General features: G+C 44.3%; 9 protein-coding genes across 13 annotated transcripts; 5 read left to right on the top strand and 4 right to left on the bottom strand.

Annotated features, from left to right (window-relative positions):
• Positions 1-15,008: 15,008 nt before the first annotated feature.
• On the bottom strand, positions 15,009-17,814 carry TCHHL1 (trichohyalin like 1; the record flags this gene model as incomplete). Its single annotated transcript, XM_081113266.1, is given in 4 exon segments — positions 15,009-15,133; positions 15,136-15,205; positions 15,208-17,244; positions 17,677-17,814. Coding segments are annotated over 4 exon segments (2,370 nt in total).
• Positions 17,815-76,988: 59,174 nt separating this feature from the next.
• CRCT1 (cysteine rich C-terminal 1) lies at positions 76,989-223,259 on the top strand. Of its 5 annotated transcripts, none has more exons than XR_013997114.1 (5): positions 76,989-77,363; positions 125,332-125,448; positions 177,390-177,580; positions 177,667-177,816; positions 222,513-223,259. XR_013997114.1 is itself a non-coding variant. In XM_081111845.1 (4 exons), exon 4 carries the CDS (start codon positions 222,531-222,533, stop codon positions 222,888-222,890), a length of 360 nt encoding a protein of 119 aa, XP_080967971.1. In that variant the 5' UTR covers positions 77,000-77,175; positions 177,390-177,580; positions 177,667-177,816; positions 222,513-222,530; the 3' UTR covers positions 222,891-223,253. The 5 variants fall into 5 exon arrangements, 1 of the variants encoding a protein (XP_080967971.1); XR_013997116.1 differs by having other exon boundaries at positions 77,000-77,363; positions 177,390-177,588; XR_013997117.1 differs by lacking the exon at positions 125,332-125,448 and adding an exon at positions 81,986-82,164 and having other exon boundaries at positions 77,000-77,363.
• LOC308534698 (cornulin-like) lies at positions 174,051-176,848 on the bottom strand (the record flags this gene model as incomplete). The annotated part of the gene is made up of 2 exons (XM_081113265.1): positions 174,051-175,661; positions 176,711-176,848. The coding sequence occupies 2 exons, from the start codon at positions 176,846-176,848 to the stop codon at positions 174,051-174,053; spliced, it is 1,749 nt and encodes a 582-aa protein (XP_080969391.1).
• On the top strand, positions 218,800-219,401 carry LOC308533741 (late cornified envelope protein 3A-like; the record flags this gene model as incomplete). Its single annotated transcript, XM_081111840.1, has 1 exon — positions 218,800-219,401. One exon carries the CDS (start codon positions 218,800-218,802, stop codon positions 219,217-219,219), a length of 420 nt encoding a protein of 139 aa, XP_080967966.1. The 3' UTR covers positions 219,220-219,401.
• Positions 223,260-239,447: 16,188 nt separating the features above from the next.
• On the bottom strand, positions 239,448-239,753 carry LOC308534578 (late cornified envelope protein 3C-like; the record flags this gene model as incomplete). The annotated part of the gene is made up of 1 exon (XM_081113116.1): positions 239,448-239,753. The coding sequence occupies one exon, from the start codon at positions 239,751-239,753 to the stop codon at positions 239,448-239,450; it is 306 nt and encodes a 101-aa protein (XP_080969242.1).
• Positions 239,754-246,619: 6,866 nt separating this feature from the next.
• Positions 246,620-246,925, top strand: LOC308533748 (late cornified envelope protein 3A-like; the record flags this gene model as incomplete). Its single annotated transcript, XM_081111847.1, has 1 exon — positions 246,620-246,925. One exon carries the CDS (start codon positions 246,620-246,622, stop codon positions 246,923-246,925), a length of 306 nt encoding a protein of 101 aa, XP_080967973.1.
• A 7,076-nt stretch (positions 246,926-254,001) lies between these two features.
• On the bottom strand, positions 254,002-254,307 carry LOC308534557 (late cornified envelope protein 3A-like; the record flags this gene model as incomplete). Its single annotated transcript, XM_081113091.1, has 1 exon — positions 254,002-254,307. One exon carries the CDS (start codon positions 254,305-254,307, stop codon positions 254,002-254,004), a length of 306 nt encoding a protein of 101 aa, XP_080969217.1.
• A 6,132-nt stretch (positions 254,308-260,439) lies between these two features.
• On the top strand, positions 260,440-260,745 carry LOC308533747 (late cornified envelope protein 3A-like; the record flags this gene model as incomplete). The annotated part of the gene is made up of 1 exon (XM_081111846.1): positions 260,440-260,745. One exon carries the CDS (start codon positions 260,440-260,442, stop codon positions 260,743-260,745), a length of 306 nt encoding a protein of 101 aa, XP_080967972.1.
• A 13,045-nt stretch (positions 260,746-273,790) lies between these two features.
• Positions 273,791-274,501, top strand: KPLCE (KPRP N-terminal and LCE C-terminal like protein; the record flags this gene model as incomplete). The annotated part of the gene is made up of 1 exon (XM_081111839.1): positions 273,791-274,501. The coding sequence occupies one exon, from the start codon at positions 273,791-273,793 to the stop codon at positions 274,499-274,501; it is 711 nt and encodes a 236-aa protein (XP_080967965.1).
• Between the last annotated feature and the right edge of the window lie 13,857 nt (positions 274,502-288,358).

Below are 288,358 nucleotides of genomic sequence, written 5' to 3'. Positions count from 1 at the left end.
CCCGCTCCTGCCTCTCCCCCATCCCAGACCTTCACCATGGGTTATGCACTCCCTACCTACCCACCCTCCCCCGCCTTCCCTCTGAGATTCTGCAGTCTGTTCCATGCTTCTATGTCTCTGGATCTGTTTTGTTCATCAGTTTATTTTGTTCATTAGATTCTACATATGAGTGGGATCACGTGATACTTGTCTTTCTTCGACTGGCTTATTTCACTTAGCATAATACTCTGTCGCTCCATGCTGTCTCAAACAGTAAGAGATCGTTCTTTTTTACAGCTGCATAGTATTCCATGGTATAAATATACCACACCTGGCCCTCAGAGCCAGGGCATTATGAGACAGTTTTGCATATGAGAAAGAGCTAGTTAGATTTGTTTTTAATGAGTGGGAAAGTATTTATTTCACCAAATAGGCCTCTTTGCACAAAATTAGCTTAAAGATCAGGTATTTGCTCACACACACACACGGTGTATATTTACTAAAATGCTATGAATGAATTACTCTTCATTCTTTTTCCTATTTAGCCAGAAGTTGGTTTTTAGGCCCACAGTTGCAGCCCCAAATGTATGTAACCTCTTCTGTCCCACGGGCCTGTGGTGAACATTGGCCACATTTCCCCACTTGAACCACAGACTGTGGGATGGGCTCTTATCACAGTGTTTACACGACAGTCGACAGTGCTCTATGTGGGAACTTCCATTACCCCCCTCCCCCATAAAACAAAACATTGTTGTAGCAGTAACTCCTGCTGTTAGTAAAATAGTGACTTGTATTATGTAATCAACTTTGTGAAGGAAAGAGATCTATTTTTTTAAAATATATTTTTATTGATTTCAGAGAGGAAGGGAGAGGGAAAGATAGAAACATCACTGATGAGAATCATTGATCGGCTGCCTCCTGCACGCCCCCTCCCGGGGATTGAGCCCACAACCAGGGCATGTGCCCTTGACTGTAATCTCTATCCACTGAGCCAAACCGACTGGGGCAGGAAAGAGATATTTTTAATGGTTCCTTCCAGGTCAGAAATCCTCTGAGCCTGACACCCTCCAGAGGTGTAGTATGCTTGGAGCCTGCCTCTAATCTCTCAAAGTTCAGACTTGAAGCACTGTCATCACCAGCTAATTTGTAGTTGCAGATTTAAATGTTGCTGAAATGTAGGTGGTTTCCTCTCTGTTGACTGCACTTTGCAAAGAGCCTGCCAAGGTGACCTGTTCCTGGAACTAGCTTTCCTGTCTCTGCACATCCTTTGCCCTGCAGCCCGGCAACAGTTGGGCTTATGTGGAACATCTGAGCCTTTGGCAGGAAGAGAACAATGTCTAGATTCCACACGAGAGAATCTCTCCTCTCTCCCCTCCACTGATCGAATGTGGAGGTGACTTCCATTGTTTTCTGATATATAAGACCAGACATCCCTGGGACTTTGATCCTCTGGGTTTTTATTATTTCAAGGCTTATCTTACTCAGGCCACTGAGACACCCAGGTAAGTGTTTGTTGGGTGAATGGATGATTTTTCTGTAGTGGAATCTTGGAGCTGATTCCACTTGAGATAAAGCAGCTGAAGCCCAGAGGGGTTGCAGGACCTGGTGAGGAGCAGGGGCAGGCAGGTTTCTTGGCTTTACTGCAAATACTGGCTCATCTTAACATTCAGCAGAGCAGCCCTTTCTTTCTAAGAGCTTTCCTGCCGGCCCTCCTGCCCTCACCCCATCCAGGGGAGCTGACCACTGTCTCCATAGTACCCTGCCCAGATGTCCTCGACTGTGTCGGGCAGTTATTTATCTACACGTACATCTGTTTTTGCAGAGGCTGCCAGCTCCCTGGAGACAGAGGCCATATCTGACCTTTTAAAAATCTGCAACCCATAGCACAGTTTTGGCTTCCAGTCTGTAAATCTCCTCTGACAGTAAATTTCAACCTTTCTGTTCTTCCTCTCTATGATCATACCTATCAAATACTTTATAGTAAAGTATAAACTTTATAGTAAAGAGTTTGCCTTAGACATTGTAGATATGTCTATAGATGCACATTTTAATTTTCTCTCTTTAAGATAATTGTTATTATTTAAAAGCAATATAGACTTGTTATTTAAAAATTTCCAATATACTGAAGTGAAAAGCAAAAGCTTCTTATCCCCCTCAGACCCACTGGCCTTTGTCATTTGTTTTTGTGGTGTTTTCAGTGGTGGTTTTGATTTACATATGTGGAGTCACACTGCACACACTCATTCACCACTTGCGTTGTTTTCACGTCATGGTCTTTTTTGGACATTTTTTCATATATCAGTGCCTATATTTCCACCTCCTTCTTCTGAATGACTACATAGCATCCTGTAACACAGATACAAAATCACATATTGTATCTATGTTACAGATATATATTTCTGGGAACACTAACAGTGGGCTTTTTTATTGATAAAAACTAGATAGTTTCATTTTTCCCCCTAAGAAATATTCTAGAGCCCGGCTGGTGTGGCTCAGTGGTTGAGCATCGGCCCAGGAACCAAGTGGTCACAGTTCAATTTCCGGTCAGGGCACATGCTTCAGTGGTAGGCTTAAGCCCAGTGTGGGGAGTGCTGGAGGTAGCGGATTGATGATGTTTCTCTCTCATCGATGTTTCTATCTCTGTATCCTTCTCCCTTCCTCTCTTTCTAAAAAAAAAAAGTTCCAGAAATCCTGCACATGCACAGGCATATCTGAGGAAAAACACTTAGAAGTAGAATCAATGAAAAAAGAATCCAAAAATACGAAGATAGTGTAAGGAGCCTCTAGGACAGCTTCAAGCGTACCAACATCAGAATTATAGGGGTGCCAGAAGATCAGAGAGAGCAAGATATTGAAAACCTATTTGAAGAAATAATGACAGAAAACTTCCCCCACCTGGTGAAAGAAATAGACTTACAGGTCCAAGAAGTGCAGAGAACCCCAAACAAAAGGAATCCAAAAGAGGACCACACCAAGACACATCATAATTAAAATGCCAAGAGCAAAAGATAAAGAGAGAATCTTAAAAGCAGCAAGAGAAAGAAACTCAGTTACCTACAAGGGAATACCCATACGACTGTCAGCTGATTTCTCAACAGAAACTTTGCAGGCCAGAAGGGAGTGGCAAGAAATATTCAAAGTGATGAATACCAAGAACCTACAACCAAGATTACTTTATACAGCAAAGCTATCATTCAGAATTGAAGGTCAGATAAAGAGCTTCACAGATAAGGAAAAGCTAATGGAGTTCATCACCACCAAACCAGTATTATATGAAATGCTGAAAGGTATCCTTTAAGAAGAGGAAGAAGGAGAAAAAGGTAAAGATACAAATTATGAACAACAAATATGCATCTATCAACAAGGGAATCTAAGAATCAAGTGAATAAATAATCTGATGAACAGAATGAACTGGTGATTATAATAGAATCAGGGACATAGAAAGGGAATGGACTATTCTTGGGGGGGAAAGGGGTGTGGGAGATGTGGGAAGAGACTGGACAAAAATCGTGCACCTATGGATGAGGACAGTGGGTGGGGAGTGAGGGCGGAGGGTGGGGCGGGAACTGGGAGGAGGGGAATTATGGGGGGGAAAAAGAGGAACAAATGTAATAATCTGAACAATAAAGATTTAATTAAAAAAAAGAAGTAGAATCAATGGTTTCCAGAATATGAGCATTTACAATATTGACAGATATTGCAAAATTGTCCCTCAAGAGTTAATAGTTTTTTTTTTATTAAAAGTTCAATTACAATTGTCATTCAATAGTATATTAGTTTTAGATTAGACACATATCACTTGCAAAGTGATCCCCCCATAAGCCTTGCACTTACCTGACACCATATGTAGTTATTACAACATTATTGACTATATTTCTAAGAGTTGATAGTTTTTGATAGAAAACAAGTCACTTCTTAGGCCTGTGAATCAGCAAGTCTGCTGAGACACAAAATGTTGGTGGACACAAAGGAGTTAAATGCTGTGGTACATTCTGTGTTTCAGCCTAAATTGGCAGCATCTCTGAAGCCTGTTACCTTGAATGTAGCTTTGGTTTCTGGCTGCCTTCTTCAGCTGCCCTCTCCTCATTTCCCAGCCCAGCCCACAGCTCCCCTCCCTCCACATGAGTCTCTCCCCACTTGGTAAAATTTCCCTTAGTTGCTTAGTCACCACTTGCAAACAAACGCAGCCAGGCCCAGCAACAGGAATTACCTGTTTCTCAGTACCTCCCGCTGCTGAAACCCTCTGAGATTTCCCAGTCATTACCCTGAGTGCCTGAGTGCGGCCTCCCCTTGTGGTTTGGTGGGCGTTGTTTAGAGGAAGAGAGAAAAGCAAATGCTCTTCTAGAGCAAGACGGTGTTACGTTTAAGAGGGCAAATTTAAAACAGAAAAGAAAGCAGGTTTAAGAGGCTCACAGTGTGGGGATGGAAAGATTATTTAGTCCGTAAATATTTATGGAGCTCCTAGCTCCTACCCTGTCTCAGTTCAATGCACCAAGGCACCCTGTGCATGCCTGTGGGGGGTTGGGCATGAGTAGGGCCAGGTGCCTGCCTGGGCCTCCTGTTCTGGTCCCACGTGCCGGGAGTAGAGAGGGACCTCTCTGCCCGTGGGTCTCTGGATTTTATTTTTTACGGAGATCGACCCTGTCCCTCCCCGCTAGGTCAGGCTAGTCAGCAGTAGATCTAGTTGCGGCAGAAAACCATAGTGGTTTTGATGGTCTCAGTGGAAAAAATGACGTTTGCTCCTGTAGGATTTGGGGCCTGGAGCAGGGTAGAAGCTCAGGGCCACTACCCAGGAAGTGACTCAGGGACAAGCAATGTCTGAGTTCTGCTTACCAATCTTCAAGGAGAGCTTGTGGGTAGGCCCGAGGGTGGGTCTCTGAGTGGAGCTGCTGAAGGCTCACAGGACAGGAAGGACCCAGTTAAAGGCTCACAGGATGCCCTGACCGGTTTGGCTCAGTGGATAGAGCGTCGGCCTGTGGACTGAGGGGTCCCAGGTTCGATTCCAGTCAAGGGCATGTACCTTGGTTGCAGGCACATCCCCAGTGGGAGGTGTGCAAGAGGCAGCTGATCGATGTTTCTTTCTCATCGATGTTTCTAACTCTCTATCCCTCTTCCTTCCTCTCTGTGAAAAATCAATAAAATATATTTAAAAAAAAGAATAATTTAAAGGCTCGCAGGACCCAGCTTGGGGGGTGTGGTGTGGGTTTGGGTGGTGGTGGAGGTGATGGGGGTTGGGGAGTGGTTGAGGGAGTTTGGGGATGGGAGTGAGGTGAGGGTAGGGTGAAGGGACAGGGGATAGCCGAAACCGGTTTGGCTCAGTGGATAGAGCGTCGGCCTGCGGACTGGGGGTCCCGGGTTCGATTCCGGTCAAGGGCATGTACCTGGGTTGCAGGCACATCCCCAGTAGGAGATGTGCAGGAGGCAGCTGATCAATGTTTCTCTCTCATCGATGTTTCTAACTCTCTATCTCTCTCCCTCTCTGTAAAAAAATCAATAAAATATATTAAAAAAAAAAAGGGGACGGGGGATAGAGTGAGGTGGTGGGGAGGTAGGGAGTGGGTGGAGTGGGGTGTTGGGCTAGAGGTGGTGGGGTGGTGAGGTGGTGAGGTGGTGGGGTGGTGGGGTGGTGGGCTGGGTGGTGAGGTGGTGGGGTGGTGATGGAGTGGTGGGGTGGGATGGTGGGCTGGGTGGTGAGGTGGTGGGGTGGTGATGGAGTGGTGGGGTGGGGTTGTGCCTGTCTCTGTTAGGCTTTAGGCTCCACTTGATTTCTGACCCAGGGCACCTCAGTAGCCAGAACTCTGATTGAGAGAGAGAATACCACCTGTGGGCACAGATGTTTGGGGGCTATTAAAATGCCAGGAGGCCTGGCCCCAGAAGCTGCCAGAGGGAAGTGCTGTCATGGTACCTCATTCCCACCCCCACCTTCATTGCACACAATCCCAGAAGGCAGCAGCCCCTGGGATTTCAAGTGTGGGGAGGACAGCAGGGGCTGGCGTTGCTGCGGGCGCACGCTGGTGGTGGGAGGGTGGGGCAGACATCATTCATTTCAGGGTTCTCAACTAAGGACGAAGTTGTGGAGTTGCAGGAATTTTATGAGGCCTTAAACCTTCAATATATCAGGAAAACTAACCATCAGCATTTACCATCTGGACCCAATACACCCTTCATCTATCATCTATCTATCTATCTATCTATCTATCTATCTATCTATCTATCTTTGAATCGTTTATAATTTATAAAAGTAAAGACTAGAAATCTTACCATTTACAATAGTATGGATGGACCTAGAGGGTATTAGGTTAGGTCAGTGGTCGGCAAACTCATTAGTCAACAGAGCCAAATATCAACAGTACAATGATTGAAATTTCTTTTGAGAGCCAAATTTTTTTAACTTAAACTATATAGGTAGGTACACTGTTATTAACTTAATTAGGGTACTCTTCCTTAGGGCTTAGGAAGAGCCACACTCAAGGGGCCAAAGAGCCGCATGTGGCTCGCGAGCCACAGTTTGCCGACCACAAGGCTAGGTGAAATAAATCAGAGAACGACAAATAGCATATGATTTCACTTATGTGTGGAATCAAAGAACAAAAGAAACGAACAAAACAGAAACAGACACATAGACACAGAGAGCAGACTGATGGTTGCCAGAGGGAAAGGGTGTGGGGGGTTGAGTGAAAAGGTGGAGGGATTAAGAAGTACAAATTGGTAATTACAAAACAGTCATGGGGAACAGAGTTACATGAATAAATGGCAATAAATATGTACCTGTCAATCATTGCTTTAAATATAAGTGGCTTAAATGCTACAGCCAAATGGATAAGAAAGAAAGACCCATAAATATGCTGCCTAGAAGAGATCCACCTCAGAATGAAAGATGCACATAGACCGAAAGTGAAGAGATGGACATGGAAATGGACCCCACTTCCTGCCCTACAACCTCAATTACAGATGAACATGAGAGGCTAGAATCTTCCATCCATTTGAAACTCCACGAAGGAAAACAGGAGGTAAACTCACTGTCAGCCCCTGGGCCAGGGCAGTGAAGTGGGGTCCTTTCTCCAGTCCCTGTTGCCTAAAGATGGATCTACTTGGGACATTGCAGTCAGTCACCACAAGGTGGCGGACAAGCCCCAGGCATGAGGTTCTGAGGCCCACACACCTCCCGGATGCGGCCCTTTCTGGATGGCCCCTTAATGACCTGCTGTAGTGTGGTGAAGACACAGACATCCGTGGGACATCTGGAGGAGGGTGTGATCCCAAATACGGAGAGAAGTTAGGATTCATTCATTAGGCTGACAACATCTATTGACTGAGTGCTTACGATGGCTAGATGTAGGGAAGGTGGGTGGAGAGTAAGACAGAGACGGTTTGTGGTCCAGTGGAGTTAGCATAGCTGTGCGGTCAGTGAAAAGGGAAAGCTCCCCGCTGTGTCCATAGTCGTGGTACAGATGGCAGGAGACCACCAGGTCATCTCACGGTGTCAAGTCCACTATGGGAGAAGCCTGGTGATCAGAGAGGTCACTGCTGCCGGTGGCTACCGGGTGCCCATTCTGACTCTGCCTGCTGTGCAACCTCAGACAACTTACACAATCTCTCTGAGCCTCAGCAGCAAGGTCAGGTGGTCATCGACTCCTGGGTGTGTCATGGGGATACCGTGCGGCTCAAGGAAACTGTATTGTGGTGTCTTTTAAGATCAGCTGAGGAAAAGCGCTGTACAAATCCCAGTTATTACATTTATTATGAAGTTCAGTGTGATTAACCAGGAACATTTTTCCATCTGATGAGGCTTCTTTAAATACACTTAGGCCAGTAATTACAGAAATTTGACTTCGCCAAACACCTTCACAATCACTGGTTCACAACTGGGATACAAGGTGGACTCCGAGATCCCTGATGCATTCTTGCTCAGCTCAGTCAAGCTTTGGTTGATCAGAAAATAGAAAAAACACACCCAGAAAACTCTTGTTCTTTGTGTCTTTCTTATAAGAAGATAATAAACCCAGTGACTAAAGAATAATTACATTTAACCAACTTTCCTTATGTATCAAGACCTATTTCTGAAACTATGATTGTTAAGGATTTTATTTTAATTTTTTAAAAAATATTTTTATTGATTTCAGAGAGGAAGGGAGAGGGAGATAGAGATAGAAATATCAATGATGAGAGAGAATAGAATCATTCTATTCTTCTTAAGTGTTAAGTCCTTAAGAAGAAGAATAGAATTTGATCTCCATGCTCAATTAGCTTACAATATAAATGAGGAGACCCAGACATGCCTACAAAACAATGGGAGAATATGCAGATGAGGGATGAAGGTCTCATCACAGGAAAGATAGAATTCTTCCATAGGTGCCTGCAGGCACATGCTGCCTGAAGGGGCGATTAGGGTCACAAAGACTTGAAGACTGTTCCGGAAACCTCAGTAATTGATTATTGACTGGGTCATCAATGATGGCAGCTCCTGGCTGGAGTCACATAGACCTTAAGAACAGAATGGATTTGGGTCCTTTATGTGAAACTCTGGGTCCTACTTGTAGGAGTGTGGCATCTCTGACTGATATCTCAACATTTGTGGACCTTCCTTCCTTCATCCTAATCTAGATTCTGAAAAACATATTCCTGCCATTAAGAGTAAAATTGAAAACACAAATTACTGTATAGAAACCAAAGTATGTCTTTATTCACTCTTTATAATCTTTGAGAGGAAGAGAAGACTTACATTTCCCCCTTTTAATCTATTTAGTTAAAGCCTCTTCAGGTAGATTTGAAGCTTCTGACAATAAGACACATAGACAATAAACTAGTAAAAATAAAAAAATAGGGAAAACGAAAATTCAAATGTACCAACTATAAGGATCAACACAACCGCTGTTACTACACTTCAAACTTTCTGGCTGCAGTTCCCAAAAGAAAACATCAGTTATATGGTCCTTATGAGAGGAAAGCAAGATGTCATTTTTAAATTTTTTTATGAAGAAAGATAGCATTTCTTAGAATTAGATTTTAATTCTTAGGGTGCACACCTCATGGTGAAACGGACAAAATTCTCAACAGCATTTTGGCAACCAAACCAGTGGTGAATTTTACCTGTCTCTTTTGTGTAACGAAAACTGAAGATGTGAATGGGGAATTATTATTTCAAAAATTGGGTTAGATGACTTTAAAACATATCTCAGTGAAGGCGATTCTGAAGCAGAGAAAAATGTAGTCCCCCTATGTGGCTTTCTTGTGATTTTGTGCAGGCCAGGGATAGAATTTAGGCTACTGGAGGAGTGGAGGTCTATGCCTCCTGCACAATCTCTGAACAGCGCCCCCCAGCGGCGGTGTGAGGTTGTCCTCCGTGAGGAGCACAGCGTGCTGATGCTCCCTCAGCTCTGCCAAGGAAGGTGGGTCTTCAGACTCTACAAACCAGAGGAGCGGGTGTCAGGCAGAGGGACATTATGAAAATGGAGGCACTGACGCAGTCTTCTCGCCTGGAGAGAGGACCGCACATCTCTGCATGGAGACGGGCCACGATGGCGATCTTTCTCTTAATTAGAATCCCTGCCTAACCACTTTGTGATGTGTCAGGAATGGCGAATGTCGGCGTGCACTCTCCTGGGGATCACGGGCATGAGAGGTAAGTTTGAGGTGGCTCCGATTGACTTTGGGAAACTGGCCTCTACCTGCCCGATTTGGAGGCTTTGATCCGGGGCCACTATTCAGTGCATCGGCGTCTTCAGTGGATGTGTCACAATCCCTGCAGCACCCAGCGGCCATCACTGACTCAGCACGGTGTCTCCTGGGGGTGGGGAAGCTGGGCTGGGAGGAAAAGGAGGCCTTCGTGCAGCTGGGTTCTTTAGGCTGCTTCATCTTCTCGTGTGATCCTGTTTACATTTATGGACCAGAACCTGAATGTTCTCTCAGGGATCTAACAAGAAGTAAGGGGATGGATCCTTTGCCCAGAGGGCCAACATCAGAGATCTGGATGGTGCTAAGATTGTGAACTCCTGAGGCCAGTGACCTAGCCCCGGCTCTGGCAGCTGACACAAGGCCATTGGCCTACATGTACCGGTACCCGTCTTGTGCCACAAAATGGAGGACCCTGTCCCTGCCCCGCCTGGGACAGAATAGCAGTGGGCCATGTGCCCTATGATGTATATGCTTAAGCAGAACAATGGAGTCCACAGTGAGTCTGAAATAGAGACAAATATTTTCACACAAGGTGAGATTGCTACAGGCTGCGTGAGCTCTTCCACGCTTCGTGAGAGAAAGTTTCTAGGCCCAAGGTCCATTCTGTGCGGCCAAGTATATGTCAAAGACTCTATGCAGGAGCTTGCCGTTCCCAACAAGGGCTAAGTGACGTTGGGCAAGCCGCTTCCCTTTTCTGGGTCTTACTCATCCTTCCTGCAGACTATGAGTTGACCCCCCCTTCTGAAGTGGTTCCTAAACTATGTCCAGGACTAGTTGGCGAACTTCCTGAGATTCTGATGCAACATTTTTAGCAGATACACAAACTAAAGCACAGAGAGGTTAAGTAACTTGCCCAAGGATGCACTGTAAGTGAGTGGCAGACCTAGGATTGATTATAACCTGGGCATAGTCTGACTCCTGGATCCATGCTTTTAATATTACGCTACTCTGCCTTTATTCCTCATTTCCTCACTTAAATACTTCGCTCCTGGCATTTTTGAGGACCAAGCATGAATTTTTGTTCGCCATTGTCATAATAACTAGTATAAGTAATGCTCCTGGAATGATAGAGATACACGTTCAAGCGCTTTGTGGGGCACTGATTTCCAAGGGTTGAGAGGGTAGACTCAACCCTCCCAATCCTGCCGTCCTATTCAAAGTCAGTCATGAAGACAACACCACTTTCTCAGGCCCCTCAATTTAAATTAGATCTCCCTGTTGGTTTTTTCTCATAGCACTTACCATAGTTTGTAATTATGTATTAGAATTTTTAAAAATGACTATCTTCCTTCATCAGACTGTATTCTCTCTGAGGTGAAGAATTATATCTGTTTTGTTCATCATTATACACCCTGTATGCATAGTTCAGTAGCTGGTCAAATGTTGAATTACTAAATAAACAAAGTGCCTCCCCTGGATTTGATATGACTCGAGGCTTAATGATAAATAGTAAACACACGTGTATTGAGTACTTACTAATGCTAGGCAGGTTGCTGGGCACTTTCATGTATATTACTCCATTTATTCCTTTTAAACAAACTTTTTTTTATTATTGAGGAATAACCTCCAGATCTTAAGTGTACATTTGATGAATGATCACAAAATAGACACTCCCCAAAACCATCACCTCAATAAAAAAGTCCGTTTCTTGCCCATACTCTCTCTCGTCTCTAGTGGTACCATTATCCTGACTTCTAGTAACATAGACTATTTTCTTTTTTTTGTTTGAATTTTATGTAAGTGCAATCACTCTGTACAAATTATGTTGTGTGTGGCTTTATTTTGCTCAACATCATGCTTATCTAGTTCTTTGATGTTGCTGTGTGTGGCTGTAGTTCTCATTGACATATAATAGGCCATTATGTGACTATAATACAAATTATCGGTCCATTCCCAGTTGATGGGCCTGTGGGCTATTTATCTTTGTATGCTCCTATGAATATTTTTGACCATGCCTTTTGGTGCCTTTCTGTTGGGTTATATATCCGAGGTGGAATTACTTGGTCATAGGGTTTGCTTTAGTAGATATTGCCCTATAGTTCTCCAAAATAATTAATATATCAATTTATGCTCCTGCAGCCAGTGTGACAGTTCTACTTGATCTTCTTTGCACACTTGATATGATCACTTTTCAATTTCAGACACTTGGTATGTCCTCACTGTGATTTGTTTTGCATTTACCTAATATCTAATGAGATTGAGTGCCTTTTCATCAGCTTTTATGATGTCCTCTTTTCTGAAGTGCCTATTCATGTCTTTTACTTAAATTTTTTTTTTTAGAGATTAGTCCCCCCCACCCCCCATTGACTTATAGGCATTCTTTGTATATTCTGGGTACTAGTATTATTTTTAATTTTTTAATTCTACATAATAACCCTGTGGTTTGTTATAATGACATTTTACACAGGCAGATGTTGAGGTCAGAGAGCGTAAGTTGGGGAAATAACACTCAAAGAACAATTAGTGAGTAGTAGCAGCCAGTAAGCATTAATATAGTTATCTGGGTGGTGCAGGCTGTGAATGTGATGTAGTCGTTAAAAGATCAGTGAGCTTGTGGAAAGAGGTAGGACTTAGTCTAGGACAGGCGTGGGCAAACTACGGCCCGCGGGCCGGATCCGGCCCGTTTGAAATGAATAAAACTATTCAAAAAAAAGACCGTACCCTTTTATGTAATGATGTTTACTTTGAATTTATATTAGTTCACACAAACACTCCATCCATGCTTTTGTTCCGGCCCTCCGGTCCAGTTTAAGAACCCATTGTGGCCCTCAAGTAAAAAAGTTTGCCCACCCCTGGTCTAGGACTTTAAGGAAAGGTATGATTGAGGAAGCAGAGAGGATTTTGAAACACTTTTCAGGGAAGGTGAATCACAAGTGCAGAAGCATGGAGTTGGAAGCAATAATAGGATGAACACCTTGGCTTTGAATAGTTCTTTGTGGTACTTTAAAGTTGTATTCTTCATGAGGGCAGGGACATGCCTTTTCCATTCACCAGGGCATGTCAGTGCCCACCAGTGCCTGGCACATAGCAAGTGCTTAATAAATATGTTTAAGTGAAATGGTTGAATGAAATTGGTCCCAACCATGTTCCTGCCAACATTGTAAGATAGGATTTAAATGATCGAGGTCAGGGTTAAAAGACCATTAGATGACCAACCCGATGCTCTTAGTAAGAGTGCTACATTTCTAAATTGGAATGGAAGGGATATTATAGAGAGTTTGATCAATTTAGACTCAGTGTGGTATGTAGGAAAGTGGAGTCTGTCACAGAGAGGTCTTGAACCGAGAGATGAAACAATGACTTGCAAAATTCTCCAGTGATTAAATGAGGAATTGACTGGAAGCAGGGGGAACAGCTAAGAGGCTAGTACCATGATATTGGTACTTATGCACTTATTCATTAAACATTTATTGCAGTGATAGTATATATCTGATGCTATACTCCATACTAATGCAGAATAGCAAGACATGTAAGTGGTGAACCTTGGCATCAAGGAGCTTATGGTCTGAGTGGAGAGCTAAGACAAACACACAAATAACTGTAATTCAAGGAAGAAAAAAAAGGCCTATGTAGAAACTATGGAGTTAAGGGAGGACAACATCTGTTTTGCGGGGGCCATCAGGAAAGGTTAAAGTAGTATTCTATAGCAGCATTTCTGCCTGCCTCTGCCTTCCTGCTCCCTTGGCCCTCACTTTCATACTGGGATTATTTTGTGTATCTATTGTTGCACTTGTTGGTGTCTCCCCTCCCTCATTGGATAAAGAGTGCTTATTTGTTTTGTCACTGTTGTACTTCTAATGCTTTACCCAGCATATGGAACTAATATGGATTTTTCAATAAAATCTTGGAATGAGTGAATGAAGGGGCATTAGAGTTGGATCCCATAGGATAAGCAGGATTTGGACATAAATCTGTAGAAACAAGGGAGAGACAGTATTTTTAGGTGGAGGGAACTTGAAGTCATATAGGGAGAATGAAAGCTGGATATAGAAGATGGGTTTAAACAAGATTCTGTTGAGATCCTATAGAGAATTTATTATTTATGACCTTTGTTATTTTTATGGTTCCTGATATATATTGCCAAATTGCTTGCCAAAAGGGATGTTTAGTTTACGCTCAAATATATGTTTTTCTTTTTGTGTGAATTGTCTCCTGTCTCTTGCTCATTTAAGAGAATACTTTTTTTTAGGTAGGAATATTCATTATGTTCATCCATGTTTGCAGGTGGAATGAAAAGACCTGAAAATGTTGAGGGGGAGGAAATGGGGAATTTTAGATTCTGGAAGAGGTGTGAGTTGAAGTGGAAGAAAATTGAGCCTCAAAAGAAGAATACAATGGGAAATGGGGTATTTTGGCTTCAGGAAACCTGTGATCACTACTTTATTCTTTTTCTGTGTCATAATTAAGTTTTGAAAGCATCATCCTGTAATTATAGTTCTTTTAAGAAAACAGAAATTGCTAACATTATTTTTGTTTCTGATCAATGTCTTTAAGGCTTGATGGAAAATAAAGGGGGAAAAATGAACCAAGAAAAGGTATTGATCATCAGATTGTTTAATTGTTAATTTTAATACAATGCCCTTAGCAAACCATATGGATAAACATTTTGTAGACTTAGTGGATGGTTGATTATAAGATCTTCTTGTGGAATCAAGTATACTTTAGATTTGTATTCTCTTTCCTCTTTATAATTATTCTGATTGCTTATTTGAGCCAGAAACTATTAAAAGGCTGGGTAAGAAGTGGGATTTAATAAAAGTTTGTTGAATGAATAAATGAATGAATGAATGTGTAGCATAGATTGATGTCACAATTATTTTAAGTTATGGAGATATCTGAGATTATTTTGAAGGATAACATTTTAGAATAAACTTAAAATCTGTGTGAAAAATATCATGAAACAGAATTATCTACAACTATGAGTAATGATATTTTATGATGATAAGATAGTATTGTAGAGTCACATACGTCCTATTGCCACATTCTAAAAATCCAATTAATCAATTAAAGAATTTGGCACCTGTTAAAAATATGAAGGGGATTTTTCCATTTTTAGTGACAGGTAAATAGTGATAAATTATCTCTTGACAAAGTCCATTTTAGCACTTGGCAATAGCATCATGTGATAGGATGTTTGTTCGGTGTGACATTTCTTTGGTAGTAGCTCTCACTGCTGAATACTTTATTACTTGCTCTTGTAAAAACTTAGGAAAGGAAATTTAAAGGATTATTAATCTGCATCTGAATGTGTGCATGTGTGCGTTGAGGGTGATCAAGAGGAAAGAAGTTTGACACATGTTGAGATGTATGAAGTTCTCCTGGGATAATGGTAAGGATTCATTGCTTTGTGGTGTTCACCTTCCTTTGTGGTCTTGTTCCTCTCTCTGAGGGTGGCCTTGCTCATCTTCCAAGGCCTGGGGAGCTGATGTTTGTTGTGCGTCAGCAGAATCCTTACCAGGCAGAAGCTCCCTGGTGTACTATTGGAAAAGAAAGGAAAATCTGAGATCTCATTGCTGAGCTGGTGACTGCAGAGGCTTATACCCTGGCTGTCTAAGCTTGATTTTGATGCTCCTCTTTGGTTAGGCCTGTTTGCTGCAGAATCTCCTGCAGGTACTTGTACCGTGGACTGGAACAGACTGTACTGCTCCCTGCTGAATAGGACTCTTCGTTTCTCTGAGTCCTCTCTTCAAGGCCTGACTCAGGGACTGGATTTTGTTCTCCTGCCAGCTCTTGGGGGCTTTTATCCTCTTCCTCCAATGTGAGAAGTTTCTCGGTTTCAAGGTGTGTCTGTGCCTCTGGGGGTTCACTGGGCTCCACAGTTGGACTTGGGCCTTTAGTTCCCGAGCCCTGAATCTTGTGCTCTTTGCCTTCAGGCGGTTCTTGTTCCCCGGTGAGCTGCTCATCCTCTCCTCTGACTGCCTCCTGAGTTCTGTTTTTCTCACCCAGTGCTACCTGTTTCTGGGTGTCTGGGTTATTATTGTGACTTCCTTGCACAGACTCTTCATGTGAGTCTACTTGACTCTTGGGATCCCCTTGCAGAGGCGGGTCACTTGTCTCTGAGCTGCTGTCACCATCCTCCGGAGTCCGGCTGTTGGGGGTTTCAGAAGACCCTTTATCCTTCTGTGTGATTGTTGGCTCCTGATCTTCCCCCTGGAAACCATCCTCCTCCTTGACAAGCTTGTCTTGAGTCTTGGTGACCCTCTTATTTTCTCCTCCGGACTTGTTCTCAAGTGGTGACAACTCCCATATTCTTTCTCTTGCTCCTGCTGTAGGGGCATTTTTGCTGCTCACAAGTATTTCTGCTGCCCCTCCCTCTGGGTGTCTTGCCTCTTCTCCTGGGGTGACTGCTGCTTCAATTTCAGGATGAGTCTGGTCTCTTCCTTCTGAGCTTAACTCTTGTGTCTTGGAACCTTCTCCAGCATCCCTTTCTTTTGCTGATTCCTGGAGTTCCCATCCGGGATACTTGCCATCCTGTGCTTGCTCTTCCAGGGCTGGTGGCTGAGACTTCCTTTCGCTTTCTTCCCTCCCTACTATTTCATGGGCCTCAGGGCCTCTCCCCTCTTTCTTTTCAGTTCTAACATCAGGTGTTCCTGAAACATTTCTGCTATCATCGTGGACTGAGAAGTTGTTTGTTTCATGTTCTTTTTCTTGTGCTGGGGGTTCTTGGGTCTCAGGTGTTCTGCCATCACTCTCTGGTTCAGCTGCGTTCTTTGTCTCCGGTGGTGTCCTGTCAGCATTGTTTCCAGGCTCTTGGGTTTCAGCTGTTCTCCTATCATCCTTGGAATCAGTTTGTTCTGGCAGGTCTGTGTCCTCGGAACTCAGTTTATCTTTTCCTTGTAGTGGCTGTTCTTGTGCACGAGAGTGTTCCTTAACAGCCTTTTCTGTTACAACAGAAACAACTACAACTCTCTGATCTTCAGGTGGTCTCTGTGTTGTTTCTTCTGATGGAGGACTTTGGGTTCCCAAGTTCTCTTCCTGTTCTCCAATCTCATCTCTTGTCTTAGTGTCACTTTGCTCCCTGGCTGGTTTATCTTCTTCCTTGGGAATCTCCTTATCCTGCCCCTCCTCCCCCTTTGTGGGACTGCCCTTCTGTTCTGATCCTGCTGTTGGCTTATTGGTCTCATTTTCAGCCCCTTTGTCTCCTGTTGATGCTATACTTTGGGTCACTTCCTGACTCTGTCCATCTCCTTCCAGGTGTTGGTTCTTAGGGTCATTGTGCCCAGATGCTTCTCCTGGCAGTTTGTGAGTCTTGGTGTCTCCCTGTGGTTCCACCCTGTTGTATTCTCTTTCCTCAGGGCTGAGCTGAGCTGATGACACTAGTCCCAAAGGAAGCACTAATTTATCTTGAGTTGGTGGAGTTGCCTCTGTGGGCTGGCCAGTTCTGCTGGTTGCCTGGAGATTCATATCATCTGGCTTCTCTTCTGGTTTAGACCCTTGTCTAGGTTCTGAATTTAGTAATGATTGTATGTCAAGATGATGGAGGTTCAACAAGTTGAAGATTGTAAGAACAAATTCATCAAAACCGATGGTGCCATCACTGTCAATAGTCAGAAGATTCAAGTTTCTTTCTACAGCATGATTGACACGTGGCTGCATGAAAACACAGTGAGAAATCAGCCTATTTATAAGGAGTCAATTGTGTTGAGTGTCTACATGTTTCCCAAGAATATTCATTTTTTTAGCCTAATTCTTCAGGCACTTGTGAGAGTTCCCAAAATAGTAAGAATTTTTTTTATTCTGGATGCCATTTTTCATGAGAGAGCAAAGAAGCATTTACATCACTTATGAGTTGCATTGAAATATGTCCTAGTTCAGGATTCCTCTCAAAAACTTAGTTTTGAGCTAAGCAACATTGGCTAAGCAATTGCACAGAGTAGGGAGCTGAGAATGAAAAAAGTTGTTCAAAGGCAGTGAACTGGTAGCCAGGTGTAAAACATGCAGGGATCACTTATGCCTGTCCTGCTTGGATTCTGGAGAAAGGGCAAGAGGAGAAGGATTTGTACAACTCTGTGAGCACCATACCTGAAGAATGTCCCCAAACTCTCCCTGGAAGACCCTTTTCAACTCTCTGCAGGTCAACGTCGCCTCTTCACTGTCTTCCCTGGCATACTTGTGGAATGTCTCGATTACACAGAGGACATCTCTCAGGAGCCGAGGCATCTTGACAAACTCAGGAGACTCTGAGAAAGGACAAACAAAGCGGATCTTCTAGGATGGGTCCTTCAGGGAGGAGATAAAAAGATCATCGTTCTTTCTGACTCTGTCCCAGCTTCACTGGCATTATCTGCTTTATTCTGTATCTTAAAATATTGTATTTGAACTTCCGGGGTGATTTAGTTTTGTACCAGGTAATGTGGTGAAATCAGATCTAGCACAGGTAAATATTAGAAGAGACACTTCACCCCGTCCTTCGGAAAACAGCAACACCCATAGTTCAGAGAAGGCTTTATTGCAAGAGGGCGGAAAAAGAACTCAAATATAAGTGCTAAAATACACAAATAAAACCAACAGAGACCAATCCTTCCAGCCTCATCTAACAGTGCCCACCTGTTTTCCTCCCACCGTGACTCAGTGTAACTCCTCTGTAACTTACGGAGTTAGGAAAGCTTGTAGAGGAAAGAGAAGTAAATCAACTACTATGTATGCAGGCCAAAGCAACTTTTATTATTATTATTTTTTATTTTTATTTTTTAACCAAGAAGACATGGCTCAGGGGCTCAGGGAACTTACTGATAAAATAGAGTCCCGACTTTCCCCTCTCACCCCATCAATCCCCATCATTTAAATAACTCTGCATTTTTATTTTAATATAGGTCTGAGTTCTGTGTCTTGTTAAATAATATTCATGCCTAGGTCATACAAACAGTTTATATTTTTTAAAACAGAAAATGATCAAAGAAGTTCTGGAAGCAAGGGATGCATTTGGGTGGCTGGATACCACCCTCCCTCCCCCCACCCCGTTTAGTATCATCAATAGTGCTTCTTCTGAAATTCTTATATAATCTCACAAAGAAGCAAAGTAGTAGCTCGAGAGATACTCATTGAGACTTACCTTGTTCAGCAGTGACAACAAGTGTGATGCGGGTCAGCTGGTTGTGAGCTGACAGCAGGCACTGAAACCTTTTATTGAGCCTCTAATTGCACAGTTTGGAAGGAGACACCCTCTGGGTCTAAGCCCTGCTTCATCACCACCAACTCCCCTCTTTCTCTGCTGCCAGCTTGTCTTACTTTTATTTCCTTCTTTAGGCAGATTCAGTTAAATCTTGGTTTCAGACTCATCCAAAGGAAGGGGAAAAGGTATCTTGGTTCACTTACTGACTTTGTGAGGGATCTTTGGGGTGGTGATGGCTTTTTTTTTTTTTTTTTTTTAAACCTAAGGACACAATTACATTTCTGTTTGATAAATCATAGGCATGTAGGAGCCTCAGAAGTCATCTGATTGGTCTTTCTACTCAGGATGGACTGAGTTTGACTCAGCCCAGATGGATGGGTGTCAATCATGTGTTTACAAATAGAGGCCCCTTTTAGCCATGTGACAAAAGTGGAGATACCAGTTGATTCAGGTGTTTCAATGCTCTGCTCTCCTTGCTTAGAGGCAGAGTTGGGGGGGGGGGAGGGGGAGGCGGGGAGGGAATCTCGGCTGGGATGTGCAGCACTTTGCTTACCTTAGATGTGCTATTTAAAAAAATGTGATTGATATCTGCTCTTTAAAGGCATTTTTATAATCCAAGGAGCTTAGAAATGAGCATCTATTTAACTGTGTTCTTGCTGTAAATGGGAAAGGGAGACAGAAATTTTCAAGCTGAGGACAGGTAGGAGTAAGCCCCCAGATGCTGAATTGGCAAATGTTTTTATTTCCTCCTAGAACTGGGTTCCTCTTAGAGGAGAATATATAACTAACAAGAGAATTAGAATCGCTTTCTGTTTTAGATATTTAAAAAGAGAATAGAGTAAGTTTTAAAACATGCGTGCCAGCTTGTAAAAGGATGTAAGAAATAGATCCATGAAAACAAGTGTAAAAGATAGACCAAGATAATGGAAGGGTGGGGTTGGAGGTAATTTATTATATGAGAAGTCTGAGACTAAGGAAAGCATCGATATCGATCAGAATCTTGTTTTATCTTGCCGATAATCAAGGCAAGTATATAAGGAAACTGAATGTTGGGGGAGGAGGAATCTACATTGACAGTTTCTGTCTAGAAACACATTTCTCAGCATGCCCCTAAAACAGGGGTGGGGAACCTTTTTCCTGCCAGGGGCCATTGGATATTTATGACATCATTGGCTTAATATAATTCCCTTAATATAAATTTATGTGGCTATGAAAAAAGCTCCTAGGTTTATTGCATTTCAAGTCCTGCCAGCGGTGCCTTTGCAGGGCCAGCCCAAATGATTTCGTGTGGGGCCTACTATGGCCCAAGGGCCAGATGTTCCCCACCCCTGCCCTAAAAGGAAGACTTCTCCTGAGAACTGACATTGGCATATAAAAGTCATTTTAATTCTCATCAGCCAACCTCCCCTGAGAACCAGCTATTTCTCAGTCACTGTACCAAGCACTGGGATGTTTAAAGTTGTGTAAGTTATGTCTCCCTGCCCTGGCGCTCACGGGCCAATCTCTTGAGAAATGATTGAAGGAAACTAAGTATGTTCAAAGCTGACTTGAAAAGAAAGACTCAGTGGTTGAGTGTTGATGTATGAACCAGGAGGTCAGGGTTCGGTTCCCAGTCAAGGCACATGCCCGGGTTGCGGGCTCCATCTCCAGTGTGGTGAGTGCAGGAGGCAGGTGATCAAGGATTCTCTCTCATCATTGATATTTCTATCTCTCTATCCCTCTCTGAAATCAATAAAAATATATTTTAAAAAAAGAAAAGAAAGACTTAGAGAAGTTGTATATTCATATATTGAGGCTCCTTGTATAATAAACATATTCAGTGTATTTATGCTCACCTGAGGCCCTTGTACTAGGTGTACCAGTTACTAATGCGAATTTTGTAATCAAAGAAAACATGATAATTTCAAGAGAAACATCAGAAGTGCTTTATTCAAAGTAATGTCTATTGCTAGCTAGCTACCCATTTCCTCCGTCTTTCAGGTAATTAGTGGATACCGTCCCAATAGAACTTTTCTTGTTTTGAGGCAAACCATTCAGAGACCCAATTTTTTACTTCTTCGTAAGTTTTGAAGTGCTGCCCAGACAGTGCGTGTGCCATCGATTGGAATAAGTGGTAATCTGAAGGAGCAAGGTCTGGTGAATACAGCTGGTGGGTTAATACTTCCCAGGCAAGATCTTTTAATGTGTCTTTAACTGGTTTTGAAGTGTGTGATGGTGCATCATCGTGGCCAATTCTGATCATTTTACGATCAAAGCATGGTTCAAATTGATTATTTGTTGTCGGTAGCGAACAGTATTAATGGTTTTAGAAGCTCATAATACACCACACCTTCCTGATCCCACCAAACGCAGAGCATTGTCTTCTTTCCGAAGTGATTTGGCCTTGCAGTCGATGTTGATGGTTGACCTGGATCAACCCATGATTTTGTGCATTTGGGAATCTCAAAATAAGTCCACTTTCATCGCCAGTCACAATTGGATGCAAAAAAGACTTTCTTTCATGCCATTGAAGCAACATTTTACTAATGACTTTTTTGGTTTTCCATTTGTTCAGTTGATGTAGCACTCATTTTCCTTCCTTTAAAATCTTTCCCGTTGTTTGTAAAGGATAGGAAATTGTTTGCTGAGCAACTTTTAATCTTTCTGCATTTCCTTTTGAGTTTGTCACCCATCTTCATCCAATAATGCTTGTAATTGTTGGTCTTCAAACTTTTTCAGTTGACCTGGACATCCTCTGTCTTTTACATCAAAATCATCGCTTTTAAAGCGTTTAAACCAGCGTTCACAAGTATCTTAAGATGGAGCATATTCACCATAAGCTTCCCAAAGGACATGATAACTTTCAGCAGCACTTTTCTTCAAAATAAAGTAATGAATTAAAACTTCCCACAAATGCTCTTTTTTTGGCACGAAATTCGACATTTTTAAGCATAAAAATATCTATGATGTTAACACCTTCAGAAAATTTGACATGTGAAGCTTTGAAGCTTGTTGTCAATACAACAAAATAGCACACATATCAAATCGCATATATAGCAACATATATGTAACTCCATCTATTGAAAAAATTCCGCACTATTAATTGGTAGAGGCACATTCCGCATTATTAACAGGTATCCGCATTTTTAACCAGTACGGACACGTTCCGCATAACAATGTAGGTAGGAAAGTCGGCAAGCCCCATCCATAACTTTGGGATAAGGATTGGCTCTAAAGGCTGGGTCAGTCCGGCTGGGGCGAGAAGTGTGGCTGCTGTGGCTGGAGGAGGCCCTTTCCCTCCAGCTCCCGGACCCCGCAGCTCTGCCACCTCCAAGTCACTTTCTTCCTTTCCCTGGTAGGGGGAGGGGAGGCGAGTGGGTGAGGGGGGTGGTGTCCTGGCAGGGCGGGGCGAGGCCTTGGCAGTGGGGTCCCAGCGGTGCTAGGGGGAGGTCCCCCTTGGGGCCTGCGGGCCCACTGGCCGGACATGGGGGCAGCTGCTGTGGCAGCGACTCTGGACACGAGCAGGGCCCTTCCCGTGGACCCCCCCAGCTGCGGTGGGCATCTCGGCCGCCCCCTGGGAACCCGGCGGGCACGGCTCGCTCCCGGGGTGGTGTTGGGCCTCCTCCTCGCCTCCGGGCGCGCGCGCCGGTCTCCCCCGCGGGATGCCCGGGGGCTGCGGTTCCGCGGGGCGCCTCGCTTGGGCAGCTGACTTGGAACGGGTGCGGACCGGGGGCATCCGAGGGTTTAATTAAAACAAAGCATCGCGAAGGCCTGCTGCGGGCGTTGACGATGGGATTTCGGCCCAGTGCTCTGAATGTCAAAGTGAAGGAATTCAGTGAAGCGCGGGTGACGGAATCAGCGGGGGGAAGAAGACCCGTTGGGCTTGACTCTAGTCTGGCGGGGGGAAGAGACAGGAGAGGTGCGGAGTAAGTGGGAGGCCCCGGCGCCCCTGCCCTGAGTGCCCGCCAGGGGGCGGGCTGCTGGTGAAATACCGCTACCCTGATCGTTTTTCCACTAACCCGGTGAGGGGGGTGGGGGAGGGATGAGCCCCGAGGAGCTGCTGCTTCTGGTGCCCAGCGGGCAGGCGGCTGCGCTGGCCTGGCCAGGTGCGACCCGTTCAGGGGACAGTGCCAGGTGGGGAGTTTGACTGGGGCCGTGCACCTGTCAAACGGTAACGCAGGTGCCCTAAGGCGAGCTCAGGGAGGACAGAAACCTCTCGTGGAGCAGAAGGGCAAAAGCTCGCTTGCTCTTGACTTTCAGTAGGAATGCAGACCGTGAAAGCGGGGCCTCGCGATCCTTCTGACCTTTCGGGTTTTAAGCAGGAGGTGTCAGAAAAGTTCCCGCAGGGATAACTGGCTTGTGGCGGCCAAGCGTTCATAGCGACGTCGCTTTTTGATCCTTCGATGTCGGCTCTTCCTATCATTGTGAAGCAGAATGCACCCAGCGTCGGATCGTTCACCCGCTAATAGGGAGTGTGAGTTGGGTTTACTTTAGACCCTCGTTAAACAGGTTAGTTTTACCCCACCGGTGATGTGTTGTTGCCATGGTAATCCTGCTCAGTATGAGAGGAGCCGAAGGTGCAGACATTTGGTGTATGTGCTACAATGGGGCGAAGCTACCATCGGAGGGATTCTGGCTGAACCTCTGGGTCAGAATTCGAGCAATAGGGCAGCTCTGCGGGCCTCGGTTGGCCTCGATTAGCCGGTCCCGCCAGGGGGCCGTTGCGCATTGGGACCACGGGGTCCCGTGCGAAGAGCCCTTTGTCCTGGGAAACGGGGTGTGGCTGGAAAGGGGGTCGCCCCCTCACACATTCGCTCGTGGGAAACCTGGTGCTAAACCATTTGTAGATGACCTGCTTCTGGGTCGGGGTCAGCCCTGGACACAAGCGTTTGTCTCGATCCCGGCCTCTCTCTCTCTCTCTCCCTCCCTCCCCAGGGAACAGCCGCCCACATGCCCTGGTGGCTCTGGCCATGGAGGGAAGGACAAGGAGGGGGGAGGGACTGCGCTGGAGCGGACAGCGTCCATGCCTTCCTTTCACACACTGCGACTCCGCCGGCTTAATGCGGAATGTGTCTGTACCGGTTAATAATGGGTTAATAATGCGGGTACCAGTTAATAATGCGGAATGTGCCTCTACCGGTTAATAATGCGGAGTTTTTTCAATCCATGGAGTTACACATATGTTGATATATATGCGATTTGATATGTATGCTATTTTGTTGTATTGACAACAAGCTTTAACATTTCATATGTCAAATTTTCTGAAGGTGTTAACATCATAGATATTTTTACGCCTAAAAATGTCAAATTTCGTGCCAAAAAAGAAGCATTTGCGGGAAGTTTTAATTCATTACTGGTTTTCTTCCTACCTCTCTGACTGTTCCTTTTAATTCCCCTTTTTAGTTTTTTTAAAAAAAATTTTTTGTCTTTCCCTTAACTGTTGCTGTTTCTTAGGGTTCTGTCTTAGCCCTGCTTTTCAGCTTCCTCTCTCCATGTCCTGAACAATCATATATACTCTTATGGCTTCTATTACAACTGACAGGCTGATAGACCCCTTTTATATCAAATCCAAACCCCTCACCTGTGCTTCAGGCTCATCTAACCAGTTACCAAATAATGCTTCCTGGAAGCCTCAAATACACCTCCCACTCAATGTAACTAAACTAAAATTGTCATTTCCTTTCACTACACACCTGAGGTTCTCTTGTGCTTCCATCTCAATAATGATACCGCTACCTACCCAGCTTCTTTAGCTATAAATGTAATATCGTCTTTTATCTCCTCCTCTCCATCATCTCTTCAATGGAACTCCTACTGACTCTAATTCTCAAGTAGGTCTCAACTATACCCACTTTTCTTGATCCCATATCTATTATACTAGCTCAGGTTATCATTGTCTCTCACAGGGATTATTGTTGTTGCTTTTTAAATATATTTTTATTGATTCCAGAGAGGAGGGGAGAGGGAGAGAGAGATAGAAACATCCGTGATGAGAGAGAATCATTGAATGGCTGCTTCCTGCATGCCCCACCTTGGGGATTGAGCCTGCAATCCGGGAATGTACCCTGACTGGGAATCGAACCATGAGCTCCAGGTTCATAGGTTGATGCCCAACCACTGTGTCATGCCAGCCAGGCCTCACAGGGATTATTCTAATATCCTCCTAATGCTTTCATTTTGACCCTCTCCAGCCCATCATCCACATTGCAGCCAGAGTGATCCTTATAAACTATCAATTTGGTTAATGACTCCCCTGTTTAAAATGACAGTAATTCCTTGTGGTAGGGACCAGAGTTTAAAAGGTGGATTGCCTCTAGAAAGTGGAGGGCCTTAAATTCCAAACTGAAGACTTTAGACTTTATCTTGCAGAAAATACAACAGATTTTTTTTTTTTAAAATGGGGGAGTAATGACAAATAGAAATCAAATTTCAAAAAAGTTTTTGTAATTTGAGTGCCTGCCATGGATGTCTGGAGGGTTCAGAAAATAATAACCTATTCAGAAATCTACTTTTGTTTTGTTTCAGATTATTGCATGTGACTGTCAGCTTTTATTAACAAGGGAAACATGTGCTTATTACATATTACATAGATTATAATCTTCAGAAGATTACAGTCCAGTACACTTGCTAAACAAACATAATTACTATGACTGAATGAAAATATTAGCAGTGTGTAATTAATGTAGAGATGCGTTTATACTTAACTAGTGGCCATGGACTTTCAGTTCGAGGGAACTAAGTTCCAGGACTTGCTTTCTCTTCAGAAAAGAAATGAGAGTAATTAAATGCATATGTGAGGTTCACAGATCTGGGCAATGGTCTTTGAAAGTACTAGGGTCACAGAAAATGGAGTAGGTAGGGATCTTATCCTTCAATGAATAAACCTGGGATGATAGGCACTTTGGAGAGGAATTTGGGAGACAAATTGAGAGAAGTTCAGGTCTGATTGGCTAGAAAAGAAAGATCTTTGGAACTGGAACTAGGCTCTGATGATCACCTTTAGTAGTTAACTTTCCCCCCTGTTTTCTGTAGAGTTGGGCTGAGGGATTATTTTGAGTTGTTTTGAGAGTTTCAGTTGGACAAGCTGAACATTAGAATTAAAGTAATTATTTTTCAGTCCTGGGAATAACCTTGGTGATAGCTATTCTAGACTCACAGTTGGAAATATGAAACAATGGAGGCCCAGAAAGCTTAAATGGCTTGCACAAGGACACACAGATTAAAGTGAAGGAATAGGCCAGAATATCTACTTCACCACTGTATGCATATTGCCTAGAATGTCTGACACACAGCAGGAGCTCAATAAATATTTATTAAATGAATGAATAAATAATCCCCAGGCTTCTTATTACTTGTAGTATTATTTCCACTGCACCATGGAAACTATGACAGATTTAATAAAAAAAAAAAAAAAAGGAAAAAAAAAAAGAGGGTCTTTGAGCAACCAGGACAGGCCTGCACAATGTCAGAGGATAAAGGTCATTATAATACAGATAGATTTCCCTAGCAAAAGAACTTCCCCTTACCTGATGTATTAGTTTGCTAGGGCTATCATAACAGCCACAGAATGGGTTGCTTAGCCAATAGAAATTTATTTTCTCACAATTCTGGAGGCCATAAATCTAAGATCAAGGGGTTGGTAAGGTTGTTTTTTTTTTATTCTGAAGTTTATGAGGGAAGGATCTCTGTCCTTGGCTTGTTGATGGCCATCTTCTTCCTGTGTCTTCACATCATCTTCCCTCTATCATGTGTGTCCAAATTTCCATTCATTTTGGGTTAGGGCCCACCTAATGATCTCATTTAAATAAAATATTTATTTAAATACTGCATCTCATATATTCTAAAGTACTGGAGGATAACACTTCAATATATAAACTTTTAGGGGTGGGGAACATAATTCAGCCCATAACACATAGAGACCAGCTTTGCCATCACAGAGCATTTTAAACCCTCAACCCCATTCTTTAGCAGCAGCCAAGGTAATGTTAATAGAGCTCCCAGTTTATATTTAAGCAGTCAATTGCCCAACAGCCTCAAGCTTCTGCCCATGTATGTATATTAACTAGGTGAAGCAGGAGGGTTTGCCTGCCACATTGCTAAAAGAAGAGCCATAGGGCATGGGCTGGCTGGCCCATTTTTTTTTTTTTTAATGAGGTTATTATAACTGACGAAACAATACTTTCTTCTTTGAAAAATGGCTCTTTCCTCATCTTGTAAAATCGGAAGGGCTTTGATTGTTTTACCATAGTTATTAATGTTGATCTGTAGCTTAGATGATGAGTGTATATTTCAGGAGTATCCTGGGGCTCTGAAATAAATGCCTATTGAATGGACCTTTGAGAAAGCCAGGGGGGCTCTTCCATGGTTTCCAGGAAGATCCTTAAGAAAAACATACACGGATCTTAGGGGAAGAAGAGTTTTGTAGTTAGAAATTATTTGAAATAGGTGATGTTCCATGGTAGTGTATCAGGTTCTGTCTTTGGTGGGCATCTGCTATTTGTGTTCAAGTGAGGGAGAGGCTGGTGCTCCTTGCAGAAAATGCCATCCTACTCCATCAGAATGATACTCAGAAGCAGAGCTTTCTTGTCTCTACAACTGACAAACATGATGAGTATCTATAACTTAGGATGCCTTGTCATCCATGACCCTCACAATTTGAAATACTACCCTGGATCAGGGCCTTCTTTGGACTTATTCCTTATACCAAGGCCTGAATACTAAATATAGACTCCAGCAGATGGCACAGGATCATTAGATAATAATTTGATATTTTTGGCATTACTGTTAAACATATTCTGACTGTCACTTAATAGACTGTGTTGCTTAAAGCAACAGCTCATCTACAATTTCTATAATGCTGAGCTGAACTTTCAGGCCATTTCCTACTATCAGCTCATTAGACATCAAAGACAAAGAAGTTGCTGTATTCTTGAAATGAAATATTAACAAATATTGGGAGTACCATTATTTGCCATGAACAGTGAATCACTGCAAAAGACAAACAAACAAAACAAAAAACAAGCACAGAAAGCTGTGAGGTCAAGAATAAAAACACTTGGGCAGAGAATCCTAGCTTTGGGGGCAGTGGGAGAGGAGGCAGATAATATAGGGTTCACCCTAACAGGGAAAAATGGTTGGGGAAAACAAAGATTTTTTTTTCCTCTTTCTTTTTTTTAAATTTAGACATAATCGTAACCAAATACCCTTAAGTGAATGGCAGTTTTTTTCAGTTCCTAGATACTGAGCTATGATTTGACGCATAATTAAAACAGACAAAAATAATTGTTTGCTAAACATTTATTATTAATTTTTAATACAGTCCAATTATTTCAACAAGAATGTCTCCAAGGTAGTATCAATAGGCTTCAAAGAATTGTGGGCTGATGGGTTTTCTTAAGGGCCTGTAGGAACTTGCCCCTCTGTTTACAAATTTTTCCCTTCCCCTCCCCCAAAATGCTCTCTGTGATCTCTTATTGGCCCTAGAGGAAGATAGATGTCTACTGGACCCTACGCAGGTTTCCTCTCAGGTAAAATTAATAAAGGTAGTAATATTCTGAAATTTATCAAAGATTGGGGGAAGAGAACCGAGGACTATAGACTACAGCAAAAACAGTTCTAAAATTTGAGTTCTGGAGTTTTTGAGAAACACCTTACTTTTGCTTTATGAGATTTTTAAGTGTTTATGGAGTCAAGTGTAAAAAAAAATCAAATTCTAAGTTTTAAAGCTAAATGTTAATAGAGATTTCTCCCAATTATGGACTACTTTCACATGGAAGTCAGTTTCTGTAGAAGTCAGTTTCCCTACAGTAAAAATCCAGTCCCCTTTCACAATCTATGCTAATTATGCCAAAAAGATGAGAGGTTATTTGGAGGTAAATATAAATGTAATTTAGGCCCAAGAAGAAATACCAACTTGAACACTAAAAAATATCTAAATTCTCCACAAGATAGGTCAACCATTTAAAAAACAGACCCGATTCTTTTGACTCTCACATCTGATTATTCTTGTTACTTCTGAAAGCAGTAAATTAACATGTTCCCCAAACAAAACTCCTTCAACAAATTAAATGACCTGTTTTTAAAAATGCACACCACATCTGCACCAAAGAACAAAGACATCCTGCAGAATTACTCGAGGAAGACTAAAAGGTAGAAGTACAAAGTACATGAAATGAGTATAGTTTAAGATTTTGGAAAAAAAGACATTCTAGCATAACAGAGTTTTCCCACAACCAAAAACATTCGAGTCATCTGGTACCCAGTGTTTTCCCATTTTCCTTTGCTGAAGCTTTGGCAAGTGTCGGGATATGGCGGCATTTCTTAAGGACGGTATTGGGACCTCTGCTCTTGGATGTACTCATAGAGAGGGCTGGAGCGCACCGGGGCACTGGCAAACGGACGCTTGCCAGACTCCAGAATCTGCTGCCGGCCCTTATCTTTTTCCTCCCAGCCTCGGCCGCGCCTCTGCGCCTCTTCCAGCTGGCGGAGCTGCTCTTCTTCCCGGAATTTCCTCTCCCGCTCCTGCCGGCGCCTCAGTTCTTGCTCCTCCCGCAGCTGCTGCTCTTCTTGGCGACGTAGTAGCTGTTCTTCCGGTTCCCGGAGGAGCTGTTGATCTTCAAGGAACTTTCTGTCGCGTTCCCGGCGAAGCTGTTCCTGGCCATCCCGGCGGCGCAGCTGCTGTTCCTCCTCGCGGAGCTTTCTGTCGCGCTCTTGGCGAAGCTCTTGTTCGAGCTCCCGGCGGCGCAGCTGCTGTTCTTCCCGTTCCTTGAGGAGCTGTTCCTCCGCTCGGAGCTTTCTGTCTCGCTCCTGGCGGAGCTCTTGGCGGCGCAGCTGCTGTTCTTCCCGTTCCTGGAGGAGCTGTTCCTCCGCTCGGAGCTTTCTGTCGCGCTCCTGGCGGAGCTCTTGGCGGCGCAGCTGCTGTTCTTCCCGTTCCTGGAGGAGCTGTTCCTCCGCTCGGAGTTTTCTGTCTCGTTCCTGGCGGCGCAGCTGCTGTTCTTCCCGTTCCTGGAGGAGCTGTTCCTCCTCCCGGAGTTTTCTGTCTCGTTCCTGGCGGCGCAGCTGCTGTTCTTCCCGTTCCTGGAGGAGCTGTTCCTCCTCACGGAGTTTTCTGTCGCGCTCCTGGCGGCGCAGCTGCTGTTCCTCCTGGCGAAGCTCTTGCTCGAGCTCCTGGCGGCGCAGCTGCTGTTCTTCCCGTTCCTGGAGGAGCTGTTCCTCCTCCCGGAGTTTTCTGTCTCGTTCCTGGCGGCGCAGCTGCTGTTCTTCCCGTTCCTGGAGGAGCTGTTCCTCCGCTCGGAGTTTTCTGTCTCGTTCCTGGCGGCGCAGCTGCTGTTCTTCCCGTTCCTGGAGGAGCTGTTCCTCCTCCCGGAGTTTTCTGTCTCGTTCCTGGCGGCGCAGCTGCTGTTCTTCCCGTTCCTGGAGGAGCTGTTCCTCCTCACGGAGTTTTCTGTCGCGCTCCTGGCGGCGCAGCTGCTGTTCCTCCTGGCGAAGCTCTTGCTCGAGCTCCTGGCGGCGCAGCTGCTGTTCTTCCCGTTCCTGGAGGAGCTGTTCCTCCTCCCGGAGTTTTCTGTCTCGTTCCTGGCGGCGCAGCTGCTGTTCTTCCCGTTCCTGGAGGAGCTGTTCCTCCGCTCGGAGTTTTCTGTCTCGTTCCTGGCGGCGCAGCTGCTGTTCCTCCTGGCGAAGCTCTTGCTCGAGCTCCTGGCGGCGCAGCTGCTGTTCTTCCCGTTCCTGGAGGAGCTGTTCCTCCGCTCGGAGCTTCCTGTCTTCTTCCTGAAGGCGTCTTTTCTCCTCTCTTTCCTCCTTCAGCAGCTGCTCTTTCTCCCGCTGCAGCTGCTCCTCCTCGCGCTGCAGCTGCTCACGTAGAGCAGGCTTGGAGTACAGTGTGTGGCGGCGTCTCTGGCTTTCCTCTTCTAGTTGCCACCTCCACTTTTGGTCGCGGAGCAGCTCCTCCTGGCGCCGCTCTTCCTCCTGGAGCTGCTCCTCCAGCTCGCGGGATTGCCGCTCCTGCTTCCTCTCGAATCCCTGTAGGCGCTGATCCTCCTCCTCGCGCAGCCGCCTCTCACGTTGCTGGCGGAGGAGCTGGGAGTCCTCCTCCCGCTCCCGCAGCCGCTGCTCGCGCTCCTGCAGCCGCCTCTCCTCCTCTTCCTCCTGCTCTTGGCGGCGCCTCAGTGGCCCCTGCCTGCGTGGCCTGCGGGGCCTCGAGTAGACCTTGCTCTGTCGGGCTTCGGCCTCGCTTTCCAGCTGCCGCTGCCACCGCAGGGCACGGCTCTCGCCCAGCTCACCGGCCTCTTCTTGCAGTGCCTCCTCCTCAGCCAACTCCTGCTCCCGCCTCAGCTGCTGCTCTCGCCGCTCCTCCTGCTCCCGCCTCAGCTGCTCCAAGAGCGGCTCCGGCTCCCGCCTCAGCTTCTGTTCCAAACGCGGTTCCCGCTCGCGCCTCAGCAGCTGCTCTCGCCTCTCTTCTTGCTCCCGCCTCAGCTTTTCCAGGCGCGGTTCCTGCTCTCGCCTCAGCTCCTGCTCCCGCTCTCGCCTCAGCTTTTCCAAGCGCGGTTCCTGCTCTCGCCTCAGCTCCTGCTCCCGCTCTCGCCTCAGCTTTTCCAAGCGCGGTTCCTGCTCTCGCCTCAGCTCCTGCTCCCGCTCTCGCCTCAGCTCCTGCCCCTGCCTCTCTTCTTGCTCCCGCCGCAGCTTCTTTTCCAGGCGCGGTTCCTGCTCTCGCCTCAGCTCCTGCTCGCGCCTCTCTTCCTGCTCAAGCCTGAGCTCCTGCTCACGCCTCAGCTGCTCCAAAAGCGGCTCCTGCTCCCGCCTGAGCTCCTGCTCGCGCCTCTCTTCCTGCTCCCGCCGCAGCTTCTTTTCCAGGCGCGGTTCCTGCTCTCGCCTCAGCTCCTGCTCCCGCTCTCGCCTCAGCTCCTGCTCGCGCCTCTCTTCCTGCTCAAGCCTGAGCTCCTGCTCGCGCCGCAGCTGCTCCAAAAGCGGCTCCTGTTCCCACCTGAGCTCCTGCTCGCGCCTCTCTTCCTGCTCCCGCCGCAGCTTCTTTTCCAAGCGCGGTTCCTGCTCTCGCCTCAGCTCCTGCTCCCGCTCTCGCCTCAGCAGTTGCTCTCGCCTGAGCTCCTGCTCGCGCCTCTCTTCCCGATCCCGACTCAGCTTCTTTTCCAGGCGCAGTTCCTGCTCTCGCCTCAGCTCCTGCTCGCGCCTCAGCTCCTGCTCCAAGGGCTCCTGGCGCCCGCGCCTAAGCCTCTGCAGCTGCTCTTCCACCTCTTCCTTCTCCTCCTCCAGGCGCTCCCTCAGCTCCTGCCGTTCCCGCCGGGGTAGCTGCTCCTCTTCCCGGAGCTCCCGCAGTTTCTCCTCAAGGCGCTGGCGCTCGCGCTCCAGCTCTCGCTGCTCCCGCCTTTCTCGCCTCCGCTCTTGGTCGGGAAACTCCTCGGGCGCCCGCCCCTTGCGCTCCTGCAGCTCCTCTTCCTCCTGGCGGCGCGCTTCCTGCTCTCGCCTTTGCAGCCGCTGCTCTCGCCTCTCTAGCTTCTCCCTCTGCTCCTCTTCCTCAGCGAGCTCCCTCTCTAGTTCCTGCCTCTTCTGCCAGCGTGCTTCTTCCAACTCTCTGTCCCGGGGATCAAACCGCCTTCGGTCTTCTTGCCTGCGATCGAGTAACGGGGCCCCCTTTCCCTCACACGGGGCTTCCTCCTCCAGCCCGGACGCCTCGGCCAGAGCGTAGTAACAAGCTTGAGCCACTTTGAAAATGAACAGGAGGTACTCATTGAAATCTACCAGCCCGTTACAGTCGCGATCCAGAAGTTCCAGGATCAAATCTACCGTTTCAGGATCATGTGGTCGCTATGAAAAAAAAAAAGGATGAAAACAGAAGTTTTTTTTTTATAATGTACCATTTACAGCTAGTAAACTTTCTCACACAAATATACATTTTACGACATGCAGACATTCAAAAGACAAGAGCAATTAGGAAAATCCCAGGGTGTATGGTGAAGTTTTGTTGTCTTCATGTAAAAACGTGAATACCTCATTTTATAGCATACATTTGTTGGAAGTGTTTGCATCTTGTAATTTAATGCTGATGAAAAGAACACAAGTTCTCTTTAGCTGGGTGAATAAGAATGAACTTATTCTCAACTGAGAAATAAATGGGACTCTATGAAGATGTGCACCAGCCATTTCTGTCTGAAATAGCTAGTTCCTTTGATTTGACTTTTAGTCTGTGTTTGAAAAGAGAGCAAAACATTTATGGTAACACCATTTTACTAGTGAACAATATGAATTTAATTACCGAAATTTGCAAGTAATTTTAAATTCCTTCCAAGTCTAGTTTGATCTAACATCTTTGGTGATAACCTCCCATGACCACCAGTTCATCCACATTGCCATTGCCATCAAGTACATGAAATAATTGCTAGTAACTTCTTTAGTACTCAGACTACAATGACAATTAAGTATCTTCAGGCTCAAAAATGAATGGGAATGTAGTGTAGAGCTATCATGGTGTAAAATGAATATAAAGTCACCATTCCTTGCTCTGGTTGCTCCTGAGAAGGAAGTTCATAACCCCAAATGAATAAAGAAATGTCCTTTTCATATTTCTTACCCGAAGAATAGCTCCAAATTCCCTTTCAAGGAGGTTCTTCAGGTCTTTTTTGCATAGTGCTGCCCCATCACAATCATGTGAGGCATATTGATTGAAAACTTCAGTGATATCGACGATGCTTCTCAGGAGTGGAGACATTTTTTTTCCTTTCTTCAGTTCAAGTAAACCTAAAACAATAAAATAGGATCCAGAATCAAACTCTATTTCTGGTCTTTGGGAGGTTTTAGCCCCACTGTTTTGGGCAGATCCTTAAGTAATTTGACTTTACAATAGTAGTTATTTTCAACCTGGACTTTCAAAGCATTTTATTTTTTAATATTGTATAGCTCTTAGAAAAGGGAAGAGAGATCCTGAGAAACTTCAAGCCTGGGAATTATCTGCAGACTATCCTGTAGTCGGCTTTCAGATTGTTCAGACAATCTGAATTATCCATTTCTTTTCCTCTTCTCTCTTTCTCCTTCTTAATGTATTTCAGATCAGACAGTGTAGAGTATAATGTAGAAATTTAAATTTGATATGCTGCTACTCATAGCATCTGCCTCTAAAATTGAACAAAGAGGGTAGGTGAAAGCGAAAAGGTGAAGGAGGATCTGAAAGTATCTTTTTAAAAAAATATATTTTATTGATTTTTTTACAGAGTGGAAGGGAGAGGGATAGAGAGTTAGAAACATTGATGAGAGAGAAACATCGATCAGCTGCAGGAGGCAACCAAGGTACATGCCCCTGACCAGAATCAAACCTGGGACCCTTGAGTCCGCAGGCCAACGCTCTATCCATTGAGCCAAACTGGTCATGGCCTGAAAGTATCTTAAAGTGAATAGAAGCCACATACACCTAGGTGTGGAGCAAAACATTTAGTGGCAACTAGAACATTAAAAAGGGAATGTGGGTTATTCCCCAACATTATAGCCCATAAGAGATCTAGGAATATAATTCACAAGTCAGCAGTTTTAAGATTAAGCACTACTTCTCCATAGTTAAAGGTGGCATTGCAATATTCAGATAAACCAATGCAGAAAACAAAGAGTACATTTTATCTGCCTTAACTAAGATATATCACAGATATTCAATTATTGAAAGCTTCTGAGAGGTACTTTCTGACTGGCTACCAGGGTCCATGGGTCAAATTGAACCTGGACAAATTTGAATAACATTGGTTTTATTGTTAGTTTTGTTAAACCCAAATAAACCCTTTGAATCTTGGCATTATAAAAAATGGAATTTAGTCAAGAGCAGATCAATGTTAAAAAAAAATACATGGGAGGTTTCACTGACTGGGTGAGAATAGTGGTTCATCTAGCTGGCTTCTTTAGTTACTACTCAACTTGAAATACTGCAGATACCATAATTACATGAAGATGGCCCATATTGGGCAGAACCAATATAAAAAGAGAACCAAGAGTTGGTAAACTTTGGAGATAGCAGTTTTTAGAAAGATGAACCCCATCAGAGTCACACATAACTTCTCTTCCAACCCCTGACATGCAAACATACTTAGAGAGTTCAGAGCCTTGGGAGGAGACCTTGTCTCTATTTGAGTAATGGCTCCAACCATAAGAAGATGGCATGGAGTTAGACATCTCTGTAAGATACTGATGTCTTCTGACACAATAGACCTCCCCCATCCCCCACACCATACTCCCCCTCCTGCCAACATCTACAACAACTGGAAAATGAAGCATCATACAGAAGAACATGATCCCATTGAATGGGACTTACCCACTTCACGAGAGGGAGAAGTCGAGTGCTCGCTGACACCACTGGCAAGTGTACTGGGCATCTGGTAGCTGGGTCTTTTATAGGGGTTCTAATTGTGCCCTGAAGACCTACTTGGAAAGGAGACACCCACTCTGTGGGATGGCCTGATTCATTCCTAACCAAGCCCAGCTCCACCTCTGTCTCCACAAATGGTTTGTTTATCTCACTATTTGCTCACGTACCTATTTGGCATGAGGTTCACAGACCTTGCCTCCTGACAGGGTACTGGCCCCACCTAACATGAAAGGATAGAATGTTTGGCAGAATCTCTAATTTTTTTAAATTGTTAAAATGAAATAAAACAAAAATTAATGTTCAGAATCTTAATTAATTATGATTTTATTACAAAGTAGTAACTTCTAAGCCATTTACTATATAAAAAAATCTAACTTATAGGCTGGGGTCAAACAGAAACTTTGACATAAACTAATGAGAACTAGTTAATTTCTCTCTGGGATGTGACAGTCCACGGGAGCTGCGTATAGCCCTGTCTGAAACAATTCTAGGACAATGAAAGGGTATAAGGAAGTGATTTTAGTTTCTTCTCTAAAATGCAAATGGGGAAAAATTGCACTTGTATTCTTGGATCTTATAATGATTTTCCTATAGTTGAGAATTGTCTTCTTAGTAAACAATTTTGGGTGTTAGTTTAAAAAATGTTTCATTAAATTATTTATAAGAGAATTTGAAATCTGTCAAATTTCTTTCTTAGGGATGTTACATCTAAATGAAGTTTGCTCTTTTCTCATTAACATATTGATGCTCCTGGAGAAAAAGAGCTGGTGTAATCTGTTTTTTTTTTTTAGATATAATCATCCTGCTCAGCTCAAGTCACTAATGATTATGACACTGAAGCACTTGACTCTGCTTCTCCTGGAATTGCATTAAGATAATCGGTCACTCTAGACCATTATGTCTGCTGGGCCTTTCTCAACCCTGGAGATCATATGCAAACCCCAGTGCTGTTTTATTGTAAGGAACTGGATTTTATCCTTGGTTGTCAGTGACTCCCACCCTTACATTTCAGACTATATGAAACTTTGGTTCAAAATACGTTTATGGAGGCTATTAAATGATTCAGTGGCTTTTGGCATTTTGGTCTCCTCCTTTGTTCAACAGAGGCAAGTAAATTTTGAGGAGACTCTGTAGGGTCCTTCAATGGAATGTAATTTGGAGCCTAAATCTTGATGACTCTTCCTTTATGTGCAGATTGGTCCAAATGATGATGGAATTGAATTCTATTTGACTCCTTGTTTGCTGCCCTCCCAGAGGTGGGGGGAGAAGAAAGTGGAAATGATAGGTGATGGGAAGGCAACTGTTAGCCTGGTTCACTTCTGTGTTCTAGGGTTTTTCCTAGAACTGTCACTTTTCTTGAGATCAGTTAGCAAACTTGATGTAGCAGCTCCTTAGTGAAGAGTAAAGATTTCTCTCCCCCCTTCTACCTTCTATTTTGGGTTTTATTCAGTTATTTTCATCTTCGAATTCTAGGATAGAACTATCATGAGCACTGCAACCACAAATCACCATGAAACCTCTATCTCTCACGGAGGATATGCGCCTTAAAAAAACAAAAATCCTCAGAGAAACATCGAAATGAGGAGACACATCAATTGGTTGCCTCCCACCTGTGCCCTGCCTGGGGCTAGGACTCAAACCTGGCACCCTTTGGTGCATGGGCCATCACTCTAACCACTGAACACCACCATCCAGGGTGCATATGAGCCTTTGTTATGAGGAATTCTCTGGACAAACCCTGCCTATGTCTGGTTCTCTTTTTATCCACCTGTGTGTAGTCTGTGAGGAACCTTAGCCCAGGTGGCGGGATGCATTTGTGTGATTCCATTACCTTACTATAGTCAAAGTAGTCAAAAGAGGACCAGACATTCATTAGCTTCTATGAGAACAAAGGGAAAATATTAATCATTCTAAAATCATGTTTGAGCAAGCAAATAAAATATAGAAGCAAACCCAAAAGGGAAATGCTTCCAAACAGCCTTAAGAAAATGCCCGCATCCTCCACCAAAAACAAAACAAAACAGAAGAAACAGCAGAAGCAGAAGCAGAAGAAGAAGGCCGAAATTGCATTCACCGTAACAAAAACCTCCTTCCCCACTCTGAATGAAGCTAGATCTTAAATCCAGTGATGGCTCTCTTATCCATTCTCATTTAAAGTCAGGATATCACAAGGGAAGATATTAAAAAATCTGAATTAACCTAAGAGAATTAGCCTGTCTGCCTTGCTGCTCTTGGTCCAACATCAGAAAGATTGTAAGTAGATTCAAATGCTAAAATTCTAAAGTCAGGTTTGATATTCTTCTAATGAAGGGGCCCTTGTTGCTACATAATGTTCTTTTATTTAACACAGTACCATTATTTAAACATATCATTTTAAGTGATATTTAAAATGTCATGCCCTGGGACACCACCTCTGCCCATCCAAAACCAGAGAATGTAGAAAATAATCAAGTACTGACATTTTTTCAGTCCATTTTTTTGAAAGACCAACTGAGAATCCCTGAAATGAGGCAGTGTCCACTCATTGTGGTTCATCAAAAAAGAATGGTGTTTGTATAATCTGAGCATCTTAATCTTCTTTATAGACAAAAGGCCTCATTATCTTTCTTTTATAAGACTGGAGACTGAGGCACCGAAAGGTCAGAGAACGTTCCTGACTGGCCCAGGAATGACCCATGTACTCCTGCTCCATTCTGTAAGAATATCCTTCTTTATCAAGGATTAATGCCAGTGGGTTCAGAGCATAGCTACAGTATTGTACTGATACTTGGCTTTGAGATGTGAGCTCTTTATTACAGAAGAATTGAAAAGAGAAAATAAAATTTATATCATTCATTCCTGAAGCCTCATCCATGCTTGAAATCTCTGGGTGTGGAGCTCTGCTGGGTTAACAAATAGAACTAACAAAGTACCAGGTTTTCCTGGTCTTCAACTCTTTCAAAGGCTCTTTTCCCATTTTCTTCGGTCAGAATCCGGAAAAAGTAGATAATAGACTTGACTTTCTGCGGTATTTGACCAGGATCAAACCCTGCTTTGGCTTTATTGTGAAAATTTAGATAAAGCAGAGAAGGTGCTAGTGCTGTTCTTAGCCTAATGAGCTTTTCCAGAGCCCCCTACGGGCCATGACATGGAACTCTGGGAAAATGTCCAAGTGGGATGACTGTAAGATGGCTTTAATCTTACTTTATAAAAAGTAAGATTCTTTGGTGAGCTCTCGAAATACCTCTCCAATGAAGACCTTTTCTTTAAAATTATGTGTTAAACCTTTCAAGTTTTTCTATTGTTTCTTCTTACTCATTGACCCATGCCCTAGAACACTACCTCTGCCCATCCAAAATCTACTGTATTTTTTCTGAGGCCCCATGCAAATTCCATCTGCCCTCCCAGACCTTCCTTAACCTTTCCATATAACAATCTTCCAATTAAAAAAATTTCTTTCCACAGCATGCATAGTCAGCATCATACAACCCAGCACTAGTTAATGTGTAATTTCCATATTTTCCTCTAATTTAATGGATGCTTGCTCTGTCTTCTTGATTAGGTTTTAAGTTCCTTGGAGGCAATGCTGTATCTTTTATTTCTAGCAGGTGTTTAGTAAAATCCTTGCTGATCTGATGTAATTTTATTACACTGCTGCAGTTTAAATGGCCAAGTTTGAATGAGATGAGTCGCTTGATCTGGGATGGAGCTCTGTGATTTGGGTGATGGCCTGAGGATGAGGGCACATACCATCATGGGAGTCAGCCCTTCTGGGGCCTCTTTCTAGTTTTGCTACTTACAGGACAGATGACAGAGGAAGCATTACTTCACCCCTCTCTGCCTCCTCCATGCCCATCGCTTCACCCCTCTGTTAAGTGAGGAGCTGTAAGATATGAATCCCTTCCTCAGAGGGGAGCTGTGATAATTATAGCTTGTAAAGCATTTTGTGACTCTTAGATATAAAAGGGCTAATTATTATGATCATTAATAATTCTTAATTTTTATCTTCTTTAAGGTAAATTACCCTTACTTTAATTATACCCCCACCCTGGTGGTAATTATTACCTCGGAGAGTCAGCAGATGCTTTTCCATCTTACATCATGTCATACAGGGTGACTGAGCACGGGTGAGCACCGGAGGGCACTTCCACCTTCTGCCCACTCCAGCTGTCACCCAGAATAGCAGAGAGCTCCTGGCTCTCTTTGCCATTGAGGTGGCCATAGATGTTAAGTGCTGTTTTCTCTATTCTGTAACTATCTTTCTCCTAACCAGCAGCTCCTCAGTTTCACAGAGCTTTGGGATTTGGCAAAAGACACACTGAATGGGGGAAAGAAAAACCCTTAATTTTTTGTATTTTGGTGAATACTCTGAATGATGGAAGCAGGCATTTTTGATTGGGCTGTGGAGATTTTTTTTTGGTATCTTGGATGAAAAGGTTGACAGCTGCCATATGGAAGAAGGGCCATAGCTTTTGTAGAGGTGCTGTGTGACATTTTCTATTTTCTTGGATTTAGATCTGTTTCTAGTCAAATGGTAAGTCACTCTTTGGGATGAGATGAGGATTTGTATCAAAAGAACAAAACAACAACAACAAAACTTTGTGAGAGAGGTTTTTCTTCTGATAAGAAGGCTTAACATAAAGGATGTTGGGAGCTAAGGCTTTGCACTCAGTAGATGCTTTAGGTTGCATAAGTAAAGGTCATGGCCTCCCAAGTATGGAAAGAGCACTTTCAGCACAAGCAGGCATGTGCCAGTCTGGCTGGGGATGTTTCCTCCAGGCCCAGGCATTCAGTCATCACCTGCGTCATGGTACAGTTATTGAATCCTAATCTGAGTGTTTCCCACCCTGAATCCCACCCTGAAGTAAGTATGGGAGTGGAACGAGGGTGTGCGTGTCAACGTCTAGAAATTTCAGTGGCTTTCATTCTGACCCCTCCCTTCCAGACAGGTGCATGCTACTCTGGAGTCTGCACCCCCCCTTTCTTCCACACAGTATCTTTCTTTCAGTCGCCTTCCTGTCTTCATTTCTGATTCTCTTCTACTTTTTTTTTTTTATAGCAAAAGGTGGAAATTTATTGAGAAACAAGCACTAACTCCCACGTGGGGAGGGGGGAAGAGTCACCTGATTCTCTTCTACTTTAAAAAAATTTCCCTTTCCCATCCCATCCTCAAAACCACTTGAAATGGGATAGGGTTGAAGGGACTTTGGGAGGCCAAAGTCCTTGTCCCTTTGCCTCAAGGAGGATCTGCCCCAGTTCGTAGTATTAGTGGAGAAGCAGAAGACAGGCTGTGCATTTCTCTCTTCTTCCCACAGTAGTCTCTTTTGATTCACAAGCATTTATTGAGTCCCCCGTTCTACACCAGGCATGGTGCTAAGCACTGAACCTATTCCCAGAAGGCACTGATGATTTGGAGTGGAAGATATTGTGATAAGAAGATTTAATTCCAAAAATAAAGCCCTGACCAGGAATCGAACCATGACCTCCTGGTTCATAGGTTGACACTGAGCCACGCCGGCTGGGCTATGATATTTTTTCTAATAACACACACAAAAAAACTAACCTGCAGGGAGAGGGATGGGAAAGTACCTTTTTACTGTATACTTTCTTATACTTTCTGACATTTTTTTTTATAGTGTAAAATTTTTATATTTAGAATTAGGCAGCTGGACTCAGTTCTGACATTTGAACCATGTGCATGAGTTATCTATTCAAAAATTGAAACGTTAAACTCTGAAAATAAAAGTTTAATTCCAAGAGAAAGGAGATGAAACACATAGAAGATAACTATCAAAGTATCATCAGGCATTAAAAATTTCATTCTAGGTTATAAAAGAGCAGAAACAGGAGAATTGCTAGGGATCAATACTTCTAGAAGACAAGAATGCATATTACTTCCTTTAGGTTGCACCTGGCAGGGTACTTCTTAAGCGTGATGAAGTTAAATAACCCTTAAAACTTTTAAACCTTAAAACTCACTAATGAAGTTGCACAATAGACATTTGTCTTAGCCTTTTAGCTGTTCTGTCAGATGTGTAATTGGAACTTTTCAGATACATGTTTTTGAGGCTTTTCCTTATCTGCAGGTGAAGAGTGCTGTGAACCTAGCTTCTCTGAGTGTCTGTCCTAGCTCTGGGCTCTCCGCTGGCTTGCTGTCAGATCTGGGCAGAGGGCACACCATTAAAGGCTCACCTAGCCTAGCCCATTTGGCTCACTGGATAGAGCGTCTGCTTGGGGACTGAAGAGTCCCGGGTTTGATTCTGGTCAAGGGCATGTACCTTGGTTGCAGGCACATCCCCAGTAGTGGGTGTGCAGGAGGCAGCTGATCGATGCTTCTCTCTCATCAAAGTTTCTAACTCTCTATCCCTCTCCCTTCCTCTCTGTAAAAAAATCAATAGCATATATTTTTTTTAAAAAAATAAAGGCTCATCTAGAACCACATCATTGGAAAGCATTTCCCAAGTTACACGAGCAAGGGCGTTCAGCAGCACAAATTGGGCCTTGGAAGTGAAGCACAGTTTCTATAGGGTGTTACAAATGGGGAGTGATGATAACTTCTTATAGGGCAAAAAGTCAGTTTTTCTGATATTAATGTAATCCCTTCTTTCAGTGCCCATATACAGGGTGGGCAAAAGTAGGTGCACAGATAGAAAATAATACAATCATTAATAAATAATAATAACATAAGAATAAACCATGTTTTGCATAATCAACATCGTTTTGCCCTGCCCTGTATTTCAAGATTAAGATTTGGGGGTCCTTTCTGTTATGCTTTTCAAGGTGCAAAACTTTTTGAAAGTCTTTGCATGCATGCCTTGGAATAGTGATTTATGTACCCTCACCTATCCCATGAATGTTCAGAGTGCTTTGCTACTCAGCTAATCTAAAACTTTTGCTAAAACCCGTTAAATGGAAGGTACTGCACTAGGTGAAAGGGACTAGAACATTGGAAAATATACCATCTCAGGAATTCAGAGGGTATGATATAATTGTGAAGTTTGATTATAATTCACAAGCACTCTACAGGTTGAAGAAGGAAGGTACCACTGATGGCCAAAGTAGTTTGGGAGGGCTTCTGGGAGGATATGGGTCTTATTCTGGATAGGATGAGTGAATTATAGGCAGGCCAACTGGAGTAGGGAAGCATTGCAGACAGTGTGAAGAAAGCTGGGGAGTAGAATGGACAAAGTATATTTTGAGAAAGAGATAGTTAACCAGTCAGATTATAGTGGAGATTCTATCACTCTTTGATCAAGGACAGTATCTTCTTGGTTCTTTCAAAGGTTGACCATACAGAAGAGATGCTGGGTTTAACCACCCATTTATTCGTTTAGGAAGGAATTGAGTACAATAAGATGCAGGTTCTATGAAAGCAGGTTCCATATCAGTTTTGTTTGCTACTGAATTTCCAGAGCCTGTCATAGAGCAGGCACTCAGGAAACATTTGTTGGTTGAAAGAGTGAATGAATTGCATTTATGTGTCATATATACAAGACCTGATCAGAAAGTAGCTCTTTAAGAGTTCAGAAAAAGAAGCCACTTTTTGATGGGAGATTAGGAGGAAGAGAAGGGATAGAAAAGGAACACGTGAAAGAAGTCACAATGAACCATAAGACAGAAGAGAGGGCACAATTTTACTTCTTTAAAATCTTGCTGGGAGTATGGAATGGGTGGTAGAATAGATAGCTAGAATGGTGGTCAGTATGCAAGGGATGGGAGTAAGGATGAGAAAGACAAGAGTAATGATATTAAAACTAGTGTGCTAGTTCTGTCTACACGGGCCTGGTCAATGCTTTCTTTTGGAGAGATTAAAAACAAAGGTTGGGAAAAAGAAATTACTTTTGCCAAAGGGCTGGTTTCATATCTATATCTTACAAGCAATTCCAAGAGTATCACCTGAACCAGTCTGAGCTTCCTCTGCTATTATTATTCAAATGAGGACTTGAATAAGCAGAATTTGGTTAGTGAGGAAAACTGCTTAGGCACCAGTCTAGGTGAGGCTAACTGGACTAGTTTTGTCCATATTTAAACAATGGCTCATGAAGGAGGCCTCATCTTTCTAACCCAAGCATCTGCCACTTCTCAGCCTAATCCTTTGCACTCAGCATCATACAATCAATTTAGTCTAATCAAACTTACTGAGCACTGGCCCAGGTACTGAGAATGCAAAGATGGAGAAGAGATTACCTCTGTCCAGTTTAGTAGAGTGTTGGCCTCTACATGGCATGTGGTGAGGAATCTATTTTTTTTGTTTTTGTAATCATCATTATCATCACCATCATTATCATCATCATCATCATCATCACCACCACCTAAGCCAGAAATGACAAGTAGCTGTCATCTCATTTAATTCTTAACCAATTTTGGTAAGCATGATCATTCCCATTCTGTAGAGGGGAAAACTGAGACGTTGAGATATTAAATTGTTAGGTAGGATAGATAGCTGCTAGGGTAAGAGGAGGGGAAGAGGAGGTCGAAAGGGGAGTTTATCTCACCTACTGAACAAAGAAGTCAGCAGTCTTGGGATTGCCAAGATGAAATCACCTTGAAATCTAGTCTGTTGCCTAAGGTATTCAGCAGGGGAACTTTGAAACCTATAGGGGCAAACAGGATAAAACCCACCAGGTGGGGTGCTCAGACTAGCTGAGTTGCCCACTTGTGCTTTATGTCAAGTGTATTCTTAATAAATCCAATGGCTTTGCTTCCTTAATAAATTTGCTTGCTTTGCTTCAACACTGCTTTCTGTCACTTGTGTGAATTCTTTCTCAGAGCCCAAGAGGTGAGAGCCCCCTCCGACGCTGGCAGCTCTCTAGTAACAAAATGACTTACTTAAGGTCAAAGAAGTTGGCCAATGGAAGAACTGCTATCTGAATCCACATACATCTGACTTTAAAACCCAAACTCCTGACCAATCTGTCCAACACTACTCCTTTAAGTCTGCTGCCTATGTGGGCTTACAATACTTTGATATGGAAAGTTAAAAGATCTTCCCTTATCCCTCTCCCCCATCATAGTTCAGGTAATGCCTTTGCCCCCTTTGATGTGGTTAGAACAAGCACATGCTGTACAGTGGGTGGCCCTCTGAAGCAGGTGTCTGTTTCCTGAAGGTGGTCCCCTCAGCCTGCCACAGGTGTCCCGAAGTTCATGGTCTTCGTTAGGAGGCTGGGAGGATCTTGTCTCCAATGAGACACGATGATGATTAGATCAAGACGACTTGACTTCAGCAATGTTTTTCCCCTGACAGTTTTGTGTGAAGAAACCTGACTTGGCCAAGACCAGTTTGTGAAGCTCATGGAAACACTGGGGCTGAGAGCATCCTGTTATCAGATACCAGGGCAGTGACTGCTGAATGTCATGTGCAGACCTAGCAGACTGCTAGCCCCAGCTTGATTATAATCATTAAGTTTTTACAGGACAATGAATGCATTGCAAAGGATTTTATGATCTTCTTTTCCCCAACCTGCCTAGCCTGATGAAAGGGCTGCCACCTCTGCTTTCAAGATATGGAAACAGGGCCACAGTGAATTTAAGGTTTCTGCCAGAGGTCACCCAGCGGCTGAGCTGGAGTTCTGACTTGCTGGATTGGCCAGATGTGGTCTTCTCCTTCAGGCTGATCTGTTTGTGTGGGAGCCGTAACCCCGAAATAATATAGTGGGCATCTGGAATGTAGTAAGACATGTTGTTTGAAATTTGTCATTCAGTGAGAATTTGATAAATCAAATGTAGAAGAACCGAGCCATACCTATTTCCCTTTCTTTTAAATTAACATTAAAAAAATATTAAAGTATAGTTGGCATGACAACCTTATATGAGTTTGAGGTGTACAATAGTTATTTATGTATTTTGGATATTAACCCCTATTGATGTATCATTTGTATCTTCTCTCATTCAGTGGGTTGCCTTTTCGTTTGGTTGATGATTTCCTTCGCTGTGCAAAAGCTTCTTAGTTTAATGTAATCACATTATTTTGGCTTTTGTTGTCCTTGCCTGGGGAGACATAACCAAAAAAATATTTCTTAGATGGATGTTAAACAGTTTCCTACCTATGTCTTCTCTTAGGAGTTTTATGGTTTCTGGTCTTATATTGAAGTCTACAGGGTGTCGCAAAAAATATGTACATACTTTAAGAGCTGTTAGCTCAATTTTGAAAATGAAATCTATTTTAATAAATATGGCCTTTATAATTATTCAAAGTGTGTATATACAGTTTTGGGACAACCTATATAATCCATTTTGAGTTTATTTTGTATATAGTGTAAGAAAGTGGTTCACATTCAGTTTTTTTTCTTTTTCTTTTTTATTTATTTTATTTTTTCTTTATTGATTAAGATGTTATATACGTGTCCTTATCACCCCAATTCCCCCCACCCTCCTAGTGTCTGTGTCCATTGCTTATGCCCATTGGTTATGCTTTTATGCATGCATATAAGTCCTTTGGTTGATCTTTCCCACATTCATGTTTTTGCATGTAGCTATCCAGTTTTCTCAACACCATTTATTGAAGACTATCTTTCCCCCCATTGTATATTCTTACCTCTTTTGTCATAGATTAATTGATATGATATAATAATATAAGTGTGGGTTTACTTCTGGGGTCTCTTATTCTGTTCCATTGATCTATGTGTCTGTTTTTGTGCCAGTACTATACTGTTTTGATTACTATAGCTTTATAATATAGTTTAAAATCAAGAAATGTGATAACCTCCAACATTGTTCTTCTTTGGCTCTCCCTTTCTTATTTGCCATCTTTAATTTTTTTTTTTTTAATATATTTCATCGATTCTTTTACAGAGAGGAAGGGAGAGAGACAGAGAATTAGAAACATCGATGAGAGAGAAACATCGATCAGCCACCTCCCGCACATCTCCCACTGGGGATATGCTCGCAACCCAGGCACACGCCCTTGACCGGAATTGAACCTGGGACCCTTCAGTCCGCAGGCCGACGCTCCATCCACTGAGCCAAACCGGTTTCGGCAATTATTTGCCATCTTTTCCTCTGCTCTCTAGAGAGAACTTGGTCTTGAAGGAGTGATTCCAAGTTCCAGGCATTTAGAGAGGGATCCAAGTGGTGGGTGGGTCTCACCATGCTGATTGCACACCATGTGTGAAGCTTAAGATCCCTCTCTTTCGTTTGGAGGTGGCATTATGACATCCTCTTCTCCTCCAGAGGGTTTCTAGTTAGAGCATTAGTTCCATGGGGGTCTTCCTAGGCATTCAGGTACTTCAGGCTCTAATGTTAACTCATTTTGGAAATTCGGGGTTAAGCAAACTGGAATGTTACGTATTAATTTTTTATTTTTCTTGCACAGTGGGAGTCTCAAAGCCTCATGTGTATTGTGAATTTCCAAGGGAGGACTCAAGTGTAAATCATGTCTGAAACTTGTTGACCACCAACTCTATTTTGTCCTTGTGCTATCTTCTGGCAGTGTCATTCCACGGAATACCCCTGAGGAAATTCGAGCTCAGAGATTCTCAACAGGCCCCATTCAGTCAGGCAGCACACAGTCCCCTTCCTTCTTTCTGTGGCTCCTCATGGGCTTCATTTGCCCTGTGGAGTTCTGGGAAACACATTTGGGGTGAAATATCTTTACTGCACAAACCTACTAGGCATGAACTTGGACCCAAGGCCAGGAAATGAGCCAGATATCTTCTGACCTGAACTTTTCCCCCCTGTTCAATTATGCCAACTGTACTATAATAGGTAAGTTTTGATTATAGGGTATGTATTGGGACATAAATTACTATAGAGGTCTTAGGAGTGCAGATCCAGTACGTTATATTATGAACAGCATCTTGAAATCATTTATGCCAGGAATTTTTCAACATCATTAGAATGGCCTTGTGCTAGCCCCACCAACTTTTCTCCCAGAACTGTGCACTGGGATCCTTTTTATACACAGTAGTGTCAGGGGGTAAGAATGTGTCTTCTTTAGGAATTGTTAATTTTTAAATAGATCTGGCCGGCCATGTGGTAAATTGGGAACTTGGGGCGGGCGGGGGGTGGGGGTGGGGGGAGGGGTGGGAAGAGGAGAAGGAGAGTTCCTGTTGTGGGCCCAGCTCAGACACTGGTATTCTCTCTGACCTTAGGTGAGTCACTTAAAATCTCTGGGTCCCGGTGTCTATCTCTGAAATTAGGATAATGACTCCTGCTTCCTCCCTTCCTCCTGGGGTGGGAGGAAAATGAGATCATACATTGCAAAGTGCTTTCAGCTTATAGGAAAAAAGGCAAGAAGAGGATTTTTAGGAAAGAGAGGTGTTGTTTTTTCCCCCCATTTGTTTTGTTTTTAGATTTTAGAGAGAGAAGGGAGAGGGAGAGATAGAAACATAGATGAGAGAGAAGCATCAATATCAATGGCTGCCTCTTGCACATCCCCCGCTGAGGATCAAGCTTGCAACTCCTGACCAGGAATCGAACCAGTGACCTCTTGCATGGGTCGATGCTCAACCACTGAGCCATAATGGCTGGACAAAAGGAGGATTTTTTTTTAAGGTTCCCCATGTTCTTCTCTTAGTATCTAAATGCAGAATCCAGGGAAAAGATCCATGAGGAGAGAATCAAGGTCTGGAAGATTCCTGTGTGTGGAACTGCCCAGGGGCCTTTGCAAGGCTCCAGCTTTCACAGAGTATGCAGGGGTCCTCAAACTTTTTAAACAGGGGACCAGTTCACTGTCCCTCAGACCGTTGGAGGGCCAGACTATAGTTTAAAAAAAAGAACTATGAACAAATTCCTATGCACACTGCACATATCTTATTTTGAAGTAAAAAAACAAAACTTTGCATGTGGCCCGCGGGCCGTAGTTTGAGGACCCCTGGAGTATAGGATCGGACTGTCCTGGAAAGCACCGTGAATGCTGTGAGGCTTGTGCTCTCTGTCCTTTATCTATCAGTTGATCATCAGCTTCTGTTATGGTGGGAGGTTCAGTCTGATTAGTTCATAGCTCTGCATTAAATCTCATTCATGTCAGGATTCAGGCAACGTCTCTTCATTAAACCTTGCCAAGCAGCCACTTGCTGAAACTCAGATACGTTTGCTGGAAATCTGTCCTTGCATTGCCCTTTCTTACCACGTGCCCAGCCAATCCAGCACTGGTGTGGTAACCTGTCTTTATTTCGGATTATCAGGATCTGTCATCTCAGCGACTTTTTGCCGTCAGGAGCCCAAACATTTCAGTTTTCTTTCACTATGCTAATATTATCCTGATGCTCATTTTCTTAAGGATGAGTTGGAGACAGAGCTTGTAGCCACAGGGTGACTCATGAGCACAAGGGAGAGAGGGATGTGAGTGAAGGATTCTTCTTCCCTGACCTCACTCCCAGACCCCACACCATCTAGTCCATTGAACTTGTCTGCTTAGAAATCAGGTTCCAAAGCTATTTTGTTGCCTCCTCCCATCTGTTGCTAATCTTTGACGTAATTCATTTACCTAAGGCATCATTTAGCCCATTATCGCCTTATGGTTCTCACTTGGTTGCAAAGGGTTTTCCTTCTCTGTTAGACTAATTACTTTACACGTCTTGGTTAGTGCAGCTCTTCACTTACCCTCCTTTTCTCTGGGCTCTTGTCCTTGTCAGAAGCTTGGGATAATATCTTGCAGGGATAAGTGCAGAGTGGTTGCTCAGGAGGGAAGAACTATAATTTATTGAATGCTTTCCATTTGTCATGCTCTATACTAGATCCAAAAATAACACAATAAACCCATGAGCGTGGTAATCATGTTTTGCAGATGAGGAAAAGTAGGCATAGAGAAGTCAAGTGACCTGCACAAGGTCCCATGACAGTGAAGGGGTGGAACTGACATTGAGCCCACACTTTCCAGCTATGCCCTGCCGTTTTGGGTTTTACTAAACACTCATTGGTAGTCACACTTCTTCTTATTAACATAATTATAGTTTCTTGCATTTGTATAGTGGTTTATGGCTTCAGAAAGTTTTGACAAATTTGATTTCATTTTCTGCCTGCAACAGCCTTATGAAATAGGCACCATGGTAATAATGTTCCATTTTTGTTTTCAGTTGCTTTTTTTTTTTTTTTTTTAGATGAAGATACTGGTGCTTCTGGGGTTTAGTGATTTGCTCAATGTCCTACTATCTGGTGACCAAGCTATACCATAATCTATTATCAAAATATTCTTCCTCAAATACTATTTCATGATGCCATTTTTCTGATTAAGTGACAACCTATTCCTAATGTACAACTGTCAAATGGTTGTCCAGTTCTCTTTGCCTGCTGACCTTTTCCATGCATGCATTCATTCATTTACTCAACAAACCTTAATTAAACACTTGTGATGTGCGAAGAACTGGGGTTGCAAAGAGGAATGATACATGGTCCAAGACTTTGAGGAGATTACAATGTGGTCAGGGAGTCATGGGGTCAGCCCATTATTTTAATCCAGGATAATAAAGGCTATGATAGAGGGAGTCATGGTAGCACATTGAAGGGGCACCTCACCCAGATAGTGGGCTGAAGGAGGACAGCTTAGAGAAGGTGATGCTTATGCTGAATCCTGTAGGACAAGTTGGGTGTAGGGTGTGAGATCGGGAGGGATAGAGGTGGGGTTGGGAAAGCTAAACAGGGGAGATCATGAAGGACTTTGTGGGCAAAAGAAATGTAGACTTTATCCCATGACTATGGAGAGTCATTATTATAGGATTTTAGGCAGGAGATGACATGATGACATAAGCAGATTTACATTTTAGAGAGGACATTATGGCAGAAGCATTGAGAATAGATTGGAGGAAGGTCATATAGGAGATAGCAATCACTTAGGTAGCCATTGCAGTAAAACAGGTGAGCAACGAAGGCCTGAATTAAGGTATTTACAGTTGGACTGGAGAAAACCACTTGAATCAGAAAGATTTAAAGAAGCAGAGATCCATAAGGTTTGCTGACGTATTGGATATCAAAGGTGAGGAAGAGGAAGGAGTCAGGAGGGGTCTGGGTTTTTGCCTTGAGCAGCTGGACAGACAGGTGAAGCTATTTACAGGGAGAGGGACATAAAAGGAGGAGTTCCATTTTGAAAACTTTCAGTGTGAGATGCCTGTGAGACACCTAGATAAAGAGGTCCAAGAGTCAGTAGTACATATAGGTCTGGAACTCAGGAGAGAAATCTGGCTGGAGATAGAAACTTGGGAGCCATCATTAGGAATAAAGTGATTGCAACCTCAAGAGGAGATGAGATTGAGCAGGTAGAAGGTGTAGTACAGTGGTTCTCGTCCTTGGCTGTGCCTTCGAACCACCTGGGGGAACTTCTTAAATTCTGCATTTAAGAAGCCACATAGCTTGGGTCACACCACAGACCTATAAAATTAGAATGTTGGGGATGGGATCCAGGCATCCATGTTCTTTAGAACTCTCCAAATTGATGGAGTGGCATCCAGAGTAGACAAGCATTCGGCAGGCAGAAATGAGAATAGGTCTCATTAAAGGTGTCAAAAAGGGAGGAGAAACTCATGAGGGAGCCTAAGAAGTTCCTTGATGATAAGAGAACCTGGAGAGAAAAGGGATTATGGGTGTTCTGGGTGGAGAGGTCAAGAAGAAAAGAGTGAGACCCCTCTCTACATAATCTTCAGTCACTTCCTAAAATGTCCCTTACCTAATCTGTTTGCTATTTCCATCATTTTAAGATACCCATCTATGTCTCTACTCAAACTACTCCCATACCCAGGAACCCTGCCCTTTTCCAGGATGCCAATCCACATCCATTCCATATTTAGGACTTGGCTCAAAGCTTGTCCTCCTAAGAATATCTGGTTACTTTGACGAGATTCTGATTACTCCTATTTAGGTAGTCCCTTATGTATGTAGTTGCTTGCTAAAGATGGCCCTGCTGTGGAGCAGTGCCAAGAGTCCAGGACTTAAACTCTGAAGATCTGGGTTCAGATTCTGACTCTGTACAAGTTAATTAGCTGGACCCTGTTGGAGAAGTTATTAAAGCTCATCAGTTTCTTTACCTGTAAGGTATTCATGGCTATAACTACTTTGAAGGGTTGATATAAGATTTGCGTGTGAGACTGTAAAAAAACTATACATGTGGTATGGCATAGGGTGGTTTTACTAAGTTTTACATTTGTACATAGGTTGCTTTGAAAGCATCCCAAAGTGTGTGTGTGTGTGTGTGTGTGTGTGTGTATGTGTTTGATTTTTAACTGGATTCTAAACTTAAAGACAGAAACTGTGTTTTGTTTCTTTTCAAACCCCCATTTAGCTTCGGGGGCTCATGGGGTTAACCAAGTGCAGCAACCTTAAGGATGTTGCTCCCAGGGGACAGGACTTCTGGATCTTTGAGCAGGACCAAGTGTCAGATGACAGCCTGCACTTCTATGTCATTTGAATCAGTATCACCTAGTCTAGATCTGTAGGCTGCAGACACATAGGGGAAAAATCCTAGGTATGTGCAGTAAATGGAAAAGGCTTGAGGCAAAACCATCTGATGACTCTGAAGATTGCTCTGAGGAAAATCCAAAACCCTCAAGCCTACCAAGCCCTGCATGGCTGTGAATCTGCAGAGAGACCTCTCTGACCTCGTCTCCTGTGACTCACCCCCTTGCTCATTGGTATCCACTCACCTCTACTATTTCCTGAGTACACGGCTTTAGAGCCTTTGCGGGTGCTATTCCTTCTCCTGAAATGCTCTTCTTTGGATGTTCATTGGTTTCTTTCCCTTATCTTCTTTGGGTCTTTGTTCCAATGTTACTTTCTCAGGAGACCCACCCTGACAACGTTATTTCATTTTCGTGACCCTCAGCATTTATCTTCCTTCACTGATTTTTTCTTCTCCTGTAGCACCTGTTATGATCTGATATGTATTCTACTTATTCCCTCTTGTCTTTCCATTAGGATGTAAACTCTACAAGGACCATGTTTTTTGTCTATGTTTTTAAAACTGCTATATCCTTGGTGTCTAGATCTTGAAACACATAGTAGGCATTCATTCTCAACAGCCTTTGTAATTTTCTGGATCTGAAGACACAGGGAATCCAGTGATCAGTAGATGGCGCTAGAGCTCCATATGATCTTTTTCTCCAGTTGGCTTCCAAGGTGTTTTTCAGCCTCTGGAATATTTACTGTGCTGAATAAATAGGCCTGGTTGATTCATCTAGACATTTAGTTATACAAGCATAGCGTTATGACGTGAAGGAGACATTATAGATTGCATTGTGCTAATTCCTCATTTTAAAGATGAGAAAACTGGAGCACAGTAAGGGGTCAAAAATTACCTAAAGTCATATGTGGCATTAGCAGCAGAGCCAGGACAAGAACTCCTTTCCTGACCCCCCTCCCTCTCTTAAACTGTTGCTATATGTTTAGTTGTGTTCTTAACATCCTTTCCACTCGAAAATACAAGTTGCTTGTATACAAAATACAGTAAGAGATTGTATTTTGACAGTAAATATTCAGTCAATAAATATTCCATTCAAATTAGGCTCCAACTGCTTGAGTAAGTCTCATAGTAAATTAGTCAGTAATAATAGCTGTAAATCCACTTGTGCTGGGTTCTCAAAGGAATAGGAGACTTATCAGATTCTTAATGATCTTATTGCTTCTATGGAAAGGATGCACGACATAATTGAAGCAACAGGAGAACACTTGTTTATACTGGTATCAGAAGGCAGAATGCACACTGGGAAATCTGAACATATGGAGCTCAACAGAGCACTGAGGGAGGATTAAAGGAGATAAATTTGGAACTGGCCTTTCAAGAGTCAGATGCCATAAATTTCTACACTGAGGACCAATTCCAAACTGTACAGCAAGCCATGCTATGAGACATTCATATTAAACCTTGGGGTATTTTATCACATTCATGATACTTGGTACAGAATACATCAGACCAAGAGCAGCCACTAGTTTTGATGCAGAGGGTATAGTGGCAAACAAGAGAAACAAAATCCTTGCTGTTGTGGACCTTAAGCTCCAGTAGGGGGCAGAAGACAATGAACAAGTAACAAAAACAAGATATCAAATACGAAAAATGCTAAGAACAATAAACAAGTAGAGGAGTATGTGTGAGAGAGTGATTGGGGCATAATCTTAGATTAAATGTTAGAGAAGCTTCTCTGAGGAGGTGACTTTTTAGCTGAGACCTCAATGAAATAAGGAGCTAGCCACAAAAAGATCAGGGAGAAGAATATTCCAGGCAGAAGAAATAGCTGTTTCAAGGCCTCAAGATGGTAAACAGTGACTGAAGAGAAGAGGTACAAGATGAGGTCTGGCAGGGCGCCATCCTAGGAAGGCCCTGGGGAGAATGTTAAATTTTATACTTAGTATGGTGGAAAACTACCAAGCATTTTAAGCAGGGAAATATGTGTCCTGACCCAGGGTTGAACCTGCAACCTTGGCATATCAGGACGTAGGGAAGTGACATGATGTGTAAAATTGCAAAAGAGTAGAGAGTCCCATCAGGAAGCTATTGCTGCATTTAAGAGAGAGATGTGGTGATGGGGGTGATAGGAGCAAAGGTGACAAGAATGATGGAGTTGAGCTATCCTGTACTTTAATAGAAACAATAGGTCTTGCTAATGAGTTTGTTTTGGGGGAGAGAATGATTACAATAAAGAATATCTCCTAGGTTTTTGATTGAGCAATGTGGATGATGCTATCAACTTACTAAAATGGAGGAAATTGAGGGAGAAACAGGTTAAGTCAAGAGCTCTGTTTGAGAATGCTAAGATTGAGATATTATTTCATGTCCAAATGAAATGCCAAGTAGATAATTAGATATATGAGTCTGGAGTTTAGGAAAGAGGTAGGGTTGGAGATGAAGATTTGAGAATCTTAGAAATAGTGATGAAAGTTAAAGTCACAGGACTGGATAAGATTACCTGTGGTTAGAAAAGAGGAGAAGGCAGCTGAGGAGTGATTCCCAAGAGGAAGAAAGTTGGGCTGCAGTGAAATAAAGATCAGTTTTCTGTAAGGAAATGATGTCTTTCTGATTTAGTATATTTGGAGGAAGCACTGTGAATTAGCCTCATAGTACGTTTCTCAGAGTTTGGGAATAGAGACAGCACTTAAGAGTAATGGCCTTCTGTTTGGACTTTTCAGTTGAGGAAATTTGGAATGTTGTTCTGTGGCTCAGATTCAGAGAGCTGCTCCCCCCCGCCCCCTGCCCTCCCCGCCCAGCTGCAGAGACCACTTCTGGTCAGCCTGTGTCCCATTAGGATGCTCCCCTCCCTCCTTTCACACCCTTCTTGAGGGTGGACTCCCCCATTTCTGGTCATTGGCTTTTGACCTTAGAGCTGATGTGTTAACTTTATTCTCAAGTCACTTTGAGTCACTGAAGAGAAGGGAGATTAAGGCAGTGGAAATGGAGAAATGGGAAGAGATTCAAGAGGTATGGAGGATACAGAATTGGCATGACTTAATGATCATTTGAATGTGTAAGTGAGTAAGGGGGAAGAGTCAAATTTGACTTCTCTGCAGGGGAAGGAGCTGTAAATGATATCTAGATAAGTTGCTTTTGACTCCTTTTTCTTTGTTTCCTATTGATTTTTATAGGAACTCAAAGAACAAAGTGATCTTAGGAGTCAAGAAATTATGCCTTGTTCTTGGAAAATGACCCACAAGAGAAGATAGCATAGCCCCACAGTGAAGAAGAAAAAAGAGTCATCAAGGTCATTGCTCACCAATCATTTATTGGGCATTTAAATACAATTTCATAGATTTTCTTCTGAAGGGTTTTCAGGCCCCAGTATCTTTGGGTCAACAATTTTGGTTCGTTAGGATCTGAAAACAGATGACATTTGCTTCCTCTCTATTTAATATGATCAGAAACTAGAAAGACATTGAGCTAAAACCAGTCTAGTCAGCTTTAGTGCTAGGAGCCAGGATAGTCCCTCTGATGAAGGGTAGGAGCCTGGGCGCTGGAGGTGTTGTGAATCAGAGATGTCCTCTGTGGTCTCTGACTCTCCTAGCAGCCTCTCACTGTGTTTCATTTAAGTGTAGACTATGAGGCTTGAAATTCCTGATGTTTCATCCACAGGAGCCAAAGCTCACTGAAGCCCAGATAGCCTCTTCTCAGTCTGTGATGGGTATCTTCTGAATACCTTTCCTATTTCTGAATGTTGGGAGAAGTTTCGACCTTTCAGTGACCCAACCATGCCCTATGTACATGGAGGGCAAACCAGGAAATGATTTAAATCCCCAAGCTAATCAAAATTGGGATCTGATTATTTCACCCAATTTACCACTCAGATTTCACCCCACCAGAACACCCTGGATTTGCTGCTCAAAGAACTGACATGCCCTAAAAGTAAATGCTAATCCTCATAAGCATCCTTGCAAGTAGATAGAAAGTAGAGGAGAGAAGGAAGACATACATTTTCAATCTCTTAAACAGAAGTAAATATGAACTTGACCTGTAGATTTCTTCTTTGGCAGTAGCTCCGTTGTGCAATAAGGCCTAGTGCCAATGCTCTCTCTGCTCTTGGAGATAGTCGTAGAGGGGGTTGGGAGCAATTGCTGCCTTGGTAGGGTGACTTCCACCCTCTTCTCTTCTTTGGGGTCTCCCCCTGCTCTGGGTTGGATGGAAGGCCAGGTCACTGTGTCTTCCCTGGGAGCCTTGGCTCTGGTCATCCTCATTCATGTGGAATTTTTCTCTGTTAGCACTGCCTCGCTGGGTTCCATGGGATTCTCGGTCCTGGGACCCTTGATATTTCTCTTTCTTCTCATGGGTTTGCTGACGGTTTTGATCTTCTTCATGAGGTTGCCTGTCTTGTCTCTGATGGTTCTGCTCATCTTCATGGGTTTGCCTGCCCCGTGTCTCACATGGAGTTTCCTGACCCTCATGACCATGTCTACCCCTGATTTGGTGACCCTTCTCTTCCTCTACCTGGTGGCTCTGTCTCTCACCATGACTCTCCTTAGTCTGGGCCTCTCTGTGTCCCTGCCTATCACTCCCTTTGTGAGAGTGTGGCCTTTCTTGCTGAATTTGTGCTACGAGTTTGTGTTGGTGGTGTTGGCAATCCTCCTCAGGCTCCCATGCCTGGTGACTGTTCTGCTGCTCTAGCCTAGACTGAAATCTCTGTCCCTGATTTTGGTTCACTTTCTGTCCTTGAGTCTGTTGACGGGGTCTCCCTGAACTTCCTGATTGCTCAACATATGAGCCTCTGCTTGTTCGCTCATTCCCTTGGAAGCACCTATTTTGCCCTGTTTCCCCAGGTTCTGACTGACTGCATTGAGAACTCAGGCCTTGCCTGTCTGCCTGTCCATAGTGGGAACTCTGGCCTTGTCTGTCTGCCTGACCATAGTGAGAACTCTGGCCTTGTCTGTCTGCCTGACCATAGTGAGAACTCTGGCCTTGTCTGTCTGCCTGACCATAGTGGGAACTCTGGCCTTGTCTGTCTGTCTGTCCATAGTGGGAACTCTGGCCTTGTCTGCCTGCCTGATCATAGTGGGAACTCTGGCCTTGTCTGTCTGCCTGTCCATAGTGAGAACTCTGGCCTTGTCTGCCTATCTGTCCATAGTGGGAACTCTGGCCTTGTCTGCCTGCCTGACCATAGTTGGAACTCTGGCCTTGTCTGTCTGCCTGTCCATAGTTGGAACTCTGGCTTTGTCTGTCTGCCTGACCATAGTGGGAACTCTGGCCTTGTCTGTCTGCCTGACCATAGTGGGAACTCTGGCCTTGTCTGCCTGCCTGACCATAGTTGGAACTCTGGCCTTGTCTGTCTGCCTGTCCATAGTTGGAACTCTGGCTTTGTCTGTCTGCCTGACCATAGTGGGAACTCTGGCCTTGTCTGTCTGCCTGACCATAGTGAGAACTCTGGCCTTGCCTGTCTGCCTGACCATAGTGGGAACTTTGGCCTTGTCTGTCTGCCTGACCATCGTGAGAACTCTGGCCTTGTCTGTCTGCCTGACCATAATGATAACTCTGGCCTTGTCTGTCTCTCTGGTCATATTGAGAGATTGAGCCTTGTCTGTCTGTCTTACCATAGTGAGAACTCTGGCCTTGCCTGTCTGCCTGACCATAGTGAGAACTCTGGCCTTGTCTGTCTGCCTGTCCATAGTGGGAATTCTGGCCTTGTCTGTGTGTCTGGCCATATTGAGAATCAAATTCTTGTCTGTCTCTCTGATGATAGCCTGATTCCTGACCCAGCCTTGCAGAATGCCCATAATAAGAGCCTGATTCCTGTTGGTTTCTTTGGCTACAGCATGAATCCTCTCTAAGTCTTATAGGCTGGCTTTGTTGTTGTCTAAGCCCTTCAGACCAGTCATCATGAGAATCCTGAACTTGTGTCTCATATTGATTTAAAGCAAATAAATATCCTTCTCTTTTAGTCTGGTCACTGCTAGGTTTATGATTCAGTCTTTGATCAGAGCTGAAGTCCTGACCCTGTCTCTCAGACTGACCATGGTGGGAGTCCTGACCCCGTCTCTCAGACTGACCATGGTGGGAGTCCTGATACTGTTTCTCAGACTGACCATGGTGGGAGTCCTGACTCTGTTTCTCAGACTGACCATGGTGGGAGTTCTGATACTGTTTCTCAGACTGACCATGGTGGGAGTCCTGACTCTGTTTCTCAGACTGACCATGGTGGGAGTCCTGACCCTGTCTCTCAGACTGGCCATGGTGGGAGTTCTGATACTGTCTCCCAGACTGGCCATGGTGCGAGTCCTGACCCTGTCTCTCAGACTGACCATGGTGCGAGTCCTGACCCTGTCTCTCAGACTGACCATGGTGGGAATCCTGACCCTGTCTCTCAGACTGACCATGGTGGGAGTCCTGACTCCGTCTCTCAGACTGACCATGGTGGGAGTCCTGCTCCTGTTTCTCAGACTGACCATGGTGGGAATCCTGACCCTGTCTCTCAGACTGACCATGGTGGGAATCCTGACCCTGTCTCTCAGACTGACCATGGTGGGAGTCCTGACCCTGTCTCCCAGACTGGCCATGGTGGGAGTCCTGATACTGTTTCTCAGTCTGGCCATGGTGGGAATCCTGACTCTGTTTCTCAGACTGACCATGGTGGGAGTCCTGACCCTGTCTCCCAGACTGACCATGGTGGGAATCCTGACTCTGTTTCTCAGACTGACCATGGTGGGAGTCCCTATCTTGTCTCTCAGACTGACGGTGGTGGGAGTCCTGCCTTGCTTCCTCATGCCTCTGCCTATGCTGTCTGCCTGTATTTCCTGGAAAGATGTGGTCTTGTGTTCCCTCCTGCTCCCCTTCTTGCTGGGAGGTTCTATCTCCACATGCCTTATTTTCTTCCTTATTATAGCAAGCTTGGACCAACTGGAACACCAGCAAGAGATATTCACGAAAATCAACATGTCCATTTCTGTCTTTATCCAAGAGATTCAGGATGGTGTCCACAGTCTCTGGGTCATTTGGTCTCTATGGGAAGATAAACAAAGAGAAAAATCAGATGTTTTCCTGTGGACACTAAGATATGTGCCTAGGTTCATGCCCCAGTCCATTTAGTTTGAATGAGCCTCCCTTGTGTGAGAAGCCATTAATTTGAAGTGACGTAGGTTTGGTTCTCATCTTTGATCAGCAGGTTCTTAGAACCTCATCCCTTCCTGACTCATTGGAGGGAGCAGGACTATGGGGAGTAGAGATATACTTATTTAAAATCAGCTCCCTTCATAATGAATTTGGGGAAGCTGTCCCACCCCATCACCTGATAGTTGTATTTTTCCAACCACAGTGTGAGTTCCTGGAGGGAGTAAAAGCTGGCTTTATCTATGTTTGTATCCTCAGTGGCTAGTATGGCCCTGGTGTGGAGTAGGTGCTTAATGATTCTTTATTGAATGAATGAATGAGAAAATGTGTGGACAGCATTAAAATATAGAAACTAAGACATTAATGTAGATTTCTTCTGAGAAATGATTTCCAGTTCAAAGTTCTACTTCCTCCTGTTCGAGCTCAGATACAAGGAGATGTGTGTGTGTGTGTGTGTGTGTGTGTGTGTGTGTGTGTGTCTGAGCATGCCTGTGCACACATGTCTGTGTGCTGGGAGCAAGCTATTAAGGAGCTACCTATAACTCTCTTAGTTCCAGGGTGGAGCATGACCAAAGCAAACAAAGACTAAGCCCTAGATGCAGGTTTCAGAGTCACACACATGTGACTCCATGGGATCCAGACTCTATGCATCTTACCCGGAGGATGTTTCCAAACTCAGCCAAGAGCAGCTGCTTCAATTCCTTCTTGCACAGCAGCGCACAGTCCCCGTCCTCTTTAGCATATTTCTGGAACACCTTGATCACAGTGAGTATGCTGTTCAGGAGTGGAGCCATTCTGGAAAAGACAGGTAAACCTAAAAGAAGAAACAAGATTTTGTCTGTGTTTAGGATGAAGCCCAGGAGACAGCATTTTCAGAGGGAAAGTGGCCCCTCTTGGTCAGGGACAGAGCTTCTCCTTAGCCACACCCCTGACCGCCTTTGACCCATAGTCTGGCTCCAAATATCACACAGTGGGAGATGGGCGCAGACTATGGGTTCCCTGCTAGAAAAAAATGGCTATTTCCTAAAAACAAAACAAAAAAAATACAGTAGGTGTTTTACATGCCCCATCTTCTACTCCAGATGGGGCTTGCTTAATTGAAATTCTCATATTAGAACAAAAGGGAAAGATGGTTAGGAAGCTATAAGGCAGGACCAAAGCCAGTGTCATGAAGCAGAATTTTCCACCAATGACTAGCACGCTGAACGGGGCACTACATTGACCCCACTGCAGGCCGCAGTCTTCTAATGAGCCTTGCTCAAGTGGGGAAGAAGGCTAGAGGTCTCTCGCCATGGCCAAGGAAACTTTCTGGGAGACTAAATTCCAGTAAGTGCTTCTGGCCTGGATGATCACTTTGGTTATGATTATAAAATAGAATCAGTGAATACAAAACTGCTACAGATGAAATAGCAAGCCAAATTAACTGTATAGATGATGGGAAGTCTGATACAATCAGAGAAGTTCACATTGGCCTTGCTAAGAGGCAGAGGGTCTTTGGGGATCTGGATCTCAAAGCTATTTCTTCTTACATTGTGAAAATCCCAGTTACTGGGCTTATAGGTCTCCAAACAGAAACCCTAACTGCAAAGCACATTGGACTTCCAATAGCATGCAATGATGCCTGTAGGGATAAGTGGCAAATAGCAAATTGCATGGGACTGAGTCCCTAGTGTCGATTCATTACAATGAGACTTGAATATTAAGTGGCCCATGGTCCAGGGCCTTGCCCCTGATGAGCTCTAAACTCTTGGGTCTTGCCTAACTTGCACAAAAGGCAAATGCTCCACTAGGGGAGACTAGGAAACCACCAAGAGTTCTAGCCCTTGATTTTGGAATACCTAGGACACACTGTAAAAAAGCATATATTTTTTACAGCCTCAGAAGTAGGCAATCCTAGCTATGATCATATTCTCAGATAGAGCCAAGAAAATGAAGCAGGAGGGTACCCACGGCTATCACCCTCAGAGAGTAGTCTCAGACCTCTCCAGCCCAGCACATCACAGCCACCATCAAGAGCCTTATGGATACTACCATTGCGCCCCCATGCATGTCTTACCTGTGTAAGGAGGAATGAGCAGATGATTGAGAAGCTAAGAGGATATTGAAGGCCTGAAAACCCATCCTATTTATAGGGGTTTTAATTGTCCTACGAGGCCATCGTAGGAGACACCCATTCTGTGGCAGAGCCTGAATCACCCTGGACCCAGCCCAGCTCAGCCCAGCTTGGCCTCTCCCTCTACAAACCGTTTAGTTTATTTACTTCCCCCACTTGCTCATGAACTTGTTTGTCATTAGATTAAGTGACACGGTCCAAGTCCCAGCCCCATTTAATTAGGGGAGTATGCGTGTGCATGCGTGCTGTGGGGGTCCGAAAAGACAGAGATGTTCCTTAAGATGTGTCACTCACCAAGACTAATGGAAGACAATAGTCAAAGAAGATTAGCAATATGTTCATGTTACAAAAATCCGTCAATGTAGGGACTAGAGATTCTGGGTATATGGCCAGGTTATAGTTCTTGGAAGAGATTTGTCCTAGGCTAATGTCTTGCTTGTGTGTATTGTATGTGTATTTTAATCTATTGATCTATTTTGAATTAAAATTTTTTTTAACAGCTCTGCAGGCTAGTGGGGGCAGTAGACACATGACTGATTGGGGGGAGGAGGGCTGTGATGATGGTGTTGCTATCATCACTTGAACCTTTTAAGGTTTTATGAAAAAGAGTTTAGCCAAACCTGTTTGGTTCAGTGGATAGAGCGTTGGCCTGCGGACTGAAGGGTCCCAGGTTCGATTCTGGTCAAGGGCATGTACCTTGGTTGCGGGCACATCCCCAGTGGGAGGTGTGCGAGGGGCAGCTGGTTGATGTTTCTCTCTCTTTGATGTTTCTAACTCTCTATCCCTCTCCCTTCCTCTCTGTAAAAAAAAAAAAAAAGTTAGAGTTTAGCACCTGGCCAGCATGGCTCAGTGGTTGAGCGTCAACCTATGAACCAGGAGGTCCCAATCAGGGCACATGCCTGGGTTGTGGGCCCCAGTGTGGGGCATGCCGGAGGCAGCCGATTAATACTTCTCTCTCATCATTGATATTTCTATCTCTCTCCCCTTTCCCATGCTCTCTGAAATCAATAATGCATATTTTTTAAAAAGTTAGAGTTTAGGAACAACATGGGAGCTTATGCTATTTGTGAGTAGAGATGTGGTCAGAGACCTGGACCTCCAGTCATTCTCCACCTCTGCACCTGTGACATGCACCAGTGTGTTAAGCATAGGAGAGTCAAAGTAAGTCTTGGTGGAGTAAGTGAATTATTGGTTAGGGAAGCATTTGGAAATTTTGTGTAAAATGCAAAAAATTCTAGATTTGCTATACTTTCTATTTTTGTTTCTGGTTATACTTTTTTCTATGTAGCCATCCATCAACCAGTTAGTAGTGCTTGGGATTCTGCAAGGGAATCACAAAAATGCAGGGAGATTTTAATCCAGTTGGAGTAAAGAAGCTTTATGTAGAAGAAAGAGTTTGAATGACAGGGACAGAACACTAGGAGTGTTGAGTGTTGGAAAACCTGGGTATGTATGGAGTGTTCATACAAACCCAGGGGCTGGGCTCAGACTTCCCTTAGAAGGTGGGATTTGTATTGATCCCTGAGGGATTCAGGTGGCAGAAAGGAAAGAAGAGAAATTCTGGTGGGGAGAAGGGAAAGACCAAAGAGACAAAGGTGAGAATTTACAGGGTGTGTTTGGATTAGAGTGAGTTGGTAAGTCTGGCTGGAGCAGAGGGTGTACAGGAGAATAGAAAGAGAAATTTTTTCAGCTGAAAACGAAATCTAGTCTTAGCCTCCTAATTTTACAGATGAGGAAACTGAATCCCAGCTGGATTGAGTGATTGCCAGGCGTCCGACAGGGTTATGACTAAAGCCAGGCCTAGAACCCTTGTCCCTTTACCCGATCCCACCATGCTTTCTTATAAATTCTCTGAGGCAGACTTGCAGTCTGCTTTAGGGTTTATTTTAATGAGAAATGTGAAACAGGGAACATTTTGGTCAGGAAAGTGACATGATAAAAGCTTTGTTTGGGGGAAGATTTTGATCTGACTGCAGTAAGGTGGCCAGCTGTCTCAGTTGGGACTGAGGAGCTACCCGGAGGTGAGACCTTCAGAGCGAAAACTGGGAGGATTCTGGGCAACTCGGGACAAATTGATCACCCCAGACTGTGGAGTATAAGATGAATTGGAAAGAGCCCTGTCTGAGTAGGGAGGCCTGTTAGGAGTCTCTTGTACGGCCACGTGGGGAGTGTGGATGCAGCAGTTCATAACTATAGGAAGGTGCTGGGTGATAGAGGAGAAGAAAGATGGGGTTGGGGACAGATTCGATGAGGGGCAGGGAAGGAGAGAAGTCAGGTGAGACTCCAAGGCTTTAAGCCTAGGAAACTAGGAGAGCTGCGGTATACTGAAGAAATGAGACTCCTGAGGGCTTTATGGGGTCTGAGGTTCAGCACCCCCCCCCCGCCGCCCCCACTGGCACTCCACAGGGTGTCTGCCTTTGGGATCTTGTCACCTTCCTGCCAGTTTGCACCCAATGCTGTTTGGGGTCTCCCAGCACTGGGCAGGCCTTGCTAAGATGTGCTTATACATCCTGAGAGCTGGTCATGCTGAGATTCTTTTTCTGCTTTTGTATCTCGACCTATGAGACCTGTTTAGTTATGCCTTTTTTTGTCTATTAGAACCAAAATCCAAGAGAAGGGTTGGTGACTCCAGGGACCAATAAGGGGAGTGGAGGTGGGCGGGTAGCGGGCAGAGAGCAGCGAAGCGGAGGGCTCCTTTCTGTGGACGTTTCTCAGGGCTCCCTAGCAGCTGTTTCGTCAGGTTCGTGGGGCAGGCAGTTCTCTGCCTGATGCTGCAGTGCAGAGGAGGATCATGTTCTTAGGAGGAGGGTCTGTTACATATGCCTTCATTAAACACTCAGGAAGTTCCTACAGGACAAGCAGAGAACTGTGTGTATTGCTCAGTTAATCAGTGGAGAGTTGTGCGCTTTGAGCACCATTCCTAAGGCACTGAGATAAAGGCACAGTCCTTGTGCTTAGGGGCTTTCATTCTCCTGGGAGGTAGGCTACCCAGGATCCTTTTCTATAGTTCAAACCCTGCTCTCATTGCTAGGATAGTGAGAGGGACTGATTAGAGGGAAGAAGGGAAGGATCCAGGAGCTAAAAATAATACATATTTAAAGAAATTATGAAACATACTGGGTAATGTTGGGTCAATTGCTAAGCCTCTTGGCCTTGAGTTTCTTCATCTATAAAAGGGAGGGTTGGACTGAATGCTAAGCTTTTTTTTAAAAAAAAGAAAATAAATTTTTATTGATTTCGGAGAGGAAGGAAGAGGGAGAGAGAGATAGAAACATCAATGATGAGAGAGAATCATTGATCGGCTGCCTCCTGCACACCCCACACTGGGTTGGGGATCGAGGCGGCATGGGCCCTGACCAGGAATTTAACTGTGACCTCTGGTTCATAGGTTGACGCTCAACCACTGAGCCATGCTGGCTGGGCGAAGCTTTTTAATTTTTATTTTGGCATTAACACGCTAAGATTCTGCAATTCCAGCCTTATGTCAGCAGGAGCTTTCGAGGATATATTATAACTGCTTTTGAGGATATATTATATTTTGAGGATATATTATAACTGCTTTTGAGGATATATTATATTTTGAGGATATATTATAACTGCTTTTGAGGATATATTATTTTTTGAGGATATATTATAACTGCTTTTGAGGATATATTATTTTTTGAGGATATATTATAACTGCTTTTGAGGATATATTATAACTGCTTTTGAGGATATATTATATTTTGAGGATATATTATAACTGCTTTTGAGGATATATTATATTTTGAGGATATATTATAACTGCTTTTGAGGATATATTATTTTTTGAGGATATATTATAACTGCTTTTGAGGATATATTATATTTTGAGGATATATTATAACTGCTTTCGAGGATATATTATTTTTTGAGGATATATTATAACTGCTTTCGAGGATATATTATTTTTTGAGGATATATTATAACTGCTTTTGAGGATATATTATATTTTGAGGATATATTATAACTGCTTTTGAGGATATATTATATTTTGAGGATATATTATAACTGCTTTCGAGGATATATTATTTTTTGAGGATATATTATAACTGCTTTTGAGGATATATTATTTTTTGAGGATATATTATAACTGCTTTCGAGGATATATTATTTTTTGAGGATATATTATAACTGCTTTCGAGGATATATTATTTTTTGAGGATATATTATAACTGCTTTTGAGGATATATTATAACTGCTTTTGAGGATATATTATTTTTTGAGGATATATTATTTTTTGAGGATATATTATAACTGCTTTCGAGGATATATTATATTTTGAGGATATATTATAACTGCTTTTGAGGATATATTATTTTTTGAGGATATATTATAACTGCTTTTGAGGATATATTATAACTGCTTTTGAGGATATATTATTTTTTGAGGATATATTATTTTTTGAGGATATATTCATGAATTTGATAAAGGCCTCATAACTTTGTGCTCCTCAGTCTTCCTCTGTGGGGAACAGGAGGACAATAATGGGTCTCCTGTTACGCAGCATTTTGAAGCCCTGGGCTGTGTTTTGCGGCTTTTATTTGCATTCATGTTAGAATGTAGCTTTGTGGTCACAAAGGCTAGATGTTTTTAAGCTACAATTTATTGATCTTACTATGTAGGGTAGGCTGTGTGTTAAGCATTTTACATACTATGTTATCTTGTTTAATTCCCACAAGAACTTCAGGAGGCAGGCAATATTATCGTCAATTTTCTAACAAGGAAACTGAGGTTTAGAGAAAGATAAGTAGCTTGCTCAAGGTCATGCTGCTTGGCACAGCTGCTGGGGTTTGAATCTACAACTTCCTGATTCCAAAGCCCTTGTTTGCAACCCCTATGTTACACCATCCCCTTTGGAACAGGACTGGTGATCGCCCACTTCCCAATGAGAGAAATAGCTTTTCACAAAGGCTGACATGAGTAAGAACGAAATAACTTCCTAATGACAGTCAGTGAAGGAATCCAGCCTTGAAATGAGAACCTCCCGGTGCATAAGCTGTCAAATATTTATTATTTTCCTGTGTTTCTCCAGTATCTAAATGGTTCCAATACTGAAGGTGCTTATAATCGATTTGGGGAGACCAGATAGATGCTTATATTTATACTATAGGCCCGGTACATGCATTCGTGTACCGGTGGGGTCCCTCAGCCTGGCCTGCGGGGATCAGGCCGAAACCAGCAGTCTGACATCCCCCGAGGGGTCCTGGAGTAGGAGAGGGCACTCTGCAAAGTTGCTGTTGCTCAGCAGCTCCTGCGTTGAGCGTCTGCCCCCTGGTGGTCAGTGCGCGTCATAGATACCGGCTGGTTGGCTGGTTGCTTAGGCTCTTATATATATAAATATGAAAAACAAGAAAAGCAACCTATGTAGAAAATGTGCCCTTCTGTTTTTACATTGGATAGAATGTGATTGAAGACGTCCTCTTATTGCCCATTTCTTTGGTTCTTGATTCTTGCAAGCCTTTGTTGTCCGCTTTCCTTGGGTGCAGATGTGCCCAGTGGGTATGGCAGGTACTATTTTACCGAATGGAGTTTTCAGGGAGTCTCCCTGTCAAATTTTGATGAAGGATAATGATCATGGAATTCTTAGATTTCCTTTTCCTTCTGTGGAGATGTTGGGTGGCTAGTTGGTGAGAGGAAACCCATAGGAACCAGAGGATGGCTGAGTGTTTGTAGTATAAGGGAGGCCCCGTGTAACCCGGCCTGGCTCTCCACTCCTGCTTAGCCCTCTGGCATGAAGCAGGTAGATAAACTACAGATGGAGCAAATGACCACCTTGCCCCGGAGAGGAGTGGGCTTAATTAATAGACATAAAACTCTTTGAGATTTGTTGATATTGAAAGGTCATTTATTATCATCTACAAAATAAGTTCTCATTTTAAAATCTGTTCTTGCAGATAAATTACCCTCCTGTTAATTACAGGCCATTTTTCTTTAATGATATCTGTGAGAGTCAGTGGTTTTTGAAGGTAACACTGGCCTCAGCGATATTTTAAGCTTGTCACAAAATGTGTCTCAGTCCAAGAAAGGAGATCTAGGGTTCCTGGGGTCTAGCGCACAGGTTTCCATCTGGAGCTGGGCTCCTCGTTGCCAGCTTGTAGCTCAGCCATTTCTTCTATTTCTTTTGTTTTTGGCTGTAGGACCCCATCATCCCTCCGCTCCCAATGTCTCAGGCCATAGTCTCCCCTCCCTCCTTCAATGAAATGAACCAGAAAGTGTCAAAAGTCATTGCTGAGCACAGACCATGGAATTTTAGGTCATTCCTAGAACCTGGTTAATATTGCTCCAGACCAAAACAGATGTCTTCAAAGTTGGTCACATGTAGCAGAATTTGGATCAGTCAGGCCAGGTTTCTGAGGTTTCTTTTTGTTAAAGAGCTTTATTGAAATATAATTGACATACCTTACAATCTAACCATTTAAAGTGTACAATTCAATGTTTTTTTTTTTTACTATTGCACAACCATCGCTGAAATCTAGTTTAAGAACACGTCCCTTATCCCCCAGGAAACCCTGTGCCCTCTTCCATCCCATAGCAATCATTAATCTACTTTCTGTCCTTACAGATTTGCCTGTTCTGGAAATTTCATATAAACGGGTCATACATATGTGACCTTTATTGTCTGGCTTTTTTTTTTTTAGCATAGTGTGTTTCCGAGGTTCACCCATGTTACAGCATGTATCAGTACTTCATTTCTTTTTAAGACTAAATGATATTCCATTGTTTATTCATTCAGCCACTGATAGGCACTTAGTTGCCACCTGTTGACTACAGTGAATAATGCTACTCTGAACATTTGTGTAAAAGTTTTTGTGTGTACATATGTTTTCAGTTCTCTTGGACATGCACCCAGGAGTGGAGTTGCTGGGTCACATGATTACTCTGTTTAAGTTTTTGAGGACCTGCCACACACACACAGTTGCGTTGTTTTTAAGAAGCTTTCTGGAGAGGGATGGTTGATTTAAAGACCTTGGCTTGAAGATGCCAACAGGCTGAACCTCGGCAGAGACAAGGCATGTGAGTTACTGCTGTGGTTCTGCGTCTTCCTGGTCTTGCACAACCTTGCAACCCAGAGGCCACCAAAGATCCCACAATCGTAGGCACCTGTGAAGTTTTGTTGACCAAATGAATGAATGTGTTCTGAGGTAAAGTGGGAGTGGAGGAAATGGGGTGGGGAAGGTAAATAAATATGCTTAGTAATCTGTGAAGTTTCAATAATATTTTACGAGTTATTAGCAATTCATTTGGGGTGCCCATCAGTGTTTGCAGCTCCCTGCCCCCTCCCTTCCACACCCAGGGAAACTCTGTCAGGAAGGGAGAGGTGACCCTGGGAATCGGGGTCTGTGGATGTCAGTGCTCTGTCACCTGTTCTCCTTTCCAAAGCAGTCAGATCTCCTACAGCTTCTGGCCCTTCACCTTGGTGCCCAGAGCGCCCGAGGACTGAGAACTGGAAGCCCTGGGTTCTCACCAGGGCCCAGCTCCAACTTTCACTGTGACCTTGGAGAAGACGTTTCTGCTTTGGGACTCAGTTTCCTTCCTTATCTAGAAAAAAAGGAGGGGTTTGCAGCGATGACTGGCTGAATGGGATGGTTTCCCACCTCTGCAAGTCTGAGCTCTCTGGGCGCTCTCAGATTCTGTACTAACCTGTTTCTTGTCTCTCTCGCCTCCTCCTTTTTCCCTCTTCACTGCTGCTACAGCCCGGGAGAGAAACCCATAACTGTTTGCTAGGACTGCGTGCAGCTATCAACTTGTCTCTCTGCCTCCAATCTTCCTTTCTAATTTATTTCACACTATATCCCTAGACCAGGGGTGGGCAAACTTTTTGACTCGAGGGCCACAATGGGTTCTTAAACTGGACTGGAGGACCGGAACAAAAGCATGGATGGAGTGTTTGTGTGAACTAATATAAATTCAAAGTAAACATCATTACATAAAAGGGTACGGTCTTTTTTTTTTTTTAGTTTGCCCACGGCTGCCCTAGACTAATTTTCTCTTCTCAGGAAGGGTTATCATTTCTCCATGAGAAACAAGCTCAAAGTTCTTAGCAGGCTCTTCAAGGTGCTCCACAGCAAGTAGACCTTTGAGGTTTCCAGTGGCCTTACTTCTCCCCACCGCAATGGACTTCTCAGTATTCTCTAACTAAACCCTGCACTGCTCCTTCTACTTCTTTCTTCCCCCTGGAGACCTCCTTCCTATTTATATCCAGCAAAATCCTACCCATTTTGAACACATTTTCAACACTCACCTTTTCTATAAAAACAGTTCCAAGTTTTCCTCATAGGACTCTCCTCTCTCTTCTCTGTCCCCTCCCTAACGCTGCAGCCTTTCCCGGGCTCTGTAATGTTCTCGTTGGCGTTCTGTAGATGGCTGCGTACACGTTTGTCTCAGTAGATTTTGAGTTCATTGAGGGAAAAGACAGTCCCTTAATTCATCTGTCTCCTACAAGCTCTGCTCTGCCATTTACAGGACTGTGTCTTTTAAATGTGAGATAGGGTGGCTTTCTCTAGCTCCTGTGCCCCTGGTATAATGGGAGTTTAAGCTTGTATTTCGTGTAGTCTTTTAGGACTTTTGGCTGTTTCCTATGTAACATTTTTACTTGTGAATCAGAGGATGAATTCTCTGAGGGTGAGACCTTGACTTCCCTTCTGATCCCCACGTGTGTCCTGCCACAGTGCTAGGCTCCCGTGGATGGCTGAACCGGATGGCTTGCCACCTCTGCAATGTACTGCATCCGGGCTCCATGGACAGTTCTGATTTGGGATTTAGAGCTTGTTTGTGGCTTGCCTCTTGGGAATTAAGGGACTACCTTGTGAAGATTATCTCCTTACAGAGAATGGGGCAGAGAGATGGGTCTGGAAGCTGGAGCAGTAGTGGGCTACTATAATTGCAGGAGGCCTGGGGAGTGGCTGCCGGTAGCTTGAAGAATTTATACGGGAAAGAACAGAGGCACTGCTTTAGTTTCCCAGAAAGAGCTGGACACTCTGCTTCCCAGGCCCAGTGGAGACGCTGGGATCTGAGGCACAGCCCAGGAGCCATAGCTCTCACCATCACAGACCAGAGTGTGTCTGTGACACCAGCCAGCATGCGCACAGGGAGTTCTGGAGCAGGCAAGCCGAAAGCAGTGTTGGGGAGCAGTCAGGCCTCTGGAGGTCATCATGCCCTGCCTCTGTCCCGGGGTGGGGGGAGGCGGGGGGAGAAAGGGGGGAGTCAGTGCCCAGGCCTTCCTCGGCGGGTCTCAATCCTAAAACTCCCCAGAGGAGCAGATTACCCTGTTCCCAAGAAGCTCACATCTGTGTCTCATTGTGCTGTCCCCAATCCTCTGTGATTTTTTGTCTGGTCCCAAAAAGAGGGCAGTTGACTCTTGAATAATACACCTGCTTGTCATGTCCACCTAACAAATTCTGAGCATAGTCAGGAAATAAGAAAGATTGAGGAGCTGGAGACCAAGCCAGAGTTTTCTTCATGGATTGGCTGGTTCATTCATTCATTCATCCTCTTGACAAATGTTAAGCGAGGAAGATAGACCATTAACAATGAAAAGGCCCTGACCGGTTTGGCTCAGTGGATAGAGCGTCGGCCTGCGGACTCAAGGGTCCCGGGTTCGATTCCAGTCAAGGGCATGTACCTTGGTTGCGGGCACATCCCCAGTGGGGGGTGTGCAGGAGGCAGCTGATCGATGTTTCTCTCTCATCGATGTTTCTAACTCTATCCCGCTCCCTTCCTCTCTGTAAAAAATTAATAAAATATATTAAAAAAAAACACAATGAAAAGGATTCTAAGAGAGGTTATGGCCAGGGTTGGGGGAAGAGCACACTTTCATCCTCATTAATTCTCCCCCTACAGTGGGACCAGCCCGGACAAGCACTCTCACCACCCCTTGGCTCCTGCCCCCAACGCCTGTGCCCCAGCAGGTTCACACCCTTCTGTGTGCCCAGCTGTGACTTGGCTCAATTACCACATCAATTTTCCATGGGAGGTCTGCCTACTCATCCTTTTATTTTAATCTCCAAACTCTTTGTTGTGGTCACAAATGCTCCACGTGGGCCCAGTCACCTGCAGGAAAGAAATCATTAGATTCTGACAGCATCCAGAAACAGCAGCGCCCTCCTGTCCCGGGAGAGAAGCGAGGGCCAGCACAGTTCAGGCACGAGAGGAGGAAAAGTGGCAGGAAAGGGAGGGGCCCCGGCAGGATTCTTCTGTGACATGTTGCCCGGGCTGGTCAAAGTCAGGAGGAGCCTGGCTGCCTATCTGAGCATCTCACCTTCGTTATTCTGTGCAGCCCGCTCCTGTGGGTGTGCAGAGGAGGGGCTGGGACTCCCCTCAGCAAGGTGCTCAGGAGCCTGACGCTGCGTGAGGAGGTGGGCTGGTGAAGGTGTGTCAGGGAGCCTCCCGCCACCTGGAAGGAAGGGCGGAGGCCCCTGCACATGAAGCCTCTCAGGTCCCACAGAGCAGGGGGCTTCAAATACCCAGAGTCTTCCTGCCTTGGAAAAGGGAAAAATGAAGGCTGAAGAGAGAGGATAAAGTTTTTTACAAGGTCACACAGGGTCCTACAAGATGTTAACAGTAAAGCTACGGTTAGAATCCAAATGTTCTCATACAGCTGCATGACAACCCATCTTTCTTGTCTTGATACTCCATCTTTTTTCTCAAGCCACACGGAATGATCCAACGCCAGGCAGGGAGAACCAGGGCCCCAGGTCAGGCAGGTCTGCTCAGGGGGAGAGTTCTCGCCCAGCGCCTGGCACAGGGGAGGGTGCAGTCAGCCACGCTCTCCTTTACCTCTGAGGTGGCTTGGCCATTAGCGCCTTTCTGGAAACTCACAGGGCATCAGAGGTCCTGATCTCCCTGGGTGTACTTGGGCCTCCATTTATAGACTGTGTCAAAAGTTCAAGTACTTTATGGGCACAGATTAGTTGCTATCATGATTTAATATACTAACCACCCACAGTGGTGAGGTGCTGCCCTGAGAAGCAATGGAGGAATTGTGTAGGGCTAATAAGATCTGTGCCATTAATTTGTGTCTTGAGGGTGTGGGATGTGGAAAGTAGGCTGTTTTAAGCTGTGCTCTCACCTTTGTCTAAGAGGGAGTTTGTCTGTTCTTCAGTTCCAGCCGTCCACCCTCGCCTTCTATTCACTCCTGTGTTTGTTGGATGTCTCCCCAAATTTCCAGTCCTCCCCCATCTCACATTTCTTGTTGTCTTAGGCATCATGACGGACTCTTCCTTGGCGTTTCCATTCCAGCTAAATGAAGATAATAGCCACTGCCACCTCACGCTCACAAAAATGCAGGCCCATGTTAAGGGGATTAATGGCATTTTAGGATTAAGGACAGGATGGTAGTTTAAAAGCTTTTAGCTCTTCCTTAATTAGGAGATTTACCTGACACAATGCATTGCTAAGCCTCACAGATTTCCCTGTGGCAATACTTCTGTTTCTCTGTGGTACTCCCAGTGGCTGCCATTTGGGGAATCTGGGGACAGCTGCTTTGGATGTCAAGTTCCTGTCCCCCCCCCCCCCCCCCCCCAATAGGGCCTGTGACAACAGAGCTCAGGTATACGGCACCTCATGTCCTTGCAAGGGATGTGGCAGATGGCAGGGAAGTTTGCTGATGGTCACCCACAGCCACAGCAGGACACGGCGTGGACACCTCAATAGCTCCCTTGTCCTCTTCATCACAGACCTTACTATCAGGTGGGCACAGGGCCTTGCGGCAGGACCTTTCTCTGCCTGGGTCTTCATAATCTGATCTAGCTCCCACTTCTGCCTCCATCTCCCCTTCAGAACGCCCCTGCTCTAGTTAAAGTGGCGTCTGTGCGGAGCCCAGAGCCCATCTCCACACCTTCATTCAGGTGGTGAGTCTTCTCTGAAATGTGTTTTCTTCTTCTCTCACTCCCTTTAAATCGACCCCCTCACCTCCCATGAAATGGTCCATGAGCCCTGCTTTGGCCTCTCCCTGAACTGAGCTTCAGGGCACATCTTACCTTGCAGAGCACTTTGGTTCAGAGCAGCATCTACCACCCCACAGAATCTTCGAGCCCCAAACGCCCAACCCAGCGGTTTTCAAACTGTGTTCCTCGGCACCTGTCAGGGGCTGAGGGGAGGGGCCTGGTGGGAAGGCCTCTGTCGCTCATGCTCATTCAAATAACTGCTTTTATCTTTAAAGCATCCTAAGCTTTTCTTTGAGGAAGAGATTCCGCTGTCAAATAGTTTGAAACGACAGCATCCGATTTGCTTTGTTTATGATGTGCAAGTGGAGGTCCAGTATCCACAGGGACACACAGCTGGGCAGGGCCGGGATCAGGGCTGGGCCGGGCCCTGAGACCTGTGCTTCCGGTGGCCAGAAAGTATCCCTGGGCTTGTGACACACTCCATTGTATTATCTAATATATATCATATCTCTTTGAAATAATAAAATATCTCATTCCTCCATGTTCCCTGGCACAATGCCCTGCTCATTGATGCCCAATGAATATTGGCCGCTGTCAGTGGTGGTGATAACAATGACATACACATCTAGGCAGCCCCCTGCGAGGCCCCTCACTGGCTTCCCTGGCTCTGGCCCCTTCAGGGCTGTGCCTATGGCAGTGGTTGGGCCTTCAGTCCAGGCAAGGCCATCATTTGGGGGGATAATCTCAGAGAGATCCTAATTGCTCTGCAAACTGTGCTCTTCTATAAGGTTAATATGAAACAATTCTGCTCTTTTCCCTCATCCTTTCAGCATTACCCTTAAAGCTGACTCCCAGGCAATCTGAAGGCCCCCACGTGCTCCCTGACAAACCCAGCTTCCAAGCTGTGTCCTTGCCCCTGACTATGCTCAGCCCTCTCCTCTTCTCTATATATGCTCTTTCATCATCCACCTCCTCCCTGAAGCCTGCTCTAATTCCTCAGGCTCCCAATACTCTTTCCTTCTGCAATAATAATCCTTTTAGTTATTATTATCGTTTTTCAGCTTTATTGAGGTAAATAAAGCAAATACAATTGAGATATTTAAAGGATACCTTGTGATGACTTGATGCATATATATTAGTACATCGTGAAAGGATTCTTTCCATCTAGCTAATTAACACATCCATCACCTCACCTATTTACTTTTTTTTTTTTAATGAGAATTTTAAAGTTTTATTCTCTCAGGAAATTTCAATTGTTAATAAAAAATCGTGGAAATGTGTTTTCTCTTTTGTTATATATAAGTACCTATGTAATATCCTTAGGCCACAAGTGCCTAAAATATGTATTATCTAGCCCTTTACAGAAAAAGTTTGCTCACCCTGGATTTAATCTATACTGAAAATATTCAGGGACAACACAAACAGACAATGACCAAAGGATTGAATTTCCTTTATACATGTAGTTTATTTCTTTTCATATTCATTTTTTAAAATCTTTTTTTCTTTTATTATTTTTATTTATTTTAGAAAATGCATTTTTATGTTTCCCTTTTCCTGTTTATTTATTTATTTATTTATATTGCAAACTTAATTTCAATATGAAATTCAAACCAAACCTTACACCAAAACATAACCATTGTACAAATGCTACTCTTGACACTCACATAAGTATTCTTTCAATTCATAACCTCAACCCAAACCAAAATATAAAATTAAGTATAACATCAATTTTTATGTTTCCACAAATGATAACACAATGCAAATTTTAACACATAAAGTAATTTTATGTCTGCCCTAGGCTTAACCTAGCAGTATCTCTAACTTGACATCAATCTATAAACTATAATAGAGTCAACATTAAAAAAAATTAGATTTGGGATTAACTAAATTTTAGATAATAGGTTTGTGTTGAAGTTACAATTCAGGTTAGTTCTAGAAAATGCATTTTTGAATCTCACTTAGTGAAATCCTTAGTCCTGCAGTTTAGTGATTTCTGTTTTTATCGTCATATCTTCACTGAAGAGGGAGGCCATCGGGCCATGGTGGAAATCAGTTTTAATTTGCTCTGAGTCAGTACTATGCAACAGAATAGTGAAGCCCTTTATTTGCAATAAAGAAACCCAAGGTTTTAACTGCCTGAATTGGGTTAGTTACTCCCCTTTCTGTTCCAGCTTCCGTATTTGCTCACTCTGGAGCCAAGGAGGTGAAGTGTGCATGTCTGCAGACACCTGGTGGCCGATTAGAAGAATTAAAATCAGTGTAATCCGAGAGCAGAGCCCTGTGTACCTTGCTCAGGTGTGTCTGGGGTCCCCCAAAGCACTTTCTGGGTTTGGAAGTTGAGTTAGTCAGTCTGCTATCAGTCCAAGGGGTTCATCCTGGGAAGACGGTCCTGTTTTCTAAGTCAGGTTTGTCTAGAAATGTATCCTTGTGGCTGGTTTAATTTTACTATTCCCACAACCTTGACAATCATTTCTTTTTTCTTGATTCCATAGATTTTCTTCTAGAGGTAAAGTGCTGTGGACCTAGGGCTACCACAGCATCTTATGATGCTTACAAATGCCTTTCACATTCCTACTATCATCCCCATTTTATAAATGAAAACACTGAGGCACAGAAAGGTTCAATAACCTACCTGAGGTCACACAACTAGTCAGGGAAATAGGCTTTGAATCCAGACAATCTAATTCCATAATCTCTACTTTTAACTTTCAATAAACAACTGTTGATTGGTCAATGACATGTTTGTTACTTGAGGGACCCTGAAAAAAGATCTTACTCCAAAATATATTTTCCACTGAAAGGAGTGTAGGTGTATATACTATTACCATTAAGCATTGCCCTTCCTCAGAGTTCCTTATAGTGCTTTAAAAGGTGTAGTATCCTATGAAGAGGTACATTAACCCGTCAGTGTGAATTTATTTATTAGATGTTTTTATTGTCTTATTGAATGAAAGTGCTAGAGGGGCTAGAGGAATTGTTGGGTTCTTCAAAGAAATTACATAAACAGCTATTTTCCTGCTCTTTTTCTAAACAGGGTTGAGAAATTAAACAGAAAGAAAATATGGTAGCCAAAATGCCACCTTTTTACTGATAGTGGTTAAATGATCGACAGTGGCTCCAGGTCTGTTAGCCAAGGCTTGCTCATACTAGACCCAAGAATTAGGCAGAGGAACAAATCCAATGGCAGCCATGGGCTGGGCATGCCCCATCCCCCACGTGTTGGTCCCCATTTTGGTGTGGAGGGTCTCCAAGTAGAAGCAGGGCTGAGCTGAGCCAATTATTCTTACAAACTTTGCTAATCAGTTAAGTCCTACCATCTCAAGGACAAAGAGAGGAAGAGGCCAGGAGGGGGGGAAAAGCATTACCATCCAGCAGAGGCCTTAACCATCAACTGCTTGAGCCCCTCATGGTACAGACACCACAGAATTTCAGGAAGGAGAAAGGACTTGGATAAGTGAGTGTTGCAAGTTCATGGGGGAGGTGGACCAGGACATTAGGTATCACTCCATCTGCATTGCACATTGTCTTCCTCCAGGAAGAGTGAGCAGTGGGAGCTCTCCAGGACCTGGTGGGAAGGGGTGGGGCGGGGGGGGGCGGGGGCAGGGAAGAGAAGCAGTAAAGCCAAGGTAAGTGTGTCCAGTGACTAGGCACAGGGTGACCCCTCAGTAGGCCAGAGCATCAGGTATTGGAGTCAAGCCCTCTCTCCCCTGCTGTCCTCCTCACAGCCCCACACAGTGCCAGAGCTGGGAGGACTTGAGAGGACCATTTTAGTAGTCAGGGTTCTCCAAAGAAAAAGAACCAATAGGATGTTTGTATATGTATGTTATAATACATACATTATACTGGATTGGCTCCCGTGATTATGGAGGCTGGCAAGTCCGAAGTCCTGCAGTGTGCCCCAGCAGGCTGGAGACCCGGGAGAGCCAGTGGTGCAGAGAAGGCCCAAAGGCAGTCTGCTGGAGAATTTCCTCTTGCTCAAGGCAGTGGGTCCTTTTGTTCCCCCTCAGACCTTCAGCTGATTGGCTGTGACCCATTCACATTATGGGGATAATCTGCCTCACTCAGTCCCCTAATTTAAATGTTAATCTCACCCAAAAACTCCTCGCAAGTTGACACATACCATGAACCATCACACCCACCTTCCCTCTTCATTGTCCTGGTGAGGCTGAAGTTTCCCATCATATCAGTCATTTGAATACCACTTTCATGATTTTCCCCAATATCTGTGTATTATGCATTTAGTATTTTCTTTAAACCAGTGTTAACGATTCACTTAAAAATTAGCCTCATACTAAATATTCGAGATAATGGGATTCATTGTACTAGGTGTAATTTTTTTCTAATATACCTAAGAATAACATTTTTAAAGTATGGTAGCATTTAAAACCAATTTGCAGGTGCCCGAGGCTCCGACTGGCCAGCAGGGGGCGCAGTTGCCCGCTGACCCCGGAAGCCCTCTGGGGATGGGGTGGGCGTTGGGGCAGAGGTCAGAGAGGAGAGCCCTGGGCCTCTTCCCACCCAGGGGCGCCCCCCACAGCGCTGAGCCCCCGGAGCGCCCGCAATCCAGGCCGTTGGAGGCCCAGAGCCGAGACCTGCGGCGCCACGGCCCCCTCTGTGTCAGGGCCCCGGCGGGAGGTAAGGCCCCGGCTAGGCGCTTCCATCCTCCCAGAACCGGAGGAAGCTCGCAGCAGAGGCCGCCCCGCAGCGGGAGAGAGCCCTGTGGGTGGGAGGCGGTCTGTCTGTCTCCTTCGAAGCCTCGTGCCACGCGGGGCTGCACTTTTGGAAACAGCGAGAGGCGGGCTCCGCCTCGGGCCGGCCCACAGGTGAGGGCGGGTGCGCTCAGTTCCCAAAAGAGGGGGAGACGCGGGGCGGGGGGGGGGGGGGGGGAGGGGGGGAGGGGGAGGGAGGACCGGCCAGCTCAGCAAGAAGGGCTGTTGGTAGCATCAAGGCCCAGAGCTCCACGGTGGCGTGTGTGTGTGTGTGTGTGTGTGTGTGTGTGTGTGTGTGGCGGGTAGTGGGGGGGGGGGCATCCTCCTTATTCTGTGGTGATCAGAATGGGACGGGGCGGCCCCGGGCTCCTGGAGCCCAGGGTCAAGGGTGCGCCTGGCTTGAGGGGACCCCCAAGCATCACGGGCACAGCATGGCTTGGTTTCTCTTATTACTATTTTAATTTAAATGGTTTCGCTGCTTTACGTAAATGAAAACATGTATTTTAAAAGGAAACTTCTGTCTATAAAAGGGTCATAATGGTACCTGCACCACGGGATTGATGTGGGGATTAAATGAAATAATACACCAAAGTGCTTAAAAAAGTGCTTGACATGGCAGAGCTCAGTACATATATGCTCTTACTGTTAGGATTTTAGTGGAAAATGAATTCTGGGGAACACTGGGACATATGGGCCTTCAGATAAGGTTCAGAAGCTTTTGGAAATATCCAGTCTAGACTCGTTTTTTATTTTTTTTATTTTAATATATCGATTTCAGGGAGAGGGAGAGAGAGATAGAAACATCAATGATGAGAGAATCACTGATCGGCTGCCTCCTGCAGGCCTCACACGGGATGGAGTCTGCAACCCGAGTATGTGCCCTTGACCAGAATCAGACCCAGGACCCTTCAGTCCCCAGGCCGACACTCTATCCACTGAGCTAAACCGGCTAGGGCTCCTTCCTCCTGTTTTAAGGTAGAGCCTGATTGTCCTCACTGGCCAAAGGGAGATAATCCCTGCAGCTCCATTCACCCCTGGAAATTCCTGTGCATTTAATTGCTTAGTTTGCTACTAAGTACAATGGCCAGCAGGTGGCGAAAGAGCACCGTGGATGTGTTTGCCCTTTTGTGATTGATGATAAACACTGTGGTTCAAGGTTTCCGGGGATATAGGGATGCTGGAGGGTGTGGGCAGGAGACCTTGGTCTCAGGAATAATATTAATGATTTATTATTCTAGTCTTTTTTTCAAATACAAGATTTTGGTTTTTATTTGATTAATTCATATATTCATTCAACAAATATTTATTAGATGCCTACTTTGTTCCGTATGTTATTCAGAGACTTGATATATATCAATGAAGTAGAAGAAAGATTCTTGCCCTCATAGAGCTTACATTTTTGCAGGCAGCAATCCTATATAATAAAGAGGTAATATGCAAATTAACGCTTACACCCTCACAAGATGGCTGCCTATGACCAGGCTGGCAGGGGGGTTAGTGAGGGACGACCAAATGACTGAACAGCAGGTGCATGGGGGCAACCAGGCTAGCAGGGGGGGCAGTTAGGGGTGACCAGGCCAGCAGAGGGGGCAGTTGGGGGTGACCAGGCTGGCAGGGGGGCACTTAGGGGCAACAAAGCCTGCGGGGTGAGGGGTGCAGTTGGGGGCAACCAGGCCAGCAGGTTGGGAGTTGGGCAATTAGGCTGGCAGAGGGGGCATGAGGGGCAACCGGGTCGTTGGGGGGGGGCTGTTAGGTGTGACCAGACCAACAGGGGGGCAGTAAGGGGTGACCAGGCAGGCAGGCAGGTGAGCAATTAGGAGTCTGCAGTCCAGGATTGTGAGAGGGATGTCGGACATCCCCCAAGGGGTCCCGGATTGGAGAGGGTGCAGGCTGAGCTAAGGGGACCCCCCCTCCCATGTATGAATTTTATGCACCGGGCCTCTAGTAAAGATAATAAATTATGTAGCATGTTAGAAGTGTTAAGAAAAGTAAAAGTGCAAACTAGAATGTGTGGAGATGGGATTGTTGGGATGGGCGGGTTGCAGTATTAAATGTGGTATCTAGGACAGGCCTCGTTGGGAAGGGAAGATGTGAGCAAAGATTAAAAAGAAAAATGAAGTTAGCCAAGCAGAGATCCTGGGGAAGAGTGTTCTAGATACTACGAATAGTTTGGAGCAGTTACATTTACCCTTTAATTGATGAGGTAATTGAGACTCAGAGAAGTGAAATGACTTACTAGTATTTAAGGTCTTACAGGAGGTTGATGGCAAAGTTGGTGTAGCTTCACCTCCTCATGTCTAGCCTCATGTTTATTCACTAGATTATATTATCACTTTGTTTGCCAAGGTGATGGAGCCTTCCAGTAAACCTGCACAATACATAGCTTGCTTAAGTGATGACTCACATTATCCTGGCATATTTTCCCGTTGGGCAATACCAGAACTGTTGTGATCTTTCGTTTGTACATAATCAATAAAATATTTATTTTGCTAAGTGCTGTGGAGCATAGAAATGAGGCATGCCCCTGCACCTAAGGGACTAATAAGCTATTCATAAACATCTTTTGGACTTCATCTCTTCTCTTTCATCTACTTTTCCAACTTTCCTCCAAACAAGTTCACTGACGGTCTCTACCTACAGCTTAGAATTCAGTCAAGTTCTCAAACTTGGTCACCCATTCTTGGTTTGTAGTTTCCTGAATTTCCCCCTCCATTCCCTTTGCTGCCAGTTGGTACATGGTACCCCTGGTTATCCATAGGTCACAGTCTCCACTCCCTCTGCCCTGTGTTGACCAATCTCTGAAAGCAGGCTTAGCCTTTGCTCTCTACACCATGGCTTCAATTAGGTCTCCCACCTGAATTCTTAGTTGCCCTCTAGAACTGTCTCCTTGCCACCTGTATTCATAATTTTGTTGTTGTTGTTGTTGTTTAATTTGTATGAGTTTATTTGAGCCAAGCTGACAACATATCCCAGGAAGCAAGATTTCAAATGCTCTCTACAGTTGTTGAGATCTGACCTCTTGATTGGAGACTTCGTTCGTGTCCTCCTATTTGGAAATGGTGCTTAGACACCGTGCTTGGTTCCCTCAAGCAGCCTCTCTGAGCCTGAGTCAGTTCTCTCAGCCTCTGAGTCCCCTTTCCTTCCTGCCCACGCTTGCTGGGAGGAGACTGTGGTGCTCTGTGTGCAAGTCCTGGGTTATAGCACTTGTGCAACATCAGTGAAGAGCAGAAGGCTGTATTTTTAGGTAATTAATTGGAGGTTGGTAAGCTTGTAATGGATAAGAATGTGGCAGAGAATGGAAGGTGGAACTGGAGCCTTGTCTTGAAGGACAGCTGGAATTAATGGGTGTAGGGGAGAGAACAGGGTGGGGGTGACCTTGAAGTGTTGTGGCACAATGAAAGATTAGCCTAAATGGAATGGAACAGAGAAGGTGTGTTTGGGAGGGGTGCTGGGAAGAGGACTGATAGGAAGGGTGAGCTGGAGCAGGGCCTGGAGCACCAGGTCAAGACGTTTGCATTTCAGCATCATAAACTATTCTTAAGTATGAAGTTCCCTGGAAGGTGGCAGAAAGGCATAATGACAGGAACTACATATCTGTCTGTCTATCTTTGAGCATCTCACGTTTACTGCGTTCCTGAACGCCCCATATCAAAGAGGTTCCCTTGGATGTTTTGTCAGGGCATCCTGTTTCTTACCTACTTTTTGCTTGTTTATTCTCAGTCTTCTCTAGTGTACCTTAGATGAATGCTGCCAGAGGGCAGGATTCTGCCTGATTCCTTCTTGAATCCCCAGAATCCAGCACAGTGTCAGCTACTCAACACTCGAAAAATATTTGTTGACAGAATGAATACCTTAAATAAAATATCTGTTTCTCCAAACCTTCTTTACCTTTTGAATGCTTGAGTTCTCTTAGTGCTAATGTCATCTATCGCGCCTGCGAAGTTGGAAATTTGGAGTTAACCTTGAGGAAGTCTGGGCAGAAGTCCTGGCTAATTCTAAATTTCACATGGGGGCTATACTCTTACGGAGATCTTGTTTTATGCTCCATTACGACAAGATAACATAACGTACCTTGTTGCATTTTACTAGTAGATGTGAAGGCTGAAAGCAACAGACGTGAAGAATGAAGGAAAAGGAGAACTCATTAGGGGGGCCACTGGCAAATTGTAAATTACATATTTCTAAATGTAACCATCATATTAGCTGTTTTGATCTTTTCCAAGGGCAAAATCACATAGTGGTTAAGGGTATGGGCTCAGGTCCTGGTTCTGCCATTTCCTAGCTGTGTGTCTTTGGGAAAGGTGCTTTACCTCTCTGTGGCGCAGTTTCTCCTCTATAAAACATGGGTAAGAATAGTACCTCACAGAGTTACTTTGATTACATTCTTAGAGCAGTACTAGCACATACAATGCTTAACAGATGTTTGCCATTAGTAGCTGTTTCTATTCAATGGGTCATTGAGATATCATATGTTCTGTTGCCAGTTGGGGCTGCTGCTCTGAGACAAAAGGGTGTGATAGTGAAGGGAAGTTAGAGTTTGCTGAGTGAGGAGCGAGTTCCTGTGAGAGATGGCAGTGGCCACCGAGGGAGGCACTGGGTCCCAGATGGGATTATTTCTGGTGAAATGTGATGTGAATTCCTTGGCGCACTCAGGAGGTGTTACACTTAGCTCTCTCTATGAGGGGCTGTGCAGACAACTGAAAGAACTCTGCTCCTACCCATTTTTCTCTTTGTAGGAGGAAAGGACAGCCAAATCTGCAACCAGGCAAATTATGATCATGGTTATTAGTGCAACATTGAAGTTCTCCACCTGCCCGTCGTCTCCTTCCTGACTGAGTCTCCCACCCTCAGTGAACACACAACTCAACATTCCATTCCAAGAGTGGCGGCGGTGACAGTGAGGTGGGCCAGGAAGGTGTGGTGATTTTACCAAACTGAGTAACCATAAAAAATTACTTTTCACCCTTGAATCCTGTGGCCCACTATTCCAGGCACTTGGTATTCTTGCTGACATAGCAAAGATGGATTTGATCCCTGTTATTTTACACTTTGGAGTGATTTTATTTTGCTGAATGTTGAAATATTTGGAAGTGAAACATTTTAATTTTTAATTTTATTTATTTATATATTTTTTGGAAGTGAAACATTTTAGAGCTACAGAGACGACTGTGGCCAGGTATATGCAGTATCCATGAGGCCTTTCCCAGCCCTTCTGTGGGGCGTCACACCAGTATATTTTGAGGGTCCCTCCATGAAGGATCTGAAAGCGAAGACACCAACATTCTTTTCTTCTGAATGCAAAAGGCAAGGTGCAGGTGCGAGACATTAAAGTTCCAAAGAAGATGCTATTGGACAGAATATTTATTATTTTTCTATTCCACTTCTATCCAGAATAGAAAAAAGACCACCTAAACAGGGGCGGAGAGGAGTTTGGAGAAAAAAATACAGAGTAGGATGTAATGTGTAGGTCTATGATCTTCTCTTACCCAAGACTGTTATGAGTGGTGGTGAATTATTATAATTATAATAATATTAATAATTATTATTATTATAGAGAGGCATAGATGTATTTTTTGAATAAGGCCTTAATTAGGGTAATCTATTGTCTTTGTAGCACATTCTCCAATTAAAGGAGTCTCTTTAACAGTTCCAGTGTCAATGAACGGTCCACTCTCTCTGTGTGAGCATCCCGGAGCTGAGAGGACACCTGCCTCCCTCTCTGAGTGTCACCAAGGTGCCTGAAAGCCTTGTAGAGATCCCTTCAGTGCTGTGGAGTAGAAGACATGTCTTGTCTTGTCTTGACATGCGTGTTGGAGAAGCTCAGGGGCATGAGAGGACATCTGAAAGTACCAATTTTTCCTGTTCCTTTCTGATATTTTGATGTCTTCCTCTTAGCCATCCCGGTCTAGTCACTTTTCTAGTTCTATCTTTAAGAGGATTTAGGTCTCAGTATATTGGGTTTTCCCTGCCATATAGATCCATTTTGGACTCTAAACTTCAAGTCTCTTCTTTTGTGGGCTGCTCTCTCCATTTGTTCCTTGAATGGATACTTTCCTGAACGATAGTAATCTCTATTTACGACTTTCTGAGGTTTCTCTGTCTGTTCTCTCAAGTTACTTCACTCAGTCAGTGCCAACTTGATTTTCCAAGATTGAAGATTTTACTGATTGTTTGGCCTTGGCTTTGTGTTAATCTCCTTCAGCATTCTGTCTCTCTTGATGCTGTTGGCATCTTTATCTCTATTCTGAGAGGTCCTGGTTCTTTTTTATTTGTTGGTAAAACCTACTACTCCCGCCTTGTTGAACATATAGTCTTTGGATCATGTAGGAGAACTATCGGTGAAAGATATTAAAAAGAAACATTAGGTTCAAAATAGAGTCACTTTTGTTAAGCCCCATCAAGATTCAATACCTAAGCTAATTGCAGTTTCAGCCCCTCCCAGTAGGGGAATTTTAAACCAACCAGTCTAGAATTGCTTGATAAGACCTTGGTCACCATTCCTCCAAAGAAAGGTGACCCAGCCTGAAACAATATTTTCTTATCTTTTGCTAATAACTTTCTTGTCCTGCCCAGTTTCTGCTTATAAAAACCTTCCACTTAGTGCAACTTCTCAGATGCTGCCAGATTCATAATTTGTTCAATAAAGCCAATTAGATTTTTACATTTACTCGGTTGAAATTGTGTTCTTTAATAAAGGAAAGCAAATAACAGGTGATAAATAACTAAATAATCAGGTTGCTGGGTGAAGGAGAGTGTGCATGGGGGAGGTAGGGGTGGAGAGGAGAGTAGTGTGGGGGTGCAGGGAAGAGCAGGGTGGGGAAGGAAGTGAGAGGAAGCAAATGTTCTTAGCCCACTCACTGTCATTATGTGTGACCTCTCAAAGGAGGTGGAGGCCTTGTCTAGGCAGAAGTCATCCTTCCTGGCAGGAGGAGGCGGCTCTTGTTGCACCCTTAACCCCATCCTTTCCTTCTGCCTCTTTAGGAAGCAATCAGGAGACTAGGTTTGCTCCTTGAGATGCTTACCCATCGCTGACAATAATCACAATGCATTACAACAGCTATTTTCAAGTGGTGTTCCGCAAGAATTGTTAAAGCATGCAATACCTGACTATTTGGTCAGAAGCACTGACCCCTTTACCCTTAGATTATCAAATTTTAAAAAATGACAACAGCCAACACAACAATAGCCAGCCAATGTGAACGAATCAGAATTATATCTATATTTTTTTGTCAGACTGGCAAAAAATATAACATTTTTTGGTGTGCCACAGAATTTTAGTAATTAGTTTATATGTGCCATGAGATGAAAAATATTGAAAATCGCTGCATTATAACATGGAGACCCACAATTTCAAAAGTGTGATTATGAAATTCAGCATAGATATGAATAAAGGCAAAAGGACTGACTGACAGACTAAAGAAATAGAGACATGCCAACATATTTATTTAAAAATTGCATACCCGCTCGGCTGGCGTGCTTCAGTGGTTGAGCTTCGACCTAGGTTGACCATAACTAGAAGACTCTCTTTTTAAGTTCTCTTGCCAAAAAATGCCCCTGTTCTCAATTTTTCTTAGAATGCTCCCTCCATTCTACCAGAAATTTATTTTTTCTTGGATGATGCTGTTTCCATTAACTCTATGAAGTGGAGCCTAGCTATTCCTGGTGAAGTCAGTATGGGCTAGTGGACTGAGAATGTTTCCCAGTCAGCACACTTAAGTTCAAGTCTGAACTACATCCTGGACAAGCTGTGTGTTCTTGGCTTAACTTCTAAAAACCTCAGTTTGCACACTGAGAAGCTTAAGGATCTCTGCCCCACAAAGTTATTGTGAATTAAAAAGGGGATACGTGGCATGACATTGTGTATCCCATATTCCCGACTGTGTATTTTATAGTTATTTTCTTTTACTTGAAGAGCTGCCGCTACTAGCAAAGCCCATCTTTACTGCAGTAATTGAATGTAGAGGGAAATTTAGCTGTAAAATTACCCCAGCCTTCACGCACATACAGTTTAGGCTCAGGAGAAGTTCTGTAAGGGTTTCTGTCCTTCCCACCTATACCTGTAATCTTCAGTATGTATCATTGAGTGTCCTGGATCCATAACTTTGTCTTGCACCTGCCCTGAAAAATCCCAAACTTGTAATTAACATGGACTTCATTTTCTTTGCTTCTTCTGCCAGGCTGTTGGTTTTAGTCAATATCACATATTGTGATTCATTAGCTTCTCTCTACATGTTTATGATTTCAACTTTATCTCAATTCTGAATACTAACTGGGGTTCTCTTTATTCATTCCTAGTTGGCGCCCTTTTACAGACCCCTCAACAAATACTTCAGATCTTTTTGACTCTTTCAAAGCCTCCTATTTTTTCCCCTCCCCATCAGTGGGAGGATGGTGGAGTGATTAAAAAAGCATTAGTTCATTCCTGAGACGAATATGCTCTTGAATAAATAACACAGAAGGCATTTAAAGGGAAAAAAAAAATCAAAATCATAGGGTTACCAAGTTTATAGTTAGTATATTTATGTGGACAAAACAGAAACTTCCCCACATAATTATCATATTTGTAGACATCAGTATTGCAAAAGTCAGGGAGTTTTTTTACATTAGGAAGTCAGCAATTGACAGGAAATGGCTTAAGCTTCATTGATTCGGGGAGACTAATTCTAGATGAAATCTTCTCCTTATTTCTAGGCTATCTCAGGGTGTAGGGTTTTTTCCTCCTCTCCAACGGTGGGATCTGTAATTGTAGTCATAGTGGTAGCTGGGCAAAGGATCAGTTTTGCTTTCTCTAAGTGGCCAACAGATATGAATTCTCCTAAATTCCATTTTTCTCAAAGAAATTCACTGGGCCACAGACCATTGAAAACACAAGTTGCTGGGCTTTATCACCTAGAAATTCTGATTCTTGGACTCCATCCCAGACCCAATTCCAGTAGGTCTGGGATGGAGTCCAAGAATTTGCTTTTTAAATAATTACCTCAGGTGATTCCATGCAGCTCATCCTTTTAGAAACACCGAGGTAATTATATCTTCACTTATTTTTACCTTCTTTTTGCTTCAAGAATATGATATATCCTATTCCTTTTCAAGGCTGATTTCACTATATGTGCTTTTAATTCTATTTATGCCATTTCTTCTGGGTACTTGAGTCATCAGTGAACATCCTTCTCTGGTATTGACAATCTCTTCCTTTTCACAATCGCCTTCCCTTTGGCTTACAAATATTTTTCACTCATTTAATAAATTTTTATCAAGTGCCTCCTATGTTTCTGGCACATCCTTTAAATTTTTTAAAAATATGTTTTTATTGATTTTAGAGAGAGAGGAGGGGAGAGGGGGAGAGAGAGAAACATTGATGTGAGAGAGAAACATCAATTGGTTGCCTTTGACATGTATCTCAACCTGGGATCGAACCCACAACCTGGGTACATACCCTGACCAGGAATCGAACCAGCAACTTTCGACACAGGATGACACTCAAACAACAGAGCTACACCAGCTAGGGCTAGATTTATCTTTATCAGTGTTTTTCACTGACTTTTCTTCTCTGCCTACTTCACATTCCCCTAAAAGCCCTTTACAGCCTGCTTCCAGCTTGCTTTACCAAGCCACAATTCCTGAAACTCGTTGCCCTACGTGCTTCATTCAAAGGCATGTACCCTTGGGTCCTTGAACACACTATTTCTTTGATGTTTTCACACATGAAGTTTCCTTGTCTGTGAAGTCTGGAATATTGCATGGCAGATCTCTTAGTTACGTGCCTCAGAGCACCCACTGATTTAAGGTCTTCAACATTTGGAATGTTCTGACTAGGATGTGTAGGTGAGGGCTGAGCAGCAGCTAGGAGGGCTGCTCAGGGATCTTTCATGTTTGGGGTAAAGCACACAGGGTGAGAGAGTCAGAGCACAGGAGTAGATAGGGGGACAGGGCAAAATATGGAATTCTGGCTATTGAGGGAAATTGGATATAGGATCTTTGTCTTTTAAAGAGTGGAAAACTGTGGGTGGTTGTTTATAATTATAGTGAACTTCAAATAAGGCGCGTACTAAGGAAGACTAGGTCAGAAATGCCACCCTCTGGAATTGAAGCTAATGAGAATTACTAAATGCGACGAGATAAATTAAATGTGAGGAGATGAGTTATCTGAAGCAGGGATCCTCCCTTGGAAATTGTTCCCTAAGTGTGTTGCTAATGAAAGAGGGTGTTTCTCAAGTGTCCCTCAAGGACATTAAGTGTTGCATTGAGGGTAGGAAAAGGAGAGTCAGAGGTAGAATTTCAGTTGGTGTGTTTCCAGCGGTGTCCAAAATGAGTTGTTTGTCTTACTATTGAGTTTTAATAATTTATAAAATCTGGGTTATTCATGAAGCATAAGACCTTGAAAATAGCTATATGAGCTAGTTTCTAGTCTGACCACCTGTGTGTGAGAGTGAAGTGAAGGAGAGATGAGACAACCTTAGTGTTTAATCACTATTTTTTATTGTTAATTTTAATGCAGTCCAGTTATTTGAAACAAATATGTCAAACCAAGCAACTATACAGCAGTGGCAGATGAGTCTTTCTTTCCCTCTGGGTTTAAAGGCTATTTTCCTATGTGGAAAGGCCAATGAACTATAGAGATAGGTTGGAGCCATTGCATTTCCATGGTATTGCTCTTCCAAAGTTTTGTTTTGTTTTGTTTTTACCTAGAGCAAATTCTTGGGCAACATCTTTCTTGCTAAAAACAAGTCAGAGCCCTCATTTGGATTTCTTAATCCTGAACTGGTCCATCTCTGCTGTTTAAGAAATAATGCTCTCACTCACTGGCTAGGGAGAAACAAACACCTGGTGCCACTTTTTAATGACGCTGTAGGTTACTGATGAAAGATGCACCTGAGAATAAGGGCTTGCTGGTTTTGATAAACTGGGAAACTTCCTACATTACATCTTTGCTTTTAGGATCTTCTTTCTGCTACCATCCAATGTGGGGCACACCAAAAATTATGGTTTACATTGATGTAAGAGAAGCTTTGGCTCCAGAACTGGTAATATAATTTTTTGCTTTTTAAAGATGCAGGCTTAGTTTGGCATAAATAATGAATAGTGAGCTCTCAAAAAGACACCTTAACTAAACCCTAGGCTCCATAAATACTTTATATTATGCTTCTAAATTTAGTCCCACACATTATCTATTCAACTCAGGATTTCCTAGCAATGTAGCCCACATACCCTACATTCTTTGGAAGGAACCCAATAACAATGAATAGAATGCAGTCAAATGAAAAAGATAGAAACAAATACATTCACTTTTAGAAAGACGCTTTATAATAAGTTGCTTGTCTGTTATAGTTTCTTATTTTTTAAATTACTACTTGAGTTAATTTCACTTCTATTTATTATTCATCATTAGAATTAACACCTGTGCTCTTGGACATATTTATAGAGTGGAGTGCTGCTACTGAAACTGTGGGAACTTGAGTTGGTGCTTCCATCTCCACAGTTATCGCCTTCTGTCGTGCTGCTACTGAAACTGTGGGAACTTGAGTTGGTGCTTCCATCTCCACAGTTATCGCCTTCTGTCTGATAATAATAATGGCCATCTTGTCTATTATCCTCCTTGAACATTAACACTAAATTGGGTGTGTTGGCTGTAGGTTGTCCAAAGCCACAACTCAAGGAGCTTTCTACTTGTCTTTGTCCATGAATACTCTCGTATCTCTCAGACTCACTGCTTCTTTCTTCTTCATTGTACCCTGACCGTTCCTGGCTATTTCTTCTTGATTGATTGGGAGTTGAGCCTATTTTGGGTTTACTGTCCTCATCATGAGTACCAATTAAAATTAACCCACATCTTCCTTGTAATTCATGTTGCTCATAGCTAGGACACCAACTGGATCCAGAACTACATTGTTTAGGGCAAGGTGAATGACATGAGCCATAACCATATTGTTCGGTGTCAGAACACTGACCAGATCCAAAACCACATTGTCTAGAGTTAGATGAGTGAGATGAGCCAAACCCAGATTGTTCGGCATCAGAACAGTGACCAGATCCCAAACCATATTGTCCAGAGATAGATGAGTGAGATGAGCCAAATCCAGATTGTTCGGTGTCAGAACACTGACCAGATCCCAAACCATATTGTCCAGAGCTAGATGAGTGAGATGAGCCAAACCCAGATTGTTCAGTGCCAGAATACTGACCAGATCCAAAGCCACATTGTTCAGAGCTATATGAGCCAGACCCATATTGTACAGTGCCAGAATACTGACCAGATTGAAACCCAGATTGTTCAGAGCTATAACACTGACCTGAGCCAGATCCATGTTGACTATGGTGAGAGGCAGATCTGTGTTGGCCACAGCTAGAAGGCTGACTCCATCCACACCCAGATTGGCTATAAGGCTGACCTGATCCAGACCTGTGTTGGCCATAGCTGGAAGACTGACCTGAGCCATACCCATGTTGACCACAGCTAGAAGACTGACCTGAGCCAGATCCATGTTGACCACAGCTAGAAGTCTGACCTGAGCCAGAACCATGTTGACCATAAGAAGACTGACCTGAGCCAGAGCCATGTTGACCACAGCTAGAAGTCTGACCTGAGCCAGAGCCATGTTGACCATAGCTAGAAGTCTGACCTGAGCCAGAACCATGTTGACTACAGCTAGAAGACTGACCTGAGCCAGAGCCATGTTGACCATAAGAAGACTGACCTGAGCCAGAACCATGTTGACCATAGCTAGAAGTCTGACCTGAGCCAGAGCCATGTTGACCATAAGAAGACTGACCTGAGCCAGAACCATGTTGACCATAGCTAGAGGTCTGACCTGAGCCAGAGCCATGTTGACCATAGCTAGAAGTCTGACCTGAGCCAGAACCATGTTGACCATAAGAAGACTGACCTGAGCCAGAACCATGTTGACTATAAGAAGACTGACCAGAGCCAGAACCATGTTGACCATAAGAAGACTGACCTGAGCCAGAGCCATGTTGACCATAAGAAGACTGACCTGAGCCAGAACCATATTGACCATAAGAAGACTGACCTGAGCCAGAGCCATGTTGACCATAAGAAGACTGACCTGAGCCAGAACCATGTTGACCATAGCTAGAAGTCTGACCTGAGCCAGAGCCATGTTGACCATAGCTAGAAGTCTGACCTGAGCCAGAGCCATGTTGACCATAAGAAGACTGACCTGAGCCAGAGCCATGTTGACCATAAGAAGACTGACCTGAGCCAGAACCATGTTGACCATAAGAAGACTGACCTGAGCCAGAACCATGTTGACCATAGCTAGAAGTCTGACCTGAGCCAGAACCATGTTGACCATAACTAGAAGTCTGACCTGAGCCAGAGCCATGTTGACCATAAGAAGACTGACCTGAGCCAGAACCATGTTGACCATAGCTAGAAGTCTGACCTGAGCCAGAACCATGTTGACCATAAGAAGACTGACCTGAGCCAGAACCATGTTGACCATAGCTAGAAGTCTGACCTGAGCCAGAACCATGTTGACCATAAGAAGACTGACCTGAGCCAGAGCCATGTTGACCATAAGAAGACTGACCTGAGCCAGAACCATGTTGACCATAAGTCTGACCTGAGCCAGAACCATGTTGACCATAAGAAGACTGACCTGAGCCAGAACCATGTTGACCATAGCTAGAAGTCTGACCTGAGCCAGAACCATGTTGACCATAACTAGAAGTCTGACCTGAGCCAGAGCCATGTTGACCATAAGAAGACTGACCTGAGCCAGAACCATGTTGACCATAGCTAGAAGTCTGACCTGAGCCAGAACCATGTTGACCATAGCTAGAAGTCTGACCTGAGCCAGAGCCATGTTGACCATAAGAAGACTGACCTGAGCCAGAACCATGTTGACCATAGCTAGAAGTCTGACCTGAGCCAGAACCATGTTGACCATAAGAAGACTGACCTGAGCCAGAACCATGTTGACCATAAGAAGACTGACCTGAGCCAGAACCATGTTGACCATAAGTCTGACCTGAGCCAGAACCATGTTGACCATAAGAAGACTGACCTGAGCCAGAACCATGTTGACCATAGCTAGAAGTCTGACCTGAGCCAGAACCATGTTGACCATAACTAGAAGTCTGACCTGAGCCAGAGCCATGTTGACCATAAGAAGACTGACCTGAGCCAGACCCATGTTGACCACAGCTGGAAGACTGACCTGAGCCATACCCATGTTGACCATAGCTAGAAGACTGACCTGAGCCATACCCATGTTGACCATAGCTGGAAGACTGACCTGAGCCATACTCATGTTGACCATAGCTGGAAGACTGACCTGAGTTAGTTCCATGGTGTCCAAAGTTTGATGACTGTCCTGAAGTAGAACCATGTTGTCCATAACTAGAGGATTGACCTGATCCAAATCCATGTTGCCCAAAGCCAGAAGATTGACCTGAGCTACGTCTGTGTTGTCCACAGCCAGAGGATGGACCTGATCCAGACCTATATTGGCTTTGGCTAGAAGATTGACTTGAGCCAGACCTGTGTCGGCCATAGGCAGAGGATTGACCTGATCCAGACCTATGTTGGCTATGGCTAGAAGATTGACTTGAGCCAGACCTGTGTCGGCCATAGCCAGAGGTTTGACCTGATTCAGACCCATGTTGTTCATAGCTGGAAGCCTGGCCTAATCCTGATCCATGTTGGCCATAGCTAGAAGACTGACCTGAGCCTGACCCATGTCGGCTGGGGCTAGAAGACTGACTTGATCTAGACCCATGTTGACCATAGCTGGAAGACTGGCCTGAGCTAGTTCCATGGTGTCCAAAGTTTGATGACTGCCTTGAAGTAGAACTATGTTGTCCGTAACTAGAGGATTGACCTAAACCAGACCCATGTTGCCCAAAGCCAGAAGACTGACCAAACCCAGATCCATGTTGTCCATAGCTTGATGACTCACCTAAACTGGATTCTGAACTAGGCTCATGGTATCTCTGACTAGAAGATTGATTAGAGCCAGATCCATATTTTCCATAATTAGAGGATTGTCCTGATCCAGAGCCATGCTTTTGTCTTTCATGGCGCCCTGACTGACCACTTGAGTGGGATCCATGTCTTCTTTGACTAGAGGACTGACCTGAGCCAGACTCATGACCATAACCAGTGGGCTCATTTGAATTTGACCAGTGGTCTTGTCCTCCACAACTCCCTGAGCTGAATCCATGATGTTGATTTGATTTCTTCTCCTGTAGTCTATTTCCTAAAGATTCATTTGAGTGAGACCCATGTTGGTCAGAACTGAAAGACCGATCCTCTGAGTGGGAACCATACCCTTGTTCTCCACAACCGCCTGACTGATTTGCTGAGTGTGATCTTTTTCTATAGCTATTTGACTGAGTATAACCATCTTCTTCACTCCCAGACCTTTCTTGCTGATGAGAGCCATACTTATTTTTCTTATTATCCTTGAAGTGGCCCGAGCCTGACTCTCTCCATCTTTCCCCAGAGCTTTGCCTGTGTCCCAAATTCGACGAACCTCCTTGATGCCCAACTCTTCTGGAGCTGGATTGAGGCCTGTGTTTAATGCGTCCTCTGGAGCCCCTGGAATAGGAATCATTCTCTCCTGCACTCCAACTTGAATGCCTGCAAGACGATTCTTGCCTGTTGCCCTTCTCTTCTGTTTCACTATGTTCCTCTTGTTCCTCTTGGTGCTGGTGACTGTGATCTCTTTGCTTTGACCCTGAAGCTTGGCAGTAATCTTTGCCGATGATTTTATTACAGGCCTGAGCCAGCTGGAATATCATCAGAAGATACTCAGTAAAATCCACTTTCTTGTTATGGTCTCGATCCAGACTTTGCATGATGATATTTACAGTGTCTGGATCATCTGGATTCTGTATAGGAACAAGGTACAAAGGGCAGCTCTGTCAATATGGACCACATACCCAGCTAACCAATTGAAGAAAGGCTATAGAAATATGAATGCTTAGCTTACATAGGTTAAACCACATAGTCCCTTAGGCTGGACTGTGCTATCCTGAGCACGAGAGAAGGAAATACGCAATGAATAATGCAGTGAGAAATAGAAGAATATGCAACTAGAAGATTATATTTTGTAAGGAATGGGTCAAATATAAATGATTAGCTAATTAATAATAATTTTAGATACCTATATTATATATGACTTTTCTTTATTTGTCCAGCTTAATTCATTAACTCGTTAATTCATTTACTCGTTTAACAGATTTATTTTGCACCTACTATCTGCCTCTCATTCAGTTAGGTGCAATGAACAAGTTTGGTTCTTGACAAAATGGAACTTAAAGTCTAGTGGGCCAGACGCACAAACTTAAAAATCACAGTTTATTGTGATGTTTCTATGAGAATACACCAGAGGGGAGCCATTGTGGGTTCAAGGAAGGTTAATGAGGAGAAGTGATGTCTTTTGAAGGATGGGTTGGACCCAGGTAGAGGGAACAATATGAACAAAGAGCTGGAGGTAAGAGAAGACATGGCTCATATAGAAAGAATTGAAAGAAATTCAGAATTGCTAAATTTAGAGTCTTAGCAGTCAAGAAACATGGCTAGAGAGGTAAATATGGAGCAAATCATGCCTTTGAAGTTATGTTAAGTAACTTTGGACTTTATTTTAAGAACTGGGAGCTATTGAAAGATTTTGAAATGAGTGTGAAATGATTAGATTTGTATCTAATGCTGAGATTGGAAGTAAGAAATGGCTTGAACCAGCAATCGTGATGGGGAGAAATGGGCTGATTGAGAGACTATTGATGAATTTGATGGAAGTTGGAGGATGGAGCATGCTGAGAGAGGAAATTAAAATGACACCAGATTTCTGCTTTGGGCCCACAGGGGAAGGAGAGTTTAGTTTTGTATCTGACACACTGAATTTGAGACATTGATAGGAATCCAAATGAAAATATTTAGTATGTAGCTGGATTCACTGAGTTGGAGATCAAGAACCACATCTAAGTTCCCAGATATTTATTTCCAGAACTGACATTTTAAGGTGGTGGTCACCCTCTTTCATGATTTAGGAGTAAGATGCTAATTTCTTGAACTCAGAGGCTTTATAGTGTCAGCATCTCAAAAATGGGCTGTGGTCAGGATATTTTGGGCAGAAGAAAGACAAAGAAAGGGAAGAAGATACATTTATCTACTTTTCAGTTTTTCCGAGGACCATCTCAGTTGTTGTTCCAGAAGAATTACTCACTTAGGACATTTAATCTATGAATTTTTGTCTTTTTTTTTTTTAAATAAGATCGCTTTCTTGTTCATGTTATAGAAACCATTATGGGGTCAACTTTTGACTTTGTTTTAAGCCTTTACCAAACCCTGTTCTCTATTACTAAGTAGGGAGAGTCCTCTAGGAATTTGACATATGTGACAAAAGGTAGAAAGGGAGAAGAAGGGAATTGCAGTGTTTTAGTCCTGATATGGAGTTCTTACCTTCATAATTTGTCGGAATTCATTTTCCAAAAATACTTTCATTTCTGCCTTGTTCAGCATGTCACACTCCTCATCCTTGGTGGCATACTGGTAGAAAACTTCGATGACAGTGACGATGCTTTGTAGTAATTTAGGCATCTTTTTGTAGATTTAATTAACCTAAAAGGGAAGAAAAGGAGATACCCACCTCTTATTGTTCCTTTTTCTTGCTTAAATACATAAGTAGTCTCAATTATTTGTAAAAATTATTCAGAATGAATGAGGAATGATTAATTCTGTTATGATCAAGAGCCAATCCAGAGTTAAATGACTTGTTCAAGTCATATAGCAAGAAAGTGATGAAATTAGGAACACAAATATCTCATTATGGAAATATCTCATATTTCCATTCCTGAATGAATATAAGGAGTGATGACTTCCATTTTTGGTCTCTTTGCCTCTATCAGGGATAATTTTATGAACTTTGTTCTGGAGCTGTAGAAGTCCTGGGTGTGCCAATCCATCCATTTCCTCAGTTCCTTTCTAGGTCTCAACCATCACATTAGAGAAGGACAAGTCTACATGGCATGCCTGACTCCAACTAAGGAGTATCAGGGTCTAAACTAGACCCTCCAGACTTCTAGGCCAGAGAAAGTAAATAAAGTGAGCAAAGACAACAACAGGCCTAGGTGATATGGAGCTGGGGCCACTGCTATCAGGCTCAGCTTCTGTTTTCATTCTCCAAGAGGGGGCTGACCCCAGGCTTTACTGATTACACAACAGAGAGAAAAAGCTCAGTAAGTAAAGGAGGCAATCTGCCTACTGGATAATTTGAGCCCAAGATGGTTAAGGAAATGACCCCCAAAGAAAGCTGATACTGTCAGTCCCAGTTATTTCTTCATTTTTCTTCTCAATAAAGTTAAATTTATACCAAAGTTCTCCAAAGTATATTCAAAAGAAGCCTGGTACCCAGGACCTCTTTGCCTTAGAGAACATTCCAGATTCTCATAACTTATAGCTCGAAATACTGCTCACTTACCTAGTTCACCAGAGGAACAAGTAGGATAGAGGCCGAAGCAGCTTACAGGGTGCTGCTAGTTGCGGGTAGTGGCCTTCTTATAGAGGAGCTGCTCCCTTTGAGATGTCCCAATTTACTCTCAAATAAGCCCAGCTCCACCTCCATCTCCACCTCCTAGTGTTTATCTTCTTCCTTACTTGTTCACCTGAGATTGCATTAGCAGTTCCCAAATCTGGGCGAGTACCAGCTCCACCTGTCAGTCTCTGGACACTGAAGAAAGACCTTTTGCATATTCAATGAAGTATCTAGCATAATGCATTGATAACAAATCATGTGGACTTTAACTGAAGTTGAGTGGAATGTCTGCAGGGACATCAGGGAACAAATGTCAAAGAGTCATGGAATCTGATTTTTAAGAGGAAGCTTAAAGATCATCTGATCAAAATCTTTTTTTTTAAAGCTAAATTTTCTTATGTAGGATTCCAGCCAAGGTGTCACCCATGATATTATTACCTCTTGAAATAGATAATGGCGGCAGGGGCCCTCTTGTTTCTTTACCCAACTCTGTTTACCAGACTTTAGTGGCCTTTTGTCAATGTCGCTTTCTTTTCAGCCACTATATAACCTTAAGAAGAGATGCATGCTCTTTAGCATAGTATTCAAGGTTCCTCATGATCTGGGCTGTGGCTTCTCCCTAGCCCCATCTTCTCTCTTCCTCTTCCTCTTAATGCTCTACCAGTGATCAACTACTTAAATTTCCTGAAAATAACATACTATTTCATGTTTTTTCTTGGAATATCTTTTCTCATTATCTGCCTAGTGAACTATTCGTTCTTAAAGATCTACATTAGACACCCTGTAAAAGCTCTGTCTTGAATTACTCGAGAGTTATAATTGTGTACCTTATTCATAATTCTATTGTAGTATCAATCAAACTATATTATAATCTTCTAAAGTAATCTTACTATGAATTAATGTTTAATACAAAAATTGGAAAATATAGATGAACAAAGAAAAGAAAGTGAAAATACCTATAATACTATTACCCAGAAATAGCTACTGTTAATTATTTGGTTTATATCCTGAAATAATACACACACACACACACACACACACACACACACACATATGTCTATTTGCCTAGATCAGTGGTCGGCAAACTCATTAGTCAACAGAGCCAAATATCAACAGTACAACGATTGAAATTTCTTTTGAGAGCCAAATTTTTTAAACTTAAACTATATAGGCAGGTACATTGTTATTAACTTAATTAGGGTACTCCTAAAGCTTAGGAAGAGCCACACTCAAGGGGCTGAAGAGCCGCATGTGGCTCGCGAGCCACAGTTTGCTGACCACGGGCCTAGATCATTTCTGGACTATGAGCTTGAGAATAGGGAATGGGCATCATTATTCCTTATGTCATTTGGAGACTAAGCAAATTGCTTGGCAATAAAGGTCCCCAATAAATGTTCGTCAAATTGAATTGAATTGAAAGAGGAGTGAGGACCATGACTACAGTGATCTTCATTGATCAACTTATACTTTTTCACAGGACTAGGGTCTGCCCTCTCTCTTGCCATTGTTACCTCAGAGGACATTATTTCACCTGAATATAGACTGAATCAGCATTGGAATCCACGAGTGCCTTTCTGCTTATCTCTGAGGTCCTTGCTCTGCACTCCATCATTGTGAGCATGTAACACAAATTTCACTAAAGCCGAGTGAATTACATAGACTTAAACTTTTGCAACACAGCCGTCAGAATTTTGGGAGGAGTGGTAGCAATTATTGGCAAATGATAAATCACATGATTCAAAATTCAACCATTATTATGCTATATGTTTTCTTCTAAGAACTACCCAGAGGGCTGCAGAGTCAGTCCCCATACAGTGCCCTGTTTCCTCTGGACACCTGATTTGGGTCAGGTCATCATACTTCATCAGTGGAAAGAGCTTTTCAAAGGTGTGACTGAGAATGTGGGAGTGCAAGGGAGGTGGAATTTGCTAAGTGAAGACTAATTCCCTGCAGGAGCCGGCTATTGCCAAAGAGGAAGGACAAGGTGAGGGTGAGGTGAAGACTACTCCAGGCGGACATGCTCTTGGGATGAGTGTTCTCCTGAATTAGGGGCCAGAAAACTTTTTCTGTAAAGGGCTAGAGAGTAAATATTATAGGCTTTGCCGGCCAGATGGACCTAGTTACAGCTATTGAACTCTGTTCTTGTAGCGTGAAAGCAGCCATAGGTGATATGTAAATGAATGAGCATGGCTGTGTTTCAATAAAACTTACTTATCGACACTGACCTTTAAATTTCACATAACTTCACATAATTTTTTTCAACCACTGTAGAAAACATTTATAGCTTGTGGGCCATCCAAAAATTGGCGATGAGCTAAGTATGGCTTGTGAGCTGTAGTTTGCCACCCCTGGCCTCTTTTGTATTTGCTTGTCAGGAAGACTTGCCAGGAAAGGAGAGTCGGAGGGAAGAGAAGTGCTGGGAAGTGTGGGATATCAGAATCAATAATTCTTGTGTGAGAGAAAGGTGCATGTCTGAGAATGTTGGCGTGTCTGAGTTGGTAGGTAAAGGAAACAGTACAAGGGACCTTTGGGTGCTCATAAGAGTGAGGTAAATTTTGACTTGCTGTGAGTAAGAAATTTTTAACATCTGCGTTGGCTGAAAATGCAATGAGCTCTTTGCAGTGTAATTGAGTTTATTGTCTGGAATATTGTAGAAACTTTCATTTCCCATGTAAGCAGTTTTAATCCTTTCATGTTTTGCTTTCTGAATATTCTCCAATGTCACCAACCAAAGTTTTGTTGAGCTTTAGTTCTTGGGTTGTGTCACAAAAACAAGAAGCATGTTTAATGTACCTTTTGGCCCCTCCTCTCCCTTTTGAGAATTACTAGTGTAAGAGTTGGAGTCCTTACCACAAAGGTCCTTTCCAAAACTGAGAATCATGATTTTACCAGAACATGTGTCCCACAGTCATAGGGTGGACGTGAAGACCCCCTTCATAAGTTTGGTTAGTGGTTTTCCCCTTGGAGGTGACAGGGTTCAGCAGAAGAGATTTCTTATGGTATGTGTGACATTCTAGGTTTTTCAGTGCCACCATGTGTTGGCAGAAGAAAGGAAGTTGCATTCTCCATTATGCCAAACACAGTGCTCTGTGGGCTTAAGTATATCATTTTATTAATTCTCACAGCAGCCGTATGTTGTAGGTATTATTCCCTCCATTTTTCAGATGAGGAAACTGAGGCCTAGAGAATATATGAAACTTGTTTCAAGTCACTTAGCAGTTAAGTGGAGAAGACGATATTCAAGCTCAGATCTGCTTCTGTCTAGGAATAGCCAGGGAGTAGAGATTATTCATGCAAAAGGCAAGAGGGTTGGGGGACAGTTTTTGAGGAATGGAGTGTTTGACCTGAAGAGAAAACCAACCAACTAACCAACCAACCAATCAACCAACCAAAATTAGTAAAGATAAACTGTGAAGTTCCCTTCCACAGCTGTTTTCACTTGTTCTTGTCTGGAAGGCAGGGTAGTGTTCCTATAGTGCCATCTGGTGGGCTATAGGGATATTGTACAGAAAGTCTTTCTCCTTGACCTTTCTCTTTTCCCTCACTTCCCCCAAGCAATTTCTTAGGGTTCTCAGTCTCCATGAATGAGGAGACTATGCAAAAAATAGGGACATAACAAGCAAAGAATGTTGGTTGTCATGATTTTGGGGTGAGTGGAGTCAAAAGAAGTTAGCTATAAAATAAAACTAGTCAGCAAGCATTACCTTCTTTATCCTTCTCACCAGGCACAAGGGTCATTTTTTTCTTTTATTTCAAAAAGAAAAATCAAAAATGGATCTGATGTAATTTTATATCTTAGCATTGGGGGAGGGAGTTGCGGCAGGCATGATGATACATCTTTCAGCTCCAGACCCAAGCCCTGGAATATACTCTGCTTGGGTACTGGTCTTCCTATTCAGTTGTTTCTCTTTGTATTCTTAGTATTCTCTCTTTTCTCCTCCAAGACCTCAAAAATGCCCAGATGCTAGGAATCCATAACTTATTCTTACTTGTATACTCTTACTTATTTTGTTAACAGCTTTCTCTTTCCACCTCCTTAACTTGCTGCTTGATGCTCTTATTACCATGGCCCTTCATGGCTTGTATTCCTTAGTTCCTACTTTATTGAGGCTTTCTGAATGCAGGACTTAAAGTGGGAAGATTGAGGAGATTGGTTGGAAATATTCCCCAGGGACCATAAAATATTATAGAGGTAGTACAAAAGACCTGCTTGCATGGGAGATATCAGGACTTCAGAGCCACACAACTTAGTCTGTCCAAGATTCTGCAGCGAGGCCAAGTTCAGCAGGGTGTGGCTCCTGGGGAAGGTTGGGCTAATGGATCTCCCATGATGGGGAGGTGCTAGTCAGGCTTGAGGGAAGGTTGGAGGAGTGGTGCCCACCCCAGAGCCACACTACTTAGTCCATCCCAGATTCTTCCCAAAACTTGGCAGGGAGGAGGGGGCAGGCACCATGAGTCAGGAGGCTGAGATTGCTGGGAGCCTTGGGAGTGGGCCTAGCAGATGTCCTGTGAGGGGGAGATTCACAGGAAAGTGGGGGCAAATCCCCTCCCCCAAAGTCACACCACTCAGTCACAGACACCTCCTGAGTCTGGCCAGACCTTTACATCCCAGCCCAGGCAGCTAACTCTTCAGCAGGGCATGACTCCATAGGGTGGGGCAACAGGGAGTTCAAAGGGTGGGGCTGTTGCATTTCCCTAGGTCAGGGGTGGGCAATCCCTGGCACGCATGCCAAACATGGCACACCAGTAACTTTTGCTGGCACGAGAAACCCTCTCTTATAATCTTTCATTTACAATTGTGAATCTTTGTTCTCAGTGATGAATTTTGTTAAATCTCGTAATAGGAGTAGCCTGACGGATGAAAGTAGTAGCTCATGCATATCTCTGAAGGTTACAAAATATAAATCTGATGTAAAATCTCTGTCATCAGTGATGCAGCAGCAAAAGTCCCACTGATAATATCAAACGGAGTCATAAAGTTTTCTGTCGGACTATCAGTGTACATGTATACATTAAAAATAAATGTATTTTTCATCATCATATACTGTGTTTTTGTCGCTCGAATGAATTTTATTATTCAAGGTTCTTCACATACGTACACCTTAAGAGATATGAAGTAGGCATAACATGTTCTTAAAAAATTAGGGTTGGCACGCAAAAGAATTTTGAGTCAGAGATTTTGCTGGTTTTGGCACGCACTCACAAAAAGGTTGCCCACCCCTGCCCTAGGTTAATTCCATAGAAAATGAGAGCTCCACCCAAGTAAGATGGTTTCTGTGGTGTGGTAGAGGAACTCAACACAGGGGCCCTGCTGGCTGTCCCTTCAGTGCTCTCCCCAGAGTCACAAACCCCAGTCTCTACTCACATGACCTTAGTCTGCTCTGCCCTCCCTCCACTGGAGCACAGGGTGAATGGCTGCAAATGAGATTTTGTGTTTTGGCTCTTTAGGAGGGTACCTGTGTCTCTAGCAGACGTCTGTCTTTCCCTGGCAGACAGAATCCCTGCTGATTTTCACAGCCAGATGTTATGTGGGTATCTTTTTGTATATTGATTTTGTATATGCAACTTTACTGTGTTTGTTTTTTGTTTCTAATAGTTGTTTTTGGTGGAGTTTTTAGGGTTTTCTATATATAGAATCATTTCATCTGCAAATAATGAGTTTTACTTATCCATTTGGGTGCTTTTTATTTCTTTTTCTTGCTTAATTGCTCTGGTTAGGACTTCTAGTACTGTGTTGAATAATAGTGGCAAGAATGAGCATCCTTATCTTGTTCCTGATCTTAGAAGAAAAGCTTTCAATTTTTTACCATTGAGTATAATATTAGCTAGGGTTTGTCATATATGGCCTTTATTATGTTGGTACTTTCCTTCTATGCCTATTTTATTGAGTGTTTTTTAAAAATCATAAATGGATGTTGTATCTTGTCATTATGCTAATTGAAATAAACCAGTCACAAAAAGAGAAATATTTTATGATTCCATTTATATGAAACATCTAAAGTAGTCAAATTAATAGAATCAGAAAGTAGAGTGGTGGTTGCTAGGGGGTAGGGAAAGGGGAAATAAGGAATTTTTGTTTAATGGATATAAAGATTCAGTTGGGCAAGATGAAAAAAATTTGGGGATTAGTTGTGCCACAATGTGAATATACTTACCTCTACTGAACTGTGAATGAAAATAGTTGATTAACATGTGAGGGAGTGTATGGCAATTTTGTTCTTGAGTGGACAGGGATATGAAAGAAAACAATTTCAGTTGTTTGTTTATGGGTTCTTTACAAAACATCAAGAATTTTGCCTAGAGGTGTATTCATCTGGCTATCTCTGTTGTAAGGTCAGTCAGTGTCTTCCCATCAATACTTCCCACGTTGGGTAGCCAGGTCTGCACCGTCTCTCTCATTCTAACTTTTATCTTCAGCCTGTCAGTTAAGCCTGACTCCTCTAGAGAAAGAAGGGTCTCAGGCGGTAGCTGAAGTAGCTGGTTGTGAGTCTGTAGGCAAGGTGACAAATAGTGACTCATAAGAGAGGCGGTGTCTCCATATCTGTGTCAGTGGCAACTCAATGAGATTGGCAGGTTTGGCACCTTGTATGAGAATTTAGGGACAGAACTTTAAGCAGGGAAGCAGGGGACCAGTGGGTGGATCAGATCCCCTTTGAGTGGCTTGTGGAGCACAAACATAGACATGATATTGTTTGAGGCTGATGAGAAAAATGAAGTTGTTGCTTTTTATTTACTCCCTTATCCACATTGGGGATCATTTAAACTTTGACAGTTAATTTCGCTTTAACTTGATTTATTTAAGCAATAGTGAAAAAAGACAGCTTTTGTAAGTGTGCTTATAAAACCACTAAGCAGAGAGTTAAAAGACTTGAGCTCTAATTGCTATTTTGGTGCAGACTATTTGTGTGATGGACTCATCTGCTAAATGTGAACAATGGTCTAGCTAATCTCTGAATCCCTGCTGGTCTCCTATTACAAAGAAGGAACCTAGGTTACAATTCACACAGAGGGATTTTCCTTCTAATGAAAGAATTTTGTTCACATAGTTCCTATTTTTTCCTTTATCGCTTTATCCACTGAACTAACTCATGAAATACATGAGTTTTCTTTCCAGGAAGGAGAACGTTTTCTTTATTGATTTCCCTTTGTCAAGATATTTTAGCACAATTTTTCTGCTCTCATTAGTCTTCATTAGAAAACATTTCCTAGTGTCTTGGAAGAAGGTCCTATGGACATTACTTTGTGCTTCCTGATCTTGGTTTGACTTGGATAATAGCCATCTGGGTTGATGTTTTGATAATAATTATGATGCTATTAGCAATTGAGATAAACCTTTTTCCATCCTGTAGGTGACAATGTGGAACAATGATTATGTTACAGGAAAACATAGGATTTGATTAAATACTTCCTTCTTTAGACTCCTTAATATGTTTGCATGCTGTGTAACTAGGGTTTGGTCATACAGGTTGCTAGTGATGAGAAAAAGATGTAATTCAGGCCATTGGGAAGAAAGTCTTTCGGGGTTTATGAGAAGTAAGCATAGAAGACACAAATTATGGTATATGATCAATTGTTTATTTTCAGTTTTTATGCAATTTACTTTTATGAATTCTATATGCTGAAAGGTGATTTTAATGAATACAGACTAATACACAGTTCCAATAGAAGCATAATAGAGGCACATGTACTGAGCTATGATAGTAGTATAGTAGCTATGGACTCTGGAACGATGTTTCTATAATTTTGACTCCATTTTTTATTTTTGGCAAAGATTATAGTTTGAAATTGAACAGGTTCTAAATTTTAATCCCTCAAAAAATGATTACATAAACCTATCTACCAAAATACTCATACATTTCATAATTTATCTGTCCATAACACTGCTTTCTTCCATTCACCATTTCATAGTCATAAAGATAAAACCTTCCCAGAGAATGAGAAGAAACCATCACCAAAGTAGAGAAATAGGATAATATGTTAAAAAGATAATAGAAGATAACCTCTGTGAAAGTATAAAGAAACATTCTTGATTCAAATTTGTGTTGTTCCTTCTACTCTTTGAATTCATTATATTTCTATTGTCTCTCACTCATAATAATAGTGTTGTTGAGACCGACAAAAACCCAGCTGCTTTAAACTATCACTTGACTGACCATATATCACAGGGTTTATATAACTGTCTGATGTACTGGACCTTGAAAAGTCTCCTCCATATAGAGGTGTGCCTATAAATCCCACATGACTGGATTTAGGTATTCCAGACTTGGTATCACTGGCCTGAATAATATTCAGTCCATGGTGTCTACTGTAACCAGAATGAGATGAAATATCTCCATGTACATTCCTAGAGTTTCTGAAGCTATCTTGTGCCTGTTCAAGGTGGTGTCCCTGTCTATGTGTACTGCCCGTTCCTGACAGACCATGGGAAGATACGGACTGCCTGTGGGTGGCTGTTTGCCCTTGAGGAGACCCAGAGTGCCTAGGGCTGTCTCCTGATTGTCCATGGGCAGATGCATGCTGAAGCGTTGAACTGGACCCACTCCCCACACGGGTCGAGGAGGATGGTCTAATTGAATTTTCGCTGTCACTGCCCTGACTGCTACTGGACCCCCGATGTCTGGTTGTCCTGGATTCAGAGGACGATGGTCGCTGTCCAGTGCCTGAGTGTCTGTGGCTGTCAGGTGACTGCTCATGCTGGGATTGTGGTCTTCCTCTTGAGCTAGATCCTGACTGCCCATGGGATGAGGCATGGTGTCCCCCGGAGGGTGTCTGGGCATGATGTGAGCCTGACTGTCTAGAGGAGTCTGCAGACCGTCCATGACTAGATCCCTGTCTTCTTCTGGCATCAGAGTCTGAGTGTCCCTGGGTGTGCTCAGAGTGGCCGTGCTGGGCTTGCTGCCCTCGATGGGTACCAGAGTGTCCAGAACTGTGTCCTGACTGGTCATGGGTAGACCCACGGTGGTGTGTGGAACTGGATCCAGCCCTGTCATGGGTTGAGCCAGATTGTCTACCTGAATGTCCAGACTGTCCTTCGCTGTCGCTGGCCTGACTGCTACTGGACCCCCGATATCTGGTTGTCCTGGATCCCGAGGACGATGGTCGGTGTCCAGTGCCGAATTCTCTGTGGCTGTCAGGTGACTGCTCATGCTGGGATTGTGGTCTTCCTCTTGAGCTCAATCCTGACTGCCCATGGGATGAGGCGTGGTGTCCCCCGGAGGATGTCTCGGCATGATGTGAGCCTGATTGTCTAGAGGTGTCTGCAGACCGTCCATGACTAGATCCCTGTCTTCTTCTGGCATCAGAGTCTGAGTGTCCCTGGGTGTGCTCAGAGTGGCCGTGCTGGGCTTGCTGCCCTCGATGGGTACCTGAGTGTCCAGAACTGTGTCCTGACTGGTCATGGGTAGACCGACGGTGGTGTGTGGAACTGGATCCAGCCCTGTCATGGGTTGATCCAGATTGTCTACCTGAATGTCCAGACTGTCCATCGCTGTCGCTGGCCTGACTGCTACTGGACCCCCGATGTCTGGTTGTCCTGGATCCCGAGGACGATGGTCGGTGTCCAGTGCCCGAGTGTCTGTGGCTGTCAGGTGACTGCTCATGCTGGGATTGTGGTCTTCCTCTTGAGCTCGATCCTGACTGCCCATGGGATGAGGCGTGGTGTCCCCCGGAGGATGTCTCAGCATGATGTGAGCCTGATTGTCTAGAGGTGTCTGCAGACCGTCCATGACTAGATCCCTGTCTTCTTCTGGCATCAGAGTCTGAGTGTCCCTGGGTGTGCTCAGAGTGGCCGTGCTGGGCTTGCTGCCCTCGATGGGTACCAGAGTGTCCAGAACTGTGTCCTGACTGGTCATGGGTAGACCCACGGTGGTGTGTGGAACTGGATCCAGCCCTGTCATGGGTTGATCCAGATTGTCTACCTGAATGTCCAGACTGTCCTTCGCTGTCGCTGGCCTGACTGCTACTGGACCCCCGATATCTGGTTGTCCTGGATCCCGACGACGATGGTCGGTGTCCAGTGCCGGATTGTCTGTGGCTGTCAGGTGACTGCTCATGCTGGGATTGTGGTCTTCCTCTTGAGCTCAATCCTGACTGCCCATGGGATGAGGCGTGGTGTCCCCCGGAGGATGTCTCGGCATGATGTGAGCCTGATTGTCTAGAGGTGTCTGCAGACCGTCCATGACTAGATCCCTGTCTTCTTCTGGCATCAGAGTCTGAGTGTCCCTGGGTGTGCTCAGAGTGGCCGTGCTGGGCTTGCTGCCCTCGATGGGTACCTGAGTGTCCAGAACTGTGTCCTGACTGGTCATGGGTAGACCGACGGTGGTGTGTGGAACTGGATCCAGCCCTGTCATGGGTTGATCCAGATTGTCTACCTGAATGTCCAGACTGTCCATCGCTGTCGCTGGCCTGACTGCTACTGGACCCCCGATGTCTGGTTGTCCTGGATCCCGAGGACGATGGTCGGTGTCCAGTGCCCGAGTGTCTGTGGCTGTCAGGTGACTGCTCATGCTGGGATTGTGGTCTTCCTCTTGAGCTCGATCCTGACTGCCCATGGGATGAGGCGTGGTGTCCCCCGGAGGATGTCTCAGCATGATGTGAGCCTGATTGTCTAGAGGTGTCTGCAGACCGTCCATGACTAGATCCCTGTCTTCTTCTGGCATCAGAGTCTGAGTGTCCCTGGGTGTGCTCAGAGTGGCCGTGCTGGGCTTGCTGCCCTCGATGGGTACCAGAGTGTCCAGAACTGTGTCCTGACTGGTCATGGGTAGACCCACGGTGGTGTGTGGAACTGGATCCAGCCCTGTCATGGGTTGAGCCAGATTGTCTACCTGAATGTCCAGACTGTCCTTCGCTGTCGCTGGCCTGACTGCTACTGGACCCCCGATATCTGGTTGTCCTGGATCCCGAGGACGATGGTCGGTGTCCAGTGCCAGATTGTCTGTGGCTATCAGGTGACTGCTCATGCTGGGATTGTGGTCTTCCTCTTGAGCTCGATCCTGACTGCCCATGGGATGAGGCGTGGTGTCCCCCGGAGGATGTCTCGGCATGATGTGAGCCTGATTGTCTAGAGGTGTCTGCAGACCGTCCATGACTAGATCCCTGTCTTCTTCTGGCATCAGAGTCTGAGTGTCCCTGGGTGTGCTCAGAGTGGCCGTGCTGGGCTTGCTGCCCTCGATGGGTACCAGAGTGTCCAGAACTGTGTCCTGACTGGTCATGGGTAGACCCACGGTGGTGTGTGGAACTGGATCCAGCCCTGTCATGGGTTGAGCCAGATTGTCTACCTGAATGTCCAGACTGTCCTTCGCTGTCGCTGGCCTGACTGCTACTGGACCCCCGATATCTGGTTGTCCTGGATCCCGAGAACGATGGTCGGTGTCCAGTGCCCGAGTGTCTGTGGCTGTCAGGTGACTGCTCATGCTGGGATTGTGGTCTTCCTCTTGAGCTCGATCCTGACTGCCCATGGGATGAGGCGTGGTGTCCCCCGGAGGATGTCTCAGCATGATGTGAGCCTGATTGTCTAGAGGTGTCTGCAGACCGTCCATGACTAGATCCCTGTCTTCTTCTGGCATCAGAGTCTGAGTGTCCCTGGGTGTGCTCAGAGTGGCCGTGCTGGGCTTGCTGCCCTCGATGGGTACCAGAGTGTCCAGAACTGTGTCCTGACTGGTCATGGGTAGACCCACGGTGGTGTGTGGAACTGGATCCAGCCCTGTCATGGGTTGAGCCAGATTGTCTACCTGAATGTCCAGACTGTCCTTCGCTGTCGCTGGCCTGACTGCTACTGGACCCCCGATATCTGGTTGTCCTGGATCCCGAGGACGATGGTCGGTGTCCAGTGCCCGAGTGTCTGCGGCTGTCAGGTGACTGCTCATGCTGGGATTGTGGTCTTCCTCTTGAGCTCGATCCTGACTGCCCATGGGATGAGGCGTGGTGTCCCCCGGAGGATGTCTCAGCATGATGTGAGCCTGATTGTCTAGAGGTGTCTGCAGACCGTCCATGACTAGATCCCTGTCTTCTTCTGGCATCAGAGTCTGAGTGTCCCTGGGTGTGCTCAGAGTGGCCGTGCTGGGCTTGCTGCCCTCGATGGGTACCAGAGTGTCCAGAACTGTGTCCTGACTGGTCATGGGTAGACCCACGGTGGTGTGTGGAACTGGATCCAGCCCTGTCATGGGTTGAGCCAGATTGTCTACCTGAATGTCCAGACTGTCCTTCGCTGTCGCTGGCCTGACTGCTACTGGACCCCCGATATCTGGTTGTCCTGGATCCCGAGGACGATGGTCGGTGTCCAGTGCCAGATTGTCTGTGGCTATCAGGTGACTGCTCATGCTGGGATTGTGGTCTTCCTCTTGAGCTCGATCCTGACTGCCCATGGGATGAGGCGTGGTGTCCCCCGGAGGATGTCTCGGCATGATGTGAGCCTGATTGTCTAGAGGTGTCTGCAGACCGTCCATGACTAGATCCCTGTCTTCTTCTGGCATCAGAGTCTGAGTGTCCCTGGGTGTGCTCAGAGTGGCCGTGCTGGGCTTGCTGCCCTTGATGGGTACCAGAGTGTCCAGAACTGTGTCCTGACTGGTCATGGGTAGACCCACGGTGGTGTGTGGAACTGGATCCAGCCCTGTCATGGGTTGAGCCAGATTGTCTACCTGAATGTCCAGACTGTCCTTCGCTGTCGCTGGCCTGACTGCTACTGGACCCCCGATATCTGGTTGTCCTGGATCCCGAGGACGATGGTCGGTGTCCAGTGCCGGATTCTCTGTGGCTGTCAGGTGACTGCTCATGCTGGGATTGTGGTCTTCCTCTTGAGCTCAATCCTGACTGCCCATGGGATGAGGCGTGGTGTCCCCCGGAGGATGTCTCGGCATGATGTGAGCCTGATTGTCTAGAGGTGTCTGCAGACCGTCCATGACTAGATCCCTGTCTTCTTCTGGCATCAGAGTCTGAGTGTCCCTGGGTGTGCTCAGAGTGGCCGTGCTGGGCTTGCTGCCCTCGATGGGTACCTGAGTGTCCAGAACTGTGTCCTGACTGGTCATGGGTAGACCCACGGTGGTGTGTGGAACTGGATCCAGCCCTGTCATGGGTTGATCCAGATTGTCTACCTGAATGTCCAGACTGTCCATCGCTGTCGCTGGCCTGACTGCTACTTGACCCCCGATGTCTGGTTGTCCTGGATCCCGAGGACGATGGTCGGTGTCCAGTGCCGGATTCTCTGTGGCTGTCAGGTGACTGCTCATGCTGGGATTGTGGTCTTCCTCTTGAGCTCGATCCTGACTGCCCATGGGATGAGGCGTGGTGTCCCCCGGAGGATGTCTCAGCATGATGTGAGCCTGATTGTCTAGAGGTGTCTGCAGACCGTCCATGACTAGATCCCTGTCTTCTTCTGGCATCAGAGTCTGAGTGTCCCTGGGTGTGCTCAGAGTGGCCGTGCTGGGCTTGCTGCCCTCGATGGGTACCAGAGTGTCCAGAACTGTGTCCTGACTGGTCATGGGTAGACCCACGGTGGTGTGTGGAACTGGATCCAGCCCTGTCATGGGTTGATCCAGATTGTCTACCTGAATGTCCAGACTGTCCTTCGCTGTCGCTGGCCTGACTGCTACTGGACCCCCGATATCTGGTTGTCCTGGATCCCGAGGACGATGGTCGGTGTCCAGTGCCGGATTCTCTGTGGCTGTCAGGTGACTGCTCATGCTGGGATTGTGGTCTTCCTCTTGAGCTCAATCCTGACTGCCCATGGGATGAGGCGTGGTGTCCCCCGGAGGATGTCTCGGCATGATGTGAGCCTGATTGTCTAGAGGTGTCTGCAGACCGTCCATGACTAGATCCCTGTCTTCTTCTGGCATCAGAGTCTGAGTGTCCCTGGGTGTGCTCAGAGTGGCCGTGCTGGGCTTGCTGCCCTCGATGGGTACCTGAGTGTCCAGAACTGTGTCCTGACTGGTCATGGGTAGACCCACGGTGGTGTGTGGAACTGGATCCAGCCCTGTCATGGGTTGATCCAGATTGTCTACCTGAATGTCCAGACTGTCCATCGCTGTCGCTGGCCTGACTGCTACTGGACCCCCGATGTCTGGTTGTCCTGGATCCCGAGGACGATGGTCGGTGTCCAGTGCCTGAGTGTCTGTGGCTGTCAGGTGACTGCTCATGCTGGGATTGTGGTCTTCCTCTTGAGCTCGATCCTGACTGCCCATGGGATGAGGCGTGGTGTCCCCCGGAGGATGTCTCAGCATGATGTGAGCCTGATTGTGTAGAGGTGTCTGCAGACCGTCCATGACTAGATCCCTGTCTTCTTCTGGCATCAGAGTCTGAGTGTCCCTGGGTGTGCTCAGAGTGGCCGTGCTGGGCTTGCTGCCCTCGATGGGTACCAGAGTGTCCAGAACTGTGTCCTGACTGGTCATGGGTAGACCCACGGTGGTGTGTGGAACTGGATCCAGCCCTGTCATGTGTTGAGCCAGATTGTCTACCTGAATGTCCAGACTGTCCTTCGCTGTCGCTGGCCTGACTGCTACTGGACCCCCGATATCTGGTTGTCCTGGATCCCGAGGACGATGGTCGGTGTCCAGTGCCAGATTGTCTGTGGCTATCAGGTGACTGCTCATGCTGGGATTGTGGTCTTCCTCTTGAGCTCGATCCTGACTGCCCATGGGATGAGGCGTGGTGTCCCCCGGAGGATGTCTCGGCATGATGTGAGCCTGATTGTCTAGAGGTGTCTGCAGACCGTCCATGACTAGATCCCTGTCTTCTTCTGGCATCAGAGTCTGAGTGACCCTGGGTGTGCTCAGAGTGGCCGTGCTGGGCTTGCTGCCCTCGATGGGTACCAGAGTGTCCAGAACTGTGTCCTGACTGGTCATAGGTAGACCCACGGTGGTGTGTGGAACTGGATCCAGCCCTGTCATGGGTTGATCCAGATTGTCTACCTGAATGTCCAGACTGTCCTTCGCTGTCGCTGGCCTGACTGCTACTGGACCCCCGATATCTGGTTGTCCTGGATCCCGAGGACGATGGTCGGTGTCCAGTGCCGGATTGTCTGTGGCTGTCAGGTGACTGCTCATGCTGGGATTGTGGTCTTCCTCTTGAGCTCAATCCTGACTGCCCATGGGATGAGGCGTGGTGGCCCCCGGAGGATGTCTCGGCATGATGTGAGCCTGATTGTCTAGAGGTGTCTGCAGACCGTCCATGACTAGATCCCTGTCTTCTTCTGGCATCAGAGTCTGAGTGTCCCTGGGTGTGCTCAGAGTGGCCGTGCTGGGCTTGCTGCCCTCGATGGGTACCAGAGTGTCCAGAACTCTGTCCTGACTGGTCATGGGTAGACCCACGGTGGTGTGTGGAACTGGATCCAGCCCTGTCATGGGTTGAGCCAGATTGTCTACCTGAATGTCCAGACTGTCCTTCGCTGTCGCTGGCCTTACTGCTACTGGACCCCCGATATCTGGTTGTCCTCGATCCCGAGGACGATGGTCGGTGTCCAGTGCCCGAGTGTCTGTGGCTGTCAGGTGACTGCTCATGCTGGGATTGTGGTCTTCCTCTTGAGCTCGATCCTGACTGCCCATGGGATGAGGCGTGGTGTCCCCCGGAGGATGTCTCAGCATGATGTGAGCCTGATTGTCTAGAGGTGTCTGCAGACCGTCCATGACTAGATCCCTGTCTTCTTCTGGCATCAGAGTCTGAGTGTCCCTGGGTGTGCTCAGAGTGGCCGTGCTGGGCATGCTGCCCTCGATGGGTACCAGAGTGTCCAGAACTCTGTCCTGACTGGTCATGGGTAGACCCACGGTGGTGTGTGGAACTGGATCCAGCCCTGTCATGGGTTGATCCAGATTGTCTACCTGAATGTCCAGACTGTCCTTCGCTGTCGCTGGCCTGACTGCTACTGGACCCCCGATATCTGGTTGTCCTGGATCCCGAGGACGATGGTCGGTGTCCAGTGCCCGAGTGTTTGTGGCTGTCAGGTGACTGCTCATGCTGGGATTGTGGTCTTCCTCTTGAGCTCGATCCTGACTGCCCATGGGATGAGGTGTGGTGTCCCCCGGAGGATGTCTCAGCATGATGTGAGCCTGATTGTCTAGAGGTGTCTGCAGACCGTCCATGACTAGATCCCTGTCTTCTTCTGGCATCAGAGTCTGAGTGTCCCTGGGTGTGCTCAGAGTGGCCGTGCTGGGCTTGCTGCCCTCGATGGGTACCAGAGTGTCCAGAACTCTGTCCTGACTGGTCATGGGTAGACCCACGGTGGTGTGTGGAACTGGATCCAGCCCTGTCATGGGTTGAGCCAGATTGTCTACCTGAATGTCCAGACTGTCCTTCGCTGTCGCTGGCCTGACTGCTACTGGACCCCCGATATCTGGTTGTCCTGGATCCCGAGGACGATGGTCGGTGTCCAGTGCCAGATTGTCTGTGGCTATCAGGTGACTGCTCATGCTGGGATTGTGGTCTTCCTCTTGAGCTCAATCCTGACTGCCCATGGGATGAGGCGTGGTGTCCCCCGGAGGATGTCTCGGCATGATGTGAGCCTGATTGTCTAGAGGTGTCTGCAGACCGTCCATGACTAGATCCCTGTCTTCTTCTGGCATCAGAGTCTGAGTGTCCCTGGGTGTGCTCAGAATGGCCGTGCTGGGCTTGCTGCCCTCGATGGGTACCAGAGTGTCCAGAACTGTGTCCTGACTGGTCATGGGTAGACCCACGGTGGTGTGTGGAACTGGATCCAGCCCTGTCATGGGTTGAGCCAGATTGTCTACCTGAATGTCCAGACTGTCCTTCGCTGTCGCTGGCCTGACTGCTACTGGACCCCCGATATCTGGTTGTCCTGGATCCCGAGGACGATGGTCGGTGTCCAGTGCCCGAGTGTCTGCGGCTGTCAGGTGACTGCTCATGCTGGGATTGTGGTCTTCCTCTTGAGCTCGATCCTGACTGCCCATGGGATGAGGCGTGGTGTCCCCCGGAGGATGTCTCGGCATGATGTGAGCCTGATTGTCTAGAGGTGTCTGCAGACCGTCCATGACTAGTTCCCTGTCTTCTTCTGGCATCAGAGTCTGAGTGTCCCTGGGTGTGCTCAGAGTGGCCGTGCTGGGCTTGCTGCCCTCGATGGGTACCAGAGTGTCCAGAACTGTGTCCTGACTGGTCATGGGTAGACCCACGGTGGTGTGTGGAACTGGATCCAGCCCTGTCATGGGTTGAGCCAGATTGTCTACCTGAATGTCCAGACTGTCCTTCGCTGTCGCTGGCCTGACTGCTACTTGACCCCCGATATCTGGTTGTCCTGGATCCCGAGGACGATGGTCGGTGTCCATTGCCAGATTGTCTGTGGCTATCAGGTGACTGCTCATGCTGGGATTGTGGTCTTCCTCTTGAGCTCGATCCTGACTGCCCATGGGATGAGGCGTGGTGTCCCCCGGAGGATGTCTCAGCATGATGTGAGCCTGATTGTCTAGAGGTGTCTGCAGACCGTCCATGACTAGATCCCTGTCTTCTTCTGGCATCAGAGTCTGAGTGTCCCTGGGTGTGCTCAGAGTGGCCGTGCTGGGCTTGCTGTCCTCGATGGGTACCAGAGTGTCCAGAACTGTGTCCTGACTGGTCATGGGTAGACCCACGGTGGTGTGTGGAACTGGATCCAGCCCTGTCATGGGTTGAGCCAGATTGTCTACCTGAATGTCCAGACTGTCCTTCGCTGTCGCTGGCCTGACTGCTACTGGACCCCCGATATCTGGTTGTCCTGGATCCCGAGGACGATGGTCGGTGTCCAGTGCCAGATTGTCTGTGGCTATCAGGTGACTGCTCATGCTGGGATTGTGGTCTTCCTCTTGAGCTCGATCCTGACTGCCCATGGGATGAGGCGTGGTGTCCCCCGGAGGATGTCTCAGCATGATGTGAGCCTGATTGTGTAGAGGTGTCTGCAGACCGTCCATGACTAGATCCCTGTCTTCTTCTGGCATCAGAGTCTGAGTGTCCCTGGGTGTGCTCAGAGTGGCCGTGCTGGGCTTGCTGTCCTCGATGGGTACCAGAGTGTCCAGAACTGTGTCCTGACTGGTCATGGGTAGACCCACGGTGGTGTGTGGAACTGGATCCAGCCCTGTCATGGGTTGAGCCAGATTGTCTACCTGAATGTCCAGACTGTCCTTCGCTGTCGCTGGCCTGACTGCTACTGGACCCCCGATATCTGGTTGTCCTGGATCCCGAGGACGAGGGTCGGTGTCCAGTGCCAGATTGTCTGTGGCTGTCAGGTGACTGCTCATGCTGGGATTGTGGTCTTCCTCTTGAGCTTGATCCTGACTGTCCATGGGATGAGGCGTGGTGTCCTCCGGAGGATGTCTCAGCATGATGTGAGCCTGATTGTCTAGAGGAGTCTGCAGACCGTCCATGACTAGATCCCTGTCTTCTTCTGGCATCAGAGTCTGAGTGTCCCTGGGTGTGCTCAGAGTGGCCGTGCTGGGCTTGCTGCCCTCGATGGGTACCAGAGTGCCCAGAACTGTGTCCTGACTGGTCATGTGTAGACCTACGTTGGTGTGTGGAACTGGATCCAGCCCTGTCATGGGTTGAGCCAGATTGTCTACCTGAATGTCCAGACTGTCCTTCGCTGTCGTTGTCCTGACGGCTACTGGACCCCCGATGTCTGGTTGTCCTGGATCCCGAGGACGATTGTCGGTGTCCAGTGCCCGAGTGTCTGTGGCTGTCAGGTGACTGCTCATGCTGGGATTGTGGTCTTCCTCTTGAGCTCGATCCTGACTGCCCTTCGGATGAGGCGTGGTGTCCCCCGGAGGATTTCTCGGCATGATGTGAGCCTGATTGTCTTGAGCTGTCTGTAGTCCGTCCACGTGTAGGTCCCTGTCTTTTTTTCACACTTGAGTCTGAATTTTCATGGATAGACTCAGATGGCCCTTTATTGGCTGTCTTCCCTTGATGGGACCCAGAATATCCAGAGCTATCTCCTGATTGGCCCATGGCAGATCTATGTTGGTTTCCTGAACCAGACTCTGATTGTGACTCTGAATCTTCTGTGTGGTCCTCGCTATCACTGTTCTGATTATGGCCGGTCCCTAGGTATCTGACTAGTTTGGCATTAGAGGTGTAATCTTCATATTTATTTTGTGAGTTTTTGTTTTTCTGACCTGTATATCTCTCCATTCTTAAACTTTCCTCTGTTGAATTTAACTCTAAATTTTCAGTATGTTTGTTTTTTCCCAATTGATTGTCCTTTTTCCTGTAAGTATTATCTTCAGGCGCATATGAGTCACTATATCTTGTTTTTTTCAATTTTGCACACAGTGATTCTGTGTTTTCATAATTAATTTCATCATCTTTGCCTCTATTTCCCTTGTTTGGGCTAACACTTGAGTGTTGCCTTCTTCCTTGTACTTCAGTAGAACCTGACCTACTTTTCCTTTTTCCTCTTTTGTCGTGATTTTTCTCCCCATATGTGTCTCTATGTCTGCAAGGAGATGTATCACCTTTTCTATTTCTTCTTTCAGAGCTAGACCCATGCCTTTTCCCCCCTCTTCCTCTTGGGCTTTTGGATCTTGCTTTCCCCCCCTTCCTGTCACTCTTTGAATGCCTGGATTTTCTCTCTCTATCCTCTTCCTCTTCTTTTTCTTTTATATCACGTTCTCCACGTTTCTTTTGGTGTTCCGTCTTTTTCTGCTTTTGTCCTGATGCTTGGAAATTTGGTCTCCTTTTAGAGTGATAGTATGCTTTAGCCAACTTGAATACCATCAGAAAAAATTCTTCAAAGTCTAATTTCTGGTTGTGGTCTATGTCAAGGATATCCATGAATACTTCAGCAGTGTCTGGGTCATCTGGATTCTGTACAGAAGATATACAGAAGGGAGGGTCCATTAGGCAGACTCACGTGGTCAAATAAATAATGCAAAGTCAATTTAGGGAATGTGAATTTTTGCTACTTAAATTGAAAACAAATCAGGTGTTTTTTAACTTAAGATAGTTTAGCTTATTGTGACTCTGGAGAAAATTAGAGGTAATAGAGTAAAAGAAACAAATATTAAATACATGTGGTGACATGAAGAGATTTGTTAGCCAAGTTCCTCTTTTTCCTACTTCAAATATCAAAAGGTTATAAAGCCAATAATTGAACTATCTTTTAAACATACTATCTTAATGTTCATTATGTAGGAAGAATATTGTGAAGGTCTAACTAATTGGTATTTATTTCTTTGTTATTAAATATTCATATTATCATCCTTCATAGAGGGTATGTGTATGGTGGATATAAAGATATAAAGGGAGAAAACAAATTTATATCTGTTTTGAAATGCGATCAATTCAATTTTGTGAGATTATTAATGAATCCTGAGGTGTTATACTCTAATCCTGGCAAATATCTTTACCTTCAGGATTGGGCGAAACTCTATTTCCAGAAGTTCCTTCAGCTCTTCTTTGCTCAGTGTGTCAGTTTCTTTGTCTGTTTTTGAATATTGTTGGAATAGGTCAATGATGGCAATGATGTTTTCCAGAAGAGTAGACATCCTTTGAAAATATAGGTGAACCTAGAAAGAAGAAATAAAAATTTACTTTTCTTGTACTATTTTTTTTTTAGGTCATATCAATTATTATTGTGACTTTTCACATTTTAAACCTACATTATCTCCTAAAGTTCATCTTTTAAAATGGAAGTTAGCTATGAAAACTTAGCTTTACTATGTGTATAGTGAAAATCAACAGAGAGTTTGAATGAATTATGAAACCTGTCTATTTCTTGTTCATGAACCTATTTATAGCAGGATTTAGATAGTCTAATAGACCTCACTGTGCTCTAGATAAGACTACATAAAAACTAAAACGTTTGTGCACAGTGAAGGAAGCCATCAACAAATGATAACTTACTAAATGGGAGAAGATATTCACAAATGATAAGGGGTTAATATTCAAAATATATAAGGAAGTCACACAACTTAACATAAAAATAATAAGCAATACAACTTATAAAGTGAGCAGATGATGTGAATAGACATTTCTCCAAAGAGCATGTACAGACAGCCAACACACCAACAGACATATCATCAGGGAAATGTAAATCAAAACCACAATGAGATATCACCCAACTGTTGTCAGAATGGCTATTATCAAAAAATCAACAAACAACAAGTGTTGGCAAGGATGTGGAAAAAAGAAAAGATTTGTGCACTGTTAGTGTGATAATAAATTAATGCATCTACTATGGAAAACAGTATGAAAATTACTCAAAAAAGTAAAAATAGAGCTCCCATATGACACAGCAATACCACTGTTGGGTATTTATCTGAAGAAAACAAAAACACTACTTCTAAAAGATATATGCACCCTTCTGTTCATTGCATCATTATTTACAATAGCCAAGAAGATATGGAAGCAACCAAGGTGTCTATTGATCAATGAATGGATAAAGAATATATGGTACAGATATATAATGAAATATTTCTCAGCAATAAAAAAAAGAATGAAATCTTGCCATTTTCAACAATAGGAATGGATTTAGAGGGTAATTTTGCCAAGTAATATATGTCAGACAGAGAAAGATAAATACCATATGATTTCACTTATTTGTGCGAGCTAAAAAACCAAAAAACAAATGAATAAACCAAACCAAACAGAAACAGATCCATAGATACAGAGAACAAGCTGATAATTGCCAAAGGGGAGGGAGGTGGGTAGATGGTGAAAAAAGATGGGGATAACAACTAGATTTTGGCTCTAGCAAAGATTTTTTTCTCACCATTTCAATTATTCCCATCATCTCTTACCTAAAACTACAGCCCATCCATCTCTCTGCTCTGACTCTTGTGGTCTTATTATCCCTTTTTCCACTTAGCAGCCCAGAATGATATTTTTAAAACATGCCCTCAATTGTGTTATTGTCCCGGTCAATGACTTCTCATATACTTAAAATGATGTACAAACTCTGCTATGCTCCTTCTTATATGGTCTACCCCAGTCTGTCTTTCTGACATCACCATATACTCCCTGTTCATCTAGTTAAATATACTCTAGGCACACCAGCTTCTTTATTTCTTCAAAATAGTTTACTTCTGCTTTAAAATCTTGCCCCTTGCCTTGACTGGTTCTTTTTGTCTTTAAGATCTCAGCTCAAAAGATGATTTGCTAGAGAGGTATTTCCTGGCCAATCTTTTTCTGCATCTAAAGTTCTCTCCTCTTATTATTCTACCTCATCACTCACTTATTTTCTTCATTATTTTTATTACTCTGTGAAATTTTACTTATTCATCATTTACTGAAAGTCTTCCCCTACTAAAATGTAGCCTTTTAAGAGTAGGGAGATTATCTTGTTCACTGTTGCATAATCAGTTAAAAGCAGCACTTGGCAAATATAAGGTAGTTAATATATATTTGTTGAATGAATGAATAAATGGAAACTACAACAATATGAAGAGAATACTGAGTAGCCTCATAGAAAAAATTTATGCCCTTATTTTTCTTCTGTATTGAAATAAACTTTTAGTAACAGCTCCACCAAAGGTAAAGAACCCCGTACACTAAGCATATCAAACTCTCAGCCTGCAGGCCGCATGCCTGGTTTATTTGGCCCATGTTAGCCCTTGAGTTTGACATGTGTATCCCCCACCCAGAACTTTTGCCTTAGAGTACAAGAACATCCAGAATTCTACCTTGCCACCAAGTAGGCAAAGCTAGGTGCATTCCCCCTTACTTACTTCACCAGAAGAGCAAGTAGAATGTAGCCAGAAGGAGCTTGCTGGGTGCTGAAGTCTGTGATAATAACCTTTTTATAGATGGCCTGTCCAAGGAGGAGCCATCCTCTGTGGGTTGGTCTGATTCATTTCTAACCAAACCCAGATCCACCCATATCTCCACCTGTATTTCTCTACTGACATGTGTTTACTTCTTAACTTCCTCACGTACTCATCTGTACTTGCTTAAGTTCCAAAATTATATGAACCCCATATATTGGAGAATTTATGGAAGGTTTCCTTTAGCTATCATAGATGCTTTGTGTGCAGGGTTCACACTTACTTTTTAAAAATTGACTTGGTAGGTGCTTGGTAAATATCTATTGATAAATGCACTATCTTATTCTTGGCCTTAAAGGGATAGAATATGCATTTATGGAAAACTTTAATTTATGGTAGGAAGACATCACAAGCACCTACCTGCATTAAAAAAAATCCTCATCCAAGGACATGCTTAGAGAAAGAGAGAGAGAGAGAGAGAGACATCGATTGGTTGCCTTCCATACACTCCCCAACTGGGAATTGAACCTGCATCCCAGGTATATTCCCTGACTGGGAACCAAACCGGCAACCTTCCAATACACAGGACCATGGTCAACCAACTGAGCAACTCCGATCAGGCTGCATGTCACTTTTTATTAATGAATTCCATTGCTGGATACTGGGAGAACTTACCATGGGATGAATGTTCATCTAGAAATTATGATGAAGGGAGAGAAAAGAGGCAAATTTAATTTTGTCTTTTCAAAAGAGAGCAAGACAATGAGCTTTTGGATTATAAGCGGTAAGCACTAGGATTTAGCATGAGTTTATTAGGCAAGAATCATTAGTCTATTTTACAAGCTTATCACATTGGTGTATTAGAGACATGTTCCACATCTTCTTCCTTTGGGTTAAAGCATGCTTTTATTTTTCATTTATTCTCAAAAATATACAGGAGACTCCTATTTTGACCTTACTCTTGGTTTCCAGACTGTGTCAGACCTTACATCTCTATTTGAATGTGTCTTGTTACCTCTGTCCATAGTGTTTAAATCTGAACTTATTATCATGCCCTATAACAAAATGTACTTCTTACAGATGTCCACATTTTGGTTAATTACATCCCCATCCACTGATTTTCTCAAGCTACACAAAGTAATTTTTTACTACTCCCCATTCTTTTCCTCCATAAACATGCCACACCATGTAAACTGTACCTAGCCTTATATTCTTTGTATGTGGGCCTATTCCCTATATCCAGTGCTGCAATTTTAATTCTGGACCTCACCATCTTTTAACTGAGTATTTGTAAACAGTGTCACAACCAGCCCCTCTACGAATAGGCTGCCTGAATCACCTAATATTATCCTGTCCTTCCCTCCATGGCTTCTCCTTGCCTATAGAATTCCAAACTCCTTTACTGTCGTACAAGCTCCTTCACAATAGGTACAAATCTGTATCTTTCTAGCTGCTTATCTTATCACCTCTATTTTATGTGACAGTCACTCTAGACTGATTAAAATTCCTTGGATGGCCTGACCACTTTGGCTCAGCGGGATAGAGCGTCGGTCTGCGGACTCAAGGGTCCCAGGTTCCATTCCTGTCAAGGGCATGTACCTTGGTTGTGGGCACAAACCCAGTAGGGAGTGTGCAGGAGACAGCTGATCAATGTTTCTCATCAATGTTTCTGACTCTCTCTATCCCACTTCCTTCCTCTCTGTAAAAAATCAATAAAATATATTTAAAAAATTCCTTGGATGAACCTTTTGTGGTCCACCACTGTTCACAATCTCTGATTGCTGTCCTTACTAACTGGACAGTCCCTCGACCTTACCTTCTCTTCATCTTTGAAGACGCTTGATAATCATCATCTTCTTCATAAAGCCTTACCTGATATCTACAAATAGATTGCTATTCCCTCATATATACTATTATGTATTTATCTCTCTTGTAGCACTGGTAATGTTTTATTTTAATTATTTGCTTATGTGCCTGCACCCCACCTCCCAAATTGTGTTTCTTCTTACTCTGTATTGCCTGGGTCGCAATCATCTTTAGTGTGCTAGGACCCTATAACAATTCTTAGGACATGATCAGATAAGAAATGCAAGTTTGTAGATTATCTTATTTAGAGCCAATGAGATAGAAAGATGTTTTGGATTTTAAAAACTGTGTTTAATATTCTCATTTCTAACTTTATTTGACCATGACTTCTTTCTTTTGTGGAACATTAACATTCACAGAACACAGATCTTCATTTTCTCTTCCTCTTGGTTTTAATTGTCTTTGTGTGCATGTAGCTATTGTGTTTTTGTCTCTCTCTCACCATGCTGTAATAATAATAACAGTATGATGCTTCATGCCTATTATGTGCCAATAATGTACTAAGATTTTGCACATATTGCTTCTAATGTTCAGAACAATATCATGAGGTCATCATTATCATCCCTATTTTTGAGATGAGGAAACTGATAGGAATATGATGCCCAAGGTTACCCAGGGAGTAAGTTACAAAACTAGGATCAATTCCAGGTCTTCTGATTCCAACTCCCACACTATTTCCACGACATCACGTTGTACTGGGTGTGGACTACTCTTTTTTATTTTTGCTATCTTTCTTTATATGTTTACTGTTTAAAACATTGGTTCTCTCAAAGTGCCCCAAGTCCTGGGCATTCTTATCTGTGGGGATTATTGCAGAAGCAGCAGAAAGAAAAGACCAGGGAGAGTGAGTGAGCTGAGAAAAGTGGAGTCCAGAGAGTGGCAAGGATGGAGTAAACTGGGATCTAACCTTTTGATGGCCTGAAGATCCAAATCTTGCATATTTATGTTATTATGGAGGGCAGTCTCTAAGAGTCTGTTTCAGGACTGTTTTGTTGACCATGTTATGATCATTATATTTTATCAATAACTTGGATGAAAATGTCAACAGATGGCAAAATTTCTTAGGATAGACTGAGGATTTGAGAAGATTTCAGCTTGTCTCACCAAATAGCTCAAATTTCATAAAATGAATTTTATAGAAATGAAAGTAAAATTCTGACTTTGCTAAATTCAACATCATAATGACTGGGAAGAACTCATGAGTAAAAAAGGGTATGGTGACAGCGACAGTGTGACTTAGTAGCCGAAAAGGTAATGCTGATTTGGGTTGCATTAAAAGATGTACTAGCAGAACAACATAAGTGGCAGTGTTGTTCTCTTGGCATTTGTCAGCTTGTTTCTCTGACTGTTTGTTCAGGTCTGATGACCGCTTTTCAATAGGGATGTGGACAGTTGTTACATATTCTGAATAAAGTAAGGAGGATGATTAGGTAGATGAAGGAACCAAGTGAAAAGCAGGTAGATAGGAGATGGATATCTGTCTTCATTATATGAGTGGCGGTTATATGGAAGAGAGATTATACTTGAGTTGTATCAAAAACTCAGATAAATGGATAGAACCCATTGGAGGCATGTTTTGGCTTTGTACAAGGAAGAACTTTTTAATATCAGAATTCTCCAAACATGAAAATCATTATCTTTGGAGCTAGTTCGTTCTCTGTCACTGCCCAGAGAATCTTGAACTGGATGAGATGTTGGCAATTAACTAGTCTAGTCTCCTCATATTGTAGTTGAAGACAAGTAGATCTAGTGTTGTATGACTGATAAATCTAAGGATTGGGACCCGGGCCTCCAACCCAGGATTTTCTTTCCAAATCCTCTATGCGTCACACCAGGTTATATCAGTTACTTGGAGATGAGATGGGGATATTTTGGAGGGGAGTTAAGTAGAGGAATATTGGGTGGAAGTCTGATAAGTCCCTGTTTCAACCTGAGAGCTGTAATTCTAAGATCCAAGTAAATCTATGTTTTAATTGAATTTATTGAGGTGACATTGGTTAGTGAAATTATATAGGTTTCAGGTGTACAGTTCTATAATACATCATCTGTATATTGTGTGTTCACCAACCCTCAAGTAAATATCTCGGTTCAGCTCAGCTCTTTGACCAGTGCAGGTTAGTAACTGTAGGGAAACAGGACTATCAATTCTACTTCATAGTATGAACAGGACAGCCTTTGGGTTTCAATGCCCTACTTCTTGCCAACAGAGCTGATCCCTCTGGAATTTTAGCTTTTTACATTCAGCATCCCAAAGTATTTTTTCTTTAAGCCTTTAAAATTAGTGTTCATTGATTAGTGAACTTGGAGATAGATTCTTCTTTATCCTCAGAGAGAATCTATTCTTCATTTCATTGCTATGAGACAATGAAATGGTTTCAGATGTGTTTTGGTGTTTGCATTTACATATTGTGTCTGTCAGGATTGGCTTAGGAATGAAGAAAACTCCACAAAGTCAGTAGTTATTGACAAATCACCAATTATAGGATTTCAATTTCAGTCATTCAATTGTTCATCCCTCATATTTTCTTCAATTGTTGGAAAGGTGTGATGTTGCCATAATGCCTCTGGGCTGCTGATGTGGGTCAGGTTGTCCTAGTTTAAGGGATCAGCCCTTTGAGATGTGTGACTGAGGCTGTAGGAGTGAAGGGGAGTTGGACTTTGTGGTTAAAAGATTTCCTAAAAGAGTTGTCGTCATCTCCTGGGAGGTGCTCTTTTGTGGTTGAAGTTTTTCCAGATTGAATATTCTCATGGATTCCTTGGCATAGTTATAGCTGATGTTCCTGTTTAATTATATAATTGTGGAGTAGTATCTGACAAGGACATGTTTACTGGGAGCTTGTATTTGGACAAAAGTGAAGGAAAGTAATGTTGATCCCAATAAAAATTTTCAAGTTGCCTATAGTGACCTCAGATTCTGTTTTCTTCAGCCTCTTCTCTCCCCCCCGCCCAGTCTCTCTCTCTCTCTCTCTCTCTCTCTCTCTCTCTCTCTCTCTCTCTCTCTCTTTTCTCTCTCTCCCTGTGTGTAACATGTCATCTCAGCATCTGCAGAAGCAGAAGTGACATACACAGACATACACACACACAATGAGAATTTGTGTGAGACAGACAGAACAGAGAAAATTACAATGAAAGCTAAATCTTTGGAATAGTGAAGACATTCTCAAGGAAGTACTTATATCAATAAGCTATTTTTTTATAATTTTGGTGGTTTGTTGAATTCCTTTGATACAATTGCAGAGATGGCCAGAAGCATTGTAGGTTGTGAAGGGAGTTACATTTATGCAGTAACTGTGTTATAGGAAAGTTTTTTTCTAATGATTAGGAACAAAAGCAATAACAGAAAAAAAATAATCGATGGAATAATGGAAGTTAAGGAAAAAGTCTTCATGATTTACTTTTGAATGGTTATCAACAGAGAGATTTTGAGATTTTTAGAGTGGCCATATTAGCAAGACTAATATCAGTAGTAAAAGAAGGACCATTCTATGTCCCATAGGAACAGTGAGTTTGGTGACAAGTGGTACAGCATTAAGAAACTGAAAAAAGAAAGAAAGAAAGAAAGAATTCAAGAACAAGCTAGGCAGGGACATTATAGTCATTCTGAACAGATTTTACCAATGTCATTGTTCAGCCAGCATCTAGAATAGGCCAGTGACTACAGGAGAATGTGGAAGATCAGGAGGGTTTGGAACTTGGAATAAATTCCCGCTCCTCTTTCTTACCTGCTCCCTTGTGTTTAGGGACATTATAGACATATAGTTTAGGATGTATTCTGGAGGCACATTTTCTGCAGGTATCTTAGGGAAGCTCTGATTAAGAGATAGGCCAGGGTATTAAGAGATGAATGAATCAGTTATTCATTAAACAAACATTTGTTTTCAGCTAACTTCTCACCAGTCACCATGCTTGTCAGAGGACTATCAATGAAGAAGACATGCGTCCTGTACTCAAAGAGTTAATAATCTAATGAAGAAAGCAGACATGTAAACAATGTGATGTGTGTTATCATAAAGGCATTTGTAAATTATTATGCGAGAACAGATGAGGAAGCAACTCGTTCTCTTCTATTTTTAACATTTTCCCTCAGCTCTATTGAAGAATAATTGACAAATAATTATATACACTTAAAGTGTACAATGTTCTGATTTGATACACATTGTGGAGTGATTACCAACATTGAGATAATTAATTACCTCATATACTTAACACTTTTTTTGTGTGGTGGGAATGCTTAAAATATACTGGCAGGAACTTTTTTTTTTAAGGAACTTTTAAGTATACAATATAATACTATTGACTATAGTCACCATGATTAATATTAAATCCTCAGAACTTATTTTGCTTATAACTGAAAACTTACAGTCTTTGACCTAAATTTTTATAGTCCTCTACTCCCCAGCTCCTGCAAGCCACATTTCTATTCTTTGTTGCTATGAAATTGACTTTTTTTTTTTAAGATCCCACATATAAGTGATACCATACAGTATTTGTCTTTTTCTGTCTGACTTAATTCATTTGGAATTCCAGGCTTATCTATGTTGTCACAAAAGGCAGGATTTTTTTTTAAGGCTGAATAACTTGCCAGGTTATAAATATATCCTACAATATCTACATCCATTCATCTATTGTAGGGCATTTTGGTTGATCTATATCTTACCTATTGTGAATAATATTTTAATGAACATAGGAATGAAGATATCTCTTTGAGATAATTAATTTCATTTTCTTGGATATATATACCTAGGTGCGGGGTTGCTGGATTGAATAGCCATACAATTTTTAATTATTTGAGGAAGCTTTAATATGGTTTCCCAAAAATGTTTATTTAGATCCTTTGCCTATTTTTAAAGTTGGGTTATTTGCTTTTATGTTATTGACTTGTATAAGTTCTTTATGTAATTTTGATATTAATCCCTAATCAGATATATGGCTTGTAAATATTTTCTCTTATTCTAAAGGTTGCTTTTTTCAATATATTGATTATTTCCTTTGCTGCATAGAACTGTTTAGTTTGATGTAGTTCCACTCCTTTATTTTAATTCATTCTTTTAGACAGATCATAAGGAGGTGGTATTTGAACTGAGGTCTAAAGAATGCATTTATTGGATTGTGTGGGAAAGAAGAGGAGATGGATTTGAAAGGCCTTTTGGAAAGGATTTGAAAGCCATGGTAAGTGAATATTATCTTATTTACATTGGTTAACAGCTGAAGAGTTTTTAAGTAGAAAAGTGACAGGATCAGATTATTTTTATTTAAAATAACTTTGCTAAGAATATGGATGGTGAATTGAGTTTTGATACATTCAAGGATGCTCGCATTTTGAAAAAAGAAGAGAGATAAAGTTTCAAACAGAAGTGTTGCTTTTGGAGAAGGAAGCAGACATTTCGAAAGTAAAGCTCACAGATACATTGAAGTGGGGGCTGAGGGCGGGTGAAGAACAAGAGGCAATAGTTTAGAGCAGTCATGCCAAACTTGCGGCCTGTAGGCCGCATGCCTCGTTTATTTGGCCCGTGTTAGCCTTTGAGTTTGACATGCTTGGTTTAGAGTCTTGACAGGCAGCTTTGAGAGGGGGACGCTCAATAAAGTAGGATGTGACAGGTGGATAGAAGAAAACTATTGGGGAAAAAAGAAAATGATGGTGAAGCTAGGAAAGGAGTTTAGATGGGCAGGTGATGGGGAGTTGGAATCAACAATATCAGGACCCTAGGGTCATCTTTTAGGCCAGAATTTTAACTTGGGAAGTAGGAAAAACTGAAAAACCAAGAATAGATCCTAACATGAGACACCGAGGCACAAGGAACCAGGTAGAGACCTTGCTATCCCAACTGAGAGGCGTCAAAGCTAGATTAGCAGCGCAGGCGCCCTGGACCTGATTCCTGAGCTTTGGGGAACTTCCATCCTTAAATTCCTCCTGCTGAAGGTCAGTGTTTGTTCTGCCTGATGGAAATCTTGCAGAGAAGTACAAACTTCCAGAACCTGAGGACCCCTCTATCTGTTCTGCACCCACTTTTTATCAACTTTGACTTTAGTCTCTTTCTGCAAACCTCCTGGTTATTTGTCCATCATAACTCATCACCTCCACCCTGTAGATTAGGCAGATGCTTGATTGATAATCTCCATGATTATTGGTGTAGCCTCGGTTTAGACTTTGAGTACACCACACCCCAGTATAATCAGGGGAGGGCCCAAAGTAGCGCACCTGGCTTAGTTGTGTGGCCAGAAGGGTTGCACAGTCTAATGTCTGGGAACTGATGGGTTCATAAGGTGAATATCAGAACCAGGTTTTTAAAAGATATTTACTATTAATTATTTAATGTATTATCATCAGAGACTGTAGGCTATATGATGTTGATTTTCCAGAATTTATTCCTTGATAGCCCGAATGATCTATTTTTCTGACTGCATAACGTATTCTAGAAGAATGCAATGTTTGTAATAGCTTGAGCTGGATAATCTGTTTTTTAGTTTTTAAAAACAGCTTTATTGAGGTATAATTGATATAGTAAGAATGGTGCATATTTAATGTGTATACTGTAATTTGATGAGTTTGGACATGTGCAAACACCTGTAATATCGTCACCACAATCAAAATAATAGACATATACAAAAACTCCCAGTTTCCTCTGTCCTTTGGTGTGGTGTGATGGTGGTGGTGGTGGTGGTGGTGGTGGTGATGGTGTGTGTGTGTGTGTGTGGTATGAGACTCACTTTCTCTTTTTTCTTTTTTTGACACCTACCCTCTTAACAAAGATTGAAGTGCACAATATACTGTATTGTTAACTAAAGGTGCTTTGTTGTATAGCAGATCTCTAGAACTTAAGCATCTAGCATAATAAACTTTATATAATTTATTAAACAACTCCCCCTTTCCTGCTTCCACTGCTCCTGGCAACTGTGATTCTGTTCTCTGCTTATGTAAATTTGACCATTGACCATTTTATTTATTTATTATTTTTTAAGTCCTTACCCGAGGATATGCGAACATGCTTAGAGAGAAAGGGAGAGAGAGAGAAACATCAGTGTGAGAGAGAAACATCAATCACTTGCCTTCTGTTTGTACCCCGACCAGGGATCAAACCTGAACGTATTTGCTCTGACTGGGAATCAAACCGGCAACCTTTCGGTGCACGGGATGACACTAACCCCACTGAGCCACTCCCACTGGGCTAAGTTTAACTATTTTAGGTACCTCATATAAGTGAAATCATATGGTATTTGTCCTTCTGTGACTTGGTTATTTCATTTAACATAATGTCCTCTGGTTTCATCTATGTTGTTGCAAATGACAGACTTCATTCTTTTTTAAAAAAATATATTTTTACTGATCTCAGAGAGGAAGGGAAAGGGAGAGAGAGAGAGAGGTAAAAACATCAAAGATGAGAGACAATAATTGATCGGCTGCCTACTCCATGCCCCACACTGGGGATCAAGCCAGCAACCCGGGTATGTGTCCTAACTGGGAATTGAACTGTGACCTCCTGGTTCATAAGTTGATGCTCAGCCACTGAGCCACACCGGCTGGACCCTTTGCTGTAGGTTTTTATTTCCATGATAAAATGAATGATTAACCTTTTCTATTAATAGATAGAAACTCAGATTGGACAAATAAATAACCCATATTTAATTATATATTGTTTATTAGAGTTATAACTAAAGCAAAATTACAAAGAAAAGATGGAAAGAGAGAGATGGAAAATATATGTCAGTAAACACTAATAAAATTAATATCAGATAAAACAGAGTTGCTTAAATGGTCTGGAACAAGAATAACAACAAAAAAAAGGTTTGACCTAAATGACCTTCAGTGTCCTTTTCAGCTGTGAAATTCTGTTAAAAGTAATCATTGAGACTCTTTTATACTGTTCTTTCTTCTCTGTCCACTCATCAAACTCCCAAAACAAACACAAAGACAAAATAATTAACAAGTTTCATCAACAATTAAATGAAGACCATAATATCTAATTTTCAAAGTTAATACGATTATTAAATGGAATAATCCATGTAAAGCCCTTTACCACAGTCTACACATAGTAAGCCAAAAACAGATATTTAAAAAGGAGAGATGTAATGGAATTTATTAGTGTTACTACAACAACTTTGAATCCCTAAGCCAATAAATAAGTCTGATTTGTGTTTTTTTGTTTGTTTGTTTTTTTAGCTCCTTGGAAAACTGTGACTAGGTTTGAAATAGTTAATGATTAGGGCTGAAAAGGCTCTAAAAGTTGACCTCTGAGATTAGGAAAACCAGTTGAAACCCAGTGAAATGAGAGTTTAGTTCTGTTCAGAGCCGGGAAAATGACAGGCACTCAATCAATGTTAGTTTCCCCCAAAATTTAGCCCCATATTCCACATATTTCCTCCTTTGTCTCATCTAGAAGATCCAAGGCTTAAAGAAAAGGAAAAAAGATCCAAGGCCTAGAAGCTTATTAAATCTAATAACAAAGAATCAAGTTACACTTTTAAAAGTGATCACTAAAATGTTCTATGGCAGTGCGTCTCAAAATGTGGTCTTAGGGTACATGTGAAGTAAAAATATATTATTATTTTCAGAATAATACGAAGACATTATTGGGTTGTGTTTTTTTTTCACTCTCACTCTCTCTCAAGTGTATAGTAGAGGTTTTCAGATGCATGATATTACAACAGATTGAATGCAGATACAAGAATCCAGGTATTGTCTACATTGGTGAGATTTGCAAAAATGAAATAGTGATACTCTTTATATTAAGTTTTTTTTTATAGAAAAATAGTTATTTTATTATCATTTTTTTAAAATATTTTTTATTGATTAAGATATTACATATGTGTACCCTCTACCCCCCCCTCTCCCCGCTCACCCCCTCACCCCCCCGTTGTCCATGTCCATTGGTTAGGCCTATATGCTTGCATATAAGTCCTTTGGTTGATCTTTCCCCCTTGCCCCCACCCTCCCCTACCTTCCCTCCAAGGCCCGACAGTCCAATCAATGCCTCTCCGTCTCTGGATCAGTCCTTGTTCATCAGTTTATGTTGTTCATTATATTCCACAAATAAGTGAGATCTTGTGGTATTTATCCGCTCTCCAGTTCCATCCATGCTGTGGCAAATGGTAAGAGTTCCTTTTTCTTCTTCCTCTTCTTAAAGAATACCTTTCAGCATTTCATATAATGCTGGTTTGGTGGTGATGAACTCCTTTAGCTTTTTCTTATCTGTGAAGCTCTTTATCTGACCTTCCATTCTGAATGATAGCTTTGCTGGATAAAGTAATCTTGGTTGCAGGTTCTTGCTATTCATCTCTTTGAATATTTCTTGCCACTCTCTTCTGGCCTGCATGGTTTCTGTTGAGAAATCAGCTGACAGTCGGATGGGTACTCCCTTGTAGGTAACTGACTGTCTTTCTCTTGCTGCTTTTAAGATTCTCTCTTTATCTTTTGCTCTTGGCATTTTAATTATGATGTGTCTTGGTGTGGTCCTCTTTGGATTCCTTTTGTTTGGGGTTCTCTGCGCTTCCTGGACTTGTAAGTCCATTTCTTTCACCAGGTGGGGGAAGTTTTCTGTCATTATTTCTTCAAATAGGTTTTCAATATCTTGCCCTCTCTCTCCTTCTGGTACCCCTATAATTCTGATGTTGGTACGCTTGAAGTTGTCCCAGAGGTTCCTTACACTATCTTCATATTTTTTGAATCTCTTTTCTTTTTTCTTTTTCGGTTGGGTATTTTTTGTTTCTTTGCATTTCAAATCTTTGACTTGATTCTTGGGATCCTCTTGTCTGCTGTTGGATCTCTGTAAAGTATTCTTTATTTCAGTCAGTGTATGCATAATTTCTAATTGGTCCTTTTTCATGACCTCCATGGTCTCACCATACTCCTTGAGGGATTCATTAAATTTATCGGCGGTTTCCATAAAATTCTTGACAAACCTTATAAACGTGGCCTTGAACTCTATATCCAGTCGTCTGGCCTCCTCCGTTTCTGCCAATTGTGACCTGTTTCTTTGTCTCCGCATTTTGGCTGCTTCCCTGTGTTGATAGAGTGGCCTGCGCGCCAGGTGTCCTGCAGGGCCCAGTGGCTCAGCCTCCCCAGTTACCTGGGGTGGACACTCTTGGTGCACTCTTGGTGCCTCGGTTGTTGTAGGATCACTGGGAGGAATTGACCTCCAGGCCAATTGGCTGTGGGAAGCAGCTGTGTCTGAAGTGGGAGAATGGACCCCCTCTGACCACTGGGTACAGTGGCTCCTGGATCTAAGGAGGTGCTAATTCAGCCCCTGCCTGAGGCCACACAGCAGGAACTACGAAGAGGCTCAGCTGTGAAGCAATGCAAGCCGCTGCGGGGCCTTGGGCCTTCTCTTGGAAGTTCAGGGTCTGGCTGGCCCGGCTGCAGTTAGGTAATTATTAGGTTGCAAAGTTCTGGGGCATTCACATGCAAAAGCCTCTGCCGCAGCCCGGGTGGGGCGGGGTCTCAGGGAGTCAAAGGGCGTAGAAAGAAGCAATGGCTGATTCTCCGTGCCCGGAGTCGCGCGTCTCAGTGTCCCGGCAATGGCTGCAAGCACCTCCGAGGGAAATCTGCCCCCAAGTTCGCCCGCTGCCGCCTGAGAGAGCAGCCTCTCCCCGTGTGTGTCCTGGGTCCCCGGAGACTTCCCAGAACCGGAGATCAGAGCAGTCGGGAGCTTGTGATTCAAAAAGACAGCCGCGTCCTCAGGTGCCACCCCCTTTCCGCGCGCCCGAGCCGCCGCCGTACCTCTGCACTCAGCCTCCGCAGCTCCTCTGGCTCTCAGCGTGCTTTTCTTTTCTTCTAGTTGTAGAAATTACACTCAGCCAGCCTTCCTGTTGTTTTGGACGATGTTTGCTCCGTCCTTTGGGCTAATTTTCAATTGTTGTGTGGGGCGACTATTTCCCGGTGTTTATCTATGCCGCCATCTTAGTTCGTGACATTTTATTATCATTTTTAAATCCTCACCCGAGGATATGTTTTTATTGATTTGAGAGAGAGAGGAAGGGAGAGAGAAACATGGATTGGTTGCCTCCCATACCCATCCCATCTGAGGATCGAACCTGCAACCTAGGGATGTGCCCTGATTGGGAATCAAACCGAAACCTTTTGGTGTCTGGATGATGCTCCAACCAACTGAACCACCCAGCCAGGGCAGGTAAACTGTTATTTTAAAAAATGTGTTAACATGTATTGGATTTATTATTAAATTAGAGGTCCGGTGCAAGAATTCGTGCATGGGTAGGGTCCCTTAGCCTGGCTGGTGATTGGGGCCAGTCAGGGCTGTCTCACCCAGTCCCAATCGGGGCTGATATGGGCCAGCCAGCCAGGGATGGACCACTGGAGGGCTCCAGGGTGTGTCCAGCCCGTCTCACCCAGTCCTGATTGACCACAAACTAACCTACTGGTCAGAGCATCTGCCCCCTAGTGGTCAGTGTGCATCATAGCGACTGGTTGAGCTGGTTGACGATGGGTCAGACACTTAGCATATTAGGCTTTTATATATATAGATAAGTAAATATTTTTTAACTTTTCTGTTTTAATTTCTTATATGGAAAATAGTGATAGATATAATCCATATAAACAAAAGCTCTTTGGGGTCCTCAGTAATTTTTAAGAGCAAAAAAATACCTGAGACAGAAAAGTCTGAGAATCACTCCTTTATGGAAATAATTGTTCTTTAAAGAATTAAAAATCATTTATAAAGTAGATATGGAGAAAGCTATGGTTCACTTTCGTCCTGACCACAGTCATTGTGCTCAATTTCTAGGTTCTAAGTACTGTAAAGAATTAAAAAAATGTTTTTTCACTCAGTAAGTGAAGTAGATTTTCTTGCAATCATATTCTCTAAATAGAAGGCTGACAAGAGCCAAATCTGTACTAGAGACAAGAAATGTTGACTAAAGCTTGGAGACCTGCTGTACAAAATAGGTCCATTTTAGGATCATTCATAAATGCTTGGATCTCCTCTCAAGTTAGATCTTTTCCTGTATTTCCTGATTGGGTAGGGCTAGAGCATTGCTCTTTTCACCCGTAGGTATTCTATTCAAACCATTGTTCTCAAAATTATCTTGACTTAACCATAATTTGTCCCATGGTTCCTGATTCCCAATCCTCAAGATGACCCGAGAATTTTCTTTCCTATATTCTCTGAAAACTCATAGCCAGATAATGCTTTTCACCTCTAAATCCTCAAGGGGATTAAGGAGTTAACACTTTGCCTCCCTCCAGCAAAATTACCTAAACTTGAATTAAGTCTCTCTCTCTTTGTCTGGTGTATGAGGTTGACTCCACAGAGCCTTCTTGATGTGACCTCTCTTTGTTCTCTAGAAAGATCTTGATTTCTCAGGTCCTTGAAGCAGGAATTATTCTGTTCTGTTTCTTTGTCCAGGTAGATTATTATTTTCTGCACTGCCACTCAAATGAATGTGATCTTCTACCTGTTTCTTTTACTTCACTTTTTTGGGGGCATCATTTAAGATGACTAATTTGTTTTGATCAGGAATCTTGGCAGTATTCTTTTTAATCGATTTGTTAAAGTTTGTGTTATCTCTTTAAAATTGACCAAGATCATGGTTCTGAATCTCTCAAGGTCATCCATTGCCATGTCTCACTTGGTCTATTTTCTGTATGGAGTCATTTAAAGAAGCAGAGTATAACAAAAATTATTTAAAAGTATTTCTTATCTCTGTGTGGGTCTCTCAAAGTACTTAAAAAGGGTTAAATTATGACTCTACCATAATACCTCTTAAAAATTCCTTTTCTTCTGCTTTCTAATGATCTCATATTCTGTAGCTGTCCCAAAGTCTCTTTCTGTCTATACTTTGTTTTTTGTGAGGGTAAACATGAGTTATTTTATTTCTTTGCCATACTTATAATGTCTATAAGATTCTTTAAGGATAAGAGGAAAAGAGGAAATTTGGATTATAATAAATGAGTTATTTTATTTTATTGATTTTTTACAGAGAGGAAGGGAAAGGGATAGAGAGTTAGAAACATCGATGAGAGAGAAACATCAACCAGCTGCCTCCTGCACACCCCCAACTGGATTCCTTGACTGGAATCGAACCCAGGACCCTTCAGTCCACAGGCCAACGCTCTATCCACTGAGCCAAACCGGTCAGGGTAATAAATGAGTTTTTTAAAATTAGATTTATAGCTTTGGCCAGTGTGGCTCAGTTGGCTGGGCATCATCCCATGCACTGGGGGTTGCTGGTTCAATTCCTGGTCAGGGCACATGCCTGGGTTGTCGGCTTGATCCTGGTGAGGAGTGTGTGTGTAGGGGGGCAGCTGATCAATGTTCCACTCTCACATCGATGTTTCTCTCTCCCTCTTCCTTCCTCTGTCTCTATGAATCAATAAAAAATATATAAAACCAAAATAAAATTAGATTTATAGTTTTAGGCCACGTTAATCGACTCCCTACAGTAAGAAATGAAAAGATTAATAGGCTTATACTTCTGTTCTCTTCCTCATTTATTTTATTCTATTTTTAATTTTTTAAAAATTATTTGTAATTATAGTTGACATACAGTACTCTTCCCCATTTTTGATGGATATTTTTACTTTGTTAGGAGTTTTAAAAAAAAATTTCTATTATTTTCTATAGTCAAAATTACCTCAGATTTTTGACCATGTCATCTCCATTCCTTAGTACTTTATTTTAATGAATGTCTGCATTACCTATATCTCATCTTTAAGAAGTTTTTTCATTTTTTTTTGGGGGGGATGGTAGATATCTGTATTACTATCAACAATAAAAAATATATTTTTTAAAAGAAGTTTTTTCATGGGTGCTGTTTCTAGGAAAATTTTGGTACTCGTCAAATACATTCTGGTTAAATATAAAAGCTTCATCATCAGTAGCTTTCACTATTCAAATATGCTTTTCTTTCAGCAAATGACATGTATGAATGAGTAATGAGAATCATTAGCAAGAATTGCTTACATTTACTTGGAAAAAGACATTTTTAGTATTCAGAATATCATACTGATGCTTTTATTTTATTTTTATTTTTTGCTTTGTCCCACGAAGGCTCTTCCTCCAGATCATTGTGAGAAAATTAAATAAAAATGTTTATTTTTGCCCTAACTGGTTTGGCTCAGTGGATAGAGCGTCAGCCTGCAGACTCAAGGGTCCCGGGTTCAATTCCGGTCAAGGGCATGTACCTTGGTTGCGGGCACATCCCCAGAAGGGGGTGTGCAAGAGGCAGCTGATCGATGTTTCTCTCTCATCGATGTTTCTGACTCTATCCCTCTCCCTTCCTCTCTGTAAAAAATCAATAAAATATATTAAAAAAATAAATAAAAATGTTTATTTTATTTTCTATGCTGAAAAAAAAAATCAGAGTGTCTCAATAGAGGCCTAAAATATCCTATTTTAATGTCTTGTTTTATCCTTAACAGAAATGGGTATGAAACAGAGAAATAAATACCTTGATCAATCATGAAAGGAGGCATCTGTAAAACTAATATTTAAGTGCTCCTTTTAGTATTAGAGAGGATTTTATGGCCTCAGGCAATGTATGATAAACCCATTTGGGGTGGGTAATTGGTATGTTTTTCTTTTGTTTAAGTGAAAGAAGGGTTTACTGTAAGTATAGCACATGCTCTTAGAAAAATTTTAGGAAAGATTACATACAGAAGTTGAGGATTTGGGGAAGTGATTTTGTTAAAACTATCCATGTCTGTCCACAGATCTAAGTGAATGAAGCCAGCTTCAGTGTGGGGGAGGCATTAAAAAATGATGGAAACTCTAATGTACTTGCTCACATATGTCCAGTCCAAAGTGAGATTACAACTACTCAGATCCAGCTGCTTGTTCAGAGGGGATGTGACCAGGATTGCTGGATATTTGGCTTAAGAGAAAATGGAAATCCAGGGTTTTTTTTTGTGTGTGTGTGTCATCTCCTAATTTCTAAGCATTTTAACTAATTCATATTTTAAACAACATAAACCAGTAGTATGCTCGCCAAATGAAACACATCAGTAGTCTTAGCTATGCCCTGCTAGTCACTTTTGCATATAGATTTCTGTATACGAACAATGGCCTGACCCATTTTTTTTTTCTTTTTTAAATATTTTTTTGTTGATTTCAGAGAGGAAAGAAGAGGGAGAGATAGAAACATCAATGATGAGAATCATTGATCGGCTGCCTCCTGCACGGCCCCTATGGGGAATTGAGCCCACAACCCGGGCATGTGCCCTGACCAGGAATTGAACTCTGTGACCTCCTGGTTCACAGGTTGATGCTCGACCACTGAGCCACACTGGCCGGGCCTGACCCAAATTTTATACCATATAAAGAGAATACCAACAAAGTTCACTCTCCTCAAAGTCTCTTTCCACCCCCCTACAAACTTGCTCTGTTTATTGGATGACTCAAGCCATAAACGTAGCAGGTCATTTTAGATACCTTCATCTCACTCAGACATTATATACCATGCAACAACAAACTTTTCAGAAATATGTTTTGTTTTGTATTTAGCCCATCTTCTGTACTCTATGTAACCTCTGTCATCTTTTATCCAGATTATTATAGTAATCTCCAAATTAGTCTCCACACCTCTAGTATTTCCCTTTTTACACTGCCCCCCCCCCATACTCACACTTTCTTTTCGAAATGAATATATTATTATGTGATTTAAAAAAACCCTTTGCCGATTATTAATTGTTTACAGATAAAAACTAAAGTTCTCAGCAAGGCTTATAAGGTTCATTTTGATCCAACCTCTGCCTATTGTTCTGACATCATCATTTCTTGCCATGTTGCCACAGGGATGCTTCTTAGCTATGCTAATTATTTCAGGTTCCCTGAGCTCATCATGGACTTTCTTACTTTAACACTTTACACATACTCTAAAAATATATAAACCTGGAGTAGTCTCCCCAGTAAGTCTGGATAACTCCTGGCCATTTCTGGAGACCTACTACAAAACTCTCTTCTTTCCTAAAGATTTTTTTGAATCTTGTTTCTTTACTTTTAATCAATTAGTTGATTACTTTGCTACAAACAGTCCCTGGATCATACCTATATAGCACTTGCCAGAGTGTTTATGTGTGTTGCTTTCTCATATGTTGATTTCCCAGATGAACATGTAAACTATTAAAGGACAGGGATGGTATCTTTCTCATATTTGTAACTTCAATGCTAAGTACAGGGTCTGTCAACTTAGTTATTAAAACTTCTCTCTAATGAATGAATGAGTGAATGAGTGAATGAGTGGCCCTGATGTTCTATTGACAACACCCTCATTATCTGGATCATCTGGATTCTGTAATCAAACTAACCAGAGAGGGATTGATCAGCCTAGCCCACATTGTCAGATTGCTTGATGAAGGACAGCTACAAAAATGTATTTTGTCACACATAGGTGGAGCTCAACCATCTATTCGTACAGGCTTGGATAGCTGAGCCTGACAAAAGGTACCAGGAAAGGCATTAGGAAGAGTGAGGATTTGGAAGAAAAGAGCAATAGGAACTAGATCAGTGGGGTTCTCAACCTTCCTAATGCTGCGACCCTTTAATACAGTTCCTCATGTTGTGGTGGCCCCCAATTTCATTGTTACAAATTGAACACAATTAAAGCATAGTGATTAATCACAAAAACAACATGTAATTATATATGTGTTTTCCGATGGTCTTAGGCGACCCCTGTGAAAGGGTTGTTCGACCCCCAAAGGGGTCGCAACCCACAGGTTGAGAACCGCTGAACTAGGTAGTAATGTTCCTGGAAAATAAAGACTATCAGGTATTCCCCTACTCCCTCAAATATTCAAATCTAGAGTGTATGTGTGTGCTTTGGGAGGCAACATAACCCTTGTCCAGACCTGAAATTGCACCAATTAATAACAGTTGCTGACTTAATGCATTTTTTAATGCCACTTGGAATAAATTAGTTTGAGTGAGATGTTATTTAGTTTGTTTATTGGTTGATTGGTTTTTAAGACACCCAGCCATCTGAGCAATTCAATAACATCAGAGCTGATAAACAGTATTCAGCTTGAGAATTTGAGGAAGAAGAAGGGTTGAATTATTGTCTTTTAAAACCCCTCTTGACAAAAGGGAAGGAAAGATACTGCTGAGTGAAGTATGGAGAAGTTTTCTAACATTAAAAATTTAAGTTAAAAAATTTAAAGTTAACATTTAAAATATTTAAAAATCTATCCCCTCCCTCCCTCCCTCCCTCCCTCCCTCCCTCCCTCCCTCCCTTCCTCCCTCCCTCCCTCCCTCCCTTTCTCCCTCCTTCCCTCCCTCCCTTCCTTCCTTTCTATCTTTCTATCTATCTACCTATCTATCTAAAAGAAGATACATGAACTGATTTTTAGAGGAAAGAAAGTAAGGGAAACCAACATTTGATGTATGCTCTCTAGGTGTTAGAGTTCTGTGTTGGGTAGCCTGGTGGAGTAGAAGACACCTGGGCTTTGAGGTATTGGGGTCTGACTTGAATTTTGGCACTTGGCTGGTTAACAACTATTTGTATTTCAGGAAGTTTTTAAAACTTCTCTAACCCCTAATTTTGCAAGGTTGTTGTAAGGAAAGTGTCTGAAACATAGTAAGTAAGCGTTCAATACATTTTAGTTTTCTTCCTTTAATCCACTGTGAAATAAATAACACAAATATTTAATATTTTGTATTAAGTGAAAGAAGTTGGACTGGAACTGTTTTTTGATTCCCAGCCCTAGAGGAATCTAGAAGTAATAATGACTTTAAACTGGGGTTAATTTGCCTACATTGGTATCTGAGAGATATTATTATTATTATTACTATTACTATTACTATTATTATTATTATTATTATTATTATTATTTTTTTGCCCAAGCAGATTATCCCATTTGTATATTCTCTGTATTTCCTCTTCTCTAGTAGCCTCCCTGTGGGAAACTGCTTCTCCTACCTTTCATGTATATGTTCTAAGAAGGACTGATAACCAGTCAACCCTTAAAGCCTTAATTCTAGAGAAACTGGGGAAAGCCTGAAACACATTTAAGTGATTGACAATCAGAGGGTGATTCTCCATTTTGTCCTTTTCCTAATTGTTGTATTTCATTTATAGGCAGTAGGGGGACACAATATTTTTGTCAGTGTACATCATGGAGAAATGAAAAAAATCAGCAATATAAGAGCAATTTAATATGTATCCTATCTAATAATAGACAAACATGGTAGTTAACCATACCTCCGCTATGCTTCCCATTGGCTAATCAGCAGGATATGCAAATTAACTGCCAACCAAGATGGCGGCCGGCAGCCAGGCAGCTGAAGTGAACATGAGGCTTGCTTGCTCCAGTGATGGAGGAAGCCAAGGTTCCTTGCCTGCTGCGGCCCAGCTCTGAGCTCCAGATGCAACAATGTTGCAATTATAGAAGCTAAACAAACCCCAGGTACCTGCTTTCATCCGCCAGCGGGCTCAGAGCTTAGAGCGGCCAGTGATGGCAGCAGAGTTTCAATTATAGAAGCTAAATAAACCCAGATACCTGCTTTCAGCCAGCTACAGTCTCAGAGCTGGAGCCGGCTCTCAGCTCCAGTGACAGCTATAGAAGGTAAATAAATCCCAGAATAAAAAGAAAAGAAAAAAAAAGAGGCTGGGAGCTTCAGTTGCCCGCCAGCCTGAAAATGGCCCTCAGCCCCTCACCCAGACTTGCCAGGAACCCCAGTGGGGACCCCTACCCTGAAGGGGGTGTGACCAGCTGCAAACAGCCATCAGCCCGTCATCCAGGCTGGCCAGGCACCCAAGTGGAACCCCCACCCTGATCCGGATCACCCTTCAGGGCAAACCAGCCGGCCCCCACCCATGCACCAGGCCTCTATCCTATATAATAAAAGGGTAATATGCAAACTGACCCTAACAGCAGAAAGACTGGGAATGACTGGTCACTATGACACACACTGACCACCAGGGGGCAGATGCTCAATGCAGGAGCTGCCCCCTGGTGGTCAGTGCGCTCTCACAGTGGGGAGCTCTGCTCAACCACAAGCCAGGCTGATGGCTGCCAGTACAGCAGTGGTGGTGGGAGCCTCTCCTGCTTCCTCAGTAGCGCTGAGGATGTCTGACTGCAGCTTAAGTCTGCTGCCTGCTGGCAAGTGGGCATCACCCAAGGGCTGCCGGGCTGCCAGAGGGATGTCTGATTGTCAGCTTAGGCCCAGTCCCCTGGGGAGCAGGCCTAAGCCAGCAAGTGGTCACCCCCGAGGGGCCCCAGACTGTGAGAGGGCACAGGCCGGGCTGAGGGACCGCCCCCCCCCCCACCAAGTGCACAAATTTTTGTGCATCGGGCCTCTAGTATATATATAAAAGCTTAAGCGGCCATCACAACCGAATGGACAACCGAACAGGCTGCATGGGGTGACCAGGCCAGCAGGGGGGTTAGTGAGGGATGACCAAATAACTGAGCAGCAGGATGCATGGGGTGACCAGGCTGGCAGGGGGGTTAGTGAGGGATGACCAAATGACTGAGCAGCAGGCTGTAAAGATGGTGGTGCCCACAGCCAATAAGGAGGGAATATGCTAATTGACTGCCATGCCCTCAAAGATGGTGGTGCCCACAGTCACAAGATGGCCGGCAGGTGAGGGCAGTTGAGGGCGACTGGGCCGGCAGGAGAGGGCAGTTGGGGGTGATAAGGCTGGCAGGGGAGTGGTTAGGGGGTGATCAGGTTGGCAGGCAGAAGCGGTTAGGGGCAATCAGGCAGGCAGGCAGGCAAGTGGTTGGGAGCCAGCAGTCCCGGTTTGTGAGAGGGATGTCTGAACTATCGACAGTTGGACATCCCCTGAGGGGTTCCAGATTGGAGAGGGTGCAGGCTGGGCTGAGGGACCAACGCCCCCTGCCCCCCCTCCCCCCCATGCATGAATTTGATGCACTGGGCCTCTAGTATTTAAATAATCTTTAGGAAATGGACATGTTTCCCTTGCAAATTCCATACTTTCTTGTGCTAGATAGCTTCATAATACTAAGGGAAAACTTGTAAACTTCTATTGGTAACTCTGTGTACTTGTAAGCAGAGCTTTAATCACTTTCGCTTACTAGGCTTTCCAAAGATTCTATATAATAAAAGCCTAATATGCAAACTGACCGAACAGTGGAATGTCCAGTGGAACGACTGGTCGCTATGACATGCACTGACCACCAGGGGGCAGACGCTCAACACAGGAGCTGCCCCCAGCCCATAGGGCCAGGCAGGCCAAGGCGGGTGCCAGCAGGGCCCCCTCTTCCCTTCTGCCCCCTCCCCCTGCCTTGATCTCCCTACTGGTTGCCCCTCAGATTGGCCCTGATTGCCAGCCAAGCCTAGGGACCCTACCCATGCATGCTTTTGTGCACCAGGCCTCTAGTTAGATAAGATGTAGCTTAAAATAGGTTTCAGACTCCTACTTGTGTGCACGAGTTTTAGTTTTATATCCTACATGAGAGTAAAATCATATAGTTCTTAGTTTTTTTTTCCTGACTTATTTGACTGAGCATAATATTCTCAAGGTCCATCCATGTTGTTGCAAATGGGAGTTTTTCATCTTGTCTTATGGTTGAGTAACATTCTGTTCTGTATATGTACCATATCTTCTTTTGTTTTTAGAACAAATATTTAAAAAAAATATTTTTATTGATTTCAGAGAGGAAGGGAGAGAGAGAGAGAGAGAGAGAGAGAGAGAGAGAGAGAGAGAGAGAGAAACATTAATGATGAGAGAGAATCATTGATTAGCTGCCTCCTAATGCCCTACACTGGGGATCTAGCCCGCAACCCAGGCATGCACCCTGACCAAGAATCGAACCGTGATCTCCTGATTCATAGATTGACACTCAACCACTGAGCCATGCCTCCTGGGCTGTGTCACATCTTCTTTATCCAATCCTCTGTCGAAGGATACCTTAGATTGTTGGTTGTCTCCATGTCTTGGCCACCGTGAATAATGCTGCAATGAGCATAAGGGTGCATATATCTTTGCGAATACATGTTTTCAAGTATATACCCAGAAGAGGGATTGCTGGGTCATATGGTAGATCTGTTCTTAATTTTTTGAGGAATCATCAGACTGTTTTTCATAGTGGCTGTACCAGTCTACAGTCCCAGCAGCGGTAATTGAGGGTTCCCTTTCCTCCACAACCTCTCCAACACTGAGGGAAGGGGGTAGAGAGCTGGGGGCTAACGAGGGCCTAATATATGATGATAGACGATTATTTGACTTTGGGTGGTGGGCACACAGTACAATATACAGTTTTTATAATGTAGAAATCCACACCTGTAACCTATATGATCCTATTAATCAATGACACCCCAATAAATTTAATTAAAAAAAAAAAGGTTTCAGAGTCTGTGTGAATGGCCCTTCAATAGTGCCAAAGTTTATTATTAGTGAGGCAGATGCCCTCTGCTGGCTTGATTCATTTTCAATCAAATCTAATTTTGCCTGAATCTTCTTCTTTTACTGTTTTTTCACTTTCTCTTGCCCATTGCCCCGAAGCTTATATGTAGACTCACCACTGATTGCATTAGAGTGGTCAACACAGGTTTCACTCAGCATGTATTATTATTATTGCTTTTAAAAAATATTTTTATTGATTTCAGAGAGGAAGGGAGGAGAGAGAGATAGAAACCGGGAATCGATCCATAACCTCCTGGTTCATAGGTTGACAGCTCAACCACTGAGCCACGCTGGCTGGGGGAGCATGCAGTATTTTTTTTAATTGAATTTTATTGTTTAAAGTATTACAGATAGTAGTACATATGTCTCCTTTTTTTTTCCCATTGACCTTTCCCCAGCCTCCCGTACCCCCCGGCACATGCCCTCATGCCGCCCCCCTCTCCCCCGCCCAGTGTCTTGTGTCCATTGGTTATGTAGTATTATTTTAGATCTTTTCTGGTTATCAAAAACTCCTGGAACATTTACATTTCAATAAGCAACCGATGCATGCCAGGTGTCTAGTACACACTGACCTTCAAGTTCCCACATTCAAAGGTCATTTTTATCTAGGAAGTTTGAAGAAAGAAGAATTTTATCTTTGTTTCTCCTAATTTGGCCACTGAAATCCAGGCATGTGTCCCCACCAGGAATTGAACCTGCAACCTTTGGGTGCACAGGATGATGCCCATCCAACTGAGCCAGGGCAAGGACTATATTTTTAATCATTTTTCTTCGACTGGAAAATTCAGGACACCATTAGCCTCCACTGCCATTAGCCTCCATTGGCAGTGATATTTCAATTAATATCTTTGACAGAGAGAGTTTGTGGTGCATGACTCATTTCCAGAGCTTGGGTTGTCTCAGGGTATAGCGCTTAGGATTATGTTTGATGATTGCTGTGATGATCATTATTAACAACGCATCTGAGGCCAACCCATCAGTATAAAGAATTTCTTTCTGTAAATGCTTTGGACAGTAATTACATTGAGAAAAAGATGAGATCAGATGTAATTAAGTTTACTGAGTTTTGCCTTCTTTGAATTCCCTATTGTTGGTATCTGATGCTTTACTGCCACCTAGGTGTTCAGAGCTGGAAGGAAATGTGCATCTGACCTCATGACAGGGATCTTTGTGTTTGTGAGGATGAAAGAGAAGCAAAACTGTAACTTGATGAAAAGTTTATTGTCAATTATTTGCAGTACAATTTTCTGGATCCTATATCCAGGAGGTCATGAGAATAAATTCAAAACTAGTAGTACAGAGTTCCAGAGGTGGCACAAAAGAAGCAATTCTTCTGAATCTTCAATACCACAACATTCTTTGCTTAGTACATGGAATATGTTACAATGCTATTAGAGAAAATTTGGCTCCTGAACCATGTCTCTTAGCTTTTGCATAGGTTTGTCAATGAATACTTGAAATAAAACTGGAAAATCTAAAATTTGAATTTCAGAAAAAAAATTTTAAATGCCCATTTTATCCCAAAGCACGCAAATCACTTTTGTCATATAGTATTAAATATAGTCCCAAATGCCATTTAGTTCTTCCATTCACTGTTTTTCAGCCAAAGAGCTCAATAGTTAAGGAGTCTTACAAAAAAACCACTTTGCACCGAACAAAAGAGTAGCACAGTTAAAATATGTATACCTCCACTACCAAAAGAAGGGATCACGTTAAATATCTTAATTGCATGTGTATGGAATTTCTTCTTTGAGTTAGTTCTTATTTTAAGTTAGTTTTCTATTAACTTCAAATGATTATTCAAAGTAATAGTACTTTTGCTCTTGGATATATTGATAGAGTGGGGTGTTGCTATCTAAATGAGAAGGACCTACATCTGTTCTTCCCCTTCTATGGTAACCCCTGGTTTCAGAGTCTCTTGCTTGCTTATCATCCATATGCTGACTGTGTCTTCTGATGCTCCCTAACATCCTTGATCCTGACTCTTGCTTTTGCTTACCCCCGCTCCATCCAGTTGTACTGCTTGATGAATACCTATATCTATACTCCTCAGTTCCTGTATGATCTTGGTTCTGAAGAGGGTGACTGGAAATGGATCTTTCACTTCTGCTTCTGCTGTCACTTGCCTGTCCATAGCTATCACTTGAATGGCCATGGCTATATACTTGCCTTTCATTGGTATTGAATCCAGATTGATCCTGGACATCTCTGGATTGTCCATGACTTGATCCCTGTCTTGCTAAACTTATGCTGGATTCTACCTGATCTTGAGAAGATGTATCTCCGAAATGCTGTTGACTGGATCCATGTATATCAATTGTATTGAAGTCTGACTGTCTGTGCCTAGATCCTGATTGTTTATTAATCTGTTTCCCCCAATCTTCTGAACGCACTTTACTATTATCATGGGATCCCTGCCTAAAAGTTGAACTAGATTCTGAATGGCTGTGAACTGACACTTGCTTGTTTTCAGTTCTGTTCCTTGGCCTAACAGGGCTAGAATTGTGACTGCTTGTTCGACTACCCCCTGAAGGTCCATACCCAGATTGCCCATAGTTATATCCTGCACTTCCATAGCTACCGTGTCTCCATCTTTGACTTGATCGACGATTTTGTCTTCCTGCTGCCTGCCCATGTTTGTAGGTGTCTCCTGACTGTCCGTAAGCCTGGCCATGACTGGATCCTGAGTGTCCCTGTGAGCCTCCGGAATGCCATTCACTGCCACTGGACTCACTGTGACTAGATCTCCTTCTTCCACTTCTGCCAGATCCTGACTGTGAGGAATGTCCTTGACCTGCCTGCCCATGTTTGTAGGTGTCTCCTGACTGTCCGTAAGCCTGGCCATGACTGGACCCTGAGTGTCCCTGTGAGCCTCCGGAATACCTTTCACTGCCACTGGACTCACTGTGACTAGATCTCCTTCTTCCACTTCTGCCAGATCCTGACTGTGAGGAATGTCCTTGACCTGCCTGCCCATGTTTGTAGGTGTCTCCTGACTGTCCGTAAGCCTGGCCATGACTGGACCCTGAGTGTCCCTGTGAGCCTCCGGAATGCTTTTCACTGCCACCGGACTCACTGTGACTAGATCTCCTTCTTCCACTTCTGCCAGATCCTGACTGTGAGGAATGCCCATAACCTGCCTGCCCATGTTTGTAGGTGTCTCCTGACTGTCCGTAAGCCTGGCCATGACTGGATCCTGAGTGTCCCTGTGAGCCTCTGGAATGCCTTTCACTGCCACTGGACTCACTGTGACTAGATCTCCTTCTTCCACTTCTGCCAGATCCTGACTGTGAGGAATGTCCTTGACCTGCCTGCCCATGTTTGTAGGTGTCTCCTGACTGTCCGTAAGCCTGGCCATGACTGGACCCTGAGTGTCCCTGTGAGCCTCCGGAATACCTTTCACTGCCACCGGACTCACTGTGACTAGATCTCCTTCTTCCACTTCTGCCAGATCCTGACTGTGAGGAATGCCCATGACCTGCCTGCCCATGTTTGTAGGTGTCTCCTGACTGTCCGTAAGCCTGGCCATGACTGGACCCTGAGTGTCCCTGTGAGCCTCCGGAATGCCTTTCACTGCCACTGGACTCACTGTGACTAGATCTCCTTCTTCCACTTCTGCCAGATCCTGACTGTGAGGAATGCCCATAACCTGCCTGCCCATGTTTGTAGGTGTCTCCTGACTGTCCATAAGCCTGGCCATAACTGGACCCTGAGTGTCCCTGTGAGCCTCCGGAATGCCTTTCACTGCCACCGGACTCACTGTGACTAGATCTCCTTCTTCCACTTCTGCCAGATCCTGACTGTGAGGAATGCCCATGACCTGCCTGCCCATGTTTGTAGGTATCTCCTGACTGTCCATAAGCCTGGCCATGACTGGACCCTGAGTGTCCCTGTGAGCCTCCGGAATGCCTTTCACTGCCACTGGACTCACTGTGACTAGATCTCCTTCTTCCACTTCTGCCAGATCCTGACTGTGAGGAATGCCCATGACCTGCCTGCCCATGTTTGTAGGTGTCTCCTGACTGTCCATAAGCCTGGCCATGACTGGACCCTGAGTGTCCCTGTGAGCCTCCGGAATACCTTTCACTGCCACCGGACTCACTGTGACTAGATCTCCTTCTTCCACTTCTGCCAGATCCTGACTGTGAGGAATGCCCATGACCTGCCTGCCCATGTTTGTAGGTGTCTCCTGACTGTCCGTAAGCCTGGCCATGACTGGACCCTGAGTGTCCCTGTGAGCCTCCGGAATGCCTTTCACTGCCACTGGACTCACTGTGACCAGATCCCCTTCTTCCACTGTGATATTCTGAGCTGGATTGGCCTGTTTTAGACCCATGCTGGTCAAAGCCAGAAGATTGACCTGAACCAGATCTACGTTTTCCAGAGCTAGAGGAGTGTCTTGAACCTGATTGATGATGGTCAAAGCCAGAAGACTGAGTTGAACCTGACCTATGCTGGCCATACCCAGAAGACTGACCTGAACCAGATCCCTTTTGTCCAAAGCCTGAGGACTGACCTGAGCTAGATCCGTGTTGACCATGGCCAGACAACTGACCTGAGCCAGACCCATGTTTTCCAAAATCAGATGACTGTCCTGAGCTAGACCCATGCTGTTTGAAGCCAGATGACTGACCTGAGCTAGACCCGTGTTGTTTGAAGCCAGACGACTGACCTGAGCTAGACCCGTGTTGTCCAAAGCCTGAGGACTGACCTGAGCCAGATCCGTGTTGGCCATGACCGGATGACTGACCTGAGCCAGATCCATGTTGTCCAAAGCCTGAGGACTGGCCTGAGCCAGATCCATGTTGACCATAACCAGAGGACTGACCTGAGCCAGATCCATGTTGACCATAACCAGAAGACTGACCTGAACTAGACCCATGTTTTCCAAAGCCAGATGACTGACCTGAGCTAGACCCATGTTGTCTAGACCCTGAGGAGTGACCTGAGCCAGATCCATATTGACCATGGCCAGATGACTGACCTGAGCCAGATCCATGTTGTCCAAAACCAGATGACTGACCAGAGCTAGACCCGTGTTGTCTAGAGCCTGAGGACTGACCTGAGCCAGATCCATATTGACCATGGCCAGATGACTGACCTGAGCTAGACCCATGTTGTCCAAAGCCAGATGACTGACCTGATCTAGACCCGTGTTTTCCAGAGCCTGAGGACTGACCTGATCTAGACCCGTGTTTTCCAGAGCCTGAGGACTGACCTGATCTAGACCTGTGTTTTCCAGAGCCCGAGGACTGACCTGATCTAGACCTGTGTTTTCCAGAGCCTGAGGACTGACCTGAGCCAGACCCATGTTTTCTAAAACCAGATGACTGTTCTGAGCTAGACCCATGCTGTTTGAAGCCTGAGGACTGACCTGAGCCAGATCCATATTGACCATGGCCAGATGACTGACCTGAGCTAGACCCGTGTTGTCCAAAGCCAGATGACTGACCTGAGCTAGACCTGTGTTTTCCAGAGCCTGAGGACTGACCTGAGCTAGACCCGTGTTGTTTGAAGCCTGAGGACTGTCCTGATCCAGACTTGTGTTGTCCAAAGCCTGAAGACTGACCTGAGCCAGATCCGTGTTGGCCATAACCAGAGGACTGACCTGAGCCAGATCCATGTTGGCCATAACCAGAGGACTGACCTGAGCCAGATCCATGTTGGCCATAACCAGAGGACTGACCTGAGCCAGATCCATGTTGGCCATAACCAGAAGACTGACCTGAACTGGACCCATGTTGTCCAAAACTTGAGGACTGACTTGAGCCAGATCCATGTTTTCCAAAGCCAGATGACTGTCCTGAGCTAGACCCATGTTGTTTGAAGCCTGAGGACTGGCCTGATCCAGACTTGTGTTGTCCAAAACCTGAGGACTGACCTGAGCCAGATCCGTGTTGGCCATAACCAGAGGACTGACCTGAGCCAGATCCATGTTGGCCATAACCAGAGGACTGACCTGAGCCAGATCCATGTTGGCCATAACCAGAGGACTGACCTGAGCCAGATCCATGTTGGCCATAACCAGAGGACTGACCTGAGCCAGATCCATGTTGGCCATAACCAGAGGACTGACCTGAGCCAGATTCATGTTGGCCATAACCAGAGGACTGACCTGAGCCAGAACCATGCTGACCATAACCAGAAGACTGACCTGAACTGGACCTATGCTGTCTAGAGCCTGAGGAGTGACCTGAGCCAGATCCATATTGACCATGACCAGATGACTGACCTGAGCTAGACCTGTGTTTTCCAGAGCCTGAGGACTGACCTGAGCCAGATCCATATTGACCATGGCCAGATGACTGACCTGAGCCAGATCCATGTTGTCCAAAACCAGATGACTGACCAGAGCTAGACCCGTGTTGTCTAGAGCCTGAGGACTGACCTGAGCCAGATCCATATTGACTATGGCCAGATGACTGACCTGAGCCAGATCCATATTGACCATGGCCAGATGACTGACCTGAGCTAGACCCGTGTTGTCCAAAGCCAGATGACTGACCTGATCTAGACCTGTGTTTTCCAGAGCCTGAGGACTGACCTGAGCTAGACCTGTGTTTTCCAGAGCCTGAGGACTGACCTGACCCAGACCCATGTTTTCCAAAACCAGATGACTGTTCTGAGCTAGACCCATGCTGTTTGAAGCCTGAGGACTGACCTGAGCCAGATCCATATTGACCATGGCCAGATGACTGACCTGAGCTAGACCTGTGTTTTCCAGAGCCTGAGGACTGACCTGAGCTAGACCCGTGTTGTTTGAAGCCTGAGGACTGGCCTGATCCAGACTTGTGTTGTCCAAAGCCTGAAGACTGACCTGAGCCAGATCCGTGTTGGCCATAGCTGGATGACTGACCTGAGCCAGATCCATGTTGGCCATAACCAGAGGACTGACCTGAGCCAGATCCATGTTGGCCATAACCAGAGGACTGACCTGAGCCAGATCCATGTTGGCCATAACCAGAGGACTGACCTGAGCCAGATCCATGTTGGCCATAACCAGAGGACTGACCTGAGCCAGATCCATGTTGGCCATAACCAGAAGACTGACCTGAACTAGACCCATGTTGTCCAAAACCTGAGGACTGACTTGAGCCAGATCCATGTTTTCCAAAGCCAGATGACTGACCTGAGCTAGACCCATGTTGTTTAAAGCCTGAGGACTGGCCTGAACCAGATCCTTGTTGGCCATGGCCAGATGACTGACCTGAACTGGACCCATGTTGTCCAAAGCCTGAGGATTGACCTGAGCCAGATCCATGTTGGCCATAACCAGAAGTCTGACCTGAACTGGACCCATGTTGTCCAAAACCTGAGGACTGACCTGAGCCAGAACTGTGTTGTCCATAGCCTGAGGACTGACCTGAGCCAGACCTTTGTTGACCACAATTAGAAGACTGACTTGCTCCAGACCCATATTGGCTACCACAAGAGGACTGTCTTGATCTTCTTCCCCGTTGACCACAATTAGAAGACTGACTTGCTCCAGACCCATATTGGCTACAGCAAGAGGACTGCCTTGATCTTCTTCCCTGTTGACCACAATTAGAAGACTGACTTGCTCCAGACCCATATTGGCTACAGCAAGAGGACTGCCTTGATCTTCTTCCCTGTTGACCACAATGAGAAGACTGACTTACTCCAGACCCATATTGGCTACAGCAAGAGGACTGTCTTGATCTTCTTCCCTGTTGTCTTCTACAGTTCTGTGGTTGACAACAGTTCTGTGGTTGACAACATGCCGGGGATCTATGTCTTCTTCTATGACAAGAAGATGGGCTACAGGAGCGAGGCCTACATTGGCCATATCCAGAGGACTGACCTCTTGAGATGCATCTCTGGCCTTGTCCTCCACTATTTCGTGATTGACAACCTGACTGAATACAGCTAGATTTATTTCCTTGCCCTCCATATCTGCCTGCCTGACAGGAGCTGGAAACATTTTGTCTTCCTCCACACCCACTTGAGTTGATGGAATCACATGCATAGCTTTGTCTCCCACTATCTCCTGAACCTTTAGAGCTAAAAGCAATAGCCTCTAATCCATATGACAGACCATCATGACCTTTTCTTTCCCCGCTCTTAAATCCAGATTCAGATTCATATTCCTCCCCAGATCCCCTAGAGGGGCTAACTGAGTGGCCAGAGCTAGACCCATGGCGCCTTTTCTCAAATCCCTCTTGTTTCTCTGAGCTAGATACACTACCTTCCCTTCCCAGCCTTCTGGAGTGGGACCTATGTCTATGTTTCGCAGTTCCCCTCAAGCCCTCAGAACCATGCTCCTCTCCCTCACTCCAACTTGAATTTCTAGAACCTGATTTCTGTTCAGATGTATTCTCATCTTCTTCTTCTGTTTCACCTTCTTTCTTTTGGTGCTGGTGACCATGACTACGCTTCTGCTTCTTTGACCCTGAAGTTTTGCAGTATTCTTTGCTAAGAACGTTGTTGCAGGCCATAGCCAGCTTGAATACCATCAGAAGAAACTCAGTAAAGTCCAGTCTTCGGTCATGATCTCGATCCAGCATATGCATAATGACCTCCACCGTGTCTGGATTATCTGGGTTCTGTATATGAGCAACACACCAAAGGAATCTTGATCAGCCTAACCCACATACTCAGCTAAAATATTCAGATAGGACTATGAAATTGTAGATATTTGACATGAAGTATTTTAATCCAATCAAGGATTGCTTTAGGCTAAGGCAGACTAATAGGACCCAGCAGGTGTGAAGAAGTAATAAAAAAAATAAAGCTATTGGAATCCTCAGAAGAATACAATTCAAGGACCTAAGTTAGAGAACTAGGTACTCAAATATGGCATACAGGAAGGAGTTGGATAAAAAAAGTTCAGTACTGGTGTGTTTTAGTTTTCCATACATTTAAAACATCATATGCTAATATAGTCTATGTTGGGATCTATAATTTCAAAGTTAATAGCTGCATCCTTTCCAAGTAGATGGAAAAAAAAAAACTCATGTATTTTGTTTTCTGTTTTTAGTTATCCTGGCTATTTGGTCAACTGCCCCTGTATATGACTACTCTTTCTATAGTTTTTCTTCCCCATTTGATAGGGTAACTTATTAATTCATGTCTTAGTACAGATTTCATTTTCTGCTCTTTCAGAATGGGAAGCTTGGGAGGCATGAAGTCTGAGAGTCCACATGGTGGAAACATACAAGAAAATGAGGAAACAACAAGTCACTTTTCTAAAAATACACACTGCCTCAACAGACTTTCTGATGTCCCAAAAAAGTACTGCTTATAGAGTTTTCTCAAAGACTACTGGAACTAGTATTAGCTAATATTTGGTAATATAACTGAGAATGTACAAGACCGTAGAAACCTTTAGTCCTAGCACATGGTCCTCACCTTCAGAATTGGCCGAAACTCTTTTTCTAGAAGTTCCTTTAGCTCATCTTTGCTCAGTGTGCCACATTCCCCATCTTTGTTGGTGTATTTGTAGAAAATATCAATGACGGTGACAACACTTCTTAAGAGGTCGGTCATCTTTTTGCACGTTTAAGTGAACCTAAAGAGAAAAACAAAAGAGTCTATCATTAATTTTCTTTCCTTTTCTGATTTTAATAATCATCATCATGAGTTTTCAAATCTCTTGTCTCTTTAAAACCTAAAATACCTCAAAGAATAAAGATGGGTCAGGATGATACAAACCCTTTCAACACAGTGAAAAATAACTTTGTTAACATTAGTCATGGACATGTTACTGGCTGAACTGGGACTAAATCTCAGGTCTCCATGTCCTGGATGAATATATTCTTTTCTTAATGTCTCTACACTTTGTGTATTTTGGTGTCCTGGGTGTTGTCCGTGGGTTTCCAAATTTTCTAGAACCGCCCAGACATTTCCCCCCATTTCTCTTGCTAGTTTCACTGATTTTCTAGAGGCAAAAGCAACAGACCTTCTACCAAAAGCTAAACTGGACCCTTAAGACCTTCAGAAAATAAAATAAAAATGGGCAAAGGGAGCCAATGCTTTCTTGGTTTTCCAGAGGACTGAGATAGCCCTCCTGAGAGCTTAGGAACTATCTTGACCTAATTCATTCATCAGGGAGAAAGGCTCAGAAATGCAGGCAGCAATTTGACTACTAGATAAGTTGATCTGGGAGGTCTGGGAAATGACACTGAACAAGGAAGGGACTCTACCACAGTGCCAGCCTCCCCCCATTTGAACTTGGCAGTCCGGAAAAGATGGCACATGGAAAGACTAGGAAGAAAGTGTGGAATGGCCTGTAAGAAGACAAACTTCCATTGAATTACTCTTGTCCACAATGACAAATTCATTCTAAAAAGGTCCCAGAATAAATTAACCTAGACAAACAAATAAGCAAATAAAAAGAAAAGAAAAAAATCATATAAATGACAGTGATTAGAAAAAAAGATACACCGGTAGAAAAGGAAAAGAGAAAAAAGAAAGAAAGAAAGGCCAAATATATATTAACTCTGCCTTAGCTCAAATTCTTGGATTTCTGCTGTGGACAATGACCAAGCAAATATCCATCAATATAGATGGATAAATTTTCTCTCACCTGGTTCACCAAAGGAACAAGTAGGAAAAAAGCCTGATGAAGCTTGCAGGGTGACAGTGATTGAGATAGTGGCCCTTATATAGCTAACCATGTGGGTGCTGCCCTCTGTGGGATGGACTGATTAATTTCCAATCAAACCTAACTCCACCTCTGTCCATGTTTACCTTCCTACTTCTTTGCATTCTCATCTATGAGATGATTGCAGAAAAGCTGGTACTGAAGCTCCTTCTAACAGGAGGACATGTTGCAGGGCACTTTTTTTTCAGGCCCACACACTTGTGAAAAGCAGATTCTGTTTTTTAGAGGACTCGTGTAGTTCATCCCCTTTAGTACCACGAGAAAGGTAGCAAACTGTATGGTACTTGGCAGGTATGCAATAAATGCTTATTTAATTAAAATGAACGTAGGTGCTCTGGCCAGGTGACTCGGTTGGAGAGTCATCCAGTGCACCAAAAAGGTTTCAGGCTTGATTCCCAGTCAGGGCACATACCTAGGTTTCCGGTTTGATCCCCTGTTGGGGCATGTACAGGAAGCAACCAATCAATGTTTCTCTCTTCTATCAATGTTTCTCTCTCTCTCTCTCTCTCTCTTTCTCTCTCCCCCCCTCCCCTTCTCTCTGTAAAAATCAATAAAAGCATACCCTTGGGTGAGGATTAAAAAAAAGAAAGAAAATGAACGTAGGCCAGTAGGCTCACCTAACATGTCTTTTTGCAATAATAATTTACATTTATTGAGACTTTGCTATGTGCAAGATATTATGCTGAAGACTTTTCACATATCATCTCATTTAATCTTCACCACATTTCTGTGAGATATTTATTTTTTCCCATTTTACAAGTGAAGAAATAGGTTCAGAGAGTATATGAGTCATCTCCAAGTTCATACAATGAATAGGTGGAGGAACCAGGGTTTGAACCTATATCTACCTTATGACAATGCCCTTGCTCTTAACCTTTATATTAGCTTATCTCTGTGTTTTGATTGTATTTTCCCATTATGCAAAAATCATGCTTTGTTTTAGGAGTGTCAGATCCATCCAAACACACACACACACAAATGAAAAAATAATAAAAAGAATGCTGTCAGCCAGGAAGAGAAGAAACATTCTCTGGCCCTTTGAAGGCTCTTTTCTAGACTATAAAAGTAGAAGTTAATGGGCTAAATACAGAAGTAATGTTTTCAGACATGTTCAGAGTAAATTTAGAGTGAACTTTCTTCTGGGGCTTTCTTTTATCCATTGGTAGTCTGGCAGCTTTGGACCTGAATGCTTGGGAAAATGCCACTTATATACATAAAGTATATCAAATATAATGCCTGTGGGAAGCAAACATAGTCAGAAGGCTGTAGTAGGCAGGAAGAACCAGCTTTTCTGTACCTTGCCACCAGGTGTGATGATGATGATGATGAAGATGATGAAGATGATGACTGATGAAGATAGCAGTTATTACTGTCTTCTAGACTAGAAGGTTTTACATGCTTATCTATTTATCCCTCGCAATAACTCTGTAAAGTCATCTCATTTTACAAATAAAGAAATGAAAGCATAGAGAAATTTAATAATTCATCCCAAATTACAGCTTGTAAGTGGCCGCTCTATGGTAGAAACCCATGCGGTCTGATGTGAAGGCCCTGCACTTAGCCAGATATATACCACATATGTGGGGTTGATGCATTCCTATCTGGGCACTCCTTCAGGGGAGCCATCATATCATATTCACCCCAAAGCTGGACAGTGCCTGGGACTTAGCAAACACTTAGTGTGTGTTCACAAAATGTTAATGGCCACACCACTGAGCTACACCCATTGCTCTTATAGCCAGCGAGTCCTAGACCAAAGTGACCACACAAAAAGTTTTGTGGTCCCTTGGATGTTATGGTCTTTTTCAGGTGTACTCATTTTTTGGAATTATGCTTATGTTTGTTGCAATGACTGCCTTTCAGACCCCCGGTCTCCACACTGAGATTTTAAAGCCATCTTTGCCCTGCAACTCCAGGGTTCTAGGTCAGAACTTGGAAACCTGTTCCATGGTTCGACTGCTCACAGAACTCTAGCATTCACTCTTTTGTATTCTTTGTGTCTAGATTTCTCTTCTTCTTCTAACCTGCTTAGCATAATAGACAAAAGTATAAACTTAGGAGTTAGAAAGATTTGAGCTCAAATTCCAGCTGTCTTTTCTGGCTGTATTTCTTGGTCAATTATCTAATCCTTTGAACATGTTTCCCAACTTTTATAATGGGAATAGTAATACTTACATTACTTACATCACTGGTGGAGATTACTTAAGATAATTTATAAAATTGTTTAGGATCAACTTAGCATAAATGCTTAGTAAACTGTATAATTATTATAAGTTCCTTTAAAAAATTAATAAGTTCCTTTGGCATCTAACAGTGTTTTACACATAGGTGCTCAATCATGTTTGATAAAAATAAATTAGGATCCAACAAGAGGCCTTTAAAGGCAAAATACTACTCTGTCAAAATGATTGCTTCAGAAGGTAAATCATGATTCAGGTTTTTTAAAATAACACTTTTTCTGAGATATAATTCACATACCATAAAATTCAATCTATTTTATTATTATTGATTTTAGAGGGAGGAAGTGAAAGCAAGAGAGAGAGAGAGAGAGAGAGAGAGAGAGAGAGAGAGAGAGAGAGAGAGAGAAACATTGATGTGATAGAGAAACATCAATAGGTTGCTTCTCCTATGCACCCTGACCGGGATTGAACTCACAACCTTCCGGTGCATGGGATGATCCAAACACTATTCAGGGGAAATTGTACCTTTTAAAGTGTGCAGTTTAGTGGTTTTCAGTATAATCACAGAGCTATGCAATTAAGTTATTGTTATTATGGTGCCTGTGTCCTTAAGTAAGTTTCCTCACTTCTCAATGTTCCATTTCCCCCCTATAATAGCTATAAGGTGTTACTAGTGCCAGGGCACAAGTAGACACATGTCAGATCATTTCTGCTGCAGTTCTGGAGAACAGTGTGGTTCTACCAGGGCCTGCACACCGTTTGGAAAGGAACCAAAGCGATGGTTTCTAAAGATCACCTTGATGACACCCGCAGAGGTTTTCGCCTGCCTGGGTTCTGAGAGGTCGTTTGGCCCAAGGAAGCAGAGTCCTGGAGCCCAGAGCTAGTCTCAGCTACACCATTTCTCTGGATGTGGGCCTAGTTCTACTCTTCTCATGATCCTCTGCTCATTCCACATCCACACTGCTCTGGGTTCTCAGGGGTGATCCCACTTGGATTTTAGGCCCAGTTGAGAAAGCTATTGCGCTATTGGCTACTGGATTGTCTTTAGAGGGAAGCTCTGTCTTAGAATGTTAAAAATCACTATCATTATACCTGTGAAAGTCCCAGATTTTGGATTTTCCACTGGATGTCAGCTGAATTTTATTTTCATGTCACACTGGATTGTCTTTAGAGGGAAGCTCTGTCTTAGAATGTTAAAAATCACTATCATTATACCTGTGAAAGTCCCAGATTTTGGATTTTCCACTGGATGTCAGCTGAATTTTATTTTCATGTCACATCCTATTCAAGAGAGACCTTCTTCAGCTTAAGGTCTGTGCCTATCATAAGAACCAAACATTCTCTCTGTGCTATAACCACTGTATTGAGGTTTCTCAATGAACTCAACTTAAAGCAGATATGTGAGAGTTGATCCAGGAACACTGGTACATATTAAAATCTCTCTTTTCTCTAAAAGCAGCTTAGGAAGCTTCTCTTAGCTCACAGTATGATGAAGTGGGGAGAATGTTGACTTTGCAGGAAGACAGATAGTCTTTGTATCACAGCTCCAACATAACCACCTGTAACACCTGGGGCGAGTTTCTAAATGGGAGTCTCTGTTTCCACACCTGTGCAATGAGGATAATGTTAGATATGTGAGCATTAGATGAGGCAATATTAGAATAATGCTCAGCACATGATAAGGGTTCAGTATATTTTATTTTATTTCCTTCCTATTCTCAAATTTAATCTGATTAAGATAATGTTATCAATAAGTTCTAGGGGTGATGATTCCTAGAGATGATTCTTTTAAAAATATATATTTTTAAAATTATTTCAGAGAGAGGAAGGGAAAGGGAGACAGAGAGAGAGAAACATCAGTGATGAGAGAGAATTATTGATCGGCTGCCTCCTGCATACCCCCTACCAGGGAATGAGCCTACAACTCAGGCATGTGCCCTTGACCGGAATTGAACCAAGGACCCTTCAGTCTGCAGGCCAACCCTCTACCCACCAAGACAAAACGGCTACGGTTGGAGATAATTCTTAACACTGTTCCTTTCTGGTAGTTTCTCTTCCTAAGTGAAATCAGAGACCAATGGGTTGAACTGATGTAACCCACCCCTCAAAGGAGCTTAAAATTTCTGTTATGAAAAGTCCATGAGGAAGATGGAACCACTAGCAAGACCAGCTAAGAATGTGCCCACCCCCAGATTCCTTTTTAATTTTGTCACATCATTGTTGATATCCAAGTAATGGAGTCTCATAAAGAGACGACTGCTGACATACCCAGGCTTTCAGATTGTATGTAATATGAAGTGTCAGAGACTTGGTCTGTCCATATCTAACTGAGCAGAACCGTGGGACCCTCAGTCACTTGCTGAAATCTACTTAGGGCAACTGAAGACTGGGTCTCAGAAGCTCAAATGGTCCTTGTAGCCACAACATCAATAACCTGTGATGACACTGAGGAGAGATTGCTCTCTGATGGATTTAGAAACTCACTGACTTGATAAACCTGACTGAAGGGAGAGGAAGTTGGATTAGTACTGGAACTCTAGGATTCTTGAAGATGATCTAGAACTTGATCTAGACAATTTGCAACCTGTGATTATTAAGGCATCTGATTACAAAAAATCTAGAACCTATACAAAGTAATTTCCCTAAAAGGCTATGAAATATGTTCAAAATGTTAGGGGGAACTCTCCTTTCACAGCATTTCATATATATGTACTATTGATTTCAGAGAGGAAGGAAGAGAGAGATAGAAATATCAATGATGAGAGAGAATCATCGATTGGCTGCCTCCTGCACTCCCCACACCCAGGCATGAGCCCTGACTGGGAATGGAATTGTAACCTCCTGGTTCATAGGTTTATGCTCAACCACTAAGCCACGGCCGGACACATTTCATGCTTTTGAGTATCATTATGAGATGAAAATATTGGCATTTAAGCATGAGTTTGAGTTTTGGAATCATTCATAAGTATTTGGAACCAAGTTTGATAAATGAAGAGAATAACTCAGGAGGCTAAAAAAAAGGGGGGGTCCATTGTTAAGCATTAAACTAACCAGACTGTTTCTACTCCAGTGGCTCTCAGTAATTTCTAAGCAAATTTTACATGAACACTTTCTTTGATCCCATGATCCTTCTCATTGTGGGAATGTGCTTTCAGTGGTAAGACAGTCCAACATTGTGTGGAACAGTACGCTGATGCTAGATCAGGAGTTTGGGCATTAGAGAAACTGTTGAAGATGTATGTATATCACACACACACACACACACACACACACACACACCCCTCTACACATACTTCCATATACAGTAATATACATTATTGAAGATCTAACATGTAAGGGCTTATGGTAAGCGCAGTGTCTTCAATGAAATCACATTGGTTTGGGATTATTTACAAGCCTGGAGTTTTCCTTCACTCCTTTTCAATGACCTTGGCACTCTCCTGTTTGAAAGGGTATGGAGGATCTGTCATTTGGGATTGCCCAGGATGTATTATGCATGCATGTGCATACACATACACAAATATACATATGAATATACATCTATCCATTCCTAAATCATCATATAGTATTTTCACTAGGGACACACTTGCTCTACAATACCCAATCAGGTTGATTTTTCTTGCCAGCTGGATGAAGAGAGAATTGTTAAAAAGTATATCTTGGGCTGCTTAGGATGACATCTTTGAATAGGACTAGAGAGAAACAAATCCTCTATGATTTATAGATATCAGGCTGGGATTTAACTTTAATTAATTGTATTGATTATTGCCATTATCTATGATAATTTTATTTGTTTTCCCTTTAAAAGTTAATTATATTTACTTTACTTATGAGTAAAGCCGCTCCACCCATGTGCTAATTCCTTGCCTCTGGCACTAATTTATGGTTCAGAGCTTGGGTCTCCTGGGACTATTTGTTTAAATCACTTCTGAGCATTTGGACTCTCAGAGGAAGGACAGTGAAGTGGGATCTGTGGAAAACCACATCGGCAGTGTCTCAGTTTTGCTTACGTGGCAGGTTTTCTTCCTTGAGAACTAATTCTTGAAATAGGGACACTAGATTACCAGCTTAGCAAGATAATTGCAAAAGACAGAGTAATTATTTTATGTCACTGTTATAGGGTGACTAAGGTCTCAGAGATTGATGGTGTTCTCTAATCCAGTTGCCCCAGTTTGTGCAGGTCAAAGGCACAAGGGCAGAATCTGATGATCCCTGAGGCTCAGGACCCCTGGCCAAGGGAGACTAATAAAGCCCTTTAAGATGTTCAAAGATGACATCCACTCATTTCTGAGATGTATAAGGCTTGAGTGACAGGTGTACTCATGGAGAGTGGGGCTTCTGGGGCCTCTGCTACAAGAGGAGAGGCTATTCGCCAGGGCTTTTCTCACACCTGTCTCCTAAGTCTGGTTCACATAGAAGAATTCAGGGCACACAGAGGATAAAACTCATAAAGGAATATGTTTCTTGACTTCTCCCCAAAAACTAAAACAAAATCTATAGGGAACTTGTTTAGACCAATGATTAAGAACATAAACCTTGGACTCTGACAGATCTGGGTTGGAATTCTGCCTTTGCCACCCACTGAGTTATGTGAATTAATATCTGTAAATATGGGGAATTTTCTTCATAGAGTTGTTACAAAGCTTAAAAGGGGTAAGTCAAGTGCCTGGAATAAAACTGCCATTCAATAAGAGATAGGAATTGCTGGTTTTTACTCGAATAAAAAATACTATTTTTTTGCATTTGATTGACATACTATATTTTCTGTGGATAATATCATTGTGAACATTACTCCTACCAGTTTTATTTAGAGAGTTGAAATATGCCAGATGTTGTGCTTGGGTTTAATCAGCATCTCTGAGTGCCTACTAGTATTACTGTACCAAATCGCCTGTGATTGGTCTGCTTGGAAGAGGGCCTTGGTTCTGGCTCAGTTGGCTGGTGGGTCACATTGGTTAAAGGTGATTAGGGATGCCAATAATCTTGGTGCTATTTATAGTGATGGTAATGATGACACAAACTCTGTTCATAATGGAGGTAGAATTCTCAAGTCAAATGCACGTAATTTGCAGCAGCAGGGCACAGCATAGGCCAGCTGTTGGCAAACTACGGCCTGCGGACCGGATCCGGCCCGTTTGAAATGAATAAAATTAAAAAAAAAAAAAAAAAAAGACCGTACCCTTTTATGTAATGATGTTTACTTTGAATTTATATTAGTTCACACAAGCACTCCATCCATGCTTTTGTTCCGGCCCTCCGGTCCAGTTTAAGAACCCATTGTGGCCCTCGAGTCAAAAAGTTTGCCCAGCCCTGGCATAGGCCCTAGATCTGCTTGCAGGATACACAGATGGTCTTATTCTTTTTCTTCCTTCACTTTATGACTGATCTACAGGGGAGAGGAATTCTAGTGTATACTTGTCTTGCTTTTTAAATCTATAACCTTTCTTCTCTGGTTATACTCTAGCTCCTGGAAGCTCCTTTCTGGTTGTTTGGTTGTTCTTAGCCATCTCATCCTCACCAGGAAGGTTACTCTTCCCATACCTTGAGATCATGGATTCTTTGGGGGGTTTTATAGATAGAAAAATCTTCCTGTCCCTTCTCTTTCATGAAGTCAGAGATTCCTAGCAATCTCTAATGGATTATAGATTTATGAATTTTTCCACTTCCTGCCTCCTGCCTTCCTATCCAATTGAAGTTTGATGGACAAGTAGTACTGAGAAGTTCAGATGGGTCTAAGTCAGCGGTTCTCAACCTGTGGGTCACGACCCCTTTGGCGGTTGAACGACCCCTTCACAGGGGTCGCCTAAGACCATCCTGCATATCAGATATTTACATTACGATTCATAACAGTAGCAACATTACAGTGATGAAGTAGCAACAAAAATAATTTTATGGTCGGGTCACAACATGAGGAACTGTATTTCAAGGGCTAGAAGGTTGAGAACCACTGGTCTAAGTGATGACATTTGATGACTGAGGTATGTTCTGCAGCTTTAGAACCTTCCTCTATGTTCATGTAAAGTTGACCTATCAAGTTTAACTGCTTCTTTCTTCTACAGGCTGAGCAAAGCCAAATTCAATTTAGGTCTTTATATAGAGCCAGAGGCAAGTTGAGTCAAGTACATATCAAATTCAGATCCTACCTGCTGCAGGACTGGTTCCCTTATTATTAGTTCTACAACCCAGCAATGTGGGGACTAGGCTGAGGTATTTGTCAGACAGCATTGTGATGATAAGGCAGACTGGATCTCTATTTTGAGAATTGTCATGAAGGGAGGGCCCTTTGATATTAATTTAAATATAGATTCTGTGGCCCTCACCCTAGGAAACCCAGAGGTTGGCTACTCTGATCCACATCTGCACCAAACCTATGGCAGAGGACTCCACTTCAACCTTTAGCCAATTGGAAAAGGGAGTGTTACATGTTTTAATTCTTATACCTAGGAAATATTCACAGGAGCTGATGGATATTCTTCTGGACCATTGGAAAAGGAGTAGGAGGAAAAGTGTCAAATATACATCCAGTAATCATTCTCTAGATACAGTGTCAGTAATAGGAGAGCTAACCTCCAAACCCTTTCTATGAAAATATAAAAAATAAATATGATAAGGCAAAGAACACTAGATTATTCCTGAATCATTTCTCTCATACCTCAAAGGCAAATTGTTGGCAAGTCTTATTGATTCTACCTTCAGATAATAACCAGAAACTACGCACTTCTCACCATGTCCATTGCTATCATCCTGGTCCATTTCTTGCCAGTACTATTAGCCTCCTAACTGACATGTCTGCTTCTACTCTTAACCATCTACAATCTGCCAACATAGTTGACAGAGTGAGCATTTTAAAACAGAGGTTTGAGCATGTCATTACTCTGCTTAACATCCTCATGGATAAACTTTCTTTACTCAGCTACCTCATCTATAAAATGGGGTGATAATATGTGCCTTATTTACCTCAAAGAGCTATTCTGAGGATAACATGGAAAAATGATATCCTTACTTACATAAATAAAGAAACAAAGCAAGAAAAATCTCTTGTCAAATTATGTGTTGACATGCTTAGAACATATGGTCATTTCCCCTGTTACCTAACTAACATGGTGAACATAAGTGCTGAAGAGTTAGTTGGTTTGAATTCTTGTAGTAAGAGGACTGAAAGTTGCGCAGTCCTCTTGAAGAGTCTAAGTTCATCTCATTTTTCTCTTTGGGTCTCTGGGTAGAGGCGCACCGGGACCTTTTCCAGCTGGATGTTTTAGTTGTGTGATGGCCAACTTGTGTGACATAACGCCTAGGGCTGCTGTACTGCAAACGCCCAAACGCCATGTTCTAGTGTTCTGTGCTTGGTTACTAATGTCTGTCATGAGCACTTGGCCCAGTACATGGAGACTTCTGCTGATGCACCAGTGCTGGTCCGGCCCTCAGCACAGGCCAGGCCCCTGACCAGCACTCCCACTATTGATTTATTTTTAGTATCTGGAAAATTTTATTTACCAAGGAAATTCAGGCTTCCAGGGCCTCACCAAGGGCCTCAGCACTGGTTGAGTTTTCTTCAGTTAAGAGCACAAGGTCTGAGGTCTGAAGTTGGCTAGATTTGGATTTGAGTCTCCTTTCTGCTACTTGGCTATGTCACCCAGGAAAGTGATAGAACCTCCCTGACCTCAAGTTTCCTCAAATGTAAAATTGAGGTTCTTTTATTCAAGTGGCCACTCACACAAAATGTATCTATTAAGTAAGCAAACGCTGGGCATTGTGCTAGGTGCTGGGAAAAAATGGTGAATGAATACATGGTCTTTGCCTTCAGAGCATTGAAAGTGTAAGAGATAGTAATAATAACTACCTCATCATGTTTTTCTAAGTTATTCTAAAGTATATGTGTAGTGGATACCTTGGGTCATCTCCTCTGCTGCTACCTTTTCTGAGGACTTCCCATTTTCTTCCAAGCCCTATCCAAAGTTATTTGGTTCAGGATATCTGCCTGATTGAAGCTAGGCCAATGAATGCCTTCACTTGAAATTCAGTATTAGCACTTTCCATTCTTAGTTTCTGCTTTAAATGGAGGCAATATAAGCTCCAGAAGTATGAAGAGTTAGGTAGCTTGGGAATTAGGAAAAACAATGTCTAGCAAGGGAGAATAATGAACCTGGGACCAGAGGCATCAAGAATGTTGGAGACAAGTGAAGACAAGAGTCCTGATGGCTGAGACCAATTGCACCCCAGCCCTTGAATCTTTTGACACATACCTAAATCCTTTATTTCTGTAGTAATTGTGCTTAAAATAGCTCTAGCTAGTTTCTGTTACTCCCAATCAGTTCCAACACGCTGAAGGCACTCAAAAAGTAGAAGCTTTTATAATTACTGTTCAGAAACATGCAACTTCCCATACTTCCCCCAGCCCTCTTGTGCAGAATGTCACTATCTCCATGGTTCTGGTATGTCCCCAAGTTCTGGACAGTGTCCTGGAGAGCTTCATCTACATCTCTTATGGAAACATCAAACCTAAACCAAGCATGCCCAAACAGAACTTCCCTATTCTAGTCTATGCACTTAGCTTCCTGATCTTCTGCCAGAAATAAAATTACTCATTCAGTTGCTCAAAATCCTGTTATCTTGGATTTCTCCTGCTTCCTAATTTTCCACATCCAGTCATTTAACAAGTTGTGTGGATTTTGATTCTAAACACCTTGTGACAAGGTTTGTTTGTCATTTCTCTCTCAGTATGGCATGATCTCCAGTAGAGAGATGGACTCAGAGGGAGTGGAAAATATCACTAAAACAGCGTTCTAAAGACCCAACAATGAAGTCTTTCTTCAGCCCAATCTAGTATATTACCACTTTCAATTTGGACATAACTGAATTTGTGCAATATCTCAACTCTAGATATCTGCTTAGCAATATTCCTTATTCCCATGATTTAAAACACACATTCAAATAGTCTTCATTTCCCATAGTATTTACCACTTCTTTTCACTGTATCCTTTTAGCCTCTTATTTAACTATTGGCAAAAGATAAGAGAGTGACTGTACTAGACAATATGATTTTCCTCTCCTGGGAACACTGAACTACTCTATCACTTTTTTAAAGATATATTTGAGTTGAAAAAGGAGAAATGAGGGGAATCTGAAGAACTTTGCCCAGACTTATCCTAATATGCTATTCCTGCGTGGAATAAAATATCTTTCTCCCCAGTGATATGTGTAGTCAAACTCCATTAGGAATGGAAATGGAGAGAAATAGACAAGAAATGAATAACTGTATGATATGACAGGTGGTGATAAGAACTGTGGAGGAAAATAAAGCAGAATAAGGAGGATTGGGAGCTACAGTGGGGTGTATTTTATGTAAGGTGTTCAGGGAAGGACTAACTGAGGTGACATTTGGGCAAAGGCAAGTAGGTAGTGAGGACTCAAGCCATGCACCCAGGGGAAGAGTTTTCTAGGCAGAAAAACAAGGGTAAAAATCTCCCTGTGGAGCAAGAAACCAGTATGGCTGGAGTAGAATGAGCAAGAAGCGGGGATGGAAGATGAGGTTAGAAAGGCGGGGACTCTTGTATTATAAAACAGCAATTGAGCTGAAACTGGTTTGGCTCAGTGGATGGAGCGTTGGCCTGCGGATTGAAGGGTCCCAGGTTCAATGCCATCAAGGGCATGTACCTGGGTTGCGGGCACGTCTCCAGTGGGGGATGTGCAGGAGGCGGCTGATCGATGTTTCTCTCTCATTGATATTTCTGACTCTCTCTCTCTATCCCTTTCTCTCTGTGGAAAATCAATAAAATACATTTTAAAAAAACCCCAAAAGACAAACAAACAAAAAAACAGCAACTGGATAGGAAAGTTTTGAGGTGTAAACTAGACCACTTGGCCAGGCACAAATAAAAAAGTTATTTCATGATACAGATTATATATCAGGTGGAGGGGAAGACAGAGAGTGTGCCTAGCAATCCGAGGCTAACACATCCTTATTTGCCCCACATTTGGAATAAAGTAAATGGAATGGCAATAAGAATACAACTAGGAAGAGAAAGCAGATTTTAGTGCAGAGACAATAAAGTAATTATAGCCATGTGTTCATTACGTGCCAGGAATATATTGAATAATTTAAATGCAATATTTCTTTACTTCTCACTATTATTATCTCTTTTTACAAGTGAGTTATAGAGAAGTTAAGCAGCTTTTCCCAAATCAAACCAGGATTTCACTGCAGAGTCTATACAACAGTAGGCAGCCTCTCTATTCAAAATAAGAGAAAGATGGAGCTGGCCGCCAAAGAAGATTCAGAAACCCAGGTTCTGTACAACTCAAGTAAATTAGGCACCCAGGTGTACCCAGAACGAAGGAGAACTTAATCTGTTATGCTGGACAAGTTGGCCCTGTAAACTCTGACGCATCCTACTAATGCGCCAAACTGTGTATACAGGTGGCTTTGGAGTCCATACTACCTGTGGAATGAATGTAAAGAATGGAGCAGTAAAGACCTTCTTGTTCTCTAAACAACTGGCTACGTATGCCCATGTTGAATCACTACTTAGGAAGGTGTTAAAAAGGATCCATGGTCAGCCCCTTGATGTGTTCAAATCCCATACCCCTTGACTGGCCTCATATTAATGAGCGCTGACATAGATGCAGGGTTTTCGTGTTAGATGACAGCATCCAGTGATGCAGTAGCCTTGTGGGAACGATGGTACCCAAGGAGAAGCCTGCTCTCAAGAATGCAGGAAGCCTTTTAGGGTGATAGGATTCAAGAATCTAAGGAACAGTGCCTGAGATGTCCCCAGCTGTTTTACTAAACAACATTGCCAAGGAAAATAAGGTTGCACGAAGGTCAGAATAATTAGATCTTGTTTTTCCATTTAAAAAAGGTGGGACAGCTATGTCAACCCTAGGCCTACTGTATATTATCCATCTGGTGTTGATAAGAAAAAGAGAGCCACTATGTGTATCATGGAAATAAGAAATTTAATGTGTGTGTGGGAGGAGCTGAGAGAGTGAAGGTCTCCAGAGGATTAGAGAAAAATTCAGCATAGGAAAGCCCTAGAAGCTATCATGTCTGTCTGCATTGATCTGCTAGGAATAATGGCTTTCTCTTTGCTCCCACCTTCCAAATGTCACATAAATCTCTTTCACTGGCGGGTTGTAACCGGGAACTATATAGGAAGGGGTTCTGTGTAGTTGTCAGGCTTAGAAAGGCAGGGTGGTGGTGATGATGCCAAATTTGTAGCAGATAATGTAGCAGACCTAGTGTAAAATCTCCAAGAATGCAAGGATCGAGTGATCAAGAGAGAAACCCAACTCTTCACTGATGCTGTCCACTTTTTGACCTGCATTCTTTTACCACACTGGTATGAGAATCCATACTGCTGCTTAGCATCCCTATTTTAAATCAGTGTTACCACCTACACCTTCCTACTATCTATGCACAGAGGAATTATTCAACTTTAGCTTCACTCCAACATGTTTTTCCACCCCCAATAGCTGTTGTAAACTATTACCACTTTATTGAGCTATAAGTCAAACATCAACCTCACTCTCTACTTTTAGAGAAACTAATGATCATTTCTTACTGTCGTGTGACACCTTTAGAAACCTACCTTCTTCTGCACTCCTCCTGATCTCCTTATATTCTCTTTCAGTGGAAAAAGAGTCCCAACTCTGGTTCAATCTCCTTCTTCTTCTCCTTCTCCTCCTTCTTCTTCTTCTTCTTCTTCTTCTTCTTCTTCTTCTTCTTCTTCTTCTTCTTCTTCTTCTTCTTCTTCTTTCTTTCTCTCTCTCTCTCTCTCTCTCTCTCTCTCTCTCTCTCTCTCTCTCTCTCTCTCTCTCTCTCTTTCTCTCTCCATCCTTCCTCCTCTCTATACATTTTCTTTTTATCCTTAGCATAATGGCATGCTCAGGTCTCTGCCATCTTAAAAATAATTTTTTCCTTGATATCGCTCCATGTATTTATTTTCCTGCAGAATTAAGCTTCTTGAAAGAGTAGTCTCCCCTTGACTCTTTCCTCTCCTTCTCATTTTACTATATTCAATTCAGTATGATTTTTACTCCTTTTCCACCACACTTCACTGTATTATTAAAATCAAAGTCACCTAATTTCTAAATTCAGTGGCCATTTTCAGTCCTAACATTTTCTTGGTTCTTTTGTAGCATTTGAACACTTGTCATCTCCATCCTTGATACCATCTTCTCTCTTGGCTGCTGTAATATATCACTACCTCTAATTATCTTATTTTCCCACTCATCATTGTGTGTGGTTTTGTCTTCTGTCCTTCATGCACATTTTAAATACTGCATTCCCCTGTGTTCTAGCTGAAGCTGTCTTCTTTTCTTTATCTTTTCCCTTTTTATGACTTACTCATATCCATGACTTTGACTGTAACCAGTTTGTTTATCTTCCTTTCTGATTTGATGATTTTTTAATAGTGATATATTTTATTTTCTCTTTATGTTTTTTATATCTGCTATAGGTCTTTTTCCCTCCTGGTTACCATGAGGCTTGTGTAACAGTTCTCATTATAATAGTCTCTTTTAAGCTGATAACAACTTAACTTCAATTGCATACAAATATTTTATGCTTTTACTGCCTCCCCTCATACACTTAATATTGATGTCAGAATTTTCTTTTGTATTGTATATGTTCATTAACCAATTTTTGTTAGTTTTTCTTAATAGTCCTGACTTTGAACTTTTATAGTAGAGTATAAATTTATACAACTCAATAATAACAACAAAAAAACCCCACAGTCCATACATTGGTTCTCAACCTTCCTAATGTCGTGACCCTTTAATACAGTTCCTCATGTTGTGGTGACCCCCAACCATAAAATTATTTTCGTTGCTACTTCGTAACTGTAATATTGCTACTGTTACAAATCGTAATATAGATATCTGATATGCAGGATGTATTTTCATTGTTCGTGACCCACAGGTTGAGAACCGCTGGGGCAGAGGATCTAAAGACATTTGTCCAAAGAAGACATACAGAGGGGCTTATTGGTACATGAAAAGATACATCATCAATCATCAGGGAAATGCAAGTCAAAACCACGAGATACCACCTCACACCTATTGGATTGGTTATTAATGCATAACCCATGGACACAGACAATAGGGGGGTGAAGGCCTGGGGCGGGGGGGTAGGGGTGGGCTGAGAGAGGTCATTGAGGGAAAAATGGGGCATATGTAATATGAGTTTATTTATTTAATCATCTATTGAAGGACATTTTGGTTGTCTTCATGTCTTGGCCCCCGTGAATAATGCTGCAATGAACATAGGGATCCATGTATCTTTGTAAATAAATGTTGTTAATTTTTTGGGGTAGATTTGCAGATGAGGGGTTGCTGAGTCATATGGTAATTCTATTATTAATTTTTTAAGGAACTCCATACTGTTTTCCATAGTGACTGTACCAGTTTACATTCCTACCAGCAGTGAATGAGGGTTCCTTTTTTTCTCACAACCTCTTCAACACTTTACATTGCTCGTCTTGTTGGTAATAGCGATCCAAACAGGCATATGGTAGTATCTCATTGTAGTTTTGATTTGCATTTCCCTAATAGCTAGTGAGTTGAGCATCTTTTCATATATCTGTTGTAATTTGTGTGTCTTCTTGGGAGAAGTGTCTGTTCAAGTCCTCTGCCCATTTTTAAATTGGATTATTTTTGTTGTTAATATATATATATATATATATATATATATATATATTTTAGATATCAACCCTTTATCAGAGCTATTATTTGCAAATATCTTCAACCATTTGGTTGTTTACCTTTTTGTTTTGCTGATGCTGTGCAGAAGCTTTTTAGTTTGATGTAGTCTCATTCATTTATTTTTGCTTTTACTTTGCTTGCCTTTAAAGTCAGATTCATAAAGTTTTCTCTAAAACCACAGTCCATAAGGTTAGTACCTGTATTTTTTTACGTAATGTATTGTTTCAGGTCTTATATTTAAGTCTTTATCCATTTGAATTAATTTTTGTACATGGGGACAAACAGCAGTCTAGTTTCATTCTTTGACATATGGCTTTCCAATTTTCTCAGCACTATTTATTGACGAGGCTTTCCATAAGAAAAGATGAAATACTGCCATTTCGATAACATGGATGGATCTTGAGACTATCATGCTAAGTGAAATGAGTCTGACAGAAAAAGTCAAGAACCATATACTCATATGTGGGATATAAAACTGAAAGCAACACGTGAACAAGAAGACAAACAAAAACTCATAGACGCAGACAACAGTATGTGGTTACCAGAGGGAAAGGGGGTCAAATACATGCTGTCAGAAGGAGACTTGACTTTGGGTTCTAAGCACACAAAGCAACATACAGCTGATGTACTATAGAATTGTACACTTGAAACCTATATAGTTTTATTAACCAGTATCACCCCAATACATTTAATAAAAATAGAACTTTACAAAAACCTGGAAAAGTTTAGCATAGACAAATTTTATTGTCAGCTCTTGGATTTAGGGAGAGGTGAGGGTTGCCATTCTGTGTAAGGGGGATGAAAGGTGCCTCCATTTGTTGGAAGGTCAGATTCCTTTTTGAAGGTGTGTGGGTTTGGTGCTTGTGGCATGCCACTGAACTGGATAATTTGATTGATTTCAATAGACATCACAAATCACAACAGAGCCACCACAGGACCCACATCCACCCAGGAGAGGTGCTTATATAAGGATGGGGGCTGGGGAGTGGAGATTAAGTCAGCAGCTTAATCTGATGGCAAAACTCTAGAGAGGAAGCAGAAGACCAGACCTCTTAAGCGAGAGAAAACAGGTCATGGGTGGAAAACCATAAACCTGTGGTTTACCTCAGATTGTGGCATTGCTGCTTAATTTGGGATAAATAAGGCCCTGTGTTATGTTAAGGTGTGACTTAATCTCTCATTGATTGTAGGTAAGGCAGTATAATTAAATTTTACAACATCCACTCATAGAACAAACAAACACTTGAACAATAGGCATGGCTACTGATATTATCACAAAATAGATGGTAATTAGAGCAATGAGTTCCCGGCTGGTGTATCATGGAAAATGGAATGGATTTTAGCCCTCCCCATTATAAGGGCAGCTACGTGTTTGCTGTAAGTGACAGGCAGTGGAAATAATCCCAGATGAAAGGGCAGAGGGTGCTTTGGGAGGGAGAGGTTGTAGCTATGGTGAGTAGTTGCATTACAAACACATCTCTCTCTGCATCAGAGAATGAGGCCCCAATAGCCATTTTCAGGCTTGATGGTGGCTGTGGTGGAGCCACCTGGAATCATGCCGCGGCTAAGGTAGTTTAGGGGGGCCCACTGCAGCGGCGTGGGCTTTTGCACACTGAGCTAGGATTCTTTGGCCATTTCAATATTCCATTATATCTATTAATTTTGTGTGAGCTCCTTGATGAAGAGATTAGGTCTGGTTCATTTTATAATACACCCATCACAAAATTAGTGCTTAGTAAAGTCATAGTAATATACAAATAATCATGTAACATACCAGTAATTTTTATTAGTAGCAATTGTTTATATTTGGGACAAGGATTAAAGATAAAGTAGCTTTCAGCCTGAGTATGGGAATTTGCCTTTGTGGATGGTGACTTTCCCTTGGAAGAAAAAAGAACCCAAATGAAGAGTATGTCACGATGTATGATGACCATATCATAAAACAAAAAAATCCCCTGATTTTTCTGCTGGTGGCCCAGATTGTTGCAGTTTGTTAAAGGCTCCTCTCTAAGTCAGATGCAATAGTTGAGGCACTACGTGATGACTGGGTCCTCCCCAGCCACACACCCACCCTCCATTCCTCTGCATGAGTCTTATGGAAAATAAGCCAATTAGAGATATACTCCCTTCCCTCTTCTTAGGTAACAGCCTAATAATAGAGGGAGAGAGATGGACCAGTGAGACACTGATATTTTCCTGATACACAGGATGGGGGCTTGAGAGAGAAGGGAGGCGGTGTTATGTGGGTACATTTAAAACAATACTGTGACAGTCCTAATCCGTACGTTTTCTTTGAGATGGAAATCCCCATGGTTGAGCCATGGCCCAGAGCAGCTGCTAAAAGCTACAATTATCCTCATAGGAAGGAAGTCCAGCCCGTAAGAATCTTCTATACTGGGTCAAGGTTGGGCTGACTGATTAGTACCATGTGTCTCTCCTCCTAATTCAAACATCCTTTGCTTATAAATGGCTGACCTTCAAGAATGCTTCATCCTGTTCTTAACATATTTTTAATGTTTATCATGCCATGTGCCAGACATACATATACTTTTATATATATGATTTCTCTATCCTCATAAGTACCGTGAGGAAATACCATTATTTTCTCCACTTTTCAGGTGTGATAACTAATACAGGTACCTTGATCAAGAGCACACCTCATGTAAAGTGCACAGCTAAGGTTTGAACCTTGGCAACCTTACTCCCTAAACACTGGGTCTCAACCATCAAATGCTACTGATATGGGATGCTCTTAATCACTGAGAACATCCCATGGAAACATGTTTGCATAATCATACATGTTTGCATAACCATGCATGTTTGCATAATCATACATGTTTGTGTAATGTTTATATATGTATACATAAATATAATTTGCATAGAAGTATTATTTATATGTTTGCAAATATATAACTTATAGATATAATTTGCATATACAAGATGGGGCAAAAGTAGCTTTACAGTTGTGAGTACTCGAAACAGTTTATTTTGGTATTATTACTAATTATTGTATTATTTTCCATAAAAACAACTGTAACCCTACTTTTGCCACACCCTGTAATTTTCACATATAATCATAGACATACATTGTCATATATATATTTACATGGTAATTTACATATAGAAGCGGCCTGGAATTAAATAACTGGTTATTTGGGGGCAAGAGTATTGGTGTTTATTGTATTCATCTGTTTGCTTTATAATAAACATGTAATGACTTGAAACTAAATTTTCTTAATAAAAAAGATTTATTTTTCTTTATTTAAAATATATTTTTTATTGTTGATAGTATTACAGATATCTCCCATTCCCCCCCCCCCCACCCCCCTTTACACTCGTCCACCCAGCCCCAACCCACGCCCCAGGTCTTCACTACCCTATTGAAGATTTATGTTTCTTTATTTAGGACATTTAAAAATATGCATTGACTGAGTTCCTGCCCACTTAGTACAGGATTATGCAAAGCCCTCACAGAACCTGGGTCCAGAGCGGCGCCTGGCTGTCTGGTTGCCATACTGGTTTATTTATTTTTTTCTAGAAAGGAGAGTGGCGGTTTCCAAAGGCGTGCATTACTGTATGGGCCCCAGGACACCTCTCCACCAAGCATTCCTCTTACAGTTGGCTCCATTTTATCTCTGTGATGTCAGCTGTTTTTCAGAGAATCCCCAGATAAACTAGAACAAATGAACTCTCCACATTTTGCCCAGAGCTGTGGGCCTCAAAACTGCCCCAGCTCCTGCGAATGAGGAGCCTCTTCTGCGGGAGAGCTATCTGTTCAGCACTTTACAGTCAGATTCGGGGGCCCCTTTCAGCCTTGTCTGTTTCAATAGGCCCCACTCTCTAATCCTCAACCCCTCCATAGTTACTGGGCCTGTGGCTCTGCAAGCTCCTCACCACTCAGGCAGACAATAGAATCAAAGCCATTTGGCTTCTTTTTCTTAGTTTTTCCCCCCTGTTAAATGGAAATATGTAAAAATAGGGTGTATTCCACTCCAAACTTAGTGCAATTCCAAGCAATGCGGAGAAGAGAGCCACCATTTGCTAGTTGTAGCTCATGTACAAATGGGGAGCACTGAGAATGCTCACACAGAGCCAAGTGACCTGCATCAGTCCTGGGAGCTGACTCCACAGTGTTCTTGTAAGTGGCCAGGACAAGGGTGGACCACAGCCTGGTCTCAGGACCCCCAGGAGAGGTGTACAGATGGCTGTTTTCTGTCTTGAGAAGGGAGAGCCAAGGGGTGTTTACCTCCCTGCTTCTCCATGAGGACTGCTCCAGAAAGGAACTTCGCCAGGCGAGACCAGCGGGCACCCATAGGGCCATCTCTGCCCAGTAGAGCCAAAGCCTGGCAAGAGGTCTAGCTCTGTTGGGGCATCAAGGCAGGGCCTGTCCCAAACCAGATGCTGAGAGACCATTTGTTAGCAGGAGTGGCTCTGTGAAGGGCATCTCTAAAACAAACATACACATAGCAACCCCTCCTTCCCCCACTATCAGCCCTGTGGCTCAGAGCAGCCTGTGGTGGGTCGATACTGAGATTTCAGGGCCCCTTCCTGCAGGTGCTGCTTGCCCAATGCCACACTGGCCTTCCCTGGGCTGATACCACTTCCCATTCCAGCAGAAAGATTCACTGCAGTAACTCCACCACCACCAGGGGCAGCAGTGCAGTATGCAGGCACACCTCAGACATTGTGGATTCAGTTCCAGTCCACTGCAACAAAGTGAATATCGCAATAAATTATATTTTTAAGTGGTCTGCAGACACATTTTAATATGTTGGGTATGATGCAGAAGGATTATACTTCTGTCCTTCAAAAATAAATCTGAATTTTGAAAACTACTCCAGAGGTGATTCTTATAGTAAACCAGAGTTGAAAGGTTCTGCGCCATAACTTCATATCCAGAGGGTGAGGCATCATGACCGGTCAGGGCTGGCATGGAAGAGAAGGTGGCGGAGGGAAGCTCAGGGCTTCTGGCTAAGCTCCTGATAACATACACCTTTCCTGTCCCCTACTCGGTCCCTGCAGTTTTATTCCACTTATTGGCACCCTGAAGTCAGCCTTCCTCTCTGCCCTTACAGATTAACACTCCAGAACTAGAGGTCATGAAAGACTGAGCATAGCTTTACCTACCTAGTTCCTACTTGTCCTTTAAGGGCATTACAAAAACAACCTCTTCTAGCTGAAACCTTTCCTGATCCATCCCTGCTAAGTATAAAAGTATGATATCTCCTCTCTTCGACTCTTTTTAAAAATGTATGTATATTTTTATTGATTTCAGAGAGGAAGGGAGAGGGAGAGAGAGAAAGAAACATCAATGTTGAGAGAGAATCATTGATCAGCTGCCTCCTGCATGCCCCTCACTGGCATGCCCTTGACTGGAATTGAACCTGGGACCCTTCAGTCCGTAGGCTGATGCTCCATCCACTGAGCCAAGCCATGTAGGGACTCTCTTCGACTCTTTATAACTCTTGGAATCTCGTGCAATATTTTCTCAAGTGGATGCTCTTCAAGGGTAGGGACCATGTGTAGTTCATCATCACAGCCCCGTGGCCCTTTGCCTATCGCGTCAATAGTGATTGAAGGGGACACAGAGCCCAGCTCCTTAGATGGGTTTTATTGATGCACCAGGATAGGTGGGGTGGTGGACAGAGGGCAGAGAGAAAAGCAATTCTGAAAACTCCATAAGCTGAAGAACATTCAGTAAAAGGGATGACTTGTTCTGTGTCTTCCTGCTGCTGAGATGGTCTGCACAGCAGAGCAGGTGAGAGAGAAGAGTGTAGGAGAGAAAGCACCTTGCAGAAATGGCCTCACTGAGAAAGACCTAAGAGAGAGGCACCATGATTAAGATCTGATGTTCAGGGACATGCCAGCCGGACTGGCCGGGGAAGCATAAGCCAGTGCCTCTCCAGCTGTCTTCTTCTGGCACTGGGCACTGGGATCCAGGGCTGGGACGCTCATGGCTTGTTGCTTGTCAAGTATGAATACAGCCCCCTGGCTGTGAGCTCTCGCTTCCCTTCTGGCTGGGCGCTGTGCAGGCTGCCCTGGTCCTGCCTTCCAATCACGGTGTCCCTTGTCTGGTCATCAACCCACTCCTCCTTGACCAGGGGCTCTCTTTCATCCTGCCCTCCTGTCCCACTGCTCCCTGGGTGAGTGCTGCTGCCGTCCTGTGTGCCTGTTGGGGTGCTGATCCCAGCCTGGGCTTGACCTCCTGGCACGGTCTCTTCTGCCTCACAGCTGCCTGACTGTGTCTGGGTCTGTCCCTGTCCTCTAGCCCCTGTCTGGCTCCTGTCCTGCTGGGTGGTCTGGGTGTGTGACCCTGTCTGTGTCTGAACGTGCCCTCCCGTGGCTACCTGGCTCATCTGGCTCCTGTCTTGACTGTGGGTCTCAGTCCCTGTGGTCTGGCCATAGGTGGACTCTTGAGACTGGGTGCTGGTGCTTCCTGTCTGATGGCCCCTGCCCTGCTGGGTGTGTGACCCTGTCTGTGTCTGAACGTGTCCTCCAGTGGCTACCTGGCTCATCTGGCTCCTGTCTTGAGTGTGGGTCTCAGTTCCTCTGGTCTGGCCATGGGTGGACTCCCATGGCTGGGTGCTAGTGCTTCCTGTCTGATGGCCCCTGCCCTGCTGGGTGTGTGACCCTGTCTGTGTCTGAACGTGCCCTCCTGTGGCTACCTGGCTCATCTGGCTCCTGTCTTGAGTGTGGGTCTCAGTTCCTCTGGTCTGGCCATGGGTGGACTCCCATGGCTGGGTGCTAGTGCTTCCTGTCTGATGGCCCCTGCCCTGCTGGGTGTGTGACCCTGTCTGTGTCTGAACGTGCCCTCCTGTGGCTACCTGGCTCATCTGGCTCCTGTCTTGAGTGTGGGTCTCAGTTCCTCTGGTCTGGCCATGGGTGGACTCCCATGGCTGGGTGCTAGTGCTTCCTGCCTGGTGGCTCCTGTCCTGCTGTACGGTCTGGGTGTGTGACCCTGTAGGTATCTGATCGTGTCCTCTCATGGCTACCTGGCTCATCTGGCTCCTGTCCCACCCCGTGGTTTGGGTGGCACCTGTCTGGGTCTGAGTTACGGTGCCAGTAACAGTGCCACGTGTCTGGTGGGCTCTGCTCTGTTCTCTAGTCTGTGACTGTCTCTCCGACACCCACTCACTGGTCTGGTGACTCTGGTCTTCTCCCACTCTCTGGTTTGGCTCCACGTGCCCCCTCGCTTGTGTCTGCTGGCTCTCTCTCTTCTGTCTCTGGGATGCTTGCTGCCCCTCCCAGTGACTGACCTGAGAAGAGCTGATGTCTGGCCTCTGGGTGTGTGCCCCAGCCCCGTCTTGCCCTCTGGAAGCCTGCCTGCCCTGGCCACCACTGCTCCCCTCATGACGCTGTCCCAGCTCTGCCGAGCCCCCACGGGGGAAGCTTCCAGACTCTTGAGGTCCACAAGCCCCCTCAGGACCCTCACTCAACGTCTTAAAACAGGCCTGTGCGACTTTAAACACCAAGACCAGGAATTCCTTGAATTCTACGGTCCCTGTGTGGTCTTCATCCAGCAGGCGCAGGACCTGATCCACGGTGGCCGGGTCGTGGGGTTTCTGGGGAGAAGATCAGGCAAAGTCAGCAGCCCTTCCCACTCAGCTGCCAGGACCCCAACCCCGAACCTAGAGCCCACTTGCTCTGCCCTGAGCCCCCTTCCCATAGGGTTATAGCAGCATGAACACAAAATCACTTTCCTTTTTCAGTCCTGTCTCGCTCCCTCGTGGGTAGGAAACACCTTTTATTTTGTATCCTCTGTGTCTGGCATGATTTCTGGCCCACAGGGGAAGTGAATGACGATTTCATGAAGAATGAATAAATAAATGCATGCGGAGTGATTCTCAGGGCTGTCCTCGGGCCCTGGGCCCCGGCACTGAGGCCACATTCTCACCAAGAGAAACAGGGTGGGAACCTGGCTCTGGGGGGAATTCTGTGAGATCCTTATTGAGGCTCAGGTGTTTCCCCAACTTAGGGGGTTGGGTGTCCCCAGGCACCACAGATTGCCCTGAGCAGGTGGACGCAGCACCCTGATACACCCACACATCCCTGTCCCCAAGACCTTGACCATCCCAGTGCTTTAGCTGTGAACCGAAGGCAGGAAGAGGCAGGGAGGTGCACCTGGGTCTGGTTTGCTCTCCCAAACTTCATTGCTGATGTGAGCACTCAGCTAATGTTTTTGAGCAAATGCTATGTACAAGGCACGGAGCTGAGCTTCTCATGAATGCTTATTAATGGATGACTAAATCTCTGCCAGACAGAGATGATCACCATAGCAGATTTAAGAAGCAGCAGAAGTAGCAATTCTTTTTATTTCTAGAATATTCCAAGGCTGTGTTTCTCCCTGAGCTGTCCCATTAGAGTCCTTTCACCTTATCTCCCAATTTGAATCAACCGAAGTCAAGGTATTTTCTCTAAGGACCTAGTCTGTCAACTCCAGTGGCTGTCCCTCGTTCCCTCCTGTTTCTCTGCCTGCACAGCCTCCAGTAGGACCTGTGGGTTTGGATCTAGAGGCTGCCTCCTCGGATTCCTGGGGCCAAGGGTCTGCTCTGCAGACAAACCATCTTCACTCTCCCCTGAGCCCCTCCCCATCTGGCTGGGCCCATCATACCACGATGACGTCAGCAAACTCCTGCTCCAGGAGCCTTTTCAGTTCCCCCCGACTGAGCACCATGCAGTTGCCCTCTGTCCTGGCGTAGCGTTGGAAGGCGTAGATGATCCCATTGATGTTTTGCAGTAATTGAGGCATCTTGGTAGTCAAGCTGGAGAAAGAAGAAAAGCCCCGGGGGCTCCGGAATCAACCCAGTGGTTTCCCTGGGAGCACTCCTGCTTCTAAGTCCTTTCCCTGTGTTCGGGCTCTGCTTCTGGTCTCAGTTGTCTTCCTGTCCTCTTAACGTATTTATGGAGGGGACGCAGGGGCACATGGTGGTTAGAGGCAGGCTCCTGGGTCAACTCCCACCTACCCAGCAGGGGAGCTAGGGCAGGTTGCTTTGCCTATAGTGCCTTAGTTTACTCACCATGAAATGAAGGCAATACTAGTATTTACTTTAGAGGATTAGTTTGCAGATTAAGAGAGATGATTCATTTAAAGCACTTGATAGATGCTGGATTATTCAAAATGTTACCTATTAAATATCATTATACACATATGTTTGCATATGTCTCTATATAGTCTACTGCTCACTAAGTACTTTCATATGCATTCTCTCTCTCTCTCTCTCTCTCTCTCTCTCTCTCTCTCTCTCTCTCCTCTCTCTTTACATCATCCTTATTATCTCTACCTTTTATAGGTGAGGGAGCAGACAGCGAAGTTGATTTGCCCGAGGCCACACCGCTTGTAAGAAATCCTAGAACCCATGTCTCCTGAACTCAAATGCAATGACCTTCGAGACTCTGCCCTCTGGACAGCCTATCCGGCCTGTCTCTGCCTGTCACAGGCTGAAAGAGTCCTGCTGGGAACACCAACCGGCAGTACTAGGAAGTACATATGTGAGTCAATTCCTGCCTCAGGTAGGGGCCAGGCAGGAACCTGAGGGCCCCACTCTACCCTTCTTTACTGCCCTTCAGGAAGGTGTTCAGCAAGAGGCTGGCCATCACCTGTGGGGACCGCGGAGGAGGGGTGCTCTGCCTGGGTAGAAGTCTGCCTGTTCTGAGAGTCCTGGTTTCTCTGGATGTGAGCTCTGTCCTCTGCGATGGGACCTGTCAGCCTGCTCAGAGGTATGTGGCTCCTTCAAGCCCGTAACCCCGGTGGCCTGTGAGGAAAGGTTCCCAACTGAAGGGAGATATTTTATTCTCATCCGCCAGGGGGGTGGGCTCAGGCGGAAATGGGTTCTGGGTGTGGCTGGATGGGCACGAGGCAAAGAGACCTGGAGGTGCAGAAGCAGAAGCCTCAGGGAGGCCCCAGGGAGGAGATGGTGCTGAGAGGCAGGGTTCAGATGCAGGGGGAGATGGACTGGTGGGGGAGGGGCGCTGTGGAGATGGAAAGGACGGGGCGCAGGAAGAGGAGGGCCTGACAAAAGAGGGGAGGGAAAAAGGAAGGAGTCCCAGAGGCTCTTCAGGAAGTGTCCTTTCTACCATCTGGCAGCAAAAATTCAGACTGTTTTCTCGTGTACATCACAGCACAAAACTCAGAACATTGCACCTCTACAGAGACAAGAACAGATCCTGCTTTTTGTTTTTTATTTTGTTTTTCACCCTATGGCCGAACTCAACCACTGACTATAAGCAGAAAAAATATTGAGATGGCCTTTTGGTTACACTTCAGATCCCTTAGAATAAATCCACAAACTCATCTTGCCTAGGTATTGCCCTGGGGTCAGAGCCCCTTGCTCCCTGAGAAGGTTCAACCCCATTGTCTGGGTTGGCAGAAGTACCATAACCTGATTCTGGTCTCACACACCCTGAGCATTGCCAAGAAGCTTCCAGAACTTTAAGAATAAGAGACCTCCCTGGTGGGTGTGGCTCAGTGGTTAAGCATTGATCTATGAGCCAGGAGGTCATGGCTCTCACACTCGATCTTCAGTAGGGGGCCTGCAGAAGGCAGCCAATCAATGATTGTCTCTCATCACTGACGTTTCTGTCTCTCCCTCTCCCTTCCTCTCTGAAATCAGTAAAAATAGATATTGAAAAAATAAAAGAATAAGAGACCTGGGCTGATCCAAGAAGGCATGTGGGTGGTCTTGTTGCTGCTGCCAACACAGTATCCCAGTGAGAGGCACTGCTGCCCGGCCAGTGCGGGGAGGAAAGTGCCCTTTCCCCCGAGGCCCAGTCAGAGCGGACACTTCCCGCCCACAGCCCTGGTTTTATGAGGTCAGATGACCAAGAACTGAGAGTGAGAAAGAGGTTCCTCAGGAGGGCACTTACCTAATGCACAGGCAGGGTGAGGCAAGTGGCTGCTGAGCGGTGTGTGCAGTGCCAGGTCAGCGGCAGGAGCCTTTTATAGGGGATTTAATTGAGTGAGCGCGAGGGTTTGGACAAGATGCCCCACCCCATTGAAAGGCTTGATTCACCCAAGGCTCAGCCGAGCCCCACCTTTCTCCCGTTTTACCTGCTGACACGTGGCTGTGTTGGCCTAAGGATCTGACCCCTTCTACCACGTGTGGAGCCCTCTCTCAGCCCTCATCTCTCCCGGGTCTTCTTCTCATGACAGGGAGGCTCCTGTCCCATGTGATGGGCTCAGCACTGCTCAGCCCAGGTGGGTCCTGGGGAACATTCTTGGTCTCTGTGTCACTGCAGAGTCATGGGGATTTTACTTTTTATACAAACATTCAAGAACATATTGATCTGTTGAGGATTATCCTTTTCAAAGTGGTGGCTTTGGGAAGCTATACATGTTTTTTTCTGGTGATGTCATTATTTAGAGCATTCTTGGAATTCTTGTTTTGGAATTGCTTTTTATACCCAGTTTATGAGACATGCAAGGAGTCCAATCTCATTTCTCTATAGTTGGGTCTCATATTTGATTAAAACAAAGAAGGTTAATACCTTCCACCTATCATCCTGTAGGTAGATAGCTTTTTATAGGATGGAGAAGAAGCTGGTAGGAGAAGAAGCTTAAGATGATTCTGTGCTTTTCTTCATTGCAAAGACAGGAAATTGAATTGGCCGACTAACTAGTATATATTTGTGGAGATCCTGCTTCATTTCAGACATAGGGCTAAGACCAGAGTTGAACAAGAGAAATTTCCCTTCCTTTCTTCCTTCTTTCCTTCCTTCCTTCCTTCCTTCCTTCCTTCCTTCCTTCCTTCCTTCCTCCCTCCCTCCCTCCTTTCCTCCCTCCCTCCTTCTCTCCTTCCCTCTCTCCCTTTCTTCTTCTTCTCCTCTTCCTCCTTCTCATTCTCTCTTTTCTCTCTCTCTCTCTCTCTCTCTCTCTCGCTCGCTCTAATTTCTAGGGCTAGGAGAAAACTCTTTTAAAAAACATTTTTATTGATTTTTTTTTTTTTTTTTTTTTTTTTTAGCAAGAGAGGAAGGGAGAGGGATACCCAGAGAGAAGCATCGATGTGAGAGCAGAACGTTGATTGGCTGCCCTCCACTATAGATCAAGCCTGAAACCCGAGCATGTTCCCTGATCAGGAATTGAACCGGCAACTTTTTGTTGCACAGGATGACACCCAACCAACTAAGCCACACCAGCCAGGGCTCAAAGGAGTAATTTCAAATCTGACAGAGAAAGTCCCTGAGAGGGTAACAGTAATAGTAAGTATCATCTGACTGGATTTGACTTTCAGTACCATCTCATTTTGTTAGATGCTAATGACAGTCCTGAGAGGTGGGTGGTATGGCTGAGCCCTGTAAGTGAGGACACTGAGAAATCCTCAGAGAAGTGGCCACTCAGTGGAGAAGGGATGGAGCTGGACCATCCAGCTGAGAGTGATATGCTTAGAACACCCAGAAAGGTTCAGAAACTAAGGGAAAGCAAGTTAGGGAATTAACAAGCCAGATGCTTTGACTGTGAGGTAGGTATCATTACATCCAATTTACAGTTGAAGAAACTGAGGTACAGAGATGTTAAGTAAACCACCCAAGGCCACATAATGAGAAAAGTGAAAGACCTGGATTTGAACTTAGGTTTGCTGCCTCCGAAGCCTGTGTGTTTCCATGTGCCCAGGGCAGATCTGCGCCTGGGGTTGGGGCTGTGAGTAGCTGTGGGTCCACAGAAGCAGAGAGAGGTAAATGAGGTGTCTGTGTGTGTAGGGTAGAGGGAGGTTCACCAGAGAGGGTAGTTCGGGCTAAGGGAGATGAGGAGGTAGGAGATTGGGCCTGGCAGTCTAACTGAGTGTACATTTGTGTGTTTGTAAAGTTCATAATGAGTTGTTACAAACGAGTGACTTTACTCTGGACAGACAGAGGCAGGGACTCTATCAGAGCTCTTATCCCCTGCTCACTCTGCTTTGGAGAAAACAGAAATATCTCAAAGCAACAAACTCATTTTTGCCTTTGATTTCTTCTTACACACTTGCTGAGAAATTCACCACTGACCTCTACTTGGTTCATTTCTGCCTATGTCCAAGAGCCGGTATGTGCTACTCGTGGTGAGCTAAAGAATATGATTCTGCTTTTAGGAACTCTGTCTCATCTGGAGAACAAGACATGCGCACCAAATAATTTTCTAACAATGGAAGATAGTTTTTGTAAAATGTTAATTAAAATTGGCTGCTCACCAGACACCTTCACCTCCACCCAGGAACAGAGAATGGTGACGCGCGACAGGGGACAGGCATGGCTCTTAGAGAGACAAAGAACAGCGGACAGTTCCAGGCCTCCTAATGTTCTCTGTGCCCAACTGGAGCTTCTTCTCTCAGACCTACCCTACCTGGACCCTGGTCAGAGCATCCCAGGAGCCCAGATGCTCAAGTTCAGCCCTGGAAATGCCAGGAAGGATTAGGCAGATACCAGAGCCATCCCTGTTGACAGTCTCCAGTGACTTAGTGAGTTTCTGTTAGCCATTCTGGGCCTAATCCCCAACTGGACAGGTTGCGTTGGCCCTGCTGTTTCTCTGAGTCCCCATCCATGCAGGGAGCATGTGACTAACATGATGATTAGCCTCCTTGGTTTGGCCAGGAAAGCTGCCATTTGAAAGGGAGTGCGAATTTCCCAGAACTAAGTGTCCAGCTCCTAGAGCAAGCAAACTGGAAGAATCTTCTTGTAGGGAGGCAAAAGGAACATCATGGCAAGAACAGTGGGAGGAGGGGTTCTCCCTTTTCTTGCTTCACCAGTGTTCCTGCTCAGAACTCCACAGAGTTTTGGTGGTAGCAAAGTTTTGTTGGCTTAAATGTAAGGGGAATGTACATTTCCCGCCATGCCCTAATACTACCATCATCTCTGGTCAAGAGTATAGACCTGTCATCCCCACAGAACTGTAGCTTACGCTGCCTTCCACCTCCTGTGGGCCCTTGTTCCAGCATGAATGCTTTCCTCTCCTCCTCCTCCTCCATCCAATCAGGACAACTCCAACACCACCGGTTCCATAATATATTTTCAGATGATCCCAACAGATGAGATCTCTCTTTAGCATCTTAGCTTGCCCTCGAGAGTCTTTTGATGGTGCATCTTTTACAGCATTTATTTTACTCTGTCATCCTTATCATTGCTTGTCTATCTGCATAATCCTCCTTTCTGGATTTGCCCCTCTTTGAGACAAGGCTGGTTTGTAGTAAATGTGTGATGAGTTGATGTGGAAGCCCTGCCCATTTTTCTGAAGGACACAGCTTCCCTCTAAAATCATGAGGGCTGGCCCCCTATTCCATCCACTAGAGCTACTGGGCTTTATCCTTGTGCTCCTGAGGCTAGAGTGGGATAGCTCAGCATCCGAGGCTAAGGGCGTTCCCAGGACCCAATGGGGAAAAGCTGCATTGCAGCACTAGTCAGGGCAGACTGGATTTGTGCTGGTTTCCCTACAAACCCTACAAACCTGTCTGTTCTGGTCTCTACTCGGGTTGGTCTGCTTTGAACTATTTCCTCCTTCATTGATCAGAGCACCTATCCCTCCCAGAGAGAAGCCAGGATTAAGAGAGGATGACAGGGTGTTCGCACTGAAAGAAAATGGAACATCGAGGACGTGCCAAGGGGAAAGCCAGTGAGCAGGGAGTTACTAGTGGGCTTGGAATTCAGTCCTCATCTAAAGGGCAGAGCATGAGGTGCAGGCGCAGTGTGCTGTGCGCACCAAGGTCATCCAGGGGCCACGGGCTGTTGGTAAATGTGCGCACTCACTGTCTTCAGACACCTTGACGTTAGGAAGACAAGAAGGCACCCACACAAGTTTCTTACCTTCAGCGGTGGAGAGAGACCAACCCATCTCACCACCTCACTGGCTACAAGGCTTTGAGTAAGGTCCTTAACCGCTCTGACCCTCTGCTCCCTTACCTGTAAAACAGTGATAACCTCTGCTCGGGACACGTGGTTATTGTGAGGTTAAAAATACACACTGGGCCGAAACCGGTTTGGCTCAGTGGATAGAGCGTCAGCCTGCGGACTGAGAGGTCCCGGGTTCGATTCCGGTCAAGGGCATGTACCTGGGTTGCGGGCACATCCCCAGTGGGGGATGTGCAAGAGGCAGCTGATCGATGTTTCTCTCTCATCGATGTTTCTAACTCTCTCTATCTCTCTCCCTTCCTCTCTGTGAAAAATCAATAAAATATATTTTAAAAAAAATAAAAAAAATATAAATACACACTGGGTGTGAAAGTGTGTCTTAAACTGATGAACACTGAAACATATGGGAGGGGGTGTTGTTATTTAAGTAGTAGCAGTGAGCTGTTCGTTTGAATACAGAGAAGAGGAATGTATACAAAATGAATGTTCAAATGGATCACTCATTCTATCTTTTAAAAAACACCAAACTATAAATAATAAATACAAGACACACCTTGAAAAATCTAAAAACAGAAGTTAGAGAAAAACAACAACGGTGGAATTATTCACTAACAAAGGTATGTTTATTTTTCCACAAAAGGGTTTACCACAGACTTCCTTCAATTACCCGTGTGTTAGTTGATACACCATTAACTCTTTCAGAACAAATGAGTATCAAGTTTAATGTTAGGAGCGGTGGTTTGCAGATCAATCCAAAGTAATACTATAATTATCTACGAGGCAGAAGGAAATAATTTCAATTTATGCAGACTTTGTGGTGCAGAAAGCTGGACTGTCTCACCGTGAGCCTGTCTCTAGTTATCCACAGGGAGCTGCTGAGGGACTGGGGACAGGACTCCTCCTACCAGAGTAAGACCCTGCTTTCACTCCCTGACTCCTGAACTGGGAGTGACCAAGTTTTGGTGGCCTTTGCAGTTATTGCAAGGGTTACATGAATCCACGGACCTGCCAACCGTTGCTGCATAAGGAGTTATAAGGAATACAGATCAGGTACATGTGTGTGTTACTCCCCCCCCCCCCCCCCCCCATATCTGCTGGTGAAGTGGCAGCCATGGACAAGAGAGAAGTCACCTTTCTCCATGCACACCGGTGTGGGCCTGACTATGGGGTCTGTATCTCTGACCGTCGAGGGAAGCTGGTCACGGGCAAGGGCTGGAGGGCTGGAAGGTGGCAGTGGGGCTCCAGGAAACAGTCACAGAGGCCAAGGTCTACCAGCTAAACCTTCACTCAGGGCCTGGGAGTAAGTTTCAGGTGAAATGAATGCCCTGACCTCAGACACTAGAAGACGCTGCTGAGGAAGTGGCGAGGAGCCCATCAGGCCTGAAAGGGACCTGTTAGTGCAATGCAGTCAGTTCACGTACTGATGAAGGCACTGAGGGTCCACTTCGTCTCAGCCACTACTGGCTGTGCACACATTAACTTAGTCACCACACAGCCTGGGTGCTCTTTTTAGTTTCCCTAGCCCAGCTTTTCATGGTCTAGGGTACCCCCCCACATACACCTCCAATTTTCTAGTAAATCATCAGTCTCTTGTATCTGGGTCTGGACTTTTAGCCCTTGTCTCTTTTCCAAAGCAATATGTATTTTTTCTTATTAAAAGTACTACAGGTACATGAAAGAAAATTTAGAAAATGATGATATCAGAAGGAAGAATAAACATTCCCACCCACAGAAACAATCATTTGATTGTCTATCCTTCTATTAGTACGTGTATACATAAGTAATGATCTTAATGGCTAACACATAGGACTTTATACAACTTACTTTATTGCAGTTATTGACTCATTCAGTCCTCCTAGCATCAGTGAGGTAGGTACCATTATTTTGTCTATATTCAGATGAGAAAAACAAAGGACAGAGAAGTGAAGTGACTTGCCCAATGTCACAGAACGTGTGAAGGACAGTTTCAGGCACAGAGTCTAGTATGTATTTCGAGGATCAGACTGGGGAGTTCTAGGCACCTGTAACACCCAGTCTTTCCCTAATTTTGTGTCTCTTATTCCACTCCTTCCCTAACCCCCTGCAAATACAATCCATGTCTCAAGTGGGGAAAAAAGTGTGTGGGAGGAAGCTCTTTGGCTCTGTAGCCTGGGCTTTTAATCACTTCATTATAGTGTTCCCGTTGACAGACATTTTTCTATAATATTGGCATTATTTTATATACAGTATACTGTTTATTCTTCTGATTTTCACAATTACCCTTTTAAGGCTATTAAATAGCGAAGAATTCCACTGAATAAAGGTGCTGTTACTTACTTAATCATCCCCCTTTTCCTTATTTAGGTTGCCTTTTATTATAAAACACACAACACGAATATTCTTAAACATTTTTGTGCCTATTTATAAATTTTTGCGTAGATATCTAGAAATGAAATTGTGGATTCAAAGAACATGAATAACGTTCATGCCCTCACATGCCAGAGACCGAATGACTCTCAGAAGGTGGTCTCAAGTCCCTGCTTTAATTGATGGTACCCGAGTGCCGAACTCCCTACGTTGTGAAGAGAACATTGGTTTTTCTTCCAAGTGTTTATTGGCCATTTTATTTTACATATAATTTTTGGTTCATTTCCTTTGTCCATATTTTTTTTTATAGAGATGGAAAATTGCCATCTTCCAAACTAAACAACTTGATTTCGAACAAATTACTTTTGAACACTTTTTCTTTATCTCTGGTTATTGTGTCCTTTTTCTTTCCTGTCATCTCTAGACCCTGGAGTCTTGAACGTTTTATTATAAACTCCCCAACCTTCTTGATGCTATGAGTGAGGCTCCTGCAGCCAAAGAGGCTGGTGTGGGTCCATCTGGGGAACAAACTGCTGAGCCCCTGGAGGGGGCGTGAGGAAGAGGAGGGTGTGGGCTGCTGCCCAGGGCCCGATGCCCTGTGGCCCAGATCTGGGCTGGAGGCTGCTCTGACGGAGCCCTGAGGCACAAATTTCACCCCTTCTCTGGGCCTCAGGCCTCATCTGAAAAGGAGGGGTGCTGACGGCTCTTTCCAAGATGCAGTGAGGATCCAGTGTGAAAGGGTGTAGCAGGTGGTTACAAATGATAACAAAGCGAAGGTTAATTATTTTGAGCTATGATTGTGGTTCTGCTTCTTCAGGGAATGAGTTGGGTGGTTTGGGGTGGGCAGGTTCACACTGGTCATGTTTGGAGAATGTTTGACATTTGGGGTAGAAACATGAGTGATCTCCCCACACCGTGCTCTCTGAGGTTCAGTTTCTTCACCTGAAAAGTAAGGATAATATTAGTACCAACCTTACTGGGCTGTGTGAGGATTAAATGAGTTAGCTGAGATGAGCTGTTGGCACCTAGTAAGAGTTTTACATAGATGAACTCTTTTCATTCTCACACAATCTAGTGAGGTACGGACTATTGTTCTATTTCATAGGGGAGGAAACAGACCAGATTGGTGAAGTGGTCAGCCGAAGACTGCAGAGCGAGTAAGTGACTAAGCTGGGATATGCAGCCAGGCAGTCTGTCTGAGACTCCGCATTTCTGGCCACTCTACATCCTGCCACTGTCTATACTGGGTGGGGAGGAAAGGGTGGCAAGGAAGGAGGGAAGCCTGGCCTTTCCCTCCCTGAAGTCGAAGTCAGGCTTCCTTCAGCCCCTCCTTGCGTAGCCTCCTCCAGCCACACCTCCTCCAGGAAGTCTTCCCAATGAGCCCCACCCATGTGATCACTCCTATTTTCTTCATCGACTTTGAACTTATGAACTGTGTTTTCTGTATAATGCTTTGAAATGCTCTGAAATTTTTATTCAATTCAGCGGGCATCTATCAGATGCCTATTATGCAAGGTTAGAACCATAGGTATGCAAACATGGATTAAACTTAGTTCTTCTCTGCCAGGCATTTATAACTATGTCAGGGAGGTAGAAAAAGACAGCTATACAAATGAAAGAGAAATGGAGATCAGTGTTGTAAAAGAACTATGTGCAACGTACTACAGAAGTATGGGGACGATAATGGTTTATTCAGACTGGGGGTGGGTGCCTGTGGGGCAGCCTCACAGAGGGTGCATCTGCACTTGGTCTTGAAGGATGGCTAAGGCTTTAAAAAGCAGTGTGTGGGGAGAGCATGGACAAAGACGCAGGCGGTAAAACAGGTTCCACCAAGTATGGCGGCACCGGCAATGCTATTGAGCCACAGTGCATCCCTATGAACTCTTTGTCCTGAAGACTTGTTCATGTGTTTGCATCTCATGTGCATCGTCAGTAGAGGCCCTGCTTTCTGTGCTCTTGTTCTAGATTCCCCCTAAGCTGACATGATACTCAGACCTCCCTTCTTCTGCCAGGTGCTCACCTGCATTGCTCCATCTCCCTGGTCTGGCAGGAGCATCCCTGTGGGCGGAAGTGAGAGCAGAGTTGGAGCCCTGCAGTGGCTGCGTTCTACTCAGTGCCTGAACTTTTTAGTAGGAAACCTACGGAATCTGCCTCCCCACCCCTCTCTCTGTGCCAGGGAAAGCATTCAGCTGTGCTATTTTGTGTCATTCTGAAAGTGTGGCTTCATGGAATGGGTGCCAGGAGCTTGGGATTGAGATGAGGAATTTGAATACTAGACCACCTCTGAATGAGCAGGGAGCTCTTCCCAGACTATCATTTTCATTTTCCCATCCATTCATCTACCCATACAACAAACATTTGTTTAACCTGTTTTCTGTGTCAGGCAATGAACTTGGTGCCAGGGACTCAAAGACCAAAAACACACAGTTCTCTGCCTGTAGCTCAGAGTTTAGTGGACATGTGACCACACTTTGATGAAGGTAAAAGAGAAGGGGTACCCAATTGGAGGAGTAAATGATGGCTGTCAATAGTCTGCTTTGGCTACTGGATTGCTGGTGATTTTCTTCATGGAGACAGAAAACAGGAAGAGGGACAGACGTACGTTAGGCCTGGGGACGGAGATGAGTTGAGTTCGGTCGCGGGCATGTTGAGTCACTTGGTGATGGGGCACTGGAGCTGAGGGGGTGTCAGGCCCTAAGGTAGAGATTGGGAAATCTTCAGGATATATGTCCCAGGTAAAGAGTTAGGAGTGTTGGGTTTGAGGGGAGTGCATGAAACGGACCAAGAAGATCATGTTAAAGAGGGATGGAGAAGAACAGGAAGTTGGACCAAGGAGAGGATGCAAGTGTGGCCTGTGTCAAAGAGATGCCGTGAGAGGAAGGCTGAAAGGTACCGGGGTTGGCCTTGGGAGCAGGGCAGGCCCCAGACACAGCAAATGCTGAAGGACAGGAGGAGAAGTCAGAACACAGTGGGTTGAGGAGTGAGTGGGAGGTGATGAGGGGAGAGAGTGAGGGGAACTTTTCCAGTAAGTGTGGAGAAGGGAAGGCCCGGAGAGGGATGGCAAAGGGAGAGACCAGAATCGTTTTCAGATGGGAAAGGTTTGATCGGGCTGTTATATTGAGGGGAAGGAGTCAGTAGAGAGAAAAGTTGAACGTAGAAAGCCTGTGTCACTAGGCTTGATGGGATCCTAGAGGGGCCTCAGGGCCACAGGGAACTCCAGGCCCTGTGGGCAGAGTAGCCTGTGGCCTGAAGGGCTGCCATGCCAAGCCGCTCGGCCGCCACCCAGGCCTCAGCTCCTCCCTCACTGCACCACGGGCTGTGGGGGACCTTTGTGTTGGAAGGATGGCCTCGGCTGGCAGAAGCGCTGACTGGGGACCTAGCCCAAACCTCCTCTTGTCTCCATGGCTTCCGTCTGTATTTGGCAGCAGGAAGCTTTCCTTGGTCCCCAGCTGTGGGGAAGGGTGGATCATGAGACATGCCTGGCACTAGGTAACCCACTTGAAGCCCCAGGCCTTGGTTTTGAGCCAAGCAGAGGGCTGGGCTAATTTAGCAAGGGCCTGTGATTAGGCTGCCACCTAGTGTTGAGTTGGGTGCACAGCAGGGAGGCCCCTATAGGGGATTGGCAAGAAAGATGGAGAACCAGAAAGACTGCAAAGAAGCCAGACTTCAGAGAGGGTCTCCTCGCTTCCCCATTCATGACTAATGACTAATTAGGTATATAGCAAATGGATCCTATTGGTAATTTATCAATAATATTAGTCCGTGATTATATGCCTAAATCTTTGCTACTCCTACTCAGATTGTCCTAAAAAGTTGTTTTAGCCCTGGGTTGGCTCAGTGGATAGAGCGTCAGCCTGCGGACTGAAGCGTTCTGGGTTCGATTCTGGCCAAGGGCACCTACCTCAGTTGCAGGCTCTATTTGAGGCAAACAATCGATGTGGGAGAGACACATGAGATGTTTCTCTCTCTCAATCTCTCCCCCTCCCTTCTACTCTTTCTAAAAATCAATGGAAAAAAAATCCTCGGATGAGGATTAACAACAACAAAAAAGTTGTTTTAAATAAAAATCTAGCTACACAAGTAAGATGGGCCCACTATGGGGAAATTGGGGAAGTATAATGAGGACAATATAAATCAAATCATCTTTTCCATTAATTAAAAATAAACAACCTTATTTTTGATGGCTAGTGAGTTCCACCCACTTCTTTCCCTGCCACTGAAGGTTCCTGGTGCTATGGTGCCCTGTATACAGTGAGTGCACAGTCAGTACTTGTGGAGTGGCTGATTGCTGCCTGGTGCCCACTGGGCTCCAAGTTTCCTGTAAACATCAGATAATGAGGTGCTGGAGGTGGAAGCTGGTCTGTGGCTTAGTGGTTAGGGAGCTGCCCGAATTCTCCAAGTCTCCTGCCGTGACAACAAGCTCAGCCCCGCAGGAAGTGGTTTTGGATGGTGCTTCTGGATCACCTGAGTGTGAGTCAGTCTTGGGAGGAGTTAGTCTCTTGACAATCAAATGTTGAATACCTACTGTGTGCCAGGCAATGTGCTGGCTCCTGCGGATAAAACACTGGGAGAGCTCTAGCTGGTTTAGCTCAGTGGATAGAGCATTGGCCTGCAGACCAAAGGGACCTGGTTTCGATTCTGAGTCAAGGGCACATACCTGAGTTGCAGGCTCCTCATCGGCCCAGGCCCTGGTGGGGCTCGTGCAGGAGGCAACCAATTGATGTGTTTCTCTCACATTGATGTTTCTCTCTCTGTCTTTCCCTCTCTCTTCCACTCTCCCTAAAAATCAACGGAAAAATATCCTCAGGTGAGGATTAACAAAAGCACACAAAACAAACAAGAAAACACACACTGGAAGAGCAGAGGGGGATGTGGAAGTGACTCTGGGACGAGTTACTCCAGAAAGGCTTCCCAGAAGAGGAAGCCTGAGAGTTGGGCCTGGGAGATCCAGTGGTCCAGGCATTGCACTAGGTTGGGGGGCTTTGGGGTCGGGTGGAAAGAGAAAAGGTATTCTAGACAAAAGGAATAAGTGCAGTGACCTGGACGTGTGAGGCTTAAAGTGTGTTCCAGGACCCCCAGAAGGTCTTTGCATGGCTCACATTTCTAAGTCTGAGCTGCACTGTTGAAGAGGGTGGCTGCTGCCCTGGACTGCGGAGGGCCCCGCTCCCCTCGCTGCTTCTTTGGTTTACCTAGCAAAGAACAGCCAAGTCTGCTTGTACTGGCCGGCCCCATTCCATTGCCCCTTCCCTGAGGCCCAGACAGATTGTCTAGACCAGTAGTCGACAAACTGCCGCTTGGCAAACTGCGGCTCGCAAGCCACATGCGGCTCTTTGGTCCCTTCAGTGTGGCTCTTTCACAAAATACCGACTTCTGCGCCTGGGCCATGAAGTTTCAGTCGCACTGTATGTGCGCGCCCGCATGTGGTATTTTGTGGAAGAGCCACACTGAAGGGGCCAAAGAGCCGCATGTGGCTCACAAGCCGCGGTTTGCTGACCACGGGTCTAGACAGATGTGGCTGCTGCTCCTCTCACTGCACCCTGTCCTTACTGCTGTCATGGCCCCTTCCGCACTGATTATCTCTCCTTTAGGGTCTGTTTTCTCCACTGAACTATGTGCTCCTCACAGGCAGGAATGTGCTTGGTTTGACCCTGCATTCCCAGGCTCTGGCACTGGACCTCACAAGAAACACACACTCAGAAAATTCTTAATTAGTCAGTTTGTTCTGTGAACACATCCGGGTCACTCAGCTGGCGGTGTCTCAGTTGCCCCAGCTAACCTCATTAGGGATTAGGGTAGGACTGTAAGTCATCTGATGCAAGGGTGAGAAGGTCCAGGGTACACTGTCCTCATCAACCCCAATTAATGCTTGATTGAGAAGGTCATAATGAAGGCCCATTATTTGATTGTAATAAGGGCCAATTATTTGATTGATTAAAACCGGTTTTCAGCTGGCAGCTTAGCAAGTACATGACTGCACAGCCTCTCCCACTCCACCTCCAGGGCCAGTATGTGACAGATTTAGGTGGAAAATGCCAGGAATGCCTTGAGGATCCTGCTCTAGCTAGTGAGCTGGGTGCTCATGGGACAGGGAGGACACTGGTGACCAATGTGACCTAATTCCTGGGGCCCTTTGTTCCTAGGATGGGCCTTGGCAGCCTGCCCAGTTGTTGAATCAGCTATTGTACAGCCCACCAGGGACTGGGGCAAGATGAGAAGCACGTCTCCTGGGTCCTGTCCTGTTGCATCATTGGCCCCATTTGGGAACCCTGGACCTTGACTTTTCATACTAAGTCAGCTAAAGAATTGGGGCATTTTAGTAAAGTCCTAATTCCTAGAGGGAAGTTTTGTGATGATGCCCTTCCAAGGGTGGATGGGTGGACAAGCAGGCGGACAGAGAGTAAATCATCAGATGGATAGACAGGTGGGTGGTAGAATAAGAGGACAGATGATGCATGAGAAGTCAGCCCGTGCTTATGACAATCTAGGGACATCAAGTTCTCCAGGAGTTGTAGGTGCTAGTGGACGCTGCCATCGCAGTGCCTTGGTTTCTGAAGGCTTGCTATGAATAACCGAAAAGCTAAATGTAAACTGTTGCACTTATTTTTCAGGAAATAGCAATAAATTGAATGCAATGGATACCTCTTCTGATACTTGCTACTTATCAAAACTTTCAAGCATGAAAATATCTTTGTCTTCCCCTCTCGAAATGGACATGACCTGCAAATAGAGCACCTCGAGAAAAGTACACCCATAAAAACAATAAAACAATACCACGTGTACTGGTTAATAATGCAGATTTTGTAATCAAAGACACGATAATTTAAGAGAAACATCAAAAGTGCTTTATTCAAAGTATTGTCCATCGCTAGCTACACATTTCCCCCATCTTTCAGGTAATTTGTGGATACTGTCCCCACAGAACTTTTTCGGAATAAGTGGTCATCTGAAGGAGCAATACAACAAAATAGCATAATATCAAATCACATATATATCAACATATGTGTAACTCCATCTAGTGACAAACATACGCATTATTAATCAGTACACCTGGTAAAACAACACTGCAAACAGTTTGGCAAATGTCTCCTTCATAAGCCCATCATTCTAGAGCAAGCCTGTTGTTCATGTGGCCGTGCTCCTGCCTGGGAACCGCACATAGCTGCAACCGTCATCTGCATTCCTACATTCTGTGACCTACTTTCCTCAAATACCATGATGTCATGCACATTTTGTGTATTGCTACATAGTCTTTATAATTACTTTAAATGACTCTAAAATATTCCATTCATTATGAGTATTTAGGTTGCTTATATTGTTTTGTTTTTCCTTTGATCATTTTCATGAATTAACAAGTCTTAGGTATTTCACCCAGTGCTTGGCAAAATGTATATACTTAGTAGGTGCTTTATTTTCTTCCTATCTCTTTCCTTCACATATATCTTTATATTTGGGTTTTTCCTTAGGGTACGTTTCTTAGCATAAATATTGAGGTCAAGAGTTGAAAAAATTGCATGGCTTTTCACACGTATTGCTGCCATGTTGCTTTATTAATAACAATGATGATAATATACATAGTTCTACAATTACACATACTATCTCATAAAATCCTCCCACCTTCTCTGAGGGGTAGCCATTCCCCCATTTTTAATGAACAAGCAGAGGCCCACAAGTTTGAAGGAATGTGTCCAACATCCATGTCTGTTCTGTTTTCTTCTTTCTCCCCAGGGTCTGGTACAGTGCCCGGCACAGAGAATGACTTCAATAAATGTTTGTTGAATAAAGTCCACAAATGAGGGTGTCATGATTCAAATTCTGGTGTGTTTTCCCTTAAATCTTGCCGACTGGCTTTGGACATTCACTGGGGTGGGGGTAGGGGGTTAAAAATGTGGGTGTTGCTATACCTTTTAATTGAGGACTCAGACTTAGTTAAGCACCCATTCAGGCTCAGGGCGAACATGTGAGAGTTAATGTTGTGCTGTGGGTGGGAGTTTAGTGGCCTGAGTATAGTTACCCTAGACCTGTACCTGTTGCTTTTTCCCTGCCATCACCCATGCAGAGCTGTTGCACCGTTCTGAGAACAGTGCTGTAAGAGAATGGTCCTATGTGCTTGGTGGCTACATTACATTTATAGGCTTTGCTCTTGTCTTCCAGTTGTGTGACTTGATAATGCTTTCACAGAAACACTGTCCTCATTGGAATCGCTCTCTAAAATCTAACTCCACAGGCTGAAGAGGCAGAGTGGCCCCTGGACTGAATTTCCTTCGGTTCCTTCCTTCCTACTTTCAGACGATGCATCCCAAAGAGCACCAGCCCAAGAGTCCTAAGTGCTCACTTTCTGAGGTCATGTCCTGGCATAAGGCAGAAACCTGTGCCATTTCTGTTGCATTGGGTGTGTGTGTTGAGTGCCAGAAGGGTTCTTCAGAGGCCCTTTAAAGAGTTAGGTCTGTCCACGGATGCTGCCTGGCTGGGCAGAGGCTGATGAGGTCAATGGCAGGGCTGGCCTCAGGGTTATGGAAGAGACCCCATGTGGTAGGGCTTCCTGTGTGCTGGGAATTGAAGACCTACTTTAAACCCTGGCATCTCTATGGAAAAGAGTGTGGAGAACTAGCAGGAGAGGTTTAGAAGTGGAAACTTAGGAAGTTATTACATTTAGGAGGTAACAGGGGGAGTAGTGATTAAAGGGACCAGAGACAGTCATGGAGCTAAAAGATCAGGTAATAAAGGGCCAGACCTTCCAAGCCATCCCACTGACATGTGCGGAGCACCTGCTACGTGGATGTGCTGGGCAGCCTTAGGAATACAATAGCGAATAAGACAGATATCTGTGTTCAAGAAGATGCCACAGACTACCTGGGAGGCAGAAGCACAAAATAACAACAGCAAAACACAGCATGGTCACTATTCCGCTAGTGAGAAAATCTGTGGGTGCCCAGAGAAAGGGGCGAGATGCCAAGGATCAGCAAACACTTCAAAGACACAATGTTTGGTCTTGCACTGAAGAATGGCGAGGGTTCAACTGGTGTGGAACAGCTGGCAGAGCATATTGGTCAGAGGGGAAAGCAAAGTCCCAGAGGCTCACGAGGACACAGAGGAAGGAAAAGGTTTCCACTGGAGGGCAGGTCAAAAGTGGCAAAGGCATGTGTGAGGCTGAGTAGGATGGGAAGGTTGCCACCATTCAGTGCAACCTTGAGTGTGTGTGATGTGTGTGAATATGTGAGTGTGTTTGAAGAGAGATCTCAAGCCCCACTGCAGTGGGTAAAGATTGATAGAATTGAATAAGTAGAGGCTCCTCTATTTATTCCTTCAAGAGAATATTCATTAAGCACCAACCACATGCTAGGCATCCAGAGAAGGGAGGCGAATGACAGAGACAAAGATCCCTCATGGAGCTTACACTAGTGGGGGAGGCAGAAATACACCAATAAGCAAGTCATTACAGGGAGTGGTAGGATTAGGAAGGAAATAAACTTGATGGTGTGATGCCGAACAACTGTATCTCAAGGGGCAGGCCCCACAGGTCTCCCCAAGAAGGGAACGTTTGAACAGAGGCCTTAAAGATGAGAAAGAGCAAGAGGAAAACTCCAAAACAAATGGGAAAACTTGGTGTACTTGGGGAGGAGATGGAAATGGGGATGGGATGGTGAAAGCCAAACCATGACCCACAGGTGCTAAGTTCAAGTTGGGAAGGTTCTAGGCTTGGATGTGGGTTCACAGTCCTGAGTTCAGGTTTTGGAGAGTCTTCTGATTGGGGAGAAGGGAACTATGCTCATGTGAGAGGGGTTTGGAGAAACAATTTGGGTTGGAGGCCCTGAGGACTGGGTGAGCTGGGCGGGCCTCTCCCTTCTTGGTTTGGGCAGAGACGCAGGAGGGCAGGGTTTCAAAACAACGAAGTTTGAAAAGTCTGGCTTGTTCCTGATCCAGTGCTGAGTTTAGACGGGTGGGACCCTGGCCTCTGCACTGACCTTAATCCGTCCTCGGTAGCAAGTTTCAACAGGCGTCCTGATGGGAGCCTCAGCCAGGGAGGAGCGCCCTTAATCAGCAACCGAAACTCTGAGCGGGCGGTAATTAGGTCCGGGCAGCCCGAGAGGTGATCCTATCTCTCCATCATTAACAATGAGCAGAATGTGAGGAGCCCCCTGCTATTCCCTGGCTCCTCTCCAACTTCCAGAGAAGGCTCAGGGGCTGGGGCAGGGCTGCCTCTGGGGAGGATGACTTTTAGGTACACAGAGCAGAGCCCTGCCCTGCGTGGGGGGCACAGAGGAAATGGCCCAACGGAGACCCTGAGAGGAGACAGGTAGGGAGGACCCTCTGAGAGCCCTGGACCCTGGGAGTTGGTCTCAGGAGGAGAGGAAGGGTCTTTCTTGTTGATGGTGCCACTTGTCACGACTCCATCCAGCTGGTCTTAGCATTTTGAGCATTTTATTTTCTTGCCATTTTCTTCTTTCATAAACATCACACACACACACACGCACACACGCACACGCACACGCACACGCACACACGCACTCATATGCACATGGCTTATCACAGGCTTTGGAGGTAGAAAGTGACTTAGAAGAAAGGAGGTGTGGTAGAAAGCTCACAGTTGGAATGGGGGGGATTAATTTCAGTTCTTACGAGTTGACTCTCAGTTATGTGATTGTGGCCAAGTTACTTAAATGATGCTGAAATATCCAGGTCTATAAAACATGCATTTTTTAAAAAAATTCATCTTTATTTTGAACACTTGTCATGAAGAACTGAGATCATAGTTGGCAGTTATATGTAAACTCCGAGTTTTAGCCCAGTGTAACGAGTGGAATTATCATTCAGCCATATTCTTCTTAGAGTGGGCTTGTATAAGAACAGGCGCGGTCAGGCGTAAGAGGTTGTAAACATTAAAAACCCTTTTGAGTGAACTTGTTCACATGCAGAATGACAGCTGGACCGTAGGACTGAAGCGCCCTTCAGGTCATTGTGATTCTGGGGAGCAAACACAGATGGAGGCCCTTCTCGGGGGTCAGGACACAGCTCCTGGTGGCCTCGAGGAACCGGACGCCCCTGAGCATGGCAGCCGGTGTCAGGGCGCAGCCTTTGGCTCAAATGCCAGCACCACCTCTTAGTAGCTGTTTGACTGTAGGCAAATTTCTTAACATCGCTGGGTCTGGGTTTTCTTCATCTGTAGAATTGGGATACAGAGGGGCCTTGACTTACGAGTGTCCCGACTAACGAGTTTTTTGAGATATCAGCTGTCTCTCACCAGATTTTTTGCATTGAGTTGATAGAGTAATTTGAGTTAATGAGCTCCTTAACGAGCTCGGTCTCAGAACGAATTAAACTCGTAAGTCAAGGCCCCACTGTAATTTTTCTATCTCCCTTGCTCTGGGGGTGGGAATGGAGAATGAAATGCAAGAATTCTATAAAGTGCTTTGCACGGTGGTTGCCTATGGGATGTGGGGGTGATGGCTGACAGACACGGGGACTACTTGAGCTTGATTTTCAGGTTCTGATTTCTCAAAGCCTTCTCGCTCTAACCTGTCCCCAGAGGGGAAGGCTCGGCCTCTCCTGGCTGCTGGAGGCTACACCAGAGCAGACACCGAGGGGGCCCAGCTGGCTCAGGACAGGGTAGGACCACGGCATTAGAGAGCGTGGGACATGGAGGGCCTTCAGACATCAGCTAGTTCCGCCCTCCATGTCACAGTGAGGAAGCTGAGGCCCTGAGAGGTAGGTGCCCAAACAAAGTTTCACAGCCAATTAGTGGGAAAACCTGGGCAAGGACCAGGTGGCCTAGTAGTCCACCCACTCAGGTTTTATAACTTATCCTTGAGGGAATCCAACCTGTCTCGCTGTGAGAGAGCCCTGTCCTGCCTGGCCTAGGGAGCTTGTCATCCCCGAGGGACAGGCCAGTGGCGTGGCAGTGTCTTTCTCAAAGTCCACAGGCTCCCCCTGCTGGGCAGGAGCTGAGGGCGGCCACCTTGAACCTGCTCAGGGGCACTTCCCAGGAGGACTGGGCCCTGCGCTGCTGTTGCCCTGACTAGCCATTGTGATATGGTTTTAAGTTTTCAGCATTCTGGGTCGCTGTACCATTTAAAAAGAGATTTAAATAATTTTTAAACATGTTTTAATATCCATCCACATAATTACCACTTCAGGTGCAGCTTCAAATTCCCTCTAATGTCATTTTCTGCCTGCCTAAGGACTTCCTTTACCGTTTCTTTAAAAAATTGTTTTCGATTGATTTCAGAGAGGAAGGGAGAGGGAGAGAGAGATAGAAGCATCAATGACGAGAGAGAAGCATTGATTGGCTGCCTCCTGCACGCCCCCTACTGGGGATTGAGCAGGAAACCCAAGCATGTGCCCTGACCTCAGTCGAACTGCGACCTCCTGGTTCATAGGTCAATGCTCTGCACCCTGTTTCCTTTCTGTATGTGTGTTTCTTTTTTAAAAAAATGTTTTCATTGATTTTTAGAGAGAAAGAAGAAGGGAGGAAGGGGGGGGGGGAGAGGGAGAGAGAGAGAGAGAGAGAGAGAGAGAGAGAGAGAGAGAGAAAGAGAAACATCCATGCAGGAGAGAAACATGGATGGGTTGCCTCCTGCACGCCCCCTACTGGGGATCCAGTCTGAAACCTGGGCATGTGCCCTGACTGAGAATCAACCTTTTGGTGAATGGGAATGACACTCGGCCAACTGAGCCACACGGGCCAGGGCTGTGTGTTTCTTTCGTGGGCGATCAGTCCCCGCCTGGGGCAGCTGCCAGGCTCTCCTAGTGGCTCAGTGGTCACAGAGCAGCCCCAGGCATCTCCGGCTCTGACTGCTGAATTTCTCACCACACTTAGACTGCTTCCTTGTACCCCTAGTTGTACTCCTACTGTTCTAAGTGCTCAGTAGACATTTCTTTATTCTCTGAAAGAGAAAGCACCGAAGTTACATTCTTCTGAAGCCAATATGGTGCTTTCTTCACCATGGCTGGTTCCATTCCCATTTTCTGGGTAGTGGGTACAGAAGAGCTTGGGTATACGCTGTGGGATGTGTGTGTGGTGAGGGTGGCCCAGGCAGGCCCCTCTATTTGGCTCCTTCCTGGGTGTCCTACTTTGGGAGGGATCCAGCCAGGCTGCATGCTGTGGGGAAGGGTGGGCGCCACCTGCTGGTTGTTTGTGCAAACCACCTTTCACCAAATGAACCTCATTCTTCTCCAGGTCACCCTGGGAATGGTCTGAAATCTTCCTATAGGTGACTCCAGCAAATTAATTCTCCCCTTTCCAGTCTTTCCAAAGTACTTTACATGTCTGGTACCTTCACAGTAGCACCATGCTAATGCCTTTTGTCTATACTTGTGTTGGGATGTATTGGGAACAATATTCTCTATACCTAGGAGGTCCTTCATCTCCTGTTCAACTCTCACAACTTCAAAAATCACAATCCCAGAAAACACCCCTCCCCCTTCCTGCCTCCACCCTGTCCTCCGTGGCCCCTGCGATACTCCTGCTGACTGTGGTTATTGCGTCCGTCACCCCCAGTGTGTCACCCACTGGAGGAAAGGGAGTGAGCAGCATTTACCTCGGATTCCAGATGCCAGCACAGGAACTGGGCATGGCACAGTGCTCATAACTGTGGGAAGAAAGGACGACCGAATAGCAGCAGGCTGTGATAAACAGAAAGCAGACGGCACTTGACCTGCAGAGACGCGCGAGTTCATTTGAGTGGAAAAAGAATGTCCTCTTTCGGTGGGACCTTTCCAAAGAGTTATTGTCCTTAAAAGCTTTTCACACTAAATACGGATGCCAGCAACTCAATGAAATCCCCTTGTAAGACGTGTAGGGCTCAGAAGTCACACAGATATTCCCAGATGTTAAGGTTTTGACTTTTAGGCAGAGACAGACCACATGTACACAGATTCCTGTCCAGGTCTTATCTGGTTGTTGGAGAAAACGTTTGGTCACAGCACTTAGCACCTGTTGCTGTGACTGTTTGGCTACACGCGTGCCTCCCACGTTAGTGACTATGAGGGCAAATGGGCTGGGAAGCCAGGCTGCCTGTCAGTGGCCATCTAGGTGTTACTGACCAAGACTTATTGTTGTGTAGGGGTGCCCTCTGGTGGAGGAACAGCAAATTTAAAACCAAAGAAGTTTAAAAAATATTTTTTACTTCATAAATAACTGGCCCAACAACAATTGAGTTCTCTATATTTTCGCCATTGTCTTTTAAAAAAAAATATTGAGATATAACTTGTAAAGAGCAATTACATAAACCTTAAGTATAGAAAATGCATTTAATCACCACTTGAATCAAAATGAACAGTTTCTATCTGGCTGGCGTGGCTCAGTAGTTGAGTGTCGACCTACAGCTCAGGTTCAGTTCCTGGTCAGGGCACATGCTTGGGTTGTGGGCTCAATCTCCAGTGGGGGGTGTGCAGGAGGCCGCCAATCAATGAGTCTCTTTCATCATTGATGTTTCTATCTTGTCCTCCTCCTCTCTGATATAAAAAAAAAATATTTTTTAGAAAAGAACAGTTACGCCCCTCAAAAAGCTATCTCTTGCTCCTTTCATTCAATACACAGGGTAACCACTATTTTGAACTCTAACCCCATAGATTAGTTTTGCCTGTATTTGAACTTCAGATAAATAGAAATCAATCAGTCATGCAGTATATGTTCACTCCACATTATATTATAATGTTCACTCAACATTATATTTGTGAGATTTCAACTATGTCATTGAGTCTGTTCTCTTTATAAGTATTTCATTTTATGAATATACCATATATATTTTTATATATCCGTTTGTATTAGTTTCCTGTTGCTGCTATACCTGACAATGGGTTTCTATTTTAATGTGCGGATGGCAAGGACTTAATTCAGTTAGCCTCCCCCTGTGTAAGGAGCCAGTGGGGCGTCATCCCTCATCTGAACTCAGGGTAGCCGGCCACTCCTTTGCACTAATCCTCTTTAAATATCAGCTAACTCATCAGCAAACACTGAGCAAAAACTGTAGACTGATATATTTTATTGAAAGGGTATTTATGAAATAATGTCCAAATTCATGTCTTTTTACAGAAAAGGGCGCTTTCTGTCACAGTCACTTAAAAGATGATTACTTAAAGAGACATTTTAAACATGCTTTGCAGTAATATTCTTCTGATATACCAGCATATCTATAATTTGTTTGTTTCAGTGATGCGTCCACATATTAGGTTTATTAAAACAAAGCGTACATGTGTGTTTAAAAAGTAATTCCTTTCTGTTTGGTACTTTGATTTTCTCCTATTCAGGCCACGTTGAGCACCCAGCCATCTGTCTATTCAGAGAGAAAGAGCAGGACATGGCAAGTAGAGTGGAAACATGAATCAAAAACACACGGGCTTAAGGGACTGAAAAATATTTATTGTAGTAAAGCAGCTCATTCAGAGCAGTCGTGTCTACCCAACAGGAAAGCAAGTTTGAACCCAGCCCCTAAGACTCAGCTCCCACGTGGTCACATTCTACAGGTGACCCCCATCAAGGGGTGGAGAGGGACGGAGGGGCAAGGAGCCCAGGCCTGGTTCTTGGCCCTTCGGTTCCTCGGTTAATGCTCAGGGTCCAGGTGGGAAGCAGCCCCAGATCAAGGGCAATGGGTAGAGGTCCGAGGCCACAGTCAGCTGAGGCCGTAGCAGCCCTGGGGCTGTCACGGCAGGAAGAGCAGGAAGCAGGGCATTTTGGGAGGGCTCTTAGGGGGACACTTTGGGGGGCACTTGGTTGTGGGTCCTTTAAGAGGAGGCTGGCACAGCCCCTGGGTTTGCTGGCAGGACATCTAGCTGGGAGTTCAGTCCACCTAAAATCCAATACAGATGCTTTATGGTCTTGTGAAATCTTAGGCCATTGATCCTCCTTTGGAAACTACCCTGAGGCTGCTGGTACCTGAAACTAATCAATCATAAGTGCAAATACACACACACACACACACACACACACACAGCCAAAGCCTCCATCTCCTTCATGTTTGTATCTCTAAGATATGGTGCTGTTGTGGTCACATAGAAGATCCAATAAATGTAGGCCCCTCACTGAAATGGAAGCATGGAAACTCCAGGAACAGGGATTGCCACCTCATTCACCATCCCCGCTTTTGCACACGTGTTTACTCTGGTGTCCAGAACAGCCCCGCGTGTTGGGTAAGAGCTCAGTAAACACCTGTTGAATATGTGAGTGATATATGAATGAATGAATGAGGGAAGAAAGAAAGGCGGGAAGGAAGCAGGCAGGAAATTACATTCGAGGTAGAGAAGAGGACACTAGACGGTATTTCGTGGTCTTTGGGGCTGTCAGCATTTCCTCCTGAGCATCCTCATCCTCTATCAGCACCCACGATGGTGTCTTTCAGAGGGAACTGGCCGAGAACACTCCCTCCCCAGCTGTCTCAGTTGCCAGAGGCCAGACATTGGCAAGAATTTAGGCTGATCACTCCCCTTCCCATTTAGGAGCCATAACTACGAGGTAGATCCTACTGGACCCAAGGCAAGATCTCCCCTCCTCCCTCCGCCTTTCCTGTCCCCATGACATGACCTCCAACAGCCCCTCGCCCTTACCTCTGTGCTCTCTCGGTCCACTCACCTGGTCAAACCCAGAGGTGGGAGGGCAGTCCCGGAGGTTCAGGGCGAATGAGCAGCAGGTGTGTTTTATAGGCTCCCGTCTGACTCGGCTCCAGGAAGTGGCTCCTCCCACAGCTGGAACTCCTGCCCAGTGATTCCTGACATTATGATCCCTGCCTCTTCAACCCATCCTATCCAGGACATCCTGAGTTACTTTTCTGAAGTTGCAGACCTGAACCTCACCAAATTATCTTCTTTCCTAGGCTCTGAGCTCCATGAGCAGCATGAGGACCTGGGCCCCTGGGCCAAGAATCTGCTTTCTGATGGCAATATGGTCCTGTTTTTTTTTTGTTGGAAATGTATAAATAATAACTTTCCTCTCCTCTCAGTTAAGGTCATGATCCAGTTTTCTTAGTCCTTAAGAAAGTGCCTCTTTAAACCCCTGGGCCAGCTTTGAGCCCAGGCAGCATTCTCTCTCTCTCTCTCTCTCTCTCTCTCCCCCCTCTCTGTCTGCAGTGATGGAGTAAACTTGGGGATCAAGGCTAACATATCTTGGGAACCGCCTGGACCAACTGGACCAACTTACTTGCTGGGTCTACACTAGGGATTATTTGAATACCATCCTGCCTTCGTGTGGGCGGTCAGCGTTTCCATGTACATCACTCCATTCCTCTAACCCTCACAATGACTGAGGGAGGCGGAGCAGTACCTACCCCTCCTGTTTTCTAGATGGTGAGAGGGAAGCTCGGGCGACATGCTCATAAACTGGTAAAAGGCAAGGGCCAGGCTCACACCGGTGTCACTGGCTCTGACCCCACTCTCCTGCTCCCAGACACCGCCCCCCCTCCCCCGCCACCAGCCCCGTGCTCTTCTGCCCAGAGAATAGACTGTGGCCCTGATCTTTCTGTTGCCTGAAGAGGTGGTGAGAGGGAGGCTCCACCTTGCTTTGTCCCTGCAGCCTGCTTCCCTGGTGAGGCTGAGCTCGCCTTGCACTTCCCCCCTGAATTGCACAATGTGGGAATTCTTTAAAATGGTACCAGACTCTGTGCTCACAGGCCTTTCCTTCTCATTGTTATCTGTCCCTCCCCTGGGCCTGCTGGCTTCTCTTCAGGACCCTCCCCCACTCCCCCTTCCCTTCTACCCAAAGGCCACCATCTTGCTCTTCTCTTGAGCACATTTCTCACGTGGCTTCCTGTGGAGAGCGGCCACAGTGTTTGGACAGGTTCCAGCCTCGGACTAATGAGAGGGCAAAGCCACGTGCAAGTCCCAGCTTGGAGGGCAAAGCCCTCCCAGCACAATTATAGCCAAAGGCTATAGTTGTAAGCTTGACCTTATGGTCCGAACCTGTGGTCCCAGGTGGCTGAGTGATACAGGCTGCAGGAGGTGCAGCAAGTGCTGCAAAAACAAAGCTTGGTAGGGTTCAGGTGCATGTAACTGAGTAGATTCAAAACCCGCGAGAACACGGTAAACGTCTTGACCACGCCCTTACTTTGCCTCGTGGAATCTGGCTATAAATAAAGACTCGGCTTGCAGGCTGTGGCACTCTCTCTCCATCTAAGAGGCGCTTCCCACCTAGCCCCAACTTTATTCTCTTGTCTGTCTTCTTCAATTCTTCACCGCCGCTCCTCAGGTTCAACCCTGGCCGTGTTGAAGGCGGCACAGCTTCCTCTCCAGGCTCCTTTATGTAGAAACAAAGCTGGGGGGAGGGATAAAAATCTGGGGTGTGCTTCTCATATTGGGCTTGCTGAGGACCCTGGAGGTCTGGTGACCCTGTGGTCCTCTGGGACTCAGAAAGGGGGAAGGGCAAAGACCTAGAAGAGAAGGAGGAAGTTTCTTCTGCACAGGAAAGGGTCTGGGGCCGGTCCGGAGGGAGGAGGGAGATGAAGGCGGCCTAGCAAACAGTCGCAGGTGTACCTCGGCTCTCCCACCAGTGAGTCCGGAGAGGGAACAAAGCTGAAAACAGCAGTCTCGTAACCTGTCTCCCACTTGGTGCTGTGGAGTGCAGATTACCCCTAAGCTTCCCTGGCTCCCGGGAAGTGGAAGGGGTTCCCAGGTTCCCCTCTGTCCCTTGAAGAAGGAGGGAGCTCAAGGTGCTGGCTGACAAGCTCACTGTTGGGGGCGTGGGGAGGAGGGAGAGGTGGGAGGGCCTCTCTCGCCCAGGTGAATAGAGTGTGTGCCTCCAGGCTAGTTTGCTTCTACAGTTGAAAGCTGCAGGGTGGGCTGCTGGGGCCAGCATGTCTGGGAACCACAGCCAAGGCTCAGGCGGATGGGGGGACCCCAGCTCCAGTCAGAGCTAAAGTGAGCCAGGAAGATCACTGGGCCTACTCAGGGTTTGGGGACAGAACACACAAGTTCACTGACTGCAAATTTCCTCAGGTGTCCTTAGCACAGGAGTCCCGTCAGTTCAGTCCTCCTACAGCAGAGGGCAGCAAAACCCCAAAAACCCAACAGAAGCAACCCAGCTTCCCTTAAGCAGATGGGGCCTTTCTCTGCTCCTGAACCCAGATACCATCATGGATGGGACAGGGGGAAGGGATAAAAATCACTACCAGGGAGGTGAAGTTTACATTGACTGAACAATCTCCTAAAATGGTAGTTTCTTCAGCCAGAAGAAACAAACATAGCTGTCTAAACAATCATTTTGTTGCCCCTTTCATCCCCAAGCCAAGTAGGTAGGTTGCTCAGGAAACAGTAATAGATCCATTTAAACTAAAGGAGCTCCATTTCAGTTTGGTGTACAAAATCTTGCTGTTCTACCACATTTTATAAAATACCTGGTCTCCCTCCACCCAGCTCTCCTGGGAAACGTCCGCCAGGTGTACCTCTCTGTGGTTACCTGCCTTCTCTGCTCTTCCCCATGTCCCACCCCACCGTAGGTCTCAGGAGCAGGCCTGGATGGCTGCACATCCACGTGACCCCTTTGATGCCCTCTCCTCTCACCTGCTCCTTGACTAATTTACCCATCAAAGACTAGCCTCACCTGCCCATCCAAGACTAGTTCAGCCCCACTCCTCCCAGAAGACGGCTGAATGGTGTGGTAGCTTATAGACTATCAACCCAGTGTTCTAACAGGTTGGGAGGAGGCAGTGATGGAGACTGGTTGGGGAGTGGGCTGGGTACCATGGGGCAGAAGTCAGGCATTATGCTCTTGAAATATGATTTCGGAGTTATTCTTTGATGTGGTAATGTAAATTGAACAACATTTAATGTTAAAATCTTTTACCTGAGTCAGCAATGGGAAGACTTTAGCACTAGGCCCTCCCAGAGCCGCCAGGGTTTCTCTGACCCACTTGCTCTCCAACTCTGCTTCTCTCTACTGCTTCTCATTCCACAGCCAAGTCACATCCCTGTCCACATCTCTTTTAAAGAACATTATTTTTCAATTACAGTTTATAGTCACTATTTTGTATTAGTTCCAGGTGTTAGACAGCTATATACTTTACACGGTGATCCCACCGATAGTTCCCACCTGGTGCCGTGCATCGTTATGTCCGCGTCTTTTCGGTGGGCTGTAAGCTCTCTGGGCAGGGTTTGAGTGCTTCACTGTACTAGATTGAGCATCCAACTTGCTGTACACACACTGAACAGTAGGTGACGGCATAGTCAAAGGCGTGAGTACAGAACTGGCTGTATACCTTGGAGATTTTGTTGGGTTCCTGTGATGGGATGTAAAAGCAGAAAGCTGCCACATTCATCACTACAAACCCCCTTCTCTTTGAGGCCTCATGCAATGCTGCCAATCTCAAGTAATAAGACTTAGCTGTGCCTTCCTCTGCAAAGCATGAACCATGGTCTGCTTTCTATGCAGTGCATCTAGTGTTGACTCCAAACCCGTACAGGGCGCTGACTGTGTGCCAGATACTATTTAAAATTAATATATAATGCACAATATTTTTATTTTATTATATTTTATATAAATTACATATAATGTATTTAATACAGATAATATATAAATAAGTATATATTATACATAAATAAGTATATTAATATATAAATAAGTATATATTATATAAATATATAACATAAGATATTACATTAATATTCTATGTAATACAATATATAATATTAAGTTAATATCTTACAAATGCTATAATTAATTCAATGTATATTAAATTATACATTATATATATTCATATAATATGTTATATAACTTGTTATTATATGTATATGTATGTGTGTGTATAACCAGAACCAGACTGGGTTCAGTTCAAACCTTGACAGGCTTGTGTTTCCACCAGGGCAAGGCCTTTAGAATGATTCAGATCCAGGAGAGGAAGAAATGATGGGGCTGTCTGCCAGGCAGCCATTCTTGCCTTGCTATCTGTTCTCTCCTGGGTGGACCCCTCTCTTTTCTCAGCCTCTTGGCTGGGGACAGTCTGCCCCTTTCCTACCAACCAGGAAGCCAAGGAGTGGGGCTGGGCATGGAAACATTAAGGGAGGGGAATGGCTCTCCTGTGAATAGTTGAGTGTGACCTGGTTGAAATTTGTGTCTGATTCCTGAGCTTGCCACCCTGGGCATGGCCTCCTGAGCATTGATTGGCTGCCTCCTGCACACCCCTTACTGGGGATCGAGCTCACAACTCAGGCATGTGTCCTGACCGGGAATTGAACTGTGACCTCCTGGTTCATAGGTTGACACTCAACCACTGAGCAACACCGGCCAGGCTCATATTCAGTTTTATTTCACTAACTGTTCGACTAATTCCTTTTCCACTGGAAAATCACTAAGTATATATTATACATAAATAAGTATATTAACATATAAATAAGTATATATTATATAAATATATAACATATAAGATATTACATTAATATTCTATGTAATACAATATATAATATTAAGTTAATATAAATAAGTATATTAATATATAAATAAGTATATATTCTATAAATATATAACATATGAGATATTACATTAATATTCTATGTAATACACCACTGGTCCTCAGGTCTTACACTCCTAGTCAGATTCATTCCAGTCACCCCTGTCTTCTGGATCCCAGAGAGAAACACGGCACCTCAGTAAATGAGACCCACAGTGTCCCCGAGACAAGGTCTTTCCATGGTGCTGGGATGCCTTGTGGGAGATGCACTGAAAGCCCCGGGAAGAGATAGAGCTAGAACGATCAAGAGCAACAGGTATAGGGCCCCTGCTATGTGCCACAAAGGATGCTCCAGTGACTGTCCAGTTCTCTGACCCAAGAGGTTTTCTCAGATAAGTGACATTTGTGTCCAAGGGTCTTGGGACTGGTGGGAGGCGGCTTCTGTTCTGGGAAGTTGGGCTCCGTCTCTCACACGGGGTACCTAGGTGCTCACATAGGCTCACACTGCTCTCTCAGCCAGCTCAGAGGTCCCTCCCTCCCTGCCCCCTCCCTCTCTAGTTTCCTTTCTTCCATCTTCTTCCCACAGATATTTCATTTGCATCTACTATATCCCAAGCATCTTCCGAGTCCTGGAGATTTAACAATAAACTGGAAACCTAGAGGTCAGCTTTCTGGCATATGAAAAGTTTGGTCCAGGGCCCAGCTCCCTCTGTACCCCTGAGCAGTAGGAATATTGCGATATCTTCCAGGAACTGACAGAAATTTAGAAAGCTGGCTTTACTGAAATGGATTCTAAGAGAAGCCTCCTTGGGAGGGCAGTAACCGACGCCACCAAATCGGAGGCCCATCTCCCACTCCCATCAGGCAGCGGTCCAGGGGTATCGGCAGCAGAAACCAGGAGTCATTGACCCCTTATACTTCCAAAGTTGGCTGGGGCTCCCCATCACTCAACAGGGCAATTGGCAGTCCTGTGGACACTCTATCAGGCACTGCAGGACGCTGTTCTCATGTTACACAGCCCAGGTCCTCCTTCAGATCAGGCGTGGACAGGGAAATAGGCAGCTCAGACAATGGAGCTGGAAGGGACATGAGGCTAAGTGCTGGAGCCTGGGCACGGGTCCTGATTTATGGAGCCAATTTCATCCTCTGGATGAGGAAGGATGGGCCAGGTTCCTGACAGACTCTGGATGAGCCATAGCGTCTAAGAAGAACTCAGGCAGGACCTGATGTCCCTCAGTTGATCTAGAAGGGATCCAGAATTTCCAGGGTGTAAAGCAGCGGTTCTCAACCTGTGGGTCGCGACCCCTTTGGCGGTCGAGCAACCCTTTAACAGGGGTCGCCTAAGACCATCCTGCATATCAGATATTTATATTACGATTCATAACTAGCAACATTACAGTTATGAAGTAGCAACGAAAATAATTTTATGGTTGGTTCACAACATGAGGAACTGTATTTAAAGGGCCAGAAGGTTGAGAACCACTGGTGTAAAGTCTTCTGTTTGACTGGCATCCCAGGGAGACCAGGCAACATGAAGATGAGAAGTGGCTGCAGTCAGAGCTTCCAATTGAATCAGGCTGAGTCAAGGTCAGAGCATGACTGCACTGGCCCGGTGGGCCTCCTCCCTCCCTGACAATGACCATGAGCTCTCATTCTTTCATTCTTCTCACAGCAAATAATTGCTGAATGATGTCTGAGCTTCGAGCTGGGCCTTGAGGACACACAGGGATGAATAATGGGAGGCACTTGACCCAAGGAGCTCTCGGTCTACAAAGACTAAGGAAGCTCCACCCAGTATGTACAGGTGCTGGCTTCTGGGACATTCCCCAGGCTCATGGAGAGCCTCCAGGCCCTAAGGTGGAGATGCTCAGAATCTAACAGGGAGGGCAATCGTGAACACAGGGCATGGCAGGTATCCTGCTGAAGAGGCAGTCCACTACAGGGGTCCCTTCTGAGAAGGTTTCCCAGTGGAGTCCTTGATATGAGCCCGGGAAGCATGTAGAAGTTGGGGAGGAAGGGCGTTCTAAGTAAAAGGCGCCTGGACACACTCAGGATGGTAATAATTTGGTGTGGCTGTAGTGTCCGTATGGTGCAGGGAGACAAGCCTAGGGAGGTAGATGCTGCCAAAATATGGAGAACTCAGGCACCATTTGGAAGAACTTGGATTTTCCATCCTGGGGGGTATAGGGAGCCATTGAAAGTTTTAAATAGGCTTAGATTTACTTTTAGAAAGAGAGATGGGCAAAGTCTGAGGAAAGGAGACAGTAGGGTTGGGAGGAGGAAACCAGGGTACATCATTGGCTGTTGGGTGAGGAAGAGGGAGAAGCTAGGATGACTCTCAGCCTTGGGTCTTGAGGCCATGCACTGAGGGACTTGAGGGGGGTTATGGGGAGGTAGTGATGGTGGGTTTTATGTGCAAGTGCTGTGGAACAAGGTTTATCACATCAGAGGGTTAGGATAAAGAAAGGTCGTTGGGAGGAGGGAGAGGGGCCTTCACATGGCAGCGATGGGGAGTCCTTATGATGGAGGACATTTAGAGAGGTCAGAAGGTCTGTGGATATGGAGGCAGAGGACGAGTAGAGGGGAGCAGGGAGAGGTTCCAGAGACCGAGCTCCCGGATGGAGCAGCCCTAGACAGAGGCAGTCATATTCTTAGGTCGCTGTTTGAATTTGTGTGGAAAAGACAGACACTGAGGCAGCAGGAAATTCTTGGTTCATTTGGTCATGAAGCTGGAGACTCCAAGCTTCAAGTATCTGGCAAATTGCTCATAACACGACTCAGTATCTGCTGCTTCAGAGAAACTAAAAAACACCTGCAAAATTGAATAAAAGCATCAAATGCTGCTTTTGTAAAGTCTTTTCTGATGCTTTCAGTGCATTTAATATTTCTGTGCTAAGTCAAACATTTTATTCTCCAAGTAATGTGTGTTCCCTGCAGGAAAATTAGAGAATGTAGCTAAGGAAAAGGAAAGCAATGCTCATGACCCAACACCCGGAAGTAAATGCTGTTGATGTTCAATATAGACCCATCCAGATGTTTTCTGGTTTTTTTTTAGTTGCATTATATCTAAATATAATAATAAAAACATAATATGCTAATTAGACCTGACAGCCAAACGACCTTCGGACGTCCTTCTGGATGACCTTCTGGACGAAGCTGGGGCTGCGAGGGCCGAGCCCCTTGCACGAATTTTGTGCATTGGGCCTCTAGTACAGATATATTTAGAGAGACTTATACATGGAATCATATTGTTTCTGCTGTTGTAATTTGCTGCATACTTTTTCTTCTCTAATTCGCTTTGCTTATTTAAGCTTTGGTCCATATTCACCAGAGTCCGTTCCTATCATAGCTCCTCGGGAATGCCCGTCTCCCCACCGGACTGGCCACGCTCAGTGAGCAGTGATGGTGGCTTTGCCGTCTGTCATCTTTGTCTCTCCACTGCCTAGGACCCAGGCCTGGCTTCCTGTCTGTCCTCAATGTAAGTTGGAGCAACTACAAAAATTCCTGCTAACGACATTCCACGGATGATGGCAACCGCAGGCAGACTAAGCAGCTGCAAGGGACAGCCCAGGGGCCCAGAATAAGTCTGTGTCACCCCCACCCCAAGACATGCCTCTGCCTTTGTGTGACACACGTCTGCCACTCTGCAGCCGGCCCCGCCCTGCTGCCTGCTCATGTCACCCGTGCTCGCGCCCAGCCTCTCCAGCTGGGAAAACAAGGTGCCTCAGTGCATGCGCTTCCAGGAGTCTCCTTGGCTATTTTTACTCCTTCGGAGTCCCCGCCCCGGAAATGTACTTACTCTCCAGGAGGAGGAATGCCCCTTTCTCTGGTTACTCATCTGGAGGCTCCCACAGCATCCCGCCTCCGGCTCGGCTATGGACATGCTCCCCGTTGAGGAGACTGCGCTGTAGCAGCCCACGCAGGAAGGCGGGATCCAGGCAGAGCTGGGCTGGCTCAGGGCCTGGAGGTGAGGCTCTTCCAGGAAGTGCCATGTGCACCTGGGCGCCCCGGGGTCACGGTGCCTGAGCCTCTGATGTCCCTGCCTTCACCCATGTCTCTGGCATTCATTTCTTGGACGTGGTGATGCCTAGGTGGGCAAGAGACAGCTCTGTGGCTTGTGACCAGAACAGCTAGGGGGTTCTCACACCCAGCACCCCAGTCACTTGGGGCAAGCAGAAAGCCCATTTTAAGGCCATTTGCACTATCGTTTCAGCAGAAGAGGACTTACGGTCTGCTTATGTGCACTTTCAAAATTGAGATCTACTCGACCATAACAGTGTATATGTTTACTGTAAGATACATGTGATAGAGTATTAGCTACCATAGTGTAGCTAACACCTCTATCGCCTCACATACTTATCATTTCTTTTTTGTGGTGAGAACATTTGAAATTTGGTCTCTTAGCAACTTTGAAGTATATAATACAGTACTGTTGACTATAATCACTGTGCTGTGTACTAGATCTCCAGAATTTATTCATCTTCTCTTTGCAAGTTGGTATACTTTAACATCTCAATTTCCTGGACTCCAGCCCCTGGCAAACACCATTCTACTCTCTGTTTCTGTGAGTTTGGCTTATTTATTTATTTTACGCATCACCCAAGGTTATGCTTATTGATTTTAGAGAGAGAGGAAGGGGAGGGGGAGAGAGAGAGAAAGAAACATTGATGTGAGAAAGAAACATCGAGCCATTGCCTCCCATATGTGCCCCGACTGGGGATCAAACCCACAACCCAGATATGTTTCCTGATTGGAAATCAAACCTGCAACCTTTTGGGTGTATGGACGATGCGCCAACCAACTGAGCCACCTGACCAGGGCGAATTTGGCTTTTTTAGATTCCACATGTAAGTGACTGCATATGGAATTTGTTGTCCTCTGTCTTAACCTCTCACTTAGCAAATGCCCTCAAGGTTCATAGGTCCATTTATGTTGTTGTAAATGTTAGGATTTCCTTCTTTCTCAAGGCTGAATTCATCATTCATCTTTTGATGGACACTTGGGTTATTTGCATATCTTGACAATTATGAACAATGCTGCAATAAACAGGGAGTACAGATATCTCTGATATCCTGTTTTTATTTTCTTTGGATACAGATCGGGAAGTGGGATTGTTGGATCATATGGTAATTCTATTTTTAACCTCCATATTGTTTTCCATACAGGCTGCACCAATTTTTTTTTTCCCATTGACAGTGCACAATTTCTCCACATCCTCTCCAACACTTGTCATTACATATCTTCTTGATAACAGCCCTTCTACCAGATGTGAGGTGATACCTCATTGTGGCTTTGATTTATATTTCCCTGATGATTAGTGATGTTGAGCATCTTTTCATGTAGTTGTTGGCCATTTGAATCTTTTCTTTGGAAGAATGTCTGTTAAGTTTCTTTGTCCATTTTAAAATCAGATATATTTTGCTATTGAGTTGCATAAATTTAAAAATATATTTTGGATATTAACCCTTTATTCAATATATTTTTTTTTCAAGTACTTTCATTTCATAGGTTGCCTTTCCATTTTATTGATTATTTCTTTTGCTGTGCAGAAACTCTTAATTTGATGTAGTCCTACTTGTTAAATTTTGCTTTTGTTGCTTCTGCCTTTGGTGTCATAGCCAAACAAATTATTGCCAGAACCAATGTTAAGGAGCTTCATGCCTATATTCTCTTCTAGGAGTTTTAATGGTATCATGTCTGATATTTGAGTGTTCAATTCATTTTGAGAATTTTTGTGAGTGGTGTAAGATAGGGGCCTATTTCACTTTTCTGCATGTGGTTGTCCAGTATTCCCAACAGGATTTTTATATTCTAATCCCTGGGGACTTTTGGTGTGTCCTCCACGTCTTTGACAGGATGCACAGAAACTGGGTTAATGAGCACTATGATTTGAGGTTTACTGACCATAGAACTGGGGTTGAAGCCTGGTCCCTTTTCTACTCTGTGTGCCCTTAGACAAATGGCTTGGCCCCTCTGAGCACTGATATTTCTCTTTGAGTTACAGGGATAAAACCCCTCTATTGTACCCCATAGGATTGTTGTGAAGATTCAAATAGAGGCATGAATATAAAAATACCTTATAAATAGTAAAATGATCTCCATAAGGGAAAGAGTAAGAAGCACACTCCCACCCACTTTTCCCTGAGAAAGAGGTACAAGTAGTGTCTTGACAATTAAAACAGGTCCAAAGTGACGGCAATTTGTACATCCTACTCTCTGGGACTTGCCCAATTCAGAACATAGGTAGCTGAGCGCTGTAAGGCCGGAAGAAGGACCCAGCAATGCCCAGCAACAATCTGACACCTCAGGGTTCCATTGATCACTGATCATTATGGATGAAGACAAGAATGAGAAGGGCCGCCCTGGCTGGTTTGGCTCAGTGGATAGAGCGTCGGCTTGTGGACTGAAGGGTCCCGGGTTCGATTCCAGTCAAGGACGCATGCCTGGGTTGCAGGCTCTGTCCCCAGTAGGGGGCGTGCAGGACGCAGCCAATCAATAATTCTCATCATTGATGTTTCTATCTCTCCCTCTCCCTTCCTCTCTGAAATCAATAAAAATATATTTTAAAAAAAGAATGAGAAGGGCCAACATTTACTGAGTGCAAACTATGTGTCAGTCCAGGGCTAAGGGCTTCATAGGCATTATCTCAAAGAATCCTTATACAACCCTATGAGATGGGCACTGTTATTATCCCCATTTTATGGATGAGGTTCAGAGAGGCAACACAGCTAGCAAGTGGCAGAGCTGGGACATAAGCCCAGACAACATCTTTGTTTATCTTTGAGAATTTTCTCTCATGTTTTCACCGAGCTTCCCCTTGGCCAAAGGCATCCTGTCAAACCCAGAAATGTGAGCCTTCAATTCCAAACATCAATGAAAAGAATTTTAATAAATTTGATCTCATTTTAAGTAATTAAACCACATTCTGAAATTCAAAGTTATTTTTAAAATCTAGGAGTATATGTATTCGCTTCCCATTGCTGCTGTAACAAATTGCCATAAACTTTAGAGCTTAAAACAACACAAAAATTGCCCTCTTACAGTTCTGTAGGTCAGAAGTCAAACATGGGACCTACGAGGGTAGCGTCAGAGGCTGCAGGGAGAACCCGCTGATTCCTGCTTCTAGAGGCTGCTCGAACTCCTTAGCTCATGGCCATTTCCAAGTGCACCACTCCAACCTCTGTTTCCATTGTCACATCTCCTCTCTCTGACATTGACCCTCTTGCCTCCCTCTTATAAGCACCCTTGTGATTACATTCGATCCACCTGGGTAATCCAAGGTGATTTTCCCATCTCAAAATCCTTAACTTAATCACTTTTGCAAAGTCCTTTTTGCTGTGTAAGGTAACATGATCATAGGTTCTGGGGAACGGGACGTGGCCATCTTTGGGGAGAGAGACATTATTTTGTTTATGACCATGTTTATTAGGGCAATAGACAGTAGTGAAAATATGACAAATAGATAATAAGGTGATCTTTCCACTGTTAAATTCCAAAATCAGCATGTAATGATAAGAGCAGCACTCAGCAAACTTCCCCTACAGAAGTGGTTCCCAGGCCAGGGTCTACCAGCAGGAGGGGTGGCCTACGAAGGATCACAGAGGAAGGGCAGTCTGGGGGAGGGGTGTCGTTTTTATGATCACCCAAATCTGTCCAGGGCTATGGGTGTTCAGATGACCTGATGGAAAACCTAGGTTGGTTAACCACCAGAACCCGAGGTCATTATGCATTCCACCTCACCCAGCACCTCCAGATTATGACTTGAAAATGTAGCCATTAGGCCAGCCGTGGGCAAACTACGGCCCACGGGCCGGATTCGGCCCGTTTGAAATGAATAAAACTAAAAAAAAAAAAAAAAAAGACCGTACCCTTTTATGTAATGATGTTTACTTTGAATTTATATTAGTTCACACAAACACTCCATCTATGCTTTTGTTCTGGCCCTCCGGTCCAGTTTAAGAACCCACTGTGGCCCTCGAGTCAAAAAGTTTGCCCACCCCTGCATTAGGCCAACATTTGATAGCCATGTTTCTCTTTGTGAACTGATGTCATCAGGTCTTGTGAGTTAGTTGCAGTGACTCAGCACAGTCAGGATTGATACACTCAGAGGCCTGGACAAAGCTGAACTGGGCCAAGGAACTGTCATCAAGGAGTGCCACCTGGGGAGGTTTCTTGGGGCCCGCCAGCTGGCCCAACCCTGGTGATGCCAGAGACTGCCTTTCAGACACAGATACTTGGTTCCTGGTTACTTAGAGCAGAACAGTAGCAGTAAGGATCACTTCTAACTTTTGTAAGCATGTGATTCAGACAATGATTTGCCATGTTTATTACTATTTCCACCCCAACTTCAATAGCCATGTTTAACAAGAAAATGATATAAAATAAAGCTTGCTGGAAAACAGTCACAAAAAATAAAATAATTAAGAGGCAGGGTGCAATGATAGCAGGATTTGAATTCCAGCTCTGCCTCTAACTCCCTGTGTGATCTGGACAAGCCCCTTCCCATCTTCGAGCCTCAGTTTCCTCATCTGTAAAATAAGGGACATGGTCTACATCATCAGTGATCAACATTAGAACCACCTGAGAACTTGTGGAGAATGTCAATGTCCAGGTCTCACCGGCGTGGAGAACACTCTCTGAGTGATGGCCAAGGTCCCTTCCATAGCTATTTCATCATTCCACGAAATGTCTGGAATTTTTAAATGAAAATCTGGGTTCAGATTTGTTGGAGGCACCCACCTTCCTTACTGAATAGCAAATATTTTGTTGTTGTTAATCCTCACTCAAGGATGTTTTTTCCCATTGATTTTTAGAGAGAGTAGAAGGGAGTGAGTGACGGGGAGAGAGAGAAACATCCATGTGAGAGAGACACATCAATTGGTTAACCTCCCACAAGCACCCCGAGCGGGGATCGAACCTGCAATCCAGGTATGTGCCCTTGACTGGGAAAATTGAGTGTCTATTACCTACAATGCACTAAACTAGATCCCTTAAGGATTTCTACCCTCAAGATCTCACTGTGTGTTAGCTAGGTGGCCAAATCATCCTATATAATTAAACCCTAATATGCAAACTGACCAAACGACCAGTAGCTATGATGTGCACTAACAACCAGGGGGAAGACGCTCAATGCAGGAGCTGCCCCCTGGTGGTCAGTGAGCTCCCACTGGGGTAGCGCCGCTCAGCCAGAAGCCAGGCTCACAGCTGGCAAGCACAGCGGCGGTGGCGGGAGCCTCTCCCACCTCTGCAGCAGCACTAAGGAGCAGCAAGCTGAGCAGAAAGGAACAGCGAGCAGGTGGGCAGTAAGGAGCAAGGGGTCCCGGACTGCTAGAGCCCTGAACTGCAAGAGGGATGTCTGACTGCCGGCTTAGGCCCGATCCCCGCTCAGTGTGCGAATTTCGTGCACCAGGCCTCTAGTTATACATAAAAGGGATGGATGGATACAGTTCCTTTTAAAATTCATCATACCCATGTATTTAATGGGTAATTCCTTTAACGTCTACCGAGCTTCGTTTTCCAGAAATTCAGAGCTTGGTAAGTTATGTATCCTTTCTTGCGCTTCTCAAAAAGGAGGTGGGGAGAAAGATCTGATACACAAAGCTCTCAGCAGCCAGAGCAGCCTCCCTGCATCCGTACCTGGTGGTCTTTGCAGAAGCCCACCTGCCTCCTGGTTGCTGAAATTTAAACTGGCCCTGCTGTGCTGTGGCACAGGTTTCACTTTTGATATTCATGGAGTGCTTACCACGTGCCAGGCACTATTCCAAGAGTGTTATGGATGTTAGGTCATTTAATCTGCAAATGATCCTACAAGATAAACACTATTACTTCCCCCATATCCTAGATGAGGACAGTGAGACAGAAAGCTCATGCCACCTGGCCAAGGTTACATGGCTGGTAGGTGGAGACTGGAATTCAAACTCAGAGACTGGTTCTAGAACTCATGCTCCTGATCACTTATAAATGGATCTTGTGCCCTCCGTGAAATAATGACAAAAATAATGCTTACAATGACACGAATAACAACATGGAAAATGGTTACGTCAAAATATTAAGATAAACTCTTATGGAAGTATTGTGGATAAAGACTATGTAAAGTCAAATCAAAACACAAATTACTGAAGAGAAACCATATACAGTAATAAAAGACAGAACAAAAGTAGAAAAAAGAGACTGGGAAGGAAAATAGCATAGCAAAATGTTAAGAATACTTGGGGGTGGGTTTATAAATGAATTTTAAATTCTTCCTATTTTTGGTATTTTTCCCCCAGAATGATTAAACTTTCTTATCATCTCACCCCCAGGGGCATATTAAGTATCTTAATATTTTTAAGATACTTAAGAAAACATTAGGGCTAAGCTCTGGTATTGCAAAAAGTAGTTTGGGTTTCGAAAATTGGCAGATCAGTAATCTGAAATGTAAGAGATATTTTCTCATGGATCTAAAAGTATATCTTTAATGCTTAGATTCTTTTTAAACTAGCATTTTGAACTAAGAGTCCCAGGCGCTCTTCTGAGAACTGTATCCATATTTTCGTATTTACTGGGTAGGAATAATTCTTAGCCCCGTTTTATAGTGATAATTGAGTGACTTGCTAGATTTTGCAAAGCTGGGAACGGATGCCAGACCGTCTTTCTCCAAAAGCTGTGCGGTAATGTACCCACATGCTTCTCATCACAGCTCGTTAGCACAGCTTAGAGGTGCCGTGTGTTTCTCCTGTCTGCTTTCCTCCCACTGCAGTTTTCACAGCGAACATGCCATATTTTGGCTAACTTCACAGCTAACTGGATTTTGATGACTTTTCTGGGATCTAACTTGCCCTCAGCATATTGTTTGGATTCATCCCATCTTGGGCTTGCAAAAACTAGGCCCATACGCCATCTGAAGGGCATTTAAACAAAAAGGTCATTTTTACAAAAAGAATCTCCCTAGGCTGGATGCTCTCTTCTTCGGGATGACCAGAACTGATGCTGCACTTCTGGCAACTTCCACATGAGTCTAGTCCTCCTGCTCCACCCCTCACATACACCTGGTCTCTGTCCCCTCACCTTGGGCTGGCCAAAGATGCCTGCGTTAGGACCACCCGTGGAAAGAGAAGCCATTCCTAGACCTCCTCTGCCCTTTCAAAGGGTTTGCTAGTGCTGAGTCAGTGCTATCTGTGAGTTCTTTCCGTGGGTCAAGTTCAGGTGAGGAGAGAAGCCTAACCACCCCCACCATCTGCATTAGGCCTGCCTAAAATAACATCATTGAGATATCAAGCATTCTTAGCCCGGGTTATGGCATCGTCCAAGAATGAAAAAGCCACATTAGATCATTGGCTTGCGCCTGGCACTTTATTTTGGATCTCTGTGCTTATTCTAAAAAGGGCCATTTAACTTCCCCTTGGGAATTTCTCTCTCCATTTCCTGTACTAAGGAGAAGAGAGACATTCTCTTGGTCCCAGAGGTCTAGAACCCTACTGACCCAGCTCAGGAAACAGGGAGCATAGCAGAGCTGCCTGTGTGATTGGCAGGCATTGTGTGCAATCTGCTGAGCTCCATCACCATCCTGGAGGGGATGCTCCTGTAGGTCAATACTTGACATGCTTATGGAGGGAAGCATTGGGTCCTTAGGATGTGAGAGGAGGGGAGTCACCCGTGGCCCGTGTGAAAGATGCTATCAGCATCCTGCACATGGTCTGAGCCTCTTGGTACCAGGGCAGAGAGTTGACTCCATATAAAAAGCAGATGCTTCTGATAGCACCTCAGTCCACTTGCCTCCTGAGTGACTTGCTCTAGTCCCCGCAGCAGGGAGAACACAGCTCGAGGACCAGGAGAGACTCCTGGTGCTGGTGTTGTGGGCAGAGGGAAGCCCGAGTAGAGGACAGTATTGAAGAAACACAAGGAGAAAGAGAGACTTCCTAGTGGAAGGGGGCTCTGCCGGAAGGGGAAGGTGCGAGGTAGGGGAAAGGAAAGGATGATGGGTGTTTGCTTGCTTTTGAAGTTGCAAGGGATTCCTTTAAAATTATGGAGTTCCTGGGTTGAAATTTTTTACATATTTCTTGTCATTGATTTTGGGAGATAGGGCTTTAAAAATCTGATCACTATAAAAATTAAATCATGTGAATTCAAGTTCAATTTTAAATGTCAGGGAGTTAGCTTGAGCTTAAAATTTCTGTATTGTCTTTTAGCTTCTGCTGAGATGTCCTGTCAACAAAGTCAGCAGCAGTGCCAGCCCCTTCCCAAGTGTCCCCCCAAATGTCCACCCAAGTGTCCCCCCAAGTGTCCAGCCCCCTGCCCACCTCCAGTCTCTTCCTGTGGTGGCCCCAGCTCTGGGGACTGCTGTAGCTCTGGGGGTGGCGGCTGCTGTGGCTTTGGGGGTGGCTGCTGTTGTGGCTTTGGGGGTGGCAGTTGCTGCCTGAGCCACCACAAGCCCCACCCATCTTTTCGACGCCGAACTATTCGACGCCGATACCACCACTCTGACTGCTGTGACAGTGGCAGTGGCCACCATTCTGGAGGCTCCAGCTGCTGTTCTGGGGGCTCCGGCTGCTGTTCTGGGGGCTCCGGCTGCTGTTCTGGGGGTTCTGGCTGCTGCTCTGGGGGCTCTGGCTGCTGTTGACCTGGGCCATGAGCAGCACTGAGCAGCATTGGAGGAGTCAAAGTGCCCACGACCGCCCAGTCTTGAGCCTTCCCGTGTCCCTGTTCCCCATGCAAGGGCTTCTGACATGCTTTGCGTTTCCCTCTCCTTCCTGCCCATGTTCATTCCACTGTGAGGGCTAGAGGTCTAACCTCGGATATTCACTGGTTTGATTCTCCTCTCGGACGCAGTTCAGTGATGAAGCTTTTTTTTTTTTTTTTTTTGTACCAATAAACCTCTTTATTCCTGATGTCACTGCCTCTTTATTCCTGATGTCACTGCCTCTTTATTCCTGATGTCACTGATTATGCTTTATTTGCCTGTCCGAGCCCCACCCCCTGCATCCAGCCATCTCCCCTTCCCTTCTTTTAAGTGCAAGTGAACCCTTTAAAAACCCGTTTGAGAAGCAGACTTTGGCACTGAAGCTACCTAGACCCCTGGGAGACACGTTTCCCCTTCATGCTCTGAGTGAGGAAACTGGAAGCCTGAAGGAAAGAATCACATCTGAGACCATGATCCTGACACCAGCCTGGCACGAGGAGAGCCGGGAGCAGGCTTTCAGAGAGGAGCAAGGTGGTACCCAGAAAGGTCATGGTGAGAGGACTCACTCTGGGAAGTTCTCCTTCAAGTACCTCCTAGTGCTGGGGAATAAGATCACCTAAAGTGCTCATTCTGGGCTCCAATGAATGGACACCTTTACTTTTCCATTAAAATCCCCGGTGCTTCCACCAGTTGACTAGAGAGGAGACCTGATGGGGACTTGTTTCTGGGGGTGTGCGTTTAGGAGGCAGGGATGAAATGTCTGGGCCCATTATCCCTGGATCCTGAAAGCCTGAGATTGGGTCAGAGGAGAGAACCAAGGACACCCTTCTCCACGTGGTTTGGGTGGGGGTGGGTGGGTGGGTGGGGGGATTGGGGAGGTGAGAGCAGGGAGGCTTTGGTGACTGCATTGGGTTTCCTACTTCCTTCAGGAATAGGCTGATTCCTACGGAGATACACAGAATGTTTGCGATAGAAATGATAATTTCCAATCAGCCTTTGATATACAAGATGAACAACTAGCCCTGTCTTTGATAAAAGTCAACGGTAATGGGTAAAGTAAGTTAGAGTATGAGGTCATAGCAAGGCCATTAATGAGCATGCATTTGCCCAAATCTTCTCCCAGCAGAGATCCTGTCTCTATCTTGGTACTTCATTACTTCCTTCTTTTCTAATACTGACCTCACCTCTTGGAATGTCTCACCTGGACTCACCAGCAGGTGACCCTAGGTACATGCATCCTGTTAATCAGGCTCTAAAGCCACGTTAAATGAAACTGGTATCATTCGTGACTTACCTTTCCTTGTCTGTTCCCTCATGCCATGCCCAGTTCACTCACCCCCAAACCTATGCCTCACCAACAACTCTTGGATTCTTAGTCTTAGATTCCTTTTATCTTACATTCATGGTAGTGGGCAGTTGCATTGATTAAGAAGCAGTTTTGAAACCAGTTGACCTCCAAGGTGTCTCCTAATTCTTCAAAATTAGTTATTCTAAAACACCATGGATAATTTGGACCTTGGGAAAGATTGGTGGCTTCCTTCCTGGCTTTTCCCCTTCCTTCCTCCCTTCCATTACTCCTTCCCTCCTTCCCTTTCCATTGGGCAGTGGCCCCAGGGAGAACTTATCTTCAAAGGGAGTTTGGGGATGGGGTAAGGAGCAGAGAGTCCCGCAGGCTGACTTGGCATGCAACTGGACCAGCATCCTGCACATATTTTTCTCTTCGGCCCACCAGGGCTGATGGGGACATGCTAACATGGCTATATTCACAGCTTTTCTGGTCTTCATGGTTCCATAACAGAGTTTTTCTTCCTGTCCTAGTAACAGAGAGAAATCACCACTGGGTTTCCCATAGGTACATCCCCACTATTGTCTCCACTCCATCCAATCTAGGAGCAAGTGGAAGCATCTGAAAAGCCCAGCAGGCCTTTTGCATAGCTTGTAGCCTGACTCGAGGAGCCAAGGACCAAGAACCGGAGAGATGCAAACCAATAACAAGTGGATGCACTGCCAAGTAGATGACTCCAGAGGGATGATGTGTGAGCAGGGGACGAGCGTGTGTGTCCACATTGTAGAAAAAGGACAAAGAGAATAGGTCCCAAGAAAGGGCTCCAGCCCTCTCCTCACTTGAGCCCGCTGCTGTGCCTTCACCCACACAGCCCTCCCAGCTATGAACAGTGTCCTGTTGGGAAAATAAACATGCCACAGCATCCTGGCACTTCTAGGTGGTGACTTGAACAGCCACGTGCACCACCTACAGTGTTACCTGAGTGACAAATGTCTCTGGGATGTGAGTGTCAGCTGAGCATGTCTATTGGGAAATGGGCCCCTCCCAGGAGCCAGTGCTATTGAATCTTATATAAGGTTCTCTGGCTGGACACTGCTCAGTCCACAGCCTGTTGGAGAACTGAGTGTCTTCCAGTGGAGTGAGGGTCTGGTGAGTCTTCAAATGCGGCCTGGGGAGGAGGTTGGGAAAAGCGGGAGGCAGAACACAGCCAGCAGGTGGACGCACAAGGAGAGGCCTGAAAAGTGCCTTAAGCTCAAGTGAGCCAGCCTCTCGCGGTACCAATGAAGACCTGGAGGCCAGACTGGGGGTGTGCGTGTGGCTTTACAAGGTTCCACGGCAAGTCTTTAGCGGAGATGTGACCAGAGCCCAGGTCTTTGGTCCCCTGGACTGGGATGCATTTCCAAATTCAGCATCACTCTCCTCTTCCTGTGGTTTTTGGGGAAGGAGAGGCACAGGCAGGAAAGCATGACCAGGACATGCCTGTGGCCTGTGTGGATTCTGTAGCCCCGCGTTAGGGATGCAGGTGTGATGTGAGTCTTTTCGAACTGACGGGGTGTTTACACAAGGCCAATAACCACAGGCACATCACTTGAAGGTCTCTGGCCACAGTGAGATGGGGCAGGGGAGAAGAGCCAGGAGAAGATTTTGGGTTGGGTCGTACAGATAAATTGCCTCGATAGCCTCTTCTTTTTCCACTTCGGGGAACCTTGGGGGCTCCTTATCTAGTCCCGGGAAATGGAAAGCCATCCACAGTTTGCACAGATTGGTTCTCGCTCTAGGCACGTTTAACTCACGGGAAACGCCTGCAATGGGGTTTGAGTCTTTGCTCCCCCTCGTTTCTTCCTTGTACCAAGCCAGGCTGGCTCCATCCCAAAGCCAAATCTCAAAAGCCCCAAGTCCCACCGTTGGAAAGAGTCTGCTCGCGTGTGACACGCTGCGTTTCTTGCAGGTTCGTGACAGCTTCGCGATGTCCTCCCAGCAGAGCGCTTCGGCCAAAGGCTTCTCCAAAGGGTCTTCCCAGGGCCCCGCCCCGTGCCCCGCCCCGGTGCCCTCCCGGGCCTCCTCCTCCTGCTGCGGGGGCTGCGGCGACTCCGGCTGCTGCAGCTCCGGCTGCTGCGGCTCCGGCTCCGGCTGCTGCGGCTCCGGCTCCGGCTCCGGCTGCTGCGGGGACTCGGGCTGCTGCGGCTCGGTGTCCACCGGCTGCTGCTGCTTCCCCCGGAGGCGCCGCCGGCAGCGCAGGAGCGGGTGCGGGTGCTGCGGGGGCGGCAGCCAGAGTTCTCAGTGCTCCCCCAACACCCAGAGCCCGGGCTGCTGCGGCGGCTGCTGAGCGCACCGAGGCCCGGAAGAGCCTCTCCTGAGCCACCCGCCAATCAGAGAGCGGCCCGCCGCCCGTGCTGCCACCCCGCCTCCTGTCACTGCGCTGGAATTCCGGTCTGGGGCACCCCTTCGTCCCAGGCCCCCATCAAGCTAACTGCACTTGGATGTCCAGAAACCCACCCCGTTCTCAGCCCCACAAAACTTCCCGACCGCGTGACTTTCCTGCCTGGGCACCTGAGAGCCATGGTGGACTCTACTATCTGCATGGACACTGCACTCTGCTGTCTGCCTAGGCTAGCACACAGTAGGTGCTCAATAAATGCCTACTGATTTGATTGTCTTAAAGACATGTCATAATAAAGCTACCTCCTGAGAACCCACACGTTCCTATTTGTTCTTTCATTTGGGTATTCACTGTGTCTGTTCTACCGTCCACTCCCTCTCAGCCCTAGCTTGGCATACTCGCAAAAGACAGGAAACGGAAATTCCTGCCGGAACAAGAGCGGATCTCTGGTGCTTCACAGTGAGAGCAGAAGTTGCATAGGGAGCCAGGCAGCGTCCTAAGAACTCAATGTGACATGCACCATCTCATTTAATTCTCACAGTAACTAGGGGAGGTAGGTGCTTGTAGTTCCATTTTATAGGAGAGAAACTGAGTTCATGTAACTTGCCCCCAGTCGCCCAGGTGGTGCGTGATGGAGAATCCTGGCTGCCTGATTCCAGGTTTATGTCCCTAACTGCTCTGCGTGGTCCTCTGTCACCCCCTCCCAGACGCTTGCCCACCCACCTGTCCCCTGGGCCAGGCAGCTGCGTGGCAAAGGTTTGGATCTGCAGCTCGTGGCTGTGGAACCAGGTTAGCTGAGACTTTTTTGCTTTGGCCACAAAGGATCACGGACCCCCTGCTGTGCATGCTGGGTAAGGAGACTCCCAAGCTGAGCCTTCCAGGACTGGAGGCTCCCTCTCCGGGTCTCACCCCTGCAGTTGAGGCCTGATCAGGAGCCATGGGCTTCCCAGACTCTGTGGGGTCTGACGTGCCACACTCAGGAACACGGGGGTGTCATTCTCTAGAGGGGGTGGTTGTGATGCTGGTGGTGGTGTGGGGGTCATCCTGAGTGGGTCAGAAACCGAGGCCTGGGGTCATGAATCAGGAGAGAGGAAACGGAGAATGAGTCCTCTGCATCCATGTCTGCTGGTTCAAGAGAGAAGAGACAATAATAACGGTGACAATAATAGTAACAATAGCTTACTGCACAACTCAAATTGTTCCAGGCACAAGGCTCAGCACTTTACATATATTGTCTCATTTAATCCTCACAATAATCTTAAATATAGACATGAATTCCCTTATTTTTCATATGGGAGGAAGCTGGGGTTCGGAGAGTTTCAGAGAGTTGGCCCAAGTCGCACCGCTCGTGTATGCGCAAGGCCCCCGGATGGCGAGTGAGGGGGATGAGATCTGAATTGGGGTCTGACTGATTCCAAAGTCCAGGATCACAGACTCAGAGTGTCATAGTCTACTGCTCAGGAGTCACCACTACCCAGGGGCAGGGCCACGCAGGCCTCTGCAGGCACACCCAGGCTCTTAGGAAATTGGAGCTTGGCTTCTTTGGCTACTGTTACGTCAGTGACCCAGTGACTGCCAAGCTCTGTCATGGCATCCACCCAACCAAAGGTATGTGCACAGAGGTGAGGTCAGCCACGCTCCATCGATTCACCCGGGATGTTTAATGTTGAGGCCAAATGGCCCCTGTCAGGGAGGCTCCAAGGGAAGTCCTGCTCTGGGTGGGAGGGGCCCTTCCTGCCACCCCTGAGGTTCTCTGATTCCCAGTGGGAGGTGATCTGTGGAAGCTGTTTGTAAACAGATGATATCACCCGTGGACCTGCCTCTCCCACAAGTGACACGTGTTGAAACAACAGGCCCTGGGACATGGTGGCGCGTGAGGCGGGAAGGAGGCACCGCCTGACTCACGACCGATTGGAAAGCCAACTGAGGGTTGGGGATGACCCTTACGCAGGAAGCTGAGGCCTGAGATTTGGGAAAGAAAGACGAGAGACGCATGAATCGGAATGGAAGTACACACCCTTTTACGAGAGGCACGTTGATATTGATCAAGTGGCTGACCCTGGATGGTGGTACCGCCAGGCTCTCGTACCCCAGCAGGCCACCACAGGGAGGCTTTGATGAGAGAGATTTGGGCATTCCAACAAGAGTTTGATTGTAGACACCTAGAAAGCTACTTGGGATGGGCTAGAGCTCTCTGCTCGTGGTTCTACAGCTTTCCTCATTTCCAGCAGCAGGTGCGCTGTCGGCACGGCACAGGGTTCCCTCTGAGGTGGGAGCAGTCACCCCTCAGAGCGCTGGAGCTCGGGGGAATTTGGCAACGTCAAGTCCTACTCAGAGGTGGTCACCCAGTACACGGTGGCAGGCAGAATCAAGTTTATCAGGTGTCTATTCTTGTTGGTTAATATGTTATTCTTAATAAGATAGTGACAGTAATCTCGAATGTATTTTGTTTATGATGGCTCCAGTTTCAGCTTAAATTATGTTATTATAGTGGTAATAGTAACAACTGATATTTATATAGAACTTAGCAGTTTATACGGTGTTTTCACAGATCTCTATTACAATTCTGCAAGACAAGTATTATCATTTCATATAACAGATTGAGAGAGGCTCTGAGAGTTTAAGTGACACACCCGAGGTTGTCCAGGCAGCAAGTGACAGTCTCCGATTGGACGAGGCTTCCTAATGTCTCCCAAGAGAGCCAAGAACCTCCTCTCTGTAATCTAGACACCGTGATAATTGAATGTCACCGGATTAATTATTTAGGGATAATGCTGTGCTCGTCATTACATCCCTAGCACCTAAAATGGTGCCAGGTACACATTATAGGTCAATACATAAATGAATATTTGTTAGCACATCACATGTAAAGTATTGTGCTAAACAATTCGAGGGGATGCACGAAAGTAGTTCTTGACCTCAAGGAATTTATAGCCTGATTTGAAAAACATGGCAAATGATCATACAAGGTATGAATGATATCACATGTAAGAAATAATGTCACATACAGATACATACAACACCTACAAATACATGCAAACACAAGAAATACCAGAACATGTCCTAGACAATGGCTATAGGGACTCAACTGAATTTAGATGATTTGTTACAGGACTTCAAATGAGGACAAGTTACTTTGGGCTGAGTTGTTCACAAGACTTCATGGGAGGAGGGATCTGAGCTGGGTCTGAAGGGTGGAGACACTTCAGAGAGGCAGAGCTTCATGAGGTTATGCATTGATTCAACTCCATCAGATGCTGCTCCTGGTGCTGAGACAGAATGAGAAATGACACCCAGACCCTGGAGATCTTGGGGCTGCAGGCAGACAGGAAAGTGAGCAAGAAAGATTATCTCACATGGTGAAAAGTGCTGTGACGACAATAAGGAAGACAGGGGTATAGAGATTAAGTGAAGGTGTATGGGGATTTTAAACGAAGACCGGGGAAGGAGTCTCTGAGGTAACATTTGAGCAGAAAGGGTGGGAACCATCCTGCAGAGCAGAAAAGCACGTGGTTATGAGGTTCCTGCCTGGCTGGAAGCCTGAGGCTACAGATGATTGAGAGAAGCTACTTTGGGCCCATTAGGGACTTTGTTTCTTAGGGAAATTGCTTGGAATTCCAGCTGCTTGGCGCACAGATTTGGTAGTGAGATCAATTGTGCATTATGAACTGGGCATAATTTCACTCAATCTTCACAACTCTCCCGCAAGGTAGCCCTTCCCCCACACTTTTAAAAGATAAGAAACCTGAGATGTAGAGCTGTTAGGTCCCAAGTTTTCACAACTTGTGATTGGCAGAACAGGGTTTTGAACTGGGTGTGTCTGATTCTAAAACTATTGTTCTGAACACTGGGCTATAATATGCATTTCTGGGAAGAAGGGGAGAAATTTCAAGCTTAGAAGAGGGATGAGGAAGGATACCCAAGGCGGAGGTAGTGGTGTAGAAAGGCCATTCTCAGAGAGGGAGAGAGGAGGGCAGATTATGGATGGTTTTGAGAGCCAAACCAAGGAGCTGAAATTGTATTATGTTTGTGGAGTGTGATGGTAGGAAAATAAGTACTTTAGAAAGAAGTTTTGAAAGAAGTACTTTAGAAAGATAGAAGTTGGTCTGTATAACACCTACGGTACTCCCTTAGATGACCCTAAGTTTAATTAGGAAGTGATGATTAGGATGCTCTAGACTAGAGGAAGAAGTGAATGGAGAGAATACACAATGAGGAGGCACAATGGTCCAGGCTTGAAATGGGAATCCGAACTCAGTACAAGACAGTGAGTAAGGAAAGGAAATGACATACATGAAAAGCATTTATTCAGAAGGAAGAAGAATAGACAGAACTGGGTGATGTATTGGGACTGAGGAAAAGGAAGCAGTTGAGTGTTTCTGAGATTTTGTGCCTGGTGACGGGGAAATGAAGATACCCTTGACGAAACAGAGATGTGAAGAGAAAAAACCTGGTGTGGAGAGGAAGAGGGCAAGTTCAGCTCAAGACACATGGAATTTGAGGTACTGGCAAGACATGACCATGAGACAGGACATGGGGGCTGGAACTCCAGACAGACCCTTGAAAATTTAGGTTAACACATAGCAATAAGTCATGTAGACATTCGAGTCAAATCCTTGGGAATGGATATGGTCCCACCTTGTCTGTGAAAGTGATTGAGAGACTTGGTCTGCCTTTGCTCACTGCAGTAACCTCGTGGTTAAAAAGAGAGACTGGGACATCAAAGGCACGTAATAAATATATGAATGAATGAATGGATGAATGAATGAGTGAATGGGCATAACAGAAAGTCAAGATTAAATTGAAGAAGACATTGGGCAGTTAGGAAGAAGTGGAGTTCCAAGTGAAGAGGGCAAAGATGATGAAGTCGGAGAAACTACCCAATGATTTGGACTAGATAAGGCTATTATGGGGTCTCAGGTTCTAGAAATTCAGGCGGAAGAGACCCAGGATCGTGCAGAACAGCAGAAGCTAAACGATGTCACACAAATCAAATTAGTCACACAGGTTCCTCCTTCCCCGTACATGATCCATCTTGGTTTCTTTAAACCATCAAACAGTTATAGTAGGAGATTGCATCTGGCGGGATAGCAGTTTCATTTTAACCGGGTGGAGCAGGTTGGACAGGAAAGCTGGCGTTCATGGTTAGTAAGGACAACATCCTCTTTCCTTTGGATGACTCTGCAGGAGCTCAGAGTGAGCTGGCTCTACTAAATCTGAACTATGCCAGCTGGCCGCAGAATGTGCCCAATCTAGAAAGGCAAGTGTCCCCTCGTCTCTTACAGACATTGCATCAGAGCAAGAGCTATGGCTCCTAACGTATCTCATTTAATGCTCTATCTCATTCTTAAGGAGATACTCGTTCAATTGCCAATAATGCAGCTGCATCAGCGTGGCATGCTTGGAAACTTCTGTGTTCAAAGGCCATTCTCTCTGTGTATAAAGTGTGATTACACGTACCCGAAAGTCAGAAACTAACCTCCTTTCCCCAACCCCTCTCCCCTTGGTGATTTTCTGTTCATTTATAACTGCAATCTTTCATTAACTAAAACTTATTGATCAGTTCTGTATGAAACAAGCAAGTAACTCTTCTCTAGTAGTCTCGAGGAAGAATGAGTAAAATGTCATAATACAGTGTAATTTGACAAATGCTTGAAGTCAGCACACACAGGAAGCCAGCTCCACAGAGAGGGGGCCACTCATCCAGCTGAGGCAAAAGGTGTTGTTTGAACTTAGTCCTTAAGAAGACCTGGGAGTTGGCCAGGCTGGGAAGATAGAAAAAAATATTTACGTTAAAGCAAACAGCCTTAAGTGCAAAGGTCAGAGAGATGAGTACGTATTTTGTAGCAAACAATTTTGCGTGTCTGGTGCACAAGGAAGCTAAGGCAGGTGAGATTATACAGCTGGCCAGGGAATAGATAAGGCAGGACCTTGTGCACCTACCCACAGCTCCTGGAACTTTATCCTGGAGGCATGGTGAGCCATGGCATTTTGGCGCTCGTTAGGTCTCTCTCCCATGTTTTCAATCAGACTAAAGTTACCTTAGCTCAAAAATGGGGGCGTTAACTTCATCTCCAGTTACTATGCTCACCTATCTTCTCTCTTAGTCTCTTCCCTAAACTTCAAAGAGTACCATTCATTGTTTTATCTTTTACTTAAATCTTCCTAATCCCTCTGGAATGGTCCCATATGCCTGATGATCTTTTTTTCAATATATACAGTGGGGCCTTGACTTACGAGTGTCCCGACTAACGAGTTTTTTGAGATATGAGCCGTCTGTCAGCCGATTTTTTGCTTTGAGTTGCGAGCTCAAATTCGGGTTACAAGCCAGCTTCAGATACCCCACCGCTAGTTGGCGCAGCAAATGTCACAGTGAACGCCACAGCATCAGCCCAGCATCACGTGTCTCACTCGTTCACTTTTTGATTTGACATACGAGTAATTTGAGTTACGAGCTCCATCACGGAATGAATTAAACTCGTAAGTCAAGGCCCCACTGTATATTGATTTCAGAGTGGAAGGGAGAGGGAGAGAGAGAAACATCAATGATGAGAGAGAATCATTGATCAGCTGCCTCCTGCACGCCCCCCACTAGGATCCAGCCCACAACCCAGGTATGTGCCCTTGACCGGAATCGACCCTGGGACCCTTCAGTCCGAAGGCCGATGCTCTATCCACTGAGCCAGATCAGCCAGGGCCTGCCTGATGATCTTACTCCAGTTGCCAAGTCATCTCTCAGGCATTGCATCCAATGGTCTTTCTTCATTCCCAGGATCCTAGCTGTCGGTGCAGCGTTGCCCACTGTTGGTTAGCTTCTGCCCCTCTCTTTGTGATACTGCACTCCCCTCGGTGTGTTCTGTCTGATTCTTCGGACTTTTTCTTTTATATTTTCTTTTCTGCTATTCTCTTTCCTAGCTACACTTCTAAATCTGTACATAATTTAGGTTCAGCCCGTAGCTGTCTGACTTGCTATTTTTAGAGAAATCACCTTCGTTTACTCATTCCTCATACTTTTATTGAGGGCCAGCTGGTTCTTTAACCTGAAAATTCTTGGTAGTCTAATCCTACCTTTTATAGAATATATTGACTTTCACTAAAGATGAACTCATAATTAAAAATTATAAAACACACAAAACAATACAACATGAATTCATCTTCAGTGGAACTTTATTGTGGGTATCCTATGTAGCTTATGCTGAAGACAAGTCCCTCTAGATCAGTGGTTCTCAACCTTCCTAATGCCTTCAATACAGTTCCTCATGTCGTGGTGACCCCCAAGCATAAAATTATTTTCGTTGTTACTTCATAACTGTAATTTTGCTACTGTTATGAATCGTAATGTAAATATCTGATATGCAGGATGTATTTTCATTGTTACAAATTGAACATAATTAAAGCATAGTGATTAATCACAAAAACAATATGTAATTATCTATGTGTTTTCCAATGGTCTTAGGTGACCCCTGTGAAAGGGTCATTCGACCCCCGAAGGGGTCACGACCCACAGGTTGAGAACCGCTGCTCTAGATTAATTCTGAGTTTTTTTAAAAAAAATATATTTTATTGATTTTTTACAGAGAGGAAGGGAGAGAGATAGTTAGAAACATCGATGAGAGAGAAACATCGATCAGCTGCCTCCTGCACATCTCCCACTGGGGATGTGCCCACAACCCAGGTACATGCCCTTGACCTGAATCGAACCTGGGACCCTTCAGTCCACAAGCCGACGCTCTATCCACTGAGCCAAACCGGTTTCGGCGAATTCTGAGTTTGTTTTTGTCAAATACCCCAGATCACCTGCCTGGAAACCATTTTTGTTTTAATTACTCAGCTTGGGACTTGCAGACCACATGTGTGGTATATTCTGGATGAACAGCAAACCGATGTGAGGCACAGACCTTTGATCATTAATTTTAAAGGTTTATTTTCTCCCCACTCCCCATTAGCCCACACTCAGCCAGACAAGCTTCCTTGTTTCGTATGGTAACTTTTCTGGTCCACCTTTTTCACTAAGGATGTCTCCTTTATCGTATCTAGTGCTGTCTCTTTCTCTTCAGGACATTCGACCTCCAATCTCAAACCCCAGAAAAGGACTGTCCCTGCCATCAGGCAGCTGCCATATCCACTCATGGGCTTCCTGTTCTGGTTTTGGTTTTCAAGTCTTCCTTCAATTATGGAACTTGGGAATTTTTCTTACTTGCTTGCAAGCATAGGTATGAATCAAAAGAATATTTATTGTATTTTATCTAACACTTGAGATAGTTATAGCATAAAGATTTTAAAGCTTTCTAATAAACAATATGGCCAGAACCAGTAGTTGGTTCTTTGAAATTTCCTGTCTGTCTCAGCGGTGCTGAGGGAAATCTAGGGTAATAATTTTTGCTCTTCTTGGGGCCAAGTCTGCCCTGGCAACTACTGTGGAAGGAGCAGTGGTACTTGATTCAAAAGAACCTCAAAGGGAAGGCAAACCCAGGGACCAACTGTTGATTCTCATTCCATTCTTAAGCCAGGCAGATTTCTTAAACAACTGCTAGAGTCTAAGACTCTTGAGGACAGTGGTTGTGCTCTATATGTCTTGGTGTTTCCCTGTCCACTCAGCACTATGACTTGAATATAGGAATTGTTCAAAAACAATTGTTGATTGATTGTTGACAGCATAAACGCTATAATTTAATCCTTGCTTTGTACTTGTACTCATCAGAAATTACACTAAGGTGTGGTGCATTCTTAGTCCAAAGCAGCAAATTAATCCTACACTCCACCCAGTTCAGAAACGTATAAAAAATGCATGGACTCATTTCTGACATTATATCCATTCCTCATCGAATTCACAATTAATAATAAAGTAGAAATGATGCATGTGCTACCTGTTTAGTGAAATATATGTATTAGGGTAAATAGTCCAAAATTCACAATATCCCTAACTTTTGAAAGGATTATTAGGGAGTGTGCAGTGGGATTGCTCATTTAATGTATGAGCAAAGTCCCTTTTCTAATAACCTGCCTCGCAGGATAGTTTATTTCATTTTGGAAATTTTAATTTGTTAGAAAATCTTTGTATTAAGTTTTTAATGTTTATGTAACTTTCAAAAATTATTGAATAATTGTGTTCACTGTAGAAATATGTAAATATAAATAAATGAAGATGAAGCAACTCATAATTCTACCATCAACCACACTCATTTTCCCACCTGGTTGTGTATTTCTCCAGATCTTTCTCTATGCAAACTTTCTTTTCTTTTAACAAATTCAGATTATGAATGCTATTTTTTATTTGAACGTTTCACCCAATGGTATATTATAGCAGGTTTTCATGATAATAAACACTCATTCACAGCATATTTTTCATGCCAGAGTAGTTTTCCATTTTATGGATAGTTCACTGCTTATTTAACCAACTCTTTATGCTGGGCATTGTCTTGCTTTGATTTGCCACTATAATTAAATATGCTATAATGCACTTCATTTATTCATTCAACAAATATTTACCAGGCACCTTAACTGTGCCTAGCACTATACTAGGTGCTGAGGGTTCAGAATGGGGGATAAAGTTCCTGCCCTCACGTTAACCTTTGAAGGGGGACAGGGAGATCGAAAATAAACAAACAGACCACAAATAAGATATTCACAAATAGTGTTAATCATTGTGAAGACAAGAAAGCAAGGTAACGAGATGGAAAGTGATAGGGCCGAGTCTGTGATTTAGGCAGGGGAGACGTATGTGCCACAGAGCCAGAGGGTTAACCTTAGATGAACCTATAGGAGTGGAATTGCTACATTTTGTAGTAAGCCCTCCTCCCTCCAGGGTGTAGAGGGTTCTTCTAATCTTTGGCCCCAATTTCAAATCTGCACAAACAGAGATAGAATAGGGTAGTCAGTCTCAATTACCCAACATTCAGATAAAACAAAACAAAACAAAACATTTTGTTGATATTATTTCATTTCCTGCCCGCCCCCTGTACTGCACCCCAAGTCAACATACATACACACTGACATTTTTTTTCTGGACTATTTTTAAAGCAAAGCCCACACTTCACATTCCCGCACCCCCTCCCACCCCCCCACATGCTGGAGTATGTATCTTGAATACATGAGCATTTCTCTTTCTTACATGACTTCAATGTCATTACTATTCCTAAAAATTAACAATATGTTTTTAAGTCATATAGCACCTCACTCATGGTCACATTTCCACAAATGTCTAAAAAATGTGGCTTTAAAGTTGGTCTTTTGAGTCAGGATGCAAACAAGGACCACACATTTGATTGCTGTCTCTTAAATTTCTTCTAATCTGTAGCAGTCACCCTCCTCTTTCACATCATTTACTTTTTTTTAACTTTATTTTTTATTGTTTATACTATTATAGATGTCCCCACCCTCCCCACCTTTGCCCACCTCCACCCAGGCCACGCCCACCCTTCCCTCTGGCCCTCACCACACTGTTGTATGTGCCTATGGGTTTTGCATATGTTCTTTGGCTAATGCCTTCACCTTCTCTCATCCAGTCGCACCTTCTCCCCCACCCCCCTTCTCCCCCACTGATAGCTGTCAGTCTGTTTCATGAATCCATGCCTCTGTTTCTATAAAGCTTCTGCACAACAAAAGAAACCATAAACAAAACAAAAAGAAAACCCACTGTATGGGAGAACATATTTGCCAATGAGACACTCAACTCAACACCAAGAAGACAAACAATCCAATTAAAAAATAGGCAAAGGACCTGAATAGATGCTTCTCCAAAGAGGATATACAAATGGCCAACAGATATATGAAAAAATGCTCACCTTCACTAATAATCAGAGAGATGCAAATTAAAACCACAATGAGGTATCACCTCACACCTGCCAGAATGATTGCCATCAATAAATCAACAAACAACAAGTGCTGGTGAGGATGTGCAAAAAGGAACCCTCGTGCACTGCTGGTGGGAATGCAGACTGGTGCAGCCACTGTGGAAAACAGTATGGAGTTTCCTCAAAAAGTTAAAAATGGAACTGCCCCTTGATCCAGCGATCCCACTTCTGGGAATATATCCTAAGAATCCCAAAACACCAATTCGAAAGAATATATGCACTCCTATGTTCATAGCAACATTATTTACAATAGCCAAGATCTGGAAACATCATTTACTTTTTAAAGAAACAGATTATTCAGCTTGAAGAATTTCTCATATTTTGATCTCATTGGATTGCTTCTTCCTGGTGTCATTTAACTTTCTTGTGATATCCTTATATTCCCCAGTATTTCTTATAAACTGTCATCAGATCTGGAAGCTTGAATTAAATGCAAATGTATGTGTGTGTGTGTGTGTGTGTGTGTGTGTGTGTGTGAGAGAGAGAGAGAGAGAGAGAGAGAGAGAGAGAGAGAGAGAGAGAGAAACATCGATGTGAGACAGAAACATCAATTAGTTGCCTCCCATATGTGCTCTATCCGGGGATTAAACCCGCAACCTTTTGGTGTACAGGATGATGCTCCAACCAACTGAGCCACCTGACCACAGGAATAACCATTTTTTTTAAAAAGGAAGTATCATTATGAACTCATGGATTTTTCTATTTTTTGATGTGCCTTGCTCAACTGCAACGATTATTGCTTTTGATTTTCAAATTTTCCTTTTTTAAGCTTCCTGTGTCTTTTTTGACACAGCCTCTGCCATAGCTTCTTTGCTTTCTGGTAAAATAAGGGTCATCCTGTGCATCACCTGCTTCAGATCTAGCCTCAACCATTTCTCCAAGGACTCCTGCTTTCTTTTAGTGGGACATGGTATTTAGAAACCATAATATGGGCAGCACGGATGAAAAATACTACTAAGCTTTTATTGCTGCAAGATATCTTCATAGACAACACCAGGAAATCCATTTTTAAAGAAAAATATCATGAATGAAAAATGGCATTTCCATTTAAATTAACATTTTGGGATATATCCTTCCTTTATATTATTTCTGAACTTTTCCAACTCTTACATGGAAAATTTTGGCCTTTTTTTGTTTTATCTTGCAATATAGCAATAACATTTTCCAAATGCCAATGCCAATATTACTACTACTGATAAGACCATCCAATGCTATGTAAGGTTTCTTTGAAACTTTTTTTTGTCCTTGGAATAGAGATGTAGTCAGAATACTGCTTTAAAACGACTTGAAATAACTCTTTTCTCATTGTAGTTATATTACCTACTTCATATACAGTTGCATACATTTGTTAGTTTGTTTTCACTGTTTAAAAATTTTTAATTTTAATACTTTTGTTTTTATTCACGTGTTAAAAATTTACATTATTCTGAAGTCAAAACTCTAAAACAAAGTCCAGCATTTTTTCCTGTCCCACCTCTTTCATACATAGTCATTTTTATCAATTTGGAGTTTAGCCCACAGTTTCTTTAACTCTTTTTAAAAAATATATATTTCATGGATTTTTTTACAGAGAGGAAGGGAGAGGGATAGAGAGTTAGAAACATCGATGAGAGAGAAACATCAATCAGCTGCCTCCTGCACACTCCCCACTGGGCATGTGCCCGCAACCAAGGTGCATGCCCTTGACCGGAATCGAACCTGGGACCCTTCAATCTGCAGTCTGACGCTCTATTCACTGAGCCAAACCTGTTAGGTCCAGTTTCTTTAACTCTTTATTTGATTTTCAGCACCGCTGTGTAGGCAGACATGGATTATTATTGTTATTGTCTCCATAAGAGAGGAAGCTGCATTGCTCTGTTTAAGCCTAGAGCCCTGGATCCCCATCCCAGGTTCCTTCCCCTGTCCCACACCACCCCCTACAGACAACCTAAAGAATTTCATCAAGGAGATACAGCCATCTGGTCACCCTTTGCTAGACATCGACCTAAACAGACTGCTTACTCCACCTACTCTAGAATTATGTGAAATAAGTATGCCAATTATTTCTGGACTCCAAGTGACGCTTAGTGTCTGGAGCTAGAAAAGCACATAGGTAAACACTGGTATATGTGAGTGTGTGTGTGTGTGTGTGTGTGTGTGTGTGTGTATGTTGCTAGGGAAACAAATTACCACCTAGAGCAGGGGTGGGCAACCTTTTTGTGAGTGCGTGCCAAAACCAGCAAAATCTCTGACTCAAAATTCTTCTGCGTGCCAACCCTAATGTTTTGAGAACATGTTACGCCTACTTGATATCTCTTAAGGTGTACCTATGTGAAGAACCTTGAAGAAATAATAAAATTCATTTGAGCGACAAAAACACAGTATATGATGATGAAAAATACATTTATTTTTAAATGTATACATGTATACTGATAGTCCCACAGAAAAATTTATGACTCTGTTTGATATTATCAGTGGGACTTTTGCTGCTGCATCACTGATGACAGAGAATTTACATCAGGTTTATATTTTGTGACCTTCAGAGATATGCTACTACTTTCATCTGTCAGGCTACTCCTATTACAAGACTTAACAAAAGTCATCACTGAGAACAAAGATTCACAAGTGTATATGGATGAAACCAAAACACTGGTCGGATCTAGGAAGGCAGGGAGAGTTAAGGCAGAGGCATAGAAATTGCTCTTCCCCTCTCTCGTCAATCCATGTCTACGGTCTTTAAGGTAACTTGTTATGTAAAATTATTTATTGATCTGAGATGCACCTACACTGAATTTATCTGAAAAATAAAAAAGTCGATATTAAGAAAAAAATTGTAAATGGAAGGATTATAAGAGAGGGTTTCACATGCCAGCAAAAGTTACTGGCGTGCCATGTTTGGGACGCATGCCAGGGGTTGCCCACCCCTGGCCTAGAGCTATCATTTTCTGCTAACAACTGCCTACTGATGTGGAACTGAGGTTCACGTGGTATTCATGGCATCACCCTTCAGGCAAATGTGGGACCATTTACAAGAGGAAAGCAGTTTTGAAATTATTGGTGACAGTTCAGAAAACCACATAGCAGAGCCTGTTAAATCCCAATTGTAGTTTGGGAACATTTAACAATAAAATCTCATAAGTGTTCCATGAGTTTAAAATGTAGGTTTAGCTTTTTTCTTTCTAATTTAATGTAGTTTTAAGTTGTATTGACAACTAGGAAGAAAATAGAGACTACGAATTTCCTAACTGGGCGAGTGCACAAGTATGAGAGAGTAAAATCCTAAGGTATTATCACCAAAGGGTTTCTTCCTAGCCCCCTAGCCCCAACCTCTTCACTCTCTAGAGAACTGGCCTGGGGAGGGAGGGAGAGAGAGAGAAACATCGATGTGAGAGAGAAACATTGATTGGCTCCCTCCCACATGCACCTGACCAGGGCTGTGATGGAACCTGGGAACTTGCAACCCAGGGACTGCTCTGACCGGGAATCCAACCAAGACCTTCCCGTGGCCGGTGTGGCTCCAACCCACTGAGCCACACCAGCCAGGGCTAAAATGTGTTAGTATTTTTAAAACAACAACACCACTGACCTTTTAACAACAATACCAGAGAACAGTGAGAGAAGCTCTGACAGGGAATCGAACCCACAACCTTTTGGTGTACCTGATGATATTCCAACAGATGGAGCCACTCCGCCAGGGTTATTGTTTGTGGATTTAAAAAAATAAACTTTTCCAACTTTGGGTACTTTTTGCCCCGTGGAGCTGCTAATTGCTTCATCAGCTGGGGCAGCTCCCCACTGATGTGGAAGCTAGCTGTCTCTGGGGCAAGGCTGAGGAACACCGGCCACAGTTGGCCACTAGGTGTCTCTGGTCACTCTCGAAGCCAGCTGCCAGGGACCTGGAAACCAGCTGATGTGGGCAGAGCTGCGGATGTCTTATCTCTGCTCATCTGCCTTCTTGATTACTGTCTTTGATCCAGGTCTGCCTTTCCCTGGCCTCAGGGCCTCTGAACAGTCCTTGTGCTTTGGGGCCGATGTGGGTCCCTTTGGGTGGCTGTGGAGGCATATCCCGGCACAGAGGTTTCTGAGGTCTGGAAGCACAGATGCCTAGCCATCAGCACACAGGGCTCCAGCCAGCCTGCTGCTGGCCACCAAGCCTGTCGAGGTTGCTCTGGTCCCGTTAGAGCTGGCAGCACAGCATCCTCAGTGCAAGTTAGCATCAGGGGTGGGCAGGGCAGGGACAGGCATTACAGAAATGTGAGTGTGGGGGAGGGGAATTGGACGCCTCAGGGCTCACTTTCCAGGGAGGAGACAGGCAGATAAGCAAACACTCACAGGTGTGATAGTGGGACCCTGCTTCTGTACGGACACGGGGATCGGGGAGTGTGTGGAGGGCCAGGGAAGAAGAGATTTCATGGAGGCGTAGACATCTGGGCTAGGTCCAGCAGGATGTGGTCAGTTGATGGTATCACTTTGTCTAAAATCAGGGACAACCTCTCTTCCCCAGATGGGGTCCTATTGCAATTATGACCTACGTGGTTTGGAATCTTACTGATATAAACGTAAAAAGCAACATTAAACACAGTGAGCTGGGCTGGAAGAAGGTAATTTAGAGAGAATTCTATTACTTTGAAGGAAATCAGGGTAGTGTGTTCGTTGCATTGATTTGTAGCAAGTTGAGAAAATGTGTGATGATGATGTTTCCGTGTCTGCAATGTGAGATAATGAGGGCTGTTGGGAGGATTAACTGAAGAACCGTATGCCAAACAGCTGGGATCCTGCCTGGCTCATGTCAGTGCTAAGGAAATATTTAATCTTATAATTATTTTTATTCTTAAAACCAGCACCATTTCCCAGTTCCATGTTTCTCTTCTTTCCAATTTTCTCACATCAGATATTTTAGAGCCCAACGTCTCCCCTGAATCTACAACCTCTTCAGTTTTATCTCTCATCATTGTTCCCGAGATCCTCATTGAAGAAATTGAGTTAATAATCCTCCCATGGCCTCTCTTTCCTCGCCTGGTCTCTCAACCTCTTTTCTGACCAGACTTCTCATTCTTTGCCTCCCAGGCCCTGGCTCATGGTTGGGGATCCTGGAATCCCTTCTGGATTCTGATGGCGGAAGTCACCTCCAGCAGAGTCTAGGCTTGAGTCAGACCCTTTCCCACATCATGTTGTGGGGATCTTTTCCTTTCGTTGGTGTGGGGCTGAAACCAGCACCCTTCCTCCTCCTGCCCCAACACAAAGTGTCCCCACAGGCCCTTTTGCAGGAAATGGAACTGCTGTGTTTTCTGGCCTAGAGTCAGGATCTGCCTCTTCCCCAAGGTAGTGGTGGCCTGAGGAACAGAGGGAGGAGACACTCCCAGAGCAACCTGGGTTGGAACAAAGTCAAAGAGCCTAGTGGTGCTGAGGAAACAAAAACTTTATTTTTTCACAGGGTCACACACAGGTGACGGGGTAGATGGTGCAGGTTCCCGCAGAGCGGGAGGTGGGCACGCTGTGGGGCCCGGAGTGTGGAGAGAAGGCGCCACTGAGGCCCTCAGCTGCTCTCCAGAGACACCTCAGCGCCGGCCAAGGGCACAGATGCGGGTACTGAGAGGACACACACTAGGCAGAGGCTGGTCCCTGGAAGTTTGTCTCCTCTCAAGTCGCTTGTCTCAGCATCAGATCCAGGTCAGCAGCAGCCCCCAGAGCCGTGGCCACAGCCCGAGCCCCCAGGATGCTGACCACTGCCAGTGTCACAGGACTCCGAGCTCTGGCGCCTGCAGCGGTGGGACCTGCGGTGATGCCTGTGGTGGCTCAGGCAGCAGCCACCCTCCGAGGAGCTGGGGCCACAGCCGCCCCCAGAGCTCAGAGCACAGCCAGAGGGGGCTGGGGGCACACACTGCGCTGGGCTCTTTGGGGGGCACTTCGGGGAGGGGAACTTGGGGGTGCACTTGGGAGGGGGCTGGCACTGCTGCTGGTTCTGCTGGCAGGACATCTCGGCAGGAGGTGAGTGAGCCTGGATGGTTAAAGGAAAAAGTCAGCGCAAGAGCTCCAGGCCAGGGTCTCCTCCAGGAACAGCCTGATAAAGCCCCTGCTCCTCACACCAGCTGCCTCCTCAGCTATGATGCTCAGGAGGAAAACAGAAACGGCTCTCAACTTAAAATGAGCTGAAAAGACAGTTCCCTCACTTGGCCCTCTTTCCAAAAGGACTCCGCATCTGCCTGTCTTCCTGGAAGCATGGAAGCAAACGCACCCCTGTAGCAGCGCCCAGAGTAGGTCTCTGGCAAGTGGGCACCTTCCAGGGTAAGGAGTGGAAGGGATGCTGACAGCCAGGGCCCTGCCAGGTCACAGACCTGGATGCATTCACAGAGGTTCCCTGCTCACTGTCCCTCTCCTATGCCCTGCTGCCCTCCAAGGTCCTCTTCGTGTGCTTGCACACCAGACCCTTCCGAATCCCTCTTCCCCACTGAAGTCTGGGCCCGTCTTCCCATCACTCCCAGCTGAGGTCTGGCCCCTTATAGACACTCACCCGGAGCAGAGGAGGCAGGCGAAGTGTGTTCCTGAGGAGGCTGTGGATGGGGAGCCCAGGGCAGGAGCCCTTTTATCCTGTGCTGGGTTGTGACACAGGGCCTGGTCATGCTGCTGCTTTCACAAGCAGGGGGAGGGGACAGCGCCACACACCCCCCTCCCAGGGCTGCAGCTTCTTCCTGCACACATGCCAAGATGCCTGGCAAGAGGGAACCGGGAAATCTTGATGACTGCTCCCCAGGTGTGCTGGGGTCCTGCCATGTGTCCTTTCACTCATTCAGCTCCGACGCGTTCACTTTGGCTCTGCCCCTTGCATTTGTGCCTGGCAGTGAGGATGTAAAAACAGATGCCTATGGCACATTTCCTGATCTTGAGCATTTCACGCTTAACTGGACAGACATCAGAGAAGTAAACATTTATCTTTGTTACCATGTGATCGTCCGTTGCTATCTCTATCTTTCAGGCATTAGTTCCCTATTGCTCTGCATAGTGCCAAGGGTCATGTTTTGCTCAGGTACAATCAGCTCCTGTTGGTGATCTGAGATCACTGGACCACGGGAATGAGATGGGCTGAGAAATCCATGGAGGGTGGGATCCAGGCCCTGTCTGGGTAGGTGGGGTCCCGAAGCCAACTGAAGCTAAAGTAGAATTATATAAATTTGCTGACAAAATACCAGAATTATCTACAATAGTGGAGATCATGAGACTCATATTTAGTATAAAAAAATCCAATTTTTCATATTTAGTTTTCTGTGAGATATATGGTGTTGATTATAAAAATGATCTATGAATATAAAATATTGAAGATTATTATTGGAAGTCAGGAAGACGATTTCAGTGTGTGGCTTATGGTGAGGTTGATGATGGTGGTGATGTTATGCGCATCATATCCAATAGAACAGACCTGATAATTTCTAAGGTTTGTATAGGATGATTTTTGAATAAAGTTTGAATCCTATTTTTCCATTGGATTGTATGATAGTACTAGAGGTGAATTTCTCATTGACCTCATCTCTACTATCACAATGACTGCTATTTTTCCCCCTGAATATTACATTCAGAACTGCAGCAAACATTAGGCATATATATTACAATTAAATGGCTTGGGCTAGGTAATTTTGGGGAAGGCTCAAGGAAGTGAAGTTTTGCTCTGTATTTGGTGCTTTCAGAAAGCAGGGGGGCATTTATATGATTAGGTATCAATAATTTTTATTTTATTGATTTTTTACAGAGAGGAAGGGAGAGAGATAGAGAGTTAGAAACATCGATGACAATCTGTTTGAGGCCGGGGAGGGTTGGGGGGCAGGAGGTAGGGGGGTAAGAGATCAACTAAAGGACTTGTATACATGCATATAAGCATAACCAATGGACATAAGACACTGGGGGATAGGGGAGGCTAGGGGACTGTCTAGGGCGGGGGGATAAAATGGACACATATGTAATACCCTTTGTAATATTTTAAGCAATAAAAAAAAAATGAGATTTGAGCACAAAAAAAAAAAAAAAAAAGAAACATCGATGAGAGAGAAACATCGATCAGCTGCCCCCCGCACACTCCCCACTGGGGATGCGCCTGCAACCAAGGTACATGGCCCTGATTAGAATCGAACCTGGGACCTTGAGTCTGAAGGTTGACGCTCCATCCACTGAGCCAAATCGGTTAGGGCTGAATAATTTTTAGCTAGAAAGCAGGATTAATGGGGCAAGACTAAAGCTGCAATTGATAAAGAAGTAACAGTGCCTCATGTCCACTGATAAAACGGGATGTTTGATCGTTTTTTTTTGTGTGATTTGGATAATGCTCTTGTGTTGTTGGTGCTCAGAATGGTCTTATTTTTGTCTTGCTCCCTCATGGTCACAAAGTTAGCTTGTCTGATGTTGGAGTTTTGTGAACTTGCTTTTATTCAATCAGAGAAGACGTGGCCTAGCTCCTAGAACCAGCCCAGCTTGTTGCCAGCAATCTGGGACTGTTTCCCCCTGTCTCAGCAATGATTATGGGCCAGGCAATGGGAATAGAGCATTTAAAAGGAGAGGTATGGTGTCCCTTTTCAGGAAGGGTATGGCAGATCAAAAATATATAGAAGAATTTGTTACACCCGTGACAAATGGTCCCCATATAGAATTCAAGTGCCATGGGGCATGTGAACAAAAAGTTAGAGTTTAGACTTTGCTGCAAAAGTGAATATTTTCCCATATCTTGTGATTATCAGAAGGTAGTCTTATTCTTACAATAGCAGCAAGGATGGAAGCCATTTTTCCACCATGGGTTCCAACCCTGAGTCATTGGTGATGGTAGGAGTGGGGGTGGAAGATAGTGGTGTGGGGTGAGATAGTAGAAGAGAGAAGAGGGAGCTGCAGCTGAAAAAGTAACACACACACACTTTGGGATAGTTTCAAAGGATCAAAATATTCTTGTCTACGACTGTCAATGGCCAGTTTTCCCTGTCCTTGATGAAACATTGGTGGATGTCTCTCAGGCTTTGCCCAAGCCCCATCCCTAATGCCTGCCTTGGAAGGTTCCACACAGGACTCATTAATGGATGAGGCTCATTCATCTCACCTCCGCCTTGATGAGGTGCTCCTGCCTCTCACTCCTCCTTTTCCTCATGAGATCAGGTGCTCAGCAGGCCCCACACACAGAACAGCCATCCTGTGATGACAGAGAATCACAATAAGATCATGGCCTGGTCACTTCTCCCAGAGCAGGAGGGCAACTCCCCAAGAGTCACCAATCTTAGGAGTCCCATCCCAAGGAGCATTGGCTCCCTGTGGTCCTGAGACATCAAGGAAATACAGAGACTGGTCTGGCTGGATGGATCTGGGGAGAATTTCATGACTTAGTCATCACAGTTGGTGTAGGAGTGGGCAGTGCAGGATCTCAGGTCCAGCTCCGTGGAGTACATTTTGGACATTCCATATCAGAAGGCAAGGATGAGTCAACAAACACAAAGTCCTTCTTCCTTTGCTTAGAACTCCCAGTTCCTTGTCAGTTCTGTCTCCTCCCTCCCCCATAACAATGGCATTCCGTGGCAAGAAGCTGAGCCATTCTTAAGGGAAATGGGAAGAGGTAGTCAGAAAGTGCCACCTGACTAAGAATCTTATGTGGATCCCAATTAACCTCTCATAGCTGAAGCGAGGCAGCTTCCAGAGTTGAGGCTCAGCGGGAAGAGACTGTAGGCGGGCCCTGAGCAGGATATGTGAGTGGCACTGAAGGGGCCACTTGGAAGGGGCTTGATACTACCCTTAGTTTTGCTTCCAGGACATCTTGGAGGAAGTTTAGTGACTCTAGGAGAAGTAAAAAAGCAAATAATTGCATGTGATTGTATCAAGTTAAAAAAATGACTCCCTATTTATTTCAGAGCTTGAGGCTCTGAACCCACAGCATAGGAAAAATTCCTGAGCAAAGAGGAGTAAGGAAATAGAAAGTGATGAGTTGAGGAATTCTGATTCCAGTGAGAACTGACAAAATCTTGGACCTCTTTTCTTATTTTGTTTGCAGGCAGGAAATGGGTGGTGGGATTGGAAGAGGGTAAGGGTGAGTCTTGTTTAGAGGGCAGCTTGTTGCACTCTCCAGCCCCAAGCCCTTTGCATCTCCATGGAAGGTGCCAAGAGTTTTAAGGGAAGAAAGAATTTAAGAACCCCCAAGATTGTCCAAATATCTGTACCTCAGTTCTCCTGTAGGAGCCCTTCTTATTATCATTCACTTATTCATAAAAATCATTTATTCTTTCAAACCGTTTATATTGAGATATTACACGTTGTGCTGGGCCAAAGGTGAGTCAAGAGTGAAGAAGATGCTCCTCCATTCTTAGGCTGACAGGGTAGTAGGACTGACAGGCAAGTGATGAAATAAGCATGAGCCAGCTGAGGATGCTGTAATACGTGTGTGTGTGTGGATAGTCCACATGTCTGAAGTCAGAGTTTTGGGGTGTCAGTCCCCTGTTGCTCTTCAGTGACTCAGTGAATAATGAACCGGATGTTGTCACCGGCTATCACTTGGGATGGTCCATGAGTTGAACAGAGATGTGGAGCCTGTAACCTGTCCAAGCACAGAAAACCCAGGCAGGGCAAGTAGAGGTGCTCATGGAGCCATGCGCCTCTCAACACTCTATGTTCCTCTTCAGCTTCATCACCCAGTCTGATATGAGAAAGCACCCATTTCACCTTTCCTGAATAATGCCTTCTAAACAATATCAATTGATGGGTTCCTCAGCATTCTGAAGGAAATGAGCACTCTACCATAATTCAGGGTTAAGCCTACAGATATCCCCTCAGCAAGAGACTCCTTCTGGAGACAGAAAAATATCGGCGAGGAGGGTCAATGCTAACTCTAACTCTTCCCCTTTCCATTTCCCAAGCCCCAATTTTGTGTGACCCCGTGCAATTCAGCCTCCCACAGGCACTTCAAAATAAATCATGGGATTCCTATGCTTCAAAGTGGGTAAGTTGTAAAGTGCAAACCCGTGTCTATCAGCAATAAACTATAAAGTACAGAAAAGAAATATTTCATTCAAATTACTATTTAATTTTTAAAAATATATTTTTATTGAATTCAGAGAGGAGGGGAGAGGGAGAGAGAGATAGAAACATCAATGATGAGAGAGAATCATTGATTGGCTGTCACCTGCATGCCCCCCACTGAAGATCAAGCTTGCAACCCGGGCAAATGCTCTATCCACTGAGCCAAACTGGCTAGGGCACCATTTAATTTTAATATAAATGATTAATGTTTGTTGAAGTTCTGAATGTAATCTTTTTGAAAAAAATAGCAAAATGCAGTCACTGTAATAGTAGAAATGAGGTCAATGAGAAATTTATCCCTAGTACTATCATACAATCCAATGAGACAATAGGGTTCAGATTTTATTCAAAAACCATCCTACACAAACCTTAGAAATGATCAGATCTGTTCTATTGGATATGATGCGCATAACATCACCACCATCATCAGCCTCACAATTAGCCACACATTAAAATCATTCTCCTGACTCCAAATAACTCTCTTAAATATTTCACACTCATAGGAAATTTTTATAATCAATATTATATATCCCACCAGAAACTAAATATAAAAAAACTGGATTTTTATACTACATATGAGTCTCACGATCTCCACTATTGTAGATAATTCTGGTATTTTGTCAGCTCATTTATACTAGTATAATTCTACTTTAGCTTCAGTTCTCTTGGGGGCTCCACCCACCAAGACAAGGCCTGAATCCCATTCTCCATCCATTTCCCAACTTGCCTCTTTCCCATGGCCCATTGGTCTCAGATCACCAACATCCCCAGAGATGAGGAGCTGATTATACCTGAACAAATCATGACCCTTGGCACTATCCAGTGTAAATGGGAACTAATGCTTGAAAGACAGAGGTTTCAAAGGACAATCACATGGTAACAAAGATAAATGTTTACTTCTCTGATGTCTGTCCAGTTAAGCGTGAAATGCTCAAGATCAGGAAATGTGCCATAGGCATCTGTCTTTACATCCTCACTGCCAGGCACAAATGCAAGGGGCAGAGCCAAAGTGAAAGGAGACATGGCAGGACCCCAGCACACCTGGGGAGCAGTCATCAAGATTTCCTGGTTCCCTCTTGCCAGGCATCTTGGCATGTGTGCAGGAAGAAGCTGCAGCCCTGGGAGGGGGGTGTGTGGCGCTGTCCCCTCCCCCTGCTTGTGAAAGCAGCAGCATGACCAGGCCCTGTGTCACAACCCAGCACAGGATAAAAGGGCTCCTGCCCTGGGCTCCCCATCCACAGCCTCCTCAGGAACACACTTCGCCTGCCTCCTCTGCTCCGGGTGAGTGTCTATAAGGGGCCAGACCTCAGCTGGGAGTGATGGGAAGATGGGCCCAGACTTCAGTGGGGAAGAGGGATTCGGAAAGGTCTGGTGTGCAAGCACACGAAGAGGACCTTGGAGGGCAGCAGGGCATAGGAGAGGGACAGTGAGCAGGGAACCTTTGTGAATGCATCCAGGTCTGTGACCTGGCAGGGCCCTGGCTGTCAGCATCCCCTCCACTCCTTACCCTGGAAGGTGCCCACTTGCCAGAGACCTCCAGGCGCTCCTACAGGGGTGCGTTTGCTTCCATGCTTCCAGGAAGACAGGCAGATGCGGAGTCCTTTTGGAAAGAGGGCCAAGTGAGGGAACTGTCTTTTCAGCTCATTTTAAGTTGAGAGCCGTTTCTGTTTTCCTCCTGAGCATCATAGCTGAGGAGGCAGCTGGTGTGAGGAGCAGGGGCTTTATCAGGCTGTTCCTGGAGGAGACCCTGGCCTGGAGCTCTTGCGCTGACTTTTTCCTTTAACCATCCAGGCTCACTCACCTCCTGCCGAGATGTCCTGCCAGCAGAACCAGCAGCAGTGCCAGCCCCCTCCCAAGTGCACCCCCAAGTGCCCCTCCCCGAAGTGCCCCCCAAAGAGCCCAGCGCAGTGTTTGCCCCCAGCCCCCTCTGGCTGTGCTCTGAGCTCTGGGGGCGGCTGTGGCCCCAGCTCCTCGGAGGGTGGCTGCTGCCTGAGCCACCACAGGCATCACCGCAGGTCCCACCGCTGCAGGCGCCAGAGCTCGGAGTCCTGTGACACTGGCAGTGGTCAGCATCCTGGGGGCTCGGGCTGTGGCCACGGCTCTGGGGGCTGCTGCTGACCTGGATCTGATGCTGAGACAAGCGACTTGAGAGGAGACAAACTTCCAGGGACCAGCCTCTGCCTAGTGTGTGCCCTCTCAGCACCCGCATCTGTGCCCTTGGCCGGCGCTGAGGTGTCTCTGGAGAGCAGCTGAGGGCCTCAGTGGCGCCTTCTCTCCACACTCCAGGGTCCCACAGCGTGGCCACCTCCCGCTCTGCGGGAACCTGCACCATCTACCCCGTCACCTGTGTGTGACCCTGTGAAAAAATAAAGTTTTTGTTTCCTCAGCACCACTAGGCTCTTTGACTTTGTTCCAACCCAGGTTGCTCTGGGAGTGTCTCCTCCCTCTGTTCCTCAGGCCACCACTACCTTGGGGAAGAGGCAGATCCTGACTCTAGGCCAGAAAACACAGCAGTTCCATTTCCTGCAAAAGGGCCTGTGGGAACACTTTGTGTTGGGGCAGGAGGAGGAAGGGTGCTGGTTTCAGCCCCACACCAACGAAAGGAAAAGATCCCCACAACATGATGTGGGAAAAGGTCTGACTCAAGCCTAGACTCTGCTGGAGGTGACTTCCGCCATCAGAATCCAGAAGGGATTCCAGGATCCCCAACCATGAGCCAGAGGCTGGGAGGCAAAGAATGAGAAGTCTGGTCAGAAAAGAGGTTGAGAGACCAGGCGAGGAAAGAGAGGCCATGGGAGGATTATTAACTCAATTTCTTCAATGAGGATCTGGGGAAGAATGATGAGAGATAAAACTGAAGAGGTTGTAGATGCAGGGGAGACGTTGGGCTCTACAATATCTGATGTGAGAAAATTGGAAAGAAGAGAAACATGGAACTGGGAAATGGTCCTGGTTTTAAAAATAAAGATAATTTTAAGATCAAATATTTCCTTAGCACATTTATGAGCCAGGAATTGGTTCTTGAGTTAATCCTCCCAACAGCGCTGGGATGTGGGTACTCTTATCGTCTCAGATACGGAAACATCAGCATCACCACACATTTTGTCAACTTGCAGAGCATCCCAATGACTCAAGAGAGACTAAAACGAGGTATTGCAAAAGCCTCTGGCCAAAGTCTCTTCTCTGATGCTTTTATGACCCCAGGCTGTACTTCTGAACTAAGAAATTTAAGAGGAAATGAAAATTGAACTTAACGTGGACAGATGCTCTTTCCTATTTGGCCTTTTGATAGAAGAGAAGACTGACTCTGTTCTAATTGGATTTCTATGGCATCTTGTCTCTGTGTAACCATGGAAGAGAATGAACTATTTTGACAAAAACTTCCTCAAGGATGTCTCAAGAGATGAATACATCTCTCAGAACATGTTTAGGAAGAGGATGAGGACATATTAAGGACCCATGGCCTTGTCAGTCACAGAACCCCTCAAAAGGCCAATAAAGATGCTTACTGACCCCATACTCCTCTTGTTGCCTCCAATGTGGACCCTCTGCTTCCCTCTCCTCTGATGGAGGCCTGGGCTTCTCTTACAGGCCCTCCTAGCGCAGGTCCTGCACTTGATGGACATTCAGCTGATTTTGTGGAAGCCAGTAAAAGCTGATTCTGAGTAGGCTGTGGACTGAGAAGTCCAGGGCAGGGACTCGTGGGTTTGTGATGCTCAGTATGGGTATGCTGCTGGAGGAGGGTGATAGCACCTAACGCTCCCAGCTCAGTTCTGAGCATAAGACAATATGTCTGACAAAAGGGAACTAGGAAACTCTGGTACTTGCTCAAATACTTCCCACACAGGCCTACACGTGTACTTGACAGAGGCCATGTCCCATGTCCATACTTTGCAGTGGAATGTAGTCTGGAATATGACACACATGACCTAAAATAAATGAATTGTCTAGCTGGACAGAAGACAAGTGAATAAGGAGTCTACCCTCTGTGATAAGTGCTATAAAATAAGTGACTAACTACAAAGTCCATAGTTCTTTGGGTGCCCTCTTTTTCTCCTGCATGTTCTCTGGTAAAACTGGGCACCTAATATAATAATCTCTTGTTCTCGGGGGTGGTGACTATGCTGAGAACACTGGACATTCAGGGTGAGTTGTGTGTGGAAAATGGGTGGAGGGGTTAGGCCAGGGGAGGTGGGATCAGGAGAGAAACTTGCTGGCACTCAGGAAGGAACGTGGGACACCTGGGCAGGACAGGTGCGGAGCCAAGTCAGTGTTCGATGGAAGGGTAAGTATAGAGAAGGGAACTACAGTTGGAGTGATAAGAATCACAATTAGCGTATTACAAAAATCCTTGCGATTAAAATTTTATGCTGAATTATACTGAACTGCACTGAGGTTTTTGTCTGGGATGTAGATATGGGGTCTGCCTGAGATTCAACACAGCCCAGAAGGCAATGCCTGAATGAAAATGAAACTTTCGTTTTGTAACTCTGAGTTCAGGTGTTTGATTAAGCAGTTAGAAGCCCTCCGGAGATCTCTGTTCCAAGGATTTCTCCCGGGTCTTTCTCCCTTTCTACTACCAGCCAATCAGTAACGCGATTCCAAGGCTCCAGCCACGTTCCCCTCATTGCCTTTAGAACCTTCCTCTTGTTGTAATTATCCACGACACCAAGAAATCAGTGTTTTGTGGTCAAACAGACTGTGAAATATTTCACAAGATTTCAACCCCGAAAAACTTTTTGTCCGTAAACCTCACCTCCAGGCCCTCGGTTCCTAGGAGTCGCCTGTGGGTGATCAGGAATCCATCTTCTCTCTTCTCCACAATGTTCCAGGCGCCAGCATTCCCTGCAGGTCAGCTCAGGGCCTGGAAGTGCTGAGGAATGGGTGACATCACTGAGCATCGAATGCGGGGGTTTCATGTGCCAAGGATAGAAGGCAGGTGGGTGGTGCTGAAAGGAAGAGTCACTAACTCACAAAGGCATACGCCCTGACCTTACAGCATCCAGGAAGGAGGAGCTACGCAGTTACAGAGAGGGGAGGATGGGCTTTGAAGATTAGAGAGAAGGAGATCCTTGGAATAACCTAGAACCTTCTATAGGAACATCTTAAAAGATCAAGTCCCATGAAGTAGAGGAGAGATAGTCGGAGGGTGTGAGCATCTTGTGTGCTACTCACCTGCCATCCACAGAGTAACCCTAAATCTTTCTGCCTCAGCTCCTTCCTTCCTTCCTCCCTCCCTCCTTCCTCCTTTCCTTCCTCCCCCTCCTCCCCATCCTTTCCTTCCTTCCTTAACATATGTTGAGCTGATCCAGCTTCTTGTAATCTCCATTCTAAATCCTCCATATCTTTCAAGGCAGATACCAAGAGTTTTCCTATGAGAAAAGTCACAGGACTCTTCAATACCCTGTCTTAGCCTTCCTGTAGGCCTGCCATTTTAATTTTTTTCATCCATCCATCCATCCATCCATCCATCCACTCAGTAATCAAGCAGGATGTGTTGCACTGCTATGGCGGCACACCATGCATTCTGCTATACACAATTGGGAAATGAGTAAGATTTGGTCCCTGTTCTTGAGTAGATCACAGAATAGTGGGGCAAATGCACAAGTAATAAAATAAGCATGATCTGATGTGGTCAGTGCTGCAACGTGTGTGTGGCGTCCACAGGCCCCAGGTCAGAGCCTTTGGGTATCAGCCCCTTTTTGCCTGCAGTAACTCTGAGGGGGAGGATGCATCTAGAGGTTGTCACCTGCTATCATTTAAGGGTTTTAGTTGAGATGAAGTCATGGGCCTGTAAGAACAGTGCTTGGACAAGTGGTAGGAACAGAGGTGGAGATCCTTGGTCTGCCTGTGGGCAGCCAGCCCAGATGGCAATGCCAAGAGGAACTCATAGAACTTGGGGGTCCTCCCAGGAGGGCTAACACGTTGCTAAGGGTGCTACTGAGGGGACACTGGAGAGATCTCAGACAAAATGTAAGGGGCTGAATAATGGGTTTGATAAGCATTCATTTAAAGTCAGAGATTCCTGAGTTTGAATTCTTGCTTCTCCACTAAACAGCTGGTACCTGGAGAAAGAAAAAGCTATAAAGTGATAAAGGCACCATAGATCAAAGATGTGGGGAATAAAATCACAGATAGAGTCAAGAAATCTAGCTGCAGTGACACGGTTTGCTAACTAAGACACATCTGAGGACCATTGTGTCAGTACCATGGTGACTGTGATATTTATTCTAAGAGCTCCAAGAGTAGTTTGGGGAGGGAGTGATTCCAGTTGGCTAGGGCGGCTTAGGGAGATTGGCTGAGCTATGAATCATATTTAATGGGTGTGGTGATGATGAGGGTGAAATGGTGAAGCTTATGTACACCAAAGTAGGAGTGATTGACCAAGAATTTTGGAAATTACCATTATGTAAGCTGTGTGGTATTTTTCCATTGCATTTTATTTTAACATTAGAGATGCATTGTTCTCTGAAACATCACATTTAAGAATGAGACAAGTCACCCTAGCCGGTTTGGCTCAGTGGATAGAACATCGGCCTGAAGAAGGGTTCAGTTTCAATTCCAGTCAAGGGCACGTACCTTGGTTGCAAGCTCGTCCCTCCCCAGCCTGGGCCCTGGTCAGGGCACGAGCTGGAGGCAACCAATTGATGTGTTTCTCTCACATCGATATTTCTCTCTGTCTTTCTCTCTCTCTGCCACTCTCTCTAAAATCTAAGGAAAGATATCCTCGGGTAAGGATTAAAAAAAAAAAAAAAGAATGAGATGAATCTTTGAAATCACAAATATTCATTACAATATTGACAAAGCGTTATAGTTTTTTATAAACATTGATGAAAATTATGTGTCTGATTATCCTGTTATAGGAAGACCTATAGGGATAACTATCCCTTTTAAGGTGATCAAATAAGTAATATTCATGGGAAGAAAGGCGCACCCCTGGGAAGCTGTCTTTTCACTGTGGCCGTGGCATGAGGGTGGTGGGGAGGCTGGGAAGGGCTTAAGGACAGAGGCCCGCTCATGCACTAACATTGCCTCATTAGTATGAACAACTTATCCCTCTCCTTTCTTGGCTTTTGATGTGGAAGCTAGCAAATGCTCATGTTCCTTTTTGTCACCACCAAAGCCACTCTCTGTGTCAATATTTTATCCAAGCTGGGGGTCTTCTCCGGGTGTATTAAACTAACACCATGTCCACTCAGGCCCAGAGGATGAGAGGCCGGCTGCATAGAGAGCCACCCTGTTTCACTCTGCATTGCAAATAAACTGGGAACTGTCACCCACAGATGCATCTGAATGTGAGCTTCCTAGAGAAGAAGCTTTGCCTCTCTGATTCTCTGCTGTTTCTAGTGCCTAGAATTGTGTCCATCATAGGTTCTCAATAAAAATGTATTTTCTTATTGATAATTTTTTTATTGAGTGGCTAGGACTTGGTGTCACCCTGATGCAGTCTTTGGAATCTATTTTTTTCATTGCTGGGACCTCTCTTTTTTGGCTCCATTTTTATGATGCTCTTTATTACTTTTAGCTTCCCGCTTCCCAATATCTCTTTGGTGTCTCAGCCAGGACCTTTATAAGTTGACCCTGCTCCCTTTTCACTCACTCAGATTTGACTCAACCATGAGCGGTAATTCTGTCAGTTCTTTAGAGTGGCACTTTGAGGTACTTCTGAAATTCTAAGTGTTCCAAAGCCCCTGGCAGATGGTGTGTTCTAATTCTCCAGTTTTTCCAGGCCATGGTGGACTGTTTCAGGTTGGCACAGAGCTGTTGGGCTTGTGTGTTTCCTGTGCTAAAAGCCTGGTGTTCAAGGTTTTGCAGGTCCTATCTGTAGAGGCATAGCCCTTCCTGGGTGCCAGGCTCGCCCTCCCCTTTGCAAGACTCACATGTTTCCTGCCCCTGGCTGAGCATCTCTGGTGATTTCTAGCTGAACTTAAACTCATGGCTAGAGCTGTGGCTTCTACTTCAAGGATTCATGTCCCAGTTTGTTAGACCTGGTTGGTGTGTCTGGTATTATACTTCTTCAGGGTCGTTTTAATCCCCAAGTTTTAATAATTTCCAGGCTTGATAAAATCTTTCTTTAATTTAATGAACTTATGAGATTGTCCAGCCCCTCCCCCCGACCCCTGCTTGCTCTACTACTCAGTTCTTAACATCATTTTCTCTTAATATTTGCCATTTGATTGTGGTGTGAGCTCTATAACATTTCTCTGGCTTTCTGGCAGTCCAGGTGAGATGTTACTCTTGGTTCATACGTAGGAACATTATTTCAACCTCAGCAGCATCTGAGTTTTATAATTTAAGCTGAAGCATGGAACTGTATTGAGCTTCATGGTTGTATAGAGTTCAACAGTTAATGAATGTTTACTCCTTAGATTACATTGACATTCTCATGTTCTCTTTTTCATTCTAAATTTTCATCTCACATTCATCAATTATCTCATTGATTAGACTCACAGCCACATTGCTCCCCCTAGACCTCATTAATGTAAATGCTTGTCACCTCCCATCTCCTGAATTTTCATGGAGCCCATTGAGTTAAATCTCCTTCCTGAGGCGTACGTCTCCTTCCTCTGCCAATTTTCTGTTTCCTTGCCTCCTGATTCCCTGTTACTTAATTAGGACCCCAAAACAGCTTATCAAAATATATACAAGTCCCATATCATACAGTGCCAATTCCCAGATTATATCAACACCCACTCAGGTTTCACAGGAAAGATCAATCCTTTCACTGGGAGTTGCAAGGACTCAAAGCAATATGACTCTCACCCTTCTTTCTATCTCCATTCCAACCTAAAATCTCTTCACAGCCCTTCTATGGGTGGAGGGGAAACTGATCTATTTTTCCCGGGTCCAAAACTAAGATTCTGCTCCGAGTTGTGTTGTGTTGGCCGAGGAACTGAGAGGAGAGACAGAGTGAAATGACATGCGAGCCACCCATGGTAATGAGGAAGAGAAACTTTATTTTTTTCACAGGCCCAGGCGCTGCCAATCATTGTCACGTGCAGAGGGTGGGAGGATTGTGAGACCCTGGACATCAGACTGGAAGATCGGCTGGAGGTGGAAACTCTCCCTGGGAACATCCCAGCTCAGACTGGGCAGGCGAGCATGGGATGTCTGGGAGAGGCTGGGTCTGACTGGGGCTTTTCCTCTGGCTTCTTGTCTCCTCTCAAGTCGCTTGTCTCAGCATCAGATCCAGGTCAGCAGCAGCCCCCAGAGCTGTGGCCACAGCCCGAGCCCCCAGGATGCTGACCACTGCCAGTGTCACAGGACTCGGAGCTCTGGCGCCTGCAGCGGTGGGACCTGCGGTGATGCCTGTGGTGGCTCAGGCAGCAGCCACCCTCCGAGGAGCTGGGGCCACAGCCGCCCCCGGAGCTCAGAGCACAGCCAGAGGGGGCTGGGGGCAAACACTGTGCTGGGCTCTTTGGGGGGCACTTCGGGGAGGGACACTTGGGGGTGCACTTGGGAGGGGGCTGGCACTGCTGCTGGTTCTGCTGGCAGGACATCTCGACAGCAACTTGACCTTGAACAAATAAAAGACATTTTGAGCTCAGAGGCTTCAGAAATTTCAGTCTCCTCCCCACAGCTTTTGTCTAACACTCATCCTCCATGATGACCAAGCTGCCTGCTAAGCCTCAGAAGGGAAAGAAATGGGAACACGGAGGGACCACATGCATTTGGATAAAGCACCTTCAAGGATGCCAGATGGGCCATGTGCACCCCTGACAGCATACTCAGCGGGAATGGGAAGGAGTCCTCAGGACCTTGGTTTTGGGGCTCACAGCCCCCTGACAGGTGCCTGAGTGGCTCCTTCCTCACCATCCCCATCCCCCACTGCTGCCCACTGTGGGCCTCTTCCCCCTGGTTCCGTTCAGATCTGAGCCCCTCTTCCTATACTCCCAGCTGAGGTCTGTCCCCTGCCAGACACTCACCGGATGCAGAGGAGGCAGGAGAAGCTGTTCCTGGGAAGGCTGTGGATGGGGAGCCCTGGGCAGGAGCCCTTTTATCCTGTGCTGGGTTTGTGACGCAGGGCCTGAGCATGCTGCTGCTTTCACAAGCAGGGGGAGGTGACAGCGCCACACACTTCCTAGTTGCCTCCCTCAGTGTCTTCCTGGGCAGGAGCCTAACGTTTTAATAAGATGGAACCAGGATGTCCTTGTGACTGCCAAATACTTCCCATTCAAGTCTGCCTTGAACCTGCAGCTATACATTCATTCATTCATTCATTCATTCATTCATTCATTCATTCACTTCCATGCATGGACACAGGCTCTTTTCATTTAGCAGTAATAATGTAGAGATACTTATGGCATGTGTCTTCCCTTGAGTATCTCACAGCTAAATGGACCATCACTTAGACAAAGAACTATAATGGTCTGGTGAAATAGGTACTATCATAGGAGTGTTTACAAAGACCTCAAGCCCAAGAGTCCAGCTTTTGGAGGTCATTGCCCCATTGCTCTGCAGGCCCTGAAGGGAGATGGAGCCTTCAGGTGCTCTCTAGGGGTGACAGCTGGGCAAGGTCATTGTCGTGTATTTGGTTTACATAAAGCTTAGCTATTATGAGGTCTTAGCCATTATGGGGCAAATGAGGCTCACCAACCACCTCTAGCATTGTCAGCTTCACAATTTTCAACCATGTTTACGAAATGGCTCATTTTTTTTTATTGCTTAAAGTACTACAAAGGGTATTACATATGTTTCCTTTTTTCCCCTGCCCTTGACAATCCCCTGGCCTCCCCTACCCCCCAGTGTCTTATGTCCAAATGGCTCATTTTTATCATTTGAGCAATTTTTCTTTAATTCTTCCAGGCAGAAGAATTTCTACTGTCAGAATCAATAGGACATATGCCACAGTCAGGAAGACATAAAGCCACAATGGAAAAGAGGATATTTTTCTCTCCATCTTCCTCCTCCTCCTTATAGTCTTCTTTCTCCTTCTTCTTAAGAATATCCGTTGTGAATATTGTCATGGCTAGAGTTGTAAGTCCCTTCTCCATTCTAACTCCTCTGCCATATGGGGATATGAGGTCGTCTAAGGAAATTTTCTGCCCTGGACAAGAACTGGCTGTAAGCCTTCCTTTCGCCTACATCACACTAGCAGAGAGGTTAAGCATTACTAGTAAATGAGCATTTGCCTTTGGGATGACTGAGCCCTAAGGCGACAACGTAGGTGCAACACGAGCTGATGTTGTCTGTGGGTTCAAGACGAGCTGTAGAAGAAAATAATTATTTTTTCATGTCACGTGGTTTCCCAGAAAAAAGCACAGAGGCCGTTTTTAATCCCAGTGCTGTGCGATTTTGAGTTCCCGTGGGGCTGCACTTTGTGTGTGACACGGCCCCCGTCAGCGTGGCCCAAACTGTTTCAGAACCTGCCAGCAGAAGTGTCTTATACCCAGCCCAAGTCCCCGTCTCAGGCCTGGTCTCCATCTCCTGATGCTCCCATTCTTCTGCTTGATTTGGATCACCTTAATCTCACACCTCCCTCACGAAGCCTCCCTGACCTTCCACCCTCCCTGTCCTCCTCAGAAGAGAGGCCACGGTGAGCCTGAGATGGCAGGTGAGCCTGAGGTGACAGAAGATACTTGGACCTATGGCCCAGAGCATGAGGTGACTCCAAAAGTGGGGCACTTTGAGGATGTTTCAGGAGCCCTGACATCCTTGAGGAATCTGGAATAACATGTGGAGAAGAAGTCTACCCGGTTGGTCTAAAATGAGGATTGTATGACCTCATAACATGTATGTTAGCTCTGGGACAGGAATTGCTTTATCTGAGGTCCAGCTTCAGGCTGAGCCTTCTGAGCAAGGCATATTAGTAATACATGAGCAACAAACAAACGAGGACCTGCCCTCCTCCTTAGTGACTTGTGACTGATGCTGCGAAAAGGGGAAGATGAGATGAGCAGGCCTGAAAGCAGTGTGCTAGGAAGATATTTATTCCTGGAGTTTGTCATTGTCTTGTTTTTGGCTATTAAGTGCATCGATTTGGATAAACAAATCCATGGTTTGTAATATATGCTCATCATTGGTCCATGCAAGGTCCTCTTAATTAATTTATCCAACTGCTTATCTATCTTCTATCTATCATCTATCTATCTATCTATCTATCTATCTATCTATCTATCTATCATCTATCTAATATCTACCTATCTATCATCTATCTACCTACCCATCTATCTATCTAATATCTATCTATCTATCATCTATCATTTAAATAACAAATACAAAAATCCACCACACAAGTGAAACAAGAACTCTAATAGTAAGGTACATATAACTTACTATGTACCTTATTCCCTACCAGCTCCTGCTGCTATAACCACCACCTTGAATTTGTATTTATCATTCTTTGCTTCCTTCTTGTATATTTTTTTTTATCACATTTAATATTTGTATTCCTAAATTGTATTTTATTCTATTTTTAAGTCAGATTTCTTGAGGTATATTTTACAAACAGAAAAAATCACCCATTTAAAGTATGCAATGCTATGAGCCTTGACTAACATATACCAATGTGTGTACACCACTACAATTAAGATAAAGAACAATTCCATCCCTGGAATATATTTCCTCATGACCCTATGGAGACATCACTCCATGGCTTTTCTCCTCAGCCCTCCCCCATATCAGACCTTGGAAACTACTGATCTATTTTCAGTCCTTATAATTTTATCTTTTCCAGAATGTCATATCATTGGAATCATATACTATGTAGCATTTAAAGTCTGGCTCCCCCTCCTCCTCCCCCCGCCCCCCCCCCCCCCCCGCCACATAGAATGATACACTTGACATTTATTCTGTTGTTTCTTATATTAGTAGTTCATTCCTTCTTTATTGCTAAGAACCATTCCATTGTATAGATGTATCACATTTTTTAATCCATTCACCTGTTGAAAGACATGAGCTATTTCCAGTTCAGGGCAATTATGAGTAAAGTCACGATAGACACTGACTGACGGGCGTTTCTGTGAACATAAATTTTATTTCTCCTGGTAAAAACCGAAGGGTAGGGTTTCTGGGGCAAATAGTGTATGTTTCATTTTTGAAGAAACCGACAGACTGTTTTCCAAAGTGGTTGTACAATTTTGCTTTCCTGCCAGCTCTCACTGAAGACCTAGTTGCTCCACAACTAGGTATTGTCAGTTATTACTATTGTTATTATTTATGTTAGCCATTCTAATGTGTGTAAAGTGGTATCTCATTTTGTTCTCAATTTGTATTTTCCTAATGACTAATGATGGTGTCTTCTCATGGGCTTGTTTGCCACCCATATACCATTGTTAAAATGTCTGTTCACATATTTTGTCCATTTTTAATGTTTGTCCATTTCCTTATTATTGATTTTTAGAATTTTTATATATTATGGACATATATAATTCATCAGATAAGTACTTTTAAAATATTTTCTCTGAGTCTGTGACTTTTCGTGGCATTTTCTTAAGTGTCCTTTAAAAAGTAGAAATTTTAAATTTTGATGAAGTCCTATTTATCAAGATCTTTTTTGAAATGCCCCCTTTTTGGTAATACCTAAAATTTTTGGCATACCCCAAAGTCACAAAGATTTTTTTCTTGTTTTACTCTAGAAGGTTTATGCTTTACATTTTGAACCATATACAGGGTATCCCAAAAAATGTATACACACTTTGAATAATTATAAAAGCAGTTTTTATTAAAATACATTTCATTTTCAAAATGTAACAGAAGCTACAGACTTTGAGTGTATACATTTTTTGGGACACCCTGTATATTGAGTTAATATTTATGTGTAGCATCAGGTACAAATCATTTTGCACATAAGGATGTCCAATTGTTTCAGCACCATTTCTTTCTTTTTTATATATGTTTTTATTGATTTTTAGAGCAAGAAGAAGGGAGAGGGGAGAGAGAAAGAGAAAGAGAGAAGACTATTGAAATATCAATGTGAGAATGAAACATTGATCAGCTGCCTCCTGTATGCTCCCTACCAGGGATGGAGCCCACAACCCAGGCATGTGTCCTGACTGGGAATTGGACTGGCAACATTTCGATGCACTAGACGATGCCCAATTAGCTGAGCCACACCAGCCAGGGCCCTCAGTAGGGTCTTAAAATAACTCATGGGATCACTATGCTTCAGTGTGGTTGAGTTTTAGAGTGAAGTGAGAAAAACAAAATTGTCTAAAGGTAGGAAGCTAGTCCTATAGTTTTGAATGGTCATTAAAGGGCAAAACACATATCCTATAAAAAAGAATCCATTCAAAATCATTTAATTAACTATGTGTGCTGCTTTATCACCTGCTTTTTACCAGTTAACAAGAGGCCATGAACATTTTTCTTTATAAGAAAATATAAATCCATGAGATGATATAATTACAACAGCAAAAATTATGTAAATTACATATGGTTTATTAAAGTTCATAGCCCTAATTATATTTTTTTTTCTATAGCTAGATAGTATAATAGATTCCAATGTGCAAATAGTTCTGAGTTTAGGTAAATTCAGTAAGAAAGAAATACACATTTTTAACTCTGGTCAATGTCCTTATTTATTTGTCCATCAGCACCTAGTCGGGTCTGCTTCCTTCATGCCTGAAACTCCATGCTGCTCCCCGGGTGCCAGGAGGTCATCTGAGGGCTCACTCCACAAGACAGGGCCCTGCACCAGTCCTGTCCCTTGCCCACATCTCATTGCCAGGAGCTCACGGGGAAGTAGTCACTTACATCTGAAGGTCATGGTCACTAGAACATCCTGGAGACACTGTGCACATGAAATTACATGTATCACTTGGAATTGTTTTGTAATTTATTAATTGCCCGTGTGGGTCTCTCGGTAGAATGCAAGGACAGAATGTTTTCAAAGCCATCCTTGCTCCCAGGACAGTACCTGAGACAGGCTGAACCGAAGCATGGCAGCTAGGAGAAGGCAGGAAGCAAGGAAGGAAGGGGAGTGTCAGGCTCCCAGGAAGCCCCGGGGGGAGTTATGTGGACAGTCATCCTGCTTCCTGGTTGAACCTCATTAGTTGGACATTATGCAAGTGCTCAGGGAAAAGGCTGGAAGCCTAGTCCTGGAGGTGCACCCGGCTGTCCCCTCCCCCTGCTTGTGAAAGCAGCAGCATGCTCAGGCCCTGCGTCACAAACGCAGCACAGGATAAAAGGGCTCCTACCCTGGGCTCCCCATCCACAGCCTCCCCGAGAACAGCTTCTCCTGTCTCCTCTGCATCCGGTGAGTGTCTGGAAAGGGACAGACCTCAGCTGGGAGAATGGGAAGAGGGGCTCAGATCTGAATGGAACCAGGGGGAAGAGGCCCACAGTGGGCAGCAGTGGAGGGGGTTCGGGGATGATGGTGTGGAAGGAGCCACTCAGGCACCTGTCAGGGGGCTGTGAGCCCCCAAAACCTAGGTCCTGAGGACTCCTTCCCATTCCTGCTGAGTATGCTGTCAGGGGTGCACATGGCCCATCTGGCATCCTTGAAGGTGCTTTATCCAAACGCATGTGGTCCCTCCGTGTTCCCATTTCTTTCCCTTCTGAGGCTTAGCAGGCAGCTTGGTCATCATGGAGGATGAGTGTTAGACAAAAGCTGTGGGGAGGAGACTTTGAAATTTCTGAAGCTTCTGAGCTCAAAATGTCTTTTATTTGTTCAAGGTCAAGTTGCTGTCGAGATGTCCTGCCAGCAGAACCAGCAGCAGTGCCAGCCCCCTCCCAAGTGCACCCCCAAGTGCCCCTCCCCGAAGTGCCCCCCAAAGAGTCCAGCACAGTGTGTGCCCCCAGCCCCCTCTGGCTGTGCTCTGAGCTCTGGGGGCGGCTGTGGCCCCAGCTCCTCGGAGGGTGGCTGCTGCCTGAGCCACCACAGGCCTCACCGCAGGTCCCACCGCTGCAGGCGCCAGAGCTCCGAGTCCTGTGACACTGGCAGTGGTCAGCATCCTGGGGGCTCGGGCTGTGGCCACAGCTCTGGGGGCTGCTGCTGACCTGGATCTGATGCTGAGACAAGCGACTTGAGAGGAGACAAGAAGCCAGAGGAAAAGCCCCCACTGGACCCAGCCTCTCCCAGACACCCCATTCTAATATTCCCAGGCTGGTTGCTGAAATGTTCTTGGGGGAGGGGTGAGCACTCCCCAGAAGATGCGAGGCATGTATTTTCCAAGCTTCTGGGCAGCCCCTCCTCTGTGTTAACCCATGTGTCTAACCAGGTAGAGAAATAAAGCCTGTTCTCTCCACCTGACTCTCACTTGTTGTTTGACTGCTTCTCCCAGTGCTGCTAGGGGGCCTGCCTCCTGCAGCTCCTGAAGGTCCCCCATCCCAGCACCAGGAGATATCCTGATGTGGGGCTGAACGATGAGTAGGTGGGTTTTTTCTCGCAGGAGAGGCCCTGGGTGACTTTGAGGGTGGAGGGAGCGGAGTGGAGAGTGGTCGCTGAGAACACTGTCAGCAAAGGGCTGACTTTTCTTGTGTCACAGTGTGGGGAGCAATTATCTAACATCGGATCCCCTGTCTATATTGAGGTGGTAGGGAAGATCAGAAATTGAGAAGAATGAGACCAAAGAGGACGGAGGGCCTGGAGGCAGAAAGAAAGGTCTAAGGGAGGAAGATCAAGTCAACCTACAAATGACTGACTTTAGAGAGAGAAGCAACCTGCAAACTTAGTCAACTCTGAGGACACTGAACTAAGGGTTTTCCTTGAGGGAATAGATAGATGGGGTGTTCTGCAAAGGGAGGCTCTGAGAAAGTGAGAAGAAAGAGAACATAGGAAATGTCTCACGGGATTACAGATTGGAACCCTGTAAATTTCTCTAACCTCAGATACCTGGTGTGAAAATATTTTCTCTCACTCCATAGGTTGCCTTTTCACTCTGTTGATTGCTCATTATGCAGAAGATTTTAAATCTAATTTAGTCCCACTTGTCTATATTTGCTTTTGTTGCCTGTGAAATCATAGCCAAGAAATCATAGCGAAGACTGATGTCTGGAAGCTTTCCCCCTGCATGTTTCTCTGGAGATTTACTTTCAGGTCTTAGGTTTAAGCCTTTAATCCATTTTGAGTTAAGCTCAATTTCTTTTTTTTTTTTTTCATCTGAACATCCAGTTTTCTCAACACTGTTTATTGAAGAGACTGTTCCCCATTGTGTATGCTTGGCACCCTTGTCAAAGATCAGTTGACTATATATACATATATACCTGGTTTTATTATTAGACTCTATTCTGTTCCATTGGTCTATAGATCTATCTTTATGCCAGTACAATACTGTTTTAATTACAGTAGCTTTGTAATATTTTTTTGAAATCAGGATATGTGATGACTCTGGCTTTATTTCCCCCCCCCCCCCTCAAGATTGCTTTGACTATCTGCAGTCTTTTGTGGTTTCATATAAATTTTAGAATTGTTTTTCTATTTCTATAAAAATGCTGTTAAGGTTTTGATGGGGATAAGAACTACTATATGATCCAGCAAACCCGCTTCTGAGTGTATATCCACAGAATTGAAATCAGGATATGAAGACAATTGTAGTCACTGGAGTTACACTTTCCATAACTATTACAACAAAAATGACGTACTCTTTGTCTCAACGCTTAAAGTGTTTATCTTAAGTCATTAAACACTTGTATATGCACACAAAGAAAATTATTAAAGCAGGTCTACAGCAGCATTTATAGTTAAGGAAACATTAGTCTAAATATCTAACATTAACAGGAAACATGTAAACACTGACATCTTATTCAACAAAGATGCGGTAAGGGAAAGAGGAGGTCGAAATGTCAAGGACATAACCTGCAATGAACATGCCCTTTACCACCACCAGGTGTCACCTGTAGAAGCAAGAGCAGGCGGAGGTTGACTCAGAATTTAGTCACTGATGTCTTCAACATCACCATTATCCTCTTCAGAATCTATAAATTTATTATAAGTTAACATCTAATTTGCATCACTTGCTTTCTACAAAGCTCTTCCTGTAATTGCTCTTTCATTCTTTGATTATCTAGTAAAGAGTCACTGGAGACCTCAAGTGAGGTAGGCATTGTGTATTGTATATAAAGCTTTTAAACCAGTGGAAGAGACAATATTAAATAGTTACAATAAGAATTGTGTATACAAGCACTTCAAAAGGAATTTAAATTAGTTTGAGGTCAATAAAGTCTAAAATGACTTGGATTCTGTAAACTGATGGTCATTGAACACCAACAGGAATCCCCACCTTCAGGTGAGGATAAGGAGACTTTATGCAAACAACTAAACTGTGATAAAAGTGCTACATGTCTGTGTAAAAGTGCTACAGCACTGCTATGAAAACAGTGCACTGTGAGATGGAGGGTGCGGTGGGGGTGTGTGTGTGTTGGGGGTGGCAGGCCAGCTGGTCAACTCAGCTCCTCCATTATTTGCTGGGTGCTGTATGCTCTGCTTCCTCTGGGGAGACATCTTCACTGTTTTAAATCACCAGGAGAGACGTAGTCTCCAGTCTTCCACAGAAAGGAAAAATGCTCTTAGAGCCAGAGGGGGAGCTGGCTCATATAGACAGCAGTCTCTGCCCCTGGTCTCTGATTGGTCTGTCCTCATGTAAATAAGGGCTCCAAATCCAGGCAGTTTGATTGGTCCAAGAAGCACTGTCCTGATTGGTCAAAATAGAGCCTCTCTGATTGGTCAGAGGTGCACAGTTCTGATTAGATAGGAAAAGCCGTAGTTCTATTGGTTGAAAGAGGATTCCAGGAAATCTTTATAAGGGCTGGCTCAGCTAGCGGAGACTGTAGGCTGGCAGTTGAATGCACAGGCTTCTATGCTAAGCTCATTTTGTGTGAGAGGCCCTGTGAAGAAATGGCTGCTAGGCTTTGATTTTTTATTTTTATTTTTTATTTGAGCCCAGGTAACGACCCTTCTTAGTAGGTTTTTTGTTTTGTTGTTTGTTTTTCTCTCAGGGTTCATGATACCAAGGTCCACTTACAGTGAGAGCAACCACCCCCTCCCACACACACTCCCCAACTCCTCATGTTACCGGGGCCTCTTGAACTCCTTTTGTGATGAGAGGCTCCTTGATCTGCTTCTGCTTATAGTATAATTCCAACCTGTCTGTATCTGTATCATAGCTTGGTTTTGTATTTATCTATGTTAGAAATTCAGTTTGGCTTTAATCACAGAAACCTGAAATAACCATGCTTACATAAACTAGAGGATTAATTTTATTTCTCATGGCTCCTTGGTAGCTGCATGATGCCAACAAGGACCTGGGCTCCTTTTCCTTTGCTCCTCCTCTGTCCTTAGTTCTGGTTTCTATTCGCAAAATTGCCAGAGCCCCAGGGTGCTGGGCTCCAACCATGATGTCTGGGACTTAAGAAGAAGCAAAGAGGCATCCATAGCTGGGTGAGCCCCTTCAAATGGGACTTTTCAACATTTTCATAGTTTTCCTCAACTATAGGTAAAGCCAAGTCAATTATAGGTAAGGCCAAGTCAGTGAGTGGCTCCCGCCCAGTAAATGCAGGCACACCCCTTCAGAGCTACACCTTTGGAAACTCCCAGGTAATTGCCAAATTGAATTTTCCATCCTCACCTCACATTGGCGCCCTCTCATGTTGGTCCATTGAGGTGGCATTGTAGGTGTGAGTTTCCTCAGTCTTTGTGATGAAGATCACAGGTGTGTTTCTGTCAGATATCAGATATGATGCAGGACACCCAGCTTTTGCTGCTTCTAGGTAGCGAGTGGCCCACCCATTTTTTCCTACTGCGAGAGCAACTGCTAGTTGCCTCGGTATTCATGTTCCCCATTTTCTTAACTTTGGGCCAAGAGCCCAGGGTGGGAGGAAGCAAACTATGAAAATGGAGAGCTCAGTGTTACTGTTTCCTTCTCCCCCTTTCTCCACTGGTCACTGCTACCAGGCACTGCTACCAGGTTCAGGGAAACACATCCCTGGCAGTCTCTCAGGGACTGACAAAGAGGAAAGCAGAATCTTAGAGCCCCAGAGCTCAGGCTGCCGTGACTATGAGCCCTTGGGGTCATGGGAGGGTGGGGAAGGGACCTGGCTGTTGCCAGCATTCTGGGAGCTGCTGCTGAGTTGGGCCCTGAGGACCACTAAGGAGCAATAAAGGAAGACCCAAATACCAAATAACCGTGGGCCTGGCCCAGCCTGATGGTTCTTTCTCTCCCCTTCCATTTTTGTCCGGTACCTCTTGGGTTCAACATGTTTTATGTAGACTCAGATTTGCTCTTGATCTTATAAACCCTACTCAACAATAACGCTCAAATTTTATGATTGGATTGTGTTTCATTTCATTGTATTTAAGTTCCTTCTCAGAGCTGGAGTCCTTGCAATCTACTTACAACAAGACTTTTAATTTACTGGACTTCTTCCATTGTGGTGTGGAGCAAATGCAAAGTTAGTTCTGTCTTCAATTCAGAGCTGCTCCAGGGAAGTGTGATAAGGACCCATCAGTCAAGGCAGGGGGTCCAGGTGATGGGTGGGTAGATTCAGACACATAGGGGCAGAACGGAAGCTCCACAGGTCTCCTAGAAATTACCTCCTTGTGATCATGACCACTTCCTAATGAGGATAACTGTAGACTTACAACATACTTGTTTAATCAACATTTTATTATTCTGTATTTGTTTCTAGAGTTTGTGTGTTTATGATTATAAATAATACAAAAATTAGCATCTTAAATTTCTGAATTTTGTTTATATTTTAGAATATTATCTAAACTTCAATCTCCAGATTTAAAATTGATTATAAAACTGTTGCAACAGAAATATATGAGGGTAGTTTTAATGCATCTAATCCAGAATTGGATAGTAGCACTTTAAAAGAGTCAATGATGGATATGAAATTATACTTTATTGTTTAAAATTGTTATTCTCTATTTATTTTTCCAAATATTTATTGTTCTTTTGAATTATCTACTTTGTAATTAAAAAAGCTATTGTCATTAATCTCTAAGCTCTCAGTATTTTCTTATTGATTACATAAGATTTTAAAAGTTATTAACTTGAGTAGTTTAGTGATTCATGTCCCCAGCAAACTCTACAAATTTTGTTTGGTGTTTTATTTATTATATAAATTATTCTTCCATTCTAAGAGAATGGAATGAGTTATCATAATTCAACTCTTTTGCAGTATTTTGTAATACTACTCATTTTGTAGTTTTATGAATAATTTTTATTCAGGTGACTTATAAGTATTTTATGTTTAGTAGTGCTTATGTAAAGGACAATTTCTACTCATAAATTCAAACCAGAGTCTGCTTATATATAGCCTGTGATCAATTCAGAGAATCTTCTAATTCTAACTAGGTTCAAATAAATTGTTATATTTTTTACTCTCTAAGTCTATCTTTGTGTTATTTGCAAATTAAATCTACACTGGGAGTATTTAACTGGTTAAATATTATGCAAACTCTGGGACAATCATGTGTGCAAGCTATCATACTCTTGAATTTTCCTATTATTTTTTCCATTTTAGTAGTTATTTTGTTTATGATGCTTATTTACACAGGCATTTGTGAATTGTATGCTAAATAAAAATATATTTAACATACAATTGAGAGCATGTTGAGCATTAATATTTTTGTGAATTGCAAAAAAAGGACTATCTGTTCATTTTCTTAAAAAACACACATTTCTTTATGCACCTATGATGCTAATCCTCTACAGGACCACAATTTGACAACCATTGAAGTCATTTTTGTACAACCTTAAGTACCCAGTGTCTTCCTTGCCTCTTCCATGAAGTTTTAACATATTTTTTCACCTAACATGGATCTCTTCCTCTAAGTCTAGAATGATCATTGGCTTTTATCTCCAATTATACATATAAGAAACTAGTTATCTTAAAAAAATACTGTTGTGGGAATACCCAGAAATTTCAAATCAATTGTTCTACTGTGGTGTCCTGGCAGCATTTTAAAAAACTGCCTACTGAGAAACATGGTATTGATTCCTGAATTTGCTTTCAGTCATGCCCTGCCTACTGGTTTCTCTTGTGTTGAGGGTCAGCATTACCATCTAGGTGTCTCTGCATCTTTCTCCAACTAAATTGTGAGCTCAGTGAGGGCAGAATCTAAAGTTTGTCTATTTTTCATAGGACCGGGGCAGTGTTGGCCACAGATTAAAGGCCCAGATGTGGTTGAGGTTGTTATGATAACAGTTGTTATGATAACTGTTCCTGTAGCCCATGATCTCATCCCTATTTCCATAGACTCTCATCTGAGTTTTGAGTGACATGACTGCAGCATTGTATTAGTGGGGAGAGATGGGGTGACAGAAGGACATTCCTAGAGAGATACTTACCAGGAAACTCTTTTCCCACCTCTACCCAATGCAGACAGTCTGCGTTGGTAGCAGAAGTTGTCATGAAGGCAGTTAGTTCCTGGTCCTTCAAGGGCAGAAATGCAAGCTTGGAAGTGAGTCATCTTCCATGTCCTTGTTATCAAATTCATCATCAACACCAGATCAACTTTGTCATTATTAAACATCTATGTTTTAAGGTAGGTGTTTTTAGATGCCTTGTGAGAAAATGAATAAAAAATATATCTTATGGCCCAGTCGGCGTGGCTCAGTGGTTGAGCATTGACCTATGAACCAGGAGGTCACTGCGTTGTGGGCTTGATCCCCAGTGTGGGGAATGCAGGAGGCAGCTGATTAATGATTTTTTTTCATCATTGATGTTTTTTATATCTCTTGCCCTCTCCCTTCCTCTCTGAAATCAATAAAAATATTAAAATCAAATGAAATAAAGTTAAAAAATATAAATCTTATAAATATATAAAAAGAGTTGGCTCCGCCCTGACTGGTTTGGCTCAGTGGATAGAGCATCGCCCTGCGGGCTGAAGGGTCCCGGGTTCGATTCCAGCCAAGGGCATGTACCTTGGTTGCGGGCATATCCCCAGTTGGGGGTATGCAAGAGGCAGCTGATCGATGTTTCTCTCTTATTGATGTTTCTAACTCTCTATCCCTCTCCTTTCCTCTCTGTGAAAAATCTATAAAATATATTAAAAAAAAAAGAGTTGGCTCCCAGAGGGAACTTTCCATAGGTGGGAACATCCAATGCTAAATTTTCTCATCCTAGGTATCTGTGGTCTGGGACAGAAAAAAATGTTTTTGATTTTGTGGAGGTTTTTTGCCTTAGTGATCTGGGTTTTAATTGTGAGAAGAATTTCTTCTGTACAACTCATTATCTTGTATGTTAAGAAAACTCACTTTTTAAAATGGTTACCAGAGTGCATGTGTGCCTGAGTGTGTGTGTATGTGCACGTGTATGCAAGCACAAGAGACAGAAATACTGAGGGAGAAAGAAGGAGGGAGAGAGAGAGAAATGGTGATGGTCTGGTGCTTTCCAAAATGGGTGGAAAGTGGTGGCCGGCCTGACCAGGGGCTCATGTGACAGAGTCACAGCCTTTCTAGGCTGCAATTCTTCTGAATTAAAAGAAAAGCCTTATTTCTTACCCTGCCCACCTGTCTTCAGTCCTTTTGCTCAGGACTGAACGCAACTAGGATTATTGCATATGGTTGATGGTGGATAAAAGGTAGAAATACCAGCAAAACTAACCGACAGTCGCTTAGTACTGGCTCACATGTTAGGCACATGCTTTATTTCACATTAATATTTGCTTGGACTTTTCATCCAAAAGATATTTATTGGTTATTTTTTCTGTCCCAAGAGCAGTTTTAAGATCTAAGGCTATAGGTGTGAACAAAATAAACATGGCGGGTTTGGGAGAGTGGAGGGAGGCAAGGAGGAGGCCAGATAAGGGCGCTCCCTAGCAAGCCTGTCCAGCGACCACATGTTGTAATGGTCTGTGACCTGGATGGGATTCAGAGATTCCTGTCTGGTGTCTGCTCCTACCTGGTTGTGTGGCCTTGAGCAAGTTTCTTCCCTCCTGTGGGGCTGATACAATATAAGGGCTGAGCCCAGTGCCTGTAAAGGTCCTTGCCAGCTGTCCAATATGATATCTTGATAATCTAGGAGAAATCCTTGATTGTCTCTGAAATAATGGTGCAGGGGTTCTGGGGCAAGTGTCAGAGCTGAGCCAAGAAGAGAGACACACATGGACACGGGCTCTGAGGGAGGGGCCTCTGCACTATCTTCTAGTCTCAGACACAGAAGTGACATTTCTTACTGGATACAATGTTCCTGTGTCCTCTCTCTCTCTCTCTCTCTCTCTCTCTCTCTCTCTCTCTCTCTCTTTCTCTCTCTCTCACCTAGGTGTGTGGCTTCTTAATTCCTTCCACTTCTTTTTCACACACACACACACACACACAGGACCCAGATTTTGCCCTCAGAACATCTCTAGACCCTGGTCAAAGGAAGCTCCCAGGATGAGAGGAGCCCCAGGCCCTGCCCTCAGGGAGCAACAGGCAAACTTGGGCAACTCCCACTCTGATCTCCTGATTGGAGCTGGTGGTACCATTGAGTTAAAATCTTGGTTTGGTTTGTGCACTGAGGAGCACAGCTTCAAACATGTAATTAATGTCAGGATTTGTGGATGCTGAGTCTCTAAGGAACCTTAGAGATACTCTAGTATACAGTTCCTGACTATGAAGATGGTAGTAAGTCCTGAAATGAGCTAACCAGAGGGACTGTAGAGAATTTTTAAAGACCAGAAAATCTTAAGAAGAATAGCCCGTTAGGTCAGATGATCTGTCTCTCCTGGCAGGGGTCAGACCAATGACGTGTGTTAGTCCCCTGTACCTCAGAGATGCCAGGATTCTGATTCTGTGAATTCCCAATTCTCTTAACCCGTGAGTCTACTAAACTACTATTGCATGAGTCCACAAGTCTCTGATTTTATGAGCTTGTGTCCAAAGATATGTTTGAAGATAGCCCTGTGATTCACCCTGGCACTTGTACCCGTCATCTGGCTTCACCATGCCTTGCCTTCTCAGTCTGTAAAATGGGTGGGACACAACCCACCCACCTGTTTTGGTGGCACATGGAAGCGGCATCTCTCACTAGTGATGTTAGTGCTGCTTGAAGATGTCAAACCCATTAGTGAGAGCCTGACCACGCAGAGCAGGAAGTGATCCAATCAGAGCTCACAGATGACACAGGACACACAGATTGGCTAACAGCAGAATGGGCTCTCACCACATTGGGTAAGGAAGGTGGTCTAGGTTCTACCATCAGTGTAAGGCATCCCAATTCATGCATCTATTTCATTTCTCTGTTTGTCTAGTGAATGGTTCCCAGGTCCTGTGCTAGAGCCAGGTGATACCCAGTGAACATGTCCATAGTTGCCAATGCATGGAATTATGGTCTAGTGGGAATAACTCCATGGATGACTAGAATGTGGAAATGTACATTTCCTTTGTAGATTAGACTTCCACAATCATAGATTATCCCAGAAGGGGCCTCATCTAACTCTTTATTTTAGAGTGGATGGATATGATATATATGTAAATATAATGGACCACTACTCAGTTATAAAAAAGATAAAATACTGCCATTTGTGACAACATTATGGATCTCAAGAGTATTATGCTAAGTGGAATAACTGATGGAAAAAGACAAAAACCATATTATTTCACTCATATGGGGAATATGAAAAAAAAGTAACAAAGGAACTAATAAAGCAACCTCATAGTCCAGACAGCAGGATGGTGGCTACCAGAGAGGAAGAGGGACAGGGGGTGGGCAAAGTGGGTAAAGGGGGTCAAGTATATGGTGATGAAAGAAGACTAAAATTTGGATGGGGAACACACATTAGAGTACACAGATGTCGAATTATAATCTTGTACATTTAAAATTATATAATATTATTAACCAGAGTTATCCCAAGAAATTTAATAAGTGAGTGGGAGAGACCGCAGGCCACAGTGGAATCACTTTGTGAGGCAGTGGCAGAATCAGGACAGGGGCTTAGTTCCATTTGTGCCTTGAACGCTCCCTCTGGTTTCGTTGACATGCCCTAAAATACTGGCCGTCTAGGACATTTTCTTCCCTGTAAAGAGGGGCTGCCCATCCTACATGTAAGGTAGTGGGCTTCTTAACTGTGTCTGTTAGGTGCTGAAAGGTATAGTTCCTAAAACATTGTGGACTTTACCACTAGAAGCAGCATGTTATGGTGGAAAAGACAGTAAATTTTAAGTCTCTTATACCTGGGTTCAAATTCTGAATCCACCACTTCTAGTTATGTGAGCTTGCGCACATTTATTTGTTTACTTAGTTATTTGAGACACTCTTAAGGGCACTAAATTTGAAAAGCTATCCCATGTGAAGTGTCTAGCCCCAATAAAAGATCACCCCTTTTCCATTTCCTCCATAAAACATCAGGCCTAGGTATTAACTGATGTGGGCCACATAGATGAGCAGGTACTAGAATGGCCTGAAACCACATTCCTCCCCACTACACCATCCCCTTGGGGAGAGGGATGGGTGGGCTTCTCAGAAGAAGCTATGGAGTGTTACAAGCCTACCAGAAGCACAGATGGCAGGAGGAAACAGGAAACTTTCCAAGTCTGGGGTAGAATCTCCTATTCTTGCCTCTTCCAAACTATTCAGGGACAGACCTTGAAAGACCTGGGTTGGAGTGAGAAGTGCCTAAGAAGTAGTAGGGGTTTGTGTTGTTGTGTTTTTTCCTTTTTATTTAGGAAATTTTAGAGCCTTAAGGCTTACGGGTCTTGGAGAGTTTGGGGATCCATTATGGAGAAATGCAGAAACATCTTTCACCTGAAAGGCCACAGGGACCATGGTGGGGCCTGGGCTGGCTGATCTGAGGGCATGAGTATTTGGAACCAGTGCTAGGCTCAGGAGTAAGCTAACCTTCCACACTGGGTAATTCAACATGGCTTGGTGGGAAGAGTGTAGGCTCTGAAAGTAGACAAGCTTGGGTTCAATGATACCCCCTTCCCTACCAACGGGATGTCCTTGGTGGAATAGTTAAGCCTTTGGGTCTTAGATTCCTTTTCTATAAAACTAGGATTAGCATAGCCTACACCACAGGGTTATTATGAAGATCAAATGAAGTAACACAGATAAAGCAGTTGGACGGTATTTAGTACATAGTAAGTTCTAAATATATATTATTTCTACCTCTCTTCCTACATACACTGCACTGGGGAAAGAAAAGGAGGCAGAGATTCAGGGACAAAGCTATATCCAGAAATAAAAGGTAATGTATTATAGTGCTAGAAGTCATGGCTTATGAAGGCCAGCTGCCTACATTTAAATGCTAGCTTCTCTACTTATTTGCTTGTGACAATGGGTAACTTCCTTAGTCTTTCAGGGTCTCAGCAACACGGCCATCTGTAAGTGTATGTGTCTCATGAACTGTTTGGCACATAAAGAGAATTCAACTAAATGTTATATTCTACTATTATTGTTATCGTATGGTGTTCCTTTGGCTGGAATTCCCCCTGTGCTGGGCTCTTGGGGATCTAGGCATGGTAATGAGGTTCAGAGAGATGAGAATGAGGCAGATCATAAGGCATGAGAAGGTGGGGAAAGACAGCCTAGATATAGATCCTGGAGTTTGGGATCATCAAGAATTTACCTTGTTTCCCAAATAAACATAGAATAACCTGTCAGTCCATGGAACAAAGCATTTCTTGAAGGCCTTGCTGCCATATTGAGGCAGAGACCACTGAGCGAAACTCTTCATGTGCAGTAACCCAGACCAGCAGGAACTATCATCAAAGTCGTCAGAAAGAACACTTCATTTAGTCTGGGCAAATGCAGAGTAGCTCTTGGCACAGCTAGTGTGAAAAATTGAGCCACTGATCACATCTTAACAAGTCCTTGAAGACTCCAGTGACCTAGAAACAACTTCATGGGGACAGATCTCATCAGCATCTCTCCTAACTTGTAGAAAAAGAAGACTGACTTGTCTAATGAGGAAGGCAACAAGAATCATTTACCTCATGTTTAGGTAAATTCAAATATCTAGATTTGATCTATATCTAGATTTTTCATTTATCTCAAGTTTAGGCAGAGCATGTCAAGCAGAGACATGCTCTGCTTATGACTGAAGAGCTAGACATAGTGGGAGGAATCTCACCAATGCAATGCTGGCCCTTGTCCTCATGATTGCTGGTGCTTCATTCAGATACCATTAAATTGCCTCACTACTCCCCTATAAAAGGTCTCTCCAACTGCCAGCTCCTCAGATCACTGGCTTCTTCCAGTCGTGTTCCTGTCAGCAGAGGGTAAGTCTCTATACCTGAGATAACAACAGAATGAAAGAGAGCCGTGATGGAGTTGGCATGGAAAACTCTGGAGGGGGTGGTTGGGACGAGGCATTGAGGGCCACTTCTGAAGAAAGCTGAGGGCAGTAGCTGGTAGAAAAGGAGGCTGGAGGGTTGGAGGAGAGGTAGAGGGGTGAACTGAGCCATTAGGCCTATGGAAAAAGAGCTTTTCAGTGAACTGGGTCACCTTCTTCTCTTGCTGAATGTAGTTGTGCCGTCCTCTCTTGGATACGTTAATGAGGTAAAGTGACAGTAGCTTATCCAAAGAGAAAATGGTGGAAACTTACTCAAATTTGGCCTTGTTAGACTGTCAGGCTCAGCTTGAGACTCATGTTGGCTTGGGGTCTATTGACATGAAATTGCCTTCCCTGTGTCTGCCTGGCTGGGCAGGAGGAAGGAAAGCCACTCTTTTTTTTTTTAAATTAAATTTTATTGGGGTGACATTGGAAAGCCACTCTTGAATGAATCGATGGCAAGGTAAACTCAGTGGAAACAACAATTTCCCAAGAAGCATTCATAATGCAGACACTGCAGTGAGTAAGGGGAGAGGAGGCTTAGAGAGTTGGGCAGAAATGCAGACATCACTCTTGCAAGCCCTTCACTTTCCATGGTGGGAACTGAGGCCCAGCGATGAGTGGAGCCTTATCCAGCGTCACACGGCCAGATGAGAGAACAAGAGCTGAGCCCAAGGTAGCAAGTCCACCTGAATGCCAGGTTGACAGCTTCTGGGTGTCCATGACCTTCTTGAAAGGCTACTCCTCACAGACCACTCTATCCAAAGGGGATGCTGCAGGTGCCCCTGGACATCCTAGTTCTGACTAAACCTTTCTTTTCAGATTTTGCAAAGCACAGAAAAATGTGTGACCAGCAGAAGCAGGTGCAGTTCCCTCCATCTTGTGTGAAAGGTTCGGGACTGGGGGCTGCACAAAGTTCTCAAGTTACCACTGTGAAATGCCCAGCTCCATGCACAACTAAAACCTGCGTGAAATGCCCAGCTCCATGCCCAACTCAAACCTATGTGGCATGCCCAGCTCCATGCCAGACAGCCTATGTGAAATGTGCAGCTCCCTGCCAGACGTATGTGCAGTGCCCAGCTCCATGCCAGACAACCTATGTAAAATGCCCAACTCCCTGCCAGACGTACGTGAAGTGCCCAGCTCCGTGCCAGACGACCTACGTGAAATACCCGACTCCCTACCAGGCCCGGACATACTATGTCCAGTACCCTTCTTCCCAGAGCTACTACATTCAGTCTTCTGCAAGTGGCTCGGGCGCCTCGTGCTGTGTCCCTGATCCATGCTCTGCTCCCTGTTCCACCAGCTACTGCTGCCTGGCTCCTCGGACCTTCGGGGTGAGCCCCCTCAGACGGTGGGTCCAACGGCCTCAAAACTGCAACTCAGGATCATCTGGCTGCTGTGAGGATTCTGGCTGCTGTGAGGATTCTGGGTGCTGCAGCTCCGGGTGCTGCTGCTCCGGGTGCTGCTCTGGGATCTGCTGTCTGGGAATTATTCCCATGAGGTCGGAAGGTCCTGCGTGCTGTCATCGCGACGATGACTGCTGCTGTTAAATACAGAAACACAGCTCTGCTCCCAAACTCAATGCCTGCTCTACCTGCTGAACCTTCACCAGCCCTGCCTGCTCTCTGTCTTTCCAGTGATGTAGAACTTCATGGCTTCACTCCACACTTGGCTTCTTTATCAAGGCAGCCTGCCAGAGTTAGCGCAACCCCCAAACTTTGGCAAGAATAAAACTTTGGATGCAATTCGGTGACTTCCTGTTTGTTTATTTGGTTCATGTTTTCCCACTAGAAACTCTTCCTCCTTCCTTTCTTCCTCTTGCTTTTCAACTAGTGGACAGGTTCACGGGGATACGACCGAGCAGATCAAGCAGGTGCAATCCCATGTGGGATCCCTATGCTTTCTAGAATGCTCAGATAAACTTCCCTCTGCAAGTCAGCAGGATCTGAGGGTGGAAATTTGAAGGTGGAAGAGTTAAAGGTTGAAGGTTGCCTGCCCTCTAATTAGTCTGAGGAGAGGGTTTGGCCACGATGAGGTCTCATGGTAGCATGTTCTCTGAATGTAAGTAAACTCAAAATTCATCTTCCTGGATGTGGAAGGAAATGCAAAATCAGATCTGTTCAGGAGGATCACTGGACGATACCCCTGCTACTGTGCGAGTGGCTGGAACCCATGGTGGCTGTATGGGTTACATTTTCTTATCTGATAGGTTTGTCCTCCTGAAGCCAAAGGGTAAAGGCCTGAGGGAAGAGGCTAGGTAGGACGCCCCGAGATAGGTAGGCATTCCCCATGTCAGCCCTGGTGAGGCAGCCTTGGTGGTGAGAACCCTCGTGGGACAAGCATCTGGGTCCCAAGGCCAGTCACCCTTCCTCAGTAGCATGATCTTCTTTCTCTCTTGCTTGCTAACTCTAGAGCAGGGGTGGGGAACCTTTTTTCCTGCCAAGGGCCATTTGGATATTTATAGCATTGTTCACAGGCCAGACAAAATTATCAACTTAAAAATTAGCCTGCTATATTTGAGCAAACATTTAATGAACTCACCCCTCATGCCTTGGCAGGGCCAGACCAAATGATTTCAAGGGCCTTAAACAGCCCATGGGTCAGATGTTTCCCACCCCTGCTCCAGAGGCTTTGGGGTGGATTTTTATAGCCAGAAACTGTAAACACACACATTAAAAATATAGGTAGATCAACAACTGCTATTCAAAGCAACCCCATAAGGCTTGGGGCATGAGCACAGGAGACAACATTTTTGGCAGATTCCTAAACAAACAGATAAATAAGAGCAGGCAATCTTGTGTTTCCCTCTAAGCAACCTCTGTTCAGTCACCCTGGGACATAGCAGAAAGTCATCTTGACTGCTATGCTGCCTTTGAACTCTAAATCACCTGTGGTTCCACAAATCGGACTCTGCCTGACCCGCTCCCTGTGCTCCCCCCTCTGCCATACTCCACCCCCCCCCACCCCGCCAATCCAATCCCATGAACTTGCAGCCCAGTAGCATAGAAAGAATAATCTAAAACAACTGCCAGTAGCATTCATTTACCTGGTTCTCTTCTAGCTCTGTTATGTTGTTGTGTGTAACTTGTCTCTGGATCTTGTTCTCACAGTTTGGGCCGTACTATGAGTAAGGTGCCTTCAAGCATCAACATTAGGTGGCTTTTGTCTCCCAGGACAGGCACCTTCACACAGCTGCACAATGCTGACATGCTTATATCTAAAACTGATGGTTATAAAAGTGACCTTCTGAGTATTCTATTTCAGCAGGTTTTAGGCTAATTAAAAGTTCTACCCTAGCCTGTTTCTTTTATAACTTAAGAAATCATAATATGTCCTTTCTTATGTAAAAAAAAAATCCAGATTTCCTGACTCCTGGTCCCTCTACAATATTCATTAGGACATTCTATGAGCTATTTAAAGAGAATGGCAAGCCCAGAACGTGGAGCCAAACCCCTGGGAGGCTGGGAAGAGTTTCCTTGGACAGGCTGAGGTGCTCTCTGCTGGGATCTAGGCTGAGTTTGCTTCTGCACAATATTCACCAAATAGAAAAACCTGCTGAATAGAATTCAAATGCCACTTCCCAGTGTGCGATATTTTTCAATGATGTTTTCTCTTCCAAAAAATGCCTATACAAAAATTATTGACAATGGTAGGTTAATATTAGTACATAGAGATAGACTTCATAATATTTCCCATAAACAATCAATACAAAAATAGCTATATACATCTAAATTTTTGTATCTCATAATATATTATGCATATGTTATATATGAATGTTATATATGGATATTATGAAATATCCAGAAGAAAAATGACTCAAATCTATTCTTGACTCCTATAGGGGAAGGGCAGAGGGCATCACCCTTTATTGATTGAGGGCCTACTACGTTCTGGGCGCTGCACTAGTCACTGTGCATGTGATGCTTCTCTTTTCTGCGCAATGAAATAACTGATGTAAATTGCCTGGCAGGTATGGGGGGGAGCAACAGGAGCTTTTGAGTCTGACAGGTCCATTTCCTGACCCTCTGATATCAGACAAGTTATACGATTTCTCCACTCTGAGGGATCCTGTCTCATAAACCTGCCTAACATGGCACCTAGCGTGTATTAGGTCCACAAGACCTGAAACCATTTTCTTCTTCTTGGTTGAAAGGGTTTTGTCAGTGAACCTGAAAAGCAACTTAGAGAGTAAGAGAGTGACAATCATATTAAATGAAAAATATTAAGGGATTTTCATTATTTGGAATTTTATAGTTCTAAAATAAAATGCAACAAGAGAAGGGTTTCTTCATGGATAAAATGATGAAAATGTGTAACTCGACATTACAAATGCCTGTTGTCCCTCAGCTTCTCCCACCTCTGTTCTTCTCCCGGCTCTGCCACAATTCTTTCTGTAACCTTGAATAAGCCATTTCACCTCTTGGGACCTCTGTTTCCTCCTCCATAAAATGAAGAAGTTGGATGAGACCATCTCTAAGGACCTTTACTATCTCTGACAGTCTGTACTTCCAATTCTTTGAATCTACCTCAAAGTTCAGAGAAATATCTTTTCAAGAAAGTAGAAATGGGGTATAGTTTGATGGATAACTAGTTCCATCCTTTCAGTGGGCAGTGGGAGTTGGGCACCCAGATAAGATAACAGCTACTCTCCTGGGCTCAGAGCTTTCAAGAAGGGAATATAGGCCAGGTCCCCAGACAGAAGTTGGCTGGAAAAAATGTCACAATCAGATGTCATTCTTTGCCATTGGTGTAAGCATCTCCACCCAGCTGATGGTTGCTGGCAACCTGATTAGTAAGGTGACTCTGTGAGGCAGGTGGGTGTTGGAGGGGGCTGGGCCACAGGGGAAAAGAGAGGGGGTGGAATAATGAGTACAGCACCAAAGAGATGAGAAAGATTGATGGTGATTAATATTCTAAGAGATCCTCATGGCAAGGCCTCGTGTTAACTCACATGAACCATCTGCTGGGGCACCTGTTCATCTTAACCTACTAGGCCAGACCTTACTTTGAAGCCTTTATTTTAACCAATATGTGGTCCCGCCTTCTAATCTAGAACTAGAGTTCCCACATATGAAGGGCTTCAGTGCCTTTATGACAGTTGAGAATCTGCTTCTGTTAGAGTGATTTTTGTCTTCAGCTTCTCTTCACTTCAACCTCACTTCTGTGCGTCCTTTTCTCTCTGGGTCTCTTTTTAAATACCACTAGTAATAATAACCAACAACTTCAATGCAAAAGCTAGTTTACATGCTCTTTTTGAATTACAAAGCAATTTTAAATCTACCATCTCATTTTGAAAAACAACCGTATGCAACAGGATTGATATCATTACTGCTTTGATGTAACAGCTGAGGAGCCTGAGGTGCAGAGGTTAAGTGACTTGAACCGGATGTCTAGTATGAGGTGGGGCAGGACTCAAAGCAGGTGTTTTGTGCATAGATCTCATTCTCCTTTTCATGACAGCTGTTGCTCACTTGGGTCTCTCCATTTTCCACGTTCTATTTCCTCATCTTCTGTTCCTTGTCCCCACGTTTGGGGACCTATGGCCTGGGGATAAACCAGGTGGCCCTGGAAAGCCAAGGCAGAGGAGATGGCCTTACATCTCAGGAGTTACCTGCCTTATTCACTCACTGGAACTCTCCCCTTCAGTTTCCACACTTTCAGGAAGGGCTTGTTCATTCATTGAATACACACAGTTGGATGCATGCTCTGTCCTCAGTGCTGGGAACACAGGATGAAGAAGGTATGGTCTCTGCCTTTGAGGGGTTCAGGGTCTTTTGGTAAAGGCAGTCCATCAAACAACAAAACGAAAATGATAAATACAGCAACTAAGGCATTTGGGGAGCATAATCTTTCAACTTATCTTGGATGGAGAAGCTAGGGTCAAGGCAACTTATGAAAAGCCTATTATGAAGTGTAGGCCGCAGATAAGCAATACTTCAGCCAAGGAGGGGACAGTGAGGGGTCACTGGCCTGAACAGGTACTTTCAGGAATAATTGAAAGCCTAGGATGCCAGTGCCTCTCTCTAGAGATGATTTGTGATGGCTTTTGCCAGGGCACTGGAGGAGTCCCTGTTCTAAGGCCTGGAGCACAGCAGTGAGTCTGCACAGCTGGTTTCCTCTGGTTCACCCCTACCCTGAGTGAGCCTTGCTAATTCTGGAGGGTCCCCCATTAGAGCTCCTACCTTGTGGGGAGCCTGGGCTCTGATGTTTGCCTCCTTCACCAAACAAAGTAAAAAAGAAAAAGTCAATTAGTTTGATTTTACCCTCAGGGCAAAAGCAGCTTCCTTACTCTGCTATAATCTTTCTAAGTTTCTATTTTGTTTCATTTTCCTTTAGTTTTTGCCTGGCAATTTATATTCCTATTCTGTGTGTATGTGTATACATAGCTACACATGTGAGAGTAAGGAATGCATATGTATATGTGTCAATATAAATAAGTAGATTTTATTCATCATTTTTATTAGGACAGGTTATTAGAATAATATGGTCCACCATTATTGACACCGAAAGGTTAGATCAGTCTCCTAAATTCCATTCCCATAAAATTCAGTATAAAGAAAGGTTCCCATGTTTAAATGCATCAGGAAACAATGAATTGTTTGAAACAACACACTCTAAGGAACTCCATGCGTACCACTGTGTAACAGTGTGTTGTGCACATATAGAAATGCTGCAGTAAACATGGACAATGCGATAGTTTCCCAAAGAGGATATCTATTTCCAACAGTGGCATCCTTCACATCACACCATTAACGAATGTGGCCTTAGAAAGTGCTGCACCTTTAAAGATCTGAGCTACTTTTTCAATAGAGATCAGAGAAAGGATCTACATATTTCCAATGCTCATGACCTTCAAATTATCACACAGTTTCATATACGTGGGCTGTTTCTGGGCCATTGGATGTTTAATAGATGTTCATGACACAGCTATGAAAATATTTGTTGATGTTTATCATAGATGCAGGGGGAAAAAACAGTGAGTATCTACGATGTGCTGGGCATTGGCTGGCTGTTTTCCCATTATTTGAACTCAATCATAATTAATCAAAATTCCCTACAAAAAGCAACTGATGGGTGTCCTCCCCCAATTCCAACAATCTGATTACCAATCCCTTTATAATATAAAGTGCATTGGATAAAATTTACATAGCAAGTTTCCCTCAGTGTGGTAGAGTGGAAAGAGCACAGGTTGTGGACTCAAGTGTTTCTGGAGTACAAGTTTATCTTTATTACTTGCTAGTTCCATACACGTTGCTGGGTCATGTACACATTTTTGAGTGGATATTTTCATTTTTCTTGGTAGGATTTTCATTTTGCTAGGAGGGGAATTGGTGGGTCATGTAGTTTAACTTTTGAAGAACTGCCAAACTGTTTTCTACAGTGGCTGTGCCATGTACATTCCCACCAGCAATGTATTGAGGGTTCCTATTTCTTCATATCCTCCCCAATACTTGTTACTGCCTATCTTTGTTTATTATAGGCATGCTAGTAGGCATGAAGTGATATGTAATTGTGGTTTTTACTTGCCTTTTCTTAATGACGAATGATGTTGATCACCTTTTCATGTGCTAATTGGCCATATAAATATCTTCTTTAAAAAAACGCCTATCCAAATCCATGATCCATTTTAAAATTGTGGTATCTTTGTTCTTTATATATTATAGATACAAATCCCTTTTCAGATATATGATTGCAAATACTTTCTCCCATTCTGTAGCTCATCTTTTCACTTTCTAAGTGGTATCATTTGCAACTCAAAAGTTTTTAATTTTTCTGAAGTCCAATTTATCTTTTTCCTTTTGTTGCATGTGCTTTTGGTGTTGTGTCTAAGAAGCCATGGCTTAAACCAACACCATAAAGATTTACTCCTATGTTTTCTCCTAAGATTTTATAGCTTCAATGTCTTGATCCATTTTGAATTAATTTTTGTGTGTGGCATGAAGAATCATATATTCTTATCTTAATTTCACCCATATTTTATGACCAATGTATATAATCTTATTGTACAAATTTCTCCTCTCATTTTTCTATATACATATCTAATGCTGACACTGTCTATTGTCATAGCTTTATATCTATTTATTTGTTCTTCCTCAGTCTATATTTTTATCTTTGTCTCTCTCTTTTTCTAATTCTATCTCTATTTCTATAACTTTAATCTAACATTAGAAACAGAAATACTATAAGTTCAGAATTTATCTAGTCCAACTGAGACCCAGAGAATTTAAATGATTTTAATGGAGGCCACACAACTCTTAATCTTCTTTATGTTAATAAAAGAGATTTGTAATAAGTAAATTAATGTTATACTAATAAGTAAACCTCAAGATTAAATTTAGGAAAAATATATATTTAATGAGGTATATTAAATCTCTAAACTGTAAAGTCATATATCTTTGAAATCCATAACAAACAAATAATTCAAACATAAAGTTTAACCTGTATCTTTACTTTGAATTTAACAAATGAATCTTATCTTTTTTTTTTTTTGGCAAACTTATGTCCACTGAAGTCTTTCCTTGTATCTTATCAGACAACCAAGTTTTTAAATTGGCCCTTAGGGCTTATTGCTATTTTAATCTACGTAATGCATTCAATAAACATTTAACATGCACTTTCTAGGACTCTGGCTTTTTGCTAGGCACAGCCTTCTGCCACCAAGATGCTCATCGTTTAGTGAAGGAACCAGACACATCAGCAAAGAAGTGCAGCATCTGTAGGTCCTATAAAAGAAGACTTTTGGGGACCCAAAAGTGACTTATTTTACCTGGGACAGTGGTGATTAGAGCCAGGTAAGACTGATGGAGACGATGGTGTTTGAGCTAAATGTCAGATTTAGCTCACTATTAATATGGAAATATTAGTAGATGTTTGGCATACACGGGAATAGAGGTGGGTGGGGAGAGAGGGACAGGAGAGAGTGTTCTGAGCAGAGGAAAGAATTCTGAGAAAACGCAGTGAAATGAAACACCAGATTACTTGGGGAGCAATTGTGAGGAGCTAAGATGTAGCTGAAGGCCTCTCAGCAACCAAAGAAGATTAGTGTTTGATGTATCTTTGCCAATGAGTCCCCTTTACTGTGCTCTCAATTATGGATATTGATAACCCAGTGATGCTATATTGGTCACATTCGATGAGGCTGAGGATCTGATTAAGCAGGACTTTCCATTTGCCACTGTGATGATTGAGAGTTTACTATGATTTAAAAAGTAGTTGATTTAGTGCTGACTTAAAATATTATTGCTTGATGTTATGAGTGTTGTGAGATAGCCAGGAAGCCTTTCAGAAACCCCAAATTCTCTGTGCAACTGAGTACCACTTGCCTAGCCTAGTTTTTATCCTAGCAATGAAACATACATATACTTCTATTTAACTGAGGCAACATTATCAAATTTGCAAAATGTCTAAAACAATTAAATAGATATATAGCTCTATTTTGTGCCATTGTGTGATAAGTTTAGTATTAACATTTCTTTGTTCTCCCTGACACAGCCTTTAGGTGTCCTTGTTTCTTCATTTTTAAACAGCCACATGGTGACAATCTGTGATACTATTTCATGCCATTACCTTTACCCTAGTTGACACATAGGTACTCTGTGGTTTAAATACACATCAGGTCTATTGAAATTGGGCTTAGGGAAAAACACAAAAATGGTACTCTGTGCCAAGAAAAAAACCCTGACTACTTCAATGTTTGAGGGTGGAAGTCATAAGATACTAAGAATTTTGCCCAGCTGGTGTAGCTCAGTGGTTGAGCATTGAGCCAGGAACCAAGAGGCCACTGGTTCAATTTCCGGTCAGATTACATGCCCAGGCTGCTGGCTTGATCCTCTGTTGGGAGCATGCAGGAGGCAGCCGATCGATGATGCTTCCCTCTTATCGATGTTTCTATCCCTCTATCCTTCTCCCTTCCCCCCCCTAAAATCAGTAAAAAATATATATAAAAGAATTTATATGGAAAGATTAAAAAAGCCTCAGATAACAAATATCACCTCCATTTCAGGGACAAGTTTTAGTACCTCCAGCTATTATAGTGATATGAGGGGGACTAAACTGAAAAGCAGACTGTGGAATGATCCGAAGAAGAGTCGGATTGCATCTACTGAAAACATGCATCTTTGCAACCAGAGGGTAAATGTTAATGACCTAGCTCTCGGGATCAAGGCATCACTAAGACACCAGTACATTCTTTTAAGACTCAGCAAGCCAGGGCCCCAAAGGCTCATAAGGCCTGAAAAAGATCTCAGAGTATGATGAAACGTAGAGTGCACCTCTGTGTATCCGTGACTCAAGGAACTAACTCATTTTATATTTACTCCCCAAGGCCTCTTCCTTTGGATACCCTGGCTGTGAATGCTGGTTCTGCCATTTCTAAGCTTGTGACCTACAACAAACTTACTTCCTTTTTGAACTTTTGTTTTTTCAGTTATAACATAATGATAATAATATGTACCCCCACAGGACTATTGTAAAGACTAAGAGAGTTAACCTATGTCAAATTCTTAGCCAACTGACAATGAGATAACAGGGCTCACTGAGTCATCTCTAGATTTATGTGTGCTTTCAAGTTGCCTCCACCTTTTTTTTTTTCATGTGCCCGCATGCATTGCTACCCCTGCACCTCTATGTGTCTTTCACACAACCCATCCCACCCCCAATTTGTACCATTTACATTATGTATTTTAAAAAATCTGTAACTTAATATTTATCTTTTGCTCTATATTTTATTATAATTATATGTATTTTATAATTTTGTAGATAACTATATATTTAGCTCTCTTGATATCTTTATATCACGTTTGTAAATCACCACATTATCACATATTCCTAGGTTTATATCATTATATTTCTAGCCATTTATATTTCACCCTACACTCCTATTTCTAACAGCCCCCTCTATCTAAATAGCCTTTATATTTCTCCCTAAAAGTAATGACCTCTCTCTGGAGATAACCATAACACATATTTTTTTTATCTATCTATCTATCTATCTATCTATCTATCTATCTATCTATATATATATAATCCTCTATGTCTTTTGCTACTTATTGTGACTTTTAATCTGGCCTTTATATTATCATATATTTATTTATTATATTTCAGTAGATAATGAAACCAATCAATTTATAAAATGCAGTGTAAATATATACACATGTTAGACTTATATGTATGCATGAATATGCATGAGTGTGTGTATGTTTGCATGCATGGAATTAAATTACTTAATCAACAAGGTGAAATGAGAACTATGCACTGGAACAGTGCCTGTTTCTGGGATACAGACTTCTTTTCCTGGAGGGACTCATAGGTTGTGTGGAAGACAAGAATGTAAATAATCAGAGAACACATGATAGCTCTGATGATGGGTGTGTCTAAAGTGCTGTCAGAACACAGAGTATTGAGTCATGGCTTTGGGGAGTCAAGAAACATTACAAAAGAAATGACATTGGAGTTGTTTCAAACGATGAGCAATAGTTCTATACATAAAGGAGAGATGAAAGGACGTTCCAGAAAGAGGAAATAACATTTGCAAGGGTCTGCCATAGTGAACACCAAGATACACATAGAGAATGAAAACCACCATGTATGGCTTTATTTGATATATATATTTTTGATGTTGTGTGGGGTGTTGAAGATTGGGGTCATTTTTTTAAGATCAGTCTTGAGGCTATTTTAAAAGTTACATGGAAGAAGGAAAGACAAGGGGCAGAGAAAACTGTGAGGAGACTATTGCACCAGTCCATATAGGGGATTATGAAAACTTGAGATAAAGCAGGGACAGTGATAAAACATATAGTAGGCTCAGAGATTAGAAGGCCACACTAAAGTTTTATCCAAAGAGACAATTTAGTTTTAAGACATCTCCAAATAAAGAATGCCTTTTCTAAGAGTTTTAAACCTCCCTGGAGAACAAAAGAACGCGCTATATCTACCCCCACCTTTAGACAATCTCAGTACTAATTCCATTTTTAACCAATGACAATTTTCCAATTCTAGGACCTTTCATATCAAAGAAGGAAGAATGTCAGGGGTTAGATGTTTTATTTTTTTGCTTGGTGACTGGGCTCTAAAATTATATGGTTGAAAATTCTATTACCTGGCCTCATTGTCAACTGCAGAATTTACCTCTTCCCATCCTTGTCCCACTTATCTTTGTAAGAAGCAAGAAGTAACAAGAGTTGTAGTGCTCTTTGGTCTTTGGATTGAACAATAATAACACATTGCCCAGTGTGAACCAAGCCCAATTTCTACCATCCTTCCACTCATCTATCTATCTATCTATCTATCTATCTATCTATCTATCTATCAATCAATCAATCAACAGATTCATATTAAGTCAGGAGTCTGGAGATACCAAGATGAATAAGATAGAGATTCCTCCTTCAAGAAGTGCATATTCTATCAAGAGATGAGTGGGAGAGAAACAGCTATTAGGATCAGTAATTCACACTCTGGTTGGGCCATCTTGTCTATGTTCTCAACTTTCTTATTTCGCTGCTTTTATGATTAGCCAGGATCAAGTTCCAGAGCTATCGAAGTTTGTAGCACCTTGGCAAATGATGTGATCAGAGAAATAACTTTTCTGTAGTAGTGGAAAGAGTCCTTGTCTGGGACTAGAGCTACCTGAGATATGGTCACTCCAAGGCAGTCATTAGCTTTAGGTCTCCGCATAGGTTACTCTCCCTCTCTGGGCTTATCCTCATCTTGAGAATGACAGAATGGGACCAGGTAATTCCTCGTTGCTCTGGCATTTTGAAAGTCTCTGACCCTACTCAAGTTTGAAATGTCATCTGGACACCTCTTTGTAATGAGTGATAAGATCCAGAACTTGGACTCTAAAGTCACTTCCTCATGGAAGAGATTTCATAGCTATAGTTGGCATGTGCACCATAGGTCCGAAAACACTTTCATACCCATTATCTGATTCTATCTTCATGAGAACTTGGTGAAGCATTTCCACACCCATCTTTCCAAGAGGAAACTAAAGTCCAGAGTGCTAAATGGCTAATTAAAAACTAAAATTTTAGACTAGTTATTTCATTTAATTCACACAATAATCCTGTGACTTTTCTAATTCTTCTTTCTTTACTTCTCTTCTTTCCTTCCTTCTCTTCGTCCTCCTTATTTTTCTTCTTTCTGTCTTATAAGTAAGGAATCTAAGCTCATGAAGTTTAAGGAGCTTTCACCCCATTAGCAAGTACTAGCGCTCAGATTCAACCCCAAACTTCTATAAATCTAAAGTCCCTGCTCACAAGCTTGGCTAGAATTTTAAATGCTGATAGGGGCTAACCAGTTACATAAAAAAAATGAAGCTATCCAGGTGGAAGGATTATGTCAATTTCACCAAAGAAAAATAAGAATACAGGTAAAATAATAAAAGGAAGTTTGCCCTTTGCCTTGCATTGTGGATACAGTAATAAAAAAGATGGAGAATTACAGAATATCAAAGTATATGACCTACCTAAGAGGGGCAAATGTTAATTAGGTTGAAGTCAGGTGGGCCCACCTATGCCTGATCTTTTAATTTTGAGAGAAAACTAGATGTCTGTAATCTTAAAAAAACAAAACAAAACTCTCAGTTTTGTAAATATCCATGGTTACTTAAAAAACTATGTGAGCAAAAATGATTTAGGCGAAAGATAAGAAGGTATGCATCTTGGCTGCGTCTGGCTCACAAGATGCCAGTGTATTATTTCTGTCCTGCACTGCACTGCTCTCTTGAAGGACGACTCCATAGCATTAGCTGTGCACCTTCTGTGATGACATCACGTGGTTCAGCCCAGGACTGGGATACCACAGGCAGCCAATCATTATTGATTGGATGCTTTTGCATAAAATAGTTGCCTTTATCCTCACAATAGCTCAGCAAAGAAGAGTTAATATCTCCATTTTGCAGATAATTGAGTCAAACTTAAGTCAGTTATAAAGGGCACACAACTGTAAGTAGCCAACCTGAGATGCCAGATTCATCTCAAACCCAACGTTCTCTTCATTCTGTACCTTTGTGGTGATTTTAACTGCTTCCGGTTAGGGAGCTTTTCTTTGATATCCATTTGGTGAGAGTGTCAGACAAGGAAGAAGGTAGGGGCCTGGAGTCATCATTCAGGAGAACAGGTCCCTTTGTCAACCCTCTTCATCCCCACCACCAGCTCTTCTAAGGGCGAGGGAGAAACAGACAGGGTGAGAAAGGAGGAAGAGAACAGAGGCTTCATCACTGAGGTGAGACACTCCCACACCTGTAGGTGACTGCAAGGACAGGCACACAGGGAGGGGACTGGCTACTGGAATGCCAACCTGGGTGATGAGCCAGGCAGATGCCAACCAATTGTCTCATGGTCTAAGCCAGACCCGGAACCCTTTATATAAAGACAGCCTTCTGTCCAGATGCCTCAGTCTGAATGACTGCTTGCCTTGAAGAAGGTAAGTCTAGGGGCAGGGTCCTGGGGTTGGGTGAAGCTAAGGCTTAGGGGGTGTTCAGATTCATAGGGTGAGACATAGTGAGGAGGGAAGCTGGGAGCAAAGGAGGACTGGTCTATCAGCCGGAGGAGAACACTCTGGTGGACTTTCAGGGGACAAAAGAAGGGTATCTGTGGAGTCTGTGTGAAGAAATAGGGCACTGAAGTAAGCGTATTTGCCTTCAGTAACCCTGGTCTCATCCTCAGGTACCATTTTTTCTGTCCAGGACCTCTCTCCCTAGAAAAGGTGCATTAGTAATTGCACCCCTTGAGCAGAGTTGGGTGTAGAAGGGTTACCTTTCCCCAATGGCATGTGTGTTTAGATATTCTCTATACATGGAGAATAGAAGGCTTTGCCCTTCACAAAAAGTATTTTCAGTATTTCAGGAGCTTATTGAGAAGTGTTTTGTTGGGTGAGCTATCAAACCAGCCTCCCTGTCATGCTGGTCACTGGGCTGCCTGTACCTGAACAGCTGGACTTGGGGAGGGTGGGGGGACTGCCCTCTGGGTATGGTGTTGGGTGGTATGCCTGTGTCCCCCACATCACATTTGTGATGCTCCTGCTGTGTGGGCTTTAAGTGTGGCTGAATGTCAGTCTCATAATTAGGAACCTGGCACTTTGTGGGTCACCCCCTCTTAAGTAACTCCACCCTGCCTCTCAGAGGGGCTGCCGAGTGCCCCTTTCTGAAGCTGGCAGGTGAGTAAGGACAGCAACCTGGCTGGGCAAGTTGTCATGTTGGTCGTGAGCCTTTCCGAGGCTGGTGTGTTTGTATGTATGTCTTTTACCGATGCCCATGAGGGCCAGTTTAAACTAATTCACCTAAGAATTGACTATAGAGAAACAGACATTTTATGTTGGGACTGAGCTGCCCAATCACTAACTGAATTCTTTACTCTCCAGTGGATACTTTGAGCACAGATGGTGCCTGAGTGCTTGTTCTTATATACACA

This window comes from Myotis nattereri (genome assembly GCF_964212035.1).
Source record: "Myotis nattereri genome assembly, chromosome: 18".
Lineage (NCBI taxonomy): Eukaryota > Metazoa > Chordata > Mammalia > Chiroptera > Vespertilionidae > Myotis > Myotis nattereri.
This window is presented reverse-complemented; position numbering and strand designations above follow the sequence as displayed.

Excerpts from the sequence above, each read along its gene's own strand:
- CRCT1 (XM_081111845.1), top strand. The coding sequence starts at position 222,531 with ATGTCCTCCCAGCAGAGCGCTTCGGCCAAAGGCTTCTCCAAAGGGTCT.